Raw genomic sequence first — 288,358 nt, 5'->3', positions numbered from 1 at the left:
ATAAGGGATCAAGACTGAGTCGGTCTATCTAAACTTAAAATTAAAATCAATCTTTTTTACGGTCTCAACTTACAGGTTTAATAACAAGATTTTTTACAGAAGTAAAGGACATAAAGAAGTTAAAATCAATAGAGCGAGAGTTTGAGATTTTAACTGGACAGTGTAAGTTAGGCATTAATTCTAGATCAGGGCGAGAGCAAGTTTTAGAGTTAATTAAATTCTGACCTTTTCCAAAAAGTATTTTTAAAGATTGAATGTGAGGACGAGAGTTAAGCATTTGGATTTGATTATATAACCTAAGTCAACAGAGCGAGAGTTTGAGATAAGGGTGTTTAAAACGGTCAGTGTTTTCTTAAAAGAGTTTCTGCAACTTTATTGTTTTCAAAATATGGTTTTTGACTTAATTATAAGTGACAGCTACATTAATATAAAATCATGGTTTATTCAACAGAGCGAGAGTTTGAGATAAAACCTTTAACCAATAAAGTTAACTGAAACGATTCATTTTAAAACCAAGAAACCGACAAAGACTTGATTCCCTAGTTTTGACGAACTACACACCGATATCCGTTTTATTAATATTTAATCTAGACCTTAGTTTAGCTCTTAGTTTTTCCCCAAACAATCAAACATTTTCACCTTAGATTTACGTAGTAACCTTAGATAACGGTATATCGATTCATAAGTCCCTGTGGGATCGATATCTTTTAAAACTACGCGATAGAACTGTGCACTTGCAGTTTGTATCCCATTCTCGACGCACACAGTCGAGCGATCATTGCTAAAACACTGCTCACACACACACAGATACTGGCTGAAAGAGACACAAGAAACAAACAAGACTGAAACTGACTCGGCAGGACATCGCGTCCTGGGCCTACTTAGTCTATCAGGCATAGACATCAGAGTCTAAGTAGTTCGGGTTGGGGAAACGACACATGCTCGCTAGGATATCGCATCCTATGCATACGTATCTGCTTTGGACGAAGAAGAATCAGAGCATTCGTAGCTCGGCCAACACGCACGCAAACAAACACAGGCAAAGGCAAACGTGGAGCCTGAATGCCAATCACTGGACTTACATCAGCATCCGAACCAAAACACACACAAGGAGGCAAACGTGGAGCCTGAATGCCAATCACTGGGCTTACATCAGCATCCGAACCAAAACACACGCACACTGGAACCCGAATGCCACTCGATGGACTTACATCAGCTTCCAAGCACACAACAAGACACAGGATGTGGAATGCCAATCGCTGGGCTTACATCCACCTCCTAACACCAACACAGGAAGAAGAAGGGTCTCGATTGCAACTAGGGCAAGAGAAAGGGGAGGTCTCAATCGCAACGAGGGCGAGAGAAAAGAATTAGTGTTAGTTGTTAGTCAAACTCGACAAGACATCGCATCTCGTGCCTACGTATCTCATCTGGACATGAGAATCAGAGTTGCCGTAGTTCGGCTAAACTATTCCTGTTGGTTTGTGTTTTTTAGGTGGACAACGTCACTACGCAATCTACCGGATGCTCGACCATTGGAGACTTACTCACCTGTAGTAGAAGGAGTTGACGTATCCTTAAGAGGGGATAATGTTTGTTTGTGTTTTAGAAAAGCTCAAGCAAGAAAGGAAGTCCTATACGAAGGAACCGTGCTACCTTAATTGTCATGCAAACGAGACTACGCGGAGTCTAGCAAACCTAGGGGATACAATCACATCACACAAACACATACAACATAAAGTAAACACACCAACAAGGGGCTCAAACATCAGGGCTAGGCTTTAGTCGAGGGGTCATATCAACCTCAACAAACAAGCCTCTGTATCGGGGTAAGGTTAGCTCTTAACCTTGACATTGAGGGTCAAGGTGAAGCTGATGAAAGGTGAGTGAAGATGAGACTTCACAGCTCTTATCCCTGGTCAGGGAGAGCTTCAGACAAAGGAGTGTGGGTTCAGAATGTGGGAACCCTTCTACGCTCAAGACTCTGACACAACTGTACATTGTACAAGATCTTGGGTTTGTGTCCCAATGCATCAACACAGTGGTGTGAGCAGAGGGACGACTCAACAGAAGAGCGGGAGATAGATTGCATATCTCTTATATCCGCCAATTGCCTCATAGAGGTCTTTACCTGCTTGGCACAAAAGTAAACAATCACAAACATCGCCTCTTAAGGAGGACTTCAGACAGGTGCCTGGCCAAGTAACAGGCCAGGTCTTCCAGACTACATGGAGAAAAGAATGTTATACCTCAGTGCAAATTGCTTATCAAGCAAAGCAAAGCAATATTAGCAACTAATGTACCTGAAATCAATCAAATATCATCAGTATACCAATCACACAACTAAACAGCAAATGATTCAACAACTAGCTATAAACAGACAAACACAATCCAATGCACCAAAGTGCAAGCAACTCAAAAGCCAAACACCCTACAAAACAAAACAAGTTAGTGTACAATGTCAAATGACATCTCGATCAAAAGTGAATCCACCTCCTTAAGGTATTTTGCCTCTTAACCTGAAAACCACATTCAAACATGAGATACAAGACCACTAGGACAAGCCTAGGGTCCAAAGGAGGGAAAAAAGTCTAAACAGCAAGTGAAACATGATCAAAACCAAGATTAATCACATACAAAGAGCATCCAATTGGTCTCACATCAAAACTATACACCAAGTTAATTTCATGTACAATCTAAGTCAAACTAGGTAAGTAAGAACCACATATGCACAAACAGAATGATTTCAATTAAACCCAAACCAAAACAGCTCAATAAATCTCACAAAAATTCATGTCTAAACAGAACCTATTCAATGAGCTATATATCAATTTTCATGTCATTTGGATAAAAGGAACTCTGGAAATTAAATCAACATGTTAAGGCATGCAAAAACACAACCAAATTAGATCACAAATCACATGTCAACTTCGATAAATTGTAAAACAGTGAGATCAAGTGAGAAATGAATGGGACCAAAGCCAAATGGAAGCTATACATGTTAGGAACCACTCCACCAAATTTCATATTCATAAGGTAAGGCATGAGGATTTGAAAACACATGTAAATTTGCTACTCAAGAAACAATCCAAAAATACTAAACAGCAATCAAAAATCCAAATCAATTAGAAAATGGATCAATTAAATCCACAAAAAATCAGGGTGAAACCTAACATATACATTGTATCTTATGCAAAAAATCAGGGCCATAGGCCTAATGGAAGCATGGTAAATTAATTCATGAACTCACCATAGCATAGTGTGACACATATTGTCACACTCAGAAAGAATAAATCATATCTACAAATCCAGAGATCCAAAAATCACAAATGATACACCAAAATCTCCAGGAATGTGTCAAGAATCACCATATGAAATTTCATTAATTTTGGATAAAGCATGAGTATTTGGTGATTAAAATGGTAAAACATGCAAATTTGTCACACATGATCAAGATTAATATACAAATCCAAAATTCTACCAGGCACAACTTACACTACTATGCCTAAAAAAAAGTAGACAAAATTATGAATCTAACAAAAAAAGTCTCACTAAATTTGGACTAATATTGAATTTTTTATGAATTTTAGAAGATTTGTTAATGATTGAAATAATTATTTAATTTATACGAATTAGTTAATTAAATTAATGACAGTTTCGTGATTAATCCATTGCCAAGCCAAAACGCATAGCAGCATTATTTCGCTGTCACGTGGTGATTCGCTGGCATGTGGTGGGAAACAAAATTCAAAAATGCCATGCGAAAGTGCAGGATCTACAGCGGAATTTTCCAGATTCTTAACGTTCTTCCTCGCGTTCATCTTCGTCACCTTCCAGCTGCGGCTTCGAACTTTTTTCAACGAAATTGCACAAGCGATATACCGTTCTCTTCGTCTTGCAACGTAGATCACGATTATGTCCATGATTTTGGCTAGAGGTTAACGCGTATCAAGATCCGATCGAAAGAAGTTTGGACGCATAAACTTAAATTCATGATATCTCGATGATTACTCGATGAAATTACGCGATTCAAACGGCAAAATGCTCCACATTCAACGCACTACATAAGACATACATTGATTTCAAGAATTAAAGAAATTGAAAACTCACCTCTTGATGATGCAGCTCGCGGTTCAGCGTGTTATTGGTCTTGATTGATGCAAACAGATTGCGATTGATGATGTATGAGGTGAATGATGAAGAATTATGAGCTCAACCGTGCATGAATCAATGGATTTTCGCAGCGGCCATGGAAGAACTCAAGACTTGGACAGTGTGAATTTGCTCGATTTTTGCCTCCAAATCCTTCAACAGAACTTCAACATTACCTACACATGAAGATTCAAACAAAAACTTGCAAGAACAATGGTGAATTTTTGAGAAATTGAGAAAAAAAGTTTATGAAAAAATGGAGAAAAAGTGAGAGAGTTTTTGATTTTCTGTTTTGGATCTTGAAGAATGATTAGTGGTTAATGATTACAGTTACAATTAGCCTTATATACCAATCCATTAATCCAAAATTAATCATGATTAAGCATAATGGAAAGATTAGTGTTAAGTGTATTTTTCAAGTGTGTGGCCAAAATGCCCTTCCTTAATGCAGCTCATTTTCTGTCCAAATTTGGTTCAAACAAGTCACAAATGATATTTAGAAAGTGTTGCAAAAAGCCTCATTTCAAAATTCCAAGTATTTCTCAAATTGGACCATTTTGCCCTTGGATTTTAATTAGTGCACTTGAAAATTGACCTTTTTGTGTGAATGCTTTTGGCAAAATGTGATGATGGATTATGAAAATACACATCAAATGTGGTTTGCTCAAAGAAAAACCATCCAATTTGGCCACTCCATGTGCAAGTTATGGCACTTTGATTTCGGGCGTTTTTGGAAAATGACTGGACCATATCTTGCTAACCACACATGGGAATTTCAAGTTCTTGGACTTTTTGGAATGGTGAGATCAAGATCTTCAACTTTCATGTTGGACAAAATTCCATTTGAAGCTTGTATGATGAAGTAATTTTGAGGAGAAAAAGTTTCCATTTTGGGCAGCTGAAATTACAGGTCACCTGCTATTTTTGGAAACCTCTGATCTGACCTCCAAATCTTCAACCTTGGTCTTTGGTATGTCAAATGAGACTTATATGGACATGAATGAGGCCTTTTAAACCATCTCCCACCTTCCAATCCATAAAATCAGGCACAGTTGACCACAATTGACTTTCTATGGTTCTAGCTGAAATTCAGCTTGACTGATGACTTCTGAGCATCCAATCTTTGGCCAAATCACCTCACAATGATCCTTAGACCATATGAATTTGATAAATCAACCATAGGGCTTTGTCTCAATGAAAATGGCACTTGCTTGCTTGATTGACTAATTCTCCTGATCAGTTTGACCCAATTGGTCAGCTGAGCTTGCACTTGGGCAAATGGACAATGCAATGTTATGCAGTGGACCATGTTATGTTAATGACCTAATATGAAATGAATGTACAAAATGATAGGGTGCAAATTTGAGGTGCTACAGCTGCCCCTATTCAATCAACTGGGAACCCGAATGGATGAGAGCAACGGCTGTCAGACTTTCAGGGTAAACAGGGATTGAATACCAAGAACCGTAGAAATTTGCACACTGCTGGGAATTGTCTTTCTTGTTTTTGTTGTTTTTTTCTTTCAGAGGTACAAGCACATCCAGACATCTCAACACGATGAATGGGAACAGAAATCATCTCAACTAGATGCCAACGGACAACTAGGAAACACTCGACGTTTACCAAAACCAACGGAGAGGTAACTCAACTCTACTGGGGATAACCAGGAAAGGATACAACCATACGTCAGCGGACGCAATAGGAAAAACTCAACGTTTACCAAGACCAACGGAGAGGTAACCAATCATTAATGAATGAATGGAAAGAGAGATACAACCATACGTCAGCGGACGAAATGGGAAAAACTCCACGTTTACCAAAACCAACGGAGAGGTAACCAAACATCATAGGATGAATGGGAAGACTCGACCAGACGTCATAGGGCGAAAGGGAGAAGCTCGACGTTTATCGACACCAACAGAGAAGGAGAAAACTCAGCCAGACGTCATAGGACGAAAGGGAGACTCAACGTTTATCGACACCAACGGAGAAGGAGAAAACTCAACCAGACGTCATAGGACGAAAGGGAGACTCAACGCTTATCGACACCAACGGAGAAGGAGAAAACTCAGCCAGACGTCATGGGACGAAAGGGAGACTCAACGTTTATCGACACCAACGGAGAAGGAGAAAACTCAGCCAGACGTCATAGGACGAAAGGGAGACTCAACGCTTATCGACACCAACGGAGAAGGAGAAAACTCAGCCAGACGTCATAGGACGAAAGGGAGACTCAACGTTTATCGACACCAACGGAGAAGGAGAAAACTCAGCCAGACGTCATAGGACGAAAGGGAGACTCAACGTTTATCGACACCAACGGAGAAGGAGAAAACTCAGCCATACGTCATAGGACGAAAGGGAGACTCAACGTTTATCGACACCAACGGAGAAGGAGAAAACTCAGCCAGACATCATAGGACGAAAGGGAGACACAACGGAGAAGGAGAAAACTCAGCCAGACGTCATAGGACGAAAGGGAGACCACAACCGGACACCAAATAGGACGTCTACTGGGGATTCTGGCTGGGAAATCAACCAGACATTAATGAACGATTGGGAATAGGGTATACAATCAGACGTCATCGGACGAATGAGAAAAACACAACGTTTATCGAAACCAACGGGGAGGTAAATCCGCATGGGGAAAGGTACAGCTAGACGTCATAGGATGAAAAACTCGACGTTTATCGACACCAACGGAGAGGAGAAAACTCTGAGGGGAATCATATGGTATTACCAAATGATCTGTAGGGAATAAGCAACTAGACATCATCGGACGACTAGGAAAAACTCAACGTTTATCGACACCAACGGAGAGGAGGTTCAACTGGGGAAGACCCTGTGGGGAAAGATATCAACTATACGCCAACGGACGCATAGGAAAAACTCGACGTTTATCGACACCAACGGAGAGGAGGACTCTTCTAGGGAGAGCGAACACAACCAAATCATCAATGGATGATGGGGAAAAACTCGACATTTATCGACACCAACGGAGAGGAGGAATGCTTCACTAGGGAAGGGTACAACTAGACGTCGTCGGACGAATAGGAAAAACTCGACGTTTATCGACACCAACGGAGAGGAGTAAACTCCACTAGGGAAGGGACGACGTTACGCACATCGAAGGATGATGTTTATCGACACCAAAGAAGACCAGACACTACGCATGACTGGGAAAGCACCGAAAGATGGTGTTTACCGACACCAAAGAAGCAACACACGCGGGTGCTGACAGGATACTGACATCTACATGTGTCAAGGCAAGGCTAAAACACTTGCAGGGGATCTCACTGGGGATCAAGGTCACAACAGCGAGCAAACAGGAAGGAACACCAAGGATACCGGGTTGTAGGTATGAAAAGGTGATCGACCAAAGCGTGAATTGGTTTGTTTTCCAAAACACTCATCATCCTGGAGAGGGCTAGAAAAGCAATCTTGTTAGAGGATGGACATTCGATTCCACAGGGAATACGAATCTTACTCGACTGGGGAGGACGACTTCGACCCAAGAGCGCATGAGACATATTATCTATAGCCGTCAAAACGTAGATAATACACTCGCATGGAAGATTATCCATAACCGGGTTGCAGGTTGTTAGATGGATAAACGACCGACATCATCCTGAAGAGAGCGAAAGCAAACTTGTTAAAGGATGGATATTCGATTCCGCAAGGAATACGAATCTTACTCTGCTGGAGAAAACAATCAAAAGACTGACCAGAGAGTGCATGAGGCATATTATCTATAGCCATTAAAACGTAGATAATATACTCGCATGGCAGATTATCCATAACCGGGTTGTAGGTTGTTAGATGGATAAACGACCGAAAAGAAAGGCATCAGGGTACCAGGACTAGGTATGCAAAAGCTGACCAATCAAAAGAGGATAAAATTGCTGACTCGGAGCAAATACCCAAAAGAAAGGGGAAGACCCACTGGGGACAATACTGCTTGATCAAGGCAAGTATCCAGAGGGGACAAGACTATCAATACCGCAAACTGGGTACTGATAACTGCAAAGAGGGGATTACATCTACCGGTTTGTAGGCAGAAAACCACGGAAAAGGTAACCGTCCTCAATCAGGATGAGCACAAAGGGTCAACTCCACCAAGGGGAGAACGTGGTATTTTACAACTACCAGCTAGTAGGTAGAAAACCACAAAGATAGGACTTACAACTACTGGTTTGCAGGTAGAGGCCAACAAACAGAATGAACCACAAAGGTTACCTCTGCTAGGGGACGAAAGTGGGATTTTACAACTACCAGGAGTAGGTAGAAAACCAAGACGATAGGACTTACAACTACCGGTTTGTAGGTAGAAGCCAACAAATTCCGCTGAGGATAAGATGAATGAGTGCCGGTTAGTGAGCAACTATTCATTTATGCCCCGGGGAAAAACAGGTGACAGCCCAAATAGGCCAATTCAGGATCGATCCGAAAAGGCAGACTGGATCAAGACTCATCCTAATGAGGAAAGAACTCAATAGGGAAAACCCATCCCGAGGGGGAGGGAACGGAAACAACCGTCATCCACGAGGGTATAACTCAATGGGGAGCGCAGAAGGAAATGACAGACACTTTCTGCTTAAGGGGTCAACTCTACATGGAGAGATCAGACACACCCACACCTGCTAGGGGATTTAATCCAGGCTTGCAAGATGCTACCAATCGGGGAGTAACAACGCTGGGGATACCCACTCACTTGCAGAGTCACTTGTTGGGGAAACACCTCTCTCAACCCTGCTGGGGAACCCAATTCTGAAATCGATCCAAGCGCGAGGCTAAACTCCTTCCAACAACCCATTCTTGGTCACCACGGCCAAGGGCTAATGGATATGTTTGCAATGTTGATGCATGAGTTTTTTTTTTTTTTACACAATGCCCCATGATCATGGAAATGCTACGCACTAATGATGCAATATGCTATGCTTATCTAGATGATGAATGCATAAAACACACGTCTCCTCCAGAGACAACACCGGGGAGCTCCAAGAACTGCGCTGAAGCTTTCAATACCACGTCAATTTCCACCCTGATGGGGAAAGACAAAATCTTGCTGGGGATGAACTCCATCGAACCCGAACGGCCTGGCGATTACCTTGCTAGGGGAGGCAACCAATCCTTATCTCTACTCGGGGATGATTCTCCGAATCCGATCCGCTTGGGGACCTCGCTGAGGGAAAACCATCAACACAAACTCTGCTGGGAAGACAACTTCAGACTTGGAAGACAATCACAACTCCGCTGGGGATACGGTAACCTTCAGGCTTGCTGGGGAGGCACCGATCTCGAATCTGCTAGGGAGATGACACTCTCAAACCCATTGGGGAGATACGGCCTATCGGACACGGGCCGCCCTTCGATTCGTCGAACACTGGTGTTCACCATCCTACCACAGTGTTGACTTTCCACTTTTGAGAACTCCCAGACTCGCCTGGACTTTTCTGATTCATCCCACGAAGATCGAATTCCTGGGATTCATACAAACTTTCCAGTCCTTAGGCTTTGAAGAGTCTTCTTGATTAACCCTCCAGGATCGTCGTCGTAATCCTTTACCGTCCTTTCATTGTTCGTCTATCCCTTGCCCCTGGTTGGACTCTGTGGGGATCTTCTGTCAACAGGCTTCATATCACTACTTGCCAGCGAATGAGGATATCTAACAGCACCTGCACAAGAGATTGTTAGATAAAAGCGTGCCCCAGGCGTGCCAACACTTCAACATCTGGGTCACTCAAACCTCCGAATAAGATTTCCAGATTTCAATCTTATAAGCATGCATCGGAAGGGACCTCTATGTTTCAAAATGCAAATATTCTTATCAAAACGAACGGATGTTTTCGTAATCAAAGCGGTAATGAAAACAAAAACAAAACTATTTGACTGAACACGCATTTATTGACTGAAAAAATGGTGGCTCAGAATCGAGCAACACACAGGAAGCAAACCCTGGAAAGAGGTGATTGCGCACAAAAGGAAAAAATGTATCCTAATTGGCAATGTGAAACCGTGATCTCGTCGAGTTCCAACTCGGTTAAACCTCATATGTCCTCAAGATTTTCCGCTTTTTCTGTCTTCTGAACAAGACGCTTCCGATCGATCTCTGTCGGAGATTATCCAAGTCATATCTCAAGCACAAACGATCATGCTAGACGCCGTTGTTCGTTTCATTCCCTCTTTTGCCTGGACCGCCCTTTCGGGTTTCAGTCCACCGGGATACCCTTTTTTGCCCAAGTCGCCCTTGTGGGGTTTTCGACTTGCCGGGTGTACAGTTCTTTTCTTTTATTATCCCTAACTTTTCCCCGAACCTTTTCTCTTTCTTTCTTGGTTCGCCGGGATGCCCCTTTTTTGCCTGGACTCTTTTATTCTTTTTGTCCAGCGGGTCTCTTTTTTTTTTCACGAAGTATCTTCTAACTGCGTCCGCATTCACAGGGAATGGAAAATCTTCATCATTCGTGGTCATCGATCACCAGGCTCTGTCAGAGGAGACCTTTTCGACCCCGAATGGACATTCATAACTGTTTATCCACTTGCCCCTCGATCGTTGAGGAAGAAGGGTCCTTTTCAAAACCAACTCTCTCACGTGGCACGCACGAGGTCGCACTTCTTAGTTAACAACACGCTTCATTTACTGGGTACAACTGCCCCTTGACAAGTAATTGTCAGCCCTTTTCTTCTCGGTCAGGCTCAACACGTTATACCGAATCCTCATCCACTCGCCCTTTTTCAAACTTCTCATCCATCCGGACTCTCCACAATGAGATCTGGCCTCCAGCAGGCAATATCACTTCCATCCCATACTGAATGAGGAAGGCGCTGCCCCAGTAGATGCACGTACCGAAGTACGACACTCAGGATACCAACTTCGTACTCGGCCACCATCGTTGGTGCTTTCAACTGTTATCGGGGAAGCACTAGCTCTCTCACTTTAAACTCTCCCCATCAGACATCAGAATCCGTTCGGATTCAGGGTCAGGCCCCTCCTCCGGGATCGGTCACTCTCAATCTTTCGATTTGAGTACCTCGAGATGTCCTCATCAGGGATTTCAAACTTCCTTGGTTGAGAATCATCGATGGGTTGTTGGGCGAGATAACCATACAATACCCTATTCTTGATTGCTTCCTGGGAGATGTACTGAATATCGGATTCAATCGACATCATTTGCTCTCTCGCAACCCGTCCGTTCAATGCTATCTCCTCAAGCACATACTTGATCAGATCCATTTTGGACATCCACAAGGTGGTATGAACCAGCATACTGTCTCAGTCGGCGAGCAGCCTATGCCAAAGTACATCAAGTTTTCTCGAACAGTGAGTGTATTGTTTCACAGTCGATAAACTTTTTGCTTAGGTAAATTGCATGCTCTTTTCGACAAGACTAGTCATGCTGACACAATACGCACCTCATAGACCCCTTGAGGGCTGTCAAGTACCAGATTAACAGTTGTTTCTTCCAAGGAAGATACCAGAATCAGAGGCTCCTGCTACTCGTTTTTCCTTCCATGCCCCTTGGCAGTCATCATTCCACCTGACCATTTGATTTCTTTCTTCTTTTGGTTTTTGGTTCAGGCGTTTCTTGCACTGTTCTTTTTTTTTTTTTTTTTTTCAACAGGATCGACCTCGACTCCACTTATCCGCTTATAATAAGCCTCGGCAGCTTACCGGACAGCACTCCATAAGTGCACTGATTCGGACTCAACAATATGAGTTATCTCTACCTGTCAAACAACTTGATCCACCGGATGCCCCTCTTCTGCTTGGGACTTTGTCATCATGTCATCAACATGGCATTTGCTTTCACGATGAGTCATATCATGAAACAAAGTCACCGTAGCCCTTTGATCCGTGGCACCGGCCTTCTTCTTCACTAGAGGATAGTCTTCTCTCGATGGTAGCTCGTGCCCCACAACATGGGTATTCCACCCTGGTGTATCTTGATGCAACCAGGTGAAGATATCAACCCGCTCTTTCAACAGGGCTACCATTCTGTTCTCGACTCGCCTCCGACCTCGGCGGTACCCGGAGTAATAATCTTGACTCGCTCCTCGTGCGGTTGAATCACCTTCTCCTCTTGTTTCAACAACCTAGCTAATTCCAGCAGATCACTATCTTCTTCGCCTTCTTCTTCGGCATGATAGATCGGAGTGTCGAAGTCATACAGAGGTGTAACCAAATTGTTATCGATGAGATCAGGATGGTAATCACTTTTAAGGTCGGAACCAAATGAATCAAAAAGAAAGAGAATAAAAACATTGCCATTTTTATTTTTTTTTAAAACTGCAAAAAGTGAAAAACAGGGAACACCGCTTTTAATCACAAAAACATCCATTTATTACTGATGCAAAATGTTGCAAAATGAGACACATGAGGTGGCCCTTACAATGGACCAATACGTTTCGGGCAAAACGTATGGCTTTCATGCAAACAAAATTAACACAGAAAAACTACTCTTCCGGATGAGCGACAGTGATGCTTTTGGAGGCCTTCCAATTGCCTGGTACGCACGACTTTATCCACAGCTCTAGCTCGCGGTCGCGGTCGATCTCTTCACTCACTGAACAAGCATGATCAGAATTCAGCATTCCTGCACTGACGAAGATGTACGGTGGACGACGTCCTCTGTTTGGTCTAGACGACTCTTGATCTGGATAACCGATCCCAAACATGTCTGCCTTCACCACTATGTCAATGATCCTTCCCCAACCTCGGGCCTCTTTGTTCTTCACCACCTCTAGAGCTTGCTTATAAGAAGAAATGGACAGCGTCTTCTCTTTCCCAATAACAACAGCATTCTCTACCTTGATGGTTTCAATTGCTTGACTGGGTGTTTCAACTTTTTCACTATCCATTTCCACTTCCATCGTCTTCTGGGTTGTATCTCTCATCAATGCACACCCCTCTGTGGCAACGGCCGCACAACAATTATCAACAACAGGGAAAGCTCCATCCTGCATCAGAGGTTTTGGGACCACAGCCATGGGAACCTTTAACTGATCTTCCTCAGTCATCTATATTCCTTTCTTGACCTTTTTCACCATCTTCATCTTTACAGGACCCTTCCTGGGTACAGGGTTGACATCCCCATCCATGATCTGTGCCAAGCTGATGGTCTTGGAATCCACCATGTCTTGGACGACATGCTTGAAAGCCCTAAAACCCTCAACACTGTGCCCGGGTGCCTCAGAATGGAACTCGCACCTGGCATTCTCATCATAGTGTGCAGGCCTCTTCTGTTGTGCTATGGGAATCAAAATCCTTGGCCGGACTAACCCCAAATCCCTCAGTCTCTTGAACAGAAGGGTGTAGGTCACAGGTGGTTCCTCAAACTGACGCTCCTCCTTTTTCTTCTTCACCTGGCTCCTAGCTCTCGGTGCCTTCTGTTGAGGTGGTAGTTGTTGCGGTGGTACGGGTGAATTACCAACAGGAACGGTTACAGCGGCAGCATAAGGATGATAACGATCCTTACTGCGTTCTTTCTTTACTGGCACACCACTTGAGTCAACCTCTTTTTTTAGCAGGCCACCGCCAGAGGGTTCCTTTGCTATAGAGTCAGAGGGATTTGTCACTTCGGATGATGAAGCTTTCCCCTGAACTTTCTCCACTATCAGCCACTTCTCAATCTTTTCCAATCTCTCAGCCATGGCTTTCTGCCCCAAGGCAAGCCCTTGCACAACACTGAACAAATCCCTCACCATCTCTTTCAGTTCAAGGATGTCGGTGTTGGGAAGATCCATCAGTTTGGATTTGTTGCCCTAGCAGGTTATCTGAACAGATGAGCTATGCGCATCGGTTGACACCTACAAAACAGCAAATGGGTTAGTATGACTCACACATGCAATGTCTGTCCGTACTAGGAATATCTGTCCTTAGATTTCGGTTTCACAGAGACAGAGAATTTTTCATTAATAACAATCCGACATTTGGATGTCTCTCAACCAGAATCTTAATAAAAAATGGACCTTGAATACAGACAGACATGAGTTGAATGCAGATGAATGCGAAATGAGACCAATGCAAATGCATGAATGCAGGTTACTTGTGCCACCAAGTCATCTGAAGACCCATTCTCTGAACCAGTCCCAGTCAACTGAGTCACCATAAATCCGACTTGGGGAGTTCCGAAATAAACGGAACTGGAGATTACATCACTATCATCACAGGAACATCCACTGAACGGATGACAATCAGATCCTCTGAACAAGTACTCTCAACTCAACCCGAGGATCCGAAATAAACGGAACCCGCTGATAAACCACGGACAGAACTCTGGCGTCCCAGAAATAAGTGTCCATCAGTACCAAGAGTCACCGACAAGTCACCAACAAGTCAGCAACTGTACCTGCAAAAATCATCATCCCTCCCCACTCACGGGTGTCATCTAGGCCAGGGTAAGGTCGAGAGAAACGCAGGATAAACAACCCTTTCAAGAATATCATCCTGTGCACACCAGATGTATGCACCGATAATACCCCATCAGAGTCTGAACTGCTCGTGATATCAATGTTCCGCTAAGTGGCGTACACCACCCGCTTCCCATGAATCACTCTATTCCTAGGTTTCCTAAATTGCACTCATAGCCTGGGTATTGGGCCTTTTACCTCATGGAACTCCCACCCCCAAACAGAGAAACACAGCCAGCACAGCAGAGGAATATGCATGAATGCAAACATCAATGCACACCATAAATGCAAACAATAAACAATGAATGCAATAAATAACACAGCAAAAAGCAACCAAAGCCCTAACCTAGAGAACGCTAGGAGAGACTCGCTTAGGGAAGATGGACCAGCACAGGTCAACTTCTCTTGTCCCCAGCAGAGTCGCCAGCTGTCGCATTACGCGAAAAACCGGCGGGAAACGAAAACAACAGAGCCGCCACCGTGCGTTATTTATCCCAAAAGAGGGAAAGGAAACGCTCAGAGTAAACCTGGAAAAAGCATGGTCTCGCGACCAAAGAGAATGGGATCGGGAGTCGGTTATGCGAAGGGAAGGTATTAGCACCCCTACGCATCCGTCGTACTCGACGGGATCCACGCACAATAGGAAGGAAAATGGTTGCTAAAACACTGCTCACACACACACAGATACTGGCTGAAAGAGACACAAGAAACAAACAAGACTGAAACTGACTCGGCAGGACATCGCGTCCTGGGCCTACTTAGTCTATCAGGCATAGACATCAGAGTCTAAGTAGTTCGGGTTGGGGAAACGACACATGCTCGCTAGGATATCGCATCCTATGCATACGTATCTCCTTTGGACGAAGGAGAATCAGAGCATTCGTAGCTCGGCCAACACGCACGCAAACAAACACAGGCAAAGGCAAACGTGGAGCCTGAATGCCAATCACTGGACTTACATCAGCATCCGAACCAAAACACACACAAGGAGGCAAACGTGGAGCCTGAATGCCAATCACTGGGCTTACATCAGCATCTGAACCAAAACACACGCACACTGGAACCCGAATGCCACTCGATGGACTTACATCAGCTTCCAAGCACACAACAAGACACAGGATGTGGAATGCCAATCGCTGGGCTTACATCCACCTCCTAACACCAACACAGGAAGAAGAAGGGTCTCGATTGCAACTAGGGCAAGAGAAAGGGGAGGTCTCAATCGCAACGAGGGCGAGAGAAAAGAATTAGTGTTAGTTGTTAGTCAAACTCGACAAGACATCGCATCTCGTGCCTACGTATCTCATCTGGACATGAGAATCAGAGTTGCCGTAGTTCGGCTAAACTATTCCTGTTGGTTTGTGTTTTTTAGGTGGACAACGTCACTACGCAATCTACCGGATGCTCGACCATTGGAGACTTACTCACCTGTAGTAGAAGGAGTTGACGTATCCTTAAGAGGGGATAATGTTTGTTTGTGTTTTAGGAAAGCTCAAGCAAGAAAGGAAGTCCTATACGAAGGAACCGTGCTACCTTAATTGTCATGCAAACGAGACTACGCGGAGTCTAGCAAACCTAGGGGATACAATCACATCACACAAACACATACAACATAAAGTAAACACACCAACAAGGGGCTCAAACATCAGGGCTAGGCTTTAGTCGAGGGGTCATATCAACCTCAACAAACAAGCCTCTGTATCGGGGTAAGGTTAGCTCTTAACCTTGACATTGAGGGTCAAGGTGAAGCTGATGAAAGGTGAGTGAAGATGAGACTTCACAGCTCTTATCCCTGGTCAGGGAGAGCTTCAGACAAAGGAGCGTGGGTTCAGAATGTGGGAACCCTTCTACGCTCAAGACTCTGACACAACTGTACATTGTACAAGATCTTGGGTTTGTGTCCCAATGCATCAACACAGTGGTGTGAGCAGAGGGACGACTCAACAGAAGAGCGGGAGATAGATTGCATATCTCTTATATCCGCCAATTGCCTCATAGAGGTCTTTACCTGCTTGGCACAAAAGTAAACAATCACAAACATCGCCTCTTAAGGAGGACTTCAGACAGGTGCCTGGCCAAGTAACAGGCCAGGTCTTCCAGACTACATGGAGACAAGAATGTTATACCTCAGTGCAAATTGCTTATCAAGCAAAGCAAAGCAATATTAGCAACTAATGTACCTGAAATCAATCAAATATCATCAGTATACCAATCACACAACTAAACAGCAAATGATTCAACAACTAGCTATAAACAGACAAACACAATCCAATGCACCAAAGTGCAAGCAACTCAAAAGCCAAACACCCTACAAAACAAAACAAGTTAGTGTACAATGTTAAATGACATCTCGATCAAAAGTGAATCCACCTCCTTAAGGTATTTTGCCTCTTAACCTGAAAACCACATTCAAACATGAGATACAAGACCACTAGGACAAGCCTAGGGTCCAAAGGAGGGAAAAAAGTCTAAACAGCAAGTGAAACATGATCAAAACCAAGATTAATCACATACAAAGAGCATCCAATTGGTCTCACATCAAAACTATACACCAAGTTAATTTCATGTACAATCTAAGTCAAACTAGGTAAGTAAGAACCACATATGCACAAACAGAATGATTTCAATTAAACCCAAACCAAAACAGCTCAATAAATCTCACAAAATTCATGTCTAAACAGAACCTATTCAATGAGCTATATATCAATTTTCATGTCATTTGGATAAAAGGAACTCTGGAAATTAAATCAACATGTTAAGGCATGCAAAAACACAACCAAATTAGATCACAAATCACATGTCAACTTCGATAAATTGTAAAACAGTGAGATCAAGTGAGAAATGAATGGGACCAAAGCCAAATGGAAGCTATAGATGTTAGGAACCACTCCACCAAATTTCATATTCATAAGGTAAGGCATGAGGATTTGGAAACACATGTAAATTTGCTACTCAAGAAACAATCCAAAAATGCTAAACAGCAATCAAAAATCCAAATCAATTAGAAAATGGATCAATTAAATCCACAAAAAATCAGGGTGAAACCTAACATATACATTGTATCTTATGCAAAAAAATCAGGGCCATAGGCCTAATGGAAGCATGGTAAATTAATTCATGAACTCAGCATAGCATAGTGTGACACATATTGTCACACTCAGAAAGAATAAATCATATCTACAAATCCAGAGATCCAAAAATCACAAATGATACACCAAAATCTCCAGGAATGTGTCAAGAATCACCATATGAAATTTCATTAATTTTGGATAAAGCATGAGTATTTGGTGATTAAAATGGTAAAACATGCAAATTTGTCACACATGATCAAGATTAATATACAAATCCAAAATTCTACCAGGCACAACTTACACTACTATGCCTAAAAAAAAGTAGACAAAATTATGAATCTAACAAAAAAAGTCTCACTAAATTTGGACTAATATTGAATTTTTTATGAATTTTAGAAGATTTGTTAATGATTGAAATAATTATTTAATTTATACGAATTAGTTAATTAAATTAATGGCAGTTTCGTGATTAATCCATTGCCAAGCCAAAACGCATAGCAGCATTATTTCGCTGTCACGTGGTGATTCGCTGGCATGTGGTGGGAAACAAAATTCAAAAATGCCATGCGAAAGTGCAGGATCTACAGCGGAATTTTCCAGATTCTTAACGTTCTTCCTCGCGTTCATCTTCGTCACCTTCCAGCTGCGGCTTCGAACTTTTTTCAACGAAATTGCACAAGCGATATACCGTTCTCTTCGTCTTGCAACGTAGATCACGATTATGTCCATGATTTTTGCTAGAGGTTAACGCGTATCAAGATCCGATCGAAAGAAGTTTGGACGCATAAACTTAAATTCATGATATCTCGATGATTACTCGATGAAATTACGCGATTCAAACGGCAAAATGCTCCACATTCAACGCACTACATAAGACATACATTGATTTCAAGAATTAAAGAAATTGAAAACTCACCTCTTGATGATGCAACTCGCGGTTCAGCGTGTTATTGGCCTTGATTGATGCAAACAGATTGCGATTGATGATGTATGAGGTGAATGATGAAGAATTATGAGCTCAACCGTGCATGAATCAATGGATTTTCGCAGCTGCCATGGAAGAACTCAAGACTTGGACAGTGTGAATTTGCTCGATTTTTGCCTCCAAATCCTTCAACAGAACTTCAACATTACCTACACATGAAGATTCAAACAAAAACTTGCAAGAACAATGGTGAATTTTTGAGAAATTGAGAAAAAAAGTTTATGAAAAAATGGAGAAAAAGTGAGAGAGTTTTTGATTTTCTGTTTTGGATCTTGAAGAATGATTAGTGGTTAATGATTACAGTTACAATTAGCCTTATATACCAATCCATTAATCCAAAATTAATCATGATTAAGCATAATGGAAAGATTAGTGTTAAGTGTACTTTTCAAGTGTGTGGCCAAAATGCCCTTCCTTAATGCAGCTCATTTTCTGTCCAAATTTGGTTCAAACAAGTCACAAATGATATTTAGAAAGTGTTGCAAAAAGCCTCATTTCAAAATTCCAAGTATTTCTCAAATTGGACCATTTTGCCCTTGGATTTTAATTAGTGCACTTGAAAATTGACCTTTTTGTGTGAATGCTTTTGGCAAAATGTGATGATGGATTATGAAAATACACATCAAATGTGGTTTGCTCAAAGAAAAACCATCCAATTTGGCCACTCCATGTGCAAGTTATGGCACTTTGATTTCGGGCGTTTTTGGAAAATGACTGGACCATATCTTGCTAACCACACATGGGAATTTCAAGTTCTTGGACTTTTTGGAATGGTGAGATCAAGATCTTCAACTTTCATGTTGGACAAAAATCCATTTGAAGCTTGTATGATGAAGTAATTTTGAGGAGAAAAAGTTTCCATTTTGGGCAGCTGAAATTACAGGTCACCTGCTATTTTTGGAAACCTCTGATTTGACCTCCAAATCTTCAACCTTGGTCTTTGGTATGTCAAATGAGACTTATATGGACATGAATGAGGCCTTTTAAACCATCTCCCACCTTCCAATCCATAAAATCAGGCACAGTTGACCACAATTGACTTTCTATGGTTCTAGCTGAAATTCAGCTTGACTGATGACTTCTGAGCATCCAATCTTTGGCCAAATCACCTCACAATGATCCTTAGACCATATGAATTTGATAAATCAACCATAGGGCTTTGTCTCAATGAAAATGGCACTTGCTTGCTTGATTGACTAATTCTCCTGATCAGTTTGACCCAATTGGTCAGCTGAGCTTGCACTTGGGCAAATGGACAATGCAATGTTATGCAGTGGACCATGTTATGTTAATGACCTAATATGAAATGAATGTACAAAATGATAGGGTGCAAATTTGAGGTGCTACAGCGTCGAAGTCAATAATTTGTTCCCTAACAGCTTTAGATCCTCCAGATTGGTATCCATGGTTTTGGGTTTGATAGTCAGACTCTTGCTAGATTCGACAATCATGTGTGCATGTTGAGCGAATGATGAAGATGCCATTGTATAAAGAGATTTAGGGCTTCCTTTTTGAAATGGGTTATTTTTAGAGAAGGTTTGAGAAAACAAAAGTGTGGGAAGTGAGAGAGAGAAGTGTGTGTGTCTGATAAGTAGAGTGTTTTGAGTGAAAAATAATCTTGATCAAAATAGAACACAAAGATAAAAGAGGAAAGAAGCATAGTAAATAAGACATAACAACAAGATCATAGTATTTTTTACCCAACAAATATAATCCACGTGTCAGAAGACATTTCAGATTTGTGACACGTATGAAGACAGGTGCCAGAGGTAGAAAAATAGTTTTGTCCACTTGTGTTTATATGAAAGGTAGTTAATCTTATTTCGAGTTTCAGAGGCTGGGATGCTTCAAAGTATATTATACATCAGTAGTTGGTTCAAAGCTTCTAATTATAGTAGCTTATGGACATCATTATACTCTGATTCTCCAATCAGAAGTAAGCACAAATCTTTAACAAATTAAGATGCTTGATTCTGATATAGAATAAGATTCACAATGATAGAAGTAGAATTATCACAGTGAAGTGTAATTCTTATTTCATAAATAAGAAGCTCTTCAGGCAGATATTTAAAAATAAAGGATTATAAGTTGTTGCATAAAAATACAGAGATAACCATACCTTTCTTTGGAAGCTTTTGATATAGTATTGAGATTGTTCTTGAGGAACTACATTGTTCCAACAATACTCTTCAGAAAACCATCAGGAATCTTTTCAGATACCAAAACAACTGGATAAACTTCAGAGATTTATTCAGAGTCTGAAGCACCAACATTTTATATGACAACATCAGTCTTCCTAGTATCAGTAATCTTGACTTACAAGTTTCTTTCCAATTCCACATTTTATTCCTCCTTCAGAGTTAGGATTCAGAATATTGGCCTTTTTCTTGTTGTAAGTTATAAGCAACCATTATCCTGGAATTGAGATTGCTGCTTTGTTTTTCAACATATATGCAACAAAAATAATATCATTCTTTGGTACCCATACTTTTATGGGTCCTTTAGTGTTAGTTCTGATAAGACTTCTCTTATTTTGGGCCTAAGCTTTATAATAAGGCTTTGGATCATTCAGGACTTCGAATTTTAAAGTCTATTGTCTTGAATGATTCATAGTCTCACGTTCTGGACCTTTTAGAACCCTATAACATGATGTCTTAGGTTCTAGCTTCTTTAGAACCTTTGACTTGGATGTTTTAGGTTCTGATACTTCTAGAACCTTTGACTTTAAAGTCATTGGTTATGATTTCTTCAGGACCTTTGATCTTGGGATCTCAGGTTCTGAATTTTTCAGAACATATGACTCTGAAGTTACAAGTTTTGTTTGGTTTGAACCCTTTGCTACACTAGCAGACACAAAATGAGAGTTCATCCCTTTCTGAGCAGAGTTTGAAGAAGAAGGATCTGATGGTTTCATCAAGATTTCAGTCCTTGGATTATAAGGTTTTTGATGATAAACAATACATTTTCCTTTGCTTCTACTTACACCATAGATCATGGATGCAAGTTTGGTTATTTAAAGCCAGATATAACAAACTCTTGAAGATCTAGTTCATACTTATCAAGAGGGTTGTCAGACATATATTTTATTAAAGCAATCTGATCTCTTTCAATTTTTTCAACCTTGTCTTTTGAGAAGTTTAGTTCTTCTCTTATAAGACCATATTGCTTCTTTATAATTTTCATATGTCTGGTTTTCTACTGGCATCTTTCCATAAGATCTTAACATAAAGTAATTAAATTAGATTTAGAGAGTTTAGAAAATACCTCTTATGTATCCTCTGAATCTGAGTCAGAACCGACTTCTAGTTCTGAATCTGAGTATGTTGAAGCAACCAAAGCTAGGTTGGCTTCTTCTTTACTTTTGTCAGCTTCTTCTTTGTCATCAGGTTCATCCCATGTTGCCACGAGATTTTTATTGAATTTACATCTGAAGTTATTCTTTTGGAATTTTTCCTTTTTGGCTTTGTTCTTCTGCAAATTGGGACAATCGACAATGAAATTAGGCTTCTGACAGTTAAAGCAGCCTTTCTGATCATCCTTGTTTTCTCTGGAGCCTATTCCTTTGAAACTAGATTTTTTACAAGAGAACCTCATGTTTTTGTTGGAAAGATACTTAAATATTTTTAAGATGAATGCCATTTCATCATCATCAGAAGCTTCATCACGAGTGGCTTCTTTGTGCTCCCAAGTATGAGAAGATTTCTCAGACCTCCAAATAGATTTCAAATCCAGAGACTTTGATTAATTAATTGGTTCTTCATCTCCATTGAGTTATAACTTATGAGTTTGTATATTACTTATCAGACATTCAAGGTTGATATGTTCAGGTCTTTTTCTTCCTGAATAGCTGTCACCTTTGGTATGTATATGACAGGAAGATTCCTAAGAATCTTCTTTACATGATCCGAGGTGGTGTAGCTTTTACCCTGAACCTGAATCCCATACATAAGTATTTGAAACCTTGAAAACATGATTTCAATATTCACATCATTCTCCATTCTAAACATTTCATACTGTTGAAACAATAAATTAGGCTTAGCTTCTTTGACTTGATGATTCCCTTCATAAGTGGCACATAAAGATTCAAAGATGGTTTTCGCAGTAGATTTGTCAATGATCTTTATGTACTATGAGTGAGGTAGAGATTCCACCAAAATATCCCTCATTCTATGATGCTTTATATAAACCTTTTTCTGAGAAGATGTGAGATTTTTTTTCTATCAGTCACCATACCTACTCCATCAACTTCAAAGTTGATTCCATCTTTAAGAATATCATATAACTCATCATCAAGACCTATGATATGGGTGTACATTTTTCTGTTTCACCAATCAAACTCAGTAGAGTTACCACTGAATGTTGGTGGTCTAGAAATATAAGATGTACTTTAATCATGATTATTATTACCACGGGGAGTACCCTCACCAGGACTAGTTACTTCAGGACTACCAGGCATGATGGATGATGTATTTTCTCAAGATCTTTTTTGCACCAATGTTGAGTGTTATAGTACACACCATGCTCTGATGCCAACTGAAGGTGAGAAAAATACACAAGAAGGGGGTTGAATTGTGTATGTTATTTCTTTTTCACTTCTGAAAAACTAACTTCAGAATCTGAACAAGTTCAGAATATGATCATAGATTTAATAACAACGGAAGAATGATATTCATAAGCAAGAGTAAAACAACACACAAAGTTTATCCTGGTTCCTCGCATAAACTGAAATTAGTCCAGTTCCCTTGTCCAGCAAGAGATTTTCACTATAACTAAACTGATTACACTTTGCTCAAGTAAACTAGCAAGAGACTTCAACTACTCAATCACACTAGAAAGAGACTTCCACTCAAGCAATCCAGCAAGAGACTTCTGCTCAAGCACACATGCAAAATGCTTCCATTGCTCAAGCAAACTAGCAGGAGACTTCCACTGCTCAAACAAACTAGCAAGATAATTCCTCTACTTTAACCAAACAGTTTAGTAGAGTAGATAACAACTATACTCAAAAGTATAGAAGTAATACAATAATCATAAAGATACTTAAACACTTAAGATTTATAAGATATACAAAGATAAGAAATCTTAAGAGCTTGTGCAGTAAATAGATGAAACTTTAGCTCAAAGTTTGTTCTCAATGTTTTCTGTTAGGTTGTTCGACAATTTGGTAACCTTCATTCAAATCTCCAGCTCCCTTTTATAGAGGCATAAAAGTAGTCGTTGCAAAGTAGCTTTCACAAGTGATCTTTGAAAAGCAATAGTTCCAAGAGAGAGACGTTGGAAGATGAATTATGTTAAGATCTTCATCCATTGAATAATAATATTGTCCACTGCTTCTTTTTCATACTAGGTATATACCAGACGTTTGGGCGGACTTAAGAGGTCCCGTCAACTTTCCTTGAGCCTTGCACTAAGAGACTCTAGTTGACTTTTTCCATAAGTCTGTCGTTGACAAGATTTGTCTGTTATGGAGACAGAGTATGGATCAGAAGCTAAGCACCTTTAACTGAGGTCTTCAAAGTCTGAGCTCTCATCAGAAGTAGAGATACCATGTTCAAATTCTGAACCTTTAAAAGTTGAAACACCATGTTCAGAGTCATCAGATTCTGATCCTTCAGAACCTGAGACTTTTAGCTTGTCTACATATGCTTTCATCAGAGTTAATTCATAGTTGAAGTTTAAGCTTATGATCCTGCACAGTTGAATATATGTTAGTATATCCAATTGTTCTTTAAGTATTTTTTTATCATAAATACTCAAGGTATATGACCAATTTTGTTCCAATAGATTATGAGGAAGCTTATCTCCCAAAACAGTTAGCTTTTCTTAAGAGGAGGCAGTTGGTGGACGAAGTGGTTGCCCTTAATGAAGTTTTGCATCTTACTGAGGTGTCTAAACATGAGTGTTTTATATTTAAAGTTGATTTTGAGAAAGCTTGTGACTTTTTCAGTTGGTATTTTCTATATTATATGTTGGAGAAGTATGGCTTTGATGCTAGTCGAGAGCTTGGATGTGAGCATGCGTTTTTGCGGGTAATCTCTCTATTTTGGTGAATGGGTGCCCAATGGAGGAGATTTATATTCAAAAGGTGTTGAAGCAATGAGATCCATTGGATCCTTTTCTCTTCCTCCTGGTTGTGGATGGTCTTAGTGATTCTTTGAAAAAGGTGGTCTCAATTTGAGTGTTTACGGTCTTCAAGGTGGGATCAAAAGGTCTCGATATGTCTCATTTTCAGTATACCGATGATATAGTGTTGGTGGGGATTCCACTTGTTAATAATCTTCTGACTATTAAGGCGGTTCTTATGAGTTTCGAGCTTTTGTCAGATCTTAAAGTGAATTTTGCCTTGCTAAGTAAGTAGAGGTGGAAGATCCTTTTGGACTTGCATTCGCTCTAGAGATATATTTTTAAGGTGAGGTACAGGTCGGAGGGGTTTGGTTATCCTTTGAGTGGTAGGAGTTATGACTTAAGGAGAGTGTCTCCATGGTGGAGAGGTATTTCTCTTTTGGGAGCTCTTTCAGATTAGGTGTCAGATTGGTTTGCCTCGTCTTATAAGAAAAATGTTGGGGATGGGTTGAAGATTAGGTTTTGGCATGATGAATAGTGGTGGTTTTGTGCTCTCTATTCTCTCTGGTTTCCCCTCTTTTGCAGCCTCTAAGTGTTGTTATGCATCAAGAAAAGAATCCATTTTATGAATGAGAAAGTGTTAGCTTTTACACTCATAAAACTAGGATTTTTGCTAGGTTCAAAGTGGAGAAAAAGACTCAATTTATTTTGAAAAATACAGTAACTTTGTTTTGTTGTGTAGCATAATTTGTTTAAATGTGTAGCTATTCATGAAAATGATAGTGACTCCAAAGAGATAAAGAGAAAGGAGAAGAGAAGCTTTTGAAGGAAAGAGAAGGGGTTTTGACCACAATTTTCTAATTGCCTTTTTGACTTTTATTTTCCAAATTGAAACATTAAAAAAATTAATCATACTAAAAAATGTTAGTAACAATAAAAATGATATATATTTTTTGCTTTTATTTAATTTCTCAAAAATACAAATATATTGGATATTCAAAAATTAAAAGTAGAAATAAAAATTTTAAAAAATAAATTAAAACTTAATGTTGCATATTTTATTAATTTTTTTTTCTTAATCAAGAGTCAAAAAGAATAAACTTTAATATATATATATATATATATATATATATATATATATATATATATATATATATATATATATATTATTTTTTTAAAATGCACATAATAAAAATTAAAATTACATAAGTATTTATTTATTTATTTTCATTTTTTTTAAAACAAGACAAAATGAGGGTACTACACACATCTATTTTCTTTATTTCAATTAAATAATTTATCAACAAAATATAATAATAAATGTTTTTAATAAATAAAATAACAATGACGGTTGTGTAACCCAACAAACTAATATGTCTCTATAAAACTTGTTAAGTTGCTAACCAAGATCAAATATGTATTAATTTGTTTTTTGTCTATTTTTTAATTTATTTTTTTATTTGGATTATATTAATTTATTTAATGTTAGAATTTTTGTTTTAATAATAGATTATTATTGTTATTTGAATAACTTATATAAACAATAATAATTATATTATATTATATTATATTATAAAATCAATGTTCTGTTAGTAATTTCATATTTAAAAGTCTTTTTTAGTTAATATAGTTTAAACAAATTTAATTTTGAAAAATACAAGTAAAAAAAAAACATAAATTGCATTAGTGAAAACACATTTTTAATCAAAAATACATTTGTAAAGTGACGTTTCTTTAAAAGTTCAATTGAAAATGTTAATCCAAACATATATGTTTAGTTTATTTTTTTATTTGTATTAAAATTTTAACTATAATTTACACATAGTTAAATTTTATTGTTTTTTACAAAAATTTCAAATTTCAAATAATAATATCTAAGGCCTACTTTGGGCTTAAACAAGTAGGTCCACATGTCAGACCTCTTAACAGAGCGACCTCTAATATTTGAGAGTGAACTTTATGAATTTCTATCTCCATTTTTTATTATAAGTTATTTTGAAAAAATATTTTGTATCATAATATAAATTGTTTTATAATATCAATGAATTATTAATATTATTTTTCCTATTATATTCTTAAATATTTATTATTCTTCCTCCTTTTAATTATATTAATTTATTTTTTAATATTTTTAATGAAGGACAATTTTATAAAATGCTTCATAATTTCTTTTTTTCATATCACAATTATTACATTTCTTAATATGTGTGAAAAGTAAAAAATGACTTATAATAAAAAAACGGATGGAGTATAACGAAAGATAAACATATATACTAGCATCCAAACTGACACTCCCGTATCCATTTGCCGCTTTTTTCTAATATTCTCACGCGTCAAAATATAAACGAATATTTTTTATTTAATTTGATTTTAATATAAATTGTTTTTGTAATCATATGAGAGATGGAAGTTAGTTTGTCAATTAGTAACCAACAAAAGATACCAACCACTTAAGTTATTTATAAAAAAGATAAAGGATAATTTTGGAATAAAAATAGATTACTCCAAAACTTGTATATCTCTTATATATATATATATATATATATATATATATATATATATATATATATATATATATATATATATATATATATATATATATATATATATTAATCTTATTAATCTTTTATGATTTAATTTCTTTAATATAAATTTTAGATAATATTAATTTTATTAACCTTTATGATTTAGTTTCTTTAGTATAAATTTTAGATAATATTAATTTTATTAACCTTTATGATTTAATTTCTTTAATATAAATTTTAGATAATATTAATTTTTTTGTAATTAAATATTTAAAGATTTATTATATAATTAAATAATTTGTTATTAAGTTCTTAGGCTAAGAAATATCATTTAATTATATAGTTATTAGTGGTTTGATATTGTTCTATAAAAAATATATCGTTAAATTTTATTTTACAATAATATATTTAAAAAATTAGATATTAATTTTATTTTTAATTAATTCATAAGAATATATGAACAATAAATTAAATTAATAAATTTAAAATATTTTCAAACAATTTTATTTAGATTTTATAATTTTTTAATTAATTCAACTTTTTTTCATACTACTATATCAATTGTTGTAAATTTTGAGGGTTTATCGATTGCAATAAATAATTGTAGGAGTTAAATTTCAGCCAAAATAGTTTTTTAATATAGATATCTTAATCACATAATCAAATTCTATTGGAAAATATAAAAATAATCTAATGCTAATTTGTGCTTATATAGTCTAACAACAACTAAAAAAAACTTATCTTAAGGTAATTCCTACTAACAACTTTCACTCTTATAATATCGCGAAAATTTAATTTAAATTATTAATGATTCTTTATAAAAATAAGTTTATTTTATAACAATATATTATAAAATTAGTAATATTAGTATTATTTATAATTAAATCTTTTGATTGATGGTTCAGTTTTTTGTTAAGAATCTATTTATTATTTATTCTGATCTTTTAAAAAGTCAAAACCGATTATGATAATATCTCGCATGATCAATTATACAATGGTAATTTATACTTTTGTTATTATAAATTATTTAATAATAGTTAAGAAATAAATTATTTTAAATTTTTTATAATATTTATAATAATTCAATAATATATTTTAGTGCATCCCACTTGTAAACGATTAGTATGAATTATGTTATATGTAATTATAGATTAGTTATGGGAATTAATCTTCTATAAACATTCTTAACAGAAAGATACACTTGGCAAGTTAAAAAATCGACTGACGACACTGATAATATGAACACCATGACCGCGGAGCGTGCCAATAACACTGAAATTACACCTATCGTTTACCAATAATTGGTTAGTGTTTCCATTTCTTTTCATTGACATTTTTGCTTTATTTTGATCCATAAATGGCATTTGGAATTACATTAAACATTGTTGAATACTGTTGTCTCTACCAATAATTGTTATTCAAAAGTGATAAAAAGTCTTCTAATTGTTAACTTTTGTTTTCAAATTACATATATCCAATTCACCCTTCTACTTTCTCGAACAAAATAACACTCAATTTTTATTTAGTTTGTTTCAATTTTTTTAAAATGACTTTTATAATATTATTTTTAATTGTTTTATTATAATTTAGATATTAAAATTTTAAAATTTTACTTAAATTTAAAATTATTTTGAATAATTTTTTATTAAAATTATTTTTAAAATATATATTTTTATAAATATTATGTGATTTTGATTATGTTTTAATTTTTAATGTTTATTTATGTTATTAAACGTTAAAATTTAATATTTTTATTTGTAAACAATATTTTTTTTTAATATTTTAAAAATCATTTTTTATAATTTTTAAAAAAATATTTTAAAAAATATTTTTTAAAAGTAAATAAAATTTCTCTTTAATTTGATATCATATATATTATATATATATATATATATATATATATATTATATATATATATATTATATATATATATATATATATAATATATAATATATATATATATATATATATATATATATATATATATATATATATATATATATATATATATATCCGAACGCTTTTGTTTCATATCCTCGCGCCAAACATTCAGTCTTCCTCCTTTATTAAAAAAAATTCTCATCCTTCATATATTTGAAGTCTCATATCCATTTAAACTTCTTTCATTTGAGCTCTTTCTCCTCCTTCCAATGTAGTTAGTTGTTTAAGTTACATTAATTATTTTAGATATATTATGTTTGAATGTTTTTTTGTGTTTTCGGATAAATTTATGTATGGTCTTCATATTTTTTATTTTATTTACTTTAATAAATGTATGACTTTTTACTTTCATTTCACTTTAATATAATTTGATATCAAAAAATTACAATGTCGAAGACAATGATGCTGCTCTGAAATGATTCAGGGAGTTTTCAGAAATGTATATCAAAAAGATTCCCCCTTCAATTAACACGCTTTCAATACATTTCAAAGAACCACAAAGAATATTTTAGATATGCATCTCTGAATACACTCAGATAATATACGAAGATGCATCTTCCGACCATATCTTGTCAATATGGGGTTGCTCTTAGAAAAACAAAATCTGATTTGATTTTAGATACGTTCGAAGATGCATATTCAGACATATAATTAATATTTGAGAGTTCTTATGCCACCCTAACTATTTCTACCGCACAATGTAAATTTTCATAAATGTCCCCTGTTTTCGGAGATATATCTCCGGAGGCACTCAAATGTAAGGTAACGTTAAAATATTTCGGAGATGCATCTTCAGAATATTTTGGAGCATAAGAGTCACACCAGACTCTTCTCCTTTCTCGTTTCACATTTCTTCAACCACAACTTCAAACTCTCTAAATACACTACTATAGACCAAATCAAATTTCATCAAACAAGGCTCAAGGAAACTTAATGGAACATCAAGCTTCATCTGTAACATCATTCAATTTCATCAAAACCATCAATTTCACGTAATTTTTTTGAGTTTTCGATAAATATTTGAGTTTTAGTGTAAATGAGTATAAATCAATAATTAGGGTTAGAAATGTGTAGAAATCACATGTAACATAGTTTAGACATAATGTATAAGTTGTTTGTTGGCTGAAAATGGTGATCAGAACACATTTTTTTAAACTTGCATGTGGTACATTCGTCATTGATGCAACTTCTGAGTTGTAGAACATTCCGAAGATGCATCTCTGGAAATTTTCAGCGCTCATATACTACAGGAAATTCCAGAGATACATCTCTGGAATATTTAAATGTATTAGCTCCCTGGTGGTTCCGGAGATACATCTCCTAAATGTTTCAACGTTTTAGTTACTTGGTGCTTCCGGAGATGTATCTATGGAATTTCCTGCAAAATATATATATATATATATATATATATATATATATATATATATATATATATATATATATATATATATATTGATTTTCTTGCTTGTATGTGTTGTTTGCGTGCACTAATGATATACCTTACTTTAACTTACATGCATAATGACTGACTGACATGACATACTAAGGCATGACATGGTTGCTCAACACACATTCTTTCAGCGGGAGCAGAGCTAGCATGTTCTGAATGCTCCATGTACCTCTAGTTAGGCATATCCGTCTACTTCTGGGGATCATGCTTCTCCTCAGGTCTCACCACCTTAGTCTTCTCGTAGGAGACGTGATTCACCATATGACGCGTCACTTCTCCCATCCTCTCGCAGGCGTCAGGATTCACCAGTTCCACCTCCTACGGATGATGTTACTGTTCCAGTCCCATCTCCCATTGATGATGTTGTTGATCTAGTGCCACCTCCGAAGGGTGAGACTATTGCGAATATCGAGCCAAATGCTTTTGGAGAAGGTCCAGTTGATTTATCACTACTTTCTCTGTATCCAGACCATACTACCAGACATATCTGAGACTAAGAGGTAGCATTAGTTGGATTCTTTATTTTTTAAACTAAATTTTAATTGCTGACATTGATGATTTCTGACATTGATTATTCATAACATTGATTATTTCTGACAAATTTCAGGAGCGTGATCCCTAGAAGTTTGGTAACCATGGGAGGAAGATTGTTGCATTTCCTCAGTCGAATGAGGATTGGTTTCAATCGGTTATGACCTTATCTAGCCCGAAGGACCTATGCATGACTAGTTACACTTTGGTCAACCACAAGATGCTTAATGCATTCGTGGAGAGATGACACTCTAAGACCCCATCGTTTCATCTCCCGCATGGTGATACGTCTATCACACTAGACGATGTCTCGTGTTTGTTACATCTTCCGATAAAGGGGGATATTCCTCGATCATGGGAGGATTACCCAAGACGAGGCAGTTGAGATGATGGTAGAGTATCTGAGGCTGATCCAGAGAAGGTGATGAAGGAGGTGGATATGACCATGAGTTCTCATGCTAGATTTGAGTTCCTGAGGAGAATTTATGCGACTGAGATCCAGAGAGCAGAGCAGGATGATGGTGATGTCGAGCAAATGTCGGTCCATAAATCGCATGCATTGAGAGCATACCTGCTATTTTTGGTTGGCACTTCGACTTTTATGGACAAGAGTGCCACTTATACTAACGTTGTCTACCTACGTTACTTCGTGGATCTCCAGCGGATCCATGAGTACAACTGAGGGACGACTTGCTTGGTCTACCTGTATTCGAAGTTGAGAGAGGGTTGTTTGTGGAAGGCGAAGTAGGTCACGGGAAGCGTGACACTAGTAGTGGTAATAATTCTTGATCTTTGAATGTTTTTTTTGTCATTTTTCATTTCATATTTGCAAAACCATTATCGATGATTCGTGTGTTCCAAACTTTTTTTATTCGAGGCTTGGATCCTCCAGCACTTCCCACACATCGTTGGCTGGGCGAGTATGCCTGAGTACACTAAGGTTATGCTGCGTGCTACAACTTTTATCCCGCTCAAAGGGAACCAGGCGGCCGAGCCTTTTAGAATCTATCTTAACCATTTGGTTGCTGAGGACATGGACCTTAACAGTTACGTTGATCACCGTCAGATGCGCCCACTTGACGAGATAGTATTATACTCTGGATGGTTGGCCTGCGGATCGCGTCTCACTGCTCCTCATCTGCCCGAGCGCGTCATACGGAAATTCAGATACACTTAGATCATTCCCGGACACCCTGATGTCTATGCTATTCTTGCCTTGACACATGCTACCATAGTTGAGAGCGACTGAAGCTACATCGAAGGGTACATCAGATGGTTCTTTAGGGTGTCACATCCATACATGGTGCATGTTGCTCCAGGAGATCCATCGTGACCAGCTCATCAGGAGATACTAGAGGAGAAGCAGACTCAACTAGATCATACTAATGATGTCTTGCCTAGGTGTCGTCGCATAATGGAGATTGCGTGGCAAACATTGACGAGGGTATCTTCCATGATGTGTCTAGTGTCAGGCGAGTCCTAGATGCCATCAAGGCAGAGGTACAAGGGACACTGTTGTACCTGAGACATCACCGGAGGACAAGGGTTTGATGACTGAGGAGGTAGAGCAGGCATAAGAGATAGATGAGAGGTTGGCAGACACACACTGTAGTAGTCTTTTATTATTTTGTTGTAGTACTATAGTCTATACTTTATTTTGACGGTCTTACTACATTTTGGATCTCGATATTACGACATTTTCGACATGTATTGTTATTTTATTTTCGACACACACAGTAGTAGTCTCTTATTACTATGTACATCAATTTTTTTTCTCCCGATCGTACGTTATACTTCATCTGAACACAGATAAACAACTTATATCATTAAATACCTGTTTTGATACATTTCAGAGATATATCTTCGAAATATATATGCATCTCTGGTACAATTTAAATGTAAATGACTTCTGAGTTGATTGTATTGAATGCTTGAAATTGTTCCGGAGATACATCTCTAGAATATTTCAACGTTTATTCAGAAATAAGTGCGTCTGAAGATGTATCTCCAAAAATTAAAGATATTTAAATAATTTTGCGTAATGACTAAGAAGTATCTAGTTTGTATTAAGTAGGGGTGTTCGCGGTGCAGTTTAGGCGGTTTTTGCGATAAAAATCACCCGAACCGCAAGAGAAAAAAAGAATGTGGTTTGGTTTGGTTCGGTTGACTTTTAGAAATAAAACCAAACCAAATCAATGCGATTTGGGTTGGTTCGGTTTTTTATAATATTTTTATTGAGCCATATATACTCCTATAAATAACGACATAACTTTGTGTTTAGTCATTCATACATTACTAAATAACATCAAAATTCATCATATTTAGACAAAAACGTTTCATTCAATATACAAAAAACCAGATTAGACAAAAGTGGAATAAAAGACAAATATAAATAGTAGCATAAAATAATATCAAAGACATTATAATAAAACATAAAAAAAAACATATGAGATGAGAGATTAGAGAAGATGAAAAAAAGAACATAAGAGATGCGAGATTGAGAAGAAAAGTGCAATAAAAATGTAATTGAAAGAGAAAATAGTAACATAAAAGATAAAAAAGAAAGAACATAATAGAGGACTTATTAGAGTAGAATAAGCGAGACCTACATGGAAAAGAAGATGAGAAGAATGTGTGATACTAATATGAGAGATTAAGAGAAAATCGTTTGTAGTTGTAAGGTTAAGGCATACTAGGTTTGAAGTTTGGGTTGGATGTGGAATAAGTGAACTTTGAGTTGTAACATAATGCGGTTTGATTTGGTTTAGTTTGGTTTGCAAAATACAAACCACAAACCAAACCAAACCGTCCGGTTTTATTAAAAAATGACCCAAACGAATCCGAACCAAATGCGATTTTTTGCGATTTCGATTTGGTTTGGTTTGCGATTTTCTATTGGGTTTGTTTGGTTTTGAACACCCCTAATATTAAGAAATTCTCTAATATTTTTGAATTTTCAAAAGTATAGAATACAACCATAAAAGTGTAACGAGCGTTTTTCAGATTTAATGCCAGAGCCCACATATTTAGGATAGCTAAAAGCCTGTACTGTGCAAGAAACACTTCCACTCACAAATTAATATATACACCCCACTTATTAAAAGAAAATGTGAATGACTGATCTACCTATTATTTGAGTTTCGTAGTGTTATTTTCCACTGTGGTCCTTTCGGATGAGAGAATTGCCAAACACACTTATATAAAGTCCACTTGCACATGCTTATCTAATCCAAAGAAGTGGATGTGTGAAAAAAAGTTAAAATAAAAAATATAATTTAACCTATTAAATTAAATAAACAAATAAAAAGGCAAGAAGTGGACGTGAGAAGATGTGTTTATTTGTTACGTAGTAATCTCCATCTTGCAAATTATTGTTTGTGGTCACATGGGCCCACCACCCTTCCTTGTTCAATATGGGCTTTTTGAGTGCTTTCATTCAAATGTGGGGTCCATTATAACGACCTTCTTCTTATTAATGTCGGTCTTAATTAGGGTTAGCAACGTGTTTAGAAGTGGTAATTATGGAGTACGTGCAATGTGCACATGGTTCCACGTTGCGATGAATCTAATGGACAAGACGTGGAGGAATAATTTTACTGTTGTAGTAAGTTATAAGTAAGAGGTGTAATTAACATGAAGTTGTAGCACTATTTATGGATATATAATTGTTTGCACATGATTATATATGATTACTTGTGATTTTACTCTTTCATGATGTTGCATGTAGTTATTTACCTTCATACTGGATAAAAGAAATATTAATAACGAACTAATCGTTAATTAGTCTAATGATATTATACTAGATTTGTAGAAAATATCACTCAACTATAACTGAAACTGAAATTACTTATATTAGAACGAATTTTAAATCGAATTAATCAATTTAATGGAAGGGATAATAATAATAATAATAATAATAATAAAATATATCGATAACAATGTCATTAGTAATTAATTTATCAGTATTTTAAATGAAATTTAAACTATGTTATTCAAAGTCATAAAATCGAATTATTAATTTCTCTGTTTGACAATGAATGAGTGATCTATAGAATATTTTACATAATTAAATTAGATATATAAAAGAAAAAATATATTTTTTGTTACTAAAGTAGCTTTATTAAAAATGATTGATTAAAAAATTATCATAAATGTATAGTGAAATATATTAGATTGGAAGTGATGCAAATAATATTGTCTTTTGATATTCTATGTAAGAAAAAAAAGAGTCCACTATTTAAAAATATGATCTATGTGTATTTAAGTCATTAGTAAAGAGTACCTTTTTTTCAATTTCGCCCTTTTTTTTTCGCAATTGTGAGTTTTTTCTTTTTACAGTTGTGAAAATGAACCAATTAATATTGCATGAAAAATTTGAAAATGGTCATTCTTTCAAATATATATATATATATATATATATATATATATATATATATATATATATATATATATATATATATATATATATATATATATATATATATATATATATATATATATATATATATATATATATATATATATATATATATATATATATATATATATATATATATATATCTTATTTGAAAATGATATTTAGACAAGTAAGGGTGTCCTTACTTCTTCATGGTGTAATAATAACTTTTTTAACAAAATAACAACTTCTAACTAATTTGTTCATGATAGCTTGAGGAACAAATTAATTATCTCTAACTTATTCATGGTGTAATAATAATTTTTTTAGTATTTTTTTAATCGCACTAGTAGTGCTTTTAGTCTATGCTATCGTGAACAAATTAGCTAGAAGTTGTTAGTTTGTTAAAAATAGTTATATTGGTTAGTTACGGTAGTTAAGTATTATTGTAAAATCATAGTTATCATTCACCATCCACCGCACAAGTTTTGTATATATACATTCATGTAACCTCTTTGTTTATTTTGATAAGTTTTGTATATATACGTTCATGTAACCTACTTGTTTATTTTAATTTTTCATTTGTAGGAGTAGAAATAGAACATGTTAGATTATATATATATATATATATATATATATATATATATATATATATATATATATATATATATATATATATATATATATATATATATATATATATATATATATATATATATATATATATATATATATATATATATGATTTTCCTGAAATATGTTCGACTATTATGAAAAATTAAAACTCGAGTCTAACTTATTATATGTCAAAACCTTATTTGTTTTTAAATTTGTTGTGATATTTTTAAATCTAGCTTGAGTCAAACATTTATCTCTATCTATAGAAGTTTGATATTCAATAGCTTTTTATAAGTTGATTTTTTTTTGGAAATTTAAATATTACAACTCATCTCATTTTGTGTTTGGAGTTATTTGGTCAATAAGTGTTATCAGAGTCTAATCCACATTCTAAGACTAATTGTTTTCGGAAGTATAAATGACTTCAAACGATTCACTAAAATAATCCTTATCATTCAGAGTATGTTTTGTGAAAAGAGAAGATGATAATCTTTATAGAAATGGTGGATTATTGTTGGTGCACAAGGTGAAAATGATGAAGATGGAGGAAGAGAGAGAAGAGAGAGAGAATAACAAACTTCCACTAAAATTCTACTAACGGTTACACACAGAAATTGGTTGCATACACTGCACAACAATACTCAGTGGATACAACTGTTGACAACTACAATACTATATATATACACAAATAATAATGTCGCGTAGGCGAAATACAAAAATACTGAGTTACCCTTCAACATCATCCCTTAATTCAGGATTTAACTAATCAAAACTAATAACAACAATTTCATCCCTTAAGTGAAGAAATTGATCAGTCTTGATCGCTTTCGTCAGAACATCATCCAGCTGCTCCTGGGTGCTACAATGCATAACTTCTAGCACTCCGTTCTGAACCTGACTTCTCAAAAAGTTATACTTAGTCTCAATATGCTTGCTTCTCTCATGCAACACAGTTCTTGGCAAGGTTAATTGCAGACTTGTTATAAATCATCAACTTCATAAGCTTGTTTACCTTGATCTTTAAATCACACAGTAAATTCAGAAGCCAAACAACTTGACATGCAACGACAACACCTGCAATATATTCTACTTCACAGGTTGACAAAGCAACAATGGGTTGCTTCTTGAAACATCAAGAAATAGGATTCTCAGATACTTAAACAAATATCCATAAGTACTTCTTTTGTCAACTCTGTCTCACACCAATCAAAATCTGAGTAACACATCAACTTTGAATTAATCTTTTTTTCAGAAGGGAACAAAACTTCATACTTCAGAGTCCCCTTTATATACCTCAGAATCCTGACAACAGCTTGGTAATGAGACCATTTTGGCTTACTCATGAGCCTACTAACCATTCCAACTACATAACAAATTTCAGGTCTTGTATTACATAAATACCTCAAAGATCCAACCAACTGCTTGAAAGTTGTGGCATCTACATAATCACCTTCAAAATCAGAATCTAATTTGTGATTTATTTCTGACGGTGTGACAACAACCCTACAACTTAGCAGCTCGAATCTCCTAAAAAGCTCAAGTTTATATTTTAGCTAATGCAAAATGATACCCTTCTCAGAGTACATAAACTCCATCCTTAGGAAGTATGTTATCTTTCCTAGATTAGTTATCTCAAACTCATTCATCATCACCTTCTTGAACTTAGCTATCTCATGTTCATAACTCCCTATTAGCAATATGTCATCAACATAAAGACACACCAGAATCATATTTCCTTCAGAAGTATGCTGAACAAAAATGCCATACTCCATCTCACACTTTCTTAATACTTGATGCTTGAAAAAGGAATCAATTTTCAGATTCCAAGCTCTAGGAGTTTGTTTCAGTCCATACAGAGCTTTATGTAACCTATACACCATCCATTCATAATTCCTTTTCACAAATCCAGGAGTTTGTGATACGCATACCTCTTCTTGCAATGTACCTTTCAAAAATGAATATTTCATATCTAGATGCATCAGAGGCCAATTCATGTTAGCAACTACCGCAATCACCAGTCTGATTATCTCATATTTCTCTACAAGAGTAAACACCTCAAAGTAGTCTAACCCAGGTTTATGTAGAAAACCTCTTGTCATTAACCTTTCTTTGTATTTTCCAATTGATCCATCTGACTTCAGTTTCTCCTTGAAAACCCATTTGGCGCTGATGGCTTCAGAGTCAGCTTTTGGTTACAATCATACAACTTCAAAATATTTTCCTTCATGGTAAGTGAAAAACCTTTCTCAATTAATTGACATACAATAATCATATTGTTTTTAATTCCAGGAACATACCACACGTTTTGAATCAATGCTGCTTTAACATTATTCATAACTATTCTAACATTTCCCATACCTTCAACATTGAGGTATTTATCATCAACACATATGATCTTGGTCCTCTTCCGAGAGTCAAAATCAACCAGCCATTTCTTATTTCAAGTAAGATGATTTGAGAACCAAGTGTCCATATACCACCAGTCTGCCAAATACATATCATTAGATTCAGAAGCCATCAATAACACATATTCATCATCATAATCTCTTCTGGATATGTTTGCTTCTTCGGACTTCCTCTCTTTGTTTGGCCAATAATCAGCAACAAAATGGCCAAACTTCTTACAACAGTAGCATTGAACCTTCCTCTTGTCATACTTCTCCTTCCCCTTTTGAGCACTATTTTTCCTTCCAGAAGTTGAGGTTTCTAACTTATGAACACCATCAGATCTCTTCCTGGCTTCTGACCATGACCGCTTCTGATATTTCTTACCAGAAGCTGCTTTCAGAGCCTACTGCTCTACCTCCATTTCAGAGTTTCTCTCAGGCAGATGCAACTCTTGTGCCTTTAGACTGCTTTGCAGCTCTTCTATTCTCATGGTGCTAAGATCCATAAAATATTCAATTGCTACAAAAATTTAATCAAACTGAGAAGTAATAGATCTAAGTACCTTCTCAATGATACTTTCTTCAGAGAGAGTTTCTCCACATGAATTCATCTCATTTATGATCAAAATCACTCTAGAGATATAGTCAGGTACCTTCTCATTTTTATTCATACTGAGATTCTCATATTGCTTACATAAAGACTGAAACTTCACCTTCTTCATTGATGCATCACCAACGTAGCACCGTACCCGTGTTTCCCACACAACTTTCACTGTCGTTGAATCAATGATCTTATCAAACACGTTCACACCCACATACTGATGGATATAGAACAACGTCTTCTGATCCTTCTTCCTCAGATCAAACTGAGCATTTCTTTACGCATCCGTTGCATTTTCCGAAAGTACAACCAGAGCATAACCGTCGTTGACAAGATCAAGAATATCTTGAGCACCAAACAACACACGCATCTAAATCATCCACCAATTCCAGTTCTTGCCATCGAACACTAGAAGTTTAGTACTTAGATTACCATTCCCGTTCATCTTCAACCTTGTGCAATACACTCAGACCTCACTAAACACTAGTGTTTTCCAATCCTGCAGAATCAAGAAATATGATTATGTTACGATTCCAATCAAAAGTTCAACAGGAACTCAAGAAACAAAAACAATCACACAATGCTTCACCGTTCACTCGTGTTTCCCTATGGATCCGAACCAGAGCTCTAGATACTAGTTGTTAGTGCACAAGGTGAAAATGATGAAGATGGAGAAAGAGAGAGAATAACAAACTCTAACAAAATTCCACTATAATTCCACTAACGTTTACACACAGAAATTGGTTGCACTCACACTGCACTATAATACTCAGTTGATATAACTATTGACAGCCACACTACTATATATACAAATAATAATGACACGTAGGCGAAATACAAAAATACTTAAGTACCCTTCAACAATTATGATATTTAGAGTTATATTAAAAACAATCATTTTTTCTTACACATTGTAGCGGGGTATTCGTTACCTTTAGATTTATTGACTAAATCAAAAGTAAATCATACAATTCGAGTCACCACCGCACTTCTATTTATCCAAAGGAAAGGTTACAAAGCGAACAAAAACCGAGAAGTTTTATCAAATAAAAAACTAATAAAAATGTCAGAGGTCTGGGTAAGGGGGTTGGTTATGCAATGGGAAGGTTTTAAGCATCAAAAACATCCTTAGTACTTTAAGGGATCCCTTTTTACAAATGTTGTAAGGTAGGTTGGTATTTGTGACAATAATTGTGCAAACATGATTGGGGAGATGAGAAAAGAATATACAAATTATTTACAATTTTGTGTTTGAATGGATAAACCCATTGCCTACGTACCATCTTAAAAAGGTAGGATCAAAACCTCGTACTTCGGGGTAAAAATCTCAAAAGAAGTGGGTTAATTGATTGGTCAAAAGCCTTAAGGTCTTTTGTTATCAAAGGGAGAAAACTCAACCTAAAACCACAAATCCACCATGTGAGGAGAGCTTCAACATGCTAGTAAGGGGTTAACCCTATAATAAGCATGGAAGACTTATAGTCCATCACTAAGGATATAGGTGAGTATTATATCAACCTCTAGGATAACTCAAACCTAATAGCTAATGTTTATGAAAAGCTTTAACACAAATGGTCATTGGAACCATAAAATAATTTGAGTGAGTTGTATTTACAAATGAAAAGTATTCCCAAAATAAGGTCAAAGTTGACTTAAGATTCAATTCAAAATAAATGTTATGAAAAAGAGTTTGAAAAATCAAAGGCATAGTGCCTAGGTTTCTAATTTTGAAAACAATGTTAATGTTTGCACAAAAAGTTTGGCTTGGGTTAGAGTGGAGAGAATAAGAGAATGGCTAGGTCATAAACATGCAAAGATGAGGGAAGAGAAATAAAACCACTTGGAGTTCCCTTCTTGAGATCATAAAGATGATCCAAGTTGCTCCCTTTCCTTTGGAATTAGCAAGCAATAAGCAAATGACTCAAGCAATCAAGCAAACAATCAATCAAGCTCCTAGGAATCTTCCAATTAGCTTTGTATCTTTCATTTTGGATGCCCATGACAATGGTTCTTCTAATTGGCTCAAGTTTAGGATCCCTATCACACAAGAACACACAAATCAAAAAGTTCCACAATGCAATAAAAAGAATGGACAAGAGGGAGTTTAGAATTAGAGGTCCTTTCAATTCATCTTCAAGATTAAGCATTCTAAAGGCATGAGGCCTAGTTGCTCTTCAACAATTTTAGCATTCTAAAGGCACGAGGCCTAGTTGCTCTTCAAACTCCATTTAGCATAGGTAAGGTCCTAAATCTAAGTCCTTTCTCCATTTGCATTGGGTTCACACAGACAAAACAAAACAAGCACAAGGCAATAGTATATACACAATAATGTGCTCAAGTGAGCAAAAGGCAAATGGCATAAGCATAAACATGAGCTCAAGTGAGCAAAGGGCAAAGACAAATGAATTAATGGGCAAGAAATTAAATTGCATTAAAGTAAATTGCAAGAATTAAATGCTTGAATTAAAAGTTAGTAATTAGTAGTTAGTGTTAGTGTGCCATAAGGCAATTTAGCGCTATGTTAAGAAATCGTAAGTGGACTAATGTAGTAGTCACACCTATCTGAGGTCGGTCAATAAAACTATAGGCAAACAAACACAAGTTAGAGACCATGACTAGTTAGCCAAGCTCCTACAACTTGCCATGCCAAAAGAAAAGAAGAATGATCTTGTATGGATTTAGGTTTTTTGCTTGACCAAGAAGCAACCTATCTCTAATGCAAAGTAATTCACTTGATCTTTGATCAAGATGAATTTGATTTGGATCAAAGAAGGTTAAGCCCCTCATATGTCAAGGCTAACCACCAATCATTAACTCATTGATCAAAAAGAAAAGAAGAAGAAGAAGAAATAGAATGTACATAATTGAAATTCAAATGACATAACCAACACACATTGATCAACCATGAATGGAATCAACATCAATCAATGGTAAACATAAGTGAGATGAAGCTTAGAAGTCAAGAAACAATAAAAATATTTTTGGTATTTTTTGGAATTAAAATAATACTTGAATTAAAATAAACAAATAAAGGTCAAACTTCAAATTCAATTCAATTGGATCATCATAAGTTCAACATGGTCAAACAAAGTTTGACAAAAAATTTCATCATTTTTTGAAAACAGAAACTAATTTTAAACAATTAAAAATGAAGAAAAATAACATAATTGAACTAAAATCTCAAATAAACCTCAAATCAATTAAGAATTTGATGAGAATATTTTTCATAGATTCATCATCATTCAAAGATGTTAAGAAAATATTTTTGGCATTTTTGAATATTGGAAAGCATTTTAAATGAATTAAAAACAATCAGAAAGTAAATAATTCACAAAAAATATTAAGTGGAATCACAAAAATAATTAAAAATCATTTTTAGAAACTAGAATTTAAGAGAAATTTTTTGCAATTGGTCCCATATTTTTGTGATTCCAAATAAAGAAGTTATAAATTTTTGAAAATAATTGAAATAAAAGAAAATTAAAACAGAAATTAAAAATCAGAAAAATCCTCAGCGCTTGGATCATCACTCATTAATTGACGTGGCTAATCACAAGACTGGGAGATGCGCGCGCATGGTGAGGCTTAGTCAAACGCATAACACAAAGATTAAATGAAAGTCATAACAATCAAGGATCCAGATTAGATCATAAGCAACAGATCCAATGGCCATGAACTAGTCCACGTGGGGACGATGGTGGAAACCACCGTCTTCTCCGACGAGACTCACAGTTCCGGCCAAAATTGCAGGTTTCAAAACCTTCACCAAAATGCACGATCCATACATCATTAGAAAGCTGGGGTGATGTACATCACCCCTGTACCCTTGGTTTCCACTCAAGATCTCTATATATAGAGAGAACTCTGAGATGGAAATTTATGGTGTTCAAACTGAACTTATTCAATTCATGAAATTAAAAGCTCAAATCAATTGCCTCTCACATGAGGACTTCAGAGGTACCAACCAACACAAAAAATGATCAATATCCAAGGAGATTCAAATGAAAACAGTTTGAATAACAACCTTTGAAGTGCAGCTTTCAAAGGCACGATCTACTCCAACTCTTTGATGCAGCTTGTTCTTGAGGTAGCAATGAAGCAAGGTTCGGGAATTGAAGTTCAAAGATCAACCAATGAAGTTGAAAATTGAACTTGAGAATTGAAAGAGAAAACTCAGAATTCCTTTTAATGGAGGTTGGGATTTCACTTGTGCAGAACTTCAAGCGCCTTTAGGTTGAAGTTTGAAGAGAATGCAACATTCTATTTATAGGCAAGGATGATGCAAGGTGTGAAGGAACTCGTGTGCATGTGAAGTTGGGTCCTCCATGCATGGGCCTGTAGAGGCGCATGGGAGGCCCAAAATCCATTGCAAATGCAAGCTGAGATGAGTGTGAGATGGTTTGGACGTGTAGATTTCATTGCATTAGCTTGTGCACAAAGATTCAACATGTTATGCATAATTGGAACCAAAACTTCTCCTCTTCGAAAATGCCTTTTGCAAAATTGAAACATAGGCATGTGGGTAATGGTTGGAAAGGTCTTTACATGAGGAACAAATGTTATGTTGAACAAAAATCCATTTGGAGTTGGGAGATTATTGAAAACAGGCCATGAAGTTCAAGGTACAAAACATGTATATGGAAATTTTGCCAAAATGGACCAACTTCAAGCCCTTCTGTTTCAGTGATGCAAGCCTTAAATGACAAAACCTCCAGCATAAAAGTTGCAGATCGTTTCAAGACAATCAATTTGGACTTCAATTGTGCATCATTTGGATTTTTGATGAGAAAGTTATGGGTACTTGAAGTTGGACTTTTTCACATTTCAATGACTTTGGTCCAAAGTGACCTATAATATTTTGTATTATCATATGTATTTATTTTAGGATTATGAAACTTTGTCCAACATAACATTTGAAGTAGAAATCTTAAACTTTCTAATGCACTTGGTCCCACCTCAAAATCATAAACAATGAAGGAGTTAGGTCCTTGGGAAGTTGACCCAAAATTAGGATTTCAGTCAAAATGACCTATAATGTTTTGAAATAAATGTTGACCTTCCAAGTTTCAAATGAAAATTTAATGAACATGAAAGTTGTTCATATGGTTCTTAAGAACATGTTTTCTCTTGGGGTCATCTTCATTTGACAAAGACATCAAAAGTTAGGTCTCAGTGGATTTCAAAATAGTCAGATGATTTAACTGATCAACTTCTCAAGTCCAAACTTCAAATCTTGATGAACAAATGATTGAGGACACTCAATTAAGCTCAAATATGCATGAAATGATTAATGAAATAACTTCCCTTGATTGTATTTGATCATGGGTTGAGGTTGCTTCATGAGCAAGGCACAGTCAATGCACATATGAATTAGGGTTTCCTTGGGAAACAATCCTCAAGCCCTTTGGTTTATCTTGATCAAATTGACAAATTGATATACTTGGGAGACATATATGATGATTGAGAGCTTTAGGGACCATTGTCATGCTTGCTTTCAACTTCATCTGGCCATATCAATGAGCATAGGGGCCTCCTAGGAGCCTTGGATCACATGACTGCTTGAGCTTCAAAACAAACAAAGTTAGTGACATATTTTTGTGCTTTTGGTTAGTAAAAAAAATAAGAAAAGAAATAATATACAATTCAAGCATGCTTGGTGGTCTCAAACCAACTCACACAAGTCCCAACCCAAGGGTAAAGGAGCCAAGATGCTATGATCCTTGAGGCAAATGCAAATGTGCAATGAAATGATGCCATGAGGGATCTTAGGGTCAAAATTAGGGTCTTACAGATGTCCCTATTTAAGGTCATTCTAGTCGGAGATATGAAGGTTAAAATCTTCGTCTCGACGAGGTAGAATGGGCTTAAATAATAACAAAGAGATGAATTTTGGTCCCTAAGAGACCTCATGATGCAAATGTATGTATGCAAAAGTTAATACTTTGTGGGGATATATGTCCACAAAGAAAAAGAAATCAGGAGAAACTCAGAATCCAAAGGAGTAATACACTCATAAATGGGACAGAGACCCTGGAGACTTTACTAGGGAAAAAGGGAATGAAATGCGTGAATAGGTCACGACTTAAAACTTGCTGAGAGACACGAAAGCATTCCATGAAAGTAAATCCATGGAAAGACTCGAGCTGACGCAAAGATGCATGTATTGGGGAATATGCCAATACAGCAAACTATCCACGAAGGATACTTCGGATAAAAATCCGGACTCGGATGGGGAAATCCACTAAGGGACTCAGGCTGGGAACATCCACAAAGGACTCAGCTGAGGAAACAACAAATGAGTTATTACCGGTTACTAGGTAATAAGCTCAAAGAGACATGTGATCAAATAACCGGTATAAGGGTGAGAGAACAACAGGCTCAGGGAGAAAGAATATCTAAGACCAGTATAAGGGTGAGAGATATCAATCATCCAAAACATCTGAGGAAAACCTAAAAGGTATATTTCAACTCAGGAAAATCTGACTCCACAGGGGACAGGAAAGTCATAATAGGGAGTAGAAGTAAGGAACACCAGGGATACCGGTTACTGAGCATATAATAGGTGACCAACCAAGCGTGAATTGGGGAATATTCCCAAGACACTCATCATCCGAAAGAAGGGCTGAAAAAGCAAACTCAATTACAGGATGGACATTCGATTCCATAAGGAAATACGAATCTTACTCAACTGGGGAAGAAAAAGACTTCGACTGAAGAGCGCATGAGATATATTATCTATTACCTTCAAAACGTAGATAACATACTCGCATGAAAGATTATCCACAACCGGTTACTGGGTTAATCACGGATAAATCGACCGAAAAGAAAGGACATCGGGATGCCGACTTCTGGGTATAAGATGGTGACCAATCAAAAGGAGAAACGATCATTACCAAACAATGGGTAAATGAAAGATAACTCGCTGGGGATAAATTACTTGATCAGAGCAATTATCCAAGAGATATATCACCGGTTACTGGGTGGTATACTCAAAACTGAAAGAATATCAATACCAAATATTGGATAAAGATAACCAACAAAGAGGGGATTACATCTACCGGTTACTAGGTAGAAAACCACATAAGAGAGTAACCGTCATCGGTTAGGATGAACAAAATCAAGGGTTAACTCTGCAAGGGGATAAAATGGGGTTTACAACTACCGGTTACTGGGTAGAAAACCACAAAAATAGGACTTATAACTACCAGTTACTGGGTAGAAGGCCACAACATCCGCTGGGGAAAGAATGAACAATTATTGTTTACTGAGCAATTGGTCACCTGAACCGTAGGGAAGTGCAGGGGAAATAACAGGAGTAGTCAATCTAGGAACAAACTAGAGAGACACAATGAAACAAGACTCAACCTAGTGAGGATATAACTCAGGGGGAGTAATCCCATCCCAATACATATTTTGGGAGGAAACTGAAACAACAATCATCCACGAGGACATAACTCAGTGGGGAATATGGAAGAAAGGATAGACACTTTCTGCCCATGGGGCTGATTCTATATGGAGAGATTAGACACCGATGTCTGCTTAAGGAAATATATACCACCAAATAGCAGGAGATAACAAACAAAGATATATGACAAAGAATGCAACATGAATATCTGAATGTTATAATTATGCATGTATGTGCGTGGTTTATGTATGATAAATGTCGGCAAACAGACATATCTAACACAAACAGGTCCAAGGATCAATGGACAGACATCCAGTACTACATCTCAAGAGAGAAAGCCAGGCCCATAGGAGAAAATCCAATCTGGTGGGGGCAACAAATACCAGGAAACCAATCACCACTGATGATCAAGCGAAGCCGTTGCTAGGGACAAAGACCACTGCTAGGGGATAAGCAGGATCGTCGGGGATCAGAGACCACAATTGGGAATGAGCAAAGGGTCACAATCACCAAAGCTGAGGATCTTCCAACAGTACGCAGAAACAAGGATAAGATCAGTTAGAGAATAAATATACTTGGGATCTTATCAGGGGGTGATGTTGAATTCTGTGGGGAACAACCACCAAACAGAAGCACATCAAACAACAATCACTTCTAACCACGGGAGGAAACATCTCTGCTATGGAGAAGGAAAACCAGTCACTCCGTTGGGGAAGAAGATAACACGTCCTCCTCAGAAGTTCCAACGCCAAACTAAAATCAGGTGAAGCCTTAGCTGGGGAAGCTAAGCACATATAAGATCCACCGTAGAAGTAACTCTACTAGGGAAGAGCCAAGGAAAGATAGGAAGCTCTGCGGGGAATAACCAGCGAACAAAAGTTTCAATAACCATCACATTTCCTCATACTGCTGGAGAAACAAACTCTACCGAGGAGAAGAGAAACACCACTCCGCTGGGACAAAAAATAAACATTTTCATCATCCACTCTGCTAGGAGGAAAACCTTCTGAGAAGGAGGAAGTAACAACAATCAGGCTCCGATCAGGCAACTCCATTGGAAAAAAAACACTGATGACTGAACCGGGGATAACCTGTAGGCGACCAGCTGAAGATAACCTGCTGGTGACCAAACGGGGGAAGTCTAATGTGAACAAACCTGATGAGGATGAACGGGAGGCAAACCTGCTAGAGATTAATGTATGTGAATCCACTGGGGATAAGCTACAAACTAACTTGTTGAAAAATTTCACTCATGCTGAGATTTCCTGCTCACTTTGCGGGAGATTTTCAATCTGAATGAGGGAATACCAACTTCCTCGAAAAAGATAGCATGCCGATTTATCAATCTATACGGGATTTTAGGTCAATCCACACAAGGGATGACAACCATATAATTGATAAAACACAGATGCTAGACCCAGACTTACTGGGGAGATAAAATACCGGGACCAAACTCCAGACTCTCTGGGGATTTTGGTGGTGTATCACCTTCTTCTGCACTTGCTGAGGAGACAACCCTGAAATATGATGAAGAGGATAACAGATATGCTAGAAATATGAACAAATGGCCTACCCTTTTGGAGACCATACTATCCTTGGGAGAGCACTGAAGACGTTTCAATTATCCTTTCAGTCTTTTGTGAATGTTCACTTTGTTTAAAAACAGTTTATAAAAGCTTTATTTATTTAAAACAATGATATTTATCAATTAAAACATGCAAACATTTGTGGAACAGAAACAAACAAGAGTGCAAAGAATTGGATAAAGGCTCAAATTTATTTGATGGAATGGTAGTCTGCAAATGGCAAGACTCCGTGGATCTTTACAAATTTGAAATTGGTGATATATATTGGAAAAAGGATATATTGAACATAATGACCATTTCTCCACTAACTCTGAATCCAATGTATTTGAAGCTTCAGTTGATGATGACTGAGCGGGAATCTTTGACAGATGGCAGTTGTAGAACAAAGTCTTGTCAGGATGCAACTACTTGCCAAATCCCTAATTTTTGCCTAGATTTCCCTAGGGTTAGGTACTCAATCTAGAGGGATATATATATTCATTTTTTATGTCTCTAACTTTTGCCTGGATCACCCTTTCGGGTTTTCAATCCACCGAGACGCTCATTTTTGCCTAAGTCGCCCTTTCGGGTTTTCAACTTAGCGAGCTATTTTGTTTTTAGTTTTAGGCGAAGTATTTCTTGACTGCATCTGAATTCACAGGACGAGTAAAATCCTCCCCCTCCATAGTTGTAAGTATCAAAACACTTCCTGAAAAGGCTCTCTTAACAACATATGGACCTTCATAGTTTGGAGTCCACTTGCCCCTGGAATCGGGCGCGAAAGACAAAACTTTCTTGAACACAAGGTCACCTTCTCGGAACACACGAGGCTTGACCTTCTTATCAAAGACTTTCTTCATCCTTTGCTGATACAACTGACCATGACACATGGCAGTTAATCTCTTCTCTTCAATTAAGTTCAACTGGTCATAACGAATCTGAACCCATTCAGCCTCAGTCAACTTGGCTTCCATCAAGACTCTCATTGATGGGATCTCAACCTCTACGGGGAGCACAACCTCCATGCCATATACAAGAGAGAAAGGGGTTGCCCCTGTTGAAGTGCGGATAGAGGTAAGATAACCATGCAAAGCAAATGGCAGCATCTCATCCCAGTCTTTGTACGTAACAACCATCTTCTGGATAATCTTCTTGATGTTCTTGTTAGCAGCTTTAACAGCCCCATTCATATTGGGTCTGTAGGGAGAAGAATTATGATGTGCAATCTTGAACTCGCTATATAGCTCTTTCATCATCTTATTGTTCAAGTTAGATCCATTATCAATAATGATCTTGTCTGGCACACCATAACGGCATATGAGTTGATTCTTGATAAACTTCACAACCACTTGCCTGGTCACGTTCGCATACGATGCCGCTTCAACCCACTTGGTGAAGTAATCAATTGCTACGAGAATAAACCTGTGACCGTTGGACGCTTTTGGCTCTATCATGCCAATCATGTCAATTCCCCACATGGAGAAGGGACGTGGTGATGAAATCACATTCAGAAGTGTTGGGGGAATATGAATCTTATCCGCATAAATCTGACACTTATGGCATTTCTTCACATATTTGCAGCAGTCAGACTCCATTGTCAGCCAATAGTAGCCTGCTCTGAACATCTTCTTTGCCATGGCATGTCCATTGGAATGAGTACCAAATGAACCCTCATGGACTTCAGTCATCAACAGGTCTACTTCGTGTCTATCCACGCATCTGAGCAAGACCATGTCAAAATTTCTCTTATAAAGCACATCGCCATTGAGGTAGAAACTACCAGATAGTCTCCTCAAAGTCTTTTTATCTTTAACGGATGCCCCAAGCGGGTAAATCTGACTCTGAAGAAAACACTTGATGTCATAATACCATGGCTTATCGTATTTTACTTCTTCAACTGCAAATACATGAGCTGGTCTATCCAAGCGCATCACAGTGATATTGGGGACTTCATTCCAGAATTTCACCATAATCATCGAAGCAAGTGTAGCAAGAGCATCTGCCATCCGATTCTCATCTTGAGGAATATGATGGAAGTCAACCTCAGTAAAGAACGTTGAAATCCTCATCGCATAATCTCTGTATGGGATGAGGCCAGGATGATTCGTCTCCATTCACCCTTAATCTGATTAACAACAAGGGCCGAATCACCATAAACATCAAGATGCTTGATCCTAAGATCACTACACTCTTCCAAACCCATAATACAGGCCTCATACTCCGCCATATTATTCGTGCATTTGAAAGTTAGCCTTGCTGTAAAAGGAAAATGTGTGCCCTGAGGAGTAATAATCACTGCCCCAATACCATTTCCATATTGATTTACAGCGCCATCAAACACCATGCTCCATCGGGAACCAGGCTCTGGCCCTTCATCGAGCGCAGGCTCATTGCAATCTTTCATTTTCAAATGCAAAATCTCGTCATCAGGGAAGTCGTACTAAACATACTGATAATCCTCAATTGGTTGATGTGGCAAATGGTCAGCCAAGATACTACCTTTAATAGCTTTCTGAGCTCGATACTCAATATTATACTCAGACAACAGCATCTGCCAACGGGCAATCCTTCCAGTTAAAGCAGGCTTTTCAAAGATATACTTGATTGGATCCATTTTGGATATCAACCAAGTCATATGATTCAAACATATACTGTCGTAAGTGTAACACCCCGATTAAAATAAGATAATTATTTGATTTAAGTTAATAATATATTTATTAATTTAATTAAATAATTGGAATATAATTGGAATAATAAAGTTGGAATATATATAAAGAGTTCCAATTGGTAAAGAGGGTTTTCACGTGAAAACAGAGAAGCGGCTGAAAAGTGGAGAAAGGGCAAAGAGGAAGAGCAAGAGAACGAAGGTTGGAGAAGAGAAAGGCTTGAAGCTAAAGGATTGCCGGATTAACTCAGGTAAGGGGGGTTTATCGTCGTTTAATGGGTATTATGGGTTAACATGTAATGGATAGTAATAAGCCATTGAATTGACCCTAATTGGGATGATGAATGCTGCAAGTTGCGATGAATAAGTTATGTTAAAAACTGTAATTGAATCTATATGTGGGTGAATCGTAAATTGCTGGACGTGTAGCTTTTTACGGAATTGGAAACGGAGGTCCGGAAGTCCTCCAACGGCGAAAATGCAGGTAATTCTGCATTCTGCTCGTTGTTAGCGCAGGAACAACTTTCTGTTCTGCGTTAACCGGTTAACCCAGGGTGTTAACCGGTTAACACTGTTGCGAATTATGAAAAATTGCTGTTTGTCTTGCGTTAACCGGTTAACCCAGGGCGTTAACCGGTTAACACTGTTAAATTTGCCAGGAAGTGTATTCTGTCCTGCGTTAACGGGTTAACCCAGGGCGTTAACGGGTTAACGCTGTTGAAATACTGTTAGAATTGCATTCTGTCTTGCGTTAATAGGTTAACCCAGGGCGTTAACCGGTTAACACTGTTAAAAAATGGTTAAATTTGTATTCTGTCTTGCGTTAACAGGTTAACCCAGGGCGTTAACCGGTTAACACTGTTGAAAAACTGAAAAATTGTATTCTGTCTTGCGTTAACGGGTTAACCCAGGGCGTTAACGGGTTAACGCTGTTGGAAAAGTGAAAAATTGATATTTAAATATTGTGGACATATTTGATGATTGGCCTATATTGGTGTATGATATAGGAGGGGTCATTTTCCCGTTGTTTTGAGCAGTATAGGTATTAGTAGAGTGTGCTAATACTGTGAATTATTATTTGGCATGACATGATATGATTCTGTGACAAATATGCTGATGATGTATGACGGTATGCATAATGCTGTGAATATATCTATTATGTATGCAATTGTGGATGGACTGTTTATGGCTTAGAGTGTGAGCATATGTCCATTGTGGATTGTTGTTGATGTTTGCATGCTAGGTGATTTAGCGTGCATAGCATAGCCTTTATGGTGGTAGCTAATTCCCATGGTGAGGAATTAGTGAGTGAGTCACTAGGTCTCAAATGAGTGGGACTAGTGAGCTTGGTAGCCGTATCTGGGTTTGATCGGTGAGGTTGAACTATGTGTTCACGAATAGTCGGTACCGCATGCATGGAGTCTCATTGCATAATGTATGTATGGCGTATAATATGAATGGATGTATTCCAATATTATACGTGTGTTTTGTGGTTGTGTTGAGTATGTGTATGATTATGAGTTGATGTTGTAGTTGCTGAAGTTGCGATATGATTAGGGTGATGAAATGTGTTATTTACTTAACATTACATGATATTTTATAATGCTTATTATATCGATTGAGGAACTCACCCTTACAACTATTTTTCAGGTAACGAGCAGTGATTGAGTAGGAGCTAGTACTTGGAGTCTAGTGTAGTTCCTTAGTGGGTCATGCTCTGGTAGATGTAACATCGGGACGGGATGTTTTTAATTGTTTTACTGTTGGTTGTTGAACCAGTTTACATGTAATGTGTTACATGTTTTGTATGATTGATTTGATCTCTATCCGCTGCGTATTGTGCAATGCTTTATGTTTTGAATTAAATAAAGAGCATGACAGTTATTTTGGTGAATGGTGTGAAGTGTCAAGTGTGACACCCTTAATTGCATATTTACTCTGATTTATATTTTGTTGTTTTAATTAATATTTGGGGTATTTTAGAAGGGTGTTACATTAGTGGTATCAGAGCATAGTCGGTCGAGTCGAGTCGTAATTATTCTGTTCCCTGTACGTGATAGGTGTTGTGTAACCCTATCAGTACTTATTGTTTTAGCTTGTCGGGTTTTCAGAATAGAGATGGCTGGAAGAGGTAGAGACGATGCTGCGATTGCTGAGGCTCTGGGTATGCTAGCTGGAGTACTTGGAGGGAATCCGAATGTTGTGGGATTGGGAGCTGCTCGTCAACTGAGTGAGTTTCAGAAGAACAATCCTCCAATGTTCAAGGGAGCATACGATCCAGATGGTGCTCAGAAGTGGTTGAAGGAGATCGAGAGGATCTTCCGAGTGACTGAGTGTGCCGATAACCAGAAGGTCAGGTTCGGTACGCATATGCTGTCAGAGGAAGCAGATGATTGGTGGGTTGCTGCCCGCACTGAGTTGGAAGCTGCTGGGAGTGCTGAGATCACTTGGGCGGTGTTCAGAGAGAGATTCCTGAGGAAGTACTTTCCAGAGGATGTCAGAGGAAAGAAAGAGATAGAGTTCTTAGAATTGAAGCAGGGCAACCGGTCTGTTACTGAGTATGCTGCTAAGTTCACAGAGCTGTCAAAGTATTACACTCCCTATGATGAGGCAGTAGCAGATGGGGCAGAGTTGTTTATGCTGTTAGCGACTTTGGAGGCTAAAGATAAATTGGTGATTTGCGATCTAGCCGTGGTGTGTGATTTTCCTGATGTGTTTCCTGAAGAAGTGAATGAATTACCGCCAGAGCGTGAAGTTGAGTTCTCGATTGATTTGGTACCTGGTACTAGGCCGATATCGATGGCTCCGTACCGTATGTCTGCTGTTGAGTTAACTGAATTGAAGAGTCAGCTGGAAGATCTGTTGGATAAGAAATTTATTCGTCCGAGTGTGTCACCGTGGGGTGCACCAGTGTTATTGGTTAAGAAGAAAGAAGGTACTATGAGGTTGTGTGTGGACTACAGGCAACTGAATAAAGTGACGATCAAGAATCGGTATCCTTTGCCGAGGATTGATGATTTGATGGATCAGTTGGTTGGTGCGAGTGTGTTCAGCAAAATAGATTTGAGATCGGGGTATCATCAGATACGTGTGAAAACTGAGGATATTCAGAAGACTGCTTTCAGAACAAGGTATGGACATTATGAGTATTCTGTAATGCCTTTTGGTGTGACTAATGCGCCTGGGGTATTTATGGAGTATATGAATAGGATTTTCCATCCGTACCTAGACAAGTTTGTTGTGGTGTTTATTGACGATATTTTGGTGTATTCGAAATCTGAAGAAGAGCATGCTGAACATTTGAGAGTGGTTTTAGGAGTTCTACGAGAAAAGAAGTTATTTGCTAAACTGTCCAAGTGTGAATTTTGGTTAGAAGAGGTTAGTTTTCTTGGTCATGTGGTTTCAAGAGGTGGTGTTGCTGTTGATCCTTCTAAGATAGAAGCGGTATCTAAGTGGGAAGCTCCGAAGTCAGTTTCTGAGATAAGGAGTTTTCTTGGACTTGCAGGTTATTATAGGAAATTCATTGAGGGATTTTCTAAGTTGGCGTTACCGTTGACGATGTTGACTAGAAAGGGGCAAGCGTTTGTTTGGGACTCAAAATGTGAAGAAGGTTTCCAAGAGTTAAAGAGAAGGTTAACTACTGCTCCTATTCTGATATTACCGAGTCCATCGGAACCATTTGAGGTTTACTGTGATGCTTCATTGTTGGGTTTGGGTGGTGTTTTGATGCAGAATAAGCAGGTTGTAGCTTATGCTTCGAGACAACTGAAGGTTCATGAGAGGAACTATCCGACACACGATTTGGAATTGGCAGCTGTGGTATTTGTTCTGAAGTTATGGAGGCATTACTTGTACGGGTCAAGATTTGAGGTTTTCAGTGACCATAAAAGTTTAAAGTATTTGTTTGATCAGAAAGAGCTGAATATGAGACAGAGGAGATGGTTAGAGTTTCTGAAGGATTATGACTTTGGTTTGAATTACCATCCGGGTAAAGCAAAACGTAGTGGCTGATGCATTGAGTCGGAAATCATTGCATATGTCTATGTTAATGGTTAAGGAATTGGATTTAATTGAGCAGTTTAGAGACTTGAGTTTGGTGTGTGAGAGTACTCACAATAGTGTTAAATTGGGAATGTTGAAGTTAACGAGTGGTATTCTGGATGAGATTAGAGAGGGTCAGAAATCCGATGTGCTTTTGGTTGATAAGTTGACTCTAGTGAATCAAGGTCAAGGTGGTGAATTCAGAGTTGATGAGAATGGTGTTTTGAAATTTGGTAATCGGGTGTGTATTCCGGATGTTACCGAACTTAGGAAGAGTATTCTTGAGGAAGGACAGCGTAGTGGCCTGAGTATTCATCCTGGGGCTACGAAGATGTATCATGATTTGAAAAAGTTATTTTGGTGGCCGGGCATGAAAAGAGAAATTGCGAGTTTTGTTTATTCCTGTTTGACTTGTCAGAAGTCAAAGATTGAGCATCAGAAGCCGTCTGGGCTAATGCAACCGTTGGCTATTCCAGAGTGGAAGTGGGATAGTATCAGTATGGATTTTGTTTCTGGTTTACCGAGGACAATTAAGAATTTTGAAGCTATTTGGGTGATTGTTGACAGACTGACAAAATCGGCTTATTTCATTCCGATCAGAATGGATTATCCGTTAGAGAGATTAGCTGAGTTGTATATTGAGAAGATTGTAAGTTTGCATGGTATTCCGTCGAGTATTGTTTCGGACAGAGATCCTAGATTTACATCGAAGTTCTAGGAAGGTTTGCAGAGGGCTTTGGGAACTAAGCTGAGATTGAGTTCTGCATATCATCCGCAGACTGATGGTCAGACTGAGAGGACGATTCAGTCACTAGAGGATCTTTTGAGGGCTTGTGTTTTGGAAAAGGGAGGTGCTTGGGATTGTTATTTACCTTTGATTGAGTTTACCTACAACAATAGTTTTCATTCGAGCATTGGTATGGCACCGTTTGAAGCTTTGTATGGTAGGAGATGTCGGACACCTTTATGTTGGTATGAGTCCGGTGAGAGTGCTGTGGTTGGACCGGAGATTGTTCAACAAACTACAGAAAAGATTAAGATGATTCAGGAGAAGATGAGGATTGCTCAGAGTCGTCAGAGGAGTTATCACGACAAGAGGAGGAAGTCACTTGAGTTTCAAGAGAGAGATCATGTGTTTCTTCGTGTTACTCCGATAACTGGGGTTGGTCGAGCTTTGAAGTCGAAGAAGTTGACACCTCGATTTATTGGTCCTTATCAGATTTTGGAGAGGATATGGGAGGTAGCCTATCGTATCGCTTTACCTCCGTCACTTGCGAATTTGCATGAGGTTTTTCATGTGTCTCAGTTGAGGAGGTACATTCCTGATCCGTCGCATGTGGTCCAAGTAGATGATGTACAGGTGAGAGATAACCTGACTGTTGAAACATCACCTATGAGGATCGAGGATCGAGAGTTGAAGCAGTTGCGGGGTAAAGAGATTGCTTTGGTAAAGGTAGCCTGGGGAGGACCAGCAGGTGGCAATGTGACTTGGGAACTTGAGAGTCAGATGAAGGAGTCTTATCCGGAGTTATTCGCTTGAGGTATGTTTTCGAGGACGAAAACTCTTTTAGTGGGGGAGAGTTGTAACACCCCGATTAAAATAAGATAATTATTTGATTTAAGTTTATAATATATTTATTAATTTAATTAAATAATTGGAATATAATTGGAATAATAAAGTTGGAATATATATAAAGAGTTCCAATTGGTAAAGAGGGTTTTCACGTGAAAACAGAGAAGCGGCTGAAAAGTGGAGAAAGGGCAAAGAGGAAGAGCAAGAGAACGAAGGTTGGAGAAGAGAAAGGCTTGAAGCTAAAGGATTGCCGGATTAACTCAGGTAAGGGGGGTTTATCGTCGTTTAATGGGTATTATGGGTTAACATGTAATGGGTAGTAATAAGCCATTGAATTGACCCTAATTGGGATGATGAATGCTGCAAGTTGCGATGAATAAGTTATGTTAAAAACTGTAATTGAATCTATATGTGGGTGAATCGTAAATTGCTGGACGTGTAGCTTTTTACGGAATTGGAAACGGAGGTCCGGAAGTCCTCCAACGGCGAAAATGCGGGTAATTCTGCATTCTGCTCGTTGTTAGCGCAGGAACAACTTTTTGTTCTGCGTTAACCGGTTAACCCAGGGTGTTAACCGGTTAACACTGTTGCGAATTATGAAAAATTGCTGTTTGTCTTGCGTTAACCGGTTAACCCAGGGCGTTAACCGGTTAACACTGTTAAATTTTCCAGGAAGTGTATTCTGTCCTGCGTTAACGGGTTAACCCAGGGCGTTAACGGGTTAACGCTGTTGAAATACTGTTAGAATTGCATTCTGTCTTGCGTTAATAGGTTAACCCAGGGCGTTAACCGGTTAACACTGTTAAAAAATGGTTAAATTTGTATTCTGTCTTGCGTTAACAGGTTAACCCAGGGCGTTAACCGGTTAACACTGTTGAAAAACTGAAAAATTGTATTCTGTCTTGCGTTAACGGGTTAACCCAGGGCGTTAACGGGTTAACGCTGTTGGAAAAGTGAAAAATTGATATTTAAATATTGTGGACATATTTGATGATTGGCCTATATTGGTGTATGATATAGGAGGGGTCATTTTCCCGTTGTTTTGAGCAGTATAGGTATTAGTAGAGTGTGCTAATACTGTGAATTATTATTTGGCATGACATGATATGATTCTGTGACAAATATGCTGATGATGTATGACGGTATGCATAATGCTGTGAATATATCTATTATGTATGCAATTGTGGATGGACTGTTTATGGCTTAGAGTGTGAGCATATGTCCATTGTGGATTGTTGTTGATGTTTGCATGCTAGGTGATTTAGCGTGCATAGCATAGCCTTTATGGTGGTAGCTAATTCCCATGGTGAGGAATTAGTGAGTGAGTCACTAGGTCTCAAATGAGTGGGACTAGTGAGCTTGGTAGCCGTATCTGGGTTTGATCGGTGAGGTTGAACTATGTGTTCACGAATAGTCGGTACCGCATGCATGGAGTCTCATTGCATAATGTATGTATGGCGTATAATATGAATGGATGTATTCCAATATTATACGTGTGTTTTGTGGTTGTGTTGAGTATGTGTATGATTATGAGTTGATGTTGTAGTTGCTGAAGTTGCGATATGATTAGGGTGATGAAATGTGTTATTTACTTAACATTACATGATATTTTATAATGCTTATTATATCGATTGAGGAACTCACCCTTACAACTATTTTTCAGGTAACGAGCAGTGATTGAGTAGGAGCTAGTACTTGGAGTCTAGTGTAGTTCCTTAGTGGGTCATGCTCTGGTAGATGTAACATCGGGACGGGATGTTTTTAATTGTTTTATTGTTGGTTGTTGAACCAGTTTACATGTAATGTGTTACATGTTTTGTATGATTGATTTGATCTCTATCCGCTGCGTATTGTGTAATGCTTTATGTTTTGAATTAAATAAAGAGCATGACAGTTATTTTGGTGAATGGTGTGAAGTGTCAAGTGTGACACCCTTAATTGCATATTTACTCTGATTTATATTTTGTTGTTTTAATTAATATTTGGGGTATTTTAGAAGGGTGTTACAGTAAGCGCTTAGCAGCCCAAGCCAAAGGACATCATGTTTTCTCTAGCATTGAGTATCGAGACTCACAATCAGTAAACTTCTTACTCAGATAGTAGATAACATATTCCTTCTTCCCTGATTCATCTTGCTGACCCAGTACACAACCCATAGAGTCTTCAAGAACTGTCAGATACATAATCAAGGGTCTCCCTTCCACAGGCGGAGACAGAATCGGAGGCTCGGACAAATACTCTTTGATACTGTCAAAGGCCTTCTGGAAATCCTCGGTCCAATCATGACGCTGATCTTCCCGGAGGAGCTTGAATATAGGCGCACATGTGGCAGTCATGTGGGATATAAATCTGGAAATATAATTCAAGCAGCCAAGAAAACCTCGGACTTGCTTCTCAGTTTTGGGCGTAGGCATCTCTTGTATTGCTTTGACCTTGGCAGGATCAACTTCAATACCTCTTTCACTCACAATAAATCCCTATAACTTGCCGGAACGGACTCCAAATGTACACTTGTTCGGACTCAGACGAAGTTTGTACTTCCTCAAACGCTGAAAAAGCTTCAACAAGTGCTCTACATGCTCAATTTCCGTTCTCGACTTAGCAATCATATCATCAACATATACCTCAATCTCCTTATGCATCATATCGTGAAACAAGGTAGTCATAGCACGTTGATATGTGCTATGACTACCTTGTTTCACGATATAACAGAATGTTCCCCAAGGTGTGATGAATGTTGTCTTCTCCATGTCCTCGGGTGCCATTTTGATCTGATTATAACCGGAAAATCCGTCCATAAATGAGAAGACATTGAATTTAGCTGTATTATCTACCAACATATCAATATGCGGTAGAGGGAAATCATCTTTCGGACTAGCTTTATTCAAGTCTCTATAGTCCACACACATTCGGACTTTTCCGTCTTTCTTAGGCACGGGCACAATATTGGCCACCCATTGAGGATATGTAGAAGTCACCAGAAACCCCGTATCAATTTGCTTATGAACTTCTTCTTCTTTAATCTTCACTACCATATCAGAATGAGTTCTTCTGAGCTTCTGCTTCACAGGCATGCACTCAGGCTTCAAAGGCAGGAAATGTTGTACGATATCAGTATCCAGACCAGGCATGTATTCGTATGACCAGGAAAAGGCGTCAACATATTCTCGTAGCAATTCAATTAACCCCTTCTTCACAGACTCTTCCAGGAGTGCCCCAATCTTCACTTCACGAACACAATCCTCAGACCCCGAGTTGACTGTTTCCAGATTCTCGAGATGTGGCTGAATGATCTTCTCTTCGTGCTCAAGCAGACGAATAATCTCACCAGGAATCTCTTCAACATCATCTTCTTCTGCCTCAAATACAGGGAATTCAAAGTTGGGATATGGTGTTGGATCATTATGTTCAATGGGTTTGATCAACCTGCATAATGATTTTGGATATAAAAGAGATTTTAGAATTCAAACAAAGCAAATCATTATGCAGATGAAAAGATTGATTTTATTCTCTTTTTAGGGTTTTTTTTGTGATCACCAATTTCATGCAAAAAGCAAAAAGTGAAAATAATTTGGAAAAATAAACATTTAACATGAATTTATTGAATGAATATCATTGTATTTATGTGCCAACAATGTCATCACTTCTCCTTTTGGCATGGGAGAAGGGTTTTTAAACAAAAATGAACATTACGTGGACTTATGGACAACTGTTGGAACATCAACATCAACCCAATTATTGCAGACTCCTCCAGGGATGACAAAGTTGCCAGAATCTTCCTCTACATCATCTTCCATTATAGCAGCAACCTCTTGGTCTTCGCCCGTGTGGATGAAACCACCACTCTGAAACAACCCATGCTTGTTGAAATTGCCTGAAGAGTACCCTATGTCATCCCGGGATTTATTGTCTTCCAGCTTAATCATTTGTCCTAAACCAGTAGTTGCACCATGCTCAATGGCCAACTTCGCATCATTGTAGGACGCAAATGAAGAAGTTCCTTTCTTAGAAGGCTCAGCAATAGACAAGGCTTGGAACAACGTCCCCACCTCATCCTCAACATCAATATAAGAAAAGGAAGACAAATGGCTTACCAAAAGAGCCTTCTCTCCCCTTACCACCACCAACTTCTTGTTCTTAACGAACTTTAACTTTTGGTGTAGGGTGGATGTCACGGCGCCTGCCTCGTGAATCCATGGTCTGCCCAATAAACAGTTATATGATGGGTGGATATCCATGACCTGGAAAGTGATCTGGAAATCACTAGGTCCTATCTTGATTGGGAGCTCAACCTCGCCAATCACAGTCTTTCTGGATCCATCAAAAGCTTTGACGACCATTCCACTCTGCCTCATGGGAGGCCCCTGGTATGAAAGTTTCGCCAGAGTGGATTTTGGAAACACATTCAGCGATGATCCTATGTCTACCAACACGTTAGATAGGGCATCATCCTTGCAATTCATAAAGATGTGTAGTGCCAAATTATGGTCTTTTCCCTCCTCGGGAAGATCAGCATCGCAAAAGCTCAGGTTGTTACAAGCAGTTATGTTTGCAACAATGCTATCAAATTGTTCTATGGTGACGTCGTGATCCACGTACGCCACGTCCAACACCCTCTGCAAAGCTTCTCGGTGTGGCTCGGAGTTCATCAACAAACATAACACAGATATTTTTGAAGGCGTTTGTAGCAGCTGATCTACAACATTATACTCGTTCCTCTTGATGAGCCTCAACATCTCATTATTGTCCTCTCTTATCATGCCATTCTGGCCAGCAGGGACAAGAGCTCTAGCAGTCACGACAGGTCTGTCAACAGCAAGTGCCAGATTTGGAGAAGAAGAAGAATTCCCTATGGGACGGGTAACACTATCAACAACATCAGTTCTTCTGGTGTCAACAAGGGGTTTCGGCGGCGCCGAGAATACACGACCACTGCGGGTCAAACCACTGACATCAGCAATATGTGTAACAGAGGTGGAGGGCAACAACACCTCCTTCCCATCTTCTAATGCAACTGCATTATATCGATAGGGAACAACCTTGTCGGAAGAGTATGGAACAGGGCCAGCTGGCTTAATAATGAGAGTATGAGAGGCCTTCTTCTTGCTGCCATCGTATCTGACAACAACAGGCTCAGGTATTCTGAACACAGGGGATATAACATTAACTTCGTCCTCATCACGATTCTAAAGTATCTCGATCACACCCTGATCCAACATTTCTTGGATGCCTTTCCTGACTTGGCGACATCCTCTCCCGTTGACAGTGCATACACGACAACTGTCATGGTCATGCTCATAATGACTGTATCCACATAACAACATATGCATCTCGACTAATGATTGTCTGATATGGCTGACATATCTGAACTTGCATTTGCCAGGGCAACCCTGAACCATATTAACAACAGATTTCCCATGCTCGGGCAATGGGTTCTTCTTGACATTAGGACCTACGTCCTCGAAAAACAGAATACCGCTTCTAACAAGGTCTTGAACCTTGGTCTTGAGAGGGTAGCAGTTCTCCACATCATGTCCGAGAGCACCGAAATGATAAAAATAGTGAAGCTCGGGCTTATACCACAACTGAGGGTTGGTCGGTATAACAGGTGGGTCACGTGGAGTAATCAGCTTTCTTTCAATCAGTGAAGGATATAATTCAGCGTAGGTTATTGGAATAGGATCAAAAGTGACCCTCTTCCTATCATAGTTAGTGCTGGTTTGATTGTTGTTTCGAGGCTGGTAGGCCTGCTGTTGAGGACGATGCTGTTGTTGCTGATACTGCTGATGTTGCTGTTGCTGGTTCTGATGCTGATAATGTTGGTTTTCTCTGAAAACAGGTGCTATATGAGCCACCTGGTGCTAGTTACTGGTGGGACGCACAGTCTTCCTCTTCACAAAGGGTCTTCTTGGTTTAACATGGGAGGTCACATCATGTGCCTCTCCATCTTTCTTCTTGGCAAACGCCCCATATCGTTTGGCAGAAGAGCCTTCTTCTCTGGTCAGGCGCCCTTCCCTAACTCCTTCTTCTAAACGCATCCCCATGTTCACCATCTCGGTGAAGTCAGAAGGAGCGCTAGCAATCATTCGCTCGTAGTAAAAAGAGCTTAAAGTCTTGAGAAAGATCTTCGTCATTTCTTTCTCTTCGAGCGGGGGCACGATCTGTGCAGCCAATTCACGCCACCTCTGGGCGTACTCCTTAAATGTTTCTTTCTCCTTCTGGGACATAGCCCTCAGTTGGTCCCTATCGGGAGCCATATCAACGTTGTACTTGTACTGCTTGACGAAGGCTTCGCCAAGGTCATTGAAGGAGCGGATGTTCACACTATCCAGACCCATGTACCATCTCAAAGCAGCACCAGACAGGCTGTCCTGGAAGTAGTGGATCAGGAGTTGATCGTTGTCAGTCTGAGTCGACATCTTGCGTGCATACATCACAAGATGGCTGAGCGGGCAAGTGTTTCCTTTGTACTTTTCAAAGTCAGGCACTTTGAATTTGATAGGAATCTTGACATTAGGCACGAGGCATAGCTCAACAGCAGATTTTCCGAAGAGGTCCTTCCCTCTGAGAATTTTAAGTTCCTTGCGCAACTCAAGGAATTGATCATTCATAGCGTCCATTTTCTCGTACACATCTGGGCCATCAGATGGCTCAGAGTGATAAATGATGTCATCTACTCTTGGCAAAGTATGCACGACTGGAGGTGGCACAACGAGGACCGAGCTAGATGCCGGCAGAGAAGCAAATGTAGGGGCAAGACCCTCTGGAACAAAATTAGCGGGCATCCCCCAGGGAAACCCGGTTGGCATAGCAGACGGAGCAAAGTGAGCACTGGCAGCAGGCATGGTAGAGGAAGCAACCTCTGAAATGACCGCCCTCTGGGGAGGAGTTGAAGGCGTTGGAGAAGACTGACTTTGGACGGTCAAGAATGACTTCATCAGGGCAGTCAATCTTGCCACTTCCTCCTTGAGTTCCCTGTTCTCTTGCTCGAGGTGATCCATTATCTTTGATGAGTTGGCTCTGGTATAGTACCGGTGCGTCAGCTTGTCTTCAAAATAAATGAAGAACACAGAGTTAGACCACTGAACAAGAAGCCCTGGAACAAAACCTGCTTATGCACATGATGCATGCAATGTTTGTGCATATGATTTTATTTTTAATCAGAGGAACTTTTAGAGTTCTATTTGCAAACATTTGGAAATATTAATCATTTAGACATATATGGAATAATCATATCAATAAGATCTGGAAAAAATTTTACACCAAAGAAGTACAATCTTGGTAACCAAATACAATACAAGAGAGAAGGAAAATGAACATCCTATGGAACCCTAGAAACAATCGTCCAAAGCTCTCGAGACCGGAAGATAAGCTGCACGAAGCCTCTTCACCTCTCTCTCATAGGCTGCCTCCATATCTGCCTTCTCTTTGGCGAGTCGGTCATACTTCCTCTTCCAAAACTTGGAAGACTGAGGAAGAAGAGAAGTCACCATATCATCAGGCTCGTCGATAACCTGATTCTCCAGAAACTCTATCAAAGCATCCTTATCTCTAAGCTGCTGAAGTAGCTCCTGTCGCTCATGGACCCAAGCACGCGAACGGTCTTCATCTCTCAACTCCTCTACTCCTTGGTTAGGGAGGGTTGAAGGCCCAACCATAACCATAGGTGTAGGTCTCGGGTAATCATAGGGCATGCGGTATTCAGAAGCTCTCCTCCTAATCCACGAGGTATAGGGTTCCAAAGCAATACAATTCTTCGGACCAATCTCTTTCCTTCCCTTCCTATGAATCTTGCGCCAGGCGCGGACCATCCTGCCCTTCAAGTTCTGGGGATCTTTACCCTCTTGAAAGAACACACCTTCTAACAAAATGTTATTAGGTTTATCCTTTAAGGGGAACCCAAGCTGACGACGTGCCAAAACAGGGTTGTAGTTAATCCCACCACATGTACCAAGAAGAGGCACATTGGAGAATTCACCACAAGAGTCAATAATCTGCACACCATCATACACACAGTTATACCAAAAGATATCATCATTAGTGAGAGACACAAGTCTCGTAGACCACCGTAGACATCCTTTGTTCTCCTTGAAGGCGAGCGTCTGTGGCAAGTGCGAAATAAACCACTTGTACAGCAGAGGCAAACAACACACAACGGTACCACCACCCTTTGCATTCCTCATATTCAAAGAGAAATAAGTGTCACCCAACAGAGTAGGAACGAGATTAAGAGTAGAGAAAATCCTAATAGCGTTCACATCCACAAAATTGTCTATGTTGGGGAATAACATTAGCCCATAGATGAGAAGTACAAATATGGCCTCAAAGGCATTCTCACTCATGGCCTTCCTAAACATAGTAGCTTGAGCAATGAGGAAATCAGATGGGAGACCTTAAATTCCACCTTTGGTAGTCATATGAGCACCAACAATAGACTCATCTATATGCAACAGATCAACAATCTCTCGGGAAGAAGGAACTCTCTCCAAGCCACTGAACAACAACTGATCTAGAATAGGTATACCCACAAGATAGGCATACTCCTCAAGCGTAGGCAAAAGCTGGAAATCCGGAAATGTGAAGCAACGGTACAAGGGATCATAGAAATGTACCAACACACTCATCAGACCTTCATCCACCTGAGTAGCAAGAATAGACACAAGCTTCCCATGACAAGCCTTGAACTCCAAGGGGTCTAATACATAGGATGTCAAACTCCTTAACTCTTTCAAGTCGGGTTGTCTGAAACTGTACTTCTTCGTATTCCTTCTTTGCTTATCCATGCCTGAAAATTTGCAAATAGACCTCTTAAGTTCCTTGAAAATTTTCTCATTGTTGATGATATGGATGTGTATGAATGCATGAATGCATGGATAAAACAATCACACTCAAGGATCAAGCAAATCACACCACACAAAGGTCACGGGATGGATTAAGTCATCCTTAATATCAATCATCCATTTTGGTGGATTATGGTTTACACCTTATCAACACCCAAGTTCCATTGATATTAAGGATATACAAGAACGGATCGACCGCAAATCAAGGGTTTGTTTCAAGTCACGAGCATGGAGTTTCGGTTAAGAACCACCCAAAAGGGAGTATACTATGGTTAAACCTGACAATCATGTTCTACAAGAGGTTCTCATAGTCATCATCCCATCTTTCGGATATTATCGGATAAACGACTACTCGTATTCCAAAAATATTCTCAAGAGAGACTCTTATGAGTGTAGTATCGCGTAACAATCATATCAAATCTTACACTTGAACGACCTTCGCACTACGTCCTAAAAATAGGCCAAGATGGGCTAGGTAATCTAAGGTCCTTGGCTTCTAAGGCATATATTGGAAAGAGTAATGCCTAACCACGACTACTCGTGTGACATTATTGATCCCAACATAACCTCCACCAAGTGAATGGGCTTGCAAGTCAACTTGCTAAGGAATAACTCCACACAAGTCAACAAGACTATGCCATTCTCCTATCATAAGTGCACTCGAGTTCGGGTATAGAACTCATCTCACAAGAGACCACCAAGCACACAAGCAATTGATATATCAAGCAATTCATACATTACAAACAATACAGTCACCCCAAATTTGCACAAAAATATGTCAAAAAATATAAACATACAATACAACAAAGGTAAAAAGTAGGCAAAACCCACAAGGAAAATGCTTCCCCAGCAGAGTCGCCACTTTACTGTAGCGGGGTATTCATTACCTTTAGATTTATTGACTAAATCAAAAGTAAATCATACAATTCGAGTCGCCACCGCACTTCTATTTATCCAAAGGAAAGGTTAGAAAGCGAACAAAAACCGAGAAGTTTTATCAAATCAAAAACTAATAAAAATGTCAGAGATCTGGGTAAGGGGGTTGGTTATGTAATGGGAAGGTTTTAAGCATCCAAAACATCCTTAGTGCTCTAAGGGAGCCCTTTTTACAAATGTTGTAAGGTAGGTTGATATTTGTGAAAATAATTGTGCAAACATGATTGGGGAGATGAGAAAAGAATATACAAATTATTTACAATTTTGTGTTTGAATGGATAAACCCATTGCCTACGTACCATCTTAAAAAGGTAGGATCAAAACCTCGTACTTCGGGGCAAAAATCTCAAAAGAAGTGGGTGAATTGATTGGTCAAAAGCCTTAAGGTCTTTTGTTATCAAAGGGAGAAAACTCAACCTAAAACCACAAATCCACCATGTGAGGAGAGCTTCAACATGCTAGTGAGGGGTTAACCCTATAATAAGCATGGAAGACTTATAGTCCATCACTAAGGATATAGGTGAGTATTATATCAACCTCTAGGATAACTCAAACCTAATAGCTAATGTTTATGAAAAGCTTTAACATTAATGGTCATTGAAACCATAAAACAATTTGAGTGAGTTGTATTTACAAATTAAAAGTATTCCCAAAATAAGGTCAAAGTTGACTTAAGATTCAATTCAAAATAAGTGTTATGAAAAAGAGTTTGAAAAATCAAAGGCATAGTGCCTAGGTTTCTAATTTTGAAAACAATGTTAATGTTTGCACAAAAAGTTTGGCTTGGGTTAGAGTGGAGAGAAGAAGAGAGTGGCTAGGTCCTAAACATGCAAAGATGAGGGAAGAGAAATAAAACCACTTGGAGTTCCCTTCTTGAGATCATAAAGATGATCCAAGTTGCTCCCTTTCCTTTGGAATTAGCAAGAAATAAGCAAATGACTTAAGCAATCAAGCAAACAATCAATCAAGCTCCTAGGAATCTTCCTATTGGCTTTGTATCTTTCATTTTGGATGCTCATGACAATGGTTCTTCTAATTGGCTCAAGTTTAGGATCCCTATCACACAAGAACACACAAATCAAAAAGCTGCACAATGCAATAAAAAGAATGGACAAGAGGGAGTTTAGAATTAGGGGTCCTTTCAATTCATCTTCAAGATTAAGCATTCTAAAGGCATGAGGCCTAGTTGCTCTTCAACATAGCATTCTAAAGGCATGAGGCCTAGTTGCTCTTCAAACTCCATTTAGCATAGGTAAGGTCCTAAATCTAAGTCCTTTCTCCATTTGTATTGGGTTCACACAGACAAAACAAAACAAGCACAAGGCAATAGTATATACACAATAATGTGCTCAAGTGAGCAAAAGGCAAATGGAATAAGCATAAACATGAGCTCAAGTGAGCAAAGGGAAAAGACAAATGAATTAATGGGCAAGAAATTAAATTGCATTAAAGTAAATTGCAAGAATTAAATGCTTGAATTAAAAGTTAGTAATTAGTAGTTAGTGTTAGTGTGCCATAAGGCAATTTAGCGATATGTTAAGCAATCGTAAGTGGACTAATGTAGTAGTCACACCTATCTGAGGCTGGTCAATAAAACTATAGGCAAACAAACACAAGTTAGAGACCATGACTAGTAAGCCAAGCTCCTACAACTTGCCATGCCAAAAGAAAAGAAGAATGATCTTGTATGGATTTAGGTTTTTTGCTTGACCAAAAAGCAACCTATCTCTAATGCAAAGCAATTCACTTGATCTTTGATCAAGATGAATTTGATTTGGATCAAAGAAGGCTAAGCCCCTCATATGTCAAGGCTAACCACCAATCATTAACTCATTGATCAAAAAGAAAAGAAGAAGAAGAAGAAATGGAATGTACATAATTGAAATTCAAATGACATAACCAACACACATTGATCAACCGTGAATGGAATCAACATCAATCAATGGTAAACAGAAGTGAGATGAAGCTTAGAAGTCAAGAAACAATAAAAATATATTTTGTATTTTTTGGAATTAAAATAATACTTGAATTAAAATAAACAAATAAAGGTCAAACTTCAAATCCAATTCAAATCAACTTGGAAAAGTCCAATTAGATCATCATAAGTTAAACATGGTCAAACAAGATTTGACAAAAATTTTCATCATTTTTTGAAAACAGAAACTAATTTTAAACAATTAAAAATGAAGAAAAATAACATAATTGAACTAAAATCTCAAATAAATCTCAAATCAATTAAGAAATTGATGAGAATATTTTTCATAGATTCATCATCATTCAAAGATGTTAAGAAAATATTATTGGCATTTTTGAATATTGGAAAGCATTTTAAATGACTTAAAAACAATCAGAAAGTAAATAATTCACAAAAAATATTTAATGGAATCACAAAAATAATTAAAAATCATTTTTAGAAACTAGAATTTAAGAGAAAATTTTTGCAATCGGTCCCATATTTTTGTGATTCCAAATAAAGAAGTTATGAATTTTTGCAAAAATAATTGAAATAAAAGAAAATTAAAACAGAAATTAAAAATCAGAAAAATCCTCAGCGCTTGGATCAACACTCATTAATTGACGTGGCTGATCACAAGGCTGAGAGACGCGCGCGTATGGTGAGGCTTGGTCAAACGCGTAACACAAAGATTAAATGAAAGTTTGACAATCAAGGGTCCAGATTAAATCATAAGCAACAGATCCAGTGGCCATGAACTCGTCCACGTGGGGACGGTGGTGGAAACCACTGTCTTCTCCTGCGAGACTCACAGTTCCGGCCAAAATTGCAGGTTTCAAAACCTTCACCAAAATGCACGATCCATACATCATTAGAAAGATGGGGTGATGTACATCACCCTTGTACCCTTGGTTTCCCCTCAAGATCTCCATAGAGAGAGAAATATGAGATGGAAATTTATGGTGTTTAAACTGAACTTATTCAATTCATGAAATTAAAAGCTCAAATCAATTGCCTCTCACATGAGGACTTCATAGGTACCAACCAACACAAAAAATGATCAATATCCAAGGAGATTCGAATGAAAACAGTTTGAATAACAACCTTTGAAGTGCAACTTTCAAAGGCACGATCTACTCCAACTCTTTGATGCAGCTTGTTCTTGAGGTAGCAATGAAGCAAGGTTCAGGAATTGAAGTTCAAAGATCAACCAATGAAGTTGAAAATTGAACTTGAAAATTGAAAGAGAAAACTCAAAATTCCTTTTAATGGAGGTTGGGATTTCACTTGTGTAGAACTTCAGGCGCCTTTAGGTTGAAGTTTGAAGAGAATGCAACATTCTATTTATAGGAAAGGATGATGCAAGGCATGAAGGAACTCGTGTGCATGTGAAGTTGGGTCCTCCATGCATGGGCCTGTACAGGCGCATGGGAGGCCCAAAATCCATTGCAAATGCAAGCTGATATGAGTATGAGATGGTTTGGACGTGCAAATTTCATTGCATTAGCTTGTGCACAAAGATTCAACATGTTATGCATAATTGGAACAAAAACTTCTCCTCTTCGAAAATGCCTTTTGCAAAATTGAAATATAGGCATGTGGGTAATGGTTGGAAAGGTCTTGACATGAGGAACAAATGTTATGTTGAACAAAAATCCATTTGGAGTTGGGAGATTATTGAAAACAGGCCATGAAGTTCAAGGTACAAAACATGTATATGGAAATTTTGCCAAAATGGACCAACTTCAAGCCCTTCTGTTTCAATGATTCAAGCTTTAAATGACAAAACCTCCAACATTAAAGTTGTATATATTTTCAATACAATAATTTTGGACTTAAATTTTGCATCATTTGGATTTTTGATGAGAAAGTTATGGGCACTTGAAGTTGGACTTTTTCACATTTCAATGACTTTGGTCCAAAGTGACCTATAATGTTTTGTATTATCACATGTATTTATTTTAGGATTATGAAATTTTGTCCAACATAACATTTGAAGTAGACATCTTAAAATTTCCAATGAACTTGGTCCCACCTCAAAATTATAAAAATTGAAGGAGTTAGGTCCTTGGGAAGTTGACCCAAAATTAGGGTTTCAGTCAAAATGACCTATAATGTTTTGAAATGAATGATGACCTTCCAAGTTTCAAATGAAACTTCGATGAATATTAACGTTGTTCACATGGTTATTAATAACATTTTTCCTCTTGGGCTCTTCTTCATTTGACAAACACATCAAAAGTTAGGTCTCAGTGGATTTCAAAATAGTCAGATGATTTGACTGATCAAATTCTCAAGTCCAAACCTCAAATATTGATGAACAAATGATTGATGATACTCAAATAAGCTCAAATATTCATTAAATGATGAATGAAAGAACTTCCCTTGATTGTATTTGATGATGGGTTGAGGTTGTTTCATGAGCAAGGCACAGTCAATGCACAGATGAATTAGGGTTTCCTTGGGAAACAATCCTTAAGCCCTTTGGTTTATCTTGATCAAATTGACAAATTGAGATACTTTGGAGACATATATAATGATTAAGAGCTTTGGGGACCATTGTCATGCTTGCTTTCAACTTCATCTGGCCATATCAATGAGCATAGGGCCCTCATAGGAGCCTTGGATCACATGACTGCTTGAGCTTCAAAACAAACTAAGTTAGTGACATATTTTTGTGTTTTTGGTTAGTAAACAAAGTAAGAAAAGAAATAATATACAATTAAAGCATGCTTGGTGGTCTCAAACCAACTCACACAAGTCCCAACCCAAGGGTAAAGGAGCAAAGATGCTGTGATCCTTGAGGCAAATGCAAATGTGCAATGAAATGATGCCATGAGGGATCTTAGGGTCAAAATTAGGGTCTTACACACATCTAGTTGATGGTGTTGTCGGAAACAAAGATAAAGATATTTGGACCAAATATGATAAGAAAAAATGCAACAGATTTTGAAAACAAAAACTATTATCACTACTGCCCTAATTACTAATGAGTTTTTGTGTGTTTTTCAGTGTGACACTACAATAGAAATGTGGCTCACCATTTAAGTTACCCATGAAGGTAAAAGTTGAGGTAAAAAAAGTTGAAGATGAATACATTGACCTATGATTACAAACTTTTCATAATAAAACCTAAATAAAACATTTAGGATATGGAAAATTGGTTTATTCACATTGTGAATCACACGAGAACTTTGCGTAACGTTTTCAAAATGAGGATTTAGTTATAAAATTTCTTAGATGCTTAAACCACATTTGACAACCTAAAATCATTTCAAATTATAAAAGTTCTTAAATTACTTAGAATTCTCTGCATTAGTTTATATTTTTGCTGCACTTGAAGTTCGTAAAAGTCTCTATGGAACATGTAGTTTTGTGTAATCAATTTGTACTTAAATCAAGGTTTTATCGTTTGCTTGTTTTGTAAGTAGACTATTGTATACCATGTCTATACTTCTGTTTAATAATATTCATGTTTTTATCATTAATATGTATGAGTAGTCACCTTAAAACTTAGGATCATAAGAATTGTCCAAATGATAGATCTCAAGTAGGTTCCTTGTTAAAATGTTAATAATGAGAAATGATATTATTTCTTTTGGTTTTATGATTTAACGAGTATATCTCAATGAAAATAGAAATATTCATAGATATCAATCATATACTAAAAGGGTATGATTAATATCTGAACTAGAAAGACTAAACTATTAAATCAAAAATTGAAAGTGTTTATTGTTTAACTGAAAAAAGTTCCATTTTAAATAGCCGAACTTAAAGGATCCTAAACAAACGAGTTATGCTGCGAAAGTAGGTAGTTCATTAGTGTATGACAAGATAATATGCTGGAGAAAATAAGTATTATCCATTTTAACTACTTGTTTCTACAAAGAAAATTTATCGTAATTAATAGAAACTAAGAACATGCGTTAACAAGTCTAAGATATAATTCTTAGTCCTAAATCTCCTTTTTATAAAATTTTCAAAACCAATTAAAAATCATTCCAAAACTAAAAGTAATCATCATTTTAACCAAACAACGTCGTAAGAGAGTTAAGGAATCAAAATGGTCCTTTATGGAACGGTAAAATCTCCATTTGGTTCGTGAGCTCAGTCGTCAAAAACTCTATTTGGTTTGGGGAATTAACTAACGTAAAATCTCTTATTTGTTGTAATAAGGTTTGTGAGCATACCATTAAAATATAAAGACTTTATATTAGTGGAACTATCAAGAATAAATTATTGGGGACATTTGTAGGTCAAGTGATTAGGCAAACCTGTATAAATCTTGATGTAGTTTCTCTTTTTCCTATCTCCTTATTTTTGGTTGTTTAATTTTCCTTCTTCTCTATATCCTTCCTTTATATTTTACGATGCTTTATCTCTACACTAACATAAATTATTTTTAAAATAAAAGAATTTTTTAAAACTAATCACAAATTTTGAATTTCACAATTCAACCCCCTTTTATTTTTGGAGTCACTTGTTCGACAAGTAGCATCATAAGGTAACTACCGTTTAATGACTAATCGTACCAGGAGGAAGGCAACGTGTTCAAACGATTCCTTAAACAAACCCCCATCCTTTAATGTATACAAGCATACATTATGGAAAGAGAAGATGAGAATCTTCATAAAAGGATGAATTTTTATATTTGGAAGGCTGTGAAAAATAACCCATTTGTTCTCACATATCAATTTAATGGTGTTATGGTAAACAAATATGAAGATGATTGGACCAAAGAAGACAAAGAGAAAGTTAAATACGGTTTAAAGGAAAATGCCAAGATTACTATCACTCATGGTATTGAGGAGTTCTTATATGTCTCTTGTTGCAACATTGCTAAGAAAGTGTGGGACACCCTTCAAGTTATCCATGTAGTTAGAACCAAGGTTAAAAGAGAAAAAATTAACACATTAAATCATGGATATGAGCTCTTTAGAAATGATTTATCGTCATCGCTAATCACATAATAACTCTTGGAAAAGTTTTTTAAAATGAGGACTTGGTTGTAAAAGTCCTTAGATGCCTAAATAGTAGTTGGAAACTCAAATTTATTGTGATTTATGAATCTAAGGATATGTCATCCATGGACTTGGAAACTCTCTTTGGTAAATTGCATGAACATGAGATGAAGCTGAAAAGGCTTGCAAATGACGAGGAAGACGACAAGAAAAAGAAGAAATTAGCTCTCAAAATAGAGGAAGAAAAAGGTTCAGACTCTGATGCATAAATGCCACTAATAGTATAGAACTTTAAAAGGTTTATGAAAAGAGAAAATAAGTAAGAGGAGCAAAAAAATAAAAAATAAATATCGTCCTTCACTCCTATATGTTTCCAATATGGAGAAAAGGGGGAACATAAGACCAAATTTTATTTAGAAGCAGAAAAAGAACTAGAAAAAGTTAAAGAAACCCCAAAAGGATGAGAAGAAAGCTTATGTTCCTTGTGAAGAAAATGACATGGAGTCCTCGGATGATGAAGAAGACAACATATGTCTCATGACAAATCATGAAGAAAGTGAGGTACCTTCCTATTTATCTTATTGTGATTTATTTTGTTATTTTCAAGAAGTTAAATAAATAAACAAGTAAGTTAAAACAACTTGTCTCCATTTATAGAGATATTATTTCTTTCCTTGAATTTGAAAATAAAAACCTTTCATAAGAAATAGAAAACTAAAACAAAGACAAAATGTTTTGACTCATAACTCTTCCCCCTTTTCACGAAGTATCAGATGAATGTATCAAGTATGATCAATGTGATATTTTAAAAAGGAAAACAAAGATTTACAAAACACACTTCAATGTAGTTATTGTCATGCTCATCAAACCCCTAAGTGCAAAACCCTTAAATGCAATTATTGAAATAAAAATGTTGATGTTTCTATTTTTTTTTTTATTAAGAAAAGTCATGAAAACAAACATGGTCTTCCTCCCTCATATTTCTATAAAAAGCATCATGAACGCAAAATAAGAAACATGTCTACTTCATATTTTTGCAATTATAATCCTCATGAAAAATCTAGTGGGAATATTTACTAAACTAACATTAAAGTACCCAAAATTGTTTGGGTACCTAAAGTTAAGACCTAATATTTTGGTGCAAGATTTATGTATAGTGTAAAACTCTAAGTGATACCTTAATAGCGACTGTTTAAAGCACATGGCCAGAGATAGATCTTTGTTCTCTTCACTCACTCCCAGAAAATAAGGTTTTGTCTCCTATAGTGACAAAAACAAGGAAAAAATCATTGGTATTGGTACCATTGATAAGTTCCCCAATCCAAGGATTATGGAGGTTATTTTAGTTAATGGTTTAAAGAATAATTTATTAAGAGTTAGTCAATTATGTGACAAAGGTAAAAATATAACCTTTTATTCTTTTAGATGCAGGTTTATCAAATCAAAATCTGATCAAACAATCTTTACTAGATTTAGAAGTGGAAACACCTACACGGTGAATATAAACAAAATTCCTTTAAATGAAGTTTGTATTTTGAGTAACGAGGGTGAATCATGGATATGTCATATATGAGAATAGCACATATCCACATGGACCACTTATAAAAGACCGTATACATGGATTTAATGATTGACTTGCCAAACTTACATTTTGAGAAAAGTCGTAATGTGATGTGTGTTAGACATGCGACTCCATACACAAGAGGGGAGAGGGGAGGGGGGGGGGGGGGGGGGGGGGGAAGGGGGAGGGTGAATTGGGAAATTATTTACTAAAAACTTCTGTATAAGTAGTGGAATTATGAAGTAAAAAAATAAGCACAAAATAAAAGAGTTAAGGTAAGAGAGATAACACTCGAGATTTATAGAGGTTCGGCCTTAAATAAATGACCTACTCCTATCTCAAATAATTGATATTGAGAGTGTTCAATAATGCTCGATATCTTTTAGAAGGTTAATCCTAAGAACACCTTATACAGAGAAATGAAGTTTCAGGATAACTTCTAACCAAACAACGAAAAAAGTTTATAGTGAATAGTCTCTAAACAATGAATAAGCTTGAAGCGGTTAATATTTTTGCCAAATTGTAAACAGAGCTTTGAATGATTAGTATCTAAGCCAAACATGAGATTTTGTACATGCTGATCACGAACCATGGTGGAGTTTTGAATTGGCTACCTCTTAACCAAACTACAGTTTTATACGCACCGACCAAAACCAAACTGAGATTTTCATTAGGATGATCTCGAACTTACTAAGCTTTTACACGGGCTGAACTTAAAAACCGAATGAGATTTTTACTAGGCTGATCTCAAACCTACTGAGCTTTTACATGGGCTGAACTAAAAAACCAAATGATATTTTTACTAGACTCATCTCGAACCGTTGTGAAAATGTTTCTTTGATTATTCTTCACGAACCAAACATATACTTATTCTAATACCCACATCAAAACGAGCTTTTACAATGGTTTAACTCTAAACAAAAATATAACATCCTAAGGAAGAATGATTTACACTATAGAAAACTAAACTTGGTAAATTTACAATTTAAATCCTTACCCAAAACAACTATCTCACTAAACTCAAGAACACTCACAAAGCACTATGACTAAAATATGTGAGAAAAATATTGAAATAATTTAGAGAAAATTAAAGAGATGATAAATGATATGTTTCTCATTTTCTGGATTGTTTTGAAATGGTGGAGATGATATCTATTTATAGGCCAAGAGATGGTGTAAAATGGAAATAATCTACGGGCTTTTTAATTGTCCTAATCGATTAGCTAATCGATTAGGCATATGCAATAATTGATTATTGTTGCCCAAATTGGAAGGTTTTGATAGAGAGTCGTTACCAATCATTAAGATACTATCATAATCTATTATAGATTAATTTACCATATTCTAATTGATTAGGCATTTGTTCTAATTGATTAGACAATTAAAAAACTTTCCCTCATCAATTTGACAGTGTCCAATTCAACCGGTTAGGCTTCAAAAAAAATTTCTAGTTATTTTAAAAACCCATTGATATGCCTCTCTATATTTCAAGTGTGTGTGTTATTTCATCCTTATAATTATAAAAATGACCTTGTATTTTTATTATACACTGATCACTCAGATGAGCTTTTACACTTTCTCTCTTTCACACGTTGAAGTTTTAAGTCCTTTCCGGGATATACCAAACATATAAGAACTTCACTTGAATCTTCTATCAGGTGATGCTTAGGATGTCTTCAAATTAGTCACCACCACCATAGAGTTGTAAAGGCATCAGAAACCCTAATTTATCTTGATCTGACATTGGCTTGATTCAGAAGGATAACTCAACCACCTTGTGCATCTTTGACTGCTTGTACTAAGTTTAGTAGTTGCTTATCTTTAGGCGTTTTTATCACCAAAACCAATTTAATTGATGTTGCTTTCTTTAAGTGTTGTCTTAATAAAAACCATCAAAGTTGAGCAGTTGCTTCTTAAGTCTTGATATTCATTATCTTCACCAATTTTCTTGATTATTCCTGCAAGCACATGGTTCCATATTCTCCCCCTTTTTGATGATGATTGTAACACCCTAACTCCCAATGCACAATTATAATTAAATCAGAGATTTTTCACAATATTTTCACATATGATATTACACCTCTCGAAACACATACGCTTGCTGATCATGTAACGATCAATTTAAATAAACATGCACCACAATATTTTAATGCACATAATATCACTTAGGATGTTTACACGACATCAATTCATCTGATCTTGATCTGTATTTCAGATTTTTACACGATATTCAACTCATCTAATAACATGGGAACAAAATCATAATTAACACACACACATACACAGAGACCAATTTAAGTCTCATAATAAAACTTCGTATTATAACTAAAAGCATCGACTCATGAGTCTTTTCCAAATGATTATCACACCAAAACATAAACATACGAGAGCATACATTGTCTCTCAGAAAACCTCAACATAGAAAAAAGAAAATCACTCCCCAGTGTTACATATCAGAGCATAACCAAAATTAAAACAACTAAAGTAAAACAAATAGCTCTATGAGCTAACTTCCACTTGCAGCAGTATCTCTACTCTTGAGTATTTGCACAATGCACATGTAAAGGCAACATTCAAACAGGAGGTGTGATAAATCATAATTAATAATAACAAGCATATACTGTAAGGTAGGATACTAAACCAATAACATATTTTACACAATCTCAATCACAGTATATCAATTACATTCCCACATCCAACTCACCAAATCTATCATGACTCAACAAATATATCTCAACAAATGCACATATGACTCGTTATGCAATGCAACTTGTCTATGCAACTCTATGCATAAGCATGTGGTACCAACCTAACATTTATTTCTCTCTGTAACCGGGTCCCCTCTTCTGAACCCCTGAGCCTCCTCTTCTAGGCTCGGGACAAGCCATTAGTCCCTTCTTCTGAACTAACGAGCATGCCTCTTAACATAATTCAAGATGAATGTATGAACATGTTAAGAAAATTCAATGCGTTAAGACCCCTCTTCTAATCCTAACATACATGCATTGACAAAATCACGTAAGCCCCTTTTCTGGATTACCAGAACAACTCACACAATACTCAACATAGCAACACAAAATCCAACACATATAATAATTCAACTCAATAAAGTTATCAATTCACATATATCTAACTCACATTTAACTCAACAATACACAACAACATACTCATAAAGTCAACAAGTATTCAAGATAAAGCATAGTGATCTGGAACAACATCATTAACCCTTCTATACATAACCATCTCTCATAAAATTAATAAAATCTATTAAAACTTATTTTTAATCATTTAAGTCACGTCAAACAGCCCCTATGACTATCCAACGGTAGTCAACAGTCACCTAAAATTCAAAAGAATAAAAAATACATTTTTATGAGTTCACATTATATCAACAAACTATTTATATTAATTTATTCAATAGTCGTAACTTGTAAAAAGCCATACTAATTTATAATTATAACTCAACAAAGTTACCAATGAATTCTGAACAACTCTACAATAATTCATACTACTCTAAAATACTAAAAAATGCTCTACTGACAACTTTTGCACATAAAGATAACACTTATGAACTCTCCAACTCTAAACAACTCAAAAGCAACTCTGGAAATTCTATAACAACTTTAACCAAATAAAATAGGACTCTTAAAATCTTTAAAAAGGTAACGAAAGGTCACCACAGTCAAAATTGCTCAAAACTCCTGACCTAACTTTAAAATTGTCTAACTTTAAATAGCCAAAAAAATTAAACACTTATGATAGATTTATGAAAATATCGAGTATAAAAGATATTTAAACCCTCTTTAAAACACACTTAACCATACCTCCAACAGAGTTACTAAACTCCATTTCTATTCGTTTTAGTTCAGTCCTTTCACAATAATTTCTGCATAAACTCTAAAACAGAATGTCTGAATTCAAAATTGCAAGAAAAATTATATACTCATGATACAATTACAAAATTATCCAGTTTGAAAGATATTAAACCCTCTTTCTAACGTAATTATTGATATCCCAAAAAGACTTACAAAACTCAAGTTATGCCTGAAACATGATGACCAACGCATGGCTGAAACTGACTACACCTCATGTATAAAAATTAATAAACTGCTACTTTTGTAGCGCCTTAGACCCAATTTATTTACTTCAAAAGAAGTATTATCACGTTACCTTTTCAACACTTCAAATCGTGCTTCAATCCGAGTCTCGAAACTCAAGTTATGCCTGAAATAAAATGGCCAATCCCATCCTATGTCTACCAGCGATTTTAGAGGCTTTTCACCCTATTAAACATATTTTAAAACACGTCTATTTCGCCTATTTGAGTTTTAACCACCCTAAAAAATACATCTATCAGACTCCAAACAGGTATATACCATGATTCAATTGTTATTAGGAAGTTTGCCCCAAAGAGCACAAACACGAATCATCACACATTTACTAGGCAAAGCTGAAATCCCAAAAATAAATAGTTATTCTTAATCTTATACAAGGTACTCAAGAACATGACATCAACAAAGGTATCATATTAACCTTGCCTTATCAAAGACATCAACGTATGCATCAAATAAAAATACAAGAATACACACAGATCACTCAAATAGAGCATAAAAAAATCATACAACAACAACACTATAAAATAAAATTTGCACAATCCATATTGGAGATTAAGGACTCATCTACCCTACCACTCATGCATAAGCCATTTTTATTAAAACTTGTTCTCTCTCTTACCTTAGATTTCTCTTGCAATTTCTTCCAAGCTTCTCCGATGAATGCTCTTTTATGTACTAACCTTCTCCCTTCTCTTGCCTCTTTTCATATTTTTTTCTCCGTAGTGTCAAACTCCGTTTCTAATTCTCTTTTTACTCTAGAAACCTAATCTCTTAATTATGATGTTCCTACTTTACCCTTAATTTTCTCTCTAATCCCCACCTTGCCCCCAATATCTCTACAACTTCTATTTTCTTTTTATTCTATTTATTTTATTTCAATAATATAACCAAATAATTATTTTTAATTAATAAAATAATTCTAATTATTCTTTCTTTCTCTAATTACTTTCCACACCATATCCTAAGACCGTACACCCTCACTCTCACCCACATATATTTAATTACCCACACATAATAACTAAATTAATACACAAAATTATAATTAAATTAAAATAAAATAATTTACTAAAAAAAGACTTAAATGATTTTCTCCCTCGAAAATTACAAGTTCAGATATTTACTCTGTTTTCTGACTCCATATCTTCCAAATCACACATGCACCATTGCAATAGCAGCATGCTGAGTCAACTCTCCACACATGAAATATCTTAGAGAAGCAGAAAGCTTTTCCCACACTTGTTCAAGCGTGTTCCTACAAACTAGTGGTTAGAAAAACAAACGAGTACCGACAATATTTTCACACACATGTCGCATATAAGGGAGCAAACACATTATAACAACTTGGTCGGACGGAGTGACCTGCTCTGATACCACTAATGTAACACCTGTAACAACCCGTATAATATATATCTAGAATAATATCATACAAGTGTTAATAATTGGTACTGACCCAACATAAGTGCCTAATGGCATCAATATATACACATGTCCAAACTAAAAACATCAATGGAACATGTTATACAATAATGCCTAAACAATAAAAATCTAAGAAGTATGTGCAATATCTTCATTGCACACAACTCCACAATGGAAGATCATGATAAACAGCATCCCTTGGAACATCCATCACAACTTCTCATAGATTCAACCTGTAAGGATTACCTGAAAAATAACAACAATAATGGGATGAGATAATAATCTCAGTGAGTTCTCCTATCCTATGGGTCCACTCGGCTCTACAGGGTTTCTAGTCAATATTCAACTCATATCCAACTCAAGTCAACAAGGGAACAAAGACTTGAGCGATGGGGAAACTATACATGCATCTGAGTTCTCATAACTCAACCTTGATCATTATTCAGATCACGAAACATCAATTCCCGAACGGACTTACGTCTAAGTCAGGCCTGGTTCATGCATGCTCGTATGATTCGTCTTTCGCGGTGGATATCAGGTTCCCCTATGGGACTCGAACCCACTTTTAAGAACCATCACTTATATGGGACTTTACCCACTTTGAGTCTCTTTCACCGTATGGGACTCTAACCCACTTTGGTGTCCACCTTTCCCCCATGTCTGCCATGGTTGGGGCTCAAACCCAATTAAGGCTTGAATCATTGGTCCCACATCCCAATGCTTACTCATCTAAGCATACCAATAGAGATGTGTACCACCACAGAAAACACACATTCTGAATACATGATCGGTTCCACAATCATCGGTTCTACGAACCATAACAAAATTCATCAATCACTGGTGACTTTATTCACCACAATACACAAATAATAACATGGCATGTTCCATACAATGCGTCTCATTCTCAATCATGGCAACAATTTGTCCACGACCTCACATAAGCGTCGTACGAATGAATACCATATACTCGCTTCCATAACCTAGATTGTCTTTCTAAGTTATTAATCAAGTTATTCTCCTAGGTTTCCTCACTCATCTTTGTAAGGTTTTTAATCACGTTACTTCACCTTCCACATAACAACAATATTTAATTTTCATCATGATATAATTCATAGCATTTATAAATCACATAATATTTTATAACATGGAACAATAATAATAGCCCTTTACGTTATCTTTCTAACGGATCCGTCAGTGTCCAAAACGGAGTTATAACACTCAATTAATTCATTAATCTATCTTAATCAAGATTTAGACTAATATCTATCCATTGCATAAGTATTCAACAACAAAATAGTTGGCCTAGTGGTAAGGCTTGTACAATTCCAATGAGGTCTCGGGTTAGAACCCCATTGGTTACATATTTTAATTCATCAAATTAATAACAGGCATAATTTTTACTTCATTTTTTTCACAACCAACCTCTTGGCATGAACATAAAACACAACAACAAACTTCCAAACAACAATCACATCATTATATCACAATAATCCAAAATATGCAAGAACACCCATAGAAATATCATCAATGAAGATTCATAGAAACTCATCATACTATCAACAATCTCACTATCAATTTCATGGTTTTACCAACCCTAATTTCTAAATCTAAAGTTCTATCTAGAACTCACCTTGGAGATGAAGATGGTGAAATAAATGTGAAGTGGGTGATGAAGATGAGATAATGGTGGTGAATGTTTCCATGGCTTTCTCTTCTTCTTTCTTCCTTCATTTTCTTCTCTTCTTCCTCTTTCTCTTTCCTCTTTCTCTTTCTCTTTCTCTTTCCTTTCTGATAACTCTCTCTTTCTCTCTTACCTACTTCTTCTTATCCTTTTCTTCTTCTTTCTTTTCCACCACACAAAATACTATATAATATAATATATATAAAAATAATATATAATATTAAGTAGTAATATAAAATATCTCAATTGATATTTTATCTTCCAGTACCAATTGACCAATTATTAATGTTATCAAAATGTCCTCTCTTGTAGTTATTAATATTGGTATGTCCCCTTTATTAATAATTAATCTCTTCAGAGTTCACTGGTTACTCTATTGATCCCAATTGACAACTAATTGAGCATTTAAGGGAATATTGGATATTACAACACCCTAATTCCCCAACACATAATTATAAGGCATAATTAGTTACAAAGTCCCTTAACTTAATTTAGTATTTCGCTTTAATCCCTTAACTAAAAAATGTTACATATTGGTCCTCTACGAATTGTTCCATTACACAAAAAGGCACTTGCCGTTAAAAATTTAGAAAAAAAATGTTAACTTGGCTACGTGGCATGACATGTTGGCAAGCTGAATCAACATATATATTAAAAAAATATTTTATTTAAACGGAAGAGTTTTTATTTTAGGAGGTTAAAAACCCCTGCAAAATATTAATAATGTATAAAAAATATGAAACATTTCCATGAATGAACAAGTATAGATCAAACAAATATGTGCAATAACCTTTACAATAACATGGACCAGAAGTGATGACTACTACTACATCATCAACCATTACAATAACACTTACCATGTTTCCCTTTCTTGCACTTCTCCACTCAAAAGAAGCCTATTTCACAAGCTTCATGGAACCTTGTCTACTCCATTACATGTGCAGATCCATCCAAAAACAAGAACTGGAATGAACATACAAATGTGCATAAGATGAATGTCAAGATTTCAATTAATTTTTTTTTGTTGCAGTTGTACATGTTATATGGTTCAACTAATCAATTAAAACAATCACCTATACATTTGACAAATAATATCATTAATAAGTGCATTTTCTGCATTAATACCATTAAACACTACCAGTTTAACAATCATAATTGCACACATTAGGAAATGATTCACACAATAACATCCATAACTGAATTGAATATGTGAACTAGTCCCCTTATTATAATTTGAAAGAATACAGGAAAAATTAATGTGTTGGTGTTATTACCTATACAAGGAGAAATAGAACCCTCTGACAACAACTGAAAAATTATGTATCAGAAAGAAAATCAGTGTATGACAAACAACCAAAAAATAGAATAAATGGTGCAAGAAACTGAATAAAATAATTAAATAAATATAGAACAATAATTTATAATAGATATAAGAAATCATTTAGAGAAAGTGGTTCTGGGAGGAAATCTCCTCTCTTCTTCTGTGTTTTACATAACTCTCTCTAGTTAAGTCGCCTCAAGATGCTACCTTTTTTGGTTCTTCTCTCCCGATCCCAACCCCTAACTTGAAAATATAATGTAAATGGTCAAAAATAGATGACTGATAATTGATGAAAAACCTTAAGCTAAAACCTAACCCATCTATTGGTCACAGATAGGTATAAAAGATAACCCCTAATAAAGAGAGAATATCGACTGAAATGAGAATGAAATAAGAGAAACAAAAAACTAGAAGTTTGGGGTTTGAAATTGAGTCTTAGAGATGAAGACATGGGTTCAAGGATCTCATGACAGAGGATAGGGGAATAAAATCTTGGACTGAAGAGCCACCGAGCGCGTGAGATTCAGTGTTAGAGCTGTAACACCCCGATTAAAATAAGATAATTATTTAATTTAAGTTAATATTATATTTATTAATTTAATTAAATAATTGGAATTTATTGGATTATTATTATTATTATTGAAATAATAATTATTGGAAAATATATATATAAGTTGGAAATAAGGAAAAAGGGTTCCATTTGGTAAAAAGAGTTTTCACGTGAAACAGAGAAGCGGTTGAAAAATGAAAAGTGGAGAAAGGGCAAAGAGGAAGAGCAAGAGAGCAAAGGTTGGAGAAGAGAAGAGCTTGAAGCTAAAGGCTGCCGGATTAATACAGGTAAGGGGGGTTTATCGTCGTTTAATGGGTATTATAGATTAACATGTAATGGGTAGTGATAAACCGTTGATTTGACCCTAATTGGGAATGTGGAATGCTGAGAAATTGTGTTGGATAAGTTGTGTTAAAGTTGTACTTAAATCTGTATTTGAGTGTATTGTGATTTTCCGAACGTATCGCTTCTTACGGAATTGGAATCGGAGGTCCGGAAGTCCTCCGACGGCGGAAAATGCGGAGAATTCTGCATTCTGCTTCGTGTTAGCGCAGGAACAGCTTTCTGTCTTGCGTTAACCGGTTAACCCAGGATGTTAACCGGTTAACACTGTTAGAAATTATGAAATATTGCTGTTTTGCTTGCGTTAACCGGTTAACCCAGGGCGTTAACCGGTTAACACTGTTGTAATTTGTGAAAATTGCTGTTCTGTCTGCGTTAACCGGTTAACCCAGTGCGTTAACCGGTTAACACTGTTGAGTTTTGCCAGAAAGCGTGTTTTGTGCTGCGTTAACCGGTTAACCCAGGGCGTTAACCGGTTAACACTGTTGCAGAGTGGAGAAATTGACATTTTGATGTTGTGAACATAATTGGTGATTGGCCGTTATCGGCGTGTGACATAGTAGGGATTGGGGTATGTTATGAAGTAATATTATAGTCAATTTTGATGAGTAATTTTATTGGGTTTATGTTATGAAGTGTCGTTACAAGTATGACTGAGTTGTTAAGTTGTCCCGTGTACGGAAAGTTGTTGAAAATACTGAGTTGTAGGCTTGGTGAGCCAACGTTGATTATAAGTTGATTATGTTGAAAACATCGTTGTGTTGCTATTATTATTATGTTGTCGGAATTTTAAAGTCGTGTATGTCGAAGTTGATTATAAGTTGATTATGTTGAAAACATTGTTGCGTTGCTATTATTATTATGTTGTCGGAATGTTAAAGTCGTGTATGTCATGTACATTCATATGCATTAAGTCGGAGCTTTGCTCACACCACGTTGGCCTGGATTGGCAAAAGTTGAATAAGTCGGAGCTTTGCTCACACCACGTTGGCCTGGATTGGCAAATTTTAAGTTGAAAGTTGAAGGCTTATGCCTTGATGCCCAATAAAATGGCAATGATTTTAAGTTGGGAGTTTTACTCCGAATGGTACCACATGCATGACGAGTCGAGTCTCATTAGAGTTGCATTGTTGTTGGTTTGTCGTATGGGTATTTATTTTAATTGAGAAGTGGTGTTTGTGTTGATATTGATCATGATGTTTGAGTTGATGTGCCGTTACTGAATGTGTGATGCGATTAGGGTGATTAATGTGTTAAATTACTTAACATGACATGATATTTTATAATGCTTATTATATCGATTGAGGAACTCACCCTTACAACTATTTTTCAGGTAACGAGCCGTGATTGAGTAGAAGCTAGTGCCTGGAGTCTAGTGTAGTCTACTTAGTGGGTCGTGCTCTGATAGATGTAACATCGGGACGGGATGTTTTAATTGTTTTATTGTTGGTTGTTGAACCTTTTTACCTGTAATATGTTATATGTTTTGAATGGTTGGTCGATTTCTATCCTCTGCGAATTATGCAAAAATATTATTTTGATTAAATAAAGAGCATGACAGTTATTATGGTGTGAAGTGGTTGTGTGACACCCTTGATTGCATATTTACTCTGATTGATATGTTGTTATTTTAATTAAATATTTGGGGTATTTTAGAAGGGTGTTACATTAGTGGTATCAGAGCAGGTCGGTCTGTCCGGCCAGTTGTCGTGTCGTTACTGTCTAACAATTGTGTATTGTTACTAATCTAACTTTTAAGTTGTGTTGTGGTGATAAGTTGGATGGGATGGATGTGATTCTTGGTATGAACTGGTTGGAGTATAATTATGTTCATATAGATTGTCATCGTAAGTCAGTGAGGTTTTCCACTCCTGAAGAGGAAGGAGTTGACTTATTACCTTTCAAAGAATTGCGAAAATTGATGAAAGAGGGAGCTCAGATGTTTTCTTTGATGGCGACGTTGTCGGTTGAGGGTAAAGCTAAGATTGAGGAACTGTTAGTGGTGAAAGAATTCCCTGAAGTTTTTCCTGATGAAATTCCTAGTGTGCCGCCAGAGAGGGAAGTTGAATTTACTATTGATCTGGTACCTGGTACTAGGCCTATTTCGATGGCACCGTATAGAATGTCGGCATCTGAATTGTATGAATTAAAGAAGCAATTGGAAGACTTACTTGAGAAGAAGTTTATAAGACCAAGTGTGTCGCCGTGGGGAGCCCCAGTGTTGCTAGTAAAGAAGAAAGATGGTAGTATGAGGCTTTGTATTGATTATAGACAATTGAATAAAGTAACGATCAAGAATAAGTATCCACTACCGAGAATAGATGATTTGATGGATCAATTAGTGGGTGCTTGTGTGTTCAGTAAAAAAATTGATTTGAGATCGGGCTATCATCAGATCAAAGTGAAAGATGAAGACATCCAGAAGACAGCGTTCAGAACTCGGTATGGACATTATGAGTATTCTGTGATGCCTTTCGGTGTGACTAATGCGCCGGGAATATTTATGGAATACATGAATCGTATTTTCCATACTTATCTGGATCATTTTGTGGTAGTATTTATTGATGATATTTTGATTTACTCTAAGTCCGAAGAAGAGCACAAGGAACATTTGAGATTAGTGTTGGATGTTTTGAAAGATAAGAAATTGTATGCGAAGCTGTCCAAGTGTGAATTTTGGTTAAGAGAAGTCAGTTTTCTCGGCCATGTAATTTCAGGAAAGGGTATTGCTGTAGATCCTTCCAAGGTAGAAGCTGTATTGCAATGGGAGACTCCTAAGTCGGTTACCGAGATTAGAAGCTTTTTGGGATTAGCTGGATATTATAGAAGGTTTATTGAAGGATTTTCTAAGTTAGCACTTCCGTTGACTAAATTAACTTGTAAAGGTAAAGCTTTCGTGTGGGATGTTCAGTGCGAAGAGAGTTTTAATGAATTAAAAAGGAGATTGACGTCGGCGCCGGTTTTGACTTTGCCAAATCCGGAGGAACCGTTTATAATTTACTGTGATGCTTCATTGATGGGTTTGGGAGGTGTGCTCATGCAAAATGATAAAGTAATTGCTTATGCATCGCGACAGTTAAGAATTCATGAGAAGAACTATCCTACGCATGATCTTGAACTTGCTGCTGTGGTGTTTGTGCTAAAAATCTGGAGGCATTACCTTTATGGTTCCAGATTTGAAGTTTTCAGCGATCATAAAAGTTTAAAGTATCTATTTGATCAGAAAGAGCTGAACATGAGACAACGTAGGTGGTTAGAATTGCTTAAAGATTATGACTTCGGTTTGAATTATCATCCAGGAAAAGCAAATGTTGTGGCCGATGCTTTAAGTAGAAAGACCTTGCATGTGTCAGCAATGATGATTAAGGAGTTGGAATTAATTGAGCAATTTCGTGATATGAGTTTGGTTTGCGAAGTAACCCCGCAGAGTGTAATGCTAGGAATGCTAAAGATTAATAATGATTTTATGGATAGTATCCGAGAGGCACAAAAATTGGATGTGAAATTAGTAGATATCCTTAATCGATGTGGTCAATCAGAGAAGAGTGACTTTAAGATTGATGCGAGAGGTGTGCTGAAGTTAGGGGAAAGAACTTGTATTCCTGATGATGCGATTTTGAAAAGAAGCATTCTAGAAGAGGGTCATAGAAGCAGTTTGAGTATTCATCCAGGAGCTACTAAAATGTATCAGGATTTAAAGAAAATATTTTGGTGGCCCGGAATGAAAGAAGATGTGGCTCGTTTTGTGTATGCGTGCCTAACTTGTCAGAAGTCAAAGATTGAGCATCAGAAGCCGTCTGGGCTAATGCAACCGTTGGCTATTCCAGAGTGGAAGTGGGATAGTATCAGTATGGATTTTGTCTCTGGTTTACCGAGGACAAGTAAGAGTTTTGAAGCTATTTGGGTGATTGTTGATAGATTGACGAAATCGGCTCATTTCATTCCGATTAGAATGGATTATCCGTTAGAGAGATTAGCTGAGTTGTATATTGAGAAGATTGTAAGTTTGCATGGTATTCCGTCGAGTATTGTTTCGGACAGAGATCCTAGATTTACATCGAAGTTCTGGGAAGGTTTGCAGAGGGCTTTGGGAACTAAGCTGAGATTGAGTTCTGCATATCATCCGCAGACTGATGGTCAGACTGAGAGGACGATTCAGTCATTAGAAGATCTTTTGAGAGCTTGTGTTTTGGAAAAGGGAGGTACTTGGGATTGTTATTTACCTTTGATTGAGTTTACCTACAACAATAGTTTTCATTCGAGCATTGGTATGGCGCCGTTTGAAGCTTTGTATGGTAGGAGATGTCGGACAGCGTTATGTTGGTATGAGTCCGGTGAGAGTGCTGTGGTTGGACCGGAGATTGTTCAACAAACTACGGAAAAAATTAAGATGATTCAGGAGAAGATGAGAATTGCTCAGAGTCGTCACAAGAGTTATCACGACAAGAGGAGGAAGTCACTTGAGTTTCAAGAGGGAGACCATGTGTTTCTTCGTGTTACTCCGATAACTGGGGTTGGTCGAGCTTTGAAGTCGAAGAAGTTGACACCTCGATTTATTGGTCCTTATCAGATTTTGGAGAGGATAGGAGAGGTAGCCTATCGTATCGCTTTACCGCCGTCACTTGCGAATTTGCATGAAGTTTTCCATGTGTCTCAGTTGAGAAGGTACATTCCTGATCCGTCGCATGTAGTCCAAGTGGATGATGTACAGGTGAGAGATAACCTGACTGTTGAAACCTCACCTACGAGGATCGAGGATCGAGAGTTGAAACAGTTGCAGGGTAAAGATATTGCCTTGGTGAAGGTAGCTTGGGGAGGACCAGCAGGTGGCAATGTGACTTGGGAACTTGAGAGTCAGATGAAGGAGTCTTATCCTGAGTTATTCGCTTGAGGTATGTTTTCGAGGACGAAAACTCTTTTAGTGGGGGAGAGTTGTAACACCCCGATTAAAATAAGATAATTATTTAATTTAAGTTAATATTATATTTATTAATTTAATTAAATAATTGGAATTTATTGGATTATTATTATTATTATTGAAATAATAATTATTGGAAAATATATATATAAGTTGGAAATAAGGAAAAAGGGTTCCATTTGGTAAAAAGAGTTTTCACGTGAAACAGAGAAGCGGCTGAAAAATGAAAAGTGGAGAAAGGGCAAAGAGGAAGAGTAAGAGAGCAAAGGTTGGAGAAGAGAAGAGCTTGAAGCTAAAGGCTGCCGGATTAATACAGGTAAGGGAGGTTTATCGTCGTTTAATGGGTATTATAGATTAACATGTAATGGGTAGTGATAAACCGTTGATTTGACCCTAATTGGGAATGTGGAATGCTGAGAAATTGTGTTGGATAAGTTGTGTTAAAGTTGTACTTAAATCTGTATTTGAGTGTATTGTGATTTTCCGAACGTATCGCTTCTTACGGAATTGGAATCGGAGGTCCGGAAGTCCTCCGACGGCGGAAAATGCGGAGAATTCTGCATTCTGCTTCGTGTTAGCGCAGGAACAGCTTTCTGTCTTGCGTTAACCGGTTAACCCAGGATGTTAACCGGTTAACACTGTTAGAAATTATGAAATATTGCTGTTTTGCTTGCGTTAACCGGTTAACCCAGGGCGTTAACCGGTTAACACTGTTGTAATTTGTGAAAATTGCTGTTCTGTCTGCGTTAACCGGTTAACCCAGGGCGTTAACCGGTTAACACTGTTGAGTTTTGCCAGAAAGCGTGTTTTGTGCTGCGTTAACCGGTTAACCCAGGGCGTTAACCGGTTAACACTGTTGCAGAGTGGAGAAATTGACATTTTGATGTTGTGAACATAATTGGTGATTGGCCGTTATCGGCGTGTGACATAGTAGGGATTGGGGTATGTTATGAAGTAATATTATAGTCAATTTTGATGAGTAATTTTATTGGGTTTATGTTATGAAGTGTCGTTACAAGTATGACTGAGTTGTTAAGTTGTCCCGTGTACGGAAAGTTGTTGAAAATACTGAGTTGTAGGCTTGGTGAGCCAACGTTGATTATAAGTTGATTATGTTGAAAACATCGTTGTGTTGCTATTATTATTATGTTGTCGGAATTTTAAAGTCGTGTATGTCGAAGTTGATTATAAGTTGATTATGTTGAAAACATTGTTGCGTTGCTATTATTATTATGTTGTCGGAATGTTAAAGTCGTGTATGTCATGTACATTCATATGCATTAAGTCGGAGCTTTGCTCACACCACGTTGGCCTGGATTGGCAAAAGTTGAATAAGTCGGAGCTTTGCTCACACCACGTTGGCCTGGATTGGCAAATTTTAAGTTGAAAGTTGAAGGCTTATGCCTTGATGCCCAATAAAATGGCAATGATTTTAAGTTGGGAGTTTTACTCCGAATGGTACCACATGCATGACGAGTCGAGTCTCATTAGAGTTGCATTGTTGTTGGTTTGTCGTATGGGTATTTATTTTAATTGAGAAGTGGTGTTTGTGTTGATATTGATCATGATGTTTGAGTTGATGTGCCGTTACTGAATGTGTGATGCGATTAGGGTGATTAATGTGTTAAATTACTTAACATGACATGATATTTTATAATGCTTATTATATCGATTGAGGAACTCACCCTTACAACTATTTTTCAGGTAACGAGCCGTGATTGAGTAGAAGCTAGTGCCTGGAGTCTAGTGTAGTCTACTTAGTGGGTCGTGCTCTGATAGATGTAACATCGGGACGGGATGTTTTAATTGTTTTATTGTTGGTTGTTGAACCTTTTTACCTGTAATATGTTATATGTTTTGAATGGTTGGTCGATTTCTATCCTCTGCGAATTATGCAAAAATATTATTTTGATTAAATAAAGAGCATGACAGTTATTATGGTGTGAAGTGGTTGTGTGACACCCTTGATTGCATATTTACTCTGATTGATATGTTGTTATTTTAATTAAATATTTGGGGTATTTTAGAAGGGTGTTACATTAGTGGTATCAGAGCAGGTCGGTCTGTCCGGCCAGTTGTCGTGTCGTTACTGTCTAACAATTGTGTATTGTTACTAATCTAACTTTTAAGTTGTGTTGTGGTGATAAGTTGGATGGGATGGATGTGATTCTTGGTATGAACTGGTTGGAGTATAATTATGTTCATATAGATTGTCATCGTAAGTCAGTGAGGTTTTCCACTCCTGAAGAGGAAGGAGTTGACTTATTACCTTTCAAAGAATTGCGAAAATTGATGAAAGAGGGAGCTCAGATGTTTTCTTTGATGGCGACGTTGTCGGTTGAGGGTAAAGCTAAGATTGAGGAACTGTTAGTGGTGAAAGAATTCCCTGAAGTTTTTCCTGATGAAATTCCTAGTGTGCCGCCAGAGAGGGAAGTTGAATTTACTATTGATCTGGTACCTGGTACTAGGCCTATTTCGATGGCACCGTATAGAATGTCGGCATCTGAATTGTATGAATTAAAGAAGCAATTGGAAGACTTACTTGAGAAGAAGTTTATAAGACCAAGTGTGTCGCCGTGGGGAGCCCCAGTGTTGCTAGTAAAGAAGAAAGATGGTAGTATGAGGCTTTGTATTGATTATAGACAATTGAATAAAGTAACGATCAAGAATAAGTATCCACTACCGAGAATAGATGATTTGATGGATCAATTAGTGGGTGCTTGTGTGTTCAGTAAAAAAATTGATTTGAGATCGGGCTATCATCAGATCAAAGTGAAAGATGAAGACATCCAGAAGACAGCGTTCAGAACTCGGTATGGACATTATGAGTATTCTGTGATGCCTTTCGGTGTGACTAATGCGCCGGGAATATTTATGGAATACATGAATCGTATTTTCCATACTTATCTGGATCATTTTGTGGTAGTATTTATTGATGATATTTTGATTTACTCTAAGTCCGAAGAAGAGCACAAGGAACATTTGAGATTAGTGTTGGATGTTTTGAAAGATAAGAAATTGTATGCGAAGCTGTCCAAGTGTGAATTTTGGTTAAGAGAAGTCAGTTTTCTCGGCCATGTAATTTCAGGAAAGGGTATTGCTGTAGATCCTTCCAAGGTAGAAGCTGTATTGCAATGGGAGACTCCTAAGTCGGTTACCGAGATTAGAAGCTTTTTGGGATTAGCTGGATATTATAGAAGGTTTATTGAAGGATTTTCTAAGTTAGCACTTCCGTTGACTAAATTAACTTGTAAAGGTAAAGCTTTCGTGTGGGATGTTCAGTGCGAAGAGAGTTTTAATGAATTAAAAAGGAGATTGACGTCGGCGCCGGTTTTGACTTTGCCAAATCCGGAGGAACCGTTTATAATTTACTGTGATGCTTCATTGATGGGTTTGGGAGGTGTGCTCATGCAAAATGATAAAGTAATTGCTTATGCATCGCGACAGTTAAGAATTCATGAGAAGAACTATCCTACGCATGATCTTGAACTTGCTGCTGTGGTGTTTGTGCTAAAAATCTGGAGGCATTACCTTTATGGTTCCAGATTTGAAGTTTTCAGCGATCATAAAAGTTTAAAGTATCTATTTGATCAGAAAGAGCTGAACATGAGACAACGTAGGTGGTTAGAATTGCTTAAAGATTATGACTTCGGTTTGAATTATCATCCAGGAAAAGCAAATGTTGTGGCCGATGCTTTAAGTAGAAAGACCTTGCATGTGTCAGCAATGATGATTAAGGAGTTGGAATTAATTGAGCAATTTCGTGATATGAGTTTGGTTTGCGAAGTAACCCCGCAGAGTGTAATGCTAGGAATGCTAAAGATTAATAATGATTTTATGGATAGTATCCGAGAGGCACAAAAATTGGATGTGAAATTAGTAGATATCCTTAATCGATGTGGTCAATCAGAGAAGAGTGACTTTAAGATTGATGCGAGAGGTGTGCTGAAGTTAGGGGAAAGAACTTGTATTCCTGATGATGCGATTTTGAAAAGAAGCATTCTAGAAGAGGGTCATAGAAGCAGTTTGAGTATTCATCCAGGAGCTACTAAAATGTATCAGGATTTAAAGAAAATATTTTGGTGGCCCGGAATGAAAGAAGATGTGGCTCGTTTTGTGTATGCGTGCCTAACTTGTCAGAAGTCAAAGATTGAGCATCAGAAGCCGTCTGGGCTAATGCAACCGTTGGCTATTCCAGAGTGGAAGTGGGATAGTATCAGTATGGATTTTGTCTCTGGTTTACCGAGGACAAGTAAGAGTTTTGAAGCTATTTGGGTGATTGTTGATAGATTGACGAAATCGGCTCATTTCATTCCGATTAGAATGGATTATCCGTTAGAGAGATTAGCTGAGTTGTATATTGAGAAGATTGTAAGTTTGCATGGTATTCCGTCGAGTATTGTTTCGGACAGAGATCCTAGATTTACATCGAAGTTCTGGGAAGGTTTGCAGAGGGCTTTGGGAACTAAGCTGAGATTGAGTTCTGCATATCATCCGCAGACTGATGGTCAGACTGAGAGGACGATTCAGTCATTAGAAGATCTTTTGAGAGCTTGTGTTTTGGAAAAGGGAGGTACTTGGGATTGTTATTTACCTTTGATTGAGTTTACCTACAACAATAGTTTTCATTCGAGCATTGGTATGGCGCCGTTTGAAGCTTTGTATGGTAGGAGATGTCGGACAGCGTTATGTTGGTATGAGTCCGGTGAGAGTGCTGTGGTTGGACCGGAGATTGTTCAACAAACTACGGAAAAAATTAAGATGATTCAGGAGAAGATGAGAATTGCTCAGAGTCGTCACAAGAGTTATCACGACAAGAGGAGGAAGTCACTTGAGTTTCAAGAGGGAGACCATGTGTTTCTTCGTGTTACTCCGATAACTGGGGTTGGTCGAGCTTTGAAGTCGAAGAAGTTGACACCTCGATTTATTGGTCCTTATCAGATTTTGGAGAGGATAGGAGAGGTAGCCTATCGTATCGCTTTACCGCCGTCACTTGCGAATTTGCATGAAGTTTTCCATGTGTCTCAGTTGAGAAGGTACATTCCTGATCCGTCGCATGTAGTCCAAGTGGATGATGTACAGGTGAGAGATAACCTGACTGTTGAAACCTCACCTACGAGGATCGAGGATCGAGAGTTGAAACAGTTGCAGGGTAAAGATATTGCCTTGGTGAAGGTAGCTTGGGGAGGACCAGCAGGTGGCAATGTGACTTGGGAACTTGAGAGTCAGATGAAGGAGTCTTATCCTGAGTTATTCGCTTGAGGTATGTTTTCGAGGACGAAAACTCTTTTAGTGGGGGAGAGTTGTAACACCCCGATTAAAATAAGATAATTATTTAATTTAAGTTAATATTATATTTATTAATTTAATTAAATAATTGGAATTTATTGGATTATTATTATTATTATTGAAATAATAATTATTGGAAAATATATATATAAGTTGGAAATAAGGAAAAAGGGTTCCATTTGGTAAAAAGAGTTTTCACGTGAAACAGAGAAGCGGCTGAAAAATGAAAAGTGGAGAAAGGGCAAAGAGGAAGAGCAAGAGAGCAAAGGTTGGAGAAGAGAAGAGCTTGAAGCTAAAGGCTGCCGGATTAATACAGGTAAGGGAGGTTTATCGTCGTTTAATGGGTATTATAGATTAACATGTAATGGGTAGTGATAAACCGTTGATTTGACCCTAATTGGGAATGTGGAATGCTGAGAAATTGTGTTGGATAAGTTGTGTTAAAGTTGTACTTAAATCTGTATTTGAGTGTATTGTGATTTTCCGAACGTATCGCTTCTTACGGAATTGGAATCGGAGGTCCGGAAGTCCTCCGACGGCGGAAAATGCGGAGAATTCTGCATTCTGCTTCGTGTTAGCGCAGGAACAGCTTTCTGTCTTGCGTTAACCGGTTAACCCAGGATGTTAACCGGTTAACACTGTTAGAAATTATGAAATATTGCTGTTTTGCTTGCGTTAACCGGTTAACCCAGGGCGTTAACCGGTTAACACTGTTGTAATTTGTGAAAATTGCTGTTCTGTCTGCGTTAACCGGTTAACCCAGGGCGTTAACCGGTTAACACTGTTGAGTTTTGCCAGAAAGCGTGTTTTGTGCTGCGTTAACCGGTTAACCCAGGGCGTTAACCGGTTAACACTGTTGCAGAGTGGAGAAATTGACATTTTGATGTTGTGAACATAATTGGTGATTGGCCGTTATCGGCGTGTGACATAGTAGGGATTGGGGTATGTTATGAAGTAATATTATAGTCAATTTTGATGAGTAATTTTATTGGGTTTATGTTATGAAGTGTCGTTACAAGTATGACTGAGTTGTTAAGTTGTCCCGTGTACGGAAAGTTGTTGAAAATACTGAGTTGTAGGCTTGGTGAGCCAACGTTGATTATAAGTTGATTATGTTGAAAACATCGTTGTGTTGCTATTATTATTATGTTGTCGGAATTTTAAAGTCGTGTATGTCGAAGTTGATTATAAGTTGATTATGTTGAAAACATTGTTGCGTTGCTATTATTATTATGTTGTCGGAATGTTAAAGTCGTGTATGTCATGTACATTCATATGCATTAAGTCGGAGCTTTGCTCACACCACGTTGGCCTGGATTGGCAAAAGTTGAATAAGTCGGAGCTTTGCTCACACCACGTTGGCCTGGATTGGCAAATTTTAAGTTGAAAGTTGAAGGCTTATGCCTTGATGCCCAATAAAATGGCAATGATTTTAAGTTGGGAGTTTTACTCCGAATGGTACCACATGCATGACGAGTCGAGTCTCATTAGAGTTGCATTGTTGTTGGTTTGTCGTATGGGTATTTATTTTAATTGAGAAGTGGTGTTTGTGTTGATATTGATCATGATGTTTGAGTTGATGTGCCGTTACTGAATGTGTGATGCGATTAGGGTGATTAATGTGTTAAATTACTTAACATGACATGATATTTTATAATGCTTATTATATCGATTGAGGAACTCACCCTTACAACTATTTTTCAGGTAACGAGCCGTGATTGAGTAGAAGCTAGTGCCTGGAGTCTAGTGTAGTCTACTTAGTGGGTCGTGCTCTGATAGATGTAACATCGGGACGGGATGTTTTAATTGTTTTATTGTTGGTTGTTGAACCTTTTTACCTGTAATATGTTATATGTTTTGAATGGTTGGTCGATTTCTATCCTCTGCGAATTATGCAAAAATATTATTTTGATTAAATAAAGAGCATGACAGTTATTATGGTGTGAAGTGGTTGTGTGACACCCTTGATTGCATATTTACTCTGATTGATATGTTGTTATTTTAATTAAATATTTGGGGTATTTTAGAAGGGTGTTACATTAGTGGTATCAGAGCAGGTCGGTCTGTCCGGCCAGTTGTCGTGTCGTTACTGTCTAACAATTGTGTATTGTTACTAATCTAACTTTTAAGTTGTGTTGTGGTGATAAGTTGGATGGGATGGATGTGATTCTTGGTATGAACTGGTTGGAGTATAATTATGTTCATATAGATTGTCATCGTAAGTCAGTGAGGTTTTCCACTCCTGAAGAGGAAGGAGTTGACTTATTACCTTTCAAAGAATTGCGAAAATTGATGAAAGAGGGAGCTCAGATGTTTTCTTTGATGGCGACGTTGTCGGTTGAGGGTAAAGCTAAGATTGAGGAACTGTTAGTGGTGAAAGAATTCCCTGAAGTTTTTCCTGATGAAATTCCTAGTGTGCCGCCAGAGAGGGAAGTTGAATTTACTATTGATCTGGTACCTGGTACTAGGCCTATTTCGATGGCACCGTATAGAATGTCGGCATCTGAATTGTATGAATTAAAGAAGCAATTGGAAGACTTACTTGAGAAGAAGTTTATAAGACCAAGTGTGTCGCCGTGGGGAGCCCCAGTGTTGCTAGTAAAGAAGAAAGATGGTAGTATGAGGCTTTGTATTGATTATAGACAATTGAATAAAGTAACGATCAAGAATAAGTATCCACTACCGAGAATAGATGATTTGATGGATCAATTAGTGGGTGCTTGTGTGTTCAGTAAAAAAATTGATTTGAGATCGGGCTATCATCAGATCAAAGTGAAAGATGAAGACATCCAGAAGACAGCGTTCAGAACTCGGTATGGACATTATGAGTATTCTGTGATGCCTTTCGGTGTGACTAATGCGCCGGGAATATTTATGGAATACATGAATCGTATTTTCCATACTTATCTGGATCATTTTGTGGTAGTATTTATTGATGATATTTTGATTTACTCTAAGTCCGAAGAAGAGCACAAGGAACATTTGAGATTAGTGTTGGATGTTTTGAAAGATAAGAAATTGTATGCGAAGCTGTCCAAGTGTGAATTTTGGTTAAGAGAAGTCAGTTTTCTCGGCCATGTAATTTCAGGAAAGGGTATTGCTGTAGATCCTTCCAAGGTAGAAGCTGTATTGCAATGGGAGACTCCTAAGTCGGTTACCGAGATTAGAAGCTTTTTGGGATTAGCTGGATATTATAGAAGGTTTATTGAAGGATTTTCTAAGTTAGCACTTCCGTTGACTAAATTAACTTGTAAAGGTAAAGCTTTCGTGTGGGATGTTCAGTGCGAAGAGAGTTTTAATGAATTAAAAAGGAGATTGACGTCGGCGCCGGTTTTGACTTTGCCAAATCCGGAGGAACCGTTTATAATTTACTGTGATGCTTCATTGATGGGTTTGGGAGGTGTGCTCATGCAAAATGATAAAGTAATTGCTTATGCGTCGCGACAGTTAAGAATTCATGAGAAGAACTATCCTACGCATGATCTTGAACTTGCTGCTGTGGTGTTTGTGCTAAAAATCTGGAGGCATTACCTTTATGGTTCCAGATTTGAAGTTTTCAGCGATCATAAAAGTTTAAAGTATCTATTTGATCAGAAAGAGCTGAACATGAGACAACGTAGGTGGTTAGAATTGCTTAAAGATTATGACTTCGGTTTGAATTATCATCCAGGAAAAGCAAATGTTGTGGCCGATGCTTTAAGTAGAAAGACCTTGCATGTGTCAGCAATGATGATTAAGGAGTTGGAATTAATTGAGCAATTTCGTGATATGAGTTTGGTTTGCGAAGTAACCCCGCAGAGTGTAATGCTAGGAATGCTAAAGATTAATAATGATTTTATGGATAGTATCCGAGAGGCACAAAAATTGGATGTGAAATTAGTAGATATCCTTAATCGATGTGGTCAATCAGAGAAGAGTGACTTTAAGATTGATGCGAGAGGTGTGCTGAAGTTAGGGGAAAGAACTTGTATTCCTGATGATGCGATTTTGAAAAGAAGCATTCTAGAAGAGGGTCATAGAAGCAGTTTGAGTATTCATCCAGGAGCTACTAAAATGTATCAGGATTTAAAGAAAATATTTTGGTGGCCCGGAATGAAAGAAGATGTGGCTCGTTTTGTGTATGCGTGCCTAACTTGTCAGAAGTCAAAGATTGAGCATCAGAAGCCGTCTGGGCTAATGCAACCGTTGGCTATTCCAGAGTGGAAGTGGGATAGTATCAGTATGGATTTTGTCTCTGGTTTACCGAGGACAAGTAAGAGTTTTGAAGCTATTTGGGTGATTGTTGATAGATTGACGAAATCGGCTCATTTCATTCCGATTAGAATGGATTATCCGTTAGAGAGATTAGCTGAGTTGTATATTGAGAAGATTGTAAGTTTGCATGGTATTCCGTCGAGTATTGTTTCGGACAGAGATCCTAGATTTACATCGAAGTTCTGGGAAGGTTTGCAGAGGGCTTTGGGAACTAAGCTGAGATTGAGTTCTGCATATCATCCGCAGACTGATGGTCAGACTGAGAGGACGATTCAGTCATTAGAAGATCTTTTGAGAGCTTGTGTTTTGGAAAAGGGAGGTACTTGGGATTGTTATTTACCTTTGATTGAGTTTACCTACAACAATAGTTTTCATTCGAGCATTGGTATGGCGCCGTTTGAAGCTTTGTATGGTAGGAGATGTCGGACACCGTTATGTTGGTATGAGTCCGGTGAGAGTGTTGTGGTTGGACCGGAGATTGTTCAACAAACTACGGAAAAAATTAAGATGATTCAGGAGAAGATGAGAATTGCTCAGAGTCGTCACAAGAGTTATCACGACAAGAGGAGGAAGTCACTTGAGTTTCAAGAGGGAGACCATGTGTTTCTTCGTGTTACTCCGATAACTGGGGTTGGTCGAGCTTTGAAGTCGAAGAAGTTGACACCTCGATTTATTGGTCCTTATCAGATTTTGGAGAGGATAGGAGAGGTAGCCTATCGTATCGCTTTACCGCCGTCACTTGCGAATTTGCATGAAGTTTTCCATGTGTCTCAGTTGAGAAGGTACATTCCTGATCCGTCGCATGTAGTCCAAGTGGATGATGTACAGGTGAGAGATAACCTGACTGTTGAAACCTCACCTACGAGGATCGAGGATCGAGAGTTGAAACAGTTGCAGGGTAAAGATATTGCCTTGGTGAAGGTAGCTTGGGGAGGACCAGCAGGTGGCAATGTGACTTGGGAACTTGAGAGTCAGATGAAGGAGTCTTATCCTGAGTTATTCGCTTGAGGTATGTTTTCGAGGACGAAAACTCTTTTAGTGGGGGAGAGTTGTAACACCCCGATTAAAATAAGATAATTATTTAATTTAAGTTAATATTATATTTATTAATTTAATTAAATAATTGGAATTTATTGGATTATTATTATTATTATTGAAATAATAATTATTGGAAAATATATATATAAGTTGGAAATAAGGAAAAAGGGTTCCATTTGGTAAAAAGAGTTTTCACGTGAAACAGAGAAGCGGCTGAAAAATGAAAAGTGGAGAAAGGGAAAAGAGGAAGAGCAAGAGAGCAAAGGTTGGAGAAGAGAAGAGCTTGAAGCTAAAGGCTGCCGGATTAATACAGGTAAGGGGGGTTTATCGTCGTTTAATGGGTATTATAGATTAACATGTAATGGATAGTGATAAACCGTTGATTTGACCCTAATTGGGAATGTGGAATGCTGAGAAATTGTGTTGGATAAGTTGTGTTAAAGTTGTACTTAAATCTGTATTTGAGTGTATTGTGATTTTCCGAACGTATCGCTTCTTACGGAATTGGAATCGGAGGTCCGGAAGTCCTCCGACGGCGGAAAATGCGGAGAATTCTGCATTCTGCTTCGTGTTAGCGCAGGAACAGCTTTCTGTCTTGCGTTAACCGGTTAACCCAGGATGTTAACCGGTTAACACTGTTAGAAATTATGAAATATTGTTGTTTTGCTTGCGTTAACCGGTTAACCCAGGGCGTTAACCGGTTAACACTGTTGTAATTTGTGAAAATTGCTGTTCTGTCTGCGTTAACCGGTTAACCCAGGGCGTTAACCGATTAACACTGTTGAGTTTTGCCAGAAAGCGTGTTTTGTGCTGCGTTAACCGGTTAACCCAGGGCGTTAACCGGTTAACACTGTTGCAGAGTGGAGAAATTGACATTTTGATGTTGTGAACATAATTGGTGATTGGCCGTTATCGGCGTGTGACATAGTAGGGATTGGGGTATGTTATGAAGTAATATTATAGTCAATTTTGATGAGTAATTTTATTGGGTTTATGTTATGAAGTGTCGTTACAAGTATGACTGAGTTGTTAAGTTGTCCCGTGTACGGAAAGTTGTTGAAAATACTGAGTTGTAGGCTTGGTGAGCCAACGTTGATTATAAGTTGATTATGTTGAAAACATCGTTGTGTTGCTATTATTATTATGTTGTCAGAATTTTAAAGTCGTGTATGTCGAAGTTGATTATAAGTTGATTATGTTGAAAACATTGTTGCGTTGCTATTATTATTATGTTGTCGGAATGTTAAAGTCGTGTATGTCATGTACATTCATATGCATTAAGTCGGAGCTTTGCTCACACCACGTTGGCCTGGATTGGCAAAAGTTGAATAAGTCGGAGCTTTGCTCACACCACGTTGGCCTGGATTGGCAAATTTTAAGTTGAAAGTTGAAGGCTTATGCCTTGATGCCCAATAAAATGGCAATGATTTTAAGTTGGGAGTTTTACTCCGAATGGTACCACATGCATGACGAGTCGAGTCTCATTAGAGTTGCATTGTTGTTGGTTTGTCGTATGGGTATTTATTTTAATTGAGAAGTGGTGTTTGTGTTGATATTGATCATGATGTTTGAGTTGATGTGCCGTTACTGAATGTGTGATGCGATTAGGGTGATTAATGTGTTAAATTACTTAACATGACATGATATTTTATAATGCTTATTATATCGATTGAGGAACTCACCCTTACAACTATTTTTCAGGTAACGAGCCGTGATTGAGTAGAAGCTAGTGCCTGGAGTCTAGTGTAGTCTACTTAGTGGGTCGTGCTCTGATAGATGTAACATCGGGACGGGATGTTTTAATTGTTTTATTGTTGGTTGTTGAACCTTTTTACCTGTAATATGTTATATGTTTTAAATGGTTGGTCGATTTCTATCCGCTGCGAATTATGCAAAAATATTATTTTGATTAAATAAAGAGCATGACAGTTATTATGGTGTGAAGTGGTTGTGTGACACCCTTGATTGCATATTTACTCTGATTGATATGTTGTTATTTTAATTAAATATTTGGGGTATTTTAGAAGGGTGTTACAAGAGCTATCATCGAACCCATCATATGTGCATCTAAACAGATCTGAAAGAAATGGAATTGATAATACCTGAAGCCACCACCTATGAATCTAAAAAGATTTTACAGAAATGGAATTGATGCTACAAGAAGCAGAAATAACATATCCAAATGCATCAAGTTGAAGACTATTTTGAAGATTATTTAGTTGATTGGTATTTGTTTTTTGGTGATATATCAGGTTAAGCACTATCATTATTCATAGAAAAGAGAAAGAAGGTGGCGGCTAGGATTTTGGAAAGGGAGGAGAGAAAGAGAGGAATGATATAAGAATATAATAGTAAAAAAACTCCACATAGATAAAAATAAATTCAACTAGACTGCCATGGAGGTAAGGGTTAACAGATTTTTAGAAAATTTAATGGAAATGATCAACTATATTAACCTAATCATTTTTAAAGGACTAACATTTAACCTTTTTTAATTAAAGAAGTAAAGTGAAACATTAAATTAAATTAAGATACTAAAAGATGAATTAAGCCTAATTATAATTAAACCAGAGATTTTTCACAATATTTTCCCATAGGATGTTACACCTCTCGAAACACACAAACATGCTGATCATGTAACACTCAATTTAAATAAATATGCAACACGATATTTTAATGCATACAATTTCACTTAGAATGTTTACACGACATCAATTCATTTTATCTGTATTTAGGATGTTTATACGACATCCAACTCATCCGATAAAATGTTAACAAAATCATAATTAACACACACACAGACACATACACACCCACACCAATTTAAGTCTTGTAAGACCCCAATTTTCACCCTAAGATCCCTCATGCTATCTCATCATATGCATTGGCTTTGGGATCACACCTTGGCATCCTCCTTACCCCTCATTCATTAGGTTTGCATTGGGAGAGATCACCAAGCATATTTGATTGTATCATACTTTATTTTTATTTGTTTACTAACAAAAATACCAAAAACATGTCACTGTATAGTTTACTTCTTTTGTAGGTAGTGTGTGTGTTCACCTATGCCTCATCAAGCTCATATATAGGGTTTAAGACCCTCAGTGCAAGGAGACTAATCAAAAGATGGTTCACATTGAATCTAGACATCATATATGGATCCCCATGATATCCATTTATCATTTTAATCAATAATTCATCAAGAGTTTGAAGCTTGTTTGCCTTGGAAGCCCAAATTCATATGGGTATCTTATGTGACTTCCTCAGCAAGTTTCCTCATCATCTAATCAAATATTTCGAGGGATACTTCATATTACATCACATTACATCATATTATGCATATATTATCCTCCATGAGTCCAATATATCAATAGAATTTCAAGTTTGCAAGTTAGTTCATGGTGGTTGACCAGAGAAAGTCAACAGGTCAAAACTGGGGTTCCCTAGACCCTATCTCCTACAATTTTTGTAATATGAAAATGATTCCAAGATAAAAGTTACTCCCTATGACATTCCAAACAACTTTTATGTTGAGATAAAGAGATATTTTTGCTTATAAAGTCATTTTTTATGGTTAAAGATTATAGGTCATTTTGTCTAAACCCTAGTTAGGAGGTCAGCTTCCAAGGACCATAACTTTCTCAATTTATATTAGATGAAGGCCATTAAAGTTTCATGATAAAATTCAATATGTCCTCTACCTTTAGTTTTGTAAGAAATTGAAATTCAACTTGCAAATGCTTGTGCCAAGAGGAAACATTATAGGTCATTTTGGACCATTACCATTGAACAAGAGATTTTCCTTAACTTCTAAAATGCATAACTCCTGCATGAAAAATACAAATAAGGTCAAATTTGTGACCAAATTTAAGAGGCTTGAAATAGATACAACTTTGATGAAGGAACATTTTCCATATGAAGCTCATAACAAAAGTTATTCAAGGTGGAAGAAGTGAACATTTGACTTGGTACATAGAAAATTTTCAAATATGTTTGATTTCCCAAACTTCCACCTCAATATTCGTCATTATCCAAGATTCAAATCGAAAAGTGTTCAACATGAAAGTTGTTCCCCTTGATCTCACCTTTCCAAAAAGTCCAAGATTACCGCCTTTGGCCAAGAATTGGATGACTTACTCATGGTTTCTCTTCAAGGCTCCATTTGGATGAATCTCATGTTCACATTCAGTTTCCATTGCATGATCACATGACACACTTTCAGCATTGTACATGATGAAATTTGGACCTGATTACATCATTTCATGGGCTTATCACACACACATGCAACCATGCAAGGGTGAATTTCTATTTTTGGCATTTTGAATGAAGGGTGTGAAAACCAATTGCATTGCCTATAAATAAGGCCCTTCATGCTCAGAATTAGGGACACCTTGCCCAAGCTTTGAACCTGTAAGCCTAACCCTCACCGTTAGATGACAAACTTGAAGGTTTTCAATTGAAAATCGAGTTTCAATTTCACTTCAGTTTTGAAGTTTAAACTCCAAAAATCCAAGCCCTTCCTTGATCCAATTCACTTCCTGTAAGTATATGAAGTCAAGCCAAGGCCAACTGGAAGCAAGATCATGCTCCCTCGAATGTGATTTTTCAAAAGGTTCATCTCTTCGATACTCTCTCAATTCTTCACTATTCTCTTTGATTTTTGGTTGGCTGAAGTCCTACCAATATAGGCAACAAGATTGAGTTACTATGAGGTCAAATTGAAGCAACTCAGTTCATGATCCTCAAAATTCAAATCACTGTATCTTTTTATATACTTGGAATTGGAGAAAGTTGAGTCCAGATTCGAGATCCCGAGCATTTTCTCTTTGAAATAGTATCCTTGTTTTTCATTTTCCATTGAGATGAAGTTGGACCAGTCCGGTGGAGGTCATCAGAGAAGATGACCGGAGCCCTAGCTCCGGTGGTGTGTTGGCACACTTCTTGGCCATCTGATCATGTTTGGATGTTCTAATCTGAGCCATTGCCTTTGATTACCACACATACATCACGTTGACTCAAGACTACCATGGAACGCGCGCGTGTGACCATCAGATCTACCACCTCAATTAATGAGGGAGATCTGATGGCCCTTGTTTCTTCTTATTTTATTTTAATTTTTGATTTTATGTTAAATCCTTTTATTTTGTTTAATTCATATTAATTTTATTTTTAATCCAAAAAATATGGGACTTTCACCAAAAATCTTTAAATATTTTTCTCTTTCATATTCTGAATTAAAATTATTTTTTGGATTAATTTTGATATTTTTCATGAATTAAATGTTTTTGTACATATTTTTAATTATTTAAAAATACTTCTGACTTTTCAAAAATAGTGAAATTTTTTGTCTAAGGTACTTTGATCTTGTTTGACCTAGGATAAATCCCTTGGCCATTTATTTGGTGTTTTGAAGGGATTTTAGGTTTTGACCAAACTAAAATGCATTTTAATTCATTTTCAATGTGCTTTTTAATTGAATAATTGTTTAAATATTATGTTGAGCCATTTTTATGGTCTTGTGATGCTCGACTTTCTGTTTGGGCCTTGGTCAAGGTTGATTTAACTTTTGTTGGATCAAAATAATTGGATTTATGGGATTGATGAAATGTACATTTTATCTCCCAAAATGAATGAATGGTTTTGATTTGATAAAATCCTCCATTGGTCAATTTGTGTTTCTATCCTCCTGTCCCTCTTCATCTTCATCCCTATTCTCTCTCATTCCCTCATTTGACAAATGAAATCTCTAAATGTCTTAAGGCTAATTGGTTCATCAATGACCTTGTGTTAGATGAACCAATACAAGTATGACTGAGATAGGTCCCTCCCTATTGATCTTTTTTGTTTAGTGTGTGGTATGTTTTATGAGTTTGGTTCCTCATACCAAATCTCTAACATGCATTAAAGCCTAAATTTTTATTGCCCGATCTCAGATAGTTGTGACTTCTACATAAGCCCAATTATGATTGCTTAACATAGAGCTAAATTTGACCCCAATGGCATATCATTCTAGTAAGTGAGATTGTAAGTCTCCCATTATTCATGGTATTGTGTGGAGACTTGACCTTTTTTCCTTTCATGAGAGCTAGTGGCATACTTGTTGAATTATCCAAGTTGGAGCCCTTCTCATGGAAGATGTCTTGGTTTAAGGATTCATACTTGTGAATGAATGGTTGAGTATTCTCCAAAGAATGACTTAATCAATTAAAAAAAACTACCACTAACCTTTGACTAACATTTGACTAATTCTTGTTAATATTGCTTTACTTTCAAGTCATTTACTTTATGCAATTTAAATTTTAGTCATTTATCATTCATTGCCATTTACATTCCATTTAACTTGTTTATGTTTATGTCATTTTCACTTTGCTCATTTGAGCCATATCTTATGATTGTATATATTATTTGTGTGTTTTGGTTTTGTTTGTGGTCTTAGGACCTTAAAATATTTAATAACAACAAAACCCCTAAAAAACATTTGGTGGACTATTGATCTTGATTTGAACTCTTGGACTTAGAACTAGGCAACATTCCCTGTGCAAAAAGGACTTGGCCAATGCCAACATTTTGAGACCAAGCTATTGCGAACTGAGCCTTCATTTGAGGAAAGCCTTGGACCTTGTTTGAATTTATCTGCTACTCTGTCTTTATGCTTAATTGTTATCTTGATTTTGTATCTGATGCTTTGCTCTGAGTTGATCAAGGAACATTTCATCTGATACATGAGAAGACAAAGTAGACTGCTAGCTATGTGAATTGCTTTCTTGGATGTGGTTATCTTTATTTGATGCCTTGATCTTCATAATGTCTAGATATTACTAATTGATCCTTGATTATTACTTGATTCAAAGTCCAAAGGGAAAATGGGTTTTCTATATGACATTCTTGTATGTTGGATTGCATCCCACTGGTAAGATCTTTTCAACTCTTAACTTTTAATTTTATGCTTAGGGTAGTCTCTTCATCTTTTCCCACCTTCTTTAATTTCAAAATCTCTCCCTCTTTTCAAAAACTTTCTTTGCTTGTGATTTCAAACTTAGACTTTGTTTTAATGATTAGAAACTATGGCCTTATGCCATTGCATTTTCAAACTTTTTCTTAAATCAATCTTGTAAATAAACTTAATCATATTGACTCAAAATTTCAAAAGACAAAAAGAACTAACAACTCGATTCAAACTTTTGGCCCTTTGTGCCTTTATTATTAAACTCTTGACTAAAAGCAACTCACCAACTTCTTTGAAATGTTTACCATGACCTACGAGGTTTTGATCCCTCATTTTTATGTTGGTACGTAGGCATAAGTCCGAAGGTCTTGTCAAACACAAAAATATAATCAATGAATTCTTTTCTCATCCCCACACTCTATTTTTCTCAAACACCTTTTATACCAAAAAACACATACACACATAAAAAGGGCTCCCTAGGAGTACCTATGACACTTTGGGTGCTAACACCTTCCCTCTGTGTAACCAACCCCCTTACCTGTAATCTCTGGCATTTTATTAGTTTTGATTTGAAAACTTCTTATCTTTGGGTTTTTTTCGTACTTTTCCCTTTTCCTTTGGAAACAATAAAAGCGCGGTGGCGACTCTGGTTTTATTAACGTTAAGCTTATCCATAGCTTGATGGTAATGAATTTACCTCTACAAAAATTAAGTGCCAACTCTGCTGGGGAGTAGTCCTCAGTGGGTTTAGCCTACTTTTTTATGTGTATATATTTGTATATTTGATGGTTGTATATATTGTTTCTATGATATAATCTGTCTATTATCCTTGGTGATCTCTGAGTGGTGAGATAAGTTCTAACCCGAACTTGAGTTCAATTAAGATAGGAGGACGGTATAGTCATGTTCAACTTGTGTGGAGTAGTCCTTAACAAGTTGGCTTGAGACCTATCTACTCAGTGGAGACCCTTTTGGAGTTACTAATGTCACGCAAGTTATTTGTGGTTAGGCATTACTCTCTCTGATTTGGGGTCTGAGAATATGAGGACCGTAGAACATTTAAACCAACTTGGCATATTTAGGACGTAGTGCGGAGGCTGTTTAGGTGTAGACCTGAAAACAGTTGTCACGTGATACTACACTCAGAAGAGTTTCTCTTGAGAATATTATGGGTTGATGAGTCAGTCATCCTAAACTGTAATATCTGATAGATGGGGTTAAGACTCTGGGAACTTTGATAGAACATGATCTACATGTTTTTATCCTTAGTACACTCCTTTAGAATGGTTCTTAACCTGACTCCATGCTCATGACTCATAACAAACCCTTTGATTCTCGGTTGATCCGATCAAGTTTTGTCAATATCAATGGAACTTGGGTGTTGATAAGGTGAAAACCATAATACACCAAAATGGATGATTGGTCTTGATGATGACTTGATCCATTCCTTGACCTTTGTTTGTGTTTGCTTTGTGTGTGATCCCTTATTTGTGATTGTTACATTCATGCATACATGCGCATCATAGAATTCATCACAGAAAAATAAATTTTAAGGAAATTGAGGTCTTATTTGCAAATATTTTTCAGACCATGGATTATGGACGAAGGAACACTAAGAAGTACAGTTTCAGATGTCCTGATTTGAAAGACCTAAGGAAGTTGTCATCTTTTGTACTAGATCCCTTAGATATCAAGCAATGTCATATGAAGCTTTTGTCTCTGTTATCTGCTAATGTGGTTGGAGGACTTCTGAGTGTTTTGGTTCAGTTTTATGACCCTCTTTATCGGTGTTTCACTTTTCCTGATTATCAGCTTATGCCTACGTTAGAAGAGTATGCCCATCTTTTGAGAACACTTGTATCTGACAAGGTACCTTTTAGTGGATTGGAGGAGATTCCCAGATCTCATGTCATAGCTGAAGCTCTTCATTTGAAGAAATCTGAGATTGATGCTCATTTGGTGAAGAAAAGAGGTATTCTTGGGTTGACTTCAGAGTTCCTCATTGGTAAGGCTACTGTCTTTGCTCAAGCCGGTAGTATGGATGCTTTTGAAGCCATCTTTGTATTGTTGATCTATGAACTAGCTTTGTTCCCTAACATTGACAGTTTTGTTGATGTTAACGCCATTAGAATCTTCTTGATTGGGAATCATGTTCCTACTCTATTGGGTGACATGTATTTCTCTTTGCATTTGAGGAATTATAAAGGTGGTGGGACTATTGTATGATGTGTTCCTCTTCTATAAAAGTGGTTTATTCCGCACTTGCCTCAAACGCCTACTTTTTTGGAGAACAAGCAATGTCTACGGTGGTCTCAGAGACTTATGTCTCTCACTAATGATGATATTGTTTGGTATCATTTTGCATTGAGTAGCTTGGATATTATTGATAGTTGTGGTGAATTCTCTAATGTACCTCTCATTGGTACACAAGAAGGAATCAACTACAACCTTGCTTTGGCTCGTCGTCAACTTGGGTTCCCCTTGAGAGATAAACCTAATAGCACTCAGTTAGAAGGTCTTTTCTATCAAGAGGGTAAAGATCCCCAACATTTGAAGAAAAGGATGATACATGCTTGGTATAATGTGCATAGAAAGGTAAGATCCAAGCTTGGTCCGTGCAACTGTGTAGCTTTGGAAGCTTACACTATTTGGGTGAAGAAGAGAGCTTTGGAAGTAAATAGATAAAAATAGAAATAGAATAAAAATATATCATAGTATAATTGGTATTTATTAATTAGTGCTAATGTTATAGAAAAGTGAATAAATAATTCAGTAAATAAAAAAGTAATGAACATGCCTAAATGGCTCAAACACCACAAGCACAAAAGTAAAAGGGGGAGGGGGGGGGGGGTGAGGCCGATGGAGAAGTGTTTCGGCTATGTAGGGCGCATGCTGGGGGCAACAGGTTGGGTCAATTCCGACTCGGTTCGGTTATAGAAAAACAAAAGGGAAAGAAACCCTAAAACACATTACACGTCCGTTTGACCCATTTCTTCTAAAAAACACGATGATTTTCCTCTAACCTCCAAACAGAAACACGATGCTTCTCAATTCCAAAAATCCAAACTCAAATCGAAAAAATAAATCAACCCAATATCTCTCTCAGTTTCGAATATTATCATCAATTTAGAATGTCATCTTCAGTTTGAGATCGAAATAAAACAACCGTGGAAACTGAAGCTTTTACAACCTCAGAACCATGATTTAACAAACAAGAGTAAAAATGAAATCGAAAACCACCTAGCTACAACATGAAAAAGACCTTGAATCAACCAACACATAAATCGAAACAAAACCTCTTACTCGGATTCAGCTACACCGATTACAACACAACAACAGATGCAGGTCAATCAACGAAAACATCAACGGAAAAAAAAGAGCGAATCTTGATTTTGCAAGTTTTCTCTTCTGCTTTCTATTTCGATTCTGTTTGGATTTTTAGGATGGTTTATTTGAACCTTTTCTAAGTTTGTTCGAAATTTTGTATCAGGATGTTTGAAAACATTTGTCTCGGGTTGTTTGAAAATAGTTGGATTGCTGAGATTTTGATACTTTAAAAAAAATTATTCTTTGAAATTTGAATCCTGATTTTTGAAATTTTGTGTCTAATAGTTTGAAGAAAATGTTTCATCTCTTTTTGAAAAAAAATTGGATGGCTATTTTTCTGTGTTCTTGTTCTTCTGCTATTGCATACCTCTTTATATTGCCCATTGAAATCAAATTAGGATTTTGGTGATTAAATATAATAAGATTTTACAATGGTTCAATCTATTGAGATTCTAGGTTATCCTGATGAAAACCGGTTGTAATTCCTAAATTGATGATACTCTTCTTCCTACTTGCATCTCTTGACCTTTTGATTCAAGTTATGTATCTGAGAAATATGCTAATTGCTTCTCTGTTATTACTGCAGCAACAAGACAAAATTTATATCCAAGAAGATCAGAGTTATTGTTATGATATGCAGGGAAACATGGGATCAATTTTGTATTCTTTTGTTATTTTCTGGTTATTGTACAAAACTTGTTGTAAATTTACTAATGCACTTAAAATTGCTTTTTGTTTAGAAATGTTTCAGTTACTAAGAAATGTAACTTCTATGTGAAGAGAAACTTATTGATATGTACATTTGACATCTCTTTTTCCTAATTTTTCTTGTTTTAATTACTGTAAAACAAAATTTGTGTCTAAAACCTACTGATATATATTTGTAATCCTGTTTTGTTTTGTTTTATGATGTAGAGACAAAAAACTATTTTTTTGAATTTTGAAATAGAAAAAATAGTTGAGAATGTATCAAGTGTGAGTAGTGTGGGTAATAGTCTCATATTGGTTGGAAATATGGAGACTTTAGCATTTATAAGTGAGAGAATCCACCCACCAATCATCTTAAGGTTTTGGATGAATATGTGGTGTGTCTCTCACAAAGGTGTTGCTCTAAAAAGAAGAAGTCCCGCAATATTCAATGCTCCCTAGTGAAAAATTCCTCTAACAAATGATATCATGAGCCTTTGATTCGAGAAAGGGACCGACTTACTTGTAGCGAAAGCCAACGATGCCATAAGGATGGTGAATACGAAACGTTTCGTTAAAGAGTGTCAACGGCGCCAAGGTGATGAATAAGAAACGTTTAGCGCGGTACAAAAGTTCGTGGAAGTAAAAAGAGCTTCCACTTAAGGGGGAGCATTATAGACTCACACTTGAGAGGGAGTGTTGAGAATGTATCAAGTGTGAGTAGTGTGGGTAATAGTCCTACATTGGTTGGAAATATGGAGACTTGAGCATTTATAAGTGAGAGAACCCACCCTCATATCACCTTAAGGTTTTGGGTGAATATGTGGTGTGTTATAAATACTCAAGTCTCCATATTTCAAACCAATGTGGGAATATTACCCATACTACTCACACTTGATACATTCTCAACAGAATGTTTCTTATTCACCACACTGGCACCATTGACACTCTTCAATGGAACGTTTCTCATTCACCATAATGGTGTTGTTGACTTTCAATACAAGTAAACTGGTGTGTTATAAATGCTCAAGTCTCCATATTTCCAATCAATGTGGGACTATTACCCACACTACTCACACTGATACATTCTCAACACTCCCCCTCAAGTGTGAGTCCACAATGCTCCCCCTCAAGTGGAAGCTCTTTTTACTTCCACAAACTCTTATACCGATCGGAACTTTCTTATTCACCACACTGGCACCGTTGACACTCTTCAATGAAACGTTTCTTATTCACCATAATGGCACCGTTGACTTTCAGTACAACTAAGCTGATCCATTTTTCGAACCAAATGCGCACGATACCATTTGTTGGCGGAGTTTTTTACTAGGAAACATTGAATATTGTGGGACTTCTTTTTCTAGAGCAACCTCTTTGTGAGAGACACACCACATATTCACCCAAAACCTTAAGGTGGTATGTGAGTGGGTTCTCTCACTTATAAATGCTCAAGTCTCCATATTTCCAGCTAATGTGGGACTATTACCCACACTACTCATACTTGATACATTCTCAACACTCCCCCTCAAGTGTGAGTCCACAATGATCCCCCTCGAGTGGAAGTTCTTTTTACTTCCACAAACTATTGTACCGCACATAACGTTTCTTATTCACCACCTTGACGTCGTTGACACTCTTCAACGAAATGTTTCTTATTCACCACCCTTGTGGCGCCATTGACTTTAGATGCAAATAAGCCGATCCCTTTCTCGAACCAAAGGCTCATGATATCATTTGTTGGGGGAGTTTTTCACTAGGGAGTATTGAACATTGTGAGACTTCTTCTTTTTAGAGCAACACCTTTGTGAGAGGCACACCATATATTGAGGGTTTTAGGTGAATATATGGTGTGTCTCTCACAAAGGTGTTGTTCCAAAACAAAAAAAGCCTCAAATGTCAATGCTCCCTAGTGAAAAAAAAACCCAACAAAAATATCTAATTATAAATGAGACCAAAAACTTCATTTAAATCCAGATAAAATAATCAAATATCATTACCAAGTTTTTTTAGAATTCTTGTCCCAATTTTAAATTGTAAAAAAATTTAAATTATTATTATTACTACTTTTAATCACAAAATAAGAATAAAAAATAAGACTTAGACTTAAAAATCAAATAAACCCTTTTTTTTTTGCTAAAACTTAATAGATAAGAATCAAGACAAGATAAAACCATATAACACTCATTTTGAAATGCAATGTAAAGACATAGCCATAATAATTAAATCAAAGTTAAACCTTAAATAAAAGTCATGAAACAAATCTCTAAGCATCCATGCTAACAAACATTCAAAATGATGCAAAATAAATATCGACCAAGGACATGTAATGAAACAATGTATGGAAAAATAAAATGTATGAATGACATGGTGTATGGTAGGTATATGCATGAATGCAATAATATGGTTCTGATTGATTAAAATCAACTAGAAAATCTAATGAAAGATCATCATCAAAATCTTAAGTCATCATTCTAACAAAGGTTAAGTGAAATTCAACATCAATATTGATTATGGACATGTAATAGATGGGGAAATGCAGGGGTCGGTCAGAACATATAAATCAAACAGGGTGACCGAGAGTTCTCAATTTTTAATCTTGATTTAGACCTATATGACTAAATGAAATGATCATAAGAAGCTAAATCAACTAATCGGATACAAATAAATAAATGATTGCATATGGATGTATGAGAATGAATGATTTATCTACAAATGAATGAACCTTAATGGATGAATGCAGATGAATTAGATAGGGCAAAATTTGGGATATAATAAATTTATATTCTCATAGGTGAACAAAACTTCTGGTGGTGAATATAGAGATTTTGGCGAATTAAGTAGATTTGGATAAGTTGGTGGATAAGGACAACATGATGTAGAGGAAGATAGTGAGGGGAATAATTCAAAATGATTGATTATATGATAATTGTTTTGAATACTTGCAATATTAATTTTTATTTGGACTTTAATTAGAAATATTTATTTTTAAGTTTTTATAATTCTATTTCAATTTTATTTTTGTAAACTTGAAAACTTAAAATTTAATCATTTTAATAATGTTTATTTATTATAACTATATTATTATAAATATTAAAAGAATATATAAATATATTTTATTTAAAAATGTCATACTACATTGTCAGAGATTACTCTTTGAAAGTCAAAACCGTTATACTGCCTAACCCTTAGCAAAAAATGCCCCAACCCTACTCATTTTGCCTGCTATTTTACTAGATTTTGCAAGGGATTAAGCCTTGACAACTTTATAATATGTTAAAACCCTTACCCAAAAGTTGCGATGAACTATTTTACAAGATATTTTTATGGCTTTAATATTTGTGCATTGTGAAGTGATTTTATGTTTTTAGAGAGGTTAAACCCTGACAAATTTAACTTTTTTCTTCTAGTTATAATTTCCATCTTTTTAGTTTTACACATTGACTACAAACTAAATGACATATTAGGGAGAAAAAATAGAACTCGTCAAAATGACTAAAGGAAATACTAATTATTTTTTGAAATTTTTGTAAAATCGAGTGCCAACAAAGACTAAAATTAAAAAACTCGTTTATTATAAAAGTTAATGTAATTCAAAATAGTAATAATAAATAATAAAGAAAATATTTATAACTCGCTCAAAATGAAAAAAACCTCATTATCCATTAAATAAACTTATAAAATAAACTTTAAATATTTTAAAATGGAGAGAGTAGTATTTTTTTTCTTCTTACAATTGTATAGTGGTTATTAAATTCTAAGAAAATGAAACTATACCTAATTTAGCAGTCACCCTTTCATGTGCTGGGCCATAAAATCTGACTTTGTTAATTAATTTAATTTACATCATCTAGTGGTGCATGCACGTGTAATTCATTTATGAGATTTCAAAATAAACTTGGACAAGATGCAAGGAAAGGAATAAAAAGAAAGAAAGAAAAAAGAATAATAAGATTGGTGGATTGCTTAGCTGTTGACAGATAAAAATGTTAGGGTTAATCCATTCCACATGGTAGACAAAAAATGTAAGTGTACATTCACATCACATGCATACCCCATGTGAATTAAACCTTTTGTCTATATGTAAAACTTTTTTTCTCATATGGGTCCTGTAAATATTTATTCAACATAATATTGTATTGTATTTAATGAGTGGATATGCATATGTATATGTTTTTATTTTCCCTCCTATTTCAGCAACTTCAAAAGTGACAGCCACTCCTTCATTTGATTCCCTTGTCTGCAGGGTCACTCTACAGTTTCTTTAGTATGTTTTTTATTATACTTTCAAGGAAATAAAATCTTGAAACTAAGTATATTATTGAGGTGGGTTCTCTTTTTATCTCTTTCATGTAAAGATTACAATTTGTTAGATCTCATTGTCAAGATTTGGAATTTTACCAAACTTGTTATTTCGAGCAGTTATTACATTGTTGGATTGGACTTTCATATATAATGATTATTACTATAGCAAAATCATGACCAAAATTAATTGTTTTTAATTGACTGTCTAAGTTTACTTTTATGATAATATTATATTTTATAAAAAATAAAGAATGAACACTAAAAAATCCGCGAAAAAATCACCTCATAACTCTTAAAATGGTCCCACAACAAAACATTTACAAAATAGGTAAACTCTAGGTAAAAACGTCAGTCGCAGTTTTTTTAGATAAAAATCACCTCACACCATTGTAAGGTAACATTACTATATGTATTACATATACCACAACTTTTTTCATCTATCATTTGCAAGGATATTTTACCCTTCACATATGAAAATGTATTTAATAAAAAAATTATGCTATTATATTTATATTATTACAAATATTTTTTTAATATTTATAGTAATTTATAATAATAAATACATTGTAACCAATAAACTCAAAATTAAGTAAAAATATTTAAATAAAAAATTAATTAAAAATATTAAAATTTAAAAGTAATTAAAAATATTTAAATCTAAAATTAATTAAAAGTATTTAAATATTAAGTTTAAAAATAGTTAATATTAAGTATTTAAATTTCTTCACCCTTGTATTCTTCTTCCTCGTCCTTAGTTACCTCTCCTTGCCCACCAACCGCTCCAAATCTGCCATATTCTTCGAAACCTAAACTTTCACCCATAGAATCATAAGTTGAATTCCTTTATGAGGGTATATATTCTTGCTCTAGTTGTTGTGTACCTCTCATTTGCTCTTGCGAAACTTTCAAGGCTTCCTTCAACGTAGATTATCGTTCTCTCATTTCTTCATTGTCATCCTTTTGTGCAATTTCATGTGTGGCTAATTCACATGTTGCCTCACTTAGAGCTATTCTCTAATAATTTCGGCCATTTCAGGGGATAATAGTGGGGGATGTGATGACCCTTCCCCATATGCATTTCTCGTAAATAAAGTTCTATCTCATTTTCTATATTTGGAGGCAAGAGGTCCAGTACTATAAATTTTCTCATTTTTATTATTTTCGCCAGTTGTATCCATCCAAATAAAAACATCAACAACTGGATCAATAAGATGTGGGCCCCTCGGAACAGCTAACTCGAGATATTGAGATAGAAATTCTCCCTTCCGTATACTATACTCCTCTTACACATACGTATAAAATTAAATTAAATAATATATTTTAGACAATTTAATTAAATAAAAGAATTAAATAATATATTTAAATATTAATATCATGTTACCTGAGTTTTTCTTGCACGCTTATTGTTCTACTCTTTGTCTCTCCCCTATAAGTCCTCTCATGAATCTCGCTCAATAATGAGGTTCTTCATTTCTCATTAGTCTAATTAATACAATTAACTTTAATTAAAATATACTTAAATAAGAATATAATTTAAAAAAAAAAGTAGTGAGATAGAAATATAATTACCATCGGTTGAGCATGTTGGGCGATGCTAATGTTTCCAGTTCTATGACTGGGAGCTCCATTTTCAGATGCTCTATGTTGCTTTGCTTTTTGATATTTTTTCTTAAACTCATATATATTTCAATAAGCAATGATTTCTTTATTGTTTTTTGTTCTCAACCAAATCTTGCACGCCTAAGCATGTCAGAAAGTCAGGTTGATGTTCTCTTCCTAAAATTATGCTCAATCTTCACTTCATCTATTACGCTCCATGTGCACTTCTCCTCAATATTGGAAAAAAATTATTAGATAATTAAAACAATATAGTAATTAAAAAAATATTACTTAAAATAAAAAAATTATATCTGAAATTTGTCAAACCAAGTTTTATACAATTTCTTATTCTTCTTATAAAACTCTCCCAAAGTCTTCCCAGATTATTTATATAACTTCTGAATAACCTCATTTATGCTGATTGTAGTAGGCCTCCTCGACAAGAAACTAAACAACAATAAGTATTAAATTAAAAAAATTATAACATGTACAAAGACTTAAAATATAAGAAAGAAACTTAGTATCTTCCTCCAGGCACAATAACCACCTTCTATTAATATACTTATACTGAACTTCCTTCGCAATCACATCCACCTCCTCCTCATGATCGTGCAAAGTAGGGTAATCATGATCCTGATAGGATAATAAAGGTACATGTGGGGTGCGAGATCCCCTAGAGTGATGGGATGAGGAAGGTACAATGGGGGATGTGATGCAGGATCCCCCGGGTTGATGGGATAACGAGGGTGCATGTGAGGGATGTGGGGTGCAGGATCCCTCAGGTTGCATGTATGATGCAGGTACATATTGTCGCATCCTCGAAAAACAACCGGCGGGCTAAAACAAAACAACACAGAGCCGCCACCGTGCGTTATTTATCCCAAAGAGGGAAAGGAAACGCTCGAAGTAAACCTGGAAAGGAAATGGTCTCGCGACCAAAGAGAATGGGATCGGGAGTCGGTTACGCAAGGGGAAGGTATTAGCACCCCTCACGTCTGTCGTACTCGACGGGATCCACGCTCAAAAGATAGGAAAAGGTTGCTAAAACAAACATCACACACACACACACTGAAGACAACACAGGTGGAAGAAAAGGGGAGAGGCCTCGCTAGGACATCGCATCCTATGCCTACGTATCTCGTCTGGAACGAGAATCAGAGCTGTCGTAGTTCGGCTCACGCACGCCGAAACAAAACAAAACACAAAAAGGCAAACATGGAACCCGAACGCCAATCGCTGGACTTACATCAGCTTCCGAACCAAACAAACCCACACTGGAAACCAGATGCCACTTGATGGACTTATACCTGACTCCAAGCACACAACAAGAGGATACGGAATGCTAATTGATGGGCTTACATCCATCTCCTACACACACAAGCGGAAACAAACAACAAGTTACTAAGGAGTCGGGAACTCGAGCCTAGCAACTGTCAAGCAAACACACACAAAAAAAGGGTGCCCGGAGAGATCTCGTACGACCTCTTGCCTACGTACCTCATCTGGTATGAGGATCAGGGCAACGTAGTTCCCCTGAACGGGAAAGAAATTCTAACCTAACCAGATACAAAGGGAGACACAAACTACTAGGGAGCTGGACTCGAGCCTAATAGTTATCATGCATCATAGCCCTATGTTAAGGTTTCTATCCTAACTTGCACAGGCAGCAAGCTAATCCTAAACAAGCAAAGCAATCAAAGCAAACAATCACAAATAGCACACACTATATACAGACAAAGTGGGCTCACACAAGGGTTAGGCTGCAAAAGCAAGCCAACTGTATCAGGTGATGTTAGCTCTTAACCCTAACATTGAGAGTTAGGGTGAAGCAGATGAAATGGGAGTGAGGGGTGTGCCTCACAGCTCTTATCCCTGGCCAGGGAGAGCTTTCGACAAAAGAAGTGTGGGTTCAGAAAGTGGGAACCCTTCTACACTTATGACTGACTCAACTGTACAATTGTACAAGGATCTTGGGTTACTATCCTCAAGGCATCAACATGTAATGTGAGCCAAGGGATGACTCAACAGAATAGCAGGAGATGGATTGCACATCTCTTGTGTCTGCCAATTGCCTTAACAAAGGTCTTTTCCTGCTTGGGGACAAAGATAAACAATCACAAGCATTGCCTCTTAAGGAGGACTTCAGACAGGTGCCTGGCCAAGTAACAGGCCAGGTCTTCCAGACTACATGGAGTTAGTGAGTTCTACCTCAATTGGTTTAAGCAACCAAGCAGCAGCAAAACAAGTTCACAATGAACTATAGCAACTAATGTACCTGAAAACAATCTAACATAATCAGTACACAGCTCAAACAGTCAAACAGACAAGCTAAAAGTCAACAGTTAACCGTACACAAGCAATGCATCAAGCAAAGCATAAGCCAATGCTCAATACAAATGACTTAGAAGCCACCTACAAAACAAACTCAATGTTAATCAAAATCAATCAAATAAGCAACTCAAGCCATGTGAATCAATTCCATCAATGCCATATGCTTCTTAACCTGCAAACCAAGCTCAAACATGAGAAGCAAACCCCTAGGACAAGGCCTAGGGTCAAAGAGGGAGAAATAATTCAAAACAGAACATGAAAATTGGCACAAATCAAGTTCAATCAAATTAGAACAATGTTCAAGTGGTCTCACATTCATATCATCAACCAATATCATTTCATAAAGCATTTAGTGCAAAGCATGCAATTTAGAACCTCATAGGACCAAACAGAAAGATCCAATTCAAATCAACTCACAAACATTTCAATAAATCCCCAAATATTCATGGTCAAACAACATTCATAACATGATCTACACACCAAATTTCAAGCCATTTGGACAAGTGGAAGCAAGTCAAATAAAATCCCTAAGTCAAGGTATGCATATACAAGTCCCTACAAGGCACCAAATTATACATCAACTTCAAGCAAGCATAAAACAAAATTGGCATAATATAAATGAACCAAACCAAAGCCATGGCAAACTTCAAGATGTCTAGAATCACTCCACAAAATTTCAAGTCCATCCAATACATATCAAGAATTTCACAAATCAAATAAGATCATGACTCACAAAAGGTCCACAATTGGTCAAACAGAAAGGAAATTCTCAAACAAATTGGAAATGCACTAAAACAATCCATAAAAAAAATATGCTCAAACCTAACATCCAGAAGCATCAACATGCAAAAATTCAGCTCATTTCAAGTTCATATGGCATGGCAAATAAAATCAGGAAGTTAGACAAGAAATGGTGTGACACAAATTGTCACACTTAGATTCAACAGCTCATATCTCATCAACCAGGAAAGCAAAAATCACAAACTCTATACTAAAATGTTCCTTGAGATGTCTATTTTACACATGCAAAATTTCAAGAATTTTGGATTAAGCATCATCATTTCATGATCAAAATATCAAGCAATGTACAAGCAAACACATGTTCACATAAACCCTAGGCCAAATCAAATTCCACATGTGCACAAATCCTAGAAAAATATTCATAAAATAGAGGACATCATAAGGATCATGGCACAAAAAATCTCATCTCAATTGGATTAATGGTTTAGGAGTTATGAATTTTCTAATGGAGAAGAAAATAAAAAATATGATGAAACTTGGCATGTGAACATGTAATGTTAGTGAACTAAAAATACAATAAGGCACATATGGAATTGTTATAGCCAGGAATCGAAGGGAGTAGGGTTTTGAAAAGAGGCGCGCGCCAATGGACCTGGACACGTGGTCCAGCACATGCGCTCCTAACACCAACAGCCATGCAAAACGCGAAAATATGGATCAAACAAGGTTTCTGGAAAATTTTCTTAAAGCTTCATACGCGTTCTTCACACATTCGTAGCTCAAGAACAAATGTTCACCAAAATTGACAAAATTCATATCACTAGAACCGTCTTTCAACCAACAACACGAATCACAAATCAATTAGACCTAATTCTTCCTGGATCAAGAGATACGAAGGGAAACATATTTGTGCATCAATCTTAAATTCGCTATAACTCTCTCATTTCTTGATGAAAATCAATGAAACAAATTGCAGTTTGCTCTACTAAGAAAGATCTACCAAAAGCATGCTTTAATTTCAAGAATTGTTAAAGTCGAAATCTGACCTTAATTGGATGACAGATGTGAAATCGTGTGAATCAAGCCTTGTAATGCCAAAACAGAAGTCCTTTGATGCTTGTATGAGTGAATGAAGCAAGGTTTGGATGTTGATTGTACACGATTTAGCTCAAATCTCCATTTGCCATCGATGACCTTCACTTCAACAGTTCCAATTTGAGCTCGAATTCTGCTAGTTCTTGCTCCAATAAGCTTCTACTATGCTCAGGGATGAAGAATTGATGAAGATCTTGGCACGACTTGTGAAGAAAAATGAAGAAAAGTTGAGAGAAAAAATGAAGAGTTCTTGAGATCTAGATCTAGATTTCTAAATTCTGTTATGATTAGCAATGAAACAGTTATGATTTAGCTTTTATATGTGATGTTAAACATGTTGCTAATCATGACTAGTGTTAAGGCAAAGGTTTAAGTGAAATCAAGTTTCATGCTAAATTGCAAATTGGCCAATTCACCCTCTCATGTGAAAACCAATGTAACAGTGAAATTTCTGGTTTGGAGCAAGTTTAAAAACATGTTTAGAGGCCAAGGCAAGTGGAATTATGTGAAAACAATGCATATTTCTCAAATTCACTTTTTCCCTCCACTTTTCAAATTAAGTCAAGTGAAAAATGCACTTTTGTGTGATGAGTTTTCATGAAATATAATGCTTGTTTTGGATAGAGGACATCAAAATAAAAATGCTCCAAAAAGTCTCACTCCATTTGGCCATTTGAATCAAAAGTTATGCACTTTTGAAATTCAACTTTTCTTGACAAAGATCAATCCATAACTTGCCAACCACAAATGAGAAATTCATGTTCTTGGACTTTTTGGAAAGGTGAGAGCAAGATCTACAACTTTCATGTTGGACAAAATTTCATTTGAAGCATTTTTGGACATGTAATTTTAAGGAGAAAACCTTTCCATTTTTGGCAATTTTGAATTACAAGTCACTTTCTATTTTTGGAAAGTTTTCATCTGACTTTATTTTCTTCATTGTTGATGTTTGAAATTTCAAATGAAACTTGTTTGGACATGAATGAAGTGTCTCTAACCCTCTCCCACCTCCAAATCCATCAGTTGACCTTCAGTTGACTTGTGTTGACTGATAGATGAACTGGCTATGCACTGATGATCTTGAGCTTCAAACTCCTGATGAAATGGCTCAAACATGAAACCCTAGCTTCCATAAGCTCAATGAAATCACCTAATGATCCCTCATCTCAATGAGAACCCTCATCTCCTTGACAAGCCCTGATTGGCACAATTCAGATGATTAGGGTTGACCAGAGGTCAAAACCCTAATCTCAAGGAATCCGATCAAGCATAAGGAACCTCTTGGTGATGACAAGACCATGAGGATGATGATGTACCATTTCAACCAAGATAAAGCTCAACCCTCCTTGAGGAACCAAGAAACCCTAATTTGAAACACACACCCTCAGATGGCTAGTGATCAATTCAATGAAACCCTCAGCTTGCATCTTAACCTCTTTATCTTCTGATCAAGACCTAGGAGGATGACTTGCTTGTTGTGGCCACATGATATGCAAATATGCAAATGCCTAATGACCTAAGAAATGCAATGCAATATGCTAAGCTAGTCCCAGGAGAGGAGGGCAAATTTTGAGGTGTTACAGCTGCCCCTATTCAATCCACTGTGAACCTGGCGATATGAATAGCCTCGGCTTTCAGATGATCAGGATGAAGAGTGATTGAATACCAAGAACAGACGAACAATTTTCACTCTGATGGGAAATAATTAACAATGCCTGTCAGGATCGGCAAAGAAACAATCTTGAAAGAAGAATCTGTCTGGTACGGAGAAAAGTCGGCCTGAATACCGAAACAGTAATATGTTTGGATAACTGGTAACACAAGAACCATGGCCTGAACACCGCTCGTCAGTCTGCATACTGAGCATCAGAATATGGGAGTATTGATGTTTGTTTGAACACTGGGAGATTGGCCTGAACACCACCTTGGTCTGAACACCACTTTGGTCTGAACACCACTTTGGTCTGGATACCACTTCGGTCTGGATACCGCCTTGGTCTGGATACCGGGAAACTGGCCTGACTGCCGCAAGCTGCATCGATCTAAACGTCAGAAGCTTCTTCGATCTGAAAATCGGAACTGGCCTGAATGCCGCATCGGTCTGAATACCCGCCTCGGTCTGACCACCGGAAGATTGGCCTGGATGCCACAAGTTCTTCGTCCTGATTGTTGAGAACTTCTTCGATCTGGAAATCGGAAACTGGCCGGAATGCCTCAAGTTCTTCGTCCTGATTGTTGAGAACTTCTTCGATCTGGAAATCGGAAACTGGTCTGAGTGCCACCTTGGTCTGGACACCGGAAAATTGGTCTGACTACCATCTCGGTCTGGATACCAGAAAACTGGTCTGACTACCATCTCGGTCTGGATACCGGAAAACTCTTCATTCCTATCAGCATTGGCAAAAATAACGAAACAATGATAAGTGCGTCGGCACGCGTGCCAACGACCCATGCTGGGGATAACAAGCCATGAACTGGCTATTCTCTATTCAACCCTAGCCAACGAACACTTTGCGTTTAGCGGGAGATTATTCTTTTTTTTTTACTTTTTCTTGAACCCCGGAACTTTCTGAGTGATACTTTTTCGTTTTCTTGAACCTCGAACAAATTTTCTTTCGCGCGAATGATCCCTGATCACCGCAGTTGAACCCCGACAACTTCGTAGTCGTCTTGTTTGCCAAACAATGAACCCCATTCTCCATTTGAACCCCAGTCGCCTGACGATAACTTGTGATCGCCATTGTGAACCCCGTTTTCCAGAAAACACCTCGTGTCTCCCTTTCTCCATTTGGACCCCACTCTCCAGAAAATGCCTCAACACTTCCCTTTCTCCATTTGAACCCCGTTCTCCGCTTTCTTGTGATAATTCCGCTGGCAACGTCGGAAATAACACCAAAACACCACTCTGATGGCGACATATCAGAGGGTACACCTTCACAAAAGGAAGGTAACATGTGCAATTCTTCCTCAGAAGACACCCATGACGACCTCTGTTGGCCTCAGCCAAAGTCTAAGGTGACACATGAATAGAAGATAATCCTGATGACCTCATCCCGGATATAATCTTCAACTCCAATCTCCATTTGAACCCCGTTCTCCATTTTGAAACCCTTTTCGCGCTGATCGCGTAACGTCCTTTGATTTTATTTCCATCTCCGCCCGACGGAAAAGCTTCCTCCAGTATCGCACTATTGGGGAACATTGCTGATCTGGCGTTATGATGCTAAACTCCTCAGAGTAACCCCTTCAAGTTTCTATCTCGCCCGACAGAAAGTTCCTCCAGTATCGCACTACTAGGGAAAATTGCTGATCTGACGTTATGATGCTAAACTCCTCAGAGTAACACCTTCAAGTTTCTATCTCGCACGACAGAAATTTCCTCCAGTATCGCACTACTGGGGAATATTGTTGACCCAACACCACGATGCTAAACTCCTTAGAGTAACATCCTCATCATCCGACAAAACCAATTTTCAGACGGTAACCAATGCTTGAGTAGCATCTTCACCCGCTGGCGAAACCAAATCTCAAACGGTAACCTCGGCTTCAGACTAGCTGATGCTTGCAATGATGATGCATGATGATTTTTAGCGCAATGTTCCATAATTATGGAAATGCTACGCAATTTATTATGCAATATGCTATGATCTCCTAAATGATGTATGCATAAAAAGGTATCCCCTTTAAGGGACTCTTCAGGGAGCTCGAGGCACTTTGCTGAGGAACTCGTCAACACTCCGATTTCCACCCTGCTGGGGAATAGCACTGCTGCTGGGAAAAGGCAACCCTTGTTGGAGAAAACCTCCTTTGCACCCGATCCGCTTGGGGGACCTCGCTGGGGATAAGAACCACCAACGCACTCTGTGGGGAAACAACAGTCTTTAACTTGCTGGGGATATAAATCCCGACTCTGCTAGGGAATCCACCGCCCACAGATACCTCCGCTGGGAAATAGCAACCTTCAGGCCTGGCGACTGGGGAAGCATTGATCTAAAACCTGCTGGGGGATAACCATCCGGATCCTGCTAGGGAAAACACAGACCTTGAATCTGCTGGGGAATTAGTCCTCTCGACTCTGCTTGAGGAGGTGAGGAAAGTCCGGTACTGAACACCCGTCGACTCGTCGAACCTTGGTATTCCCTATCCAACTCCAATGTCAGCTTTCCAATTTTGAGAACTCCCAGACTCGTCTGGACTTTTCTGATTCATCACCTTGTATTCCCGACCGCTCCGTACTCGACGGAGGGCGAACTCCTGGGATCTACACAGACTTTTCCCTCTTAGACTTTGAAGAGTCTTCTTGATTAATTCCAAGGATCGTCGTACGTCTCGTCGTCTCTTTTTCACCGCTCTTCTATTCATTCGTCCCTGATTGGACTCCATGGGGACTGTTTATCAAAAACTTCCACATCACAACCTGCAAGTGAGCGAAAACATCTAACAGCACCTGCAAAAGAGACCGTTAGATAAAACCGTGCCCCAGGCGTGTCAAGATTCAGCACTTGGGCACTCAACCTTCCGAATAAGATTTCAAATTTTCAATCTTATAAACATGCATTGGAAGGGACCTGTATGTCTTAAAATGCAAAGATTCTTTATCAAAAATAACTGGATGTTTTCGCAATCAAAACGGTTATGAAAACAAAAACAAAACTATTTGACTGAATATGCATTTTATTGACTGAAAAGGTGTGGCTCAAATTGAGCAATACAAAGGAAGCAATTCCTGAAAAGAGGTAATTGCACACAAAAGGAAAAATCTATCCTAATGGCAATGTGAAACCGCGATCTCATCGAGTTCCAACTCGGTTACACCCCATATGTCCTCAAGATTCTCCGCACTTTCCGCCTTCTAAACAAGACGTTTCCGACTGCTCCCTACCGGGTATTATCCATGTGTCATATTCAACGTACAAACGATCATGCCAGACGCAGTTGTTCGTTTCAATCCCTCTTTTTCCTGGACCGCCCTTTCGGGTTTTCAGTCCACCGGGATACCCTTTTTTGCCCAAGCCGCCTTTTCAGGTTTTCGACTTGCCGGGTGTATAGTTTTCATTTTTATCCCTAATTTTTGCCCGAACCTTTTTTCATCATCATTTTTTTTCGGTTCGCCGGGATGCCCATTTTTGCCTGGACTTTTTTATTCTTTTCGTCCAGCGGGTCTCTTTACACGAAGTATTTTTTAACTGCGTCCGCATTCACAGGGGATGGAAAATCCTAGCCATCCATGGTCGTCAGCAACAAGGCTCCGCCAGAGAAAACCTTCTTGACCACGAATGGACCTTCATAATTGGGTGTCCATTTGCCCATACGATCGTTTTGAGGAGGAAGGATCCTTTTCAGCACCATATCACCTACGCGATACACACGAGGTCGCACCTTTCGGTCAAAAGCACGCTTCATCCGTTGCTGGTACAACTGCCCATGACAAATGGCCGCCAGCCTCTTTTCCTCAATCAGGCTCAGCTCTTCATACCGGGTCCTTACCTATTCAGCCTCTTGCAATTTTACGTCCATCAGGACTCTCAAAGAGGGAATCTGAACCTCAACCGGTAGCACCGCTTCCATTCCATACACAGCTAGAAAGGCTTTTGCCCTGGTAGATGCACGCATCGAGGTTCGATACCCAGGATATAGGCTTCGTACTCAGTCATACCGTCGGCGCATTCAAATGCTAGTCAGGCAGCACAAGGAATGTGGGGATCTCTTTGGCATAAGCAAAGCAGCACCAACTCCGTTCCCATCCATGTTAATGGCCCCATCAGACATCAGAATCTGTTCGGATTTAGGGTCAGGCCCCTCCTCCGGGATCGGTTCCTCACAATCTTTCGATTTGAGCACCTCGAGATGTCCTCATCAGGGAACTCAAACTTCCTCGGTTGATAATCCTCAATAGGTTGCTGGGCGAGGTAATCAGATAATACACTCCCCTCGATTGCTTCCTGGGAGGTATACTGAATATTGTATTCAATCAAAATCATTTGCCCTCTTGCAACCCGTCCGGTCACTGCTGGCTTCTCAGAAATGTACTTGATCAGATCCATCTTGAAATCCACAAAGTGGTATGAACCAGCATATACTGTCTCAGTCGGCGAGCAGCCTATGCCAAAGTACATCAAGTTTTCTCGAACAGTGAATGTATTGTTTCACAGTCGGTAAACTTTTTGCTAAGGTAAATTGCATGCTCTTTTCGACAAGACTCGTCATGCTGCCCCAGTACGCACCTCATAGACCCCTCGAGGGCTGTCAAGTACCAGATTAACAGTCTCTCTCCATAGGGAGGCATCAGAATCAGAGGTTCCTGCAACTCATTCTTTTATTTCTCAATGCCCCTCGGCAATCATTATTTCACCTGACCGTTTGATCTTTTCTTGAATGGGTTCCCACGTGGATGTTAGAGGAGATGTGAACCATGACATGTAGTTCAATCTACCTAATAGACCACGAACCTCTTTTTTGTTCTCGGTTCAGGCACTTCTTGTTTTTCTTTTCTTTTTTTTTTCTTTTTTTATTTAAAGCAGGATCAACCTCGATTCCTCTCTTACTTACAATAAACCCCAGCAGCTTACCGGACCGCACTCTGATAGTGCACTTATTCGGATTTAACCTCAGTTTGAATTGTCTCAACTGGTCAAACGACTTGCCCCGGTTTGCCAGATGCCCCTCTTCTGTTTGGAACTTTGCTATCATGTCATCAACATAACATTCAATTTCATGATGAATCATATCATGAAACAAAGTCACTCTGATACGTGGCACCGGCGTTCCGCTTTTCTAGAGGACAGTCTCCTCTCCATGATAGCTTGTGCACAATGACATCGGTATCTGGCCCTGGCATATCCTGACACGACCAGGCGAAGGTATCCACATGCTCTTTCAACAGGGCTACCATTCTGCTTTCGACTTGCCTCTGAAGCGGCCCCAATTTTCACTTCCTTTCTGACCTCGTCGGTACCCAGATTCAAAATCTCAATCGCCCCTCATGCGGCTGAATCACCTTCTCCTCTTATTTCAACAACCTGGCTAATTCCAGCAGATCACAAACTTCTTCGCCTTCTTCTTCGGCATGATCGATCGGATTGTCGAAGTCATATGAGGTGTAACCAAATTGTTATCAACGAGATCCGGAGAATTACTTTTCGAAGTCGGAACGAGACAAAACGCAAGGAACGAAAAATGAAAACAAACATTGCCATTTTTATTTGTTTTTAAACTGCAAAAATAAATGAAAAACAGGGAACACCGCTTTTAATGTGAAAAACATCCATTTATTAATGATGCAAAATGTTGCACAATGAAACACATGAGGTGGCCCTTACAATGGACCATTACGTTTCGGGCAAAACGTATGGCTTTCATGCAAACAAAATTGAAAATAGGAAATATTACTCTTCAAGTAGAGTGACAGTGATGATCTTGTTAGGCCCTCCAGTTCTGGATATCCATCCCTGGTACGCACAATTTTATCCAACCATCAAACTCGCAGTCACTGTCAGTCTCTTCACCTACCGCACAGGCGTGATCCGAATCTTCAGCAATTGCACCCACCAACGCCTGACCATGTGCTGGCATGGGATTGGCATTAACATTCGGAGATGGTGCAAAATTGATGGCCTTGGAGTCTACCAGATCCTGGACAACATGCTTAAAAGCTCTACAGCCCTCAATGTTATGCCCTGGTGTTCCAGAATGGAATTCACACTCGGCGTTCTCATCATAGTTAGGAGGCCTCTGATCTGATCTTAACGGAACCATCGTCCTTGGTTGAACCAACCCAAGATCCATCAACTTTTTAAACAATAAAGCATATGTCACGGGCGGCTTATCGAACTGACGATCAATCCCCTTTCCCCTCACTTGGTACCCGGCTCTCGGTGCTCTCTGTTGAGGTGGCTGATGTTGTTGTCGTGCTGACTGATTACCAGCAGGGGTAGTTACCGCAGCAGCGTGCTGGTAGTAACGATCCCTACCGTGTCCTCTCTGGGCATACACAACACTCGATTCACCCTCATTCTTCCTTTGGCCATTTCCGAAGGGCTTCTTCGATCCTGATGACGAAGCATTACCACCCTGGATTTTCCCCATTCTCAACCAACTTTCAATTCTCTCACCAGCCACTACTATGTCTGCAAAGCCAGTGACGGGACAACCCACCATCCTTTCAGCAAAGGTCCCCTGCAGGGTACCCATGAACAGATCTGACATCTCCCTGTCCACCAATGGAGGTTGAACTCTGGCAGCCAACTCCCTCCATCTTTGAGCATATTCTTTAAACCCCTAGCTTGGCTTCTGAGACATACCCTGTAGCTGGGTACGGCTAGGCGCCATGTCAGCATTGAATTGGTACTGTTTAAAGAATGCATCTCCGAGATCCTGCCAGCTTTTAACATCAGAAGATTTCAGCTTGGTGTACCACTCCAGGGATCCTCCAGACAGACTGTCTTGGAAGAAGTACATCCAAAGCTTTTGATCCATAGTGTATGTAGAGATCTTGCGGACGAAGGCTTGAAGATGAGTTTCTGGGCAGGAACTTCCATTATATTTGTCAAATGAGGGCGCCTTTAACTTCTGTGGGATCACAATCCCCTCGACTAGCCCCATATTTGACATGTTGATAACCCCAGGAGTGGCATAGCTTTTAAGAGCCCTGATCTTTTCTGCCAGCAACTGAATCTCTTTGTTCTGCGGTTGGACGCCATATTGCCCAAACGGCTCATTGTGCATGGAGAACTGATCAGCTTCTCGGTCTTCCTCTCTGTCATCATCAACCCCGAAGAATGGAGGGAATATACTGTCTTTCATATTATGGCCCATCGGACCAGGTTGACCACCAGGGGCAGCGCCAAAACCCCCAGCATTATTTACTACGCCCACAGTCGTTCTTTTTCCACCATCTCTAGAGCCACCCAGACCCTGGTTGGAGACACCATCCAGGTTGACACCGCTGTTGGCAGTTGAAGCCCGCTCGAGCTTCTCAACTTTGTCGGCCAAAGCTTTCTGACCAACTACAAAACCCTGCATGATGTTGATCAGTTCGTTCATCTTATCTTTCAGCTCGAGAACATCTGAATTAGGGAGATCCATCAGTCTGGGATTATTGCGTCGGGTGAAGTATCTGTGCGGACGTGTTGAGTGCAAAGGTACAACTCTGCGAGCACGAGCAATGATTCCTGAAACAATCAAGCACGTTAGAACTGATACCTGCAAAATAAAAACACGTTATTATGATCATGCATGAATGCAGTGTTTATCCATATGAGGAACACTTTATTTCTCGATCCTGGCTTCATCGAGACAGATAATAATCCAGCAGCAATATTCTGACATTCATCATTTGATTCATCATACAGATCCGAGATATACGATTTAGCATTAAACCCCCAACCATGTGTGTGCTGTGTGAATGCATACAGTAAAGCAAATAAAGCTTGAAGATCGATCACTGAATGAAAACAACCATCACATATCAAAATGCACAATAAGTGCCACAGTCATACATCAAAGCTGATACAAGTCAAACACAATCCTCCAGAATCAGGAAGGAAATACAAGCAAATGAATTCCGTCAACAGGCCTGACGGTAATCCGCAAATAAGAAAGGTCTAAACTGATGAAGGTCCCACAGCAGGCCCTACATTCTCAACCATCTTCGCAAACTCTGCGGCGAACCTGAGTTCGGTATTCTCCTGTTGTAATCTCCCCACCTCCTTCTGGTGAATCTTCATCTGCCTGAAGTAATGATCTCTCTCAGCAATGTAATGATCCCTCTCGGCAATGATCTTCACTTTCTCTGCTTCCCATTCTGCAGCAAGGACCCTGGCTCTGACGTCTCTCTGATCTCTCACGAGGATTTGCCTCCTCTTCTCGTCTTCAATGACCTTTGAAGCTCTAGCTAGCTTCTCCTTAGTGATGTCGTGCTCCTTTGTCGGCGACGCTAAGGCTTGACTGACCTTGCCATAGTAAGCAGTGTCCATCTCAAAGCGCTTTGCTTCCAGGGCATGTCGCTTGTCCTAATCTTCCATCTGTACTCTAATCTCCTGATTAGACATCTGAATCCGAGCAACACTCATCTCCAATTCAGCTTTCTCTGCAAGCAACTGATCTCTGGCTCTCTTCATCTCGAGGAATTCTTCCATACTGACAGAAGAACGCGGACCCTCAATCAAAGGACACCAAGGATCACCTCCCAGAAAAGGTAGATGTGTAATCTCGATTCTCTTCCGAAGCCAATCATCAAATAGAGGAAAATACCGGCTATTGACCTTGCCATAAGGAACTTTGCCCTTCCTCTGAATGTCACGCCACTCATCCAACACTTGTCTCAGCTTGGCCTGATTGCCCTCAATCGGGAAGTAGAAGGACTCCTGGATTTCTCGTCCGAGAGGAGGACCCTCCATAGCAAACCCCATCTGTCTCCTGAGAAGCACCGGGTTGTAATTGATGCAACCCTGAACTCCTACAAGAGGCACATTGGGAAGACTCCCACAGCTATATATGAAATCCCGTCCAGCCATACCATTATGAGTCCAAGCTATATCAGCGGCCCGCAAACCCATCAATCTGAATGACCACTTGACAGTAGGATCAAGAGAAGTAAAAGTACCTCGGGAAGGCAAATACCCCATGAACCATCTGAGTAGCATCTGAGCACAACACCGGATCAAACCACCATGCTGCTTCTCGTTCCTGTTATGAACCGAGTAGTAGACATCTCCAATCAGAGTAGGAATGGGGTTCCTCTGTATGAACAATCTGATAGCATTATGATCCACAAAGCTCTTCTGATTAGGAAACAGGATGGTCCCATAAATGCTCACAGCAATCAAAGCACAGACCGTCTTCCAATTACCCGCAGCAGCATGTTCCTTGGCCTTAACTTCCAAGAAACTCAAATGAAAACCCGGTAATTTTCCTTTCTCCTTCAAACCCTCCTTGATCATCTCCGGACTCAAATAAAAAGCATGGGAAATCCCAAGGATGTCAGGCTCTCCCCTAATGGCACAGAAAGGAATCTGATCTCGGATCTGAATACCCAAAATGCTAGCATAATCTTCCATCAGAGGTCCCAACAAGTAGTCCGGGAACACAAAACATCTCAAACTCGGGTCATAGAACTGGAGAAGAGTATGAATGGCGCTCCTGTCACTGTCAGTGAGCCTGAAAACCATCTTCAGAATACCACCGTATACCTCTCTGAACATCCCCACATGGTCGGGCGTAATCAATGCTATCATATCCTTTAGCACACCGATCTCTGGGTCAAAGAAGCTATAGACAACATCATCTTTCAAACCGGTCCTCATATCTGAGCAGAAAGTCTCTCAACCAGGATCTCAATCAAAATGTCCCTACATATGGATAAACATGTGTTAGATGCAGGTAAATGCAAAATGTGATGATGCTAATGAATGAATGCAATGCATTGCCATCCTCCAAGTCATCTGAACATCTGTTGCTCTGAAGCCTGATCTCTGAACTGATCACAACCATCTGAAGGAATATGTAACCACAAATCTGACTTGGGGGTTCCGAAATAAACGGAACTGAAAGATACATCACCATCATCATCAGACAATCTCTGAGCAGATAACCACAACATCTCTGAATCGGCCCGGGGAATCCTGAAATAAACGGATCCCCACTGATAAATAACACGGACAGCACTTCGGCGTCTCGGAAATAAGTGTCCATAAATCCGACTTATAAATATGACTCTGATCAACGGAACCAATAGTCACCATCAAAGTCACCATCTGAACATGCATCTGTAAGAATCACCCTCCTCTCACAGGTAAATTCTAATCAGGTCATCCTAAGGCGGATAATAGTCTCGACAATCGGGCAAAGATACTCAATGGGTTTGCCCTTTCGGGTGTGCCATTGTAGCTCTCCTGAGATCGTCTAAACCAAAGATCCGGGAAAGATCGGTCACCGAAGTGAACAGCTCAGATGAGGTGACTCAACCAGAGTGGAGTACCCCACAAAGGAAGAGCACTCTCAAATGAACCTCGTCCGACTTGTGGTACATCACGTTGCCAAACACATGTTGACCTAACATGAAGGAGGCAACATGAGACCACACTAATCCTAGGTGTGTACTCGGGCCTGGGTTTTAGCCCCACTCAGAACACCCACCCCAAAACAGAGGAACCACCTGTACAGAGGACAGCAACATGATAGTATGATGCATGCAAACATTTATGCAAATATATACACAACAGAATAATAAATGCAATAAATAAAGCGGCACAAGCAACCTAGACTATCCCTGAACGCTAGGAGAGACTCGCTTAGGGAAGATGGACCAGTAATAGGTCAACTTCTGTATTCCCCAGCAGAGTCGCCAGTTGTCGCATCCGCGAAAAACAACCGGCGGGCTAAAACAAAACAACATAGAGCCGCCACCGTGCGTTATTTATCCCAAAGAGGGAAAGGAAACGCTCGAAGTAAACCTGGAAAGGAAATGGTCTCGCGACCAAAGAGAATGGGATCGGGAGTCGGTTACGCAAGGGGAAGGTATTAGCACCCCTCACGTCCGTCGTACTCGACGGGATCCACGCTCAAAAGATAGGAAAAGGTTACTAAAACAAACATCACACACACACACACTGAAGACAACACAGGTGGAAGAAAAGGGGAGAGGGCTCGCTAGGACATCACATCCTATGCCTACGTATCTCGTCTGGAACGAGAATCAGAGCTGTCGTAGTTCGGCTCACGCACGCCGAAACAAAACAAAACACAAAAAGACAAACATGGAACCCGAACGCCAATCGCTGGACTTACATCAGCTTCCGAACCAAACAAACCCACACTGGAAACCAGATGCCACTTGATGGACTTATACCGGACTCCAAGCACACAACAAGAGGATACGGAATGCCAATTGCTGGGCTTACATCCATCTCCTACACACACAAGAAGAAACAAGCAACAAGTTACTAAGGAGTCGGGAACTCGAGCCTAGCAACTGTCAAGCAAACACACACAAAAAAAGGGTGCCCGGAGAGATCTCGTACGACCTTTTGCCTACGTACCTCATCTGGTATGAGGATCAGGGCAACGTAGTTCCCCTGAACGGGAAAGAAATTCTAACCTAACCAGATACAAAGGGAGACACAAACTACTAGGGAGCTGGACTCGAGCCTAATAGTTATCATGCATCATAGCCCTATGTTAAGGTTTCTATCCTAACTTGCACAGGCAGCAAGCTAATCCTAAACAGGCAAAGCAATCAAAGCAAATAATCACAAATAGCACACACTATATACAGACAAAGTGGGCTCACACAAGGGTTAGGCTGCAAAAGCAAGCCAACTATATCAGGTGATGTTAGCTCTTAACCCTAACATTGAGAGTTAGGGTGAAGCAGATGAAATGGGAGTGAGGGGTGTGCCTCACAGCTCTTATCCCTGGCCAGGGAGAGCTTTAGACAAAAGAAGTGTGGGTTCAGAAAGTGGGAACCCTTCTACACTTATGACTGACTCAACTGTACAACTGTACAAGGATCTTGGGTTACTATCCTCAAGGCATCAACATGTAATGTGAGCCAAGGGATGACTCAACAGAATAGCAGGAGATGGATTGCACATCTCTTGTGTCTTCCAATTGCCTTAACAAAGGTCTTTTCCTGCTTGGGGACAAGATAAACAATCACAAGCATTGCCTCTTAAGGAGGACTTCAGACAGGTGCCTGGCCAAGTAACAGGCCAGGTCTTCCAGACTACATGGAGTTAGTGAGTTCTACCTCAATTGGTTTAAGCAACCAAGCAGCAGCAAAACAAGTTCACAATGAACTATAGCAACTAATGTACCTGAAAATAATCTAACATAATCAGTACACAGCTCAAACAGTCAAACAGACAAGCTAAAAGTCAACAGTTAACCGTACACAAGCAATGCATCAAGCAAAGCATAAGCCAATGCTCAATACAAATGACTTAGAATCCACCTACTAAACAAACTCAATGTTAATCAACATCAATCAAATAAGCAACTCAAGCCATGTGAATCAATTCCCTCAATGCCATATGCTTCTTAACCTGCAAACCAAGCTCAAACATGAGAAGCAAACCCCTAGGACAAGGCCTAGGGTCAAAGAGGGAGAAATAATTCAAAACAGAACATGAAAATTGGCACAAATCAAGTTCAATCAAATTAGAACAATGTCCAAGTGGTCTCACATTCATATCATCAACCAATATCATTTCATAAAGCATTTAGTGCAAAGCATGCAATTTAGAACCTCATAGGACCAAATAGAAAGATCCAATTCAAATCAACTCACAAACATTTCAATAAATCCCCAAATATTCATGGTCAAACAACATTCATAACATGATCTACACACCAAATTTCAAGCCATTTGGACAAGTGGAAGCAAGTCAAATAAAATCCCTAAGTCAAGGTATGCATATACAAGTCCCTACAAGGCACCAAATTATACATCAACTTCAAGCAAGCATAAAACAGAATTGGCATAATATAAATGAACCAAACCAAAGCCATGGAAAACTTCAAGATGTCTAGAATCACTCCACAAAATTTCAAGTCCATCCAATACATATCAAGAATTTCACAAATCAAATAAGATCATGACTCACAAAAGGTCCACAATTGGTCAAACAGAAAGGAAATTCTCAAACAAATTGGAAATGCACTAAAACAATCCATAAAAAAACATGCTCAAACCTAACATCCAGAAGCATCAACATGCAAAAATTCAGCTCATTTCAAGTTCATATGGTATGGCAAATAAAATCCGGAAGTTAGATAAGAAATGGTGTGACACAAATTGTCACACCTAGATTCAACAGCTCATATCTCATCAACCAGGAAAGCAAAAATCACAAACTCTATACTAAAATGTTCCTTGAGATGTCTATTTTACACATGCAAAATTTCAAGAATTTTGGATTAAGCATCATCATTTCATGATCAAAATATCAAGCAATGTGCAAGCAAACACATGTTCACATAAACCCTAGGCCAAAACAAATTCCACATGTGCACAAATCCTGGAAAAATATTCATAAAATATAGGACATCATAAGGATCATGGCACAAAAAATCTCATCTCAATTGGATTAATGGTTTAGGAGTTATGAATTTTCTAATGGAGAAGAAAATAAAAAATATGATGAAACTTGGCATGTGAACATGTAATGTTAGTGAACTAAAAATACAATAAGGCACATATGGAATTGTTATAGCCAGGAATCGAAGGGAGTAGGGTTTTGAAAAGAGGCGCGCGCCAATGGACCTGGACACGTGGTCCAGCACATGCGCTCCTAACACCAACAGCCATGCAAAACGCGAAAATATGGATCAAACAAGGTTTCTGGAAAATTTTCTTAAAGCTTCATACGCGTTCTTCACACATTCGTAGCTCAAGAACAAATGTTCACCAAAATTGACAAAATCCATATCACTAGAACCGTCTTTCAACCAACAACACGAATCACAAATCAATTAGACCTAATTCTTCCTGGATCAAGAGATACGAGGGAAACATATTTGTGCATCAATCTTAAATTCGCTATAACTCTCTCATTTCTTGATGAAAATCAATGAAACAAATTGCAGTTTGCTCTACTAAGAAAGATCTACCAAAAGCATGCTTTAATTTCAAGAATTGTTAAAGTCGAAATCTGACCTTAATTGGATGACAGATGTGAAATCGTGTGAATCAAGCCTTGTAATGCCAAAACAGAAGTCCTTTGATGCTTGTATGAGTGAATGAAGCAAGGTTTGGATGTTGATTGTACACGATTTAGCTCAAATCTCCATTTGCCATCGATGACCTTCACTTCAACAGTTCCAAGTTGAGCTCGAATTCTGCTAGTTCTTGCTCCAATAAGCTTCTACTATGCTCAGGGATGAAGAATTGATGAAGATCTTGGCACGGCTTGTGAAGAAAAATGAAGAAAAGTTGAGAGAAAAAATGAAGAGTTCTTGAGATCTAGATCTAGATTTCTAAATTCTGTTATGATTAGCAATGAAACAGTTATGATTTAGCTTTTATATGTGATGTTAAATATGTTGCTAATCATGATTAGTGTTAAGGCAAAGGTTTAAGTGAAATCAAGTTTCATGCTAAATTGCAAATTGGCCAATTCACCCTCTCATGTGAAAACCAATGTAACAGTGAAATTTCTGGTTTGGAGCAAGTTGAAAAACATGTTTAGAGGCCAAGGCAAGTGGAATTATGTGAAAACAATGCATATTTCTCAAATTCACTTTTTCCCTCCACTTTTCAAATTAAGTCAAGTGAAAAATGCACTTTTTGTGTGATGAGTTTTCATGACATATAATGCTTGTTTTGGATAGAGGACATCAAAAGAAAATTGCTCCAAAAAGTCTCACTCCATTTGGCCATTTGAATCAAAAGTTATGCACTTTTGAAATTCAACTTTTCTTGACAAAGATCAATCCATAACTTGCTAACCACAAATGAGAAATTCATGTTCTTGGACTTTTTGGAAAGGTGAGAGCAAGATCTACAACGTTAATGTTGGACAAAATTTCATTTGAAGCATTTTTGGACATGTAATTTTAAGGAGAAAACCTTTCCATTTTTGGCAATTTTGAATTACAAGTCACTTTCTATTTTTGGAAAGTTTTCATCTGACTTTATTTTCTTCATTGTTGATGTTTGAAATTTCAAATGAAACTTGTTTGGACATGAATGAAGTGTCTCTAACACTCTCCCACCTCCAAATCCATCAGTTGACCTTCAGTTGACTTGTGTTGACTGATAGATGAACTGGCTATGCACTGATGATCTTGAGCTTCAAACTCCTGATGAAATGGCTCAAACATGAAACCCTAGCTTCCATAAGCTCAATGAAATCACCTAATGATCCCTCATCTCAATGAGAACCCTCATCTCCTTGACAAGCCCTGATTGGCACAATTCAGATGATTAGGGTTGACCAGAGGTCAAAACCCTAATCTCAAGGAATCCGATCAAGCATAAGGAACCTCTTGGTGATGACAAGACCATGAGGATGATGATGTACCATTTCAACCAAGATAAAGCTCAACCCTCCTTGAGGAACCAAGAAACCCTAATTTGAAACACACACCCTCAGATGGCTAGTGATCAATTCAATGAAACCCTCAGCTTGCATCTTAACCTCTTTATCTTCTGATCAAGACCTAGGAGGATGACTTGCTTGTTGTGGCCACATGATATGCAAATATGCAAATGCCTAATGATCTAAGAAATGCAATGCAATATGCTAAGCTAGTCCCAGGAGAGGAGGGCAAATTTTGAGGTGTTACACATATATAGAAAATTGAAATCTAGCTTCCCCAGGATGCATGTATGATGGGGGTACATGTGATGGAAATGGAAAGCTAGATCCCTCATGTTGTATGTATGGTGGGGATACATGTGTAGGAAATGGAAAGCTAGATCCCTCATGTTATATGTACGATGGGGATTCATGTGTAGGAGATATGGGTACAAAATTTAGTGGATAATCATGTGTTGTGAGTAATGAAGTGTATGATGTATGAGGATTGTAGTGGTGCATTCATGACCATCAAGCTATGGATAAACCCGACTTCATTGAAAAAATCAGAGTCGCCATCGCGCCTTATTTGTTTCTAAAGGAAAAGGGAAAATTACGAACAAAACCCAAAGATAATCAGTTTTCAAATCAAAACTAATAAAATGCCAGAGATTACAAGTAAGGGGGTTGGTTATACAGAGGGAAGGTATTAGCACCCAAAGTGTCCTAGGTACTCTTAGGAAGCCCTTTTTTGTGTGCAAGTGTTTTAGTTGAAAAGATGTTTGATAAAATGGAATGGGGGGATGAGAAAAGAATTCATTTATTATATTTTTGTGTTTGACAAGACCTTCGGTCTTATGCCTACGTACCAACATAAAAATTAGGGATCAAAACCCCGTAGTTCATGGTAAAAATTTCAAAGATTGGTGAATGGGTTTTAACAAAAGCTTAAAAGAAAAGGGCACAAAAATAGCCAAAAGATTTGAATGAAGTGGTTAATTCTTTTTGTCTTTTGAAACATGTCTAAGTTTTAAATTACAAGCAAAGAAGATTTTATAAGAAGTGGGAAGGGATGAAGAGACTACCCTAGACCAAAATTAAAAGCTAAGAGTTGAAAAGATCTGACTAATATGATGCAATCCACAAGACAAGAATATCATATAGAAACTCATTTCCTTTGGACTTTGAGCAAACAATAAGCATAAGCAATATCGAAGCAATCAATATGAAGATCAAAGGCATCAAATAAAGATGGTCATCATCCTAGCAAGCATCCAAAAGCAAGCAGTCTCCAGTGTCTTCAAAGTATATCAGATGAAATATTTCCTTGGTAAACTCACAGAAACAATCATCTGACATCAATTAGTATAACAACATAACAATTAAGCATAGAGATAAAGTGACAAATGAACCAAGAGTACTCAAGATTTGCATCAGATGAAAGACACGGTCAATGATGGTTCAACCTTAGAATAATGGAATTGGACAAGTCATTTAAAGCATAGGGAATAACAGTCCACCAAGATATTTTTTAGGAATTTTGTTGTTTATTAATTATTTTAGGGTCCTGAGACCACAAACAGAACAAAATCACAAGCACACAATATATACAAGCACAAATGATATGGCTCAAGTGAACAAAGTAAAAATGACTGAAACATAAACACCTTGCATGAAATGTAAATGGCAATGAATGATAAAGGTACTCAAATTTAAATTGCATTAAGTAAATGACTTGAAAGTAAATCAATATTAATGGATTGTTAGTTAAATGTTAGTGAAGAGTTTAATTGTTTAAGTCATTCTTTGGAGAACACTCAACCATCCATTCACAAGTATGAAGACATGAACCAAGCCATCATCCATGAGAAGGGCTCCAACTTGGATAAATCAACAAGTATGTCACTAGCTCTCATGAACGGAAAAAAGGTCAAGTCTTCACACAATTCCGTGAAGAATGGGAGACTTACAATCTCACTTACTAGAATGTTATGCCTTGCGGGACAAATTTAGCTCTATGTTAAGCAATCGTAATTGGACTTATGTAGAAGTCACAACTATCTGAGATCGGGCAATAAAGATGATGGTGTTAATGCATGTTAGAGACTTGGTACAAAGAACCAAGCTCCTAAAACATACCACACAATCAAATAAAGATGGGATGAACTTATCTCAATGTAGCTCATGTTGATTCATCTGACATAAGGTCATTGATGAATCAACTTGCATTTGGACATTAGAGAAATCATTGGTCAATGATGGATTGAGAAAGAATAGTGATGAAGATGGAGATGGGAAGGGAAATAGAAACCCAAATTGATCATAGGACGAAATTCATCTAATAAATATTATCCATTAATCTTGAGGGATGAAATGTACATTTCATCAACCCCCTAAATCCAATAATATTGATCAAATAAAGTTCAAATCAACCATGACCAAGGCCAAACAGAAAGTCAAACATCACAAAGTTAAACGAAAGGCTCAACAATATTTTTAATCAATTAAACAAATAAAAATAAATTTTAAAATGAATAAAAATGCAATTTTAAATGGACAAAACCTTAAATCCCTTCAAATCACCAAATAAATGGCCATGGGACTTATACTAGGTCAAACAAGATCAAATGACCTTAGACAAAAAAAATTAGAATTTTTGGAAAGTCAGACGTATTTAAAAACATTTAAAAACAAGTCAAAAATCATTTAATTCACTAAAAATATCAAAATTAATCCAAAAAATGATATTAATTCAAAATATGAAAGAGGAAAATATTTAAAGATTTTTTGTGAAAGTCCCATATTTTTTGGATTAAAAATGAAATTTCTATGAATTAAATCAAATAAATGGATTAAACAAAAAACCAGAATTTAAAATAAAAATAGAAAAAACAAGGGTCATCAGATCTCCCTCATTAATTAAGGTGGAATATCTGATGGCCACGCGTGTGCAATCCACCATGCGCTTTAATCAACACGTTGCAAACGTGCTAATCTAAATCAGGGGCCAAGATTATAACGTGAGACAAGGATCAGATGGTCTAGGATGTTCCAGCACAGCACCTGAGCCTTAGCTCCGGTTATCTTCTCCGATGGACCTCACCGGACTAGTCCACCAACAACTTGCACAAAAATGAAAACTATGTACACTAATTTGAAGGAAAAATTGGCAAGAATCCAAATCTATCCTCAAAACTCTCCAATTCTCATTATATTGAAAGATACATGGAATTGAAAATTGAGGATCATGAACTGAGTTGCTTCGATTTGACCTCAAAGCAACTCAATCTTGTTGCCTACATTGGTAGGACTTCAGCCAACCAAAAACCAAGTGAAATGATAGAGAATTGAAGGTGAATCGAAGAAGAGAAGTTTCACAAAATTCACCTTTTGTTTGCAGTGAGGAAGCTCGATCTTGATCTCAATTTGCTTGGTCTTGCTTCTACCAAATTGCAGGAAGTGATATTGATGATTAAAAGGCTTGGATTCTTGGAGTTTCAATTCCAAAATAGAATGAGAATTGAAACTCAATTTCTAAAGAAATCTTCAAGATTATCCTTTAATGTAGGTTTAGGGAAGAAGAAATGCAAAGCTTGGGCTAGGAGGATCCATTTCTGAGCTCAAGGGACATGTATATATATTCATCCAATTGCTTTCCACACCTTTTGAAATTTTGCCAAAAATAGAAATGGGAAGTTTCATGCTTGCGTGGGCGTGTGATAGGCCCATCAAATGATTGGAATAATTCCAAAATCGTGCATGAGTGATGCTGAAGCCTTAACATGAGACCATGCAATGTGGAATTAAAATTGGTCATGAGAAACTTCCAAATGGGACCATGCAATGCAACCATGTGCGAGCCCTTCAAAATCCTCCAAATGCCATAATCTTGGACTCTTTGGAAAGGTAACATGAAAGGGAACAACTTTGCTGTTGAAGTTTTTTCCATTTGGAGCTTGGATCGTGATGAATTCTGAGGTGGAAGTTGGAGAAATCAAACATAGTTGAAAAATTTCTAAGTTAAAAGTCAAATAATCACTTTTTCCATCTTGAATAACTTTTGCTATGAGCTTCAAATGGAAATGATTCCTTCATCAAAGTTGTAGCTATTTCATTCCTCTTTAATTTGGTCACAAATTTTACACCATTTAAATCTTGCAAGAGGGAGTTATGGATTTTAGAAGATGAGGAAAATTGTTTGTTCAAAGACGATGACCCAAAATGACCTATAATGTTTCCTCCTGGTACATGCCCTCGCAAGTTGAATTTGACATTTCTAAAAGAATAAAAGTTGTACAAGACATCTCGAAATTTATCATTAAACTTGTATGGTCTTCATATCATAAAAAATGAGCAAGTTATGGTTCTTGGAAGTTGACCTCCTAACTAAGGCACAAACAAAATGACCTATAATCTTTCACCATAAAAAATGACTTTAAAAGAAAAAATAGCTCTTGATGTAAACATGAAAGTTGTTTTTAATTTCATAAATAGTAATGTTTCTCTTGGAATCATTTTCATATGAAAAACATTGTAGGAGATAGGGTCTAGGGAACCCTAGTTTTGACCAGTTGACTTTCTCTGGTCAACCTCTTTGAACCATCTTGAAAACTTGAAGTTCCTTTTCTCTTTGGGGTTCATGGAGGATCACATATGCTTACGATGATTTACAATAGAGTATACCTTGATATCTTTGACCAATTGTTGAAGAAACTTGCTGAGGAAGTCACACAAGATACCCAAATGAATTAGGGCTTCCAAGGCAAACAAGCCTCAAATATCTTGATGAATTCTTGATCAAATTAACAAATAAATTAGATGGGTATCCATATATGATGCTTAGAAACATGTTGAACATTTCTTTTATTGATCTCTTGCATTAAGGGTCTCAAACCCTATATGTGAGCTTGATGATGCACAAACGGACACACACACAACCTACAAAAGGAACAAAGCTACAGTAGACATACTTTCGGTATTTTGGTTAGTAAACAAAGGAAAATAAAGTATGATACAATAAAAATATGCTTGGTCATCTCTCACAATGCAAACCTAATGAATGAGGGGTAAGGAGGATACCAAGGTGTGATCCCAAAGCCAATGTAAATGATGAGATAGCATGAGGGATCTTTGGGTCAAGATTAGAGTCTTACAAGGTGGACAAGTACTCATAGTCAACTGATCCCCCTGACTAGACTAAGGTAAAGAACAATACATAAAAGATGGAGGCACCTCAAGTATAGTTACATTCGTGTGGCAGGCCTTACCCTTACCTTTATCAGTTCGGTGTTGCATTTTGTCTAATTAAAAGAAAAGAATATAAAACAATTAATAAATTAACACAATATGTATTATAAGTAAAAATATTATTTAATTTGAACAATTAATAGATACACAATATTAAAAAAAACTATCTATTCAAATTGTGTATCCTCGTAATCTTCATTATCTTCATCTGATTGAACATTCTCTTCTGATTCAAACTCTTCATTACCTCCATCCCCATTATTTGCTGACAACAAATAGACTCATCAACTTGATGACCCTCAACCACGTTATCACATAAACTTGTAACTTGTTTAACTTCAATCACATCATTAATTTGGGAAATTACACCAACTTAGTAAGAAACGTCTTCCATAAGATTGTCAGTTTCAATATGACCTAATGGTTTTGATTTGATTACAATACACCAACCTCACTTACCTTTATGAGTTGAAGGATGAGGGATGCAACAAACTTTCCTTATAGAATGTGCCATGATGAAAGAGATATAATGTATGTACCTTCGGTCCATTCAAATTTCTACAGTGTTATATTTCTTATTTATTTTTGTGCCTCTAGCAAATGGATCAAACCAATCACAATAAACACAAGACAAATTTGTTTCTCGAATCCAAATATTTGTAGACTAGCTCGTAAATATGCGTAATGATGTCATAGAAGTCGTCTTTTCCGCCATCTGTAACTCCTTTTACAAATACACCACTGCTTATGGTTTTCTTTCCTTCTGTCCATATTTGAGTGTGAAATTTATATTCGTTTACAAAGTATGTGTGCCATTCTTTCACACATTAAACATGGTTTTTAGACAAGTTTCACAAATGGAGTATTTGTGGAGACGGTTCAACATTTCATGCCATTTGTTGCTTAAACCTTGATGGAAAATAAGCATGTATGTGAGTGATTATTACTTATTCATTGGTGTTTTCAAAATAGTATGTATTAAATTAAATGTATCAAAATACATTAAAAGTAAGTTAGAAGGTAATAAGTTTATATCCAATGTATTCGAAATAAATATGCACTTGATATACTTACTCAAGGTATTGTTTAAATTCAACCTAATTAATTAAGACATAAACATGAGTAGATTGCAATTGCTTTTGGGCCAACCAATGCAAATTCATATTTCCATAATTACGACCAGGAAGACCAAAGACTGTTAAGGTAAATTGACTTCTTTTTATAACATTAACTTAATTCCTTATAATTCTAGGAAATGAGAGCAAAAATGTGATGTTTCCAAAAGCAAGTAATGTACACATATTGAAACCTCAACTTTAACTTTATTTTCACTGATCTCTTTGAATCATCCGTGAATATTTCAAAAGAATAAATTCACCTATATTGAACAGGACCGCCAAGAAAAGAATTATATGCAAAGATGCACATGAAGATGTTCCGTAGAATGAAAAAAACAAGCAGAAAAACTGGTTCCAACTTGCAGAGGATGATAATAATATTCGGGTCCAACTTAATGAGGTCATCCACTCTTAAAGTTGAAGCACATATATCTCTATAAAATTTACTAATTTTAGTAATGATTTGAAGGAAATTGGAAGCAACCGTTCCATGAAAATATGGCAATCAAGACTTTTCATTCTACACAAGTTCCCAGTGTTGGCATTAGCACACCTTTCTAAGTTAGAAGAATAAGAATTCTCAGTTCATTTATCCATCGACAAACTGCTTTAGCTTCTTGGGGAATTAAACTATAAGTAGCATTGGGTTTTATTAAGTTCATATCTGGACGAGTCTTCAACTCCAAATCTTTTTTATTGCACCAAAGTTTGATGTCCTTTCTAGCCTTCTCATTATCTTTTGTATTGCCTTGGACATCCATCATTGTGTTGAATATATCATTGAAAAAATTATTTTCAATGTGCATATAACCTCAATATTATGCTGCAACAAATTATCTTTACAATATGGGAGGTTCCAAAAAATACTTCTTTTTGTCCAATTGTGTGTGTCCCAATATCTTGGAATTGTGCATGCTTTTCCATAACCTTTAAAATTTAGTAGATCACAAACCATGTTTCATACTTTAACCGATGACAAACAGGCGGGGGGGGGGGGGGGGGGGGGGGGGTCTGTTACTTCTTCACCTTTTTTGGAAGCATTCTTGTTTCTTCTAAAGACATGGTTTTCTGGTAGGAATATATGGTGACAGACAAACCACGAAAATTTCCCTACTTTTTCCAATGTAAACACCTTCGTGTAATCCATGAAATGGGGACATCCCATTTTACCATGTTTACCCCCAACCAGACAACATGGCATATGCAGGAAAGTCGTTAATAGTCCACATCAAAGCAGATGTCATACTAAAGTTTTGTTTATGAGATATGTCATAAGTCTATTCTCCAATCCACAACCTCTTTAAATCATCAATTAAAGGTTGTAAATACACCTCAATTCCTGCTCTTGGACACGACGGTCCTATAATGAGGCAAGTCAAAAACATATAACATTTTGTCATGCGCTTTTCAGAGGGGAGTTTGTAAGGGGTAACAATATCTAGCCAACAAGATTATCCAATAGTTGAGACTTGGACATATAGAGTAAAACCATCATAGTACAATCTGAGTCTGACATTTCTAGGTTCCACAAAAAATTCAGGATTTATCCAATCAAAGTGCTTCCATGCCTCACCATCAGATGAGTGTTGCATCATGCCTGAACTAATTTTGTTTGTATGATGTCTTGTCATTTGATTAACATTATGCATTGAAGAAAATATTCTCTACAACCTTGGTATTATCGACAAAAAAAAACATGGATTTCACTACTACACATTTTTTCTTAAGATCAATGTCTTTACTACGAACTAAATACCTTGGACTGTTACAAAACTTATATTCCTCCAATGCTCCACCGTTTGTACCAAACTCAGTCATAAAACAACATGCAACCTCTAACGCAACAATCAATCTTTCTTACTTCTAAACCCAACTTTGACACCAACCTCTTTGCGTTAAAAAAATTTGTATCCAAGTTGTCTTTCATAGGAGTCACGTCCAACATCATTTGGGTAAAGAATTCCAAACACTTATCAGGAATATTCCCATTTAACTTAGAGACCAATAATCTCACACACATTGATAATTTATATTCCAATGAACCCTCAAACAATGACATATTTATTTCTTTCAAAATATTGTTATTCATCATAGGTCCCATTCATCCCAAAATCATTGCCCATCAAATCATCAATTAGATTAAATTGTTCTTCATATTTCATATGTGGTCAAGTGCTTGAACCTTGTTGTGTATTACTAGTCTCTGGTACATTAATCAACATTTCTTCTCCATTTGATGTCCAAGACCAATATTCTTTTGGATTACTAATTATATGTCTATATCCATATTTAAGACACATACATCTTATTCATCATTCTCTTTGACAACATTCTTGAACAATTACAAATGTAACAAGCTCTTTAACTCCTTCCTCAAAATATGGTTTAAGTCTTTGTATTCCAAGATACATTTTATCATACATCAAACTACGATAGTACTTATAATATTCCATACTGCATGTTTACAACATCGTTACAATTTTAATCACAAAGAGGTTTTAATCAATTGACCAATTTAGAAATTTCGGTCAATTATATCAAATAACTAGCATATTTATATAATAAACACTATCTAAAAAATATTTTAAAAAAACATATGTTATTAACACTTTTACTAAATATATAATTTAAAACAATACACGTTATTAAATCAATTAACCAATTAAATAATATTTCTTAATAAAAATATATATTCAAACAATATATATTATCAACCCTTTATATTTCTATTTTTTAAATTTATTAGTATTATTTTTTTAACAAATAAAATATGTTATTATATTTGTTAACTCTTTTAACAACTTATAATTTCTAAATAATATAAAATAATTATATTATATGTTTAACATCATATAAAAAATAAATTAAATATATTTTATATTTTAATTACGTTTTTAGAACAATACAAATAAAATATAACATAAATAATATCATATATAATATATGATATGTATTAATCCTGTTTAAAAAAATAATAACAATGTATTAATCTAAAAAACGAAAATAATATAAAGATAAAAATAATTCTGTTTTTTTAATTAAATATGTTATATCGTTTTTAATTATATTTTTAATTTTGTTATATAACAAAAAAATGAAAACATTATTTCATTTTTATTCTTTCTGTTTTTAGATATTTTATTTACTTTTTAAAAAATGAAAGTATCATTTTATTTTTATTCTTTGTGTTTTAAATAATTTTATTTCTGTTTATAAAATTAAAAAATGAAAAAAAGTATTTTATTCTATTAAAAAAAGTTATTCGTTTAATATCAAAAAAAATAAATTAAAATCATTATATATCTTAATTCTGTTTTTAGATTATAAAAACTAAAATATAACTTAAAAAATAATATTATATAAAATATAAAATTTGTTTTAATTTTATTTAACATTATATAAATCAAATATTATATATTAATATTTTTAATATAATATATTTTAAAATAATCCTATTTTTACAATAATTTCATTTTTAAGATAATATATATTAACAAAAATAATTCTGTTTTTATTTTTGTTTTTAAAAACAAATTATATATATATATATATATATATATATATATATATATATATATATATATATATATATATATATATATATATATATATATATATATATATATATATATATATATATATATATATATATATATATATATATATATATACTTCTTAAAAAATTGATACTAATAGTGTGCTTTATTGGAGAGAAAATGAGTATGATTTTATTTAGGGGTTATGGTTTTGTTGGTATTGTTTCTCTTAGTGGAGAGAAAATACAGATTTCGAAGAGAAAGAGTAAATGTGAGAGAGAATGAGTAAAATAAAATGAAGAGGTGAAAATGCTTAATGTGTACAGAGGCGTACAAAGTGAAATACACCTTACAAAATTTGTGTTCGTTGGGATTAGCGAAATGAAACACACCTCGCAAAATTTGTTTTAGAAGTTGGGTTTTGCAAAGTGAAATCCACATCGTAAAGTTTGTAGCCGTTGAGATTAGCAAAGTGAAACTCACCTCGCAAACATTGTGTCAGAAATTAGGTTTTGCGAAGTGAAATCCACCTCGCAACTTCTGAACAGATCAAAACGTCCACATGTCAGATGACCCTCCATAAATTCAATTGGTTTAATTCCCCGAAAAGTTTTAGATTTTTTATTTTAAAATGTTACGGGATGTTGTTCACCTCTCAACTTACTTTTCAAAAAAATTGAATCTTCGATGATAAACACCCGGTAGAATCACAATTGTATGCCATCATCATAGTTAAGACTCTAATAATCACGGTTTGTATGAATTTTTAATGAACTATTACCACTTCGTTTATATAAAAAAATTGAAAACTACACAGAAAATTACTTAATGATTAGATTGTGGTTAATACTCTCTAATTAAACACAAATTTAATTAGATTTTTATTTAAATGATTGGATTGTGGATCCAAATGCTACATTTGATTCATAAATAATAAATATTAAATTTAATAATATAAAATAACTTCATATGTTTCGATGTGTTTTTATGGGACAAACAACTTAGTAAAATAATTTGTTTAATATATTTATGCAATGTCCAAAACAATATAATTTTTGCCATATGAGTTATTTTTATCGAATAATAGTTTATTATTATTTTAAGTGTTTTTACTTTTCGTTTTAACGTATTTGTATAAGGTCTCTTTCCCTTATATGTCAATATTATTAATTCATAAAAGCATATGAAAAGAGAATTGAGTGTAGAGAGATAAGAGAAAGAGAGAATTAAGAAAGTATACAGAGATAGATAAGAGAAAGAGATTTTTGAGTGCAAGTGTGAATAGTTAGCTATCAGAACATTGTGAGATTTTGGGTGGAGACATAAGAGTTTTAAAATTTATAAGAGATGTAATACACATACCTAACACTGTGAGGTTTTTGGTGGAGACATATATCTTTCCCACCTAATACTGTGAGGTTTTTGGTGGAGACCTATACCTCTCCCTCTATTGTGGTCCTAGAGTATCGGTCATATCGTTACTCCTGATTTCTACATACTCTCGAATAAGTGGTATTAGAGTATTAATTTAGTTTGATGGGATAGCAGAGGATATGGATATTATATTGGATCCTGTTATAGGAGTAGAAAACCTGCACATATGGGGAAATGATTCAGTCCAAGTGTCATTGGTTAAATCTCACATTGTCTATGAATAAAATATTATATTTATGGCAGAGGTGACTTATGTACCTGATTTCTTAAGGTTTTGGGAGGAGACATGACTTCTCCCTGTATTATGATCCAAGAGCATTGGTTCCACTATTGCACCGAAGTTTCCCAGACTCCCATACGAAGAAAGACATGAGAGAGCAAAGAAGGATGACAAGACAAATAACATTTTTGAAATACAAAATATAAAACAATGTATGGTTTAATATTTTTGATAATTTGTACTTATGGATAAAAATTTGTTTTATGATTTAGTGAACGACAAAAACTCATATTTATGTCTAATCTCTTATTATCTCCTTTGTCCAATTTCATATTCAAGTTTTATATAAAATAGAGTACCATAAAAATTGTCTTATACAGTCCTTTTTTTTTAACAAATTCAATGCGCTCATAATACATAAGGAACAAAAAAATAAAAACATAAATTAAGTCTTAAAATATACTCCTAATGAATTAAAAAAATATTCATAATGCAAAATCGAATCTTTAGAAACACATCCCAAAAGTTACCACTTAACCTAATGAGTTCGACAACTTTTAGGTTAGAAGAAATTTTATTAATTTTCTGTGGTTGAAATGTTTTATGTTTTCAAAATACTTCAAATCTATTTTCATTTTAAGTTTATTAATTTTTTTTGTAAACATAAAAATATAAAATATTTAAATAAAAGAAGACTATATAAACAATCTGAAAATTTGTTCTTAAGAAGACAAATGTTGGACCAAATACCTCATTGTGTTCAACATCTTACACAAAAATTGATATATAATAGAAAATAAAATGATAAATCATAAAGAAAATAAAGAATACAAGAGAATTATTAACTTAGGTCAGTGCAACAACACCTACATATAAGGGTCTTCCAACCCAAGAAAGGAAATTCACTGTCAATAGAATTAATACAAAGTGTCATAGATGAACAACCCTTGTTTAATGTCCTTCTTCTTAATTCTATAAGTATATTTCTATTTAGACCCCCCCTAAACATTAGACCCCTCTCACTTTCTCTCAATCACTAACCCTAGTGATCAATAAAATAAACAAAATATGATTGTTTGAATTACAACTCAAATATTAAACCAAATTATGCCTTTCGATATGAATGCAGACGCTAGAGTGGTGTAGAAACAACAACGCAAACAAAAGACACAAAATAGAAATCCTAACACAAATATCTTTAATACTTGAACACACTTCAAACTTTAAGTTTGAGTCATCTTAAATAGCAATGAAACTTCTGGGCTTTTCTCTAGTGGAAATTTGATTTGAGATCATGTCCAGATTTGAAGGAGATTCAGTTAAGCTTTGATTTTCAAAATACTTCACCAAAATGATTGAATTTGAATTTAAATTTAAGTATCCAACTAATTAGATTTAATTTTATTCAATTTGTCAAACAAATCTAATTAACACATTGCTAAAAGATAACAACAAATCTTGTTGCACACATCTAATAAATTTTCTTAGAACAACAACAATATTGGCCTACTGACAAGGACAAGATGTTGCACACATACTGGAACATCGTGTCCCACATGTTTCATTTCTTCACCAAAACATCTTGTATGCTCCATGTTATTTCTCATAATGTAGTTAATAAAAGGAACAACAATATCCCCCTTTGGAAAATTTTGACCAAACAACTCTTTCAAAAACTTACAAGATGTGTATGAGTAAGTCTTACAAACTGAGGAAACAACAACAACAGAAATAACACAAAAGTCAGGTTGTAACTACACATCCAAAACAGAATCAGAATGCTCTCAAAGTCATACACACAATAAATCAAGCATGCACACAATCAATCAATACTCAATCAAGTCACTCAGAACTACCACTACTTATCAAACATCACCAGAGAGAACATCTCACAAACATCATAATTCACACGATTGAAGGCCAGATGATATCCTAGATACTTTAGCATCTGAGGATAAAACACCACATCAGAACAACATCCATTGCATCACATACACACCATTATTCCATTTTTTTCTAAAATTTGAAAAAGGCAAGAACAAAAGGAAAAAAAACATATCAGAACACACCACACACATGATCAACCATGAGTAAACAAGTAGAACATATGGAGTGAAATTGATATATTGATAGGATGAGGTCATTGTTAGGGAAGAACCGTGACATTGTTTAAAGAGTAACTACAACCCCGGAAAGTAAAAACATGCCCATATGCAAAGGCCAAAAGCATATTAAACTAAACCTACAAACAAAAATTCAACCAATAACAGTCAGCCAAAAAAGCTTAATCTTTAGAGCTTGATTCTCTTATTCACTTAAAGATTATGAGCTACCAGTTTCTCCATCACTAGCAGACTATTCTTCCTCTTTGTTGTTATCTTTTTCTTCATCCTTAACTTCCTTCTCCATGGTCATCATTTTCATCAATCCACCCACATTCCTCTTCCTGATGGTACTTGCAGTAATTGTCTCTTTTAGAGCCTTTGATACTTCCATTAGCTAAAGTAACACATTATTCTCGTGGCTTTAGAAACTGGAGAAGAATTCCCACCAGCAGTTTGACCTTGGTACTTTATCCCCAAAATGTCTGGGACATGTGTCCCTAGAAACAACTTCTTATCAAGGGTCTGAGGTCGAGCCTTTTTGTTTGGAGTTTCTTGAGGATGAAAAAATTGAGGATGTTGTTTCAAGATAATTCCAGTGATTAAGCAAGGAAATGTTATATGTAGCTTCACATCAAAGGAATCAACATGCTTCATAGTTTGCTAAAAAACATACTCTCCAAAGTTCAATTTTTCCTTGGATCCTATTAGAAATACCAGTTTAGCCAAAGAAGTGGTTGTACCAGAGTTGTGATTTGTAGGTGCCCAATTAGATGCACCAATCCTATTCAGAATAAAACATTTCACACTCAATTTTCCTCAAGAGAGTAACTCTTTGTTGGGACATGTCTTCTCTTGACCAACAATTAGTTCCTTGGCAATATTTTCACTAGAGGGAACTTTTTCAGACCCTGCAAACTTGCTTCTTCCCAAATACTCATTAATAATGGATGGTGAAAACATAACACACTTCCCTCTAACATAAACCTTCACATACTTTTGACTTCCTTCATCATTTTAATCATGTGACATGTTCATAATAAACTCCTTTACTATATTTTCATAGTAAATATCAATGTCAGCTATAATCTTCATCAACCCAACAACTTTTATCAAGTCCACAATCTCTTTACAATCAAGAGCTTATGTTCCTAATTATCTTTCACAAGAAATCTTTGTTTAATAAACATATTTCCACTTTTGAACACTTGTTTCAGAATGGAATGACACATTATCCAGAGGAGAAATAACAACATTCACATGAATCCTTTTTCCACCAACCTTTCTTGTTATGGTGGACACAATGTTCTGGACATCTTCTTCAGAATCTGTCTTAGAGTCACTTGATTGAAATAGCTTTCTCTTTAGAGATCTCTTCTCAACAGTTTTCTCTTCAACCTTTTTTTCTTACTCACATGTGTCCTTTAAGGAGTTTTCTTATCACAATTTAAATGTTCTTCAATAAGGTATTGGGAGGAACATCTTTCTTTTTCTCTTTCACCCCATCAGCTATAGACCTAACTCTACTCTTCATTACTTTAACAACTAGTTCTTCATCAGTTTCAGTCTCTTCATCAATATTCACCACTTCCTTTTTTGCATCTTTATCTTGAGGTTTGGTAACACTTTCAGTAATCTCTTCATGATAATGGAAATGGGAATATCATCATCTTCATTAGCTTGATCAACTTCCACATTCTTTTTACTTTTAACCTCAACCTATACATTTTGATGGTTCTCATTGAAGATATCATCAGCAGAATCTTTAGTGGAGACATAGTTTTCGTTGAAAACATCATCAAGGAGCTTATCAATGACAGGTGTATCAACATGATGATCATCAACCATGACAGGTTTGTCACTAGGATTTTCTTGAACATGTGATTCATCAATGTATTCAGTAGGAGGCTTAATTGGTGGTTTACCAAGTGGTAAAAAAGTGTGTTTAGCTTGTGGGCCACCAGATGTTGGAACATATGTTTTAACATTTGGTTCAACATGTGAATCAACATGTGACTCAACATGTGGTTCCACATGTGGTTCTTTAACAATGGTTTGAGAATGATCAATTATTTTCCCAATGGTTCCTTTTTAGAAGTACTAACCTTTTCAAATGATTTCTTCTTCTTGGTGGCAGTACTCTTTGCTCTATTTGTTTAAATGTAAACTGGAACAACCATTTTAAGAGGTTTTGGGTTTAAAAACATAATAGGTTCATCATCATCGTCACTAGATTCAGAAACCCTAGTTTTCTTTGGTATTACTTTCTCCCCCATTTTAACTCCTAGCATCTTAACCCCATATGAATTGGGAACGAGTTTGGATTCAGAATTTTAGCATCATTAGCTTTTTGGCTTATTTTTTAATTGGTCTGTGAGAGACGAAGGTGAACAAATATGGTAGAATAATAGAAAGAGAGATAAAGATAGAGACAGAGAGAGAATGATAGCGAGCGCGCGCGCGCGTGCGAGAGAGAGAGAGAGAGAGAGAGAGAGAGAGAGAACCCTTCAGGCATGTAGAAATAAAGAAGTTTTGAAAATGCACTAAAATAGGAGTTATGTGCCTTATTTCTTATGCATCAATGATAATAAGAGAGATAAAATTTCCTTTTTCACGTCTCATTTTATTTAATTTCTCATACATGCAAATGCTAAGACTTCCTCTTAGCCTTTCAATCTCAAATTTCTTTGCATACTTGCTTTGAGAGATGAAAGTGTTGTCTTATGTCTTTACTCAGTACCAAAGAATGTAGGTGAATTCTCCATCTAGACTTATTATTTGGACATAATGTTACAACATCGTGTCTGACATTTCACTAAACACAAAGTCATAACTTAGTTTTTCTTTATCATTCTTCATACATAGGGTGTTATTTATTCCACACGGGCCTTTCACTTGTATGGGTTTCATGAGGTTCATCTGAAGTAACTCCTAAACTTTAGAGGAGTTAGGGTGTTGGAGCTTCTTGTGGGACATCTTGGTCTGCTTTCCTGTTTCGCACTCCACATATTTTTCCTTCTTCAATCTTTATTTTTGGCAATCCCTTGATAGCATCTTCATATATGATCTTCTCCATACTCTTCAGGTTGTGGAGATATATTTTCTGATGCCATAGCTTAGTCTCATCAACCTTTGATATCAAATATGTTGAGGGATGAATTTTGTTTTGAGATCCCATAAATAACAATTGTCTTTGGATCTAGAACCTTTCATTAACGTGTTTTGATCTTTGCCCGAGATAATACATTCATACTTATTGAAGTTCACATTTAGACCTTGATCACATAGTTGTCTGATTCTGATTAAGTTAGAAGTTATAATTTCTAGCAACATCACATCATCACCAAGACAAGGAAAATATGGGCTAACCAGTTTTTATATGCCCTTGATTATTACTTTAGCTCCATCACCAACAGTAAAATAACTATTAGAGTAGGGCTTTAACTCTTCAAGATAGTTATTTTCTCCAATCATGTGCCTTGAACATCCACAATCAAAACACCAATCTTCTCTTGAGGCAACTTTAAGATATGTATGAGCTATGAGACAAGTGATAGTTTCTTTAGGTTTCCACACTTTTTTTGCTTGAGTTTTCTTCCATTTATTTCTGTTGAGCCTTGGTTGACTATACGAATGAGAATATCCATACATTCTATAGAAAAGGGGTCTTATATAACCATATATTCCATAGTGGTGACACTTCCAAGACGAGTCTTTGTTTCTTTTGTAATGAGGATACACGTGTTGAGCAAGATGCTGAGACATATGGTCCAACATTTGAAACTCAATCTTCTTCTAATGGGAAAAAAACTTCTTAGTGGGAATTTTGATATTTTTGTTTGTGAAGTTGTATTTAAACCCTATAGCCTTCATATTCTTAGACGTTTCCCCAATTTCCAAGATCTCATCAAGTATATCAGAACTATTGTTCAACATACATATACATTTTGTATATTGTCAATTGTGAACTTTAACAATGTGACTTCCTCTTCCAGGCCTGTAATGGTTGAGCTAGGTTTCTCTTTTTCCTGAATGAGAGAACTTATAGTCTTCTTTTATTTCTCTACTCTCGAGCAAGCTTCCTCCCATTGAGTGAGAAAAAGTCTGCATGTTTCAGCTAGTTCTTCTTCTGAGATATCTTCATCGCTAGACACACTACCATATTCATATTCTCCAGTGAAATCCATCACTTTGTTAGCTATCTCTTCCTCACTCTCATCATCAGATTCATACCAAGTGATTCACAATCCCTTTTTCTATTTCTTTAGAAAAGTAGGAAATTCAACTTTAATGTGACCAAACCCTTCATATTCATAACATGGCATTCCTTTGCCTATGTTAGGGTTGTGTTCAGCTTTGCTCTTTCTCAGAGTAGTCTTGTCTAACACCTTGTTTGGGACATTTGTCCTGCATATTTTGTCCAGTTTCTTCAAGGAGTTGTTAAAATTTCTACCAAGAAGTGTTATAGCATCTGGTATACTTTCTTGACTTTGATCTTCATCTTCTTAGGTATTAGATACAAAGGCTATACTTTTATTTTTCTTTTCATACCTATCATGTGAAGCTATCTCAATGATTTGTAACGAACCAATGAGTTCACCAACTTTGAGGTTGCTTAAGTCTTAGGCTTCTTCAATAATTGTGACCTTCATATCAAACTTTTTAGGTAGTGATATGAGAATTTTCCTGGACAAATTTGATTTCTTCTCTCCTAAGGAAAAAGAAGTGTTGACAATGTTATATAAACTGATGGTGAAGTCACAGATGGATTCATCTTTATTCATTCTCATATTTTCAAACATTTTAGTGAGGAGCTGCATCCTTGACATATAAACTTTTAATGTGCCTTCATGAGTAGTTTTGAGAATCTCCCATGCTTCTTTGTCTTCAGTACATGTGTTAATCAATCTAAACGTGTTCTTGCCCATACAATTGAAAATAACATTCAAGGCTTTGGAGTTTCCAAGAGCTTTATCATCTTCAACACTTGTCCAATTAACTTCAGGCTTTAAGCTTGATGTTCCATCTTGAGAGGTAATCACGGGATGTTTCTAACCTTTTATAATAGCCTTTCATGTTTTACTTTCCATGGATTTGAGAAAATAAACCATCTTGGCTTTCCAATAATCATAGTTGATGTCACCCAAGAAAGATGGTTTATTGCCAGATCATCCATCCTCAGTGTTTTTCATTTGAACATAATATATTCTCTAGAGCTCACCCAAACATAACAGGGTGTCTGCTTTGATGCTAATTATAATTTAAGGGGACATATGTTGGACTAGATGCATCAGCCAATGTGTTCAACATCTTATACCATAATTGATACATAGTATACAATAGAATGATAAGTCATAAATCAAATAAATAACACAAGAGAAATGTTAACCCAGTTTAGTGCAATAATGTCTACATCTATGAGGCTTCCAACCCAAGAAGGGAAATCCACTCTCAATAGAATTAGTACAAAGTGTCTTAGATGAACAAACCTTGTTCAATGCCCATCTTCTTAATTCTACTAGTGTATTTCTATTTAGGACTCCCCCTAAATATGAGACTCCTCTCACTTTCTCTTAATCACTAACCTTGGTGATCAATACAATAAACAAAATATGTTGTGTGAATTACAACTCAACTATTAAACCAAATTCTATGCCTTTGGATATGAATGCAGGCAATAGAGTGGTGCACAAACAACAACATAAACAAAAGACTCAAAATAGAAACCCTAACACAAATATCTTCAATACTTGCACACACTTCAAACGTTAGGTTTGAGCCTTCTTAAATAGCAATGCAACTTATAGGAATTTCTCCAATAGGCATTTAATTTGAGATCACGTCCAGATTTGTAGGAGATTCAGTTAAGATTTGATTTTCAAAAGCCTCCACCAAGAAAGATTTGATTTGAGTTTAAACTTAAATCTTCAATTAGTTAGATTTGATTTTATTCAGTCTTCCAAACAAATCTAATTAACACATTGTTAAAAGATAAAAATAAATCTTGTTGCACACATCCAAAAAAACTCGCTAAAAATAACAACAACATTGGTATGCTTGAAGGTAATGAAAACACAAGAAATGGGGGGGGGGGGTGGTTAAAAAATTTGAATTTTTTTTTTTTAAAAAGTTATGGCGCGAAAGCAAGTTTGAAATATCCCAGATCAAATATCATCTAACGAAACCCGCTATAAAAAACTCGGATATGTGTAATAGTGACAATGATATGATAATGATTCATAAACTGATCAAAAACAATTAATCACAACTAGTTGAATGCAAAGTAATATGGAAAGTATAATTTCAATAAAAAAATCAAGTGAAGCAATTTGTCGAACACTTAGTATGCGATCAATAATGTTTGGAATCCTATGTTGTATTGTTGTTCTTAAAATCCAATCACAACCAAATGGTTTGTGATCTACACAACAACACCAATTTCAAAATATGTTCAAAATTATGATCCAAACGAAATTGATCAAACGATCTATGAACTCGACAATTTGCAAACCGAGAATAAAAGAGAGATAGAGAGAGTACATAAGGATTTGTTTAGGCAGTTCCCCAATCAACCTCTCTATGGGTATGTCTGCCTTCAATTTGAATACGAATTGAGATAATGTAATATATCTTACTTTCCAAATGTATGTATACAAAAGAGATGTAGCAATCTAACCCTACAAATCCTAGGCTTGATGTTGATTCTACCATATTCTTTTCCCTTGATCAAAGCTTGATCAAGTAACAAACAATGTCGCTTCAATTCACCGTCCCACGCTACTCCTTTGCTAATAACCTTTCGTTCTTTAAAGACTTTACTCGGTCGGATCCGGATTGTGTAATCATTTCCAAAACCTTCAAACACTAAGAGATCTTGAAGGAAAACCCCACCTTGGTTTTCTGATTTGAAACCCTCGAAGTTCTCGACCCAATATTACAATATAACAAACATAAAGTATACGTTATCAACCCTAATATAGATGGAACCCAATCAAAAAATGATTATGTGTAGTTTGATTGTGTTTATGCATAGAAGAGAGGTTGAAGATGATGAGAATGCTTTGAAATCCCAGTTTCATATAGGTTTTAATCACTAGAAATCTTACTAGACAATGATGCATGTATGAAGTATTTATATGCATGCAAGTTTACATGCAAAAGCAATGCAAAAGATTTGAAAAAATTATGAATTTTTGAAAAATTTCATTGTATAGATCAACCAATGAAAGTCATGTGTTGACTTGTTCGACGCATACGCAAACCTGTATAGGTTGTGCGTTGACTTGTGAAGGTCATGTGCTCCCTATGTTTCGACCTGAAGAGGTGGCACATGGAACAAAACCTACATGCTTTAATAATGCAGCATAAGTGTCGACCTGTAGCAGAAATTGTTTTTCTATAGGTCAACCTATAATCATATGTGTTGACCTATAGTTTATTTTTCCACAAAAATTATTTTTGATGCATTTTGATACATGAAGCCATTTTCAAACTTGTTTTCAAATACTTTGATGCTTCCTAATGCTAGGATGCACCTAGAGAATCATAGTATATTGTCTGATATACATTAATGCTAAAGTATCTTAGTTTTGACATAATGCAAAATACATCTAACAGAAAGTTGCAATCACATGGGGATAGTTAAATTGGGTTTCAAGAAATAAAAAATTTCAACCCAAAGATACAAACAAAAAACTAAGAACAAAAATAATGAACACAATTATTTTTATCCTAGTTCACTATTAACAAAGCTACCTCTATCCCACCCGCCAAGGTGATTTCGTCTTATCACAAGGACTTAATCCACTATAATCAAAATTTATTACAAAATAAATACCAACTGTCAATGTCTTCTTGAGTAATTATGACTAAAAAAACCCTAGTCACTCAAGGAAATACAATCATAAAGATTAAGATACAAAGTGTGTTTACAAAATTCTTCCAAGAAAGCATAATACACAAATGAATTACAAGTATATCACATAAAATATATTCTATGAAGTGTATTAAAAAAGTTCCTTGTGCGTATGTTTCTTTTCTCTGAAAATGATTCACAAAATAAACTGTTCACGTATATGATAATCTCTTAGAGTGTAGCATTGTTCCATTATTCCAAGTCGTATTTATATAGGCAATGAAGAGATTCATTGAAGGGTAGAATTTGAATACAAAAATTCAATTGTATCCTTGCATAACATTCTATGAAAATGGGAGCCAAAATGGTACAATAGTATAGTCTTTAGCCCACAAAATCAGTGTAGTGGAAGCAATATTTGATTTTGTACTATGTACTATTTTCTCACGTATAACCTTTTTGATCCTATCTTAAATATTCAGAGTCTTATGATAGAAATATGATGAAGCATCCATAAAATAAGAGTAAGAGTTTGGTTGAGAGAAACTTCAGAAACATGGTCTGCAGAGTCTTGATCCAGTTCATCAGAACCTGGTCTTTAGAGTCTGGTGACAAAGTTCAAAGTTGTTTGAGCATAGGGCTTTAGAGCATAACAACGTTAGAAGCTTCAGAGTCATAAATCTCTGGATGAATGGAGTTCAGGAGCATTGAGTACATAACCCATAACTTGATTATCTTGTAAAATACACATCATAGAGTCAGAGTGCACTAGGTTCAGAATCTGTTGACGTCATATGCCATTTAATCAGAGTCAGAACTAATATCTAGTATCTTCACACTAAACAAAACCATTTGGGTACAAAATGGTTCTCTAAGAGCCAATGTATTGTTACCATCAAAACATAAGGCTAGATGTAGAACCGGATCTTATTCTTACAATCTCCCCATTTTTTATGATCATAAAACCATGAATTTTGATGAACAATTTTTACTTGGTTTAATCACATAAAAAGTATCAGAGCAAGTTTTGTAAGCTCCCCTTGAGTTTTATACTATTAAATTATTTATCAACTTAAAACTTCAAAGTTTGGTTTGCTAGATCCCCTCGAGTTTAAGACTTAAAATAATTTTAACTCATAGAATAGTTCAATCAACATGAAAGAAATAACTTCTCTGAACAAGGAAGCCTGGTTGAAATATCTTCTGATCTTTATTGACTTCTTGTATCATAAATTCTGGTTATCAGAAAACTATCTTGTATTAAAGTCTTAGTTGGACTTGTATTAGAACTTGGTTTAAAAACCATATATGCATGGTTAACGCCTTTTTAACAATGATGTCCTTATTCGCTTCTAAAATACATGGTTAACATAACTTATGAAAAATATCTTCTTAACAATAAAGGTGAACTTAATCAGAGTTCCCAGATTAGTCATCAGAGTCATAAAATTAAGAAACATCAGAGTCAGATGTTTGGGATCAGAAGGAAAATAAGTATATCAAAAATCTTTTCCACACTTCTTATCCCCCTTTTTCATCAATCAAAAATTTGTAAGAAATAAAGACAAAGGATAATACAAGACAAACTCCATTTCAATAAACAAAAGATAAAGGTACATAAATAAATCACAAGCATTTAAAACAAAAACTAGAAAAACAACCTTTTTTAAAAGTTTGGTTTCTAAGTATGGGGTGGCAATCTGGACAGAATAGATTGAAACATTCCCCAAATATTTTTATTATTCTGAGCATGTTCCTTGAACATGTCATCTTGCTTGTCCAGGAGAGTCCTAACAACTTAATTCTCACATTTTAGCTCTTGCAGAGTCTTTAGCATCAAAGGAATAGGTTCAGCTTCTGCCATTGGCTAGGTTCCGGATATAGTTGCAATATCAGTTACTGGAGGAGGAAGAGTGACTTCTGCTTTAGCTTCATCATCCGCTTTAGAAATGATAGCTTCTAAAAAAGCCGTTTCTGGAGGAGGGAAAGCTTTTAGAGGAAAACTTGGAGTAAACATCTCCAAAAGAGGATCTATAACCTCATAAAGCTTGTCATGAAATATTTTATGAGCTGCTGTGTAATTGAGTTCTTTCAACTCCCAGGAATGTGAGTTCATCCATCTTCAGAAATCATCCTATACAACATCACTCTAAGCATAATTGACATATTCTGTGCAATCTTGTATCACAAGGTGTAGACACTCATTTGCTTCTGATTCGAACTTCTGAACTAAATCATCAATCTTCTCCGGGTCAGTGATAAGTTGTGGTTCAGGTTCAAATTCTATCTCACTATTAGATGATATGTTTATGGTTTAGTCAGATGAATTAGGGGTTAAAGGTTCATTGTTTTTGATATTTTTTATGAAAGTGTCAATGACAGGTACACCTATAGGGGTAGGTTGAGAAGGTGGAGTTGGTGGTGTTGGGGTGTCTTTTGGAAAGGCACGAGCTTCAGGAAATAGTGAGTGTGAAAGAAGTGTGAATGGGATGAATGGTTTCAGAAGGGGGATTTTCTGGTTGATCTGGTTGAGATCATGTGGGGATTATTTCAGAAGTTGGTGGTTGTGTAGGTTCAGATGGTTGTTCAATTGTTATTAGGGGGGGGGGGTTGTTGTTTAGATGTAGTATTTTCATTTTGAGATTAATGTGGTGGTTCTGTAGTTATTTCAGATATTATTGATACATGATTATTGGTTATTCCAGATATAATGGGTTGTTTTTGTCTTCGGTTGGATATGGTTCCAAACAGAATTGAAATAGATGGTGTTGTGTTAGGGTGCACTACGCCAAAAACTGGAATAGACAGCGCACCTTAGAGGGCGCTTTATTACAAAAGCGCACTCTAAAGTGAAGCGAAAAAATAAGGAGCGAACAACTGGAATAGACAACGCACTTTAGAGGGCGCTTTTGTAATAAAGTGCCCTCTAAGGTGAAGCGAAAAAATAAGGAGGAGATAGAGGGACAACAATATAGGGCGCTTTTTAGAAAGCGCCCTCTAAGGTTACCCTTAGAGGGCGCTTTTAAAAAAGCGCTCTATAAGTCCATGTGCATTTCCAATTTATAAAGCGCTTTTGGAAAGCCTTAGAGAGCGCTTTCATAAGCGCCCTCTTAGGCCCCCTTTAGAGGGCGCTTTTTTTCCACAAGCGCCCTCTAAGGTCCCCTTTAGTAAAAATTAAAATTATAACATACTGCGCGTTTTGTTATTTCATTCTCTGTTATTTTCGTTCTTTTTCACGTTAGGGTTCTCACTGCTACGATTTTCGCTACTTCTAAGGCGTTCTCCTTCCACCCCTGTTAGATCTACGACGTTTCCTCCTTCTATTAATTCGTTGTTAGCTGTTCGATTTTGACACCATAGGTATTTTTCTAATCTTCATATTACTTGGTTTCTCTTCTGACGTTCGCTATTGTTCATTTTTGGTTTCATTTTTCTTGGTTCATACATTTATTGAGTATTCTCAACAATAATTATTGTGTTGCAATGCTAGTAATGGAGACTAGGCATTATGGGTTAAATTTCACCAACTGTTCCATTTGTTTCTCGATGTAGAAAAAGGAGGCAGCAATATCTAAAACACCTTCTACCAATCAAAGGTACACTATGCAGCTTATGAGTGTATTTATTCTAGCATACATAGCGTAGCTAGTAACTTAAGAAGTTTAGGTATGGATGTTATTTGATAGAGTAAATTAGAGTCGACTATTCTTCTGTTAGCTTTCAGTTAGACCATTATACAATTCTACATATATATTTTCTAGTCAATGTTTATCTTTTGTAAAAACTATATGATGATATATAACTATGCTACAAATTAGTGCATACACTACGCCAAAAACTGGAATAGACAGCGCACCTTAGAGGGCGCTTTATTAAAAAAGCGCACTCTAAAGTGAAGAGAAAAAATAAGGAGCGAACAACTGGAATAGACGGCGCACTTTAGAGGGCGCTTTTGTAACAAAGCGCCCTCTAAAGTGAAGCGAAAAAATAATGAGGAAATGGAGGGACACCAATAGAGGGCGCGTTTATGAAAGCGCCCTCTAAGGGTACCCTTAGAGGGCGCTTTTAAAAAAGCGCTCTCTAAGTCCATGTACATTTCCAGTTTATAAGGCACTTTTGGAAAGCCTTAGAGAGTGCTTTTAGAAGCGCCCTCTTAGGCCCCCTTTAGAGGGAGCTTTTTTTACACAAGCGCCCTCTAAGGTCCCCTTTAGTAAACATTAAAATTATAACATATACTGCATGTCTCTTTATTTTCCCTCTCTATATGCTATTTCGTTTATGTAACTGGGTTTTCTCTCTACTGCGATTACTCTCTACTGCGATTACTCTCGTCCTCCGTTCATTCTCCCTCCCTCACCGTCGTCGTCGCCGTCGCCTTTTTCTCCTGCTGCGTTCACGTTCACTGAGTTATCTCTGTCCACCGTCGCTGTTCACTTTCTTCTCCATCGTTACCGTCACCTTGAAGGTATTTCTCTCAATAGTTTGTATTTTAAGGTGTTTGATTAGGGCATTTTCTAAACTGAGTTTTACATTTTGTGCATTATGTTGATTAATGTTGTTTAGGGCAAACGAGCACTATATGGTGTTCATGAGCACCTTGTTGAAAATCATTTTTTGTTATTTTTTTGTGTATGGTTTTGATCACTGAATGTTGTATGTTGTATGGTTATGTAAGGTTTTTTATTTCTGATTGAAAACTGATGTCATTTGGAGTGCGTTTGAGCTTGTGCTTGGAAGTTTGATGATTATGGATGCAAGTTTGTTCATGTTCCAAACACCATAAGTTTGCATTGGTCTTTTGTATGCAGTAGGTGTGTGTGAGTTTGTATTCAATAATGATGAAAAAAAGAGAGAGTTTAGATTGTTGTAACATGAGAGAAATGGAAGGTATATGAATGTGTTTTTTGTGTAGCTTCACGAATATGGTCATTGTCTTACTTGGGTCTTATTGAATCATTTCTATATTACAGATAAAATGGCTAGTAACCAAGACGATACCCATGACGCGAGTGGATCACGTAACAATGTTGAAAATGAAATCAAACGAGGATTGACTGTTATGAAGTCAATCATTCGTGCAAGAGACAAGGGTGAAAAATTCGAAGTACATTGGAGTGCTGAAGACCAACTAATTGAGCCTAACGATTCAATGTTGGCAAGTTACATTGGTTTCCTTGTTCGACAACATATTCCGATTACATGTGATAATTGGAGAAGTCCGGAATTGAAGGTTGGCAAAGAAAAAATATGGTCCGAGATACAGGTACTTACCATATATTGTTATATGTTTTTTTTGTTGACTATTTGTTGACCATATATTGTTATAATATTACTTATAATAACACACTCCATGTGTATGTTTTTTAGAGATCCTTTCACATCGATGAAAGCCGACAAAAATATTGTATTCAATTGGCCGGAAAAAGACTCCGAGGATTTCGATCCTTTTTGTCCAACAAATTTCTCAAGGATGAGGAAGGAAAATTTGTTGAAGCAGAACGGCCAATGAAGTATGCGAAGATTATTTCAGCCGAAGAATGGGATAACTTTGTCGCCAAACGAAGAAACAAAAAATTCCATGTAATGTCTATTAATTATGGTATTATACAATTGTTAAGTTACTTGGTTCTGATATGCCTTAAACTTTTTATCCAGGAAGTAAGCGACAAAAATCGGAAAAGGGCATCAAAACCCGCGTATCCGTACAAAAAAGGGCGTACGGGATATGCACGGTTACAACAAAGAATTGTGAGTATATTCAAATGCTATGAGCTTATACATTGTCACAATATGTTATAATTGATGATCTTATAATCTGATTCAATGTGTAGCTAGCCGAGGAGAAAAGTGACGCAACATCTCTTCCGGAGCACGTATTGTGGAAGACTGCTCGGGTTGGGAAGGATGGGGCTGTCGTTGAAGCGGTTCAAAATGTTTATGACGAATGTGTAAGTATATATAACATTATTTCTTTAATTATATCAAAAATTTTGTTAGACATATAATTCATTTTTAATCTCCTCTAATAATATTTTAGGAGACTTTATCCCAAACCTTACCTTCAACCGAGGTCCAGGATTGCAGGAGCGTACTTAGTCGAGTACTAAATGTTCCTGAGTATTCCGGTCGTGTGAGGGGTAAGGGTTTTGGTGTGACTCCGTCGTCATTTTATAAAAAACCAAAAACAAAAAATCCTACCAACAAAGAGGTGATGGAGACCTTGGCGGAGTTAAGGGCACAAGTACTCGAACTGCAAAAGGAGAATGCAAGGTATAGAGAGGAAAGGTGCGGTTCCGAGGCAAAAGATACTAGTGACCGAGCTAGTATCAATTGTCAACCGAAATTTCCCGAGGTAATTATATATGTTATTATGAAATTAAAATATAGCATTTTTTTACTTGACACATATACACGTTAACAATAACATTTATTATTGGTTTAGGGCATTACACCTTGTCAGCTGTATCTATCGTCACCAACTTATCGCATAGTTGGCAAGGGAAAAGTGCACAACACTTCGGGTAAATTACTTCACCATAATCCCCTCCCGGTGGGATATATGAAAGTTTCGGTTGACCTTGTATTAGATACGGACGCGCTTCTACCATTACCTGACGTTGTTTCAGAGACAACGTTGATGCGAGATGCAGTCGGATCCTTTGTTGGATGGCCGTCAGATCTAATTTTCCCAGATGCCGAGGTATATATGTTCTAAATGATTATGAATATTTAGTATTCACATTTCAATTCAGCTACAATTATGATATTTAATCAATCCTTATTACATGGTAATGTTAGACTCCTACAAGACCCACACATAAAGTTGGTAAAGGGATTTCAAGACGCATCGAGTCGGTTTCATCTCAAAAAGAGGTACAAATATATATACCCATTGAATTATATACGCAACGATTCTGTTGCATCACAAAAAGTCATGATTTAATTTATATGAATTTTTAGGTTCCCGGTCGAAAGTTGAAAAAAGCTGGTAAGGATATTCCAACGAAGTCCGGGACAAAAACAAATCCTAAATCTCAAAAAGAGGTACAAATATATATACCCATTGAATTATATACACAACGATTCTATTGCATCACAAAAAGTCATGATTTAATTTATATTTTTAGGTTCCCGGTCAAATGTTGGACAAAGCTAGTAAGGAAATTCCAACGACGTCCGGGACAAAATCTCAAATTATGATGCGTCTTGAGAAAATGGTGGAAGAGTCAGATATTATGCACGGCGCCATCCGTAGTGTAGATATTGATGAAGGTGTTTTCGGAATTGCTCATTCCGAAATAATTGCAAAGGAGGACATGCAACAACTTTTTGAAAACGAAGAATTGGGCATTGCTGTCATTCATACATATATATGGTACTCCGATCAATCTATTATTTACTTAGTTGAACAATTTATTTACACATTTCAATGAGTAGTCTAATGTTTATTATGTTTCTATTTAAGGTATATGTATGACACATTGATGCGGGGAACTGAATTGTGTAACCGATTCAAGTTTATTGCTGCTTCCCGTATCAACACAACGTTTATAACGAAAAATCCAACATCCGTAAAGAATGAACTAGTCGATAGATTCATGGTGGCCGGCGATAATACTACACCCAGTTTGTATTTTTTACCATTTAATTCTGGCAACGGGTTAGATTTTCTTTCTAATAATTTCATTCTAATCTATGTATATCTTTTACGTAGAAAATATTCATGCATCTAAATTTTTGTTTTATTTTACAGTGGTCACTAGGTGTTGGTTGCTATGGATCTTTCGAGACTAATGGTGTATTATCTCGATTCGTTATCGGGTGATTGGAGTAAATATCCGAGTATGAAGAAGACGGTTGACGCGTAAGTGAAATTCCCCTAAATATTCGTGTGTATTTGTATATTTAATTATGTCTGTCAGATTGATCTCAATATACGTTTTTATTTTGTTAGGGCAATACTAAAAATTAGATCGAAAAAGAATTATCGTAATAGGAAGGACATTACCTGGGTCAGAGTTCAGGTATATATTAAGTTTCTTATTTTTGCTTATAATAGTGTTTGTTTTTTGCTTATAATAGTGTTTGTAAGAAATTAACTATATATATATATTGTTTGTTTTTCTGTGTAGTGTCCTCAGCAAAACAATTCGATCGATTGCGGATTTTTTGTATTGAGATTTATGAGAGATATCATTGCGTTGAATCGTATAGACATCCCAAAAATGGTATGGAATAATAACAATTACGGTTTATTTTAATATTATCGGATATTTCATCTAATTTGTTACTAAATCATGAATATGTTTTATTCTCTTAATTGTAGTACTTTGACGAATACAAATCTTACTCAAGAGCTCATTTAGATGAAATGAAGGATGAATTGTGTCAATTCATTATTGATCAAAGAATCATATAGGTTGTAGTTGTTGTACATATATGTATGGAATGTTGTTGTACATGCATGAATATCAATATATTAATGTTGTATATATGGAGGATTAATGTTGTATATAAATGGATTCATGTTGTATATATCAATGGATTAATGGTGTATAACATTGGATTAAAGGATGAAATCAATATGAATTTTACACTTTTGCAGCATGCGAACAGGTTCCCAATTAAATACCCACTGTTTTTCAAACAATTTTTTTTAAAATAACTAACACTTTAGAGGGCGCTTTCTGTAGGAAGCGCCCTCTAAACACTTTACATTGACAACTTTAGAGGGCGCTTTGTCCAGAAAGCGCCCTATAAGGTGGCCCTTTATGGACCACTCCAGAGGGCGCTTTTTTCTGAAAGTGCACTATAATGTGGCCCTTAAAGGGCCACTTTAGACAACGCTTTCTCCAGGAAAACAAAGCACTGTCTTTACCTATGCCAGCGCCACTTTAGAGGGCGCTTAAAAGCGCTGTTATAGGCCAAAATAAGCGTCCTCTTTTCCCTTATTTGGCGTAGTGATACCACTAATGCTTAATGCATGGTTCATACATTCTCATGCTATTGAAGTCAGAGATATCTGAAAATGTTGAGAAACTAACTCAATAAACCAAAATTGTTTTGGTTTTGGGTTGTTGTTGGAGACATGAATGCCCTGCACAGAGACTAACTCAATAAAGCTTGAAATGTTTTTTCCTCCATCATTTTTTGACATAATGGTACATCTAGTTGTTCATCTTGTGAAAGAGACACAAGTGTGTGGACCAACTTATATTAGATGGATGTACCCTGTTGAACGTTATATGAAAATATTAAAAGGGTACGTGAAGAACCGAAGTCGGCCAGAAGGTTGTATGGTTGAAAGATACATTGTTGAAGAAGCGATTGAGTTTTGTACTGAATATTTGTCTAATGTTCAGTCAATCGGACTCCCCAAGTCTCAGCTTGTCGAAAAGAAAGAAGGAAAAAATCTAATTGGAAATAAAATCGTGGCAGTATCAAGGGTCGAACGGGATCAAGTGCATTTGTATGTTCTGCACAATGAGAATGAGGTTGAGTCGTATGTTGAAATTCACAAGGATGTTCTCCGAGGTTTAAATCCCAATAGAAATGAAAATTGGATAGTACGAGAGCACAATCGATGTTTTATACCTTGGTTTAAGGATCATATTTATTCAAAGTATTATTCAGATCCCGCTTCAATAACAGAAAGGTTGAGATGCTTAGCATATGGTCCAAGTTTCCATGTTTTTTCTTATAGCGCATACGCGATTAATGGGTACACATTTTATACCAAAGAACAAGATGATAAAAGTACTATGCAGAATAGTGGTGTCACCGTGGTAGCTGAAGCAATGCACATATCAAGTGTGAAGGACTTAAACCCCAAATTTGCAAATCTGTCGTATTTTGGTGTTATCGAGCGCATTTGGGTGTTTGATTATGAGAAGTTTCAGATTCCTATATTTGGTTGCAAGTGGGTTGAAAATAATAACGGCATTCGAATGGATAAGTCAGGATTTTTGCAAGTGGATCTTAATAGGGTGGGATACAAAGATGAGTCTTTTATTCTAGCCTCTCAAGCTAGACAAGTGTTCTATGTCAATGATCCGAAAAGTACGAAATGGTCTATAGTTCTTTTTCCAACAAAGTAATTGATGAAAACACTGGAGATCAAGGTGATATTGATGTTGAGATTGAATCGTTTACCAGAAATGATCAAGATGAGAATATTATATCAAATGATTCATATATTAGAAATGATCATAATGAGGGTATTTGGATCAATCCAACCGTCTGTGTTGTTAAGAGACATGTAGAACATATTCCAACCAAGAAAAGAAAGAGAACTTAGTGAAAAAGGTACAGGTCAAATGATTTTAATTGTTTTCTTTATTACAGGTAAAATGGCTTTTATTACAGCAAATCGAGTCAGTTGCATAAAAAAAAAGGTATAAACACAATTATATGATATTTATGCATAGAAAATGTTAATTCTTGATCTTATACTTCACCTAACTAATTTTATGATATTTTAGGTTCATGCTATTGATATTGAACAAAAAGAGGTTGTTGCTAAGAAGACTGCGGCTAGCAAAAAAAACATACATCTCAGAGATGCTTTTGCTACTTAGTTTTATTTCTTTTTAAGTTATGAATTGGTTGTATATTTAGAATCTTTAGAAGTTAAACGATTATATATCAGTGGATTGTTGTATATGTATGGATTGTTGTATATAAGGCTTGTTGAATGCAATGTGTGAAAAAGGGCTTCAAATTATACAGTTTTAGGTGTACTGCCTCAATATACAGGTTGTCTAAAATAAATAAAAAAATATAGCGCTTTTTAAAAAAAAAAATTTAAATAACCACCCACTTTAGAGGGCGCTTTCCAAAATAAGCGCCCTCTAAACCCTTTAAATTTCCACTTTAGAGGGCGCTTTCCAATAAAAGCGCCCTCTAAACCCTTAAAAGTTTCCATTTTAGAGGGCGCTTTCCAGTAAAAGCGCCCTCTAAACCCTTAAAAGTTTCCACTTTAGAGGGCGCTTTCTTTAAAAAGCGCCCTCTAAAGTGGCCCTTAAAGGGCTTAAAGAGCCACTTTAGAGAGCGCTTTCACCAGGAAAAAAAGCGCTGTCTTTACCTATGCCAGCGCCAGATTAGAGGGCGCTTTAAAGCGCTGTTATAGGCCAAAAAAAGCGCCCTCTTTTCCCTTATTTGGCGTAGTGATGGGTTAGAGAGGAGTATATGAATTAGAAAAGACAGAACGGTCATAGTTAAATGGAGTCTCATCTAAGGGATACTTATCATGAGGTCTATCAATAAACAATTCAGCTGACCTAGGAATTCTAGAACCAATAACTTATGTTTTGGTTCCATTGTGTTCCTCAAGTTGCCAGAAGTTATAACAATCTTGGTTAGGGGCTTGGCTGTTCCAGAAGGTCCATCACCAGTTTCCTTGGACTTCCTCATTCTCTTGAGATATTAGATGTCAGGAGTATTATATAGGAGTTCATCAAAAGATTATGCTACTAGAGTAACACCTATTTCCAGACAATACATAATGTAAGCCTCCAAAGTTTCTTTAGGATCTTTATTGGTGAAGAGAGGATAGTTATCAACTAGAATTCTTTTAGAAGCAACAATCTTCTTATCTAGAGTTTCTTAAGGGTCAATGATAGACGTGATCAATGGCATATCTTTAGATTCCTTCCATTAAAGGTCTTTCCAATGTCAAATTCAACTTCCTTTGTCAAACCCACCTCTATTAGGGTTTGAACAAACTTTCTCTCAAATAGGATGTCATAAATAAGTCTTCCCAGAGGTATCCACTTTCTGAGCTTTGGAGTTCCATTTCTGGTTTCTTTGACCAACTCCCTCAAATACTTGAATAGTATAAAAGGTAGATTTATCTTGATTCCATATGAGAGATAGTATATCATATACTTATAATCTATGTTGATGTAGTCATAAGAGTTTGTTGAGAGTCAGTGGTGTACACAACCCAGAAGAATTTTGAACCATACCCTGATATGGTTATGCAAATCCTTAGCATTGAAAGAGTTCTCTCCATCTTAAAAAATTACTTCATAAATCTCATACATTTTGTCCTTCTTAGCAAGCATATCAAAACATCTCTTACCAGAACCATCAAGATTGAGAAGTTTTGCTATAGACTTCTCAGAACTTCTAATTGCGAAACAAGAGTAGAGAGAGTGAGTTCCTGAATTCCTTCCTTCACTTGTTCTTGTTGTTGAGTAGATTTCCGTTATTGAGTAGCTTCAATGGATTATTATTGATCTTATTGATGAGAACCAACCATGGTGATGAACCAGGGTTTTAGGGTTACAAAGAAAGTAATGGTTTAAAAGAGAGAAAGTATAGGAAATGAGTAGCATAAGTGTGTGAAATGTGAGTGAAGTGGGTTTTATAAAGGTTTTTCAGTCATGACAAAATCTTGAACAGAGTAACAAATATGACAAGGGGGAAGACAAGAGAGATTTTACTTATTCTCAAGAAATCTCTTCACCTAATGCGTCACTCAGCCATTAGAAGAGTTTCAGTTTCTAAGACAATTGTATTTAAACTGATCCACAAACCAATGTTGATTGACAACTAATTAATTTATCAATTGTTAAGTATCCAAAAGATATAACGTTTAAAAAATAGGTTATGACTGGATATTCTAAAGTCATGAAACCTTCTCACTTCAGAAGATTTCAATTTTCAGAGTCAGTAAATCTCAGAGTTTCATTAAATCATTCTGGAAAAACATATGGATTTCCACGATTCTGATTACCACTTTTCTTATCACTAACACTCTTTTAATGAGAGGATCTAGCACGACTGTCTTCATCATAGATACGACACTTGTTGACAAGTACGGAGAATTGATGAATTTCTTGATACCAAATAAATTGTTTAATCTCTAGGAGAAGTCCACTTTCAAACTTAATGCATTTGTACATTTCAGCTTCTACCCTATTATAGTGAGGGCATAACCTAGATAATTCCTTAAACTTGGCAGCATAATCTGCAATAGTCATATTCCCTTGCTTAAGTTCAAGGAATTCAATCTCCTTTTTGCTACGCATATTAGCTGGGAAATATTTTTCCAAGAATGCGCCCCTGAAAACAACCTAAGTTATCACAATACGATTAGCCACAAATCTTTGTCTAGCATTATCCCACAAGTACTTTGCTTCCTCTGACAACATGTGAGTACCATAAAGAACCTTATGAGCATCTGCACAAGACATCACTTGGAAGATTTTCTCGATCTCTTGTAATAAAACTTGAGCATCCTCTAGGTCTTACCTTCTTTTTAAGGTTGTCGACTTTTTTCTCTGAAACATGTCCATCCCACGGGATTCAACACCTTTTACCTGTGGATTTTGCTGTGCTTGCAAAACCTGAGCCAAAACTGCCAAGGCATTATCGATTGCATGATCATGTCTTTCAGCGACTTATCTGTATAACAACAAACAAAAATTAGATGAAACATTGTATCGAAAGTGTTCACACACTTTTCGCACACCAGGAAACAAATAAAATCACAAAACCTGGTCGGATGGACCAACTTGCTCTGATACCACTATGTAACACCCGAAATCCAACTCATAATATAAAATGGAAAATTGTACTATTTAGGATGCTACTTCACACAAATCATGCATTTCATAAAAATATTTTCACTACTACAGAAAACACATATAATGACGGTTGGGAAACACATATAATGAAGGTTGCACGTCCGCTGTTATGTAGCGTATGATTGTATGTATGATAGTTTCCACAATGGGCCTATGGCTATGGTTATAAGATAGATAGCATGCTACCTATCACAACAGTTATATTAAATAATCATTGTGATATATATTTAGGTCATGGTTTTGAAATCCAACAACAATAATTTATTGGGAATATAATTAACATTTCACCACGGTTACAGAAGATAATTGTTGTGAAAAGTACCTTGAGTTTATTATAAGATATGTAAATTTCTTATTTTTCCCTACATCTCAGTAAACATATACAACCATTAAAATTGATGTAGAAGATAATAATTTGAAAAATTAAATTACTCTTGAAAAACAACTTAAACGGACCACTATTTTTCAAATTGCATTCATGTCGTAATTCATCTCTTGCTACTTAGCACGTAGTATTTGAATTCAATGCCCTATGTTATTCAAAACAACAGTTCATTCCAAATTTATTTTTCAAAGCATCAATACGTTGACTAATTCAGAATCATCATCATCTATTTTAATCAATGATGAAGATTATTATGATGACAATTATGAAGATGATTTAATTTTTCGATAAACTTTATGTTTTGCAATATAAATTAATAGAGAACAAACTGTTTCTTTAAAGAACCCGGGACAATAAACCAAGTTCTACGTGTTAAAGAGCGATATATGAATTACGAGATGCATGCAATTCAAAAAACACGTTTGATCTTAGTTGCATTTCAAATATAACTTAATTTTTAAATTATTATTTTCTAAATCACTTTAAATGAGTGTTGTTCAATGAAGGGTTAGTGAAACAAACAATCTACATACATTATAATAAACTCAACAACATCATACATCAACAATAAAAACATTTATCAACAACAACAACGACATCAACAACATACACTTATCAACAACAACAACAACACAAACCATTTATGAACAACAACAATAACCAAATACACCAATATTTATCAAAAAAATGACATCAACACACCTTTTATTGAAAAGATTCATGGAATGATCTAAAGTTGATCTACTTTGTGTTGCTATGAAGAAAAAATACAAGCCAGATGAGGCTTCCAAAATAGATTCATAATTTTTATATTATTTCTCCATAGCACACAAATTACACCATTTATGAACCACATCCATAATATGAGTTCTCTTGAACAAAATTTCGAAATATTAACCTGTTTTGAAAATATAAACTAGCATTAACATAAAGGAAACATGACCCAAAAAGGAAGTAAATCATGCCAAATGAAAAAACACTTTTTAAGAAGAACTATTGTCATACTGCTCGCACATGGTTTTTGCACAAACAATCTTTAACCTTCCTATTGAGGTTTACTTGCAGGACCGGCTAAAAAAGTCATGGACTAATATTTGTTGAGTATATGGTGTGTTTTTCGGTGAAGTGTTTGGATCAAGAAACGACAGGTAAAAAGGCTTGTAAGAAAGGGTGCAACAAAAATAAACGGATAAAAGCAAGATAAAGATGTAAATTAACAAAACAAATGCAATGACTTTATAAGTTAATTAGTTGGAAAATAAATGTCGAAGCAAGTGTACATTTTTGCATCAAGTTAACTTTTTTCTCTTAGACGCTTGATACTTCAAGTGTTTTTCTTTTTCAATGTTACAAATTCCACCTCTAAAACTGAAAATCAAATATACTTAAATAGTAATAAAAATAACTACTATGTGGTTGTGGTCCATTCACGACGTGCCACACGTCAGAGCCTATACACACACGTCTTTAGAAACTTCCCCCATGTTCTGCTTTAAACCATTTGTATCAATCCTGGCATATTTCGCTTCGACTTCGACAAGATCATCCCCTCCATCGAATTTATTTTGACTTGGCTTAGCTTCCCCCCTAACCGTTAAACCGTTTCGACTGCATTTCGCCTGCTTTGATTTTCTTCTTCGGCGGGGTCGAAATTTGTTGGCTAACAAATTTTCACCCTAAAGGGCCAATTTTGACTGAGAGATAATTCGACCGAGAAACTTGGCGCTTTGACTTTCCCAAATTTAGGTTGAATGTCTAATCGTTAATGATGCTCTACACAATGATGATTCTTTTCTGCGCCACGATGTCCCAGGAAAAAATGCCATCATTAGCAGCTACTTCCTAGGTCGTGGGTTTTTAACTAACTCTACTAACTTTCCCACTACCACTAAGTGAGATAGTTATCGTCAATCGACTGACCCTTGGTTTCTGTTTTATTTGCCTATAAATACCACTCTTTCGTATTCTCCATTTTTCTTTCTGCTTCTTCATTTGCACATTTTTCTTGCAACTTTTTCATAGCGATATTATTCTCCTCATTTTCTCTCCTTCTTATCGCGTTCCAACTTACTGAAGAAGAACGTTTGAAACCTATTGTAGTCGTAAATTCATGACCGTCAAGCTATGGATAAACTTGACGTCAATAAAACCAGAGTCGCCACCGCACTTTTATTGTTTCCAAAGGAAAAGGGAAAAGTATGAACAAAACCCAAAGATAAGAAGTTTTTAAATCAAAACTAATAAAATTCTAGATATTAAAGGTAAGGGGGTTGGTTACACAGAGGGAAGGTGTTAGCACCCAAAGTGTCCTATGTACTCCTAGGGAGCCCTTTTTTATGTGCATATGTTTTTGGGTATAAAAGATGTTTGATAAAATAAAGAGTTTGGGGAAGAGAAAAGAATTCATTGATTATATTTTTGTGTGTGACAAGACCTTCGGTCTTGTGCCTACGTATCGACATAAAATGAGGGATCAAAACCTCGTAGTTCGTGGTAAAAATCTCAAATGAGTTGATGAATTGATTTTAACAAAAAGTTTAAGTAAAAGGGTACAAAAGGCCAAAGTTTTGAATGGGGTTGTTAGTTTTTTTTATCTTTTTGAAATTTGAAGTTAATATTGTTAAGTTCATTTACAAGTTTGATTAAGAAAAGGTTTTAAAATTTATTGACATAGGGCCAAAGTTTCTAATCATTAAAACATGTCTAAGTTAGAAAACAAGCAAAGAAGATTTTTGAAAAGAAAGAAGTTTTGAAATTTAAGAAGTGGGAGGAGATGAAAAGGTTATCTTAAGAAAAAAAATAAGAGTTTAAGAGTTGAAAAGATCTGACCAATGGGATGCAATCTAACTAACAAGAATATCATATAGAAACCCATTTTCCTTTGGACTTTGACCAAGTAATAAGCAACAAGCAATAAGCAATATCCAAACATCATAAAGATCAAGGCATCAAATAAATATAGCCACATCCAAGTAAGCATTCCAATAGCTGGAAATCTTCATTGTCTTCCAATGTATCAGATGAAATATTCCTTAATCAACAAAGAACAAAGCATCACACATAGACCAAAACAAAATAACAATTAAGCACAGAGACAAAGTAGCAGATGAATCAAAGAAATCCTCAAGTCTTACATCAGATGAAAGTCACTGTCAAAGATAACTCAGTCTCAAAATGTTGGCATTGGCCAGTCCTTTAGCATAGAGAATGTTCCCTAATTCTAAGTCCAAAGCTCAAATCAAATTCCAACAGTCCACCAAATGATTTTTAGGGTTTTTTATTGCTATTAGGTGTTTTAAGGTCCTAAGACCACAAACAAAATCAAAATACACAAACAATATATACAATCACAACATATGGCTCAAATGAGAAAAGTGAAAAAGGACTTAAACATAAACAATTTATATAAATGGATTTAGGAGATGAAGATGTAGAGGGATGAGGAAATAGAAACACAAATTGATCATGAGAGGAATTTCATCTGATCAAAACCATCCATTCATTTTAGGAGATGAAATGTACATTTCATCAATCCCCTAAATCCAATGGTTTTGATCCAACAAAAGTCATATCAACCATGACCAAGACCCAAACAGAAAGTCAAACATCGCAAGACCATAAAATGGCTCAACATAATTTTTAAACATTTAATCAATTAAAAAATGAATTTAAATGCATTTTAATTTGGACAAAACCTCAAATCCCTTCAAAACACCAAATAAATGGCCAAAGGTTTTATCCTAGGTCAAACAAGGTCAAAGGACCTTAGACAAAAAATTTCATGATTTTTAAAAAGTCAGAAGAATTTTTAAACAATTAAAAATATGTACAAAAACATTTAATTCATGAAAAATACCAAAAGCAATCCAAAAAATAATTTTAATTCAAAATATGGAAGAGAAAAATATTTAAAGATTTTGGTGAAAGTCCCATATTTTTTGGATTAAAAATGGATTTATTATGAATTAAACAAAATAAGGTAATTAAATGAAAAATAAAAAAAATGAAAAATCAAGGGCCATCATATCTCCCTCATTAATTGAGATGGAAGATCTGATGGCCAAGCGCGCGCTTCCATCCAACACCTCAGTCAACTACATCACACACGTGGTATTCAAAAGCAAGGGCCAAGATTAGAACGTGGATATATGATCAGATGGTCTGGGCAATGCCAACACACCACCGGAGCCCTAGCTCTGGTCATCTTCTCCGGTGGACCTCATCGGACTGGTCCACCATAAACCACCATAAAAATGAAAAGCAAGGACATGATTTTAAAGGAAAAATGCGCAGGAGCTCGAATTTGACCTCCATTTTATCCAATTCCAAGTATATTGAAAGATACATGGATTTGAAAATTGAGGTTCATGATCTGAGTTGCTTCGATTTGACCTTAAAGTAACTCAATCTTGTTTCCTACATTGGTAGGACTTCAACCAACCAAAAATCAGAGAGAATGGTGAAGAAATGAGAGAGAATCGAAAGCTCAAAGTTCCTGAAAAATCACCTTCGGGTAGCTTGAATCTAGCTTGATCTTGATCTGAATTTGCTTGGTTCTTCCTCCTCTTGCTTGCAGTGACCAATTGAGATGAAAAAGGTAATGAATCCTTGGAGTTGGAATGTTAAAACAGAAGGTGAATTTCAAACTCGATTTCAAAGAAACCTTCAAGGAATTCTATGGTGTGAGGTTTTGAGATCACTTGGAAAATCTTGGGAAAGGTGTGTGTGAAGTTCTGATGCAATGCAATTGTTGAACACTACGCCAAAAAGGTTTTTTAACAGCGCATCTTAGACAGCGCTTTTAAAAGAAAGCGCTGTCTAAGGTTAAAATAAAAATAAAACACGGAAAATGTTCTAAAAAAATAATGAAAGCGCTGTCTAAGGGGGGGTCTTAGACAGCGCTTTTAGAAAGCGCTGTCTAAGACCCCCCCTTAGACAGCGGTTTTAGAAAGCGCTTTTAAATATAGACCTTAGTCAGCGCTTTTGAGAAAGCGCTGTTTAAAGTCTTTCAATTAAAAAAAAAATTAAAACCCAATTCGACTAGAAAGACAGAACTAATTAACTAATTGTTAGATGCCAAAAAGTGCTTATTTGAGCTATCATATGTGGGCATCTTTCACTCTTTTTCCTTGCTAAAATTGTCAAAACCACATTTGTTTTACATGGAATGCATTACATTGATAAACAAGCTTGGTGCTTTGATGTGTGTGTTATTGTGCAGGAAAGGCATGAATTAATTGATAATAAAGACACAAGAGAATTGGCAAAGGAACCAAAGAGAGCAACTCATCTGCCTGCTCGCTAGGCGAGTCTGTGGCGAAGCTTTGGTTCGCTAGGCGAGCTCAAGGCGAAAAGCTCCAGTAAATTAGCAAATTAATTCGCTAGGCGAGCTCAAGGCGAATGTGGTAGCGAGTTCATTCTGTTTTGGTGAAAAATGCAGCTAGCACTCACTCGCTAGGCGAAGCTCTAGCGAGTCCCCAGCGAGCATTCCAGTAGCAAAACCTCTCAACCTCGCTGGGGCGAAGGTTGAGGCGTGTCCTTCGCTAGGCGAAGGTATGTTCGCTAGGCGAACATCACAGTTCACCAAGGCCCTGTTTTCTCTGGGCGTAGGGGCCTTTTGTGCCCATTTTAGACCCTCGCTAGGCGAGCCATTCTGCTCGCCTAGCGAACATGACAGAACTGCAGTGGTCTATAAGTAGCAGGTGCCACTTTTGAGCACCATACCTCATTTTTACCAACTTTTCCATTTTCTGTACTTTTTTCTAGATATTTTACAGCATTGTTTTGGGAGCTTTTATGCCCTAGTTTTTCATTTCTCTTCATCTAGCAACCATCTTCCACAAAAAGAAGGTGGATTCCCATCCAACTTCGATTATCCGACTTGGATGTTGATCAACCTTCTTTCCTTACTTGCCGACCAAGCTACCATGAAAATGAGTAGCTAAGTCATCCATTTGTCAAGGTTAGATGTAGGTGATTTCTAGCTTTGTGTGTAAATGTAAGGATCCTCATATGTAAACTCTTTAACGGTAAATATATGATGAAAACTTTGTTTCTATTTAAAACTCTTTGTGTTGGTATTTGATCGAGAGATGTTTACCGATTCTTGACCTAGGTTTTCATCCAAACTTGTTTGTTAGCTAGAGATAGTAACGAATGATTTTGTTCACCATAAGGTTGAACCAAAAAGTTGTCATTTTGATAGATTGTGTTCGAGAGAAACAATGGATCAAAATAGCAAAACTCACAATGGGTGTTCGAGAGAAACGCATTGAGAGGACCTTGTGAAATAATTTATCATCTAAAGGAGTTTATAAGATTGTTGACCGAGCTAATACATGCAAAGTGATCATTGAAACCTAACTTTGACAATATTTCTCATTTAATCAAAACATAACTTTTACCGCAATTAATTACTTTGTATGCAAGATAACTTGATTAAAACCAAAACCCTATTGTTACATTAAGTTAAGATTAATTCAACCATTGAACGGCAGTGATATCTTACAATCTCTGTGGATACGATAACAAAAACCCGACACGAAAAATATACATTTCAACAAAATGGCGTCGTTGTCGGGGATTGTAAATTGATATTGCGAGCATCGCAATGGTTGTTTAAGTTTTAGCTTGTGAATTTTTGACTTGTGCTTGTAATTTGTTTGGTTTAGTGCGCAGCTTACGTTTTATGCGAGGGCAAATCCCTGTGGACGAACTTCTTTTTGATCCTGAGATCGAGAGAACCGCAAGGAGGCTCAATAGCAAAACGAGACGTAGGAGGCAACAGGCTAGACAACGCCAAGAGCAAGGAGAAAGTTCTTCGACCACAAATCCACACCCATTCATACTAAACATGGAGCCACAACCACCACCACCTATTTCTACTCCATGTATCAATAGTCCAAGGAACACCGCTCAGTTTGCCAACCAAACAGGAAGGCAAGCTGAGATGAAGACGGGAACTCTGAATTTATTATATGGGAGTCCATTCACCGGAATGGACCATGAAGACCCATTTGCTTTTCTCACAAAATTTTATGAGATAGCATTGGCTGCCGGAGTGGATCAGGCTCAGGAGCTTCCGTTGTTCAGACGTTTATTTCCCCACGCTTTGCTCGGTAAAGCAAAGGATTGGTATCTCGATCAAACACCTTCCGTAATGACAGACTGGAACGTGTTAGAGGAGAAATTCATTGAAAGATTTTTCTCCCATAACCGATTCATGGAATCAAAGACGGCCATCTCGGTGTTTTCTCAAGGAACCAGTGAATCTTTGAATGAAGCGTGGGAGAGATTCAAGTCCATGCTTAGGAAATGTAAAGGGCATGGATTTGATGAATTAACTCAAATCCATATCTTCAGAAATGGACTTCAACCAAACTGCAAAACGTTGTTGGATGCCACCTCGGGTGGCTCGTTGATGTCAAAAAGTGCCGAAGAAGCCACCAACATTATCAATCGAATGGCTTTGAATGATCTTCAGAGTCAAAGTCGGGGAAATTCTTTGAAGAAGGCGGGAGTGCTTGAGTTAGGGACAAATGATGCCATCCTAGCCCAAAACAAGCTCATCTCACAACAAGTGGAACTCTTAACGCAACAAATCAAAGAGTTAAGAGAACCGTCAAAAGCTAAACAAATAGCTTGTTGTGAACTTTGTAAAGGTGAACATGACACCGGATTTTGTCCACCTCCCGGTTTTGACGAAGTGAACTACATGGCCAATCAACGGGACTATCAACCGAGACAACAACAACCTTATCAACCGCACCCTCAACAACAACAACAACAACAACAATTCCAAGGGAACCAAGGGTTCCAACCTAGAAGCAACTATTATCATAACCAAGGTTATGGAGGTGGTTCTTCTAGCCGTCAAAACCCTCCCCAAAATCCGTATCAATCTCAACAACCGCCGGTAGTCAATTCTAAATTGGAAGAGACATTGACGCAATTCATGCAAATGTCAATGGCCAATCAAAAGAGTAATGACGCGGCCATAAAAAATCTTGAAACTCAAGTTGGGCAACTTGCCAAGCAACTCGCTGAACAACAAACCAGTCCTTCTTTTTCGGCTAATACGCAAACAAATCCTAAGGAGCATTGTAAGGCGATTATGACGAGAAGTGGGAGGGAGTTGGGTAGTGAGAATGAAAAAAGAGTTGAGAGTGAACAAAGAGAGAAAGAGAAGGAGATTGAGGAGGAAATAGTGGAGGAAAATGTTGATGGTGAAGTAGGAGTGTGGAGTGATGAGGAAGTAGTTGAAAAGAATAAAAATAATGGTGAAGTTGAAAAAGAAAAAGGTGTGGGGATTGAGGAAAATAAAAGTGATGAGGTAATAAGGGAGGTAGTGAAGAAGCCTAGATGGAAAAGTGCTAGAGTTGCAAAGGGAAAGGAGGTAGTGAGCGCTACTCCTATCCAAAACCTTCCTTACCCTCATGCTCCTTCCAAAGGGAGAATGAACGGCATTACGCCCGGTTCATGGATATTTTTAAACAGTTGCAAATCAACATCCCGTTTGCCGAAGCCTTGGAACAAATGCCAAAGTATGCCAAATTCATGAAGGACATACTAACCAAAAAGCGGAGGTATACGGAACCGGAGACCATCGTCCTTGATGCGAGCTGTAGTGCCATTATTCAAAGGACGCTTCCTAAGAAAGAGGTTGATCCGGGAAGAGTTACATTGCCGGTTAAAATTGGTGACGTGTATGTCGGAAAGGGACTTATTGACTTGGGGTCGAGTATAAATCTTATACCTTTGTCAATTATCAAGAGGCTTGGCAACATCGAGATTAAGTCCATCCGAATGACATTGCAATTGGCGGATAAGTCGACGACCCATCCTCATGGCGTAGCCCAAGATGTGTTGGTGAAGGTCGACAAATTCTTTTTCCCGGTGGATTTTATTGTAATTGATATGGAGGAAGATGATGATGCTCCGCTCATATTGGGCCGACCATTCATGAAGACCGCAAGAATGATGATAGATGTTGATGACGGTTTAATGAAGGTGCGGGTTCAAAATGAGGAGGTCACATTTGATCTATTCGAGGCGATGAAGCATTCCAAGGATAGAAATGATAGCTTTCGCATCAATGTGATTGAAGACGCTATTATGGAAGTTTCAAAGCATATTCATGAGATATCTCCTATGGAGTTAGCTCTCGACGACTCATTGGAGGTTTTCACTGTTGAAGAGGAGCTAGCTCTTGAGGAATGCTTAAAGGAACTTGATAGTTTGGAAGACCTACAACCGTGGGAAGTAGAGGAAGAAAACTTGAAGAAGGAGGTCATTGACGAGAAAGCGCCAATTGAATTAAAAGAGTTACCTTCGACTTTGAAATATGTGTTTTTAGATGAGACCGAGGCAAAGCCGGTCATCATAAGCAACCTTTTGACCAAAGAAGAAGAAGCCCGTCTAATCATTGTGCTAAAAACCAATCAAGAAGCTATGGGTTGGACTCTTTCCGATCTAAAAGGAATTAGTCCATCCTATTGTATGCACAAGATTTTGATGGAGGAGGATTTCAAGCCTGTAGCTCAACCACAACGCCGCTTGAATCCTACCATGAAAGAGGTTGTAAGGAAGGAAGTGGTGAAGCTATTGGATGCGGGAATGATTTACCCGATCTCGGATAGTCCGTGGGTTAGTCCCGTGCACGTGGTTCCGAAGAAGGGTGGAATGACCGTAATCCGTAATGACAAAGACGAATTGATCCCGACTAAAGTTGCAACGGGGTGGAGAATGTGTATAGATTATAGACGGTTGAATACCGCGACTCGTAAGGACCATTTCCCACTCCCATTTATGGATCAAATGCTTGAAAGACTATCGGGCCAACAATACTATTGTTTTTTGGACGGCTACTCCGGGTACAACCAAATTGCGGTTGACCCGGTTGATCATGAGAAGACGGCTTTCACGTGTCCGTTTGGAGTGTTCGCATACAGAAAAATGCCCTTTGGGCTGTGCAATGCACCGGCGACCTTCCAACGATGCGTCCAAGCCATTTTTGCCGATCTAATAGAGAAAACAATGGAAGTCTTCATGGATGACTTCTCGGTATTTGGTGGGACGTTTAGTCTATGCTTGGCAAATTTGAAGACGGTGTTGGAAAGGTGTGTGAAGACCAATTTGGTGCTAAATTGGGAAAAGTGTCACTTCATGGTGACCGAGGGGATCGTGCTAGGCCACAAAGTCTCTAAAAGGGGGCTTGAAGTGGATAGAGCTAAGGTTGAAGTAATTGAAAAATTACCCCCTCCGGTGAATGTGAAAGGCATCCGTAGCTTTTTGGGGCACGCGGGGTTTTACCGGCGCTTCATCAAGGACTTCTCAAAGGTGGCTAAGCCTTTGAGCAATTTGCTCGCCAAAGATCAGGTATTTCTCTTCACCGAAGATTGTTTGCAAGCTTTTGAGGTTTTAAAAGAAAAATTGGTTACCGCTCCAATAATAGTCGCTCCCGATTGGAATGAAAATTTTGAACTAATGTGTGACGCGAGTGACTATGCTGTTGGAGCGGTACTTGGCCAAAGAAAAGACAAAACTTTTCATGCGATACATTATGCGAGTAAGGTTCTTAACGAGGCTCAAATAAATTATGCCACAACGGAAAAAGAACTACTCGCAATAGTGTATGCGCTAGAAAAGTTTAGGTCCTATCTTATAGGGTCGAAAGTCGTTGTGTACACCGACCACGCGGCGATTAAATATCTGCTAACCAAGCCGGATTCGAAGCAAAGGCTCATCCGTTGGATCCTCTTGTTACAAGAATTCGATGTCGAAATCAAAGACAAGAAGGGGTCGGAAAACTTGGTAGCGGATCATTTATCCCGCTTAGTGAATGTCGAGGTTACCGCATCTGAAAAGGAAATCCGGGAAGAATTTCCTGATGAAAAATTGTTTAAGGTTCAAGTTAGGCCGTGGTTTGCAGACTTTGCAAACCACAAGGCTAGTGGTTTCGTGCCTGCCGACCTAACTTCGAACCAAAAGAGGAAGTTCCTTTCGGATGCGAAGTATTATGTTTGGGATGACCCATACTTGTTTAAGTTGGGTAGTGATAACCTGTTAAGGAGATGCGTAACTGGTGATGAAGCCCAGAGCATCCTTTGGCATTGTCACAACTCGCCTTATGGCGGACATTATAATGGGGTTAGAACGGCCACTAAAATTCTTCAATCGGGATTTTATTGGCCAACTATTTTCAAAGACGCACATGCCCATGCGCAAAGTTGTGACAGTTGCCAAAGAAGTGGTGGGATAGGTAAGAGAGATGAGATGCCTCTCCAAAATATCCAAGAAGTGGAAGTGTTCGATTGTTGGGGCATAGATTTCGTAGGACCTTTCCCACCCTCTTACGGGAATGAGTACATGCTTGTAGCTGTTGATTATGTCTCCAAGTGGGTTGAGGCGATTGCCTCACCTCGGGCGGATGCCAAAACGGTGATAAAATTTTTAAAGAAAAACATCTTTTCCCGTTTTGGAACCCCCCGAGTGTTGATAAGTGACGGAGGGTCACACTTTTGCAATGCACCTTTGGAAACAATTCTAAAACATTATGGTGTATCGCATAGGGTGACAACTCCGTATCACCCTCAGGCTAACGGGCAAGCGGAGGTCTCTAATCGAGAGATTAAGAGAATCCTAGAAAAAACCGTGTCCAATTCTAAAAAAGAGTGGTCCCAAAAATTGGACGAAGCATTATGGGCCTACCGTACGGCCTTTAAAGCTCCAATTGGCCTAACTCCGTTTCAATTGGTATTTGGTAAAACTTGCCATTTGCCGGTTGAATTGGAGCACAAGGCCTTGTGGGCCCTAAAGTTTTTAAATTTTGAAAATGAGGCGGCCGGTGAAAAAAGGAAAGTACAACTACTTGAGTTGGAGGAGATGCGCAATGCCGCATACCACTCAAGTTGGTTGTACAAGGAAAAAGCAAAGAAGTATCACGACAAGAAGATCCGTAATAAAGAATTCGTGCCCGGACAATTGGTCTTATTGTTCAACTCCCGGTTGAAGTTGTTTCCCGGGAAGTTGAAATCAAAATGGTCCGGGCCATTTCGGGTGAAAGAAGTAAAAGAGTACGGGGCCATTATCATTGAAGACATGGACGAGAAAGATAGTAGGACCGTGAATGGCCAACGATTGAAAGTGTATCTCGGCGGTCATGTGGATCGCGAGAGTTGTGCTCAGCCGCTCGATGCTCCTCTGTGAGCATCGCACCGTCGAGCTTAGCCGACGTTAAACAAGCGCTAGTTGGGAGGCACCCCAACATTGTAAGTATTTACTGTTTTATGTTTTATGTTGTATGGAGTACACTGTGCTGAACCCATGCTGGATGACTTGCAAGTGCTGCATTTGCCTTTGCACTTGCTGTCATGCTCGCTTGCAGCTCGCTAGGCGAGGCAGCAGCGAGCACGCTCGCTACCTGCTCGCTAGGCGAGGCAGCAGCGAGCGCTGCAGTACTGTTTACTATTTAAATCTCAGCAGGGCCATTTTGCCCAAACCCTCAAAAACATTTCTGAACGGCTCTGCTGAGAAATTTCGCGAAGCTTCTCAAACTCTCGCATTTGCATCGCTATCACTGACCCTCGCTCCTTCCGTCCGATTGCAAACTCTTCTCATTTCAATTTTTCCGAATCCGTGTAATTAAGGTTTGCCCTACTTCATTTTCTTTTTGTGTACTCTTAAAATTCCAAATATGAATTGCAAATAGGGAAGTGTAGTATGGGAAATTGAGGTTGCATGTGATGTTGTGGAGTTTGCAATGTTTGGATACTTAGGTTTTCAAATTGGGGATTTAATTTTAATTTAGGTTTTGCATGCAATTAGGCAATCCCCAATAGCATAGAACGATTCATTGTCATGATAGATCATTAGGTTCTGTGTAGGGAACCATTAGAGTACGGGTATTTTAAAATTATGCTTTGATGACTAACCTGTTGTTTGGTGTGTGTGGTTTCTTTGTATCTTTTGCAGATGGAGTCTAGATCTGGAGCTGGTAAGAAAAGGAAGGGAGCATCGACTACATCTCGAACGGTTCCTATTCAATTCGACCAAGACAAGTTTGTCGGCCCTAAACAAGCCGCCAGATACATCGCTTTGGAAAAGCGAAAAATACTTCCTGAGAAGCGTTTTCTGATCAACCCACAAGGCACTTACAGAACTTTCGCCGGGTTGATAGACGCCAAGAAGTGGGATAGGTTGATAAGTCCCTTAGAACATTACGACATTGCTACGGTGCGGGAGTTTTATGCTAACGCACTGCCCGACGACGACGAGCCCTTCACTTGGGTTTCTAGAGTTGTCGGGCGTACTATTCCATTTGACAAGGATGCTATCAACCGAATCCTAGGGGAACCGCTCCAGCTGGGAGCTGATCAGAGAGACCAGTACCACACCGACCTCAGACTTCACAGAGATGTCCCTGCCATTACCGCCGACCTGCTTTTACCTGGGAAATCGGTTGAGCCGAACCCATCTGGGGTTCCTGTGAGATATCACCGGGAGGACATGACTCCCATGGCTCAGCTGATACTACTCTTGGTTTTGACCAACATCCAGCCCAAATCACACACTTCTACTGTGCCGATCCCAGTGGCACATTTAGTCCATTCCATCCTCACAAATGTTGAGATAGATGTGGCGAGGATAATCGCCAATGAGCTGAAGACCGTCGTCGAGAGCGGGCTTAAGTCAGGGGCTCGTGTTAATTGTCCCTTGGCTTTCCCGTGTTTGATTATGAGCTTATGTGTTCAGGCTAGGGTGAGGCTTCCGTCTCGTGGGCAGGTTCGAATCCCGGCACCTATCGATGATAGGTATGTGGCTAAGTATTGTAGAGCTAAGACTACCGGTGGCAGTGCAGCCTCAGGAAGTACTCGGGCTGCTGATGGTCCTAGTGCTTCTTCTCCCGGACTTGATCCGTACCTGCGGGCTGTTTGTGACTACAGTTTTGAGTGGATGGCAGCATCCCAACGAGCTATGATTGATATGCACAACAGTATGCAGAGGTTGGAGCTGCAAGGTAATGACCCCTCCGGTGCTCGAGCATTGTTAGCGCGTGAGCAGTTTATGCTTAACGCTAATTGGCCTGTGGACAGGCCAGTCTATGGTGAGGGGGTGGACGCTGAGGCTGCTGATGATGATGATGTTGATGATGAGGCTACCGGTTCTAAGGCCGGTAGCGAAGAGGAGTCCTGAGCCCTTTGTGGGTTGAGTATTTGTATTTGTATTTCAGTTTTTATTATGTCATTTCTAGTTGTATTTTCGAATTTTGTATTTTGACCATGGTGTGTACTATTGGGGTGTTTTGTCCCCCACGAACAAATTTATATTTTCAGTAATGTTATTTATTTTTTGTTTTTAATTTTGTGTGTTTAATAAATTTTTGGTTGATTGAGTGGCAAACCCTTCTAGATTGGTTGCTCCTCAAGAAGTACCCAATGAAGGTGCATCCGAGCTTGGATGGCAATGATAAGAATAAACAAGTGAATGAAGCTAAGGTACATGGTTACCGTCGGCTAGAATTTTAGAATGCATTAGGAACTTTACTCTTTTTGGTAAATTGAATATTGTCTTTTTGCAACATAATTGAATGAATGCTTCATCTAGAACTTAAAACCACAAATTGTGAGGAAACCTCCATTGTTCACTTAAATGCTGGATTCTAATAAGTTTTGTTGATTCATGTGATTCATTATTTGTCTTTTATTATTGTGAAATTGTGGAAGCAATTAGAAATGATCAAGGCACTTGTTTTCTTTTGAGCACAACTACATCCAAAAACAACTTACCTGTGAGCAGAGAGAGTATTCGTTAACCCCTTTGAGCCTAAACAGTTGAATCTCGGCTTGAAATAAAGCGAGATCTCAAAAATCTTTTTTTTACAACCCGAAAAATCTTGATTATTGTTCTTTTGCCGTAAAAAGTTAAGAGCATTCACTTAGGGTGTGGAAGAAATAAGTTGGGGAGAACGAAAAAGAATTGGTAAGTACCACAACTCTTGAAAAAGATAAGAAAAACCGAGCAAGCATAGAAAAATATATGTATAGAAAATATAGAAAAGAAACATCTGTTTTGTATATTTGATGTGAAAGAAAAGAACAAAAATAGAAAGAATGAAAAAATGCTTGCTCGGAAGAAAAATAGTGAAAAATAAAAATTGAGTTGTGGAATATGTGTTGTGAAGGTTTCAAATAAGAAACAAATGAAACAAAGTCGAGTAGTGTGAATATTACTGTGAATGTCTCTTTTGCATCGGCACTTTCGTTTCAATGGCCTTAGAAATGACCCTTGTTTGTTAACCTAACCAAGCTTCAACCGAAAAGCCCTTAGTGATCTTTATGCTTCCACAGTACCATTTTTAATTGATTAGACATTGTATGAATCTGTTTGATTTCTTCATTATTTGTTAGAGAGTGAGATTAGTCCCGCGGTTGCAAACGCGCAAAATCTTCATTCCTTATTCGAAGAGGAGAGATAGGATGATTCATTCAGAATAGTATTGTTGTAGATAGATAAATATTTTGCATTGCTATTTAAGTTTAAGTTCCTAGGTATTATTTTATTCGAACCGTTGGGAACTTGTATTTGCTGATTTCGCTTGTGTTTGAGCCGTTTATCCAACTTCGGAGAAACCGTTTCTTAAAGCAAATCCTCTTGTCCTTCAAGAGGCATACTTTGCTTGAGGACAAGCAAGAATCTAGTTGGGGAGAGTTGTTAGATGCCAAAAAGTGCTTATTTGAGCTATCATATGTGGGCATCTTTCACTCTTTTTCCTTGCTAAAATTGTCAAAACCACATTTGTTTTACATGGAATGCATTACATTGATAAACAAGCTTGGTGCCTTTGATGTGTGTGTTATTGTGCAGGAAAGGCATGAATTAATTGATAATAAAGACACAAGAGAATTGGCAAAGGAACCAAAGAGAGCAAGCATTTCATCTGCCTGCTCGCTAGGCGAGTCTGTGGCGAAGCTTTGGTTCGCTAGGCGAGCTCAAGGCGAAAAGCTCCAGTAAATTAGCAAATTAATTCGCTAGGCGAGCTCAAGGCGAATGTGGTAGCGAGTTCATTCTGTTTTGGTGAAAAATGCAGCTAGCACTCACTCGCTAGGCGAAGCTCTAGCGAGTCCCCAGCGAGCATTCCAGTAGCAAAACCTCTCAACCTCGCTGGGGCGAAGGTTGAGGCGTGTCCTTCGCTAGGCGAAGGTATGTTCGCTAGGCGAACATCACAGTTCACCAAGGCCCTGTTTTCTCTGGGCGCAGGGGCCTTTTGTGCCCATTTTAGACCCTCGCTAGGCGAGCCATTCTGCTCGCCTAGCGAACATGACAGAACTGCAGTGGTCTATAAGTAGCAGGTGCCACTTTTGAGCACCATACCTCATTTTTACCAACTTTTCCATTTTCTGTACTTTTTTCTAGATATTTTACAGCATTGTTTTGGGAGCTTTTATGCCCTAGTTTTTCATTTCTCTTCATCTAGCAACCATCTTCCACAAAAAGAAGGTGGATTCCCATCCAACTTCGATTATCCGACTTGGATGTTGATCAACCTTCTTTCCTTACTTGCCGACCAAGCTACCATGAAAATGAGTAGCTAAGTCATCCATTTGTCAAGGTTAGATGTAGGTGATTTCTAGCTTTGTGTGTAAATGTAAGGATCCTCATATGTAAACTCTTTAACGGTAAATATATGATGAAAACTTTGTTTCTATTTAAAACTCTTTGTGTTGGTATTTGATCGAGAGATGTTTACCGATTCTTGACCTAGGTTTTCATCCAAACTTGTTTGTTAGCTAGAGATAGTAACGAATGATTTTGTTCACCATAAGGTTGAACCAAAAAGTTGTCATTTTGATAGATTGTGTTCGAGAGAAACAATGGATCAAAATAGCAAAACTCACAATGGGTGTTCGAGAGAAACGCATTGAGAGGACCTTGTGAAATAATTTATCATCTAAAGGAGTTTATAAGATTGTTGACCGAGCTAATACATGCAAAGTGATCATTGAAACCTAACTTTGACAATATTTCTCATTTAATCAAAACATAACTTTTACCGCAATTAATTACTTTGTATGCAAGATAACTTGATTAAAACCAAAACCCTATTGTTACATTAAGTTAAGATTAATTCAACCATTGAACGGCAGTGATATCTTACAATCTCTGTGGATACGATAACAAAAACCCGACACGAAAAATATACATTTCAACACTAATATGTAAAAAAATCGTAAACAATCTAAAGAAATGGTTCAGGAGAGGCACATAACATAACCCTCTCTTCTTAACTCTTCTCACCCAAAACCCAAAACCCTTCTTCTTAACAATGTATCTCCCCCGCCACATACTCATCAGAACCTTCCTTCACCGCCGTCCATTCTCCCATTCCGCCGCCGCCATCCTCCACCCCCCAGAGCCAGACCTAGAGCCGCTCACCTACCTCGAAGGCTTTCCAAAACCTGACCCTAAGTACGACGAGACCATCCTCGCTATCCCCCGCAGAGATTCCGGGAAGAACATTTCGGCCAAGGAGCGCAAAGTCGGTCGCGTTCCGAGCATAGTGTTCGAGCAGGAAGACGGCCAGCACGACGGTAACAAACGCCTCATTTCCGTCCGCTCCGATCAGATCAGGAAGCTCATTAACCATCTCGGACGCTCGTTTTTCCTCTCACGCCTCTTCCATCTACAAGTTCTCCACCAATTCGACTCTGATTCAAACCCTAACGATGACAATGTCATTGAGAACGTTCGCGTTTTGCCCCGCAGTGTATGCGTTGTTGTTTTCCTGATTATTTGTGCTTTCATTTCGGCTAGGTTACTCAATTAGAAGCTCTACTAATTTTCGTTGAATGGATTTTGTGCTCGCAATAAAATTGATGGAATTTATTGGAAATTTGACAGATTCATTTGAAAGCTGGCACAGATGCACCTTTGAATGTTACATTTATAAGGGCTCCTTCAGATGCTTTGTTGAAAGTTGATATTCCTATTGTATTCATAGGAGATGATATTTCCCCTGGACTCAAGAAAGGTTAGTTCAACACATGTAGAAAAATTACTATTGTTCTTGTGCTTTTGTTTTTCATAAGTAAATTAAATTTGATGTATTTACCACTGCATTATACCACCTTTCCTTAATTTTTGGTTTATCATTGTTCTGGACTTCTGGTTAATATTCTGCTTCACATGATTAGGAGATTAGTTTTTTCTTTGTTAATTCTGTTTGCTGTTAGTTGTTGATACAATTATTAAGTTACTTGTTGTTAGTTAGTTGCTACCTACCAACAATTTGCATCTGTATCTTTCCAATCAGTGTCAATTGAATGTCAAACCTCTTTTAGAGTTCAATTCTCCAGCTTTTAACTCTTTCCCTTTTTCACTATTGCACTTAACACACATCTCATTTGTCTAAGTTTTGGAGGCAATAGAGAAGGAAGTTTGTGCTCAGAGTGTAAAAAGTTACCTATAATTCAATGATCAGCATCACCTCAAAACTGAATAGACCAAGACTATGGTTTCTGCGTAGGTTCAATTTTATGCTCATGGGATTTTATGCTAGATGGTATGTGCAACTGGTTATATGTTTTATGAGAAAAGTTTCTAGTTCTATGTTCCATATGGCTATGGATAGCAAAATGTGGTACAGTGCCATGTCCAATATTTGTTTTATCATGATGGGTTTAAGACTTGGGTGTTTGGATAAAAAAAAACTTAATTAAGCTCCTATTCAACAACAATTTATTATGAGTTGTTTTAGATCAGCCGTTTCTACTTTCTACCATCGAAAATGGAAGTGAGAGAGATCTCTGCAACTGCAAGATCTTTATGTAAACTATTCTAGAGTTTATCAAACTAAGGTGTAAAGTTTTTGTAAACTATTTTCATAAGCACTTCCAAACATTTAAACAAGTACTTATGTGATAGGGTAAACCTTAGTTATATGAACGAGTTTTCTATTATTCAGAACCTTAGTTATATGATAAACGTTTGAGTTATATGTGTTTAATTAAGCTGTTTATCCAATCAGAGCCTGAAAAATTTTCCATTACAGCATTGATGATGATAAATACTTGATTTCAGTATTATTTTCAACACACTGTTTGGCCTTAGCACAAGTTTTTCGATGGCGGTTACTACCCGATTCTTTCTTGGATGTTTAAATGGTTTGCTAGGACCAATGAAGGTACCAAACAACACAAATATAACCTAATGTTTCGTCCTTCAACATCAGGGAACAATCATTAGTTTGTCATTTCTGTATTTGGATATCAGTTGATTTTTTTGTCACATCGTTTTCTGATAACAGGCTTATAGTACCGAAATATTTAGAGAAGAAAAGCAAGGTCTTGGACTCTCAACGGTAAACTTCTATAACCTATGTTCGACACTAACACGACACTGACACACACGTTACCTTCAATAACTTCTATCCACACATCAAGCTCAATAGTACTAGGTGTAGCACGTCGTTGATATATTTTCTGCATTCAACAATAATAATTCATAACGTGATATGGTTTCAGCTCAGTGCAGCTTGGGGTATAGGCTTAGTAATTGGACCAACATTGGGAGGTTATTTGGCTCAGGTACTTGATGCTTCATAGCTATTTTAATTGAAGACACTTTTATTCGTTTCGCTAATACTGTGTGAAATTTACATTGCAGCCAGCAGTGAAATACCCTCATCTATTTCCAAAAGACTCATTTTGGGATAAGTAAGTGGATTTTACTTGATTTTTAGTATCATAAAGTTCTAACAATTCAGCTTTTCCTTCGATCCTTATTGTTGATGTGATTATTTTAATTGTCAAAACATAAACCATGCAGGTTTCCATATTTCTTGCCTTCCTTGTCAGTATCAACTTTTGCATTTGTGGTAGCAATTGCATGCATCTGGCTTCCGGTATGAGTAAGCAACTTCATAGTTTGTTAAACATGTATAAGCATTTGATCACAAAATTCCTGCATCACTGTAGGAAACACTTCACAACCACCCTCTAAGCAATGAGTCTATTGATGATGCTGAAGCTTTAGAAACTGGAAACATAAGTAATGACGACGACAAAATAATCCAAAAAGATGAAAACCTCTTCCTGAACTGGCCATTAATGTCATCTATTATTGTGTACAACATTTTCTCACTTTATAATGTTGCTTATCAAGAGGTACCATTCCTACTTTTGGTGACTTATTTGAACTTTATAATGTTGCTTAACAGATATTAAATCTAATAGGATATATAAGTAAACACCATTCTACTTCATGATAGGTTTTCTCATTATGGGCTGTTAGTCCTGGAAGGTTTGGTGGTTTGAACTTTACAACTGATAATGTAGGCGATGTTCTCGCAATATCAGGTACGTCTTTGATATGTGTCACTAGAGATTTATTAGTGTTGGGATTAACATATTTTCTAGCCTTCCTTGTCACATATCAGGTACATTGCTTTGTGCATTTCATTTTTCAAGATATTCTGCTTAATAACTGACCTCTTCTCAAATGGTCAATGATCAGGTATTGGTCTTATTGTCTCCCAGCTTTTCCTCTACCCTTCATTTGAAAGAGCTTTCGGACCTATAAAATTTGCTCGCATCTCCGCAGTAAGTTTTTTTCCATTCGTAGAAACTAATGCAGCTCAGCATTACATTGGTTCTTGTTCTAAAAATGTCTTGTTACCTTATGTAGGTTTTATCAATACCTCTGTTGCAAAGTTACCCCTTCATAGCAATGCTTTCTGGCATTACGCTATACCTAGTTATTAATATTGTTTCTCTTCTAAAGAATGTTCTAAGTGTAAGTTTATCTTTTTGTTTATTTAACCGATCATGAGTGATCACGTTTCAAACAAACATCTGTATGTATTACAAGCTTATCTAATAGTATTTTTTTCTCAATTTCAGATGACGATAATCACTGGTTTATTTATTATGCAAAATAGAGCCGTGGTAATTTTTTTTCTTTAATTCTAAGCTTTTATTTCTTTTTGAAAGTTGATATTATATTTTGAGGAAATTGTGGCGTAAATGGAAAACAGGAACAACATCAAAGAGGGGCAGCTAATGGCATTGCTATGACTATAATGTCAATATTCAAAGCAATCGGTCCAGCGGGAGGTGGTGCAGTGTGAGTTTCCCTTTGATTTCTCTACCTATCTTTCATTGTTTCAAATTGTGAGATAAACTTGCTTATTGTATGTGTTTGTACAAACTTTTTCATGTTAATTTTCTTTGTGATTGTTTGAATCAATTGTGCTAGTACTAGTATTGCAATAATCTTGAAGTCTTATAGGCCTAGACTAAAATTGATATGGTTTGTAGTATATGTTATGACTTGTAAATGTGTACATAAATTTGTATATATTTTGATACATTTAAGGCAAAATTGGTTTGAATTGGTATATATATATATTTGTTAGCCAAAAATTGGTAGAAAAAAGGCCAAAATGGCATATATAAAATGTGATAATTGTCTGTCAAAATCTGGTTGAAAACAGGTAGAAATTCTGGTTTATAAACCTGGAAAAAATATGGTTTAAAACAAAAGCTTCAAAAATTTTCGTATACCTTAGACAGCGCTTTTGTAAAAAGCGCTGTCTAAGGGGGGGATTAGAAAGCGCTTTAGGCAAAAGCGCTGTCTAAGGGGGGGGGGGGGGGGGCTTAGACATCGTTTTTTGAAAAGCGCTGTCTAAGGTATACCTAAAAAAATTAAAATAGGAGGGTCTTAGAAAGCGCTTTTGGCCAAAGCGCTGTCTAAGGGGGTGGGGCTTAGACAGCGCTTTTCAAAAGCGCTGTCTAAGGTATACCTAAAAAATTTAAAATAAGAGGGTCTTATAAAGCGCTTTTGGCCAAAGCGCTGTCTAAGGGGGGGGGGGCTTAGACAGCGCTTTTAAGATTTAAAAAAGCGCTGTCTAAACCTTTAGCAGCGGAGGTTTAGACAGCGCTTTAAAGCGCTGTCTAAGGCTAAAAAAAGCGCTGTCTAAGGTCTTGTTTGTTGTAGTGGAAATAGGCAAGGGAAATGCTTTCTATACCATTTGAATTTTTTGCTAAAATTAGCAAGTTTGCTTTCATGGATGCATGGGCGTATACAAGGCCCAATTCATGATGCCAAATGATCCAACATTCTGTGCTAACCAACCTGAAATGATATCATATGGTCATGCATTATGGAAATGAATTTTGAACATATATCTTACCAAATGAAGCCTTGTAAAGAACCCATGTGCAAGTCCTTCAAATCTTGTCCAAATGAGGTTATCTTGGATTTTTTCCAAAGGTGACATCAAGGGAAACAACTTTAATGTTGAACACTTTTCCATTTGAAGCTTGGATCATAAATAATTTTGAGGTGGAAGTTTGAGAAATCAAACATAATTGAAAATTTTCTAAGTACCAAGTCAAATGACCACTTCTTCCACCTTAAATAACTTTTTCTATGAGCTTCAAATGGAAATGGTTCCTTCATAAAATTTGTATCTGTTTAATACCTATTCAATTTGGTCACAAATTTGACCTCATTTAGATTTGGCATGAGGGAGATATGCATTTTAGAAGTTGAGGAAAATTGCTTGTTCAATGGTAATGGCCCAAAATGACCTATAATGTTTCCTCTTGGCACATGTACTTGAAATTTGAATTGATACTTCTCAAATAATAAAAATTGTATAGGACATCTTTAAATTGATCATGGAACTTGTATGGCCTTCATCTCATAAAAATTGAGCAAGTTATGGTCCTTGGAAGTTGACCTCCTAACTAGGGTGCAGACAAAATGACATATAATGTTTCACCATAAAAATGACTTTCCAAGAAAAAATAGATCTTGATGTCAACATGAAAGTTGTTTTTAATGTCATAATAAGTAGCTTTTCTCTTGTAATCATTTTCATATGACAAAAAAGTGTAGGAAATAGGGCCTAGGGAATCCCAATTTTAACTAGTTAACATTCTTTGGTCAACCTCTTTGAACCAACTTGAAAACTTGAAGTTCTCTTGATATTTTGGACTCATGGAGGATCATATATGCATAATATAATGTGAAATGGAGTATCCCTTGATGTATTGGACAAATGTTGAAGAAACTTACTGAGGAAGTCACACAAGATACCTAGATGAATTAGGATTTCTAAGGGAAACTAGCTCCAAACTCTTGATGATTTCTTGAAACAAATGATAAATGACAAACATGGAGATACATAAATGTTCAAATACCAAAACCCAAAAATGGAGATACATAAATGATTCCTTCCATGGGCCGTATTCAAATACCAAAACCCAAAAATGTTCAAACCCACTTTCTTGGCTTTACTCCTGCCGTTCCACCAGCTTTTGAGAAGGATGGTACCATCAACGTGAAATTAATGGACCCAAAGGCCAGAGTTTTCAGGTCGATTCCTACTCTAGACAATAAAGAGTATGTGGCTTGGCTAAACAAAGTTCAACACAAACGCCAAGAACAATGGAAGATGGTTGGTATTTTCGACGCCATCCAAATCTCGAGGAATGCCTATCGAATAAACCCATGCATGTTTCTTGCTTCGATATACTTCTGGGAAGTTTCGACTAATACTTTCCAACTTCCCTGTGGTATGCTGATGCCAACTCTTTTCGACGTGGAAGCCATTACTGGCCTCTCACCTTTGGGCGAAACTTTCGACCCTACTCTTCCGACAAAGAATACCTTTTCTTTCAATCGTGCAAGTCTTCAGAATTATATTGAAGGCCACCATGATCAAGATTCAGTCGAAGTATTCGACGAGGAGCACATTGCCTTTCTAACTCTTTGGCTCTCGTATTATGTATTCTGTCCTGGCTCTCTGCAAATAGCTAAGAGCTACATAAGCTTGGAAATCCAAATCCATGAGGGTCGACAGTTTTCTTTAGGTAAACTTGTGGTAGCCTCCATGTACCATTATCTAGGGCTTGCGATTCTAAAATTGAAACTTCTCCATTCCATTTCAAAGGCTCTGAACCTGTCTGACCCCATGTGGCTGCTGCAACATTGGTTAAATGCCACCTTCGAGTACCAATTTGACTATCTTGTGTCGTAGCATATAATGCGTTTGAACCAGGCTCAACCCATCGAAGGCGTAAGACTCGCCTTAATGACATGTCAGGAGACTCCCAACAAACACCTCTTCATGAAGTATCTTAGTATGTTCATCGAAGTCAATTCTTTTGTTCCAAGTATGGCCCCACTTGTGGATTAAAGCTTTGGCCCAAAATGGTTTGAACACCATTTCCCTGGTGATTCTCCTCAAGCTGCAGCGCTGTCGAGTGCTGTGTGGAGGTCATTTTTGACCCCTACGATATTGTCCTTCAAGAGAGAGGCAGGGTCGAGGGAAAATGGTTTCACAAGTCGACTTAGTGCCTCGAGTTACCAATCTTCAAATTTCAAGAATCCTTCTTGACCACCAAAGACTTTGACGAGTGGTGGTCCAACTACCAACGTCAATGTTTTCCCAGTGCACTTTTTCTCCAAAACACGATCGATGCTTTCTCCACTCTCGCTGGCGAAACACCAGCTCCACAGCCGAATACCGACGTTCCCGTTGAAACAATCCAAACTATCGATGTCGACGAGGGCCAAACAAAGGAGGTAACCATTGCTCCCTCGCTTTTCCTTTCTTTGAGAAGCAAAATAACAACCTCTTTCTCTCTCTGTCTTTATTTTCTAGGGTCGAAAGAGGGCTCCAGTTGCTGCGCCAACCCCAAGCAAACCTCCAAAAAGACAAAAAGCGCCCTCAACTCCGAAACCACAGGTACTTCGGGTCTTAATGTTTCATGATATTTTTAATTCATTCAGCCTCTTACGTATCTTATGACTTAGGTTCTTGAAGATGTGCCTTCGGTCGATTTCTGATTTTTCATAAAAAAATATCTCATTTTTGAAAAAAAATAGTTTCATGGGATCTGAGAAGTTTTTGGAAAAAAATATCGGGAAAAACACAGGTTCTACAGATAGAAAAAATGGGAAACCAAATGACTCAAAAAGAGTTGCTCGAATTTTCGGGACAAAATTCGAACTCCAAAATGTAACCACAACAACACATACATAGATTTATATCAATAACATCATAATCAACAATAAGGTTTGTAAACCTACAAATAACAACACTTTTGAGACCGTATGAGAGTTATTCCAAATCCTTTTTTGGGGTCTCAAGAGCAATTAAACAGACAAACGAATTCATCGATTATGCTAATAAGGTTTTTTCTAAATCTTATTTGGTCAAAATTACACAGATCATATGAAATAAGGGGAAAGTTACATTACCCCAAGGCGCTGAAGGGAGGGTAAGGAACCCTCACCATCATGGCTGCCAAAACCACCCATTAATAAAACAATCCCCCTACCTTAGAATTGCAAAGTTTCTGTTATGCTGCTTCTTCTCCTTCCTATCCTAAAGTTCTTCTTAGAGTTTCCTAGCAACCGCTTCTTTATTTCTCTCAAGTTTTATGTATCTACTTTCTCTAAATTCTAACTTTTTTCTATTTAAATAATTTAACAGGTATTAACAATTTCTTAATTTTACCCACAAAATAATTATTTATTTAAAATTCCTTAATAAATTTTTAATTTTCTACTCTCTCATATCACAAAATAATTAAATAAATTCAGTTATTCATAATAATTTCAATAATTCTATTTTATTGTTCTGTTCTCAAACTCTATAATCTCAGTAATTATTAAATTATCAAAATACTCTTACATATCGAGCGTCAAAATTCAACTATAATAAAACCAAAAATTAAATAAAATACTCATCAAGGTGTTACAATCAAGACTTTGATCTCTTCTCTGAAAACATCAAGTGCAGTATAGGAAACGAACCGGAGATTGATTTTTAGAACAACAAGTGGCTGGGTTCTCAAACGCTTATAGATGCTTACCCGAAGTTGTTTGTATTATCAAGGCTTCAATTTAGCTGTGTTGCTGAAATGGGACAGTGGTTCGATCTCTCTATGTCTTGGAACCTTCATTTGGATGTGGATTTCAGTGCTGAGTTTGATTGGCAGGTTCATGAATTATTGGGCTGTTTGGACGATTTAGAGCCAAATCAAGCAGAAAGTGACAGTTTTGTTTGGCTGGCGGATTGTCCAGAGGCTTTCACTGTTAAATCGTGTTACAAGTTGTTGTTACAGGCACACCAGAGCGAAGATTTAAGTGCATAATTGACAACAACTCTTGGAGTCTCGTTGAAGAATAAGATTCCTTAAAAAATCTTGTTGTTTGGATGGAGAGTTTTCCTCGATCGTCTTCCAACTAAGGATCAATTACGAAAAAGAGACATTCTAAATGAAGTTAGAGATTTAACTTGTGTTTTATGTTTCGAGGAAGAAGAAAATATGTGTCATTTGTTATTTTATTGTCTTGGTGTCATTTGTTGAATCTTAGCTGAGCATTAAATTGGATATTGATTCAAACTGTATTGTTAATTTTAACAGGTGCATGCTGCGATGTGGAAAGATTTCAGTCCGAGTAAAGTAGATTTTAATAGCGAACATAGTGTTGGTTGTAATTTCTATGATTGGTCGTAGCCCCTTTGAATTGCTTGAATAAAAGATAATTGTCTTGCTTTGTTTGTTGGTTTAGAGTACCACTACTACTCCTTTTAGTAATCAATTCTTGCTTAATTTTTTTAAAATTTTAAGACAAATATACCATTAGCCATGGGTTTATTTTTTTTAGTTTTAAAAAAAGTTATTCTTTTTTTGTATTATTAAAAAATATTTTTATAAAAATATCTTTTTGAATATTAAAAAATTTTAAATTTGATTTTTATAAAGTGAAATAATAATTTTGACATCGAATAATATAAATATATATTGTTAAATATTAAATATATTGAAATCATTTTTTTTTAATAAAAATATCTAAAAATTTATTTTTATAAAAACTTATTTAAAATAACTTCAACTGTAAATGATTTTTTTTTTATAAATTTTAATATTCAAAAAATTACATAATAAAATTATGAAATATTAAGAATAGTTATTTAAACTAATTTTTTATTTAAATTAAAAATATATAATGCTATAGAAACCTTTTTTTTAAAACAACTAAAACAAACTACGTTATATTTTTAAAATATGGCTTTTGTTAGTGCTTGTGCAATACAACTTTTTCATTGATTGAATGTTGTTAGTTAGTTCTTTTCACCATCTCTAGTTTTTCTAGCATGCACATATATTAAGTGCTACGTAATGCTTTGCTTTTCAATATAATGGAGTGTATGAACATGCTTTAATTCGCACATGCTGTAGTCAACATGTTCCATCACAACTTTCATGAATATAAATTTTTGCTATAAACTGCCCAATACATTGGCATTATATAAGTGATTGGGTCCAATTATATTATTGGGCACAGTATGATGTTGTCTAAAATAATTCTTAATATGGGATATTATATGGAAGGAGCAATAAAATATCACAAAAAAATGAGAAATATAATAATTAATCCGGTAAATGTTATTTGATATTTTGTAAGACTAGAAATGTGGTTAAGGTTTGTTGAAATTAATGTTAAGGTAGAGAAAAAAAGTGGTGTGGCAAATGTAATGATGAGATGTCCACTTTTTTCTACATGAGTTATATCTTTTTTTCACAATGAATATTAAGCAAAGAGACATTTAATTTCACATGTCCAATGGATCGAAAAAGATGAGAGACATGCATGTGTGTGATTGTGCCTTAAATCTTCTTTTATATCCAAACTCTTTTCTTCAAGGAAATTAAAATCGTATGTAAGATATTTTTTTTAAAGAAATAAAAAATTATCACTAATTAAAATTAAAATGATATTCAGTATATTGTACACTTCTTCATTTGAGATGCTTTGAACAATACATAAGAAAATCTTAATACCACGTTGTTGACAAACACATTATGTTAAGTTCTAATCTTAGATTACAGGACACCAAACGTCCCCACAAATGCTAAAGAGTTTATGAAAAACATCACAGTCCAACTATTTGTCAATCTAAACATTAATCTATTTTATTCTTTTAGTTAAGGATATTTTGTTCTCATGATATATTTCGTAACCTTTATTGCTCATGAATTAAAAAGTCACTTTTCTGGTTTGAATGAATCACTTAAAACAATCCTCATCGAAACTATATCTACTTACCATTATATTACTTGTTAAGATTCCTATACATTATATCTTTACTTACCATTTTATCAATTAACTTAGGAGGACTATTCATATTCATAGTTCTATCCGTGAGTTTTTATTTTAATTCAAATTACATCCTTGATGGTATCAACTATTCGGAAGAGTCGGGAGTATCAATGAGACTAATGCTCCAAGATCACAAGAGAGGAAAACACCACATCTCAACTCAAAACATTAAGATGTTAGGTAATTGGCTCTCCTCTCTTATAAATCCAACATTCTATTCATTCATAGACAATGTGAGACTTTAACCACTCACACTTGCACCCAACATTCTTCCCCGTAAGTGTGAGTCTCTCACATCCTATAATAGGATCCAACACCGGATCCAGCTCCCGCTCCCCCACTAAGCCGAACTACGTCTCTAATACCACTATTGGGGAGTCTGGAGAAGTTGGGAGCACCAACGGAACCAATGCTCCAGGATCACAAGAGAGGGAGACACCATATTGACTTTGTTTAATAGATCTTTTATATATTTAGTTTGAGTTAGCACCATCGAACCATTTGCTTGATAGTGAACTTCAATCCCTATAAAGTATTGAGGATGCCAAGCTTTTTTAGTGCAAACTTGTCATGCATTTTGAAGATCAGATTGTGTATAATAGTAGGTGATGAACCTATGATGAGTATATCATCGTCATACACAAGAGAATAAAGTGTAACATGATTATGATTGTAGATGAATAACGAGTGATTAAATTTCCTCGAAGTGAAACCAAAATGAATTAAGGCTTGATGGAGTTTTTCATGCCAAGCATGTGGCGCCTATTTCAAGCCATAAACATTTTTTCTCGGTTTGAATACCATGTTAGGTCAAAGGTGGAGAAACATGGAAGTTGTTGCATGTAAACTTCTTCCTATAAATCTCCATTGAGGAATGATTTACTAATGTCAACTTATTTAACTTCACACTTGTGAGTGAATGTCAAGGTCAAGATTATGTGAATTGTTGTTGGTTTTACTATTAGAGAGAATGTTTCATGGAAGTTAAAACCATGTTGTTGATGAAAACCCTTAGCCACAAGTCTGGATTTATATTTGTTAATGTTTCCATCTGAGTTTTCCTTAACCTTGAACACCCATTTATACCATACCATTTTTCTGTGTGGTGGTAGCCTCCTGAGACTCCATGTACCATTTTTTTATTAAAGAATCATATTCAGATTCCATGGTGTAGCAGTAAATTTTTTGAAATTAAACTATTTGATTAACTTAACTCACAAAGTAAGAGTCGCCACCACGCTTTTATAATTTTCAAAGGAAAGGGAAAAAGAACGAACAAAACCTAAAGAAGTTTTAAAACAAAACTAATAAAAAGAGATAAGGGTATGGTGGTTAGTCATGCAAAGAGAAGATATTAACACCCTAAACATCTATAGTACTCTATAGGAACCTCTTTCAAAATCTGTACATGTTTGCTTAAAAATGGTGTTGTTTGCAAAAGATTGGGGAAATGAGAGGAGAAATATTTCTTTATAATTTTTGTGTTTGCCAAGACTTTTTGAGACTCATGCCTACATACCAACAAAGTGAAATGGAGGATCAAAACCTCATAGTTCGTGGTAAAAGTAACAAAGATGTTTGTTTTGATTCTTTTTAATGAAAAAGCATTTTGTCATTTTAAGAAGAATACTCAACTAGCCACCCACAAGTATGAGAACTTTGCATCACCACAGAGAAGGACTCCAACTTGGATATAGATCAACAAGTATTCCACTAGGTCTCTTATGTGGAAATTAATTATCATTGATACTATGGATATAGGATAATTATATCTCAACAATTGAAATGACTCATGTCCAAACCTTGAGAAAATTTTTTAAAAGAAAAAGTGCACAAAGGGCACAAAATAGTTTGAATGAATTTATGTATTTTTTAGTCTTTTGAAATTGGTTTTCAATATGCTTAAAATGTATTAGCATTTATTAAGAAAAGGTTTTTGAAAATCACTTGACAAAAGTCAAGGTTTATTGAGAAAGTGGTTCAAGTTTGAAAAAACGATGTTTTTGAAAACAAGAGAGAAGATTTTAAAAATTAAAGAAAGGGAGGAGAAAAAGAGACTATCCTAGAACATAAAGTAAAATCTAGGGAGGAAAGACCTAACCAAGAGATAGAGAGCTGTATGACATAAGTCAAGCAAGAATTTCCTCCTTTGGATTAAGCCTCAAGAAAGCCAAATAAACAAAGAATAATCCATGTATCAGATGAAATCAAAATAATCAAGCAAAGTCTTCAAAATAAGTCCAAAGTCAAGGGTACCAGATGAACCCAAGGTCTCAAGTCACAAACTCCCAAAGCAAAGGGTTAAGATCCAAGTTCTAAGTCTATAACTCCACAACCATGCCAATGATAGTAACATTGTCCAAATAATGACCAGAAGTTGATGAAGCTCGACCTGGTCAGGTCACTTTATAAGGTCTCAGAGTTTGGGAGTTGTTGCAAAAGCTTCAGAAAAGACCGAAGGTGCTAATGGAATCTAGAAATTGGATTGAAACAAGCTGAAATTCAAAACCCGATAGTTCAATTTTCTGGAAAAAATTTAGAGTGAAAGAGGGGTTTCTTGGCACTCAAAAGCTTGGAAATGAATTCAGTACGGTGCTCTACTTATAGGGATGTGTTAGTGTAGCGGGGTATTCGTTACCATTAGAGATATTAACTAAATTCAAGGTAAATCATACAAGTCGAGTCGCCACCGCACTTCTATTTATCCAAAGGAATGGTTAGAAAGCGAACAAAAACCTAAAAGTTTTATCGAATCAAAAACTAGTAAAAATGTCAGAGATCTGGGTAAGGGGGTTGGTTATGCAATGGGAAGGTATCAGGCACCCAAAACATCCTAGGTACTCCTAGGGAGCCCTTTTCACATTTGTTGCAAAGGTTGTTGTTTTTTTATTTTGAAAATTTATTTGTGCAAACATGATTGAAGGGATGAGAAAAGCGTGCATGTTTATCTAATGTACTACTTACTAAAAGAAGGGTCAAAAGAAAATGACTCGCAAGGACGTCGCATCCACTCCATACGTATCTCATTTGAATCTGAGAATCAGAGTCTTCGTAGCTCGGCTACCTATGGGTTAAAGAGGAGTGTGCTCGCTAAGACATCGCGTCTTATGCCTACGTATCTCATCTGGGATGAAAATCAGAGCAAAACATAGTTCGACCACCTATGGGGTAAGGGTTGTGTTTTGGGGTGAACGACGTTACTACGCAGTCTACCGGATGCTCGACCTTTGGAGACTTACTCGCCTGTAGTAGAAGGAGATAACGTGTTCTTAGGAGAAGAAAAATCAATGAGTTTGGGGTGTTTAGGGATGCTCATGCAAAAAGGCAGTCCTAGATGAAGGAACCACACTACCTTAAATGACATGCCACGAGAGGCTATACGAAACCTAAGAAATCGGTAACATGCGGGAAAAGTAAAGCGATCGAAATATCTACCGTACGGATAAAGATCCAAAGTAACAGCAATTAGATAAATAAGAAACCCAAAGACTCTTCCAAGCTAAACACCATCAAAGAAAGTGAGTCAGTACAGGTAATCAGAATAAACCTCCAGGTGGTATCCCATAAATAAAGTGGAACACCAGGCAAGCCATCTCTGCAAGAGTCATATGAGCCCTCACAAAACAAAACTCAACAAACAGGTTAGAGAAACAAGATAGGGTAATCAAGAGTTGCCCCCAAATCAAAATGTAACCACATGAATCATGCCATTAAAATTCACAAAAAGCTCACAAAAAGCAACCAAGGATAGGAGGCCTAAACCTCTTGTCAAACACATGAATCAAAAGGGTATCAAATTCACCCATAATACCTCATACATTCAGAGCATTCAAATTAAAAGCATAAAGTAATGGGAATAAGGGAAAACCTGATTGGAGAGACCGATGAAATTGAATGGCACGGTTGGGTTTGCAAAGCACTCTTAGGGTTTATATGAGAGGGAATTGGTTCTTTGTCGATGAGTTCCCTTCAGTTTCTAGAGGTTGCTCTGAACTCTGTTAGCTCTTCTCTCACTATCTTTTTCCCTGCCAGGGTAATAGGAATAGAATGACCTTTTGTTTCACTGAAACTCTGAATTTATAACCTGATTTTTGTGGACCTGTGGGCTCAAATGAGAGAGGCCCAAGTCCAAAAATTTTCTGTTATATTTTATTTATTTATTTATCGTTTATTTATCGTTTTGCTTTTTCGTTTTTTTAAACACATGGGCTTCGCCTAGCGAGCATGACAGTTCAAGAAATTCCTCTGAGCGTAGGTGATTCTGGTGGCTTTTCTTGGGACTCGCTAAGCGACCCATTCTGCTCGCCTAGCGAGCGTGACAACTCATGAACAAACTTTTGCTCCTTCAAGATTAACGTTTTGACTAACGAATAGACCCCATTTGAACCTGTTGGAAGTATCTCAAGCCATTCCCTTGTGTTGACTGATCATCTAAATAGAACCCACAAAGTGTCTTGGATGATACTCAAGCTTCAAATAAAAGATGTTAGTGACACATTTTTGTGCTTTTGGTTAGTAAACAAAAGTAAGAGAAACAATGATGTATAATTCAAGCATGCTTGGTGATCTCAAACCAATCATAAGGAGTCCCACCCAAAGGCAAAGGGAACCAAGATGCTAAAGATCCTTGAGGCAATGCAAATGCAATGTTATGATGCCATGAGGGATCTTAGGGTCAAAATTGGGGTCTTACAGATGCCCCTATTTAAGGTCATTCTAGTCGGAGAAGTGAAGGTTAAAATCTTCGTCTCGACGGAGTAGAATGGGCTTAAATAATAACAAAGAGACGAATTTTGGTCCCTAAGAGACCTCATGATGCAAATGTAGGTATGAAAAATGGTAGCACTATGTGGAGATATGTGTCCACAAAAGCAAAGAAATCAGAAGCCACTGATAATCCATATGAGCAATTCACTCCATGGGACCAAGACCCCGGGGACTCTCCTGGGGATAGAAAAGGGATAAAAATGCGCGAGCAGGTCACGACTCAAAGCGTGGGGAATAGAATTCCAAAGGGAAAAGATCTAATGGAAAGACTCGAGCTGACTCGAAGATGCATGTATTGGGGAATATGCCAATACAGCAAAAAACTATCCACAGCGGATACTTCTGATAAAATCCGGATGAAAACAATCCACTAAGGGACTTTGTTGGGGATATCCACAAGGACACTCCTGGGAAGCAGCGGGACGAGGTATTACCGGTTACTGGGTAATAAGCTCAAGGAGACATGTGATCTGAACGCCAGGTATGAGGGTGAGAGATACAACATGCTCAGGAAGAGATGAATATCCAAGACCGGTATAAGGGTGAGAGATATCAAAACTCCAAAACGTCTGAGGAAAACCTAAAAGGTATACTTCAACTCAGGGATTCTGACTCCACAGGGGACAAAAAGTCATAATAGGGAGCAGAGAGGAAGGAACACCAGGGATACCGGTTACTGGGCATATAATAGGTGACCAACCAAGGCGTGAATTGGGGAATATTCCCAAAACACTCATCATCCAAAAGAGGGCTAAAAGAAAACTCGATTACAGGATCGATATTCGACTCCACAAAGGGGATACGAATCTTACTCAACTGGGGAAGAACAAAAGGCTTCAGACCCGAGAGTGCATGAGATATACTATCTATTACCGTCAGAACGTAGATAATATACTCGCATGGACGATTATCCACAACCGGTTACTGGGTTAATAAAGGATAAATCGCCCGATAAGAAAAGGCATCGGGATACCGAAACTAGGTATATAATGATGACCAATTCAGGGGAGAAACAATCGTTACCAACAACAACAAGGTAGACGAGAGACGACCCGCTGGGGATAAATTGTGTAATCAGGGCAATTATCCAAGCAGATGAGGGGATATCATCACCGAATATTGGATGAAGATAACTGTCACCAATTAAAGATGAGCAAAAATAGTTACTCTGCAAAAAGGGAAGAAATAGGGTTTACAACTACCAGTATGAGGGTAGAGAAACACAGACTCCTCCGGGGATAATAATTACTAATTATTGAGCAATTATTCATTTACCACGGGGAAACAGGAAAAGAGTCTCAAGAGACCGATCTAGGATTAAACTAGATAGGCACACCAAATCAAGACTTGTCCCGGTGAGGATATAACTCAATGGGGAAAACCATCCCAGTATATGTGTTGGGAAGGAACAAAAACAATCAACATCCACGAGGATATAACCCGGTGGGGAATATGGAAGAAAGGATAGACACTTTCTGCCTATGGAGCTGACTCTATATGGAGAGATCAGACACATATGTCTGCTTGGGGAAGTATATCACTAAATAGCAGGAGACAGCAAACAACGATATATGGCAAAGAATGAAACATGAATATCTGAATGTTATAACTATGCATGTATGCGCGTGGTTTATGTATGATGTATGTTGACAAACATACATATTTAACAAAACCAGGTCCAGGAATCAACCACCCGGTACTACATCTCAAGAGAGAAAGCCAAGTTCATCGGAGAGTATCCAATCTGCTGGGGATCAGAGATACCAGGAAGCAAAGAACTCTGCAGGGGATGAATCATCAATCATTCCAGCTGGGGACGAGAGTTATCACAGACAAGGTCCACCATACCAACAACTCTACTGGGGAATCTATCCGAGGAGATAAAGGATTTATCGGGATCAACCACCAAATACCGCTCTTGCCCAAAGAGATCCAAGCTGCTGAGGAAGAAAGATTGCTACTTTGCTGAAGGGAAGAGAGGTGACTCTCAACAAGCAATCCACTTGGTAGGATAAACCACAAGGGGTTCCGGAGGGAGGAGATACAGTCATGCCAGGAATATGGACAAAAATCTTACCCTGTTGGGGATCGTACCACCCTTGGGAGAGCACTGAGGATCTCCTAAGTATCCTTTCGTCATTATGAATGTTCACTTTGTTTAAAAACAAATTATAAAAAATTTGATCGTTTAAAACAATGATATTTTCTTAATCAAAACATGCAAAACATTTGTTGAATAGACACAGATAAGAGTGCCAATAATTGGATAAAAGGCTCAAATTTATTTGATAGAATGGTAGTCTGCGAATGGCAAGACTCCATAGATCTTTACAAATTTGAAATTTGTGATATATATTGGAAAAGGGCTACATTGAACATAATGACCATTTCTCCACCAATTCTGAATCCGATGTATTTGAAGCTTTGGCTGATAATGAGCAAGGATTTCTGACGGATGACAGTTGTAGAACAAAGTCTTGTCAGGATGCAGTTACTTGCCAAATCCCTAATTTTTGCCTAGATTTCCCCAGGATGAGGTACTCAATCTAGCGGGATACATATATCATTATTATATATTTTTTGTGTCTCTAACTTTTGTCTGGATCACCCTTTTGGGTTTTCAATCCACCGAGACGCTCATTTTTGCCTAAGCCGCCCTTTCGGATTTTCAACTTAGCGAGCTATTTAGTTTTTATTTTTTTAGGCGAAGTATTTCTTGACTGCATATGAATTCACAGGACGAGTGAAATCCTCCCCATCCATAGTTGTAAGTATCAAAGCACCGCTTGAAAAGGCTCTCTTAACAACATACAAACCCTTATAGTTCGGAGTCCACTTGCCCCTGGAATCGGGCGCGAAAGACAAAACTTTCTTGAGCACAAGGTCACCTTCTCGAAACACACGAGGCTTGACCTTCTTATCAAAAGCTTTCTTCATCCTCTGCTGATATAACTGACCGTGGCACATGGCAGTCAATCTCTTTTCTTCTATCAAGTTCAGCTGGTCATAACGACTCTGAACCTAATCAACATCAGTCAACTTGGCCTCCATCAAGACTCTCATTGATGGGATCTCCACCTCTACTAGGAGTACCGCCTCCATGCCATAAACAAGAGAGAAAGGGGTTGCCCCTGTTGAAGTGCGGACAGATGTCTGATAGCTATGCAAAGCGAATGGCAACATCTCATGCCAATCTTTGTACGTAACAACCATCTTCTGGATAATTTTCTTGATATTCTTGTTAGCAGCTTCAACAACCCCATTCATCTTGGGTCTGTACGGAGAAGAATTATGATGTGCAATCTTGAATTCACTACACAACTCTTTCATCATCTTGTTATTCAAGTTAGATCCATTATCAGTAATGATCTTATCTGGCACACCATATCGGCATATGAGTTGATTCTTGATAAACTTCACGACCACCTGCCTGGTCACATTTGCATACGATGCCGCTTCAACCCACTTGGTGAAGTAATCAATTGCTACGAGAATAAATCTGTGTCCATTGGACGCTTTCGGCTCTATCATGCCAATCATGTCAATTCCCCACATGGAGAAAGGCCATGGTGATGAGATCACATTCAAAAGTGTTGAGGGAATATGAATCTTATCAGCATAAATCTGACACTTGTGGCATTTCTTCACAAATTTGCAGCAGTCAGACTCCATTGTCAGCCAATAGTAGCCTGCTCTCAACATCTTTCTATCCATGGCATGTCCATTGGAATGAGTACCAAATGAACCCTCATGGACCTCAGTCATCAACAGGTCTGCTTCGTGTCTATCCACGTATCTGAGCAGAACCATGTCAAAATTTCTTTTGTAAAGCACTTCGCCATTAAGGTAGAAACTGCCTGACAATCTCCTCAAAGTCTTCCTATCTTTTACAGATGCCCCAGGCGGGTAAATCTGGCTCTGAAGGAAACACTTGATATCATAATACCACGGCTTATCATCTTTTACTTCTTCTACTGCAAATACATGAGCTGGTCTGTCCAAGCGCATCACGGTGATATTGGGGACTTCATTCCACAATTTAACCACAATCATTGAAGCAAGCGTAGCAAGAGCATCTGCCATCCGATTCTCATCTCGAGAAATATGATGGAAGTCAACCTCAGTAAAGAACGTTGAAATCCTCCTCGCCTAATCTCTGTATGGAATGAGGCCAGGCTGATTCGTTTCCCACTCACCCTTAATCTGATTAACAACGAGGGCCGAATCACCATATATATCAAGATGCTTGATCCTTAGATCAATACATTCCTCCAATCCCATAATACAGGCCTCATACTCAGCCATATTATTCGTGCATTTGAAAGTTAGCCTTGCTGTAAAAGGAATATGCGCGCCCTGAGGAGTAATAATCACTGCCCCAATACCATTTCCATACTGATTTACAGCGCCATCAAACACCATACTCCATCTGGAACCAGGCTTTGGCCCTTCATCAAGTGCAGGCTCATCGCAATCTTTCACTTTCAAATACAGAATTTCCTCATCCGGGAAGTCATACTGAACTGACTGATAATCTTCAATAGGCTGATGTGCCAAATGGTCAGCCAAGATACTACCTTTAATAGCCTTCTGAACTCGATACTCAATATCATACTCAGATAACAACATCTGCCAACGGGCAATTCTCCCTGTTAAAGCAGGCTTCTCGAAGATGTACTTGATTGGATCCATTCTGGATATCATCCAAGTCGTATGATTTATCATATACTGGCGTAAGCGCTTAGCAGCCCAAGCCAAAGCACAACATGTCTTTTCAAGCATTGAGTATCGAGACTCACAATCAGTGAACTTCTTACTCAGGTAGTAAATATCATACTCCTTCTTCCCTGATTCGTCTTGCTGACCAAGGACACAACCCATCGAGTCTTCAAGAACAGTCAGATACATGATCAAAGGTCTTCCCTCTACAGGCGGAGACAGAACCGGAGGCTTAGACAGATATTCTTTAATACTGTCGAAAGCTTTCTGGCAATCCTCGGTCCAATCATGGGACTGATCTTTCCGGAGGAGCTTGAATATAGGCGCACATGTGGCAGTCATGTGGGATATGAATCTGGAGATATAATTCAAGCGGCCAAGAAACCTCGGACTTGCTTCTCAATTTTGGGCGCAGGCATCTCTTGTATTGCTTTGACCTTTGCAGGATCAACCTCAATACCTCTTTCACTAACAATGAAGCCCAATAACTTTCCAGAATGGACTCCAAATGTACACTTGTTAGGATTCAGACGAAGCTTATATTTCCTCAAACGCTGGAAAAGCTTCAACAAATGCTCTACATGTTCAACTTTCGTTCTTCTCTTAGCAATCATATCATCAACATATACCTCAATCTCCTTGTGCATCATATCATGAAACAAGGTGGTCATACCTCGTTGATACGTGGCTCCGGCGTTCTTCAAACCGAAGGGCATCACTCGATAACAGAATGTTCCCCAAGGTGTGATGAATGTTGTCTTCTCCATATCCTCGGGTGCCATCTTAATCTGATTATATCCGGAAAATCCGTCCATAAACGAGAAGACATTGAATTTAGCTGTATTGTCTACCAACATATCAATATGTGGTAGAGGGAAATCATCTTTCGGACTAGCTTTATTCAAGTCTCTATAGTCCACACACATCCGGACTTTTCCATCTTTCTTAGGCACGGGCACAATATTGGCCACCCATTGAGGATATATAGAAGTCACCAGGAACCCTGCATCAATTTGCTTCTGAACTTCCTCTTTGATCTTCACTTCCATATCAGGATGAGTTCTTCTGAGTTTCTGCTTCACAGACACGCACTCAGGCTGTAAAGGTAGGAAATGTTGCACAATATCAGTATCTAGACCAGACATGTCTTCATACGACCAGGCAAAGACGTCGACATATTCTCGTAGCAACTTAATCAACCCCTTCTTAATAGATTCTTCCAGCAGTGCCCCAATCTTTACCTCTCGCACACAATCTTCAGACCCCAAGTTGACTGTTTCCAGATTCTCAAGATGCGGCTGAATGATCTTCTCTTCATGCTCAAGTAGCTGGGTGATCTCATCAGGAATCTCTTCAACATCATCTTCCTCTGCCTCAAATACAGGGAATTCAAAATTGGGAGATGGTGTTGGGTCATTATGTTCAATGGGTTTAGAAATCGACCTGCATAATGATTTTGGATATGAAAAGATTTAGAATTCAAACAAGGCAAATCATTATGCAAATGAAAAGATTGATTTTATTTTATTTTTTAGGGTTTTATGTGATCACCAATTTCATGCAAAAACAAAAAGGGAAAATAAATGGGAAAAACAAACATTTAACATGAATTTATTGAATGAAAATATCATTGTATTTATGTTGCCAACAATGTTATCACTCCTCCTTTTGGCATGGGAGAAGGGTTTTTAAACAAAGTGATCGTTACGTTGACTTGTGGATAACTGTTGGAATATCCACAGCGACCCAATTGTTGCAGACCCCTCCAGGGATGATGAAATTGCCAGAATCCTCTGCATCTTCTTCTAAAACGGCAGCAGCCTCCTCATCTAGACCAGTGTGGATGAAACCTCCACTCTTGAATAACCCTTGCTTGTTGAAAGTACCAGAAGAAAAACCTATGTCAGCCCGGGACTCGTTGTCTTCTAACTCAATCATTTTTCCTAAACTAGTGGTTGCACCACGCTCAATGGCCAGCTTTGCATCTTTGTAGGAAGCAAATGAAGGAGTTCTCTTCTCAATAGGCTCAGCAATAGATAAAGCTTGGAAAGGAGTTCCAACTTCAACCTCAGCATCTATATAAGAGAAGGAAGAAAAATGGCTAACCAAGAGAGCCCTTTCTCCCCCTAACACCACCAGCTTCTTGTTTTTCACGAATTTCAATTTCTGGTGTAGGGTGGACGTCACGTCGCCTGCCTCGTGAATCCATGGTCTGCCTAAGAAACAACTATACGATGGGTGAATATCCATAACCTGGAAGGTAATCTGGAAATCACTTGGTCCGATCTTGATTGGGAGATCAACTTCCCCAATCACAGTTTTGCGAGACCCATCGAAAGCCTTCACAACTACTCCACTCTGCCTCATGGGAGGCCCTTGATATGATATCTTTGAGAGAGTGGACTTTGGCAATACGTTCAATGATGACCCGGTGTCCACCAGCACATTGGACATGGCGTCATCTTTGCAATTCATAGATATGTGTAAAGCCAAGTTGTGGTCTCTTCCTTCCTCAGGGAGATCAGAGTCACAAAAGCTCAGGTTGTTGCAAGCAGTAATGTTTGCAACAATGCTATCGAATTTTCCAAAGTGACATCGTCATCTACATATGCCACATCCAACACCTTCTGCAGAGCCTCTCGGTGTGGTTCTGAATTTAAGAGTAAGGATAACATAGATATTTTGGATGGTGTTTGTAGAAGTTGGTCTACAACATTGTACTCGCTTCTTTTGATGAGTCTCAGCATCTCATCACAGTCTTCTTTCACATTGCCACTCAGGCCAACAGAAGTAGGAGTTTTCAGTACGGAGGAGGGCTTAACAGCAAGTGCCGGATTCGGAGAATTCACTGTGTTCCCGATCGGGCGTTCAACGAAATCAGCATTAATTTAAGGCTTCGGCGGTGCTGAAAATACACGGCCACTACGGGTCAAACCGCTAACATCGGCAATATTCACAACAGAAGAAGAGAGCAAGGACACCTCTTTCCCATTCTCTACTGCTACGAAGTTGTAGCGATAGGGAACTGCCTTTTCAGAAGAGTAAGGCACAGGACCAGCAGGCTTAATGATCAGAGCGGGAGAAGCCTTCTGCTTGCTACCATTGTACTTGATGATAACAGGCTCGGGTATCCGGAACACTGGGGAAATCACGTTGACCTCAGGCTCATTTTCATCAACATTCCTGTTTTGAAGGATCTCAATGACTCCTTCGTCCAACATTTCCTGAACATCCTTGCGCACCTGGCAACAACCCAATCGGTTAACAGAACAGACTCCGCATCTATCATGGTCATGCTCATAATGACTGTAGTCACACAACAAACGATGCATCTGGACCAGAGACTGTTGAATATGACTGACATATTTGACCTTGTATTTTCCAGGGCAACCCTGGACCATGTTGACAGATTTCCTATGTTCGGGCAATGGGTTCTTCTTCACATTAGGGCCTACGTCCTCAAAACATAGAATACCACACCTCACAAGGTCTTGAACCTTGGTCTTCAAAGGGTAACAATTCTCCACATCGTGACCGGGAGCACCAGAATGGTAAACACAATGTAACTCAGGCTTATACCACCACTGGGGGTTAGCAGGTATAGCCGGTGGATCTCTCGGAGTAATCAGCTTCCTTTCTATCAAAGAGGGATATAACTCTGCGTACGTCATAGGAATAGGATCGAAGGTGACCCTTTTCCTCTCATAACTCGTGCTGGTTTGATTACTGTTTCGAGGCTGGTAGGCCTGCTGCTGCGGTCGGTGCTGTTGTTGCTGATATTGCAGATGTGGTTGCTGATTGTTACTATGTTGCTGATACTGTTGATTGTCTCTGAAAACAGGTGCTATATGAGCCACCTGGTGCTGGTTACTGGCGGGACGCATAGTCTTCCTCCTCACAGAGGGTCTTCTTGGTTTCTCATGGGAGATCACAGCACGTGCCTCTCCATCTTTCTTCTTTGCAAACGCCCCACAACGTTTGGCAGAAGAGCCTTCTTCTCTGGTTAACCATCCTTCACGGACCCCTTCTTCTAGACGCATCCCCATATTGACCATCTCGGTGAAGTCAGAAGGAGCGCTAGCAATCATCCGCTCATAATAAAAAGAACTTAAAGTCTTCAAAAAGATCTTAGTCATCTCTTTCTCTTCTAGCGGAGGCACGATCTGTGCTGCCACCTCTCGCCACCTCTGGGCGTACTCCTTGAATGTTTCTTTATCCTTCTAGGACATGGCTCTCAATTGATCTCTATCGGGAGCCATATCCACGTTGTACTTGTACTGCTTGACGAAGGCTTCGCCGAGATCATTGAAGGATCGGATGTTCGTGCTGTCTAAACCCATGTACCAACGCAAAGCGGCACCGGACAGACTGTCCTGAAAGTAGTGGATGAGTAGTTGGTCATTATCGGTTTGAGTCGACATCTTCCTAGCATACATGACCAGGTGGCTGAGAGGACAAGTATTTCCTTTGTACTTTTCAAAATCAGGGACCTTGAATTTCACAGGGATCTTCACATTTGGAACCAAGCAGAGTTCGGCAGCAGACTTGCCGAAAAGATCCTTCCCTCTGAGAGTTTTCAATTCCTTGCGAAGCTCAAGAAATTGATCGTTCATAGCATCCATCTTCTCATAAACATCTGGACCCTCAGACGGCTCAGAATGATAGATGGTGTCGTCTACCCTGGGCAAAGTATGCACGACAGGAGGAAGAACGACAAGGACCAGGCTAGATGCCGGCAGAGAAGCAAAGGTAGGAACAGGACCCTCAGGCATGAAATTGGGAGGCATCCCCCACGAGAACCCGGTTGGCATGGCTGTTGGAACAAAGTGTGCACTGGCAGCGGGCACAGTAGAGGAGACAATCTCGGAGATAACTGTCCTCTGGGGAGGAGTTGAAGGTGTCGGAGAAGACTGGCTCTGAGCAGCCATGAGTGACTCTATTAGGGCAGTCAATCTAGCCACTTCCTCTTTCATCTCGCGGTTCTCTTTCTCTAAGTGATCCATCAGTCTTGAAATGTTGGCTCTAGTGTAGTACTGGTGAGTCAGCTTGTCTTCAAAATAAATGAAGGACACAAAGTTAGACCACAAGGCAAGGGACCGGAAACAAAACCTGCTTATGCATATGATGCATGCAATGTTTGTGCATATGATTTGTTTTTTATTTCAAAGGAACTTTAGAGTTTTATTTGCAAATTCTGGAAATATTAAGCATTTTATCACATATGGAAATATCTCATCAAATAATATCAAGGAAAAGAAGTGCAACATCGTCAATCATATACAAGAGAAAAGGAAAATAATCATCTTATGGATCCCTAGAAACAATCATCTAAAGCTCGGGACACAGGAAGATAAGATACGCGAAGCCTCTTCACCTCCCTCTCGTAGGCTGCCTCCATATAGGCCTTCTCTTTGGCGAGTCGATCATACCTCCTCTTCCAGAACTTAGAAGACTGAGGAAGTAGAGAAGTCCATACATCATAAGGGTCATCAATAACCTGATGCTCAAGAAACTCAATCAACGCATCCTTCTCCTTAATCTGCTGAAGCAACTCTTCACGTTCACGGATCCAGGCATGTGAACGGTCTTTGTCTCTCAACTCCTCTGCTCCTTGATTAGGGAGGGTTGAAGGCCCAGCCATAATCATAGGTGTAGGTCTCGGATACTCGTAAGGCATGAGATACTCAGACGCCCTCTTCCTAACCCAAACAGTGTAAGGCTCCAAAGCGATGCAATTCTTAGGACCCAACTCTTTCCTTCCTTTCCTATGAATCTTGCGCCAAGCGCGGACCATCCTAGATTTCAAGCCTTGGGGATCTTTACCATCCTGAAAGAATACACCCTCTAACAAAATGTTATTGGGTTTATCCTTTAAGGGGAACCCAAGCTGCCGACGTGCCAAAACAGGATTGTAGTTAATCCCACCACATGTACCAAGAAGAGGTACATTGGAGAATTTGCCACAAGAGTCAATAATCTGCACACCATCATACACATGGTTATACCAAGAGATATCATCATTAGTGAGAGACATAAGTCTCGTAGACCACCGTAGACATTCCTTGTTCTCCTTGAAAGCGATCGTCTGAGGAAAGTGAGAAATAAACCACTTATACAACAGAGGCAAACAACACATAATGGCGCCACCACCCTTTGCGTTCCTCATATGCAAAGAGAAGTAAGTATCGCCCAACAGAGTCGGAACGTGATTAAGAGTAGAGAAGATCCTAATAGCGTTCACATCCACAAACTTGCCGATGTTGGGGACCAATACCAATCCATAGATGAGAAGTACAAATATGGCTTCAAAGGAGTCCTCACTCATGGCCTTCCCATACATAGTAGCTTGAGCAATGAGGAACTCAGAAGGGAGACCTTGAATTCCTCCTTTGGTAGTCATATGAGCACCAACCAGAGATTCATCTATGTGTAACATGTCATTTATCTCTTGAGAAGTAGGAATACTCTCCAATCCACTGAACGACAACTGGTCTAGAATAGGTATACCCACAAGGTAAGCATACTCCTCAAGGGTAGGCAAAAGCTGGAAATCCGGAAACGTGAAGCAACGGTACAAGGGATCATAAAACTGCACCAATACACTCATCAATCCTTCATCCACCTGAGTAGTCAGAAGAGGAAGAAGCTTCCCAAAACGAGCCTTGAAACCCAAAGGATCTAATACATAGGATGTCAAATTCCTTAACTCTTTCAAATCTGGTTGCCTGAAGCTGTACTTCTTTGTCTTTCCATGTCTGTAAATTTTACAAATAAACCCCTTAAGTATCTTGAAAATTTTCTTATTTATTGATGATATGGATGCAAATGGGTGCATGAATGCATGAATGCAATGATCACACTCAAGGATCAAGCAAAGCACACCAAACAAAGGTCATGGGATGGATCATGTTATCCTTAATATCAATCATCCATTTTGGTGGATTATGGTTTACACCTTATCAACACCCAAGTTCCATTGATATTAAGGATTCATGAACGGATCAACCACGAATAAAGGGTTTGTTGTAAGTCACGAGCATGGAGTTAGGTTAAGAACCACCCAAAAGGGAGTGTACTAGGGTTTAAACCTTCCAAACATGTTCTACAAGAGGTTCCCGTAGTCATCATCCCATCTTTCGGATATTATTGGAGAAACGACTACTCGTATTCCGAAAATATTCTCAAGAGAGACTCTTATGAGTGTAGTATCGCGTAACAATCGTATCAAATCTTACACTTGAACGACTTTCACACTACATCCTAAGAATAGGCCAAGATGGGCTTGGTAAACTAAGGTCCTTGGCTTCTAAGGTCTATATTGGAAAGAGTAATGTCTAACCACAACTTACTTGTGTGACATTATTGATCCCAACATAACCTCCACCAAGTGAATGGACATGCAAGTCAACTTGCTAAGGAATAACTCCACACAAGTCGACAAGACTATGCCATTCTCCTATCCTAAGTGCACTCGAGTTCGGGTATAGAACTCATCTCACAAAGATCACCAAGCATACAAGGAATTAATATTCAAACAATTCAATCATTACATACAATACAGTAATCCCAAATTGCACAAAAATATGTCACAAAAAAAATATACAATACAATACAACAAATATGAAAAGTATGCGAAACCCACTAGGATGTTTCTATCCCCAGCAGAGTCGCCATTTTTCTGTAGCGGGGTATTCGTTACCATTAGAGATATTGACTAAATCCAAGGTAAATCATACAAGTCGAGTCGCTACCGCACTTCTATTTATCCAAAGGAATGGTTAGAAAGCGAACAAAAACCTAAAATTTTTATCGAATCAAAAACTAGTAAAAATGTCAGAGATCTGGGTAAGGGGGTTTGTTATGCAATGGGAAGGTATTAGGCACCCAAAACATCTTAGGTACTCCTAGGGAGCCCTTTTCACATTTGTTGCAAAGGTTGTTGTTTTTTTTTTGAAAATTTATTTGTGCAAACATGATTGAAGGGAGGAGAAAAACGTGTATGTTTATCTAATGTACTACTTACTAAAAGAAGAGTCAAAAGAAAATGACTCGCACGGACGTCGCATCCACTGCATACGTATCTCATCTGAATTTGAGAATCAGAGTCTTCGTAGCTCGGCTACCTATGGGTTAAAGAGGAGTGTGCCCGCTAAGACATCGCGTCTTATGCCTACGTATCTCATCTGGGATGAAAATCAGAGCAAAACATAGTTCGACCACCTATGGGTTAAGGGTTGTGTTTTGGGGTGAACGACGTTACTACGCAATCTACCGGATGCTCGACCTTTGGAGACTTACTCGCCTGTAGTAGAAGGAGATAACGTGTTCTTAGGAGAAGAAAAATCAATGAGTTTGGGGTGTTTAGGGATGCTCATGCAAAACGGCAGTCCTAGATGAAGGAACCGCGCTACCTTAAATGACATGCCACGAGAGGCTATACGAAACCTAAGAAATCGGTAACATGCGGGAAATGTAAAGGGATTGAGAGATCTACCGTACGGATAAAGATCCGAAGTAACAACAATTAGATAAATAAGAAACCCAAAGACTCTTCCAAGCTAAACACCATCAAAGAAAGTGAGCCAGTACAGGTAATCGGAATAAACCTCCAGGTGGTAACCCACAAATAAAGTGGAACACCAGGCAAGCCATCTCTGCAAGAGTCATATGAGCCCTCACAAAACAAAACTCAACAAACAGGTTAGAGAAACAAGATAGGGTAATCAAGAGTTGCCCCCAAATCAAAATGTAACCACATGAATCATGCCATTAAAATTCACAAAAAGCTCACAAAAAGCAACCAAGGGTAGGAGGCCTAAACCTCTTGTCAAACACATGCATCAAAAGGGTATCAAATTCACCCATAATACCTCATACATTCAGAGCATTCAAATTAAAAGCATAAAGTAATGGGAATAAGGGGAAACCTGATTGGAGAGACCGATGAAATTGAATGGCACGGTTGGGTTTGCAAAGCACTCTTAGGGTTTATATGAGAGGGAATTGGTTCTTTTCCGATGAGTTCCCTTCAGTCTCTGGAGGTTGCTCTGAACTCTGTTAGCTCTTCTCTCACTATCTTTTTCCCTGCCAGGGTAATAGGAATAGAATGGCCTCTTGTTTCACTGAAACTCTGAATTTATAACCTGATTTTTGTGGACCTGTGGGCTCAAATGAGAGAGGCCCAAGTCCAAAAATTTTCTGTTATATTTTATTTATTTATTTATTTATTTATTTCGTTTTTTTTTTCGTTTTTCGTTTATTTTAAACACATGGGCTTCGCCTAGCGAGCATGACAGTTCAAGAAATTCCTCTGAGCGTAGATGATTATGGTGGCTTTTCTTGGGACTCGCTAAGCGACCAATTCTGCTCGCCTAGCGAGCGTGACAGCTCATGAACAAACTTTTGCTCCTTCAAGATTAACATTTTGACTGACGAATAGACCCCATTTGAACCTTTTGGAAGTATCTCAAGAAATTCCCTTGTGTTGACTGATCATCTAAATAGAACTCACAAAGTGTCTTGGATGATACTCAAGCTTCAAACAAAAGATGTTAGTGACACATTTTTGTGCTTTTGGTTAGTAAACAAAAGTAAGAGAAACAATGATGTATAATTCAAGCATGCTTGGTGATCTCAAACCAATCACAAGGAGTCCCACCCAAAGGCAAAGGGAACCAAGATGCTAAAGATCCTTGAGGCAATGCAAATGCAATGTTATGATACCATGAGGGATCTTAGGGTCAAAATTGGGGTCTTACAGTTAGGATCCAAATATGTGTGGAGTCAAGCTCAATTCGTGCAAAATGAATTTGATCAGAATGTGTGGAAATTGTGACTTGTAATTCATTAAAACTCAGCCAAATCATGTGTTTTAAGAGTCAATTAACTTCTAGAGACTTGATTAAACATATTTAGGTCTAAAACATGTGTTAATTTGGTTTGGAATTGAGATTAGTTTATATGCAAGGATGCAAAATGATATGTGGGATCTTAGGGTTAAAACTTAGGGTATGACATATGTTGTTATTTAAGTTTCTACAATTTAGAGATATGAAGACTGAAATCTTCGTCTCGAAAAGATTGACTGGACTTAAATACAAAAGACAAGGATCTATGTGGGGAATATAACGCTAGGAAAGCCAAAGAACTGCTGGAGAAACGACGAGACTGAAACTCTGCAGGAGAATAACAAATTCTGAAGGGGGATCAAATTGGGAGTGAACAAAATTCCACAGGGGAAAAGGAAAGACGTAGTAATAACGATTGTATTGGAAAAAAACCAATGCACAATTAGAAGACAAACAACCCAAAGACCCAATGGGGGAAGGCTTATCAAAGCAAGACTCCGTCGGGGAAAAGATCAATCAAAAGAGATGTCCAAATCCACTAGGGGAAGAAATTACCTAACTATCAGTCACGTGATAGCTTAACAAAGGTGATAAGTGTCGCATTACGCGAAAAACCGGCGGGAAAACAAGAACAACAGAGCCGCCACCGTGCGTTATTTATCCCAAAAGAGGGAAAGGAAACGCTCGAAGTAAACCTGGAAAAGACGTGGTCTCGCGACCAAAGAGAATGGGATCGGGAGTCGGTTATGCGAAGGGAAGGTATTAGCACCCCTACGCATCCGTCGTACTCGACGGGATCCACGCACAATAGGAAGGAAAATGGTTGCTAAAACACTGCTCACACACACACATTGGCTGAAGGAGACACAAGAAAACAGACAAGACTGACTCGGCAGGACATCGTATCCTGGGCCTACTTAGTCTATCAGGCATAGACATCAGAGTCGAAGTAGTTCGGACTGGGGAAACGACACATGCTCGCTAGGATGTCGCATCCTATGCATACGTATCTCCTCGGACGAAGGAGAATCAGAGCATTCGTAGCTCGGCTGACACGCACACAAACAAACAGACAAAGGCAAACGTGGAGCCCGAATGCCAATCACTGGGCTTACATCAGCATCCGAACCAGTACAACACCCACATTGGAACCCGAATGCCACTCGATGGACTTACATCAGCTTCCAAGCACACAACAACACACACAGAAGGGTTGAAGACAAAAGGTTGAAAAAGAAAAAGGGCGCCCAGAGAGATCAGCTCATCTCCTGCCTACGTACCTCATCTGGTATGAGGATCAGGGCGACGTAGTTCCCCTACGCAGGGAAAAAGGACTAGCCTAACCAGATAACAGAAGGAGACACAACACTAGGGAGACTACGACTCGAGCCTAGATGTTGTCATGCAAAGTCGTCCCTAAGTTAAGGTTTCTAGCTAACTTGCACAGGAAGCAAGCCTATCTTAAACATGACTTGCACAGGAAGAAGAAGGGTCTCGATTGCAACTAGGGCAAGAGAAAGGGGAGGTCTCAATCGCAACGAGGGCGAGAGAAAAGAATTAGTGTTAGTTGTTAGTCAAACTCGACAAGACATCGCATCTCGTGCCTACGTATCTCATTTGGACATGAGAATCAGAGTTGCCGTAGTTCGGCTAAACTATTCCCGTTGGTTTGTGTTTTTTAAGTGGACAACGTCACTGCGCAATCTACCTGATGCTCGACCTTTGGAGACTTACTCACCTATAGTAGAAGGAGTTAACGTATCCTTAAGAGGGGATAATGTTTGTTTGTGTTTTAGGAAAGCTCAAGCAAGAAAGGAAGTCCTATACGAAGGAACCGTGCTACCTTAATTGACATGCAAACGAGACTACACGGAGTCTAACAAACCTAGGGGATACAATCACACCACACAAGCACATACAACATGAAATAAACACACCAACAAGGGGCTCAAACATCAAGGCTAGGTTTTAGTTGAGGGGTCATATCAACCTCAACAAACAAACCATTGGAACTGGGTAGTGTTAGCTCTTAACCTTACCATTGAGGGGCTAAGGTGAAGCAGATGAAAGGTGAGTGAAGATAAGACTTCACAGCTCTTATCCCTGGCCTTGGAGAGCTTAAGACAAGAATGTGTGGGTTCAGAAAGTGGGAACCCTTCTACACATTTGATACTTACTCAACTGTACAATTGTACAAGATCTTGGGTTTGTATCTGCAATGCATCAACACAGTGGTGTGAGCAAAGCAGATGACACACAGAATAGCAGGGGATAGGTTGCATATCCCTTGGGTTCTGCCAATTGCCTCTTCACTTAGGAGGTCTTTGACTCTATACAAGGACAAATGTAAACAGTCACAAACATTGCCTCTTAAGGAGGACTTCAGACAGTTGCCTGGCCAAGTAACAGGCCATGTCTTCCAGACTACCTGAAGATAAGAAGGTATACCTCAATGCAAATTGCTTATCAAGCAAAGCAAAGCAAAGTTCACAAGGAACTAAAAGCAACTAAAAGTACCTGAAACCAGTCAGACAACATTAGTACACAACTCCAAAGTTAAAGCAAAAGGAAACAGATATCAACCAGTCAAAACAAACAGACAAATGTGCAATGCACAAAACTCAAGGCATGTGAGCCAAGCAACCTACAAAACAAAATAGGTTAGTCATGATAAACAAACACACACAACCAATTTGTATTGGTCTCATTGGATAATTGTTGGTTAATCTGAAAAAAAATGAGCTCAAATGTGAGTAACAGGACCACTAGGACAAGCCTAGGGTCAAAAGGGGATGAGAAAATCAAAGAGGCAAGTGGCAAGTGTCCAAAATCATGTTCAAACAATCAAGAAACAAACCCAATTGGTTTCACATTCATATCAATCATCATCATCATTTCATGAACAAATTAGGTCAAGGCATGGCATTTAGAAGCCCATAGAAGTCAACAGCAAGACTTAACTCAAAACCAATCTCAAACATTTCAAAAAATCAGCAAATAAATCATGGTCAAACACAACCCATAGCATGGTAAGCATGTCAAATTTAAATTCATTTGGACAAGTAGAAGGTGGTCAATGAAAATCAGAAAGGCAAGGAAATTTTAAGCATGCTCAAAGAAGTCAACCAAACATGCATCAACTTCAAAAAATCATAAATCAGTGATAGCATATGAGAAATGAATGGGATAAAAACCGTGGCAAATCTTAAGGTGTCTAATAATCACATATCAAATTTCATGTCCATCTAATAAGGTATGAGAATTTCACAGATGAAATGGGAGCATGTGTCACAAAAACTCAACATAAGACCAAACAGGGGAGAAAAATCTCAAACAAATAGGAAATGCCACAAACAATCCCAAGAAAAATCACATGTAAACTAGACATACTCAAGTACATTCATGCAAAAACTCAATCCAATTTGAGGTCAAGAGGCATGGTAAAGAAAATCATGAAGTTGCACATCAATGGTGTGACACAAATTGTCACACCCTACTTCAAAAAATCATAACTCAATGACCAGAGATGATAAATTCATAAACTCTATACCAAAATCACCATGGATGTGTCTAGTTTATGCACAAAAAATTTCAAGGTCATTGGATAATGCATCATCATTTCACAAATGTTTTGGCAAAAGGTACAAGATATGAGCACATGAACAAAACCCTAATACCAATTAAAATCCACTTATCCAAAAAATCAGGAAAAAATATGATAATAAACTAGAGACTGTGATGAACATGATGCAAAAAATCCCATGAATTTTGGATTTAAAATGGATGTGATATGATTTTTGCAAGTTTGAGCATCAAATGAAATTAAAATTGCAAAAAATAACATGAATTAATAGTTAATTAGGCACGGAATGGCAGTTTTGTAAATACTTGAACCACTTAACAAAACGCTGCGTACAAGCAAGGCAAATGAAATGTTGTGATTGGCTGATGGTGAATGGAACAGTAAACAGCATGCACAACACGTGAACAGGAAACGAAAATCTGGGCATGGCTAGGGTTTATGGAACTACAGTGTACTTCATCATCTTCCCCAAAATCGTGCCAAAGAAATTTTCCCAGAAATAGAAATTGAACATACCAATGGACTCAGCAAACATCATACATGCATAATCCAAACATATTTTCCATTGAATCGAGCTAACAACCAAGAATCATGCAAAAACAAAAGTGAACATCAAACTTAAAAACTAGATTTCTTTTCAGCACAGGCAACCATTTTCACCAATTCAAAGTTCATTATAATCATGGCAAGGAGACCTATCATAAGCATGCTATAGTTTGGCAAATGGAGAAAATCGAAAACTCACTTGATTTTGAAGAAAATGGTGAAGCGGTGATGATTTAGCTTGGCTTGCTCGAAACAGGTACACCACAAGGTTCCAAAAGATGTATGGTTGAAGATCCTAGCTCAGCAAGGCTTGAAATGATCCATACTTTGAACTGCCATGGATGAATGCTTGGAGAAACAGAACTTGAAGATGAGGTTACAACTGGAGAATCAAGCTTGAAATGGACTCAAAGATGATGGTAGCTGATGTAGCAGCCAAGGCCAGGTCGTGTGCTTTGCAATTTTTCCAAGAAAAGTTCAAAGATGGAAAAATGAGAATTTGAGAGAGTGAGAATTTCTGTTTTTGTGGAATGGCTGCTAGGGTTCTGCTCAGAGAGAAAATGAGCTATATGTATGCTGTTTTAGGTTGGTAATCATGATTAAGTTGTGTGGTAATCCAAATTTGTAAAAATGACATCTTTACCAATTTTGCTAAAAATCCAAACATTTTACATGGGGTGTAAGTGGCTGCTCGAAAATGGGCTTCAAACATGTTTCAAATATCATATCTGAACTATTCCAAATGGCCAAAAATGTTAGAAATGCTTAATTTTGAAACTCATTTTTTCACTACACTTGAAATTAATTCAAGCAAGTTCAAAAATGCCATTTTGATTGGTGATGTTTTAGTGAATGATGGTTACATATTTGGAAAGAGGGGATCAAATGTGACTTGTTGCAAAAAACCCCACCCAATTTGGCCAAATGGTTTGAGAGATATGGCCTTTTGAAGTTCAAAAATTTCTGAAAATGATTTGATCATAACTTGCCAAACATACATGGGAATTGAGTGTTCTTGGACTTTTTGGAGATGGGAGAACAAGATCTTCAACTTTCATGTTGGGAAAAAAGTCATTTGAAGCTTGTATCATGATGTAAGTTTAGGATCAAGAAGTTTCCATTTTTGGCAAATTCCAATTACAGGTCAAGTTTCTATTTTTGGAAATTTCTTGTCTGGCTTCAAATTCTTCCATGATGATGTTTGACATGTTATATGAGGCCTATATGGACATGAATGAGCCCTCTCAAACCAATTCCCACCTTCAAATCACTGATTAAATGCACAGTTGACCAACAGTTGACTTTTTAGGGTTTCTAGTGAACTGGGCCATGACTGATGACTTCTGAACATCCAATCCTTGACCAAACCACTTCAAAAGGATCCCTAGGTCATGTGAACATGTTGGACCAACCCTAGGGCCTTGGCTCAATGAAAATTTCACTTGCTTGACTGATTGACTGATCTCCTGACCAGTTTGACCTAATCTGTCTGATGATCTTGCACTTGGGCAAAAGGGACAATGCAATGTTATGCAGTGGACTATGTTAATGCTATGACCTAATATGAGAATGTATGTACAAAAGGTAGGTGCAAATTTGAGGTGCTACAGCTGCCCCTATTCAATCAGCTGGGAACCCGAATGGATGAGAGCAACGGCTGTCAGACTTTCAGGGTAAACAGGGATTGAATACCAAGAACCGTAGAATTTGCACAATACAGGGATCCAACAATGGAAACGTCCACTGGGATTTGATATTTATTACTGGGTATTTTTTGGTTTTTTTGTTTTCAAAGGATACGGCCATATCCAGACATCACAACGATGATGAATGGGAATAAAAAATCACAACTAGATGCCGACGGACAACTAGGAAAAACTCAACGTTTACCAAGACCAACGGAGAGGTAACCAGACATTCATGAATGACTGGAAGAGATACAACCATACGTCAACGGACGAAATGGGAAAAACTCAACGTTTACCAAGACCAACGGAGAGGTAACCAGACATTAATGAATGACTGGAAGAGATACAACCATACGTCAACGGACGAAATGGGAAAAACTCAACGTTTACCAAGACCAACGGAGAGGTAACCAACTGGGGACGACCAGGAAAAACTCGACGTTTATCGAAACCAATAGAGAGGTAACCAGACATTTACTGATGAATGGGAGGACTCGACCAGACATCAACGGATGAATGGGAGAAAACTCGACGTTTACAGACATCGAAAGATGATGTTTACAGACACCAAAAAGATCGACCAGACATTTACTGATGAATGGGAAGGCTCGACGTTTACAGACATCGAAAGATGATGTTTACAGACACCAAAAAGATCGACCAGACATTTATTGATGAATGGGAAAACTCAACGTTTACAGACATCGGAAGATGATGTTTACAGACACCAAAAAGATCGACCAGACATTTACTGATGAATGGGAAAACTCGACGTTTACAGACATCGGAAGATGATGTTTACAGACACCAAAAAGATCGACCAGACATTTACTGATGAATGGGAAAAAGAGAAACACAACCAGACGTCGACGGACGAATGGGAAAAACTCAACGTTTATCGAAACCAACGGAGAGGTAAATCCACATGGGGAATGGTACAACTAGACATCATCGGATGACTAGGAAAAACTCGACGTTTATCGACACCAACGGAGAGGAGGAATCTTCACTAGGGAAGGGAGGACGACGTTACGAACATCGAAAGATGATGTTTACCGACATCAAAATAAGACCAGACACTTACGCATGACTGGGAAATCACCGGAAGATGGTGTTTACCGACACCAAAGAAACAACACACGCGGGTGCTGACGGGATACTGACATTTACAAGATGACAGGGTAAGGCTAAACATTTGCGGGGGTCTCACTGGGGAGAAACGGCCTTCCTTTTACCAACGGATGAGGAAATAAACCTCTGTGGGGATTGTCAACACCAAATGTTGACTGGAGCAACTGTAGCGAATGTGCCGTACAGGTTGAACAAAAATCCGCCTCGGCCGGGGATACAGTCTGATGGGTTTCGAACACATGAATGCATATGTTTGAATTTTTCTATGGCGTAATGCTCCATTTATGAATGGAAATGCTACGCGATTTTTGAGGATGCAATGATCACTACATGCAAAATGCAAATGAAACCGGGCTAAGGAGCCAAAAGATCAGGTACTCCAACTCTGTGGGGAGACCCTGACTGAGGAATACTCTGCGGGGAACTCTTCTTGGGGAAATACTCTGCTTTGGAGAATATCTGCTACTCCGCTGGGGACAACCCCTACAATCCACAAGTAGGATCAACTTAGCTGGGGATGCAGATATCAGTCCGCTACGGAAACTCGTCCAATCCACTGGTAGGATGAACTTTGCTGGAGAAATATGTCATTGAAACCCACTCCACTCGGGGAACTTGCTGAGGAAAACCCACACCATTCTGCTGAGGAGAACAACTTTGGTGGGGAGAGCGAACCTTGTTGGGGATGATAACACGTCGTATCATACTGGAGATAAACCTCCACAACCCTGCTGGGGAGAAGCACTAACGGCCATGCTGGAGATAACAGTATCACAAACCCAAATGCTGGGGAACACACAAACAGTCTACTGATAGACTCCGCTGGGAAACTCCCGGGGAAAAATAACTGCCAGGCGCTCAGTGGGGATTCTCAACTAGGGAAATCTGCAAGCACAGGCTTGCTGGGGATAAGCAATCCTTAGGTCTGCTGAGGAAAGAAGGCACTATCCACAGACATCTCTGCAGGGGAACTACCTCTGATAGCTTCAATACTAGCTTGGGTCGGGGAAACGTCCTCCACCCTAGGAAACATTCTGCCCCTGACACTCCCACTAGGGACATGACAACCTTCAGGCTTACTGAGGATATACCGATCTTGGATCTATCGGGGAGATCACACTCTCAACCCATTGGGGGGAGATATAACTTGTTTGACATGGGATGTCGGTCGACTCGTCGAACACTGGTATCCATCATCCACCCACAGTGTTGACTTTCCATTTTTAAGAACTCCCATACTCATCTGGACTTTTCTGCTCCATCATCTTGTATTCCCAACTCGTCTGCACTCCACGGAGATCGAACTCCTGGGGTTTATACATACTTTCCAATTATCAGACTTTGAAGAGTCTTCTTGATTAACTTTCCAGGACCGTCGTCGTAATCCTTCACCGTCTTTTCATCGTTCATCTATCCCTTGCCCCTGGTCAAGCTCCGTAGGGATCTCTTGTCATAAAGGCTTCATATTACTACCGACAAGTGAATGAAGATATCTAACAGTACCTGCACAAGAGATCGCCAGATAAAAGCGTGCCCCAGGCGTTTCAATATTTCAACGCATAGGTCACTCAAACTTCCGGATAAGATTTCCAGATTTCAATCTTATAAGCATGCATCGGAAGGGACCTCTATGTTTCAAAATGCAAATATTCTTATCAAAATAAACGGATGTTTTTATAATCAAAGCGGTAATGACACAAAAACAAAATTTATTTGACCGAACACACGCTTTATTGATTGGAACAAAAGATGGCTCGCAATCGAGCAACACACAGGAAGCAAACCCTGGAAAGAGGTGATTGCACACAAAAGAAAAATCTATCCTAACGACAATGTGAAACCGTGATCTCATCGGGTTCCAACTCAGTCACACCTCATATGTCCTCAGGACTTTCCGCACTTTCTGTCTGCTGAACAAGACGCTTCCGATCGATCTCTGTCGGAGATTATCCAAGTGTATCTTCCAATATTTCAAATGATCATGCTGGACACAGTTGTTCGTTCAATCCCTCTTTTGCCTGGACCACCCTTTCGGGTTTCAGTCCACCGGGATACCCTTTTTTGCCCAAGTCGCCCTTGCGGGTTTTCAACTTGCCGGGTGTACAGTTCTTTTCTTTTATTATCCCTAATTTTTGCCTGAACCTTTTTCTCTTTTTTCTTGGTTCGCCGGGATGCCCATTTTTGCCTGGACTCTTTATTCTTTTTGTCCAGCGGGTCTCTTTCACGAAGTATTTTCTAACTGCGTCCGTATTCACAGGGGATGGAAAATCGTCGTCATCCGTGGTCATCAACAACATGGCCTGGTCTGAGAAAACCTTCTTGACCACGAATGAGACACTCATAACTGTTTATCCATTTGCCCCACGATTGTCTGGAGGAGGAAGGATCCTTTTCAACACAACATTTCTCATATGGTACGCACGAGGTCACTCTTATGTGGTACACAACACGCTTCATTCACTGGGTACAACTGCCCCATGACAAGTAGCTGTCAGCCCTTTTCCTCAGTTGGACTCAACGTGTCATTCTGAGTCTTTATCCATTCAGGCTTCTCTGACTTGTCATACATCTGTGAGGAAGACACTGCCCCAAGTAGATGCACATCCCAAGGTTCGATACTCAGGATACAGACTTTATGTTCAATCACCATTGTTGGTGCATTTAAAAGTTATCCGAGAAGCACTACCTCATTCACCCTAACTTCCCCATCAGACATTGGAATCCGTTCGGATTCGGGGCCAGGCCCCTCCTCCGGGATTGGTCGCTCTCAATCTTTCGATTTGAGTACCTCGAGATGTCCTCATCAGGGATCTCAAACTTCCTTGATCGATAACCTTCCGTGGGTTGCTGCTAGCTTCTCAAACACATACCTGATCAGATCCATTTTGGACCGCCACAAAGTGGTATGAATCAGCATACACTGTCTCAGTCGGCGAGCAGCCTATGCCAAAGTACATCAAGTTTTTTCCGAACAGTGAGTGTATTGTTTCACAGTCGATAAACTTTTTGCTTAGGTAAATTGCATACTCTTTTCGACCAGACGAGTCATGCTGACCCAATACGCACCTTATAGACCCTTTGAGGGCTGTCAAGTACCAGATTAACAATCATCCCCTTGGGAAACATCGGAATCAGAAGTTCCTGCAATTTATCCTTTTTCTTTTTTTTTTTCTTTTTTTTTTTTTTTTAAAATGCCCCTTGGCAATCATCATCCCGCCTGTCCATTTGATTTTTTTTCTTCTTTTTTCGGTTCAGACAATTTTTTTTTAAATTTTTTTAATTTTTTTTTTTGCAGGATCAATCTTGATTCCTCTGATTTACTTACAACAAGCCTCGGTAGCTTGATGAACAGCACTCCATAAGTGCACTGATTCGGGCTCAACAGTGTGAGTTATCTCAGCCGGCCGATCAACTTGCCCCTGTCTACCGGATGCCCCTGTTCTGCTTGGGACTTTGTCATCATTTCCTCAACATGGTATTCGCTTTCATGATGAATCATATCATGAAACAAAGTCACCGTAGACCTCTGATACGTGGCACCGGCCTCTTGTGACTGAACGACATCTCCTTAGAACAAGAAGGTGCCCCTTGTGTGATGGACCTGGTTTACTTCATATCATCTGGCAACAATTCAAATCTGGTCTTGGCCAGGAAGCCATCCATGAAGATAAACACTGAGACCTGAGCTATATAATCAAACAATACCTCATTGTGATGTACCGGAATCCATCTTTTAGATTAGCTCTGCTCGCATCTTGATAGTCTATTCACACCTTCTCTCTTTCTCATCCTTTGTCGGCCTCAGCTTTTGCATAGTCTCCTCCTGATGGTAGTTTATGCCCCAAAACATTGGTATCCCACCTTGGTGTATCTAGATACAACCAGGCACACATATCAACCTGCTCTTTCAAAAGGGCTACCATTCTGCTCTTGACTTGCCTCTGAAGCGGCCTCAACTTTGCACTTTCTAACCTCGGCAGAGCTTGGAGTAACAATCTTGAATCGCTCCTCGTGCGGTTGAATCACCTTCTCCTCTTGTTTCAATAACCTGGCTAATTCCAGCAAATCACAATCTTCTTCGCCTTCTTCTCTGGCATGATAGATCGGATTGTCGAAGTCATACAGAGGTGTAACCAAATTGTTATCGGTGAGATCAGGAGAGTAATCACTTTTGAGGTTGGAACTAGACAAAATCAAAAGGAAATAGAATGAAAAACATTGCCATTTTTTTGTTTTTAAAACTGCAAAATTAAATGAAAAACAGGGAACACCGCTTTTAATCATAAAAACATCCATTTATTACTGATGCAAAATGTTGCAAAATGAAACACATGAGGTGGCCCTTACAATGGACCATTACGTTTCGGGCAAGACGTATGGCTTTCATGCAAACAAAAATTGAAAAACAGAAATACTACTCTTCAGAATGAGTGACAGTGATGCTTTTGGAGTCCTTCCAGTTTCCTAGTACGCACGACCTTATCCACAACTCGAGCTCGCGGTCACAGTCGATCTCTCCACTCACTGAACAAGCGTGATCAGGATCCAGCATTCCTGCACTGACAAAGGGGTACGGTGGACGACATCTTCTGTTTGGTCTAGACGACTCTTGATCCGGCTGATAACCGACCCCAAACATGTCTGCTTTTACCACGATGTCAATGATCCTTCCCCAGCCTTGGGCCTCTTTGTTCTTCACCACTTCCAGAGCTTGTTTATAAGAAGAAATGGACAGCTTCTTCTCTTTCTCAGCGACAAGGGCATTCTCCACCTGGACGGTTTCCACTGCCAGACTGGGTGCTTTACATCTTGCATCGTCCATTTCTACTTTCTTCATCTTCTGGATCGTGTCTTTCATCAATACACACCCTTCTGTGGTGACGGTCGCACAACAAATATTAACAACAGGGAAAGCTCCATCCTGCATCAGAGATTTTGGGACCACAGACATTGGAACCTTTAGCTGATCCTCCTCAGTCACCTCTATCCCTTTTTTGGCTTTCTTCACCATCTTTATCTTTACAGGACCCTGCCTGGGTATGGGGTTGACATCCTCACTCATTATATGTGTCAAGCTGATAGCCTTGGAGTCCACCATATCCTGGATGATATGCTTAAAAGCTCTGCAACCCTCAATGCTGTATCCGGATGCCCCAGAGTGAAACTCGCACTTGGCACTCTCATCACAGTTTGCAGGCCTCCGCTGCTGCTCTATAGGAATCAAAATCCTCGGCCGAACTAATCCCAGATCCCTCAACCTCCTGAACAGAAGGGTATAAGTCACGGGTGGCTCCTCAAACTGACGATCCTCCTTCTCCTTCTTCACCCGGCTCTTAGCTCTCGGTGTCTTCTGTTGAGGTGGCAGTTGTTGCTGTTGAGCAGGTGGATTGTTGACAGGAGTGGTTACGGTGGCAGCATAAGGGTGATAACGATCTTTACTACGTTCTTTCTTTGCGGGCACACCAACTGGCTCAACCTCCTTCTTGAATGGACCACTGTCGGAGGGTTTCTTTGCTACAGTACCAGAAGGTTTCTTCACTTCGGAGGACGGAGCCTTCCCCTGAACTTTCTCCACTATCAGCCATTTCTCAATCTTTTCCAATCTCTCAGACATGACCTTCTGCCCCAAGGCAAGCCCTTGCACAACACTGAACAAGTCCCTCATCATCTCTTTCAGTTCAAGGATATCTGCGTTGGGAAGATCCATCGGCTTGAATTTGTTGACCCCTAGCAGGTTATCTGAACAGACGAGCTATGCGCACCGGTTGAATACTGAAACCTACAAAACAGCAAATGGGTTAGTATGACTCACACATGCAATGTCTGTCCGTACCAGGAATATTCTGTCCTTTGATTCCGGTTTCATCGAGACAGATAAAATTTTATCAACAACATTCTGACATCTGGATGTCTCTCAACCTGAGTCTTGATTTAAAAATAATGGACCTCGAGTACGGACATACATGAGTTGAATGCAAATGAATGTGAAATGATATGATGCAAATGCATGAATGCAGGCCCCTGTGCCACCAAGTCATCTGTAGACCCATATTTCTCTGAACCAGTCACATCTGTGGGACCAAGTCACCATAAATCCAACTTGGGGAGTTCCGAAATAAACAGAACCGGAGATTACATCACTATCTTCACAGGAACATCCATAGAACGGATGACAAACGGATCCTCTGAACAAGTACTCTCACCTCAACCCGGGGATCCGAAATAAACGGAACCCGCTGATAAACCACGGACAGAACTCTGGCGTCCCAGAAATAAATGCCCACAATTCATAGCCACCGTCAGTACCAAGAGTCACCAACAAGTCACCAACAAATCAGCAACCGTACCTGTAATGAACAAACCCTCCCCACTCACGGGTGTCGTCTAGGCCAGGGTAAGGTCGAGAGAAACGCAGCATAAATAACCTTTCGCAGAATACCATCATATACACACCCGAAGTATGTAACGACAATATCCCACCAGGGTCTGAACTACTCGTGATATCAATGTTCCGCTAAGTGGCGCAATACCACCCGCTTCCCATGAATCACTCTATTCCTAGGTTTCCTAGATTTCACTCATAGCCTGGGTATTGGGCCTTTTACCTCGAGTAATCCCACCCCAACAGAGAAACACAGCCAGCACAGCAGATGAATATGAATGAATGCAAACATTAAGGCACACAATAAATGCAAACAATAAATGCACATATATACAATGAATGCAATAAATAATAGCACAAAGCAACCAAAGCCCTAACCTAGAGAGCGCTAGGAGAGACTCGCTCAGGGAAGATGGACCAGCAAGAGGTCAACTTCTCTATTCCCCAGCAGAGTCGCCAGCTGTCGCATTACGCGAAAAACCGGCGGGAAAACAAGAACAACAGAGCCGCCACCGTGCGTTATTTATCCCAAAAGAGGGAAAGGAAATGCTCGAAGTAAACCTGGAAAAGACGTGGTCTCGCGACCAAAGAGAATGGGATCGGGAGTCGGTTATGCGAAGGGAAGGTATTAGCACCCCTACGCATCCGTCGTACTCGACGGGATCCACGCACAATAGGAAGGAAAATGGTTGCTAAAACACTGCTCACACACACACTGGCTGAAGGAGACACAAGAAAACAGACAAGACTGACTCGGCAGGACATCGTATCCTGGGCCTACTTAGTCTATCAGGCATAGACATCAGAGTCGAAGTAGTTCGGACTGGGGAAACGACACATGCTCGCTAGGATATCGCATCCTATGCATACGTATGTCCTCGGACGAAGGAGAATCAGAGCATTCGTAGCTCGGCTGACACGCACACAAACAAACAGACAAAGGCAAACGTGGAGCCCGAATGCCAATCACTGGGCTTACATCAGCATCCGAACCAAGACAACACCCACACTGGAACCCGAATGCCACTCGATGGACTTACATCAGCTTCCAAGCACACAACAACACACACAGAAGGGTTGAAGACAAAAGGTTGAAAAAGAAAAAGGGCGCCCGGAGAGATCAGCTCATCTCCTGCCTACGTACCTCATCTGGTATGAGGATCAGGGCGACGTAGTTCCCCTACGCAGGGAAAAAGGACTAGCCTAACCAGATAACAGAGGGAGACACAACACTAGGGAGACTACGACTCGAGCCTAGATGTTGTCATGCAAAGTCGTCCCTAAGTTAAGGTTTCTAGCTAACTTGCACAGGAAGCAAGCCTATCTTAAACATGACTTGCACAGGAAGAAGAAGGGTCTCGATTGCAACTAGGGCAAGAGAAAGGGGAGGTCTCAATCGCAACGAGGGCAAGAGAAAAGAATTAGTGTTAGTTGTTAGTCAAACTCGACAAGACATCGCATCTCGTGCCTACGTATCTCATCTGGACATGAGAATCAGAGTTGCCGTAGTTCGGCTAAACTATTCCCGTTGGTTTGTGTTTTTTAAGTGGACAACGTCACTGCGCAATCTACCTGATGCTCGACCTTTGGAGACTTACTCACCTGTAGTAGAAGGAGTTAACGTATCCTTAAGAGGGGATAATGTTTGTTTGTGTTTTAGGAAAGCTCAAGCAAGAAAGGAAGTCCTATACGAAGGAACCGTGCTACCTTAATTGACATGCAAACGAGACTACACCGAGTCTAACAAACCTAGGGGATACAATCACACCACACAAGCACATACAACATGAAATAAACACACCAACAAGGGGCTCAAACATCAAGGCTAGGTTTTAGTTGAGGGGTCATATCAACCTCAACAAACAAACCACTGGAACTGGGTAGTGTTAGCTCTTAACCTTGCCATTGAGGGGCTAAGGTGAAGCAGATGAAAGGTGAGTGAAGATAAGACTTCACAGCTCTTATCCCTGGCCTGGGAGAGCTTAAGACAAGAATGTGTGGGTTCAGAAAGTGGGAACCCTTCTACACATTTGATACTGACTCAACTGTACAATTGTACAAGATCTTGGGTTTGTATCTGCAATGCATCAACACAGTGGTGTGAGCAAAGCAGATGACACACAGAATAGCAGGGGATAGGTTGCATATCCCTTGGGTTCTGCCAATTGCGTCTTCACTTAGGAGGTCTTTGACTCTATACAAGGACAAATGTAAACAGTCACAAACATTGCCTCTTAAGGAGGACTTCAGACAGTTGCCTGGCCAAGTAACAGGCCAGGTCTTCCAGACTACCTGAAGATAAGACGGTATACCTCAATGCAAATTGCTTATCAAGCAAAGCAAAGCAAAGTTCACAAGGAACTAAAAGCAACTAAAAGTACCTGAAACCAGTCAGACAACATTAGTACACAACTTCAAAGTTAAAGCAAAAGGAAACAGATATCAACCAGTCAAAACAAACAGACAAATGTGCAATGCACAAAACTCAAGGCATGTGAGCCAAGCAACCTACAAAACAAAATAGGTTAGTCATGATAAACAAACACACACAACCAATTTGTATTGGTCTCATTGGATAATTGTTGGTTAACCTGAAAAAAATGAGCTCAAATGTGAGTAACAGGACCACTAGGACAAGCCTAGGGTCAAAAGGGGATGAGAAAATCAAAACAGCAAGTGGCAAGTGTCCAAAATCATGTTCAAACAATCAAGAAACAAACCCAATTGGTTTCACATTCATATCAATCATCATCATCATTTCATGAACAAATTAGGTCAAGGCATGGCATTTAGAAGCCCATAGAAGTCAACAGCAAGACTTAACTCAAAACCAATCTCAAACATTTCAAAAAATCAGCAAATAAATCATGGTCAAACACAACCCATAGCATGGTAAGCATGTCAAATTTCAATTCATTTGGACAAGTAGAAGGTGGTCAATGAAAATCAGAAAGGCAAGGAAATTTTAAGCATGCTCAAAGAAGTCAACCAAACATGCATCAACTTCAAAAAATCATAAATCAGTGATAGCATATGAGAAATGAATGGGATAAAAACCGTGGCAAATCTTAAGGTGTCTAATAATCACATATCAAATTTCATGTCCATCTAATAAGGTATGAGAATTTCACAGATGAAATGGGAGCATGTGTCACAAAAAGTCAACATAAGACCAAACAGGGGAGAAAAATCTCAAACAAATAGGAAATGCCACAAACAATCCCAAGAAAAATCACATGTAAACTAGACATACTCAAGTACATTCATGCAAAAACTCAATCCAATTTGAGGTCAAGAGGCATGGTAAAGAAAATCATGAAGTTGCACATCAATGGTGTTACACAAATTGTCACACCCTACTTCAAAAAATCATAACTCAATGACCAGAGATGATAAATTCATAAACTCTATACCAAAATCACCATGGATGTGTCTAGTTTATGCACAAAAAATTTCAAGGTCATTGGATAATGCATCATCATTTCACAAATGTTTTGGCAAAAGGTACAAGATATGAGCACATGAACAAAACCCTAATACCAATTAAAATCCACTTATCCAAAAAATCAGGAAAAAATATGATAATAAACTAGAGACTGTGATGAACATGATGCAAAAAATCCCATGAATTTTTGATTTAAAATGGATGTGATATGATTTTTGCAAGTTTAAGCATCAAATGAAATTAAAATTGCAAAAAATAACATGAATTAATAGTTAATTAGGCACGGAATGGCAGTTTTGTAAATACTTGAACCACTTAACAAAACGCTGCGTACAGGCAAGGCAAATGAAATGTTGTGATTGGCTGATGGTGAATGGAACAGTAAACAGCATGCACAACACGTGAACAGGAAACGAAAATCTGGGCATGGCTAGGGTTTATGGAACTACAGTGTACTTCATCATCTTCCCCAAAATCGTGCCAAAGAAATTTTCCCAGAAATAGAAATTGAACATACCAATGGACTCAGCTAACATCATACATGCATAATCCAAACATATTTTCCATTGAATCGAGCTAACAACCAAGAATCATGCAAAAACAAAAGTGAACATCAAACTTAAAAACTAGATTTCTTTCAGCACAGGCAACCATTTTCACCAATTCAAAGTTCATTATAATCATGGCAAGGAGACCTATCATAAGCATGCTATAGTTTGGCAAATGGAGAAAATCGAAAACTCACTTGATTTTGAAGAAAATGGTGAAGCAGTGATGATTTAGCTTGGCTTGCTCGAAACAGGTACACCACAAGGTTCCAAAAGATGTATGGTTGAAGATCCTAGCTCAGCAAGGCTTGAAATGATCCATACTTTGAACTGCCATGGATGAATGCTTGGAGAAACAAAACTTGAAGATGAGGTTACAGCTGGAGAATCAAGCTTGAAATGGACTCAAAGATGATGGTAGATGATGTAGCAGCCAAGGCCAGGTCGTGTGCTTTGCAATTTTTCCAAGAAAAGTTCAAAGATGGAAAAATGAGAATTTGAGAGAGTGAGAATTTCTGTTTTTGTGGAATGGCTGCTAGGGTTCTGCTCAGAGAGAAAATGAGCTATATGTATGCTGTTTTAGGTTGGTAATCATGATTAAGTTGTGTGGTAATCCAAATTTGTAAAAATGACATCTTTACCAATTTTGCTAAAAATCCAAACATTTTACATGGGGTGTAAGTGGCTGCTCGAAAATGGGCTTCAAACATGTTTCAAATATCATATCTGAACTATTCCAAATGGCCAAAAATGTTAGAAATGCTTAATTTTGAAACTCATTTTTTCACTACACTTGAAATTAATTCAAGCAAGTTCAAAAATGCCATTTTGATTGGTGATGTTTTGGTGAATGATGGTTACATATTTGGAAAGAGGGGATCAAATGTGACTTGTTGCAAAAAACCCCACCCAATTTGGCCAAATGGTTTGAGAGATATGGCCTTTTGAAGTTCAAAAATATCTGAAAATGATTTGATCATAACTTGCCAAACATACATGGGAATTGAGTGTTCTTGGACTTTTTGGAAATGGGAGAACAAGATCTTCAACCTTCATGTTGGGCAAAAATTAATTTGAAGCTTGTATCATGATGTAAGTTTAGGATCAAGAAGTTTCCATTTTTGGCAAATTCCAATTACAGGTCAAGTTTCTATTTTTGGAAATTTCTTGTCTGGCTTCAAATTCTTCCATGATGATGTTTGACATGTTATATGAGGCCTATATGGACATGAATGAGCCCTCTCAAACCAATTCCCACCTTCAAATCACTGATTAAATGCACAGTTGACCAACAGTTGACTTTTTAGGGTTTCTGGTGAACTGGGCCATGACTGATGACTTCTGAACATCCAATCCTTGACCAAACCACTTCAAAAGGATCCCTAGGTCATGTGAACATGTTGGACCAACCCTAGGGCCTTGGCTCAATGAAAATTTCACTTGCTTGACTGATTGACTGATCTCCTGACCTGTTTGACCTAATCTGTCTGATGATCTTGCACTTGGGCAAAAGGGACAATGCAATGTTATGCAGTGGACTATGTTAATGCTATGACCTAATATGAGAATGTATGTACAAAAGGTAGGTGCAAATTTGAGGTGCTACAATAAGCCCAAAGGAAAAAGATTACCAACTACCAGCCAAATGATAGCTTAAAAAAAGGTAATCAAACAAAGGTGAGAAGGATATCACCTAACTATCAGCCAAGCGATAACTTAACAAAGGTAATAATCTCAAAAGGAGAGATTACCAACTACCAGCCAAGTGATATCTTAACAAAGGTAACCAACCAAAGGTAAGAAAAATATTAATTAACTATTAGCCAAGTGATAGCTTAACAAAGGTAATAATCTCAAAAGAAAAGATTACCAACTACCAACCAAGTGATAGCTTAACAAAGGCAACCAACCAAAGATAAGATAAATATTATCTAACTACCAGCTAATTGATAGCTTAACAAAGGTAATAAGCTCAAAAGTAAAAGAAGTATTACCTAACTATCAGCTAAGTGATAACTTAACAAAGGTAATAATCTCAAAAGGAAAGATTACCAACTACCAGCCAAGTGATAGCTTATCAATGGTAACCAACCAAAGTTAAGAGAAATATTACCTAACTATCTGCCAAGTGATAGCTTAACAAAGGTGATAAGCTTAAAAAGGAAAGATTACCAACTACCATCCATGTGATAGCTTAACAAATGTAACCAACCAAAGGTAAGAGAAATATTACTTAACTATCAGCCAAGTGATAGCTTAACAAAGGTAATAAGCTCAAAAGGAAAGATTACCAACAACCAGCCAATTGATAGCTTAACAAAGGTAACCAACCAAAGGTAAGAGAAATATTACCTAACTATCAACCAAATGATAGCTTAACAAAGGTAATAATCTCAAAAGGAAAGATTACCAACTATCAGCCAAGTGATAGGTTAACAAAGGTAACAAACCAAAGGTAAGAGAAATATTACCTAACTATCAGCCAAGTGATAACTTAACAAAGGTAATAAGCTCAAAAGAAAAGATTACCAACTACTAGCCAAGTGATAGCTTAACAAAGGTAACCAACCAAAGGTAAGAGAAATATTACCTAACTATCAGCCAAGTGATAACTTAACAAAGGTAATAAGCTCACAAGGAAAGATTACCAACTACCAGCCAAGTGATAGCTTAACAAAGGTAATAAGCTCACAAGGAAATATTACCAACTACCGACCAAGTGATAGCTTAACAAAGGTAACCAACCAAAGGTAAGAAAAATATTACCTAATTATCAACTAAGTGATAGCTTAACAAAGGTAATGAGCTCAATGGACCAAAGTTTAACCCAGGAATAAACTGGAGAGAAACAGTAAAAAAAGACTCAATCCAATGAGGAGATAAACTCAACTGGAGATTGATTCCATCCAGATAATGAACTAAAAAGGAAAACTGAAACAAAACTATCCACGAGGATCAAATTCCATGGGGAATTAGAAAGGATTAGCGCTTTTTGCTTAAGGTCGACACTTTATTGGAGAGAGGGTGCACATACATCGCGGGAGAGAAAAGCACCAGAGAGTGGGGAAAACACCAAGAAATGCAAGATGCATAAATAAATACCATGATGTTATCCATAACGTATGAACATGTGTATGACTATGCTGACAAAATAGACTCAAAGGGTTAGACCGATGACATAGTACAATTGGATACTCGGCTAATCTCAACAAGGTGGACATGTTACTGGAGATCTTGCTAGGGATTCAGCTGAAGAAAACCCTGTAATGAACTATCATAAGCCATCAAAGGAGTTAAATCCTAATATAAGGCTTAAATCCTTCTAGAGAGAGAGAGAAAAGACATTGCTTGGAGACCCAAAAAGCTTAATCTTCTAGGAACCTGAACTCCATTCTGAAGGATGGAAAGGTTTGTCGAGGATAAGAAACATCCGAATAAACTCTGTGACAATAATCCTGGATATATTCAAAAAGAAAAATCTTGTTTTAGGAGAACACTGAGCTCCACCCTTCTAGATCTTAGCATTCTTGAGATTACTCATGACATTCCTTTTTAATATTCACAAATCAAGGAATTCTTTTTTGTAAATATCAAAAATATGACTGTTTATATATCTTTTGTTTCCAAAATTATTATCAAATATAAATTAAATTTCGTAAATTGAAACAAGATAAGAACAACAAACCAATGGGTAAAAGGCTCAAATATTATTGATAGAATAGTAGTCCGCAAATGGCATGACTCCATGGATCATTACAAAGTTGAAAAAATGGTAAATACATGGAAAAGGCTACATTGAAATACAATGACCATTATTGTCCCTAAAAAATTTGAATTCCGTTATGCTCATGACTTCGGTCGAGGATAACTGAATGAGAATCTTTGATAGGCACTGTTGCTTTAAGCGATCAAGTCTGGCCTGATGCAGCTACTTGCCATGATCCCTAACTTTTGCCTAGATTACCCTCTCGGGTTTTCAATCAACCAGGATGATTATTTTCTATTTATGTCTCTAATTTTTTTCTGGACTGCCCTTTTGGGTTTTCAATCCACCGAGACGCTCATTTTTGCCTAAGCCTCCCTTCCGAGTTTTCAACTTAGCGAGTTGTTCTTTTATTTTTCTAGGCGGAGTATTTATTGACTACATCTACATTCACAGGACGAGTGATATCCTCACCATCCATAGTCGTAAGATTCATTGCACCTCCAGAGAAGGCTCTCTTGATAACATATGAGCCTTTATAATTAGGATTCCATTTGCCTCTAGAATCAGTGTTGAAAGACAAGATCTTTTTGAGCACGAGGTCGCCTTCTCTGAATACGTGAGGTCGAACCTTCTTATCAAATTCTTTCTTCATTCTTTTTTGATATAACTGACCACGACACAAAGTTGTCATCCTATTCTCTTTAATTAAATTCAATTGATCATATCTGCTTTGACACCATTCATCATCAAACAATTTGGCTTCCATCAAGACTCGCATTGATGGGATCTCAACCTCTACAGGGAGCAATGCTTGTATGCCATAAATAAGAGATAAAGGGGTTGCCCCTGTTGAAGTACGAACAGATGTACGATACCCATGGAAAGCAAAAGGGAGAATCTCATGCCAATCCTTATATGTCACAACCATTTTTTGGATAATCTTCTTAATATTCTTATTTGCAGCTTCAACAACCCCATTCATCTTAGGTTTGTAAGGAGAAGAGTTATGATGTTCAATATTGAAATCATTATAAAGCTCTTTCATAATCTTATTATTCAAGTTTTACCCATCATCAATGATGATCTTACTTGGAACACCATATCTATAAATAATCTGATTCTTGATCAATTGGACCATAACATGCTTGGTCATATTAGCATAAGATGCTGCTTCAACCCATTTGGTGAAGTAATCAATAGCCACCAGAATAAAATGATGTCCATTCGAAGCTTTGAGTTAAATCATACCAATCATGTCAATTCCCTACATAGAGGAAGGCCACGGGGATGAAATAATATTGAGAAGAGTCGGTGGCACATGAATCTTATCAGCATAAATCTGACATTTATAGTACTTCTTCACATATTTACAACAATTAGATTCCATTGTTAGCTAATAGTAATTTGTCTTTCACATCTTTATAGCCATTTCATGTCTATTGGCATGAGTACCAAAGGACCCTTCATGAACTTCTTGCATTAACACGTCTGCTTTGTGTCTATCCACGTATCTGAGCAAGACCATGTCAAAGTTTCTCTTGTACAACACATCTTCATTCAGAAAGAAATTGTCAGTCAGTCTTCTTATCTTTTCTAGATGCCCTGAGCGGGTACTCCTGACTTTGGAGGAAACACTTAATATCATGACACCAAGGCTTATCATCTATATCTTCTCCTGCTACAAATAAATGAGCAGGCATATCAAGGTGCATAATTCTTATATGAGGCGCATCATTCCAATGATTTACTTTATACATAGAAGACAAAGTAGCCAAAGCATCCGCCATCTGATTCTCTTCACGAGGTATATGATGAAATTCAACTTTGTTGAATAAAGTCAAGAACCTTCTTGCATAATATTTGTAAGGAATCAAGCCAGGATGACGAGTCCCCCATTCTCCTTTAATCTGATTAACCACCAAGCGTGAATCTTCATATACATCAAGGATATTTATTCTCAAATCAATGGATTCTTCAAGACCCATGATACAAGCTTCATATTTCGCCATGTTGTTCGTACAATCAAACATCAATCTTGAAGTGAAAGGGATATGAGAATCCTGAGGACTAATGATGATGCCTCAATTCCATTACCATAAGCATTAACAGCTCAATCAAATATTAAACCCCACCAGGATCCAGGATCTGGTCTTCCTTCAGGAAATGGTTCATCATAATCTTTAGATTTTAATTACATAACATCTTCACAAGGGAAGTCAAACCTGATGGATTGATAATCATCAATTGGCTGGTGAGCCAAATGATCTGCAAGAATACTTCCTGTAATTGCCTTCTGAGTATGGTACATAATATCATGTTCATACAATAGCATCTACCATCAAGCTATTATCACAGTCAAAGCAGGCTTTTCAAAAATGTACTTGATTGGATCCATTTTGGATATCAACCAAGTGGTATGATTAATCATATATTGGCATAGACATTTGGCAGCCCAGGCTAAAACGCAACAAGCCTTCTCAAGCATGGAGTACCAAAACTCACAGTCTGTAAACTTCTTATTCATATAGTAGATGGCATGCTCCTTCCTACCAGTTTCATCTTGTTGTCCCAGTACACAACCCATCGGCTCTTCTAACACAATTAAGTACATGATCAATGGTCTTCCTTCCACTGGAGGAGACAAGATAGGAGGTTCAAGCAGATACTCCTTGATGTTGTCCAAATCTTTTTGGAAGTCTTCGGCCCAAACACAACCTTAATCTTTACAGAGAAGCTTAAAGATTGGCCCATATGTGGCAGTCATGTGAGATATAAAACTGGAGATATAATTCAGACGTTTGAGGAATCCTCTGACTTGCCTTTTTTTCTTTGGTGTATGCATCTCTCAAATATCTCTGACTTTATATGGATCTACTTCAACACCTTTCTGGCTTACAATGAAGCCCAACAAATTTCCTGAACAGACACCAAAAGTACACTTATTAGGATTCAAACAGAGTTTAAACTTTCTCAAATGGTGAAACAACTTCAACAAATACTCAACATGATCTTCTCCAGTCTTCGACTTAACAATCATATCATTGACATAAACCTTTATCTCTTTGTGCATCATGTCATGGAAAAAAGTAGTCATGGATCTCTGGTATGTTGCACCAATATTATTTAAACCTAAAGGCATGACTTTATAGTAGAATGTTCCCTAGGGTGTAGTAAATGTTATCTTTTCCATGTCCTTGAGTTCCATATTGATCTGATTATAACTGGAGAAACCATTCATAAAGGAGAAGACATTGAACTTAGTTGTATTATCTACCAATATGTCAATGTGTGGCAGAGGAAAATCGTCTTTTAGGTTATCTTTGTTCAAATTTCTATAATTAACACACATTTTAACTTTGCCATCCTTCTTTGGAACATGTACAATGTTGGGAATCCATTGAGGATACTCATAAGTAATAAGGAAACCAACATCAATCTGCTTCTGAACTTCCCCTTTGATCTTAACAGCCATATCAGGATGAGTTCTTTTCAACTTGTGTTTAACTAGCGGACACTCTGGCCTCAATGGTAATCTATGCTCCACAATACGAGTATCAAGACCTGACATATATTGATAAGACCAAGCAAACACATCTACATATTCTCTAAGAAGCTCTACCATCCTCTTCTTAACATCTGAACAAAGCAGTGCCCCAATCTTGACTTCTTTCTTGTTCTCTTCAAAACCCAAATTAATCACCTCCAATGGCTCTTTATGAGGCTGAATGGTCTTTTCCTCATGCTCAAGCAAACGGGAAATCTCATCAGGAATCTCTTCAATATCCTCTTCTTCCATTTCAAACACATGGAATTCAAAGTTGGGAGAGGGCATATAGTCATTGTTTTCAATGGGTTTAACAATTAATCTGCACAATAATTTTATGCTTGATTTTAGAATATGAACAAATAAACGCACATTGCGATGCATATATAAAAATGATTATTATCTTGGTTTTTTATGTTACCATTTTTCATAAAAAAACAAAACGAGAAACCATAATATGGATAAACAAATTAACATTTTATTAATGATGAAATTTTTTGAAACAAAGCCCACATGGATTCGCTTTCACCTTGGGCATAGTGAAAGTATTTTTTGAAAATACAAAAATATATTACTTTTACAAGTGAACAATAGAGGGAATGTCAACAACAGTCCAATTCTAGCACATCAATCAGTGCGTCACAAAGTTTGACGTTTCTTACTCTTGATCATCCAAGATTGCAACAACAGATTGATCTTTAGAGTGGATGAAGCCAACATTGTGTTGTGCACCTTTTAAAGAAGTCATGGCTGACCTATTCTTCTTAACATCATTATCAATAATAGAAATAGCTTGGAATGGAGTTACCACAACTTCTTCGGCATCAATGTACTAAAATGAAGAGAGATGACTCACCAACATGACCGGCTCGCCACCCACAATCACTAACTTCCCATTCTTCACAAATTTTAAGTTCTTATGGAGTGTTGACATCACTTCCCCGACTTGGTGAATCCATGGACGACCTAGGAGACAACTATAGGCAGAATGAATGTCCATCACTTGAAATGAGCACGAACCTATCTTGAATGGAAGATTAACTTCTCTGATCACAGTTTTCTTCGAGCCATCAAAGGCTTTCACAAAAACCCCATTAAACCTCATCGGAGCACCTTGATAAGAGAGCTTGGACATAGTAGAATTTGATATAACATTCAGAGAATAGCCAGTGCCAACCAACACATTGGACATAACATCTTTTTGACAATTCATGGAAATATGCAAATCCAAATTATGATTCTTCCCTTGCTCAGGCAATTCTTCATCAGTAAAGCTTAGATTGTTACATGCAGTAATATTGGCCACAATGCCATCCAACTGACCAACTGTTACATCATGAACCATATAGACTTTCTCCAAGACCTTTTGTAAAGCCTCTATGTGAACTTCCAAATTCATCAACAAAGATAAGACAAATATTTTGGACGGGTGATCGGTCACCATTTCCATTGAATTCCCACCGTTAATCCGACATATTTTCATCACTTTGGTAAGATTTATGTTTGTTTATAGTTGCTTCAGAGTCATTTATCATGTTTTGTTGGTTTGGTATCGCATTGCATTTGATTATAAGTTTATGTCAAAAAGATCTCTTTTACGCTTTGTTTGGTAGTGTTATTGTTACAGGCCATTGCACATGTTTAAAAGCATTAATAGTGAAGTTATGGATACTCAGAAAGGCAAAAATATGAAGAGACAGCTGGTCAACACGGGCACCCGTGTGCTACAACACTGCCCGTGTTGTTGGTCAGGCAAAGCAAAATGGGAGAAGAAAAACAGAGATCAACACGGGCACCCGTGTGGTGACACACGGCCGTGTTGTTTAAAACAGTGCATTGAAACGGGCACCCGTGTGGAGGAACACGGCCCGTGTTGTTGCCTCTGTAGCTTGATTTGAAGATGCCCATTTTGGAGAGCACACACGGGCAGCCGTGTGTACACACACGGCCCGTGTTGTTGGGCGGGGCTTGGAAAATGCCGCTTTCAAAAGACAAAATGCCGCTTTTCACTAGTCTTTGTACCTCAACTTTCAAAAAAAATAGTTTTTGATAACATGATTGGGTTCACCTAGATGGAACGCACAATGATGATCTGGTTTATACCACCATTGAAGTTCCTTCAGAATAGCCGGTGGAGTCCTAGTTTGTACCAAATTCAATTGTATCAAAGCAGGATATAATTCCGCATAGGACATCGAAATTGGATCAAATTGCACTTGTCTTTGGACACAGTTCTGTTGTTGATTATGTTGATGGGTACGTTTCTAAAAACTTGATTGATAATTTGGTGCTACTTGAACAGCTAGAGCAGGATTAATAACCAGGGTAACTGACGCTACATGTTGATGGCGTTGATTGTAACACCCTTCTAAAATACCCCAAATATTTAATTAATTCAACAATATATCAATCAGAGTAATTATGCAATTAAGGGTGTCACACAAACAACTCCACACCATTCACCAATATAACTGTCATGCTCTTTTATTAATTCAAAACATAAAGTATTTGCACAATACGCAGCGGATAGAAATCAAATCAATTATGCAAAACATGTAACACACTACATGTAAAATTATTCAACAAAGTAAAACATCCCGTCCCGATGTTACATATATCAGAGCATGACCCTCTAAGGAGACTACACTAGACTCCAAGCACTAGCTTCTACTCAATCACTGCTCGTTACCTGAAAACATAGTTGTAAGGGTGAGTTCCTCAATCGATATAATAAGCATTATAAAATATCATGTAATGCTAAGTCAATAACACATTAATCACCCTAATCATATCACACATTCAGTAACGGCACATCAACTCAAATATCATACTCAATACCAACACAATTCATACTCATACTCAATGCCAACACAAACACACGCATAATATTGGAATACATCCATTCATATTATACGCCATACATACATTATGCAATGAGACTCCATGCATGCGGTACCGACTATTCGTGAACATATAGTTCAACCTCACCGATCAAATCCAGATACGGCTACCAAGCCCACTAGTCCCACTCATTTGAGACCTAGTGACTCACTCACTAATTCCTCACCATGGGAATTAGCTACCACCCCAAGGGCCATGCTATGCACACTAATCACCTAGCATGCAAACATCAACAACAATCTACAATGATTTACTCACTAATTCCTCACCATGGGAATTAGCTACCACCATAAAGGCCACAATATGCATGCTAATTCACCTAGCAATGCAACATCATCAACAACAATCCACAATGGACATATGCTCACACTCTAAGCCATAAAACAGTCCATTCACCAACACATGCATAATATATACATTCACAACATTATGCATATTTTCACACATCATCAGCATATTTATCACATAATCACATCATGTCATGCCAATTAATCCAACACAGTATTAGCATACCCTACTAATACCTATTCTACTCAAAACAACGGGAAATGATCCCTACTATATCACATACCGATATAGGCCAACCATCAAATATGTACACAACATTTAAATACCAATTTTTCCAATTTCCAACAGTGTTAACGGGTTAACGCCCTGGGTTAACCGGTTAACGCAACACAGAACACGCTTTCTGGCCAAACTCAACAGTGTTAACCGGTTAACGCCCTGGTTTAACCGGTTAACGCAGACAGAACAGCAATTCTCACAAATCATAACAGTGTTAACCGGTTAACGCCCTGGGTTAACCGGTTAACGCAAGCAAAACAGCAATACTTCACAATTCCTAACAGTGTTAACCGGTTAACACCCTGGGTTAACCGGTTAACGCAAGACAGAAAGCTGTTCCTGCGCTAACACGAAGCAGAATGCAGAATTCTCCGCATTTTCCGCCGTTGGAGGACTTCCGGACCTCCGATTCCAATTCCGTAAAAAGCTACACTTTCGGAAAATCACTACCCATCCAATTACGGATTCAATTACAGCTTTAACACAGTTTATTGATCACAATTTTTCAGCATTCAACATCCCAATTAGGGTCAATTCAACGGTTTATCACTACCCATTACATGTTAACCCATAATACCCATTAAACGACGATAAACCCCCCTTACCTGAGTTAATCCGGCGAATCTTTAAGCTTCAAGCTTTTCTCTTCTCCAACCTTCGTTCTCCTGCTCTTCCTCTTTTCAGCCGCCTCTCTGTTTTCACGTGAAAACTCTTTTTACCAAAATGGAACTCTTTTTCCTTATTTCCAACTTATATATATTTTCCAATAATTATTATTCAAATAATAATAATAATAATAATAATAATCCAATAATTCCAATTATTTAATTAAATTAATAAATATAATATTAACTTAAATTAAATAATTATCTTATTTTAATCGGGGTGTTACATTGATTGTTTCTCGAAGATCTCCTATGCTTTTCTTACGAAATAGAATTAACATTATGTTCCTTCTTTGGGTCAAACCACTCTCATATCTCTTGGAACTTCCAGATGAACCATTCTCGTTTACCAATCGTCCCTCAGAGACGCCTTTTTCTAGTCTCATGCCTATGTTTACCATCTCCGTAAAATCACTAGGAGCCCTTGCGACCATTTTGTCATAATAAAACAGACTCAAAGTCTTCAAAAATATCTTTGTCATCTCTTTATCTTTTAATGGAGGAATGACTTATTTGGCAATCTCTTGCCATCTCTGCATGTGCTCTTTGAAAGTTTCCTTATCCTTTTGGGACATAACACGAAGATGATCTCGGTCTGGCGCCATGTCAACATTGTACTTGTATTAACGAACAAAAGCTTCTCCTATATCATTGAATGTACATATCTGAGTGTTGTCAAGTCCCATGTACCACTTAAAAGAAGCACCAGTCAAACTATATTGAAATTAATGAATCAAATAATGATGGTTATCAGTTTGAGTTGACACCTTGCGAGCATACATCACCAAATGACATAAAGGACAAGAGTTTCCCTTATGATTTTCAAAATATGGAACTTTGAAGTTATGAAGGGTCTTTACATTAGGAACTAAGCAAAGATCATGAGTGTTCTTTCCAAAAAAATCCTTTCCTCTCAGAGCTTTAATCTCCTTCTGCTTTGCTTGAAACTTATCTTGAAACTCATCCATCCTTTCATAGACACCAACACTTTCACTCGAATAAGCATGAAAAATAGCTTCTTCCACATAGGGAGTAGCATGGACAATGGGAGGTGGTACAAACATAATAGGTTGAGCAACAGGAACTTCAACAACTGGGCTGATATCCTTTTGGCACAAATTGAGGAGGCATACCCCAAGGGAAAGCAGGAGTTATTTGGTGCTGTGGAGAACTGGCCGGAGCCATAGAAATGGGTGTAGAAATGATTTTAGAATTCACATTCTTCTGAAGCGGAGTCTCAGGAGGAGGAGGCTGATTCTAAGCAGCCACTAGAGCTCCCATCATAGTAGTGAGGCTTTGGAAACTATCCCTCAAAGTATTCACTTTTTCGCGAGTTCACGGTTTTCTTGCTCTAAATGATGCATCTTCTTTTGTTGATTAACACAAGTATTGTACTTACGAGATAGCTTGTCTAAACGAAGGCCAAGAAAAGGAAGAAATAAGACACCTGGAAAAATCACTCAAAGCAAGACCAAGATTTAACATTGTCGCGCCGTGAAAAATACAGTGTCACCACCGGATTTTATTTATTCCAAAGGAAAGGGAAACTGGAAATAAAACCCCAAATGAGAGAATGGTCTTGTAACCAAGAGTGGATTCGGAAGTCAGTCATGCGAGGGGAAGGTATTAACACCCCTTACATCCATGGTACTCCATGGGAACCACTTGCTCATATCAAATACGCATGGATGTTGTTTATCTGTAAGTTGCTTACTATTGAGAATGAGATGGAAGAATAAGGTGGGGGAAATAATAAGTTTTAATTTAGTGTGCTCGCCAAGAATTTGGGCCCTTGTGCCTACATATCCTCATACGTGCAATAAGGAAATCAGAGCTCCGTAGTTCGGCTCACAAATTGAAAATTTGTTTGGTTGTTTTTACTGAACAATGTTGACGTTCGCATGCTACTGTTCACTTGCTTGTATACTTTGTCATGAAAGCAGAGAGTATTTGCTTGTTTACGGTAAAGTGGCTACGTTTATATCACACTCTAGCAGTTAAACATTACTTGCTCACTTATGGAGGCTTAAGCATTGTTCACGGTAGAATGGAAGTAACACGTCCTTTTTGAATGGTTTTGAAGAGAAGTGAACTGAGGCAAAATATGATTTGATTTGTTGGGGTTGATTTTATGTATGAAGATAAGCATCAGACTCTTGGATAGATACAGTCAACAATCCAAGAACTAGGGAATTGAGAGGATAATGTTATCCTAACCACTCTTTTTCATCCAAAAAAGATATTTGAATTATGAAAAGAGTTTGGCAAGTCTACTAATTGGAACTTAGAGGGAGACAAGTATCTGACCCTTGACTAAGGACGGTCAACAATCAGAGTACTTAGAAGTTGAGAGGAAATGGAGTCCTAACTACCCCTTTTCTCCCTCATAGCACCTAGATCTAACTTGTTTGAATCATTATATGTTTTAAGGGGAAAAGTCAAGTGTCGAGTCCTCAAGCTAGGTACGATCGACAACCCAAGTACTTGAATGTTGTGTACAAGCACGAGCACCCCATTTTTGCATTCCGGTTTCTTATGAAAATAGTTTGAAAAAGGAATTTGACGTTTGATCAAGTGTTTGATTTTATTATAAAAATTGTGTGTGAAGAATGGAGGAGAGAGATAGGATTAGGTTGAGAAGAGAACATAGAAGAGATGATAGAATGGATCATGGCATGGGTGGGGAATACTTGACATTGGATCAAGTATTCACGTTGTAATGGTGTGAGTTTTATTCGAAAAACAACTTGACGTTGAATCAAGTACCTTTTGTTTCTTTTGAAATTCTTTATTTATAGTTTTGTTTTTATCTTTTAATTAGCATGCATGGTGAATTAACTAAGCTATTACATGATCATGGGGTGGGGGGGACTGTAAGACCCAAATTTTGACCCTAAGATCCCTCATGCTATCTCATCATTTGCATTGGCTTTGGGATCACACCTTGGTATCCTCCTCACCCCTCATTCATTTGGGTTTGTATTAGGAGAGATCACCAAACACTTTTTATTGTATCATACTTTGCTTTGTATTTATTTACTAACCAAAATACCAAAAATATATCTAGTGTAGTTTCATTTCTTTTGTAGGTAGTGTGTGCATCCATTTGTGCCTTATCAAGCTCACATCTAGGGTTTGAGATCCTCAGTGCAAGAGATCAATCAAGTAAAGGTTCACAATGTTTTGAAGTATGATATATGGATCCCCATGTTCTTTATTTATCATTTTGATCAAGAATTCACCAAGATTTTGAAGCTTGTTTACCTTGGAAGCCCTAATTCATCTGGGTATTTTGTGTGACTTCCTTAACAAGTTTCACCAACAATTCGTCAAAGATATCAATGTATAATCCATTGTACTTCATATCAAGCATATATGACTCTCCATGAGCCCCAAATATCAAAATAACTCCAAGTTTTCAAGTTGGTTCAAGGAGGTTGACCAGAAAAGTCAACTGGTCAAATCTAGGGTTCCCTAGACCCTATCTCCTACAATATTTGTCATATCAAAATCCTTCCAAGAGAAACGTTACTCTTTATGACATTCTAAAAAACTTTAATGTTTGCATCAAGAGATAATTTTTCTTGGAAAATCATTTTTTATGGTGAAAGAGTATAGGTCATTTTGTTTGTACCCTAGATGGAAGGTCAACTTCCAAGAACCATAACTTGCTCAATTTTTGTGATATAAAGGCCATCCAAGTTTCATGATACATTTAAAGATGTCTTATCCAACTTTGATTCTTTGAGAAATTTCAAATTCTACTTGAAAGGTCATGTGCCAAGAGGAAACATTATAGGTCATTTTGAGCCATCACCATTGAACAAGCAATTTTCCTCAACTTCTCAAATCCATAACTCCATCATGCAAGATTCAAATGGTTTCAAATTTATGACAATGTAAAAGAGGAAGGAAATAGCTACAAATTTGATGAAGGAATAATTTTCATTTGAAGCTCATAACAAAAGTTATTCAAGGTGGAAAAAGTGATCATTTGACTTTTTACTTGGAATTTTTTCAACTATGTTTGATTCTCCAACTTCCACCTCAAAATTCATCATGATCCAAGTTCCAAATGGAAAAGTGTTCAACAAAAAAGTTGTTCCCCTTCATGCCACCTTTCTAAAGAGTCCAAGATCATGGCCTTTGGAGCATTTTTCAAGGACTTGCGCATGGTTACATTACATGGTCCCATTTGGATAATTCTCATTACCAATTCTCAAATACAATTGTATGGTCTCATGTTAAGCTTTCAGTATCACATGCACACAAGTTTTGACCATTTACAATCATTTCATGGGTCTATCACATGCCCATGCAAGCATGCACACTAACATTTCTATTTTTGACATTTTTTTGGAATGGTGTAAAAATGAATCTTGGAGCCTATAAATACTAGCCATTATGCTCAGAATTGGGGACACATTGCCCAAGCTTTGCTCCTTAAACCTTCCCACCTCCATTAAAGGATAATCTAGAAGGTTTTCATTTAAAAATCAAGTTTCAATTTCACTTCTGTTTTGAAGTTAAAACTCCAAGAGTTCAATCCATTTGAGCTCATTTCATCTTTTGCAAACAAGTAGAAGTAAGCCCAAGTCAATTGAGATCTAGATCAAGCTCCACCACTGCAAATAGAACGTGATTCTTGTGAAACTTTCTCTCTTAGATTCTCTCTCAAGTCTCCATCATTTCCATTAGTTTTTGGTTGGCCGAAGTCTTACCAATATAGGAAACAAGATTGAGTTACTTTGAGGTCAAATCGAAGTAACTAAGATCACACACCTCAAATTTCAAATCCATGTATCTTTTAATATACGTGGCATTAGAAGAAATTAAGGTCGATTTGGACTCCTGAGCATTTTTCCTTTAAATTAGTGTATTCATTTTCCATTTTTATGGAGGTTGGTGGTGGACCAGTCCGGTGAGGTCCACCGGAGAAGAAGACCGGAGCTAGGGCTTTGGTGGTGCGTTGGCGCCCTTCCAGCCATTTGATCTCATTTGAATGTTTTAATCTCAGCTTTTGCTTCAGATTACCAATCGTGTACACGCGTTGATTATGGTGCATAATGGAACGCATGCTTGTGGCCATCAGATCTGCCACCTCAATTAATGAAGGAGATCTGATGGCCCGTGTTTTTTCTATTTTCTTTTTATTTTCTGATTTTCCTTTTAATCCTTTTATTTTATTTAATTAATAGAAATTTCATTTTTAATCCAAAAAATATGGGACTTTTACCAAAAGTCTTTAAATATTTTCTTCTTCCATATTTTGAATTAAAATCATTTTTTGGATTAATTTTGACATTTTTCTATGAATAAATGATTTTTTTACTTTTTTTTAAATATTTTAAAATACTTCTGACTTTCCGAAAATTCTAATTTTTTTTGTCTAAGGTCCTTGGACCTTTTTTGACCTAGGATAAATCCCTTGGCCATTTATTTCGTGATTTGAAGGGATTTATGGTTTTTTTCCATTTAAAAATGCATTTTAATTCATTTTAAATTTGATTTTTAATTGTTTAATTGATTAAAAATATTGTTAAGCCATTTCATTGGCCTTGTGATGTTTAACTTTCTATTTGGGATTGGTCATGGTTGATTTTAACTTTTATTTGATCAATACTATTGGATTTATAGGGTTGATGAAACATACATTTCACCCACCAAAATGAATGAATAGTATTGATCAGATAAAATTCCTCATATGATGAATTTGGGTTTCTATTTCCCCTTCCCTCTTCATCTTAATCACTATTCTTCCCTAATCCATCATTGACCAATGAATTCTCTTCATGTCTAATGCTAGTTGATTCATCAATGACCTTGTGTTAGATGAATTAATATGAGCCTGACTGAGATAGGTCCCTCTGTTTTTTAGTGTGTGGTATGTTTTAGGAGTTTGGTTCTTTGTACCAAATCTCTAACATGCATTAACACCTATATTTTTATTGCCCGGCCTCAGATAGTTGTGATTTCTATATAAGACCAATTACGATTGCTTAACATAGAGCTAAATTTGTCCAAAAAGGCATAACATTCTTGTAAGTGAGATTGTAAGTCTTCCATTCTTCATGGCATTGTGTGAAAACCTGACATTTTTCCTTTCATGAGAGCCAGTGGCATACTTGTTGATTTATCAAAGTTGGAGTCATTCTCATGGATGATGTCTTGGTTCATGTATTCATACTTGTGAATGAATGGTTGAGTGTTCTCCAAGGAATGACTTAAATAATGGAATTGACTAACCTTTTATTAACATTACTTTACTTTCAAGTCATTTACTTAATGCTATTTAAATTTCAGTACTTTTATCATTCATTTCCATTTACATTTCATGCAACTTGTTTATGTTTCAGACCTTTTCACTTTGCTCACTTGAGCCATATCTTGTGTTTGTATATTGTGTACTTGTGATTTTGTTTTCGTTTGTGGTCTTAGGACCTTAAAAATACGTAATAACAACTAAAAAACCTAAAAAAACATCTTGGCGGACTGTTGGATTTGATCTGAACTCTGGGACTTATAATAGGCAACTTCCTTATGCTTTGAGGACTTAGCTAATGCCACTATCTGAGACTGAGTTATCCCTGACGGTGCCTTTCATCTGATGAAAGCCCCGAGTGCTTCTGGTTCATCCATTATGTTATCTCTATGTTCAAGTGGTTATTTTGACTTTATGATTGATATCTGATGATTGTTTCTGAGTTTACCACAAGAATTGTTTTCATCTAATACATTGAAAGATACTGAAGATTGCTAGCTATTGGAGTGCTTGCTTGGATATTGTGGCTATCTTTATTTGATTCCTTGGTCTTCATATGGTTTGCTTGGATATTGCTTATGCTTGTTAAAGTCCAAAGGAAAATGGGTTTCTATATGAAATTCTTGTCTTGTGGATTGCGTCCCATTGGTCAGATCTTTTCAACTCTTAACTTTTAATTTTTGTTTAGGATAGTCCCTTCATCTCCTCCCACTTATTTAATTTTTAAATCCCTCCCTCTTTTCAAAAACCTTCTTTGCTTGTGATTTCAAAGTTATACATGTTTTAATAACTAGAAACTTTGGCCTTATGCCATTGATTTTTTAAAACTTTTTCTTAAATCAAACTGGTGAACAAACTTAATCATATTGACTTTAATTTCAAAAATAAAAAAGAACTAACAAACCCATTCAAATATTTGGACTTTTGTGCCTTTTCTTTTAAACTTTTGATTAAAATCAATTCACCAACTTCTTTGAAATTTATACCACGAACTACGACGTTTTGATCCCTCATTTTTATATTGGTACGCAGGCATAAGACCGAAGATCTTGTCAAACACAAAAATATAATTAATGAATTCTTTTCTTATCCCCCCACTCTATATTTTTACCAAACATCATTTTGACCAAAATACTTACATACAAAAAAGAGCTCCCTAGGAGTACCTAGGACACTTTGGATGCTAACACATTCCCTCTGTGTAACCACCCCCCTTACCTGTAATCTCTGACATTTTATTAGTTTTGATTTGAAAACTTCTTATCTTTGGGTTTTGTTCGTACTTTTCCCTTTTCCTTTGGAAATAATAAAAAGTGCGGTGGCGACTCTGGTTTTATTGACGTCAAGTTAAGCAATAGCTCGATGGTCATGAATTTACCGCTACTAGAACACTTAACCCACAATACGGGGATGTAAACAATTACAACATAAATGGAAGTGGAAATAAAATTAGACAAGATTACAAACTATGTACCATGCCTAAGGCATACAAGTGACATGGTACTACAAACAATACAAGGCTATTGGATAGGTTATAAGCAAAGCTAGCTAGAAGTCTACTCGAATCTCCAAGTCACATGTGGAAACATAAAGAAACAAACGGGTTAGCATGAGATCAAGTCAAATGAATGAGAATGACGCAAGAATACATAACATATTCAATGGTTTAAATCACTTCAAATCATAATTGATTAATTAATGAAAAATAATCAAAGATCTATCGTGTGATCATGGCAAATGGAATTAAGCACACAAGACATTTATCACCTAAATTGAAATGGGATTTTCAATTTACAATATGATCACAAACCAAATGAATCAATTAAAAGTCAATTAAAATGAATATTAATTCTAAAGATCAAAATCTACCTAAACATTAATTATAATCAAAATTAAAATGGGAAATTCACAATCCAAATTACAACTTGAATTTTAATGAATATGAACATGTAAATCATTATACAAAAGTCAAATTGAATGAAAAATTAATCTAATGGGGAATACATGATAAAATCAACACTAACCATATTAACTAATACATGACTAAAATCAATAAAGTGGATTAGCAAATCCTAAGGACTAAAATACTAATAAAAACATGGTTAATCAATCATGAATTAATTCTAGAAAGTTAAGAAAAACTAATCTAACCTAAAAATTGATTAAACCTAATTTTAAATTTAATTATCTAATCCTAATTAAACGAATCAATCAACAATAAGAGTTAATTCCTAATATCAGAAAAACTATGACCTAACCTAATTCTAGTAAAATCTATAAGCCAATATCAAGATTAGTAAAAAATTTAGAATTAAACTAAATTAACCAAATATTAAGCATGGGATTAGTGGGATTAAGAAACAAATCATGGGCCTGGTGTTTGAATAATGAATGGAGGGTGTGTGACCGAAAGCCTGCTTGGGCCGAAAGCCCAATTTCCTAATGTTCAATTCAGACTCGTCATTCGAACAAGAATCCAAATCCAAAGGAAAACATGCTGAAGAAGCTTCCCCAACATATTCATTCCGATCTCGCATGAACCTCAACCATTGATACGCAAAACCAATTCAACCGCGTGAATTGCTACTACGTTCGTCAAGAACGTGTTTCCCCATCAAGCGAAAGAATCAAAAGCGAAAACAGTTTTATACTCAAACTTGTTATCGGATGAAAATCGACGCCAAATCGGAGGGCGTAATCAATGTTCTTTCACTTGGAATAGAAGCTATTAAAGGACGAAAAACGTATCGGATTTGAAACAAGCTCCGAGTAATCACTCTGCGGCCTTCTTCTTTCGATTCTGCTCGTGATTCCTTCCTCTTTTCTTCTTCTGCTTCTTATTCTGACCCTTTGGATTTGTGAGATTGGACACGAGCTGTTGTTGATGCAATTAAATGCTGATTCGTGAGGTTGAAAAAGGTGATTCTTGCGAACTGTGAAATTGAATTAGGGTTCTGAGATCAGGATTTTTGGAAATGAGAATGGGAGAGAAGTCGAGATTTTTTGGAGAAGAAATTTCGGGGAAGCCTTTGAAATTGGGATTCTTTCTGGTTATAGGTGATGATACTGTTAGGTTTATTCAATTGAGTTTGTTGGAAGTTTCTCAAATTCTGTTATGGGTTTGGTTGATGATTGGTTGGAGTAATTCATGGAAGTGAGGAGAAGTTCGATTATGCGTGAATATAATGGGTTCAATTCTGAAGGTGGGTTCTGTTAGGTATTGGTTGAGGGAGTTCTGAATTTTGTTTGAAGGTGTGAGAGAGGTGTTTATGCTGGTTTCATTCTATTGTGATGTGATGGAGCTAGAGAGAATTGGAGAGGTTATGAATTCTGTTAGAGTTTGTTGTGGTAGTTTGGAATTCGGTTGGTTGTTGGGGGAGGTTGGTTAGAGAGATTGAAGGTTGGTGGCAAGGTGCAGTTGGTTTTCACCGTCGATTCGAACTGGTTACCAATTAGAGTTTTTAAGGTTGTGATTCAGTTGTAATTGGTTGTTAGCAGTTGGCGGTTATCACAGTTGGCAGGTTAGTTACTAAGTCGGTTCTCATCTGAAGTTAGTTATATGGTTTCAGTGAATGTTTTTAATTCTATATTATGATATGCTTGTATTACTTTTCTGCACTTTGTTAACTATGGATTGCAAAATCAGTCAGCTGTTATGAAATTGGTTGTCCATTCAGTTAGAAGTTGAGAAGTGGCTAATATCAGTTGGAAATTTGGTTGAGATTATTTAGTGAGTTATTTGGTTAAGTTAAGTATGTATATGAAATTCTGATGAGCTTTTTGTTGACGTTAGTTTTTAGGGTGAGAAACTTCGGTTGAAGGCTAATCAAAGCTGTTGGTGTTTGATTATTCGGTTGTAGGAATTTGGTTTGGAGGTTTTTTCCGCTTGTAGAACCGGTTCATCGCAGGGTGGTCCAGAGTTCCTTCTGTTGAGATCCACTATTTGCTGTAAACCTTCTATTTGATCATGGAAACATTTTGTGATAGACTCTACAAGATTTCAGGCATAAATATGAATGGATGCCATGAGTTGGAATGGTTTATGTTTTGCAATGATATTGTGTACTGGTGTGCCTATGCTTATTTTTCTATAGGTGGCAATTGTGGCAAACTATGGAATGTTATGCTGCTCTGGTCTGCTTGTATTGGCTTAATGTTATTGCGAGATGTTGCATACAGTATAATTGAGATGTCCTGGAATTGTTGAATGGATGATGTAGACTAGTATTGTTGCTTGTTTTATAGCTGGTTAGTTTCATGGCATGATTTGGTTAGTTTGATGAGTTATTGGCCGCTAATTTATGGTGACTGCTTATTGTAAGACCCCAATTTTGACCCTAAGATCCCTCATGCAATTTCATCATATGCATTAGCATTGGGATCATATATTGGCATCCTCCTTACCCCTCTTTCATTGGGTTTGTTTTGGGAGAGATCACGAAGCACCATGTGATTGTATCATACTTGTATTTTATCATTTTACTAACCAAAATACGAAAAATATGTCTTTGTATTTGCCTAACTCTTTTGTAGGTAGGACATGATCACCATTGATCTATCAAGTTCATATCTAGGGTTTGAGACCCTCATGACAAAGAGCACAACCATGAATTGATCCAAGAATGGTTATGAGAATCATATATGAGTTCCATTGATATCTACATGTCATATTGATCAAGTAACTTCTCCAACAAGCTATCTCACCAATTGATCAAATTTTTAAAGGGACACTTCAAAATTCATCATATTATGCATATATGATCTACCATGAGCCAAGAAAGTCAAGAGAATTGAAAGTTAGCAAATTGGTTGATGGTGGTTGGCCAGATGAAGTCATCTGATCAAAACTGGGTCTCCCTAGACCCTATCTCCTACAATTTTCACCATATTAAAATTATTCCAAGATGAAAGTTACTCTAGATGACATTCGAAACACCTTTCATGTTGAGACCTAGAGCTAGTTTTGCTTGGAAAATCCTTTTCTATGTTGAAACATTATAGCTCATTTTGTCTAAACCCTAATTTGAAAGTCAACTTCCGAAGGCCATAACTTGCTCCATTTTTATGATATGAAATATTTCCAAGTTGTACAATAAAATTTAAGATGTCTACTTCAACCTTTATGTTTGGAGTGGAAGCAAATTCAACTTTTATGAGCATGTGATATAAGGATACATTATAGGCCATTTTTGACCTATACCATTGAACAAGTGATTTTCCTCAACATCAAAAATGCATAACTCTATCATTCTAAATCCAAATGACATTAAATTGGTGACCATTTTTAAGGTCTCTGAAAGAGATACAACTTTGATGAATACAAGTTTCTCATTTGAAGCTCACATAAAAAGTTAGAAAAAATTCAAATGTGGAATATTGAGATATATGACTTTACACTTAGAAAAAATTTCAACATGTTGAAATTTCCAAACTTCCACCTCAAAATTCACCATGATCCAGGCTCCAAATGAAAAAGTGTTAAAAATCAAACTTGTTCCCCTTGATCCAAGCTTTCCAAAGAACCCAAGTTCATGAATTTTGGATGAGGTTTGCTAGGGCTGCGTATGACATTAACATAGCTGCATCATTGGGGGAAATCAAATGTACAAACTTTATTTCACATTGCCTTTCCAATCAAGCTTCATTCAGACTTTAACATAATTGATTTTGGACCTTAATGCATTTCCTCATGGGCCTGTACATGCCCATGCACTCGTGCCATTCACATTGCTAAATTTGGACAAAATTTCAAGTGTGCAAATATCACTCCCTCATGCTATAAATACATAACCTCTGTGCTCAATTTAAACACACCTTGCGCACCAGCTTTGCCCCCCAATTCAAACCCTCTCATTCTAAAGGAAAATCTAAGAATTTTCAATTTGAAAATTGAGTTTGAATCTCAACTGTTGGAGATTCAAAAACTCCAGGATCCAAAGCCTTGCACCCTTGCTAATCACTTCCTACAAGCTTCTCAAGTGTGATCAGATCGTGTTTGAAGCAAGCAACATCAAGTTCTGCACAACATTTAAGGTAAATTTCAGAAAACTTCATCTCTTCGATTCTCACTCAATTCTCATCAATTCTCTTGGATCTTTGGTTGTCTGAAGTCCTACCAATGTAGGCAAGAAAATTGAGTTGCTTAGAGGTCAAATCGAAGCAACTCAGTTGATATACCTCAAAATTCAACTCCTCATATCTTTCTATATATGTGGAGTTAGTTAAAATTGAGGTGATATTCGTGATCTACACCATTTTATCTTTCAGATCATGTACTCTTTTTTCATTTATGATGTGGTGATGACTGAACCAGTCCGGCCAGGATCATCGGAGAAGATGACCGACCTTTGGCTCCGGCGATGAGTTGGAAGTGTTCAGAGCCATCAGATGAGTTTGAAATGTTTTAATCTTGTGCGTTGCTTTTAAATACCAAGCTTATGTCGCATTGACTGCAGTGCACCATGGAACGCGCACGTTGATCCACTTGATCTGCCACCTCAATTAATGAGGGAGATCAAGTGGTTCACGTTTTTTGCTATTTTATGATTTTTATTTTAATTATCTTATTTTCATTAATTCATATTAATTTTAATATTTATTCAAAAAATATGAGAGTTTCACAAAAATATTTCAAATAATTTCCTATTTCATATTTTGAATTAAAATTATTTTTTGGATCATTATTAATATTTTTCATGATTTAATTGATTTTTTGATTGTTTTTAATTTTTTACAAATAATTTTAAGTCTTTAAAAATTCTGAATTTTTTTCTCCAAGGTCCTTTGACCTATGATAAATCTCATGACCATTTCTTTGGTGTTTTGATGAGGTTTTAGGAATTTGACAAACCATATTTAATTTAAATGTATTATTTTAGTATTTTTAATTTGAATAAATGCCAATTAATTGTGTTGACCTATTGTGATGACTTGTATAAGTTTGACTCTTGTTGTTGGGGCTTGGTCAAGGTTGATTTGAATTTGTCAAGTTAATATCATTGGATTTAGGGGATTAATGGAATGTACATTCCATCTCCCAAAATGAATGGGTGATATTAATTTGGTAAAAGTCCTCCTTTGACCAATTTGAGTTTTGATCCATTCCCCTCCCTCTTTATCTCATTCCCATTCTTTATGCATTCATTTCATTTGGCCTATGATATCTCAAAGTCCTAAGGCTAGTTGATTGAAAAATCAACATAAGTATGGATGAGATTAGGCCACCTCTTTTGCATATTATTTTTGTGTGTGGTATGTTTCATGAGCATAGTCCATTATACTATGTCTCTAACATGCATTAACATCAAAATTCTATTGCCCGACCTCAAATAGTTGTGGCTTCTACATAAGTCCAATTACGATTGCTTAACATAGCGCTAAATTTGTGACACAAAAAGGCATTGCATTCTAGTTAGTGATATTGTAAGTCTCCCCTCTTTCATGGTATTGTGTGGAAACTTGGTATTTTTTCCTTCCTATGGAAGATGTCTTGGTTCAAGGATCCATGCTTGTGATAAGTGGGTTAAAATGAAAAGATGTATTCTCCAAATAATGACTTAAAATGAAAAGCAAAAGCAAAACAATATTAGCTTCTAACTCATTAACAACTAATATTTAATATCAAGTCCTTTATTTTTAACGCACTTTAATTTTTAAGGTCTATTCATTTGCCATTATTCATACCATTCTAATTGTTTATGTTAATGCAATTTTCACTTTCCATTTGGACCATATTGTGTGATATATCTTGCTTGTGTATATTTTGTTTGTTTGTGTGGTCTTGGACCATTAATGTACATAATAAGAACAAAAACCCTAAAAAACTTTTGTGTGGACTGTTGACTTGATCTTGGACAAATTGGACTTAGAATCTAGGAAACCTCCCTATACTAAAGGACTTGGCCAATGGCAACTTTTGTGTAACCAAGTGATTGTAATTTGAAACTTCATCTGATACATCATTCAAGATCCCTTTAAGTTCATCTGCAACATGATCATTGTGAAGCTGTTATTTTGAGCCTGTGACTTATGGCATTGTGGAATTCATCTGCTACATGGGAAAATTTGAAGAAGATCGTGGAATAGATAAAGCTTGGATGTGGCTATCTTTATTTGATGCCTTGCTCTTCAAGTTAATATTGTATGCATTGTTTGTTGCTTGATTCTAATACCCATCGGTCAGATCTTTTCAACTCTTAACTTTTAATTTTGTGCATAGGATTAGTCTCTTCATCTCCTCCCCATCTCTTTAATTTCAAAATATCTCCCTCCTTTTAAAAACTTCTTTGTTTAAACTTTTTATTTTTCTATATTGTGACCACTTTGCAAACTAGAAACTTTGGCCTTATGCCATTGCATTTTCAAACTTCTATTCTTAATCAAACTCGTAATTAGACTTAACTATACATGACCTAAATTTTCAAAAGCCAAAAAAGAACTAACTCATTCAAACCATTTTTAGGCCTTTGTGCCTTTCAAACTTAATTTTTTTTAAAAGCAATGCATCCACTTTGAAATTTGTATCACGAACTACGAGGTTTTGATCCCTCATTTTTATGTTGGTACATAGGCACAAGTCTGAAGGTCTTGTCAAACACAAAAATATAATTAATGAATTCTTTTCTCATCCCCTCACTCTATTTGTTTGTAAACATCATTTTGTACAAAACACATATGCACACAAAAAAAAGGCTCCCTAGGAGTACCAAGGACACTTTGGGTGCTAACACCTTCCCTCTGTGTGACCAACCCCCTTACCTGTTATCTCTAACATTTTATTAGCTTTGATTTGAAAACTTCTTACTTTTGGGTTTTGTTCGTACTTTTCCCTTTTCCCTTGGAAATAATAAAAGCGCGGTGGCGACTCTTGTTATTTGATGTCTTGCTTATCCATAGCTTGATGATCATGAATTTACCGCTACACTTGTGTCTATGTTGCAGCAGGATGGATCATATGCAGGGTCAACTGCAAGTTGCAAGAGACTTGCCACATGGCCAGCTTCATGTCCTGATTGGATGTTAGTAGGTATGCAAAGTTTGGCACATGTTCTGATATGATTAATTACAGATTTGTGGTCTATGTAAGTGTGGTCTATGGGTTTTTGGTTCATGCCTTAATTCTGACTTACCTCATGTTTGATTTTGCAGCTTGGCATGCTTTGTAATGCTTCATGTAGCCTATTGTCGCGTCACGCGAAAAACCGGCGGGAAAAGAAAGAACAACAGAGCCGCCACCGTGCGTTATTTATCCCAAAAGAGGGAAAGGAAACGCTCAGAGTAAACCTGGGAAAAGACATGGTCTCGCGACCAAAGAGAATGGGTTCGGGAGTCGGTTATGCGAAGGGAAGGTATTAGCACCCCTACGCATCCGTAGTACTCTACCGGATCCACGCACAAAAGGAAGGAATATTGGTTGCTAAACACTGCTCACACTTACACACACTGGCTGAAAAGAGACAAGAGAGACTGACTGAAACTGACTCGGCAGGATGTCGCATCCTGGGCCTACTTAGTCTATCAGGCATAGACATCAGAGTCGAAGTAGTTCGGACTGGGGGGACGACACATGCTCGCTAGGATATCGCATCCTATGCATACGTATCTTCTCGGACGAGAGAAGAATCAGAGCATTCGTAGCTCGGCTGACACGCACACAAACAAACAAGACACAAGCAAACGTGGAGCCTGAATGCCAATCACTGGACTTACATCAGCATCCGAACCAAAACACACACAAGGGCCAAACGTGGAGCCCAAATGCCAATCACTGGACTTACATTGACATCCGAACCTAAACAACACAACAGATAGATAGGGAGTCGGGGACTCAGCCTATAACTGTCAAACACACACAAACAAGACAGACAGCAAATGCTAAGGAGTCAGGGACTCGAGCCTAGCAAAGGTCAGACAGCACACACAAAAAGGACAGACAGCAAATGCTAAGGAGTCAGGGACTCGAGCCTAGCAAAGGTCAGACAGCACACACAAAAAGAAAGAAAAGGGGCGAACAAACAAACTAAAAGGGAGACTAGAGCTCGAGCCTAATAGTTGCCACGCAAACAAAAAGAAAAAGGGCGCCCGGAGAGATCAGCTCAATCTCCTGCCTACATACTTCATCTGGTATGAAGATCAGGGCGATGTAGTTCCCCTACGCAGGGATAAAGGACTAGCCTAACCAGATAACAGAGGGAGACACAACTCTAGGGAGACTACGACTCGAGCCTAGATGTTGTCATGCAAAATCAACCCTAAGTTAAGGTTTCTAGCTAAGTGGCACAAGGGCCAACCTATCCTAAGTATGGCTCACACAGGAAGCAAGCCACACACACTTAACTTGCACAGGAAGCAAGTCTAAACTAATCCTAACTTGCACAGGAAGCAAGTCAAACTATCCTAACTTGCACAGGAAGCAAGTCTAAACTAATCCTAACTTGCACAGGAAGCAAGTCAAACAATCCTAACTTGCACAGGAAGCAAGTCAAACAATCCTACAAGCACAGATAGCACACGCTATACACAAACAAGTGGCTCAAACAAGGGTTAGGTTTTAGTCAAGGGGTCATATCAACCTCAACAAACAAACCTCTGGAACTGGGTGAATGTTGCTCTTAACCTTGCCATTGAGGGGCTAAGGTGAAGCAGATGAAAGGATGAAGTGAGGATGAGACCTCACAGCTCTTATCCCTGGCCTGGGAGAGCTCAAGACAAGAATGTGTGGGTTCAGAAAGTGGGAACCCTTCTACACATTAAAACTGACTCAACTGTACAATTGTACAAGATCTTGGGTTTGTATCTGCAATGCATCAACACAGTGGTGTGAGCAAAGCGGATGACACACTGAATAGTGGGGGATAGATTGCATATCCCTACCTTCCACCAATTGCCTCTTCACTTAGGAGGTCTTTGACTCTATGCAAGGACAAAAGTAAACAATCACAAACATTGCCTCTTAAGGAGGACTTCAGACAGTTGCCTGGCCAAGTAACAGACCAGGTCTTCCAGACTACATGAAGTAAAAGAGACATACCTCAATGCAAATTGCTTATACAAGCAAAGCAAAGCAAAAAGTTCACAAGGAACTAAGCAACTAAAACACCTGAAACAGTCAAGCAGATGTTAGTATACAACTTCAAACCAAACAAACAGAAACAGACAACAACAGTCCATTAGGGGGCACAAGGATGTGCAAGGCACAAGGCTTAAGGCATGTGAGCCAAGCCACCTACAAAACAAAGAGGTTAGGCAATGATACTTGAGTAAGCTCAATCAAAAGAATTGGTCTTAATGGCCATTTGATGGTCAACCTGAAAACACAAGCTCAAAGGTGAGTAACAGGACCACTAGGACAAGCCTAGGGTCAAAAGTGGATGAAAAAGTCAAGACAGCAAGGGTCAAGTATCCAAAATCATGTTCAAACCATTAGGAAACAAAACCAATTGGTCTCACACTCATATCAATCATCATCATCATTTCATGAACCATTTAGGTCAAAACATGGCAAACAGAAGCTCATAGAAATCAACAGAAAGACTTGCATCAAAAGCAATCTAAACATTTTCCAAAAATCATCAAATAAATCATGATCAAACCTAACATATAGCATGGTAAGCATGTCAAATTTCATCCCATTTGGATGAGAGGAAGGCAGTCAATGAAAATCATGATGTCAAACCAAATTCAAGCATGCACAAAGAAAGTCAACAAGCATGGGTCAACTTCAAAAAATCATATCAAATTGAAAACAGATGAGAAATGAATGAGATTAACACCAATGCCAAGTTTGAGATGTCTAGTTATCACATATCAAATTTCATGTCCATCTAATAAAGTATGAGAATTTCACAAATGAAATGGGAACATGTGTCACACAAAGTCAACATTTGACTAGGCAGGGAAGAAAAATCTCAAACAAATGGAAAATTGTTCAAATAAATCCAAGAAAATTCACAAGTCAACTAGACATACAAGAGTAAGTTCATGCAAAATTTGGGGTCATTTGGATGTAAGGAAGCATGTGAACAAAATTAGGGAAAATGCATGATCATGGTATGGCACCAAATGTAACACATGACTTCAAAAAATCATAACCAGCAAACCACAAATGGGAAATCCACAAACTTTATACCAAAATGAAGGTGAACATGTCTAGTTTAAGCACAAAAAATTTGAGAGCCATTGGATACATTCTCATCATTTCACAATTGATTTGGCAAGGTATACAAAATTTGGTCACATGTCACAAACCCTAAGGCCATTTAAAAACCATTCATCCAAAAATTCTGGAAAAATAATGATAAAAGAGTAGAGATTATGATGAACACAACACAAAAAATCCCATTGAATTTGGATTAAAATTGAAGCTTTTATGATTTTTGGAAGATTGATGAAATAATTGAAGAAATAAGTTGGAATAAAATTGAGAGAATGACATTTTTGTAAATAACCCAGTCACTTATCAAAACGACCGTGTTTTGGTCCAGAAAATGAAATGTTTTCATTGGCTAGTGGGGAAACAACCATGCAGCACGTGGGAGTGAAGAGAATTCTGGGAAAAAAGCAAATTGGGATCTAGGGTTCTTGTCCAAAAATCATGATTTCTCAAATCTTCCCAAAAATACCAATTGAATATATCCTTGTGATCATTAAACAACATACAACAACAATCTAAACCCTATTTTCGTTAATTTGAACTGCACAGCAAGAAATCAAAAGAAACATTTCCAAGCACCAAACTTTTATCTCAACATATCTTCATGAATACACCACTATTTTCAAAAAGGAAAGCATCATGATGCTCAGCATTGAAAGACCTTTCCAAAGTATATATCAATTTGAGAAAATGAGAGGGTCGAATCCATACCTTTTTGAAGGGCAGTTTGTGTTCTTGACGCTTTTTGATGGAATTGAAGTGAAATAATTGTCCTAGAGCCTTGCCTTGATGTTGAATGATGAAGTTCTTCTGCCTTGTGGATGCTTGGAGTGAAATTCAATGTTCAACCTCTTTGATGTTTTTTGGACATGAAGTTGAAAAATGCAAGGTGGAGTTTTAGAGTACAAGGTTTTGTGGTGTTGGATGATAACAGCATGGTTCCAAATGCAAGGCTTGGTTTTGTTCAATAGTTTGTTGACTGGTTTGGAGGAATGGCCAAGTGAAATGAATTTTGTGTTTTTAGTGGCAAGGCAATGTTGGTTCCTTGTGGTTTGGTATTGTTATGTTGGTTACTAGCAGGTTTTGAAACACAAGGCAAGGCCAAATGGATGTAGTTAGTTTAACATGATGAAGAGTTGCAATGGCTAGGTTTTTGTAGGCTTGGACAGAAAGAGTGAGAAGCAAAGTGAAACAAAATTTCTGCTGCAGTGTTGGTGGCTAGCTGTTTCTCATAGCAGAAAAAATGGTGAGGGAACATGTGCAAGGCAAGGTTGAGTTTGGAACTTTTGTTTTGGACAGAAGATGCAAGTGAGGTGGTTGGAATAAATGAGGTTGGTTGGTTGCCAAGCAAGGTTGGATTATGCTGCTGCAGTGTTATGTTGGTTGCAGTTGTTAGCAAGACAAGGCAAGTGAATGGGTGGTTTGCTGCTAGCAAGTTTGTTGGCAAGGCAAGGTTTGGTTGGGACTGTCAAAATGCAAGGCTCAAGTTTGGTTTCTTTCAGTTTTTACAGGTTTGTGAAGAAATGGCCAAGGGCAGTTAGCAGGTATATTGAGGAATGGCCAAGGGTGTGTGTAGTTGGTCATGTCTTGTGGCTGTTAGCTTCATGACAGATAGTGAGGAGCATTGTGCAAGGCAAGGCAAGTTAGGTTTAGGTCTACTTATTTTGGACAGGAGGAGTGATATGCCAAATAGCAGGATTTATGTCATTTGGAGGCTTGGAAAAGGAAAGGGAGAATGCCAAGCAAGGTGGTGGAGGTTTGAAAAGGATGAGAAGGCAAGTGTTTGGCCTGTTAGTTTCTCCTGACAGGAAGAGGGAGCCTCTCATTTGCTGTTCCAAAATTGCCTTTTGTTTGGCAAAGTTTGAGTTGTTTTGAAACTTGGTCAGAAAATGCAATGTGGCAGGTGAGTTGGAGTGAGTGTGGTTTGCTGTAGCAGTGTTTTTGTTTTGAGCAATTGCCAAAGTCCTCTCCCTGCTGCAGTATTGTGACAGACCCTAGCAGAGAAAATGCCAAAGTGTTTCTGTGGTTTTGAGCAAGTGTCAAGGGTTGTTCTTGCTGCAGTGTTATGTTGTGATAGGCAAAAATGATGGAAGTGGTGTTAAGCTAGCCTAGGTCACTGTGTTTGGACAGAAAAATAGGACATCAAATGGCAAGGTAGGTTCCTTGAAATCAGCCTGCCTCTCCCAATTGCCTTGGCCAAAGAAATAGTTTTTGTGTGATGCCCCTTGCTGCTACCAGTTTCATGACAGGAAGTACCCCTACCATATGCTGTTGGCTGCTGTTGCTGTCCTTTTGTTGACAGAAAATCTCCTTGCCAAAACCTACTGTTGGCTGTTGTTTTTGGTTGCCATGTAATCTCTTGGAACTGTGGTAATTTGACAGTTCCCTCCAATAGTGCCAAGGTGTGTGGTTTGTAGCTGCTTCAATTGGATTTCAAAAGGACAGAAAAAATGCACAATGCCTGCTGGACAGTACAAGGCATGGCTATGCTGTTGGAGTCTTGACAGCTTTTCAGCAAAATGGCCAAAGCAAAGTGAATGAGTTATTGGATGAGTGATTTTCTAAGTTTGGTGCTGTCCAAAATGTATTTGACTATGTTTTTAATTACTGTGTAGCATGACAGGAAAAAAAATGGTGTTTTCTTCTTGTGACAAGCCAAGCCAAGGTCTTGTCTTTTGTGAGCTTTGACAGTAGGTTTCAAAAATGCCAAATGCCAACAGAGTGAAATCCCTCCTGTTGGTTACTAATGCTGTCATGTTCTCAATTAACAGGAAATGGTGTTGTCCAAAATTCTGCTATGGGACAGTACAAGTATGGCTCAAGGATTGGATTTGTTGCAAACATGTCCTTTCTTCCCCAATCCTAAGCAAGTAAGCATGGCCATATGTACCATTGGTTATGGCTGCAGAATGTGTTTATAATTGACAGCAAAAATGATCAAGAATGCTGCATAATGATGCTGGTACAAGGCATGGTTGTGGAAAGCAAGGACAAGCATGGTGCATTTGTACCTTTCTTACAATTCAAGTAACCAAGTATAGATTCACATGTGCTGCATAATTTGACTTTGCAAACACACTTAAAATGATATTTATGAGCTGTCCCAATTGGCCAAATGCTGAAAAAATGTTTGAGTCAAAAAGTCAACTCTTGGTCAAACTTACATTTAAATGAAAAAGGTCAAAATTTGCCATTTTGATTGGTGAAGTTTTGGCTCATGAAATTTATATTTTTGGAAAGAGGGGATCAAATGTGACTTGTAGGAAAAAACCCCACCAAAATTGGCCAAACGGTTTGGGAGATATGGCCCTTTGAAGTTCAAGATTTTCTGAAATCGATTCGATCATAACTTGCCAACCACACATGGGAATTGAGAGTTCTAGGACTTTTTGGAAATGGGAGAACAAGATCTTCAACTTTCATGTTGGGCAAAAATTCATTTGAGGCTTTTATCATGATGTAAGTTTGAGGATCAAAACTTTCCATTTTTGGTAAGTTTCAGTTACAGGCCCAGTTCCCGTTTTGGGAAATTTTGATCTGGCTTCAAATTCTTCCATGATGGTGTTTGGCATGATGTATGATGACTATTTGGACATGAATGAACTCCCACAAACCAATTCCAATCATCAAATCTCTGATTAAATGGACAGTTGACCAACAGTTGACTATTAGGGTTTTTGTCTGATTATGCATTGACTGATGAATTCCAAACCCTAATTCCTTGAGAATTTTGACTTCAAATGATGTCCCAAGTTGTATGAACTCTTGATTATTGACCATGGTGCCCAAATTCCACAAGAATGACCACCATCCACTGCTTTGACTGACAGTTGACTTTTCTAGGGTTTTTGACTGTCTGTGTATGAACTGCTGACCTCTGAGCCCTCAACCCTTGACCAAAATACTTCAAATAGACCTCCAAGCCATGTGAACTTGTTGCACAAACCTTAGGGCCTTGATTCAATGAGAAATTCTTTTGCTTGCTTGGTTGACTGATCAGAAGATTAGTTTGACCTAATTCTGATTGCTTGCTCTTGAGGCAACTGAGGGACAATGCAAATGCTATGCAATGGGTCATGATATGCTATGACCTAATATGAAAATGTATGCATAATGGTAGGTGCAAATTTGAGGTGCTACAGCTGCCCCTATTCAATCAGCTGGGAACCCGAATGGATGAGAGCAACGGCTGTCAGACTTTCAGGGTAAACAGGGATTGAATACCAAAGAACCGTAGAATTTGCACAGTACTGGATATGATACAAAAGAACCACGTCATTTACCGACGACGCCTGCAATTGACAGCTTCAGCAAAAGCAAAACCATTTACCGATGGTTGGAGAACTGGAAACTTGATATTTACCGATATCAGCTTCAGCACGACCATTTACCGATGGCGGCTGGGGAAAAACAAACTTCTGAAAAGCAAAACCATTTACCGATGGTTAGAACTTGATATTTACCGATATCAACTTCAGCCAGACCATTTACCGATGGCTGCTGGGAAACAGCTTCCGAAAAGCGAAACCACTTACCGATGGTTAGAACTTGATATTTACCGATATCAACTTCAGCCAGACCATTTACCGATGGCTGCTGGGAAACAGATTTTGATGTAGAAAGGAAGCAAGACCATTTACCGATGGTGGCTTCAAAGAAACTTGACATTTACCGATGTCAACTTCAAACTGGCCATTTACCGATGGCTACTGTAACTGGGAATTCGACATTTACCGATATCGAAGGAAACTGGGCCATTTACCGATGGCATCTCCACTTGGGGAGGGACAAAATCTTTGTGGTGTAATCAGACAAGACGTTTACCGACGACTTCTGGGGATTTTGATTTTATTGACCAGACATTTACCGATGACTGGGATGAGACTCGACGTTTACCGACATCGAAAGATGATGTTTACCGACATCAAAAGAAATGACCAGACATTTACCGATGACTGGGATGAGACTCGATGTTTACCGACACCGAAACAATGGCGTTTACCGATACCAAAAAGAATGACCAGACATTTACTGATGACTGGGATGAGAAATTTATTGGTGAGAGACAAACAAATATTCGCAACTGGAAACCAGATAGGACATTTACAGATGACTCTACTGGGGATTTCTAGCTGGGGATTTATCAGACATTTACCGATGACTGAGGAAAAACTCGACGTTTACAGACATCGAAAGATGATGTTTACCGACATCAAAAGAAATGACCAGACATTTACCGATGACTGGGTGGAGACTCGATGTTTACAGACATCGAAAGATGATGTTTACCGACATCAAAAATGACCAGACATTTACCGATGACTGGAGTGAGACTCGATGTTTACAGACACCGAAACAATGGTGTTTACCGACACCAAACAAAGATGGCCAGACATTTACTGATGACTGGAGAGAATACTCGATGTTTACAGACACCGAAACAATGGTGTTTACCGACACCAAACAAGGATGACACATGTGGGTGCTGTCACGACACTTACTGGTATCACAAGAACGACTTTGGGATATGTCAAGGTAAGATTGGCCACTTGCTGGGGGTCTCACTGGGGAGAAACAACTTTCTGTCACCATCGGGTGAGGTAGTAAACCTTTGTGGGGATAATCAATTCTGAATGCTGTCAAGAACAACTGTAGCAGGCTTGTTGTGTTGATGTTGAATGAAATGATCCGCCTCTGCCGGGGATACGGTCTGGTGAAGTTAACACATGAATGCATATGTTTGAATTTTTCTATGGCGTAATGCTCCATATGGAATGGGAATGCTACGCAATTTTTGAGGATGCGATGATTACTACATGCAAAATGCAAATGAACCCTGGCTAGGGAGCCGAAATGATCAGATACTCTGACTCTGTGGGGAGATTCCTCTTGGGGAAATACTCTGCGGGGAACTCTGCTTGAGGAATGGTAAAGTGACTTCACACTCATGTTTGAAGAACAGTACTGCTGCTGAGGAAGGGTAAACTCCGCTGGGGATATCCTTCAGTCCACAGATAGAATAAATGTTGGAGATAACTTTCAATGAACCTGCCTCACTCGGCAAATACAGGCCTGCTGGGGATAGGCAATTCTTAGATCTGTTGGAGAATAGAAGGCACTATCCACAGACGTTTTCGCGGGAGAACATAGCTCTGATAGCTTCCAAACTTGCTTGGGGAAAAAATATTTGCTGAGGAAACGTCCTCACAGATGCCATCCTGAAAAACAGCACAACAAAATGCCCCAGGGGATACGTGGACAAGATACGCTCAAGTGTCCTCAACATTCAAAATGATTTTCAAATGTTTCGTCATCCTGCAAGCTATTGTGTAGCCTCCATGTTCTTATATGCAATGCTTATCAAAAATTCGGACATTTTGCAAACAAAACAGTAAAAATAAAAACAGAAAAGCTATTTATCTGAATAACGACTTTTATTGATTGAAAATGTGCCTGAAGAGGCAAATACATCGGGAAGCAATTCCTAGGAAGAGGTAATTGCGCATAAAAGGAAAAAATCTATCCTAATGGCAATGTGAATACGGCATCCACTATTTCCCAATTCTGTTATAACTCACAGATCATCAGTTTTCTTCCCAACTCCTTGCTTTCTGAGAAGAATGACTGGACGGATCACATCTTTCGGGATGGCAGACGACAAAGCTTGATGAAGTACAGACAACTCAGACTGTAGTCTTCGCTTTAATCCCTAACTTTTGCCTGGATCGCCCTTTCGGGTTTTCAATCCACCGGGATACCCATTTTTGCCTAAGTCGCCCTTGCGGGTTTTCGACTTACCGGGTGTACACATTCTTTTCATTTTTATCCCTAATTTTTGCCCGAACCTTTCTTTCTGTTTTTTTTTTTGGTTCGCCGGGATGCCCCTTTTTTGCCTGGACTCTCCTTTTTTTTTGTCCAGCGGGTCAATTTATGCGAAGTATTTTTTGACTACATCTGAGTTGACAGGAGACGGAAAATCTTCACCATCCATAGTTGTAAGCATCAAGGCTCCACCGGAGAATACCTTCTTCACAACATACGGACCTTCGTAATTAGGAGTCCACTTGCCCCTGTTATCTGTACCGGGAGGGAGGATCCTCTTCAAAACTAAATCACCGACCTGATAGCTTCGAGGACGCACTTTCTGACAAAGGCTCGCTTCATCCTTCTCTGATACAACTGTCCATGGCATACAGCTGCTAACCGTCTTCTTCGATAAGGCTCAACTCGTTAAACCTTGTTCGAATCCACTCGGCTTCGTCCAGCTTGACATCCAACAAAACTCTCAGAGAAGGAATCTCCACTTCAACAGGTAGAACAGCTTCCATACCATACACAAGGGAGTAAGGGGTTGCCCCGGTCGACGTACGTACTGAGGTACGGTACCCATGCAAAGCGAAAGGCAGCATCTCATGCCAATCCTTGTACGTAACGACCATCTTCTGCACAATCTTCTTGATATTCTTGTTTGCCGCTTCTACAGCACCATTCATCTTCGGTCTGTAAGGAGAAGAATTGTGATGTTCAATCTTGAAATCTTTACAAAGCTCTTTCATCATCTTGTTGTTGAGATTCGAACCATTGTCAGTGATGATTCTCTCAGGAACTCCATAACGACATATGATTTCTTTCTTGATGAACCGGGTAACCACTTGTTTGGTAACGTTAGCATAGGAAGCTGCTTCCACCCACTTGGTGAAATAGTCAATCGCAACCAAGATGAAGCGATGTCCATTCGAAGCAGTAGGCTCAATCTTCCCAATCATATCAATGCCCCACATGGCAAACGGCCAAGGCGAATTCATGATATTCAGAGGGCTTGGTGGTACGTGCACCTTATCAGCATAGATTTGACACTTATGGCACTTCCGAGCATACTTGAAACAATCGGATTCCATAGTCATCCAGTAATAACCCGCTCTCAACAATTTCTTAGCCATTGCATGTCCGCCGGCATGAGTACCGAAGGAACCTTCATGAACTTCCTGCATTAACATGTCTGCCTCGGGTCTGTCCACGCATCTGAGCAAGACCATGTCAAAGTTTCTCTTATACAGCACATCATCCTGATTCAAATAGAAGCTTCCAGCTAGCCTCCTCAGGGTTTTCTTGTCATTCTTCGACGCACCTTCAGGATACTCCTGAGTCTTGAGGAAATTCTTGATGTCATAATACCACGGCTTCTCATCAATCACAACAGACTCGGCTGCAAACACATACGCAGGCCTCTCAAGTCGATTCACCGCAACATGTGGCACATGATTCCACCAATGAACTTTGATCATAGATGACAAAGTAGCCAAGGCATCAGCCATTTGATTCTCATCCCGGGGGACATGATACAACTCCACTTTCTTGAAGAACGTCAGTATTCTTCTGGTGTAATCTCTATACGGGATCAAGTGCGGCTGATTCGTATTCCAATCTCCGTTGACTTGATTGACCACTAGAGCTGAATCTCCATAAATGTCAAGTGTTTTGATTCTCAGATCAATGGCTTCTTCTATCCCCATGATACAAGCCTCATACTCAGCTTCGTTGTTGGTGACGTCAAACGTCAGTCTGGCAGAAAAAGGTATATGAGCACCTTTAGGATTGATCAATACTGCCCCAACACCGTTACCGTTCATATTCACAGCCCCATCAAACATCAGTGTCCATTTGTCATCCGGGTCCGGTCCTTCCTCGACAAGAGGTTCTTCGCAATCTTTCATCTTCAGATACATGATGTCTTCATCAGGGAATTCAAACATCATAGGCTGATAATCTTCAATCGGTTGTTCGGCAAGGTAGTCTGACAGAATACTACCTTTGATGGCCTTCTGGACGTGTACTGAAGGTCATACTCTGTTAGAATCATCTGCCAACGGGCAACACGTCCGGTGAGAGCTGGTTTCTCAAAGATGTACTTCACTGGATCCATCTTAGAAATCAATAAGGTAGTATGGTTCAACATATACTGTCTCAGTCGGCGAGCAGCCCAGGCCAAAGCACAGCAAGTTTTCTCGAGCAGTGAATATCTTGTTTCACAGTCGGTAAACTTTTTGCTAAGGTAGTATATGGCATGCTCTTTTCGACCAGACTCGTCATGCTGTCCCAATACACACCCCATCGAAGTCTCGGTGACTGAAAGGTACATTATCAGTGGTCTCCCAGGAACTGGAGGAATCAGGATTGGAGGTTTCTGTAAATACTCTTTAATCTTGTCAAAAGCTTTCTGACAGTCGTCGTTCCACTTGATCGCTTGATTCTTTCTGAGCAGTTTGAAAATTGGTTCACATGTAGCAGTTAGATGAGATATGAACCTTGCAATGTAATTCAATCTCCCTAAAAACCCACGGACTTGCTTTTCCGTTTTCGGTTCAGGCATTTCTTGAATAGCTTTGACTTTCGCTGGATCAACCTCAATCCCTTTCTCACTGACAATGAAGCCTAAGAGCTTCCCGGATCTCACCCCAAACGTACACTTGTTCGGATTCAACCTCAGCTTGAACTTTCTCAACCGGTCAAACAGCTTCTGCAAATTAACCAGGTGCTCCTCTTCTGTTTGCGACTTCGCAATCATATCATCTACGTACACTTCAATTTCTTTGTGCATCATGTCATGAAAGAGAGTCGTCATTGCCCTCTGATAGGTAGCACCAGCATTCTTCAGCCCAAATGGCATCACCTTATAGCAGAACGTGCCCCAAGGTGTAATGAATGTCGTCTTTTCCATGTCCTCTGGCGCCATCTTGATCTGATTATATCCGGAGAAACCATCCATGAAAGAGAATACCGAAGATTGAGCCGTATTATCAACCAATACATCAATGTGAGGTAATGGGAAATCATCTTTCGGACTCGCCCTATTCAAATCCCGGTAATCGACACACATTCTGACTTTACCATCCTTCTTCGGCACAGGAACGATGTTGGCCACCCACGGTGGATAACTGGTGACAGCCAGAAAACCCGCATCCCACTGCTTCTGAACCTCTTCCTTGATCTTAGTTGCCATGTCAGGACTCGTTCTACGAAGCTTCTGCTTAACTGAAGGACATCCTTCCTAAGAGGTAATCGATGCATCACAATGTCTGTATCTAAACCAGGCATATCTTGGTATGACCAGGCGAATACCTCCACATATTCTCTCAGCATCTCAATCAGCCTCCTCTTGACAGAGTCTTCTAAAACAGCCCCAATCTTGATTTCTTTTTTGTCGTCCTCAGTACCCAGATTAACAGTTTCCAACTCCTCCTGATGAGGTTGGATGACCCTTTCCTCCTGCTTCAGCAATCTGGCCAATTCTGCAGGGAGTTCACAGTCTTCCTCACTCTCCTCTTCAGCTTGGTAGATGGGATTGTCGAAATCATACTGAGCCATAACAGAACTGTTCATAGTGAATGCCATAATATCGCTTCTGCGTGTTTGATGCTTTGTTTTAGAAAAAGAGTTCAATAAGGTCACAAAAAATAAAAACATTGCCATTTTTATTGTTTTCGAAAAAGAAAAATGAAAACAAAAAAATAGAAAGACAAGGATCACAAAGTTTGTTCAAAAAATGTCCTTCATTAATGATAATCATTAAAACATGATGAGGCCCTACAAAAATGAATCACTACGCCTTGGGCAGAACGTAGGATTTTCATGCAAAATGACAAAACAACAGAAAATTACTCTGTCAGAAGAGTAACTTGAACCACTTCTTCAGCCGTCCAGTTGTTGATAGACCCCCCTGGTGCACACGGGCGAACCCAGTTGTCCAAATCACAATCACTGTCACAGTCTTCGCTACCGGTTGCAGAGACGTCGCCATGATTCATCAGCCCAGCGCTGGTAAAGGTACTCGGACCCGCTTGACCATTCTGCTCTGCTAGGAGAGGCTCATAACCAACACCAAATTTGTCTTCTTTAACCGGCAAATCCACCATCTTGCCCCAGCCTTCAGTTTTGCCAGAATCAACAACCTCCTTAGCCTGCTTGTAAGAAGTAATCGAAGCACCTGACTTCTTCTGCTCAGCGTACGCCACTTTCTCAAGAGCCACAGTCTCAAACGCCTGGCATAAGGTTTCGTGGATCTCGCCATCCACCTCAACATATTTGAACGAGGATAGATGACTCACCAGAATCTCTTCTTCACCGCACACAGTCACAATCTGACCGTTCCAGACATACTTGAGCTTTTGATGGAGAGTCGACGAGACTGCCCCTGCTGCATGAATCCATGGACGCCCCAACAAACAACTATAGGCAGGCTGGATGTCCATAACATAGAAGATGATATCAAAAACCTCAGGACCTATCTTCACAGGCAAGGTAACTTCTCCACACACAGAACGTTTGGATCCGTCGAAAGCACGAACGATCAGGTCACTGGGATTAAGCACAAACCCTTCCGCATCAATCTTCCTCAGAATCTGCTTAGGCAACACATTCAATGATGACCCGGTGTCTACCAATACGTGCGACAACACTGCCCCCTTGCACTCCATGGTGATGTGCAAGGCTTTGTTATGGTTTCGCCCCTCAGGCGGTAAGTCCAAGTTGGTGAAACCCACACCATGCCTGGTGCTCACATTGGCCATCACACCCTCCAGTTGATTGACAGAAATCTCCTGAGGTACGTAAGCCAAATTCAACATCTTCAGCAAGGCGTTACGGTGTGCCTCAGAGCACAACAACAGTGAAAGTATAGAAATCTTGGACGGAGTTTGATTCAACTGATCCACAATCTTGTAGTCACTCTTCTTGATTATCTTCATAAACTCCTCCACGTCGTTCTCAAATGACCCCTCGGGCGCTTCCTTCTGGACAGGTTCTTCCTCAACCACAGCTTGTTTACCCTTTGCTCTGGCGAGAACCTCGGCATTATTGTCCCTCAAAGGCTGCGGTGCGAACAGACGACCGCTTCTGGTAAAACCTCCTGGATCCCCTACATTATCCACAGCCAGACCAACAGTTGCAGGAACTCTATTCGGTACACCAATCGTCACTGGAGCTTGATTCACTGGTCTCGTCTGGTTTTCAGCCCTTCTGTAATTGCGGTGAGCATTGTCATACTTCCACGGCACGGCTTTACTATTCTCAACAGTCCTTCCTCCAGATGCAGCGGTAGTAGTTGGAACATTGATGGTTACAGGCACGGGAATGGTAACTGGGGTACCATTTGCTGCAGGTGCACTGACAATCCTTTGTCCACGTTCTTCAGACGGTTTAAAGTAAATGGTGATAGTTGACGTTGTTCCACGATCTTTTACAGCCCTACTGAATTGCAAACAACCTTCATCCATCATACCCTGGATACCGGTCCTTAACTGGTCGCAACCATTCTCAGATTCTGCACAGCCCAAACAATCTTCATCGCAGCCCGGGTAGACACCCCCATTCAGCAAACGGCCCTTCACAACTAGCAGAGAAGTCTGAACATCATCAACATTAACAACCAGATCTTCAGCTTCCTTCCCTTCAATATTGTTCACTCTATGTCCACCATGCTGAGGCATAGGGTTGTTCACGACGTTAGGCACCGGAGCGAAGTTGATTGCCTTGGCATCGATCAAATCTTGAACCTTGTGCTGGAGAGCTCGACACTTCTCAGTATGGTGGCCTGGTGCCCCAGAGTGAAAGTCACATCTAACATTAGCATCATAGCCAGGAGGCAGCACTGTAGGCGGAGCCATTGTACGCAACTCAATCATCCCCAACTTGAGTAGTTCGGGTAATAACTCTGTGTAAGACATGGGCAGAGGATCAAATCTTCTATCAGCCTGCAATTTCTGTCTGGGCTGATAAGGACGTTGCTGTTGTTGTTGTTGTTGCGGTTGTTGAACTCTTGGTTGTTGTTGTTGACGAGGTTGAGGTGCCGGAATAGTCACTGCAGCTACTGGACGATATTGATCTCCGTTAGCATTTGTTCTGTACACACCCCCTCTGTGCTGTACAGCATTGGTCTCTCCTTCTCTACGGCGAGGTGCCCCAGAGAAGGGTTTCTTTAATGAAGACGAGGAACCAGCATCATGGATCCTACCAGCTTTGATTAGACTCTCAGTCCTCTCTCCACAAATGACAACATCAGAAAAACTACTGAATGGACAGCTCCCCATCCGGTCCATAAACACGCCTTGAAGAGTACCGATAAACATGTCTGTCAACTCCCTCTCCAGCATAGGGGGTTGAACTCTAGCAGCTAGTTCACGCCACCTCTGGGCATACTCCTTGAAGCTTTCATTGGATTTCTGACAAAGACTCTGCAGCTGAGTCCGGCTCGGTGCCATGTCCATGTTGTGTTTATACTGTCTGAGGAACGCTTCACCCAGATCTCTCCAGCATCGGATCGAATCTCTCTTCAATTCCATGTACCAGTCCAAAGAAGCCCCAGATAGACTATCTTGGAAAAAATACATCCACATCTTTTCATCATCAGTATACGCAGAGATCTTCCTGTAGTAAGCCTGCACATGGGTGCGAGGGCAAGAAGTACCGTTGTATTTGTCGAATGACGGTGCTTTGAACTTGTGAGGGATTCTCAAACCTTCTACCAATCCCATATTAGTAACATCAAAACCAAGAGAATTTTGACTTTCCATAGCACGGATCTTCTCAGCAAGAGCTTCAACTTTACGGTCTCTCTCATTAACCCTTCCCAGAACGTCTTCGTCTTCACTGAGCAGAGAGAACATATCCTCTTGTCTGTCAACAATCGGAGCATGATTACGGGCCGGAGCGCGGACTACTCTGGCATTAGCGGCATCTGGAACAATAGGTTCACCGTTGATTCGAATACCCCCCAACTCATCACCTGCAGCATAGTTGTTGACGGGTACAGCAGCAGCAACATTGTTATCATTGACCGGGCCTCCCTCTGGCGGAGCATGGTTGATCGGTGGATTTGCAGCTTCTTGTCTCTGAACCATAGCTCGAAGTTCTTCTTGACCTTGCGCAACCCCTTGCATCATATTCATAAACTGGGCCATGCTTGCCTTCATCTCAGCCAACTCAGCCTGAAATTGATCCATACTTCTCTGTTGATTCAGTCTTGTTGAGTAGCGGTGCGGACGTTGATCAGCTATCCTGCCTAAAACAGGAACCAGAGTGAGAAGTCACGACCGAGAACACCTGTTATGCAAAATGATATGAGTATGATGCTAATGATGCGTATGATGCACATGATATGCTCATTTCTCAGGCATTCAAAGAGCCTGACCCATCCTGAAAAGATGGCAACCTGCAGCAACAAGAGAACAAACAGATACAAGGAAATGTTGACATCCTTATACATACATAAAGGTAAAAGGCATACAACCAATGTCAACAGAATATCTGAATAAACAACGTACAAAGAAAAAGAATCCCATCCAACAAGCCTGGAGGTGATTCTCAACAAAAAGATCCAAGAGATGGCTTACACGCAAATGAATCCCATCCAACAAGCCTGGAGGTGATTCTCAACAAAATACAATCAGAGATACAAACTAAGACAGACGGTCTTCCGGAATGAGGGTCTTCAGGTAATGGCACTGGTCGATCAACAGTGAGCATTCTGAACAATCTGGTAAAGGGGCGATCTTCTCCTTCAGCTGTCTTCTGAGCTCCAAGACTTCTCCTCCAAGGTGGTCCTCTGATTTCTGTCTCAACTCCATCTCTTTCTTCAACTGAGCATCTTTGTCTCTGAGTTGCCTCTCCAAGTCTCTGATCTTCTTCTGATAACTGGCCTCAGCCCTCTGCAGCCTCAAGCGCTCCCGGTGTTCTGCATCTAACATACTCTCCATCTCTTCGTAGGATCTCTTCTTGCTTCTTGCTCTGCTAGCATCTTCTCCTTGCACCTCCCTGAGTTGATGGGCCAAGTGCAGCTTATCAGCCTGAGCTTTGTACAGCTCCATATGGGTGTCTTGCTCCTTCTCTCTCAAACGACGATTCTCCATCAGGGCTTGCTTATAGTGCTCAGCAGGTACACTATCAGCAAGGATCAAAGGTGGTTGCTCTTGCAACGGCTCCATCCTATCGTAGGGTAGCAACAAAGTTTCCACTCTCTTCCTGACCCAATCAGTGTAATCGGGCATAGCAATGGCAAACTTCTTCCCCAAGACGGATCCATCTCTGACACCAATGGACTTCCAAGCTCTCCCAATCTGCTCTAATCTAGCCGGGTCATCCTTCTTCTCAAAATACACACTTTCAGCTACCTCATCCTCAAGTGGTCTTCCCTTCATCACAAACCCTAACTGGCGAAGAGAAAGGACCGGGTTGTAATTGATGCAACCTCTAGTCCCTATGAGTGGTACATTACGGAATCCTCCACAGCTCATAATGACGTTACGCACATCCATCCGGTAAGATTGCCACCTGATATCATAGGAGGTAAGAGACATAACCCTCTGAGTCCATTTACGCGTGCTCTGAGCATCCACAAAAGGTCCACTGACTGGCAGAAGAGACACGAACCATTTGAACAGAAGAGGTAGACAACACCTGATGGCTCCACCCTTACCATGCCTACTGTGAATGGCATAGTAAGTATCTGCTAGAAGAGTAGGGATTGGATTCCCTCTGATGAAAATGCTGATAGCAGTGAAGTCAATGAAATTTGGCATACTGGGAAATAGGATGATACCATAGATCATGGCAGCTAGCTGTGCGTGAAAGGCTTCCCAACTCCCCTTCTCTGCTTCTTCTCTAGCTACCCTCAATAGAAACTTCAAAGGCAATCCTACAACATCCCCACTGGACTTCCAACTATCACTGACTTCCTTGATACCCAAGTGGAGAGCTCTGGCAACAACTCTGAAATCAACCTCCTTGGGCACATCCAAGAAAGGAACCTGATGCTGGATAGGAACACTCAACAGAATAGAGTACTCCTCGAGAGTAGGCGCCAACTGATAATCCTGGAAAGTGAAACAATGAAGCTCTGGGTCATAAAACTGAAGTAGTGTCTGCAGAGGCACTGGATCTACTACTGTCTTCAATACTGTCAAGATATCTCCGTACCGCCCAACAAAACTCTTCAGTCGATCGTCTGTCACGAGACTACCCAACTCAACTAGTGGAGTCAACGGCTCACGGTGGAAACTGTAGGAACAGGTCTTCCGCTTCGGCTCGGGAACCGTTGCCATCTCTATCAGCAGACAAGCTCGGGAATGTACCTGAGAAATGATATGCATGCAGAGATTAGTTTTTTTTCTTTTTTTTTTCCTTTTGATTTTTTTGATTTTTTTTTTATTTTCTTTTTTTTTTTTCAATGCGTTTCTTTTGAAAAATAAATATGCTATGATGCACATGATGCAGACTGGACTGGCTGTTTGTGCAATCTCTGATCACTAGGTCGAAGCTTCAGTCAAAATCAGAACGTAAATCCAACTTAAGGTCAACCGAAAACTGTTTGAACACAAAGTCACCATCAGAATCAAGTCACCAACAGAACCGAGTCACCAACGGTACCTGTAATAATGAATAACCCTTCCCCACTCACGGGTGTAGTCTAGGCCAGGGTAAAGCTTGAGAGAAACGCAGCATAAATAACCTTTCGCAGAATACTGTCATATACACACCCGAAGTATGTAACGACAGCATCCCACCAGGGTCTGAACTGCTCGTGATATCAATGTTCCGCTAAGTGGCGCCATACCACCCGCTTCCCACGAATCACTCTATTCCTGGGTATCCTAGATTGCACTCATGGTCTGGGTATTGGACCTTTTACCTCAACTGACTCTTCCCCCCCACACAGAGAGAAACAAACAACCAGCCAGGTGAACAGATGAATAAATGCAAACATTAATGCAAACATAAATGCAAACAATAGACAATGAATGCAAACAGTAAATAATGAATGCAATAAATAAACACAGCATAAAGCAACCAAAACCCTAACCTAAAGAGCGCTAGGAGAGACTCGCTCAGGGAAGATGGACCAGCATAGGTCAACTTCTCTATATCCCCAGCAGAGTCGCCAGCTGTCGCGTCACGCGAAAAACCGGCGGGAAAAGAAAGAACAACAGAGCCGCCACCGTGCGTTATTTATCCCAAAAGAGGGAAAGGAAACGCTCAGAGTAAACCTGGGAAAAGACATGGTCTCGCGACCAAAGAGAATGGGTTCGGGAGTCGGTTATGCGAAGGGAAGGTATTAGCACCCCTACGCATCCGTAGTACTCTACGGGATCCACGCACAAAAGGAAGGAATATTGGTTGCTAAACACTGCTCACACTTACACACACTGGCTGAAAAGAGACAAGAGAGACTGACTGAAACTGACTCGGCAGGATGTCGCATCCTGGGCCTACTTAGTCTATCAGGCATAGACATCAGAGTCGAAGTAGTTCGGACTGGGGGGACGACACATGCTCGCTAGGATATCGCATCCTATGCATACGTATCTTCTCGGACGAGAGAAGAATCAGAGCATTCGTAGCTCGGCTGACACGCACACAAACAAACAAGACACAAGCAAACGTGGAGCCTGAATGCCAATCACTGGACTTACATCAGCATCCGAACCAAAACACACACAAGGGCCAAACGTGGAGCCCAAATGCCAATCACTGGACTTACATTGACATCCGAACCTAAACAACACAACAGATAGATAGGGAGTCGGGGACTCAGCCTATAACTGTCAAACACACACAAACAAGACAGACAGCAAATGCTAAGGAGTCAGGGACTCGAGCCTAGCAAAGGTCAGACAGCACACACAAAAAGGACAGACAGCAAATGCTAAGGAGTCAGGGACTCGAGCCTAGCAAAGGTCAGACAGCACACACAAAAGAAAGAAAAGGGGCGAACAAACAAACTAAAAGGGATACTAGAGCTCGAGCCTAATAGTTGCCACGCAAACAAAAAGAAAAAGGGCGCCCGGAGAGATCAGCTCAATCTCCTGCCTACATACTTCATCTGGTATGAAGATCAGGGCGATGTAGTTCCCCTACGCAGGGATAAAGGACTAGCCTAACCAGATAACAGAGGGAGACACAACTCTAGGGAGACTACGACTCGAGCCTAGATGTTGTCATGCAAAATCAACCCTAAGTTAAGGTTTCTAGCTAAGTGGCACAAGGGCCAACCTATCCTAAGTATGGCTCACACAGGAAGCAAGCCACACACACTTAACTTGCACAGGAAGCAAGTCTAAACTAATCCTAACTTGCACAGGAAGCAAGTCAAACTATCCTAACTTGCACAGGAAGCAAGTCTAAACTAATCCTAACTTGCACAGGAAGCAAGTCAAACAATCCTAACTTGCACAGGAAGCAAGTCAAACAATCCTACAAGCACAGATAGCACACGCTATACACAAACAAGTGGCTCAAACAAGGGTTAGGTTTTAGTCAAGGGGTCATATCAACCTCAACAAACAAACCTCTGGAACTGGGTGAATGTTGCTCTTAACCTTGCCATTGAGGGGCTAAGGTGAAGCAGATGAAAGGATGAAGTGAGGATGAGACCTCACAGCTCTTATCCCTGGCCTGGGAGAGCTCAAGACAAGAATGTGTGGGTTCAGAAAGTGGGAACCCTTCTACACATTAAAACTGACTCAACTGTACAATTGTACAAGATCTTGGGTTTGTATCTGCAATGCATCAACACAGTGGTGTGAGCAAAGCGGATGACACACTGAATAGTGGGGGATAGATTGCATATCCCTACCTTCCACCAATTGCCTCTTCACTTAGGAGGTCTTTGACTCTATGCAAGGACAAAAGTAAACAATCACAAACATTGCCTCTTAAGGAGGACTTCAGACAGTTGCCTGGCCAAGTAACAGACCAGGTCTTCCAGACTACATGAAGTAAAAGAGACATACCTCAATGCAAATTGCTTATACAAGCAAAGCAAAGCAAAAAGTTCACAAGGAACTAAGCAACTAAAACACCTGAAACAGTCAAGCAGATGTTAGTATACAACTTCAAACCAAACAAACAGAAACAGACAACAACAGTCCATTAGGGGGCACAAGGATGTGCAAGGCACAAGGCTTAAGGCATGTGAGCCAAGCCACCTACAAAACAAAGAGGTTAGGCAATGATACTTGAGTAAGCTCAATCAAAAGAATTGGTCTTAATGGCCATTTGATGGTCAACCTGAAAACACAAGCTCAAAGGTGAGTAACAGGACCACTAGGACAAGCCTAGGGTCAAAAGTGGATGAAAAAGTCAAGACAGCAAGGGTCAAGTATCCAAAATCATGTTCAAACCATTAGGAAACAAAACCAATTGGTCTCACACTCATATCAATCATCATCATCATTTCATGAACCATTTAGGTCAAAACATGGCAAACAGAAGCTCATAGAAATCAACAGAAAGACTTGCATCAAAAGCAATCTAAACATTTTCCAAAAATCATCAAATATATCATGATCAAACCTAACATATAGCATGGTAAGCATGTCAAATTTCATCCCATTTGGATGAGAGGAAGGCAGTCAATGAAAATCATGATGTCAAACCAAATTCAAGCATGCACAAAGAAAGTCAACAAGCATGGGTCAACTTCAAAAAATCATATCAAATTGAAAACAGATGAGAAATGAATGAGATTAACACCAATGCCAAGTTTGAGATGTCTAGTTATCACATATCAAATTTCATGTCCATCTAATAAAGTATGAGAATTTCACAAATGAAATGGGAACATGTGTCACACAAAGTCAACATTTGACTAGGCAGGGAAGAAAAATCTCAAACAAATGGAAAATTGTTCAAATAAATCCAAGCAAATTCACAAGTCAACTAGACATACAAGAGTAAGTTCATGCAAAATTTGGGGTCATTTGGATGTAAGGAAGCATGTGAACAAAATTAGGGAAAATGCATGATCATGGTATGGCACCAAATGTAACACATGACTTCAAAATATCATAACCAGCAAACCACAAATGGGAAATCCACAAACTTTATACCAAAATGAAGGTGAACATGTCTAGTTTAAGCACAAAAAATTTGAGAGCCATTGGATACATTCTCATCATTTCACAATTGATTTGGCAAGGTATACAAAATTTGGTCACATGTCACAAACCCTAAGGCCATTTAAAAACCATTCATCCAAAAATTCTGGAAAAATAATGATAAAAGAGTAGAGATTATGATGAACACAACACAAAAAATCCCATTGAATTTGGATTAAAATTGAAGCTTTTATGATTTTTGGAAGATTGATGAAATAATTGAAGAAATAAGTTGTAATAAAATTGAGAGAATGGCATTTTTGTAAATAACCCAGTCACTTATCAAAACGACCGTGTTTTGGTCCAGAAAATGAAATGTTTTCATTGGCTAGTGGGGAAACAACCATGCAGCACGTGGGAGTGAAGAGAATTCTGGGAAAAAAGCAAATTGGGATCTAGGGTTCTTGTCCAAAAATCATGATTTCTCAAATCTTCCCAAAAATACCAATTGAATATATCCTTGTGATCATTAAACAACATACAACAACAATCTAAACCCTATTTTCGTTAATTTGAACTGCACAGCAAGAAATCAAAAGAAACATTTCCAAGCACCAAACTTTTATCTCAACATATCTTCATGAATACACCACTATTTTCAAAAAGGAAAGCATCATGATGCTCAGCATTGAAAGACCTTTCCAAAGTATATATCAATTTGAGAAAATGAGAGGGTCGAATCCATACCTTTTTGAAGGGCAGTTTGTG

General features: G+C 37.9%; 2 protein-coding genes across 3 annotated transcripts; both read left to right on the top strand.

Moving 5' to 3' along the window:
• Positions 1 to 189,464: 189,464 nt before the first annotated feature.
• Positions 189,465 to 194,211, top strand: LOC127097184 (probable peptide/nitrate transporter At3g43790; the record flags this gene model as incomplete). The annotated part of the gene is made up of 12 exons (XM_051035694.1): positions 189,465 to 189,481; positions 192,165 to 192,267; positions 192,391 to 192,444; positions 192,608 to 192,670; positions 192,750 to 192,799; positions 192,912 to 192,987; positions 193,061 to 193,249; positions 193,354 to 193,441; positions 193,599 to 193,684; positions 193,770 to 193,877; positions 193,985 to 194,029; positions 194,119 to 194,211. Coding segments are annotated over 12 exons (972 nt in total), but the record flags the coding sequence as incomplete, so codon positions are not given.
• On the top strand, positions 190,306 to 191,576 carry LOC127097183 (uncharacterized). 2 transcript variants are annotated; one of them, XM_051035692.1, is made up of 3 exons: positions 190,306 to 190,851; positions 190,986 to 191,115; positions 191,506 to 191,576. In XM_051035692.1, the coding sequence occupies exons 1-3, from the start codon at positions 190,411 to 190,413 to the stop codon at positions 191,559 to 191,561; spliced, it is 627 nt and encodes a 208-aa protein (XP_050891649.1). In that variant the 5' UTR covers positions 190,306 to 190,410; the 3' UTR covers positions 191,562 to 191,576. The 2 variants fall into 2 exon arrangements, with proteins under 2 accessions (XP_050891649.1, XP_050891650.1); XM_051035693.1 differs by having other exon boundaries at positions 191,513 to 191,568.
• Positions 194,212 to 288,358: the final 94,147 nt, after the last annotated feature.

Source organism: Lathyrus oleraceus, chromosome 6 (genome assembly GCF_024323335.1).
Source record: "Lathyrus oleraceus cultivar Zhongwan6 chromosome 6, CAAS_Psat_ZW6_1.0, whole genome shotgun sequence".
In the NCBI taxonomy this organism is placed as follows: Eukaryota; Viridiplantae; Streptophyta; class Magnoliopsida; order Fabales; family Fabaceae; genus Lathyrus; species Lathyrus oleraceus.
The sequence above is the reverse complement of the archived record's forward strand: the minus strand, read 5'-3'. Positions and strand labels throughout refer to the sequence as shown.

Coding starts and splice junctions, on each gene's coding strand:
- LOC127097183 (XM_051035692.1), top strand. CDS start 190,411: ATGTATCTCCCCCGCCACATACTCATCAGAACCTTCCTTCACCGCCGT. Junction 190,852..190,985: donor TTCGCGTTTTGCCCCGCAGT/GTATGCGTTGTT, acceptor GAAATTTGACAG/ATTCATTTGAAAGCTGGCAC. Junction 191,116..191,505: donor TTCCCCTGGACTCAAGAAAG/GTTAGTTCAACA, acceptor TAAGTTTTGGAG/GCAATAGAGAAGGAAGTTTG.